The 288,358-nt window shown below is 40.4% G+C and overlaps 1 protein-coding gene and 2 long non-coding RNA genes across 5 annotated transcripts; 2 read left to right on the forward strand and 1 right to left on the reverse strand.

The window, feature by feature from the left end:
• Nucleotides 1–7,154: 7,154 nt before the first annotated feature.
• On the forward strand, nt 7,155–213,612 carry hsdl2 (hydroxysteroid dehydrogenase like 2). Of its 3 annotated transcripts, none has more exons than XM_069923120.1 (11): nt 7,155–7,475; nt 36,635–36,798; nt 78,238–78,336; nt 85,748–85,862; nt 192,639–192,742; nt 193,230–193,334; nt 197,899–198,093; nt 201,963–202,034; nt 209,373–209,519; nt 211,995–212,123; nt 213,044–213,612. In XM_069923120.1, the coding sequence occupies exons 1-11, from the start codon at nt 7,459–7,461 to the stop codon at nt 213,154–213,156; spliced, it is 1,260 nt and encodes a 419-aa protein (XP_069779221.1). In that variant the 5' UTR covers nt 7,155–7,458; the 3' UTR covers nt 213,157–213,612. The 3 variants fall into 3 exon arrangements, with proteins under 3 accessions (XP_069779221.1, XP_069779233.1, XP_069779227.1); XM_069923126.1 differs by having other exon boundaries at nt 7,158–7,475; nt 193,230–193,328; XM_069923132.1 differs by lacking the exon at nt 193,230–193,334.
• Nucleotides 164,017–170,283, forward strand: LOC138756752 (uncharacterized). The gene is made up of 3 exons (XR_011353230.1): nt 164,017–164,150; nt 165,243–165,401; nt 168,007–170,283. It is a non-coding gene; the product is annotated as an uncharacterized lncRNA (long non-coding RNA).
• A 4,803-nt stretch (nt 213,613–218,415) lies between the features above and the next one.
• LOC138764654 (uncharacterized) lies at nt 218,416–234,456 on the reverse strand. Its single transcript, XR_011358281.1, has 4 exons — nt 234,375–234,456; nt 233,150–233,185; nt 220,133–220,310; nt 218,416–218,917 (listed from the first exon to the last, which is right to left on the reverse strand). It is a non-coding gene; the product is annotated as an uncharacterized lncRNA (long non-coding RNA).
• Between the last annotated feature and the right edge of the window lie 53,902 nt (nt 234,457–288,358).

The following is a 288,358-nucleotide window of genomic DNA, read 5'->3' on the forward strand; positions in this document are numbered from 1 at the left end:
AATGCAAAAAATATTAGCCTGGCATCTTAAAACAGAACAAGCTAAAAGAACTGTATTGGCATCAAGGAAAAAGGACAAACAAATTACATATAACCCAACAGAGATCAATGAAAACTTTAAGGAATTCTATGAACAATTATACCAAACCTAGAACGAAGGGAAAGAAGACAAAATAGATGAGTTTCTAGCTAAAATTGAACTACCGAAATTGCAAGAAGAGGAGCAAAACAAATTGATAAAACCATTTTAAATAGAGGAAATACAGGATATATTAAAAAAAGCTGCCAAACAATAAAACGCCTGGAGAGGACGGACTCCCAAAAGAATTCTATAAAACATTTAAAGAGTTATTAATTCCTTCTCTCCTGAAAGTAATGAACCAGATAGAAGAAACACAAAACTTGCCAGATTCATGTAAAACAGCAATAATTACAGTAATTCCAAAGACAGGGAAAGATCCACTAACACCAGCATCATATAGACCAATATCTCGACTTAATTCAGATTATAAGATAATAGCAAAACTATTAGCAAACAGATTGGCTGACTGTGTACCAAAAATAGTAAGACAAGATCAAACTGGATTTATTAAGAAAAGACGAACAACAGACAATGTCTGTAAGTTCATTAATTTAATCCATGCAGTACAAGGAAATAAGATACCAACAGTGGCTGTTGCTTTAGACGCAGAGAAAGCCTTTGACAGGGTAGAATGGAATTATTTATTCAAAGTATTACAGAGGAGCAACCTACCAGAAAAATATATTAATTGGATTAAAGCATAATATAAGAGACCATTGCCGAAGGTGACAGTAAATGGATATATATCAAGCCAATTTAAATTAAGTTGGTCAACTAGGCAGGGCTGTTAACTATCTCCCTCACTGTTCGCTTTAGCAATAGAACCATTGGCAGAACTGATAAGAACAGAAAATAAAATAAAAGGGATAAAAATAAAGGAGAAGGAATATAAAATCAGTCTATTTGCAGATGACATCATAGTATACTTTACAGAACCAGAAATATCAAAAGAACTGCAAAAGAAATTGAAGGAATATGGAGAAATATCGGGGTACAAGATCAACGCAAATAAAAGTGAAGCCATGCCAATGAATAATGCGGATTACACAGAGTTCAAAAAAGAATCACCATTTAAATGGCAAACACAAGCAATCCGATACCTAGGTATTAGATTAGATAATAATTTAGGCCACCTATACAAATTAAATTATCAGCCATTAATGAAGAAATTACAGGATGACTTAGAACATTGGAAAGAATTGCCACTAACATTGATAGGGAGGTTAAATTGCATTAAAATGAATGTCTTCCCAAGGATACAATACCTATTTCAATCGTTACCAATTCCCTTAACAGAGAAATTCTTCAATGAACTAAAGAGAATAATAAGGAAATTCTTATGGAAAGGGGGGAAACCGAGGATAGCACTAGATATTTTTTTTTAAACTTTATTTAAGATTTTATAACATGAATAAAATAGAAAGTTACAGTAAAAAGATTAAACATAAGATAATAAAAATTACAATACTACATCGGCAGACTAAATAAACTAAACCCCCCCCCCAAATTAGTACACAACATTAATGACCTAGCTTAAAATTAGTCTAACCCCCCCCCAAAATAAAGAGTGAAAGAGTGAAGAGTTAATAAAATGAATAATAATTATATAAAAATAAACCCCCTTACACAAAAAAAGATAAAACATAACAAATAAAGATACTAACATAAAAAAAATTATCAATAATAAAATATCAAACTTAAAAACATATTTAAATCAAACTTAAATGCATATATTTAGCAAACGGAGTCCACTTCAACCTATAAAAAGACATCCTATCCTGAATTCCATAGTCAAACAGAACTTCATCTCCAAATACCACCTATCTAAAGTTAATATATTTCTATCTTTCCAAATAAGAGCTATACATTTCTTGGCCACAGCTAAAGCTAAATAGATAAAAGAAATCTGATAATCTTGTAGGCCCAAATCAATTAATGATTGCATATTCCCTAATAAAAATATACCAGGATCTAATACAAGACAAATATTATATAAACTATTAAGTATAGATTGAATACCCTTCCAAAACTGTTGCAATCGATCACAAAGCCAAACAGTATGCAAAAAAAATATTAGCCGTCGGGTCACAACGTAAACAGCAATCCGACTTACTAAGACCAAACTTTTTTAGTTTCTCCGGTGTTAAATATAACTGATGTATAAAATTATAATTAATCATCGCTAATCTAGCATTAACCAATTTCCTAATACTATTCTGACAAATTTCCATCCAGCCTTCTTCAGCTATTATAAAACCTAAACCTTTTTCCCATTTCAACTTATCCTTATCCCAATCTTTTTTACTATCAATTTCTTGTAAAATACAATACAAATCAGATATATATCGCTTTTGTGGTATTGAAAGTACATATTCCTCAAAATTAGAATCAGGCAATAAAATCATATGTCGACCACATATCTGTTTTACAAAAGATCTTAATTGATAATACACCAATACAGTGTTTCCACTAATACCAAATTTCCTTTGTAATTCATCAAAAGAACAAAAACATCCCTCAGAAAAACAGTCGGATAAATTTTTTATTCCCTTCCTTTCCCACTGTCTCAAGCACTAGATAAATTAACAGAATGGTACAAACAAGGTGGTTTGCAGTTTCCAAACTTAAAAAAATTATTATAAAGTAGCACAATTAAGGTATCTATCAGATTTTTATCAAACAAGGGAAAAACCAGATTGGACCAAGATAGAGCTAGATAAAATAGAGGAGAAGGTATCAGAACATATACTTTATAAGTGGGATGAAAAACTGGTGCAATATAGTTCACCAGTACTGCACCATTTACTCAATATATGGAAGAAGATTCATGTAGAAAGGAAAAAAAACAAATTACCAACGACCAAAATTATTATTGACGCAAAATCAACTAATCCCTTTCAAAATAGATAACCTTTCCTTTAGAGAATGGGAGAGAAAAGGAATTAAAAGAATAGAAAATTGTTTTTTGGGAAATAATTTATTAACATTTGGACAAATGAAGTACAACTATGGAATAACTCATGGTACAATGTTTGCATACCACCAACTGAAAACCTACTTAAAGGACAAATTGGGAAGCAGACTGAGATTACCAGAAGGAAGCAGCTTTGAATATGTGATTACAGAAACAACGATAATAAAGATTTATAACAAACATGTACATCAAGCTGCAAGAGAAGGAAAATGACGAAATAAGCTATAAACCCAAACAAAAGTGGGAAAAAGATTTAATCATAAAGATAAAAAAAGGAAATATAGGAAAAGTTATGCTCTGGAACTATGAAAAATATAATAAACACGAAGTTACGCATGATACAATATAATTGGTTACACCGGCTATATATCACGCCCCAAAAGTTAAATAAATGGGATCCAATATTATCAGATAGATGTTTTCGCTATATAAAGGAAATGGGAACAACAGTACATGCAATTTGGGCATGTACGAAAGTGAAAAAGTTTTGGGAAGATCTAAATCAGGCATTAAATAAAATCACAAAAAGCAACATACCAAAAAATCCAGAGATCTTTCTTCTAAGTAATGTAAGAAGTAAAGAATTAGGCCTCAAACTGGATGAAGCGCAAAAAAGATTTATTATGATAGCCTTAGCAGTAGCAAAAAAATATATAATGTCAACTTGGAAATCAGAAGAGAGCCTGAGAGTACAGCAATGGTACATAGAAATCAATAAATGTATTCCATTGGAAAAAATAACATATAGTTTAAAAAATAAAGTCACAATATTTGAACAAATTTGGGAACCATACATGAAACACAACAGAGAGGACTTACCACGGACCTCCCTCCACCCCTTAAAATGATAAAATGAGAAGACAAAATGACCTGATCCAGTGTGTAAAAGTAGATGACACAAATTTCTTGTTTATTTTCATTGTGTGATGACATTGTTTAATGGTTTTATTGTATTGAATATGTTGAATGTTTAATGGGTTTGGAGGGTGGTGGGAAGGAGGGAGGGAAGGTAGGGGGGATAAAAGGGGAGAAAATGCCACTGTGTATATTTAAGAGAGAAATGTTAGTATGTATTTTGATTGATATGGTTCATAGTGTGAAAAATAAAAAGATTTTTAAAGAAGAATCATTGATAAAGTTTGGAAAATAGATCAAGAATATTAGTATTTGAAATTTGCAGGAAATCAGGAAGCTTAAATGTTTAATTTGTAAATATATATGTCTTTTAGAAAGATTAAATTTGGCTGATAATTGTTAAAAACATTTCAATGATTTTCTCAGGGCCTTCTTAAAAAAATAACATTTCAATTGATGCATCTGAGTATCGGGTCTGTGATCAATTAAAATGGAGAAGGACCATTCAGGACGGAACCAAGCATTTAAAATCTCAAATCTGAATGATATGAGTATACAGAAGCTATGTGCAAATGAAAGGAATGCTCAATGCCCCTAACAACCACCCACTCACCACATCAAGCAACCCCTCCCCACCTATTGATTTCACATACTGTAGAATTCAGTGGTTACTTCAGAACAGATATAATTAGAGTAGAAGAAAATCATACAGGAGCGAAGGGACTGCCCATGCAGGAGAAAAGTATCATTGAATTTCATCTAAAATATAACAGTTGAGCTGTTAGAATTCTGCTTGGAAAGAATGTTATTCTCTATGGAGACCATTTTTTGTAATTTAAATGCAGTTAATGAATATCTTTGGTTGCCGTGGTTGGCGTACTGGTTAGTTCAACATCTTTACAGGACCAGTGATTAGGATCGGACCTGGGTTTGAATCCCATGGTGTCTGTAAGGAGTTCATACCTTCACCTTATGTCTCTGTGGGATTTCTCCAGGGGCTCTGGTTTCCTCCCATTCTTTAAAAATGTACCAGGGTGTAGGTTAATGGGGTGTAAATTGGGCAGCACGGACTTGTAAATTTTGCCAGGACAAAATATAAGGTGTTGTTTCTCCAATGTGAGATATGTCGCTAAATTTTAAAGTTCTTTCCTCAAAAATACATCCACTGCACTGCTTTGCTAAGAGTTCCAGGACTTTGACTCAGCAATGGTGGAAAAACAGTGAGAGATCAAGTCATAATGATGTTCAAATTGAACTTTTAGATGATGACATTTCCATACATGTATTCAGTACCCTTGTTCTAGGCAGCAGAGTTCATGGATTTGGAAGTGGCTATTGAAAAAAAAATTGATTAGTCACCCATTGAATCATGGGGAAGACTTTGGTTTTCCAACTCAAAAAGGTGGCTGAGGAATTTTTATTAATTTCAGGTTTATTGTTATGAATATGTGCCATGAAGTTTGTTGTTTTGCAGCAGCAGTATTATGCAGAACAAGGTGCAAAATTACAATTTTGTTGAGCAAGATTCAAAAAATCAATCAGCTATAATAATTACATGCTGATGTGGTCAGAATTTATTATTCATCCCTACTTGTACTTCAGAGAGCAGGGAGACATTTTTTGAACTCCTGCAGTCATCTTGTGAAGAGGATCTCACTGTGCTATTAGATGAAGATCTAAGACTTCTGCCAACAATAAAGAAATGGTGCAATTCCAATTCAGGAAATGTGATTTGGAAAGTTCCTGCAGGTGAAGGTACTCTAAGTTGCTCAATGCATTCATCTGAAATGTCCTTGTTCAGGAAACATGGTTTCCATCTACTATGGTTGATGGAGCCCTCACTTGTATTTTCTGGACTTCTGTTCTCATATCCCTACCCCAAGACAAAACAGAGATTGTCTTCCCTTGGTCCTCATCTTTCACCCCTACTAATATCTGCATTCAACACATTTTCTTTTATTTCTGCCACCTGCAATGGAATCCCATCACCTTTTACATTCCCCTACTATCCCTTTCAAATGGATGTATTTCTGTAAGTCCCTGGATTGCCCATCCCAACCCACAGGAGGTGCAACATGTCTCTACACCACTGTAAAGGGACTGAAACACCTTTCCAGGTCAGGCAAAACTTCACAAGCGCCACCTCTAACCTCATCTACTGCATTCAATACTTTTGATGTGGTCTCTTTATTTTAATGAGACGAAGGGTGGACCAGTTGATTATTTTGCAGAACACCTGTGCTTTGCATGCAACAGCCACCTCAAACTCCTGTTTGTATGCCATTTCAGGTCTTCTTCACAGTCCCACACTGACCTATCTAACATCAGCCTCCTCACTGCCAGGAATGAGGTAAAGATCTTTTTAGGACATTCAATATTTTGCCTGGATAATCTACACCAAATTGTATGAAGACTGAATTTTCCAAGTTCAAATAACCTGCACTCCTTCATTCAGTTTCATCCCCCCCCCCCCCCCCCCGGTTCCAATTGCCTATCCCCTCACACCTAATGTACTATGTTTCCTATCCTCTCTCCAAATTAGTTCCCCCTTACCTGGTTCCAGTTATTACCTTTCTTACTTCCAAATTTCAGTATCTGCAGTCTCTCCTGTCTCCACATAATCCCTGAGCCACTGTCTCCTCCTTCACCACCATCGCCCATTCCCCCACCCCAGCTCCATCTTTTCACCCTATTTATCTCATCTTTCATCCCACTGGTGGCTTATTTTAACTCCACCCTCCCTTACCTACTCATCATATTCCTCCTCACCAATTCTATCTGTTGCATGCCAACCCTTGGCTCCCCATCCTCTTACCCCATTATACTATTTTTCCTCTTTTCTCTCAGACTTGATGCAGGGATTCAACCCATAATGCTGACTCTTCCCTGGACTTTACCAGGGATGAGTGCTGAGCACTTTTGTCTTTTCGCCATCGACATTCCATCAAATCTCCAAGGCCTCCTAGCTACCTGATTGCATTAAATCTCAGTAGTTCAATATTTTATATTTGTAAGAAAGACCTTAAACCCTGCAGACTCTCTTGTTTAGCCTCCTCCATCCCATTTTTATAAGGACACGTTCAATGTGACTAGAAACAAACTCCAGTTGTCTTTTAAACCACAATTTCCCCAAAGTTTTGCATGTGATCGTGAGCAGGCGGAAACGGAGCAAGGCGTACTGATTGACGTGAGCTACCACCAATCATTCTACGCTAGCAGAACGAAGGTCGGATAGTTGGAAGCGCGGCTGAAATGGGGAGGGAATGTGGAAAGAAAAAAATGATTTAATGTATTACATTTCAACAAAAATTTTAATAATCTGTTTATCAATGCAGCGCCAGGGACTTTATTCTTTTTTAAAAAAACAATCCCGCTCCACTTTGGACGTTTGATGATTGCACTGAGCAGCGATATTTGCAGAGAAAATTGGAGCAAAGGGCACAATCACTACGGAGCGTTTCATTGACTAGTCTTTGCGACTTTCATCCCCACCCCCATTTGCGACCCCGGCTTATGTTTGTGTAGTGCCGTTAAACCCTATTGAGAAGATGTTGCAAAACACAGGGTAAGCAGATTATTAAATAAACGTGCATGCAACTTTGTTTAATGTATCGAAAGTCAAGAGTAAGAAAGGCATTTTAACTGTAGTGAAGTTTGGAGATCGCGATGTCACATCACTCCGACTTAAACGGGTTCTGAAAGTTAACATTTCTTTTCCCACTTCATTTCTGTTTGAAATTAAACAGTAAACACGGAAAACATGAGCTCATTGCATGTTCGTTACCCTGTGTCAATTACAAGATTCATAGTTGTTTCTGCATGAAGTCAATATGAGAAAACGTTAAGGCCTGTCATATTTTAATTATGAAGTTAATGGCATTAAATAGGTGTGGGAACGCCATCATTAACGTTTTGAAAAAATACTATTAGGTCATTGAAGTGCTCAGTGATACAGGAGGTAAAGAGTAAGTACTTTGGTTTACTGTAGGATTAAAATGAATGCTGTTCACATCAAGAACCAAGAGGCAGCGTCCACCACTCAGCTTTACTTAATTAAGCCAATTAATCCAACAAACGTTAAATATTTGCCATGGGTCATGCTCTTCCCACCGTTTGGAATCGACAATATTATTCAGTAAGAGCAACCTGGTTCTGAAAATATTACAGGAGTTGTTTCCTCGAACAATAACCGGAGCCCCATCTAAGATAACAGAGGAAGATACTTTTGCCACTTCCTATTGTAGTGTGATTATTGTGTTGATGAGCCTTGAATCAAATTTGCTGATGTGAGCTCATCCTTTGATTGAGATGGTGATAGGTTAAAGGATTCCCCCCCCCCCCCCGTAACCCTACAATGCCCATCAACTCTTATTCTTTCACTATTTACTGTTAAGTTCATGTTCCTTGGGAGTCCATTTTTTGAAGGACTTCTCTGGAGCTAACACATTGAGGCCATTGTGAATTAGGCACATCCACACCTACATTTTTTTTAAGAAATATGAGGTGATTGGGCATGCTGTCAAATACTCATCAAACTTCTACAGGTGTACTGAATAATGTATATTGATTTGTTGCATTACACCCTGATTTGGTCATTGAAGTGCTCAGTGATACAGGAGGCAGCAAACAAGCCTGGTCCATTGCAGGCTTTGACCTCTCACCCGTTAAAGAAGTGCTTCCTCAAAAAGGCAGTCAACTTCGCAAAGGACCACCTTCATCCTTGTCACTACTTCTCACTTCCTTCGGGTAGCAGGTACAGAACCTAAGAACTAGGCTGCAAGGCCTCTGAAATTCTGCTTGTTAGGCTAAACATAAACTGTTCTGACACCACAAAAAGACTTTATCCCACCTTTTTTCTGCATTATGTTAAATGAATATTTGTTGTATCTTTTGCATTTATTATCTCTTTTAATGTTGACCATTGTAATTTTTCATTAAAGTTCTGCTACAGCAATTGGGAATTTTGGTGTGTATGTACAATATATATTACAATAAACATTATTATCACAAAAAAGTAATTTAACACCTTTAGGTAGTCTTACACAGTAGATGAACATCTACTGTGATGAGGGCTTAGTAATGGAGAGGGTCAAGAACTTCAAATTCCCTGGAGTCAACATCTCGAGGATGTGTCCTGGAGGATCCACGAAGAAGGCCCACCAGTGGCTATACTTTGTGAGGTGCTTGAGGAGATTTGGTATGTCACCGAAGATGTGAAAACCTCTACAAGGTGCACCGTGGATTACATTCTAGCTGTTTGCATCATTGTCTGCTATGGAGGGACCAAATCTCAGGACAAGAAAAATCTCTAGAGGGTTGTTAACTGGACTTGTGACATCATTCCATCGCGGACATCTACATGAGGTGGTGTCTTTTTAAAAAAAAAGAAGCCTCTATCCTCAAGGACCCCCACGACCCAGGTCATGCCCTCTTCACTACTCCCATTGGCAAGAAGGTACAGGAGCCAAAAGACAGCATTCAGTGGCACAAGGACAGCTTCTTCCCCGCTGCCATCGGATTCCTGAATAATTAATGAACCAAAGACATTGCCTTACTTTTTATGCACTATTTGTATTTTTACTTAATTAGTGTTGTAAGATGGTTCGTGATATGAATGTTTGCACTGTGATGCTGCTGTAATATTCTGATACTGAAATGTTTTGAGACGTTGGTCATGACCAGAATTAACAGGTAACCAGGCAAAGGTCTGGACCCACTGTGATTCGCCCATAATTACAATCGCTCCACAGTAGTCTCAATATCACTGGTTGTCCACTCAGCTCTGGATCACCAAGAAAACAAGCAACACGTACATACAGCTGCTCTTCACCAATGACAGCTCATCCTTCAACACAATTATTCCCTTCAACACAATTATTCCTTCAACACAATTATTCCCTCAGTGCTGGTCAACGTTGCAAACCTTCATCCTCCCCTCCCCCCCCCCCCCACCTCTGCAACTATATCCTTGAGTTCCTCATTGAAAGACTACAGTGAATACAATTTGGAAACAACGTGTCCTCCTCACGGATGATCATCACAGGCGCACATCAAAATGCGTGCTTAGCCCACTGCTCTACTCATTATACACACATGACAATGTGGCAAGGTCCATTTCCAATGCTATCTACAAATTTGCCAATGACAGTTATCGGCAGAATCACATGGCAATGAGGAAGTGTACAGGAGGGAGATAGACGAGTTTGTTGAATGATGTCCACCCAACGTTAGCGAAACCAAGGATATAATTGTGGACTTCAGGAGGAAGTCTGGAGAACATGAACCAGTCCTCATCGAGGGCCTAGCAATTGAGAGGGTCAAGAATTTCAAATTTCTAGGTGTCAACATCTCTGAGGATCTATCCTGAAGCCTCCATGTTGATGCAATCATGAGGAAGGTTCAACAGCAGCAGTACTTTGTGAGAAGTTTGAAGAGATTCAATTTGTCATTGAAGACTTCTATAGGTGTACCATAGAGAGGATTTTGACAAATTGAATTTGGTATCTGGACATTTTAAAACTTATGCCCACAATGTTTCCCAGAAAGTACAATTCCAGATCCAGTGGAAAATTTACTTCTGTAATTTTTTTCCAGAATGTCCCGTAGGTCCTCCCAGAAGGATCTTACCTTTGTACACAGCTCGGATAAAGGTTCCAATTTCCACACCACACCACACCTAAAGCACATTTCTGAAATTTCTGGTTTAGATTTATGTAATTTTTGTGGTGTGAGGTATAGTTTGTTTTTTTTTGAGAACAAAGAATATTTATTACAACAACAATGCAAAGTTGGGTGCTTCCCCTTACCCTGGGAATACACACATACACTGGGGCTCACCCAACTTTTATACAGTGAATTTCAGTATCAGAATACCCTCCCCCTTACATTCTTCTGCCCCCTGGATGGGTTTGGCATAGGCAATCCTTCCTGCCTACGTGCAGTTTCAGTGGTCTTGGAGGACCAGGGGGTATCCTGTCGGTGTCTTCTCATGTCATTATTTTCATTATCATGTCATTATTCACAACCTTGCCCTTGTCCCCATTCACACCTTTCCAACTCTCAGAGTTACAGTCCCTTCATATGCAGAGTTCGCTAATCCTGTCTAGGGTTTACTAGTTAAATATGCATAACTTGATAAATCTGTGTATGGCTTACTAATTATATATGTAGAACTTGCTAATACTGTCTAAGGTTTTCTAATTATTTTTTTTTAATTTTTTTATTTTTCACACCATAAATCACATTAGCCATGATATACACTTTTTCTTTTTCACACATATACAGTGACTTTTTCTCCCCCCCCCCCTCCTCCCAAGCCACCCCCCCCCACCCCCCACCCCTCTCATCCATTTTAGGTATACAATCTAGGTTGCATTAAACCAGTCAGACAATGTTGTCATTCAACAAAAATACACCAGAAATTCTACTGAGTCCATTCTTTTCTTTCCTTCTCCTTCCATCAACTTAGGTAATGTTTGTCCCCGGTAGGTTTTCGCTATTGTATTTAATGTAAGGCTCCCATATTTGTTCGAATATTTCAATATTATTTCTTAAACTATATGTTATTTTTTCTAATGGAATACATTTATTCATTTCTATATACCATTGTTGTATTTTCAAATTATCTTCCAATTTCCAGGTTGACATAATACATTTTTTTGCTACGGCTAGGGCTATCTTAACAAATCTTTTTTGTGCATCCTCCAAATCAATTCCAAATTCTTTGTTTTTTATGTTACTTAGGAGAAAGATCTCTGGATTCTTTGGTATATTGTTTTCTGTTATTTTATTTAATATCTGATTGAGATCTTCCCAAAATTTTTCTACTCTCTCACATGTCCAGATTGCATGAACTGTTGTTCCCATTTCTTTTTTACATCGAAAACATCTATCAGATACTGTTGGGTCCCATTTATTTAACTTTTGAGGTGTAATGTATAGTCTGTGTAACCAATTATATTGTATCATACGTAGCCTCGTATTTATTGTATTTCTCATCGTTCCAGAACATAATTTCTCCCATGTTTCCTTTTTTATCTTTATATTTAAATCTTGTTCCCATTTTTGTTTAGTTTTACTATTTGTTTCCTCATTCTCCTTTTCTTGCAGTTTAATATATATATTTGTTATAAATCTTTTGATTAACATTGTATCTGTAATCACATATTCAAGGTTACTTCCCTCTGGTAAACTCAAATTGCTTCCTAATTTATCCTTCAAGTAGGATCTCAGTTGGTAATATGCCAGCGCTGTATCTCCAGTTATATTGTACTTATCTCTCATTTGTTCAAAGGATAAGAATCTACTTCCTGAAAAACAATTTTCTATTCTTTTAATCCCTTTTTTTTCCCATTCTCTAAAGAAAAGGTTATCTATTGTAAAAGGGAGTAGCTTATTTTGCATCAATATTAGTTTTGGTAATTGATAATTTGTTTTATTTCTTTCTACATGAATCTTCTTCCAAATATTGAGGAGATGATGTAATACTGGAGAAGTTCTATGTTGTACCAATTTTTCATCCCATTTATATAATATGTGTTCAGGTATCTTTTCCCCTATTTTATCTAATTCTAATCTTGTCCAGTCTGGTTTTTCCCTTGTTTGATAAAAGTCTGATAGGTATCTTAGTTGTGCGGCTCTATAATAATTTTTAAAGTTTGGCAATTGTAAGCCTCCTTGTTTATACCATTCTGTTAATTTATCTAGTGCTATCCTCGGTTTCCCCCCTCTCCATAAAAATTTCCTTATTATTTTCTTTAACTCTTTGAAGAATTTTTCTGTCAGTTGTATTGGCAATGCCTGAAATAAGTATAATATCCTTGGAAAAATGTTCATTTTAATACAGTTTATCCTTCCTATCAGTGTTAGTGGTAGATCTTTCCAATGCTCTAAATCGTCCTGTAATTTTTTCATTAGTGGATTATAATTGAGTTTATATAATTGGCCTAGATTTTTGTTTATTTGTACACCTAGGTATCTTATTGCCTGCATTTGCCATCTGAGTGGAGATTCCTTCTTAAATTTTGAGAAATCCGCATTATTCATAGGCATTGCTTCACTTTTATTTACGTTTATCTTGTAGCCCGACACTTCTCCATATTCCTTCAATTTCTTATATAATTCTTTTATTGATAGTTCTGGTTCTGTTAAGTACACTATAACATCATCCGCAAATAGACTGATTTTATATTCCCTGTCTTTTATTTTTATTCCTTTTATATTATTATCTATTCTTATCAATTCTGCTAGTGGTTCTATAGCTAGCGCAAACAATAAAGGTGATAGTGGGCATCCCTGCCGCGTTGACCTGCTTAAGTTAAATTGCTTTGATACATGTCCATTTACTGTTACTTTCGCTAACGGTCCCTTATATAATGCTTTAATCCAATTAATATACTTCTCCGGTAAACTGAATTTTTGCAATACTTTGAACAAATAATTCCATTCTACTCTGTCGAAGGCCTTCTCTGCGTCTAAAGCAACTGCTACTGCAGGTGCTTTATTTCCTTCTACTGCATGAATTAAGTTAATAAATTTACAAATATTGTCTGTTGTGCGTCTTTTTTTGATAAATCCAGTTTGGTCTAAATTTACCATTTTCGGTACCTCTTCTGCTAATCTGTTTGCTAATAGTTTAGCTATTATCTTATAATCTGTGTTTAGCAAAGATATTGGTCTATATGACGCTGGTGAGAGTGGATCTTTCCCTTGTTTTAGTATTACTGTAATTATTGCTGTTTTACATGAATCTGGTAAGCTTTGTGTTTCATCAATCTGGTTGATTACATCCAGGAGGGACGGAATTAATAAGTCTTTAAATGTTTTGTAGAATTCTATTGGAAATCCATCCTCTCCTGGTGTCTTATTATTTGGTAATTTTTTTATTATCTCTTGTATTTCTACTGTTCCAAATGGTTCTGTTAATTTATTTTGTTCCTCTATTTGTAGTTTTGGTAGTTCAATTTTAGTCAAAAATTCATCTATTTTCCCTTCTTTCCCTTCGTTTTCAGTTTGGTATAATTGTTCATAGAATTCTCTAAAGTTTTCCTTAATTTCTTTTGGATTATATGTAATTTGTTTGTCTTTTTTCCTTGATGCCAATACCATTTTCTTAGCTTGTTCTGTCTTAAGCTGCCATGCTAGGATTTTGTGCGTTTTTTCACCTAGTTCATAATATTTCTGTTTTGTCGTGTGAGGTTTAGTTGAAGCAGGAAATTATATTGCACCAATCTGTACCTGGCATTAATAACTGCTGTCATGCTGTCCAGACCAGCACCACTTATGGATTGTTGTGCCCAAGTCTGTCTCCCACCTTTCCCTTGACTTGCCCAGCTTCGGGCCCTCACTTTGGAATAGGAGATACATCATAGAGAAGAACTTGTGTGTATTTCCCTTTCGAATTAGAATCTCCATGTCGGTACACATGGGCAGGGCCATAGATAGTCCCAAATTATCCCTTAAGAAAGATCTTAGCTGAAGAAGCAGAAGAAAGTTTTATTAGACAAATTGTACTTGCTCATAACAATCCTCAATACACCTGATCCCCTTCTGGCACCAGGTGGCCAGGATCTTATTATTCAGAGGCATGGGTATTAATTTGTTCTGGATCAAGGGCACTTTAGGAGATATCCCCACCTTTATTCTGATACATTGATTTATTTTTTGCCATGTCTGAATTAGGTGTTTTAATATGGGGGTTACTCGTTTTCTTTGATATGAACTTGGTGTTCCATTTATATATAAACTCTCCTGCTACCTTTTCTCCTACCATGTGTTGTCTAATTTGTGCCCAGGAGGGCATACCACCTCCCTCAAAGAGTCAGGCGATAAACCTCGACTGGGCTGCCCAATAATATTTTTTAAAATCCGGCAATTTCAGTCCTCCCCATTTATAATCCAAAATCAACCTTTCCCTGGAGACTCTAGTCACTTTACCATTCCACAAGAACTTTCTGACACATCTGTTGAGCACTTTAAAGAAGCTCTGGAGCAACGGAATAGGCAAGAACTGAAATAGATATTGCAGTCTTGGCATCTCCTTCATTCTCTGCCCAACAAAGTTATGAGCAGGGTTTTCCATCTACCAAGGTTGTCCTCAATCTTCTGGAGCAGAGGCAGAGAATTGAGTTAATGAATAACATGCGTAAATCCTTATCTACTTATACCCCCAAATATTTAATGTCCTCTTGTGGCCATTTAAATTGACTCCCTTGTTGGTATTGTCTATAAAATATACGAACAGATCATCTGTAAATAAATTGATTTTATGCTCTTCCTGGCCCAATTTGAATCCTTTATGTCTGGATTACATTGAATGGCTTCTTCCAGCGGTTAAATAGCTAGTATAAACAACGTTGGGGACAGTGGGCAGCCCTGCCTACTGGACCTACCTAGCGGGAACACTGGAGACATTTGTCCATTTGTAATAATTTTAGCTTGGGATTTATGATCAAGTATCTTCACCCAATTAATAAATGGTGGTCCCAATCTAAATCTCTACTTTGAATAAGAAGTCCCACTCAGTCTGTCAAAGACCTCTGCAACCAGAGCTATGGCCACACCTGGATGCACCCCTGACTGTGCCAGATGCACAAGATGAGTAATCTACATATATTTTCTGTTGATTGTCTCTTTTTTAACAAATGCAGCTTGATCTGGATTTATTAACCGGCAAATATTGAGCCAATCTATTGGGCAACGCTTTTGCTATAATTTTATAATCAACATTCAATAATGAATTGGGGCTATAGGAAGCAAGGTTCAATGGGTCCCTGTCTTTTCTGGGATCGCCGTAATAATTGCTGCTGAGAAAGATTCCAGGAGGGTATGTGTCTCTGCCACCTGTTCCACCACCTTCATAATAAGGGGCATTAAAAGATCCTTAAACTCTTTATAAAATTCATCGGAGAACTCATCCTACCCCGGTAATTTGTTAGCCTGCTTTCTCAATCTCCTCTAGAGAAGGGGGCACTCAACCCCTCTCGTTCGTCTTGATCCAATCTTGGTAATTCCAATGTAAGCAATGTAGGAGAGTCTCCCACTGATTCTGATTCAGGTTTGTATAGAACTTTCTAAATGTTTCATTTAGCTCCTTTGGTTTATATGGAATCTTGTCTCACCCCCATTTGAATCACATTGATTGTTCTTGAGACCTCTTCCACCTTTACCTGCCAAGATGAGACTATGGGATACTTTGTGCTATTTTGTTTACCTTACCAAGTTTAGCTGTATAATTCCTGTGACTATTGCAGAGAAACTGGGTCAACTGGAGCTGTATACAAGTGAGCATGGAAGAATGAAAGGGAATCTCGATGAGATGTACAAAATTCTGATTGCTTAAAAAAAACTACGGTGTACACATATAAACAAATAAAGAACTGTAAACAGATAACAATGTAAACAATCTGCATTACAGAGAGAATGGAAAAAAAATCAATAAAATGCATAAGTTGGAATCCTGAAATGAGTTGCTGATTGAGTTTGTTGTTGAGGAGTTTGATGGTGGAGGAGTAGCAGCTGTTCCTGAACCTAGTGTTGCAAATCTTATGGCATCTCTTCCTCTTTCCTGATGGAAGCAGTGAGAACAGAATGTGTGCTGGGTGCTGTGGGTCTTTGATGATTGCTGCTGCTCTCCAATGGCAATTTTCCCTGTAGATGTGGTCAATAGTGGGGAGGATTTTGCCTGTGATGTCCTGGGCTGTGTCCACTACCTTTTGGAGGACTTTACGCTCATGGGTATTGGTGTCCCCATACAAGACCATTATGCAGCCGGTCAGCACACTTTCCACCACATATCTATAGAAATTTGTAAGGCTTTCTGATGTCATACCAAACCTCCACAAACTCCTGAGGAAGTAGAGGCACTGATGTGCTTTCTTCACGATGCCATTAGTATGTTGGGTCCAGGAAAGATCATCTGAGATAGTGACTCCCAAGAACTTAAATTTGTTCATCCTCTCCACCTCTGATCATTCAATGATCACTGGATTGTATACTTCTGTCTTTCCCTTCCTGAAGTCAACAATCAGCTCCTTAGTTTTGGTGAAGTTGAGTGCAAGGTTGTTGTTGGTTCACCATTCAGCCAAGTTTTCAATCACCATCCTGTGTGCTGACTCATCACCTTTCTTTATACAACCCACTTACTGTGGTATTTTTGGCAAATTTGTAGATGGTGTTATTGTCACACTGTGCTGAGCCAGTAGTAGGTGTAAAGTGAATAGATCTGGTGGCTAAGAATGCAGCCCTGTGGTGCTCCAGGACTGATGGAGGATGGTGGAGGAGGTATTCTTACCATTCCTCACTGATTCTGATCTGGAGGGTAGGAAATCCATAATCTAATTGCATAGAGGGGTGTTGAGACTCAGGTCTTGGAGTTTGCTAACCAGTTTTGAGGGGATGATGGTGTTAAAAGCCAAACTGTGTACGTATCTGGGGTGTCCAGGTGTTCCAGGGCTTTGTGTAGAGCCAGTGAGATGGCATTTGTTGCTGATAGTCAAACTGGAATGTATCCATGTTGCTGTTCAGACAGGAGCTGATATGCTTCAACACCAGCCTTTCAAAACCCTTCATCACTTGACGTGAATGCCACTGGTCGATAGTCATTTAGGCAGGTTACTTGAGCCCCGGTATGATTGATGCCTGTTTGACACCTGTTTGAAGATATGATTATGAACAAAAGAGCAAGCTCAAAGAGCTAAATGGCTCTTTTTTAAAAATGTTTTGCAGTAATGTAAAAATGCTTCATGATATAATCATTAAAAAATGTCTTGCAAACTTATCAAGTGGATAATGAACAGGAAAAGATCACAAGGATAAAATAGGAGGTCAGTGACCTGTGGAGTACTGCAAGGATCTGTTCTGGGTCACCTGCTCTTTGTTATTTTTATAAATGACCTGGATGAAGAGGCAGATGGATGGGTCAGTAAGTTGCAGATGATACAAGGACTGGAGGAGTTGTGGATGGAGCTGAAGGTTGTCGAAAGTTGCAAGAGGATATACACAGGATGCAGAGTTAAGAGGAAAAATGGTAGATGGAGGGACAAACAGAAGGCTGAGTACAGGGTTAAGGGTTGGTTACTTAAGAGGGACCTTGGGGTCCAAATTCACACATCCTTCAAGATTGCTGTACAGGTTGATAAGGTTAGTGAAGATGCCCTATGGGATGCTGGACTTCATTAATAAGGGGATTGAGTTCAAGAATACAGAGGTCATGTTGCAACTCTTCAAATCTCTGGTGAGAGTATTGTGTTCAGTTCTGACCATCTCATTACAAGAAGGATGTGGAAGCTATGGAGAGGATGTAGAGGAGATTTACCAGGATGTTATCTGGATTGGAAAATAAGTCTTATGAGGCAAATTTAACACCTTCTTTCTTTGGAGCATTGAAGGATGAGAGGTCTACAAGATTATGAGAGGCATAGATAGAGTGGATAGCCAGCACCTGTTTCCCAGGGCAGGAAGAGCAAACACCAGAGGACATGAGTACAAAATGAACTATAGAACACAGCACACCACAGAAAACAGGTCATTTGGCCCTTCTGGTAGTCCCATTGATCTGTTCCCATTCCATAACCATCCAGCCCTCCTCCATTTTTCCAATTTATTCTTAAAACTTAAGATCAAGCCCACATTCAGACTTGTTTCAGACTGCCACTACTCTCTGAGTGAAGAACTTCCCCCTAATGTTCCTCTTAAACCTTTCCCCTTTCATCTTAAGACTATGACCTCTCGTATTTATCTCCCCTGATCTAAGTGGAAAAAACATACTCACATCCACTCTGTCTATACCTCTCATAATCTCTCCCCCCCCCCCCCCCCCCCCACCATTCTTCTTCACTTCAAGGAATAAAGTCCTAACCTGTTTAATCTTTCCCTGTTATTCAACTCCTGAAAACCCGGCAACATCCTAGTAAACCTTCTCTGCACTCTTTCAATCTTATTGATATCCTTACTGTAGTTTGGTGACTTGAACTGCACACAATATTCCAAATTTGGCCTCATCAATGTCTTAAATAACTTCAACATAACTTCTCAACTCCTATACTCAATATTTTCATTTATAAAGGCTAAGATGTTAAAAGCTTTCTTCCCAACCCTGTGCACCTGTGATGCCACCTTCAGGGAACAATGTATCTATATTCCCAGATCTCTTTGCTCCTCCGCACTCCTCATTTACTGTGTATAGCCTATCTTGGTTTCCTCTTTTAAAATGCAATACCTCACACTTGGCTGCATTAAATTCCATCTGCCAATGTTTGGCCCATTCTCTAAGTTGGCAGATCCCACTATGAGCTGTGAAAATCTTCCTCACTGTCCACAATGTCTCCTATTTGTGACATCAGCAAACTTGCTGATCCAATTTACCACATTATCATCCAGATCATTGCTATAGACAACAAACAACAACAATCCCAACACTGATCCCTGAACCACACCACTAATTACAGGCCTCAAATCTGAGAAGCAATCATCCATTATCACTCTCTCTCTTCTCCCATTCAGCCAATTTCGAGTCCAGTTTATAACCTCTCCATGGATACCTTCTGTCTTAACCTTCTGTACTAACCTCCCACGTGAGATCTTATCAAAGGCTTTACTATGTTGACATCATCCACCACCTTTTCTTCATCTACCTTCTTGGTAATCTAGAAAATCTCTACAAGATTCGTTAAATATGACCTTCCACACACAAAGCCATGCTGACTGTCCTTAATCAGCCTATGACTTTACAAATACTATATATCCTGTCTCTCAGAATTCCTTCCAATAATTTACTTACTACTGATGTCAGGCTCACTGGCCTATAATTACCTGGTTTATTTTTGGAGCCCGTTTTAAACAATGGGACAACATGAGCTACCCTCCAGTCCTCTGGCACCTCACCTATGACTAAAGACATTTTGAATATATCTCCGCGGGCCCCTGAAATTTCTACACTAATCTCCCTCAAGGTCAAAGGGAATATTATATCAGGCCCAGGGCATTTATCTAGTTTTATTTGCTTTAAGGCAGCAAGAACCTCCTCTTGCTCCTTAATCTCCATATGTTCCATGACACTACTGCCTGTTTCCCTTCCTTCCTTATGCAGTATGCCAGTTTCCTGAGTAAATACTGATGCAAAAAAGCTGCTTAAGATTTCCCCCATTACTTGAGGCTCCACGCATAATTGACCACTCTGATTCTCTAGGGGACAAATTTTATCCCTTATTATCACTTTATTCTTAATATACTTGTACAAAACCTTAAGGTTTACCTTCGCATTATCTGCCAAAGCAATCTCATGTCTTCTTTTTGCCTTCCTGATTTCCTTCTTCAGTACTTTCTTGCATTTTTTGTATTCTTCAAGTACCTCATTTGTATACTTGCTATACACCTCTCTCTTCTCCAATATCCCTTGAAAACCGGGGTTCCCTATATCTGTTAATTTTTCCTTTAATCCTCAGGAACATGCAAACACTGCACTCGCAAAAATTCGCCTTTGAAGGCCATCCACTTATTGAATACAACCTTGCCAGAAATCAACATATCCCAATCCATTCTTCCCAGATCCTTTCTCATTTCCACAAAATTTCTCTTCCTCCAATTTAGAATTCCAACAGGAGGACCAGACTTATCCTTCTCCATAATTAACTTGAAGCTAATGACATTATGGTCACTGGACCCAAAATGTTTGCCTACACATACATCTGTCACCTGACCTGTCTTGTTCCCTAATAGAAGATCAAGTACTGCATCCTCTCTTGTTGATGCCTCTATATATTGATTTAGAAAACTTTCCTGAACATATTTCACAAACTCCAAGCCATCCAGCCCTTTCACAGTATGGGAGTCCCAGTCAATATGTTAAAGTTAAAATCTCCTACTATCACAACTTTCTACTTCTTACAATGGCCTGCTATCTCTCTACAGATTTGCTCCCCCAATTCTCTCTGACTATTGGGTGGTCTTTAATACAACCCTATTAGTGTGGTCACACATTTCCCATTCCTCAACTCCACCCATATGGCCTCTGTAGATGAAACATCCTGACTGCCTTACTTCGCACAGCTGAAATATTTTCCCTTACTAGCAATGCCTTTTCTCCCCTTTATCATGTCGGAAGCAATGGAACACTGAGCTGCCAGTCCTGCCCCTCCTGCAACCAAGTCTCACTAATAGCAATTATGTCATAATCGCATGCCCTAAGATCATCAGCCTTTCTAACAATACTCCTTGCATTAAAATAAACACACCTGAGAAAATTTCTATCATGTACACAGAGGGAAGTTTATGGGAGACATCAGAGGTAAGTTTTTTTATGCCTAGAATGCCTTGTCAGGGATGGCAGTGGAGGCTGAAACATTAGGGTCATGTAAGAGATCCCAGACAGGCACATGGATGGAAAATAGGAAATTATGTGGTAGGGAAGATTTCATACATTTTTAAGGAATATTTGGTCTGCACAACATCAAGGGCCGAAGGGCTTGTACTGTGCTGTCGTATTCTCTGTTCTGCTTCTTGTATATCAAGTGGATAGCTGCTTGTAGAGTAGCAGTGAGGGGAAAATGCCCCCAGTATTGCTGATTTTTTTTAATGGATTGACAGGAGAGAATAAAATGAAAGCTCCATTTCAATGTTAGGTTAGTAGTATCAGTCTAACCCTGGAGAGATTGGAGCGTAAAACATCTAGATTAACCATATAACACAGAACCAACTTTACTAGTAGAGCAAATTTTCAAAAAGAAAGAACAGTATGAAAAGTAATAACAAAAAGTTCCTCATAAGTTCAGTCTTTTAGGCTTTGGTTAAAGTATAACATATATCGCATAGGTTCACAAAGTATTCAGCATGAGTAATTATTTTAACCCTGATAGACTCTTAAATATTGTTACCCGTGAACAACATAGCCTCAATTCCTTTTTTTTTCTCCATGTTTTGATTTTTAGACTGATTTTTAAGCCTCTGAGAAACCTTTTACATCGTTGCTTGCAGTAATTTCAAAATTGGATCATAAATTCACACAACAGGCAAACATGCCCTTTGGCCTGAATTGTCCATGCTGACTGAGTAATTTCATTCTAATTATTCTGCAAAGATATATTTTCTGCAGTGGCTTTTGGTTTAAGAAAATATTTCCTAATTCATTGGTTGCTGAGCAGCAGTCAGTTCTCTATAACCTGCGGTTTTAAATGTGCGAGCATTTCATAATTAGTAAAGTGTATTGCTCGTTTTTTTTTAAAAAAGCTGCTTTCCTTTTGTCTCCTGGGAAATGCACGAGAGAGAGAGAGAGAGAGAGAGAGAGAGAGAGAGAGAGAGAGAGAGAGAGAGAGAGAGAGAGATTGGAAGGAGAATGCACCTGAAGCTATTCTTGTATTACGATCTATCAGAAAGAATGTATTTAATAGAGGACTCCTCAAACCTTAAGGTTTTTTTTAGAAACAATGTTCACAGCCGCAATAAAAACTGTAAAGGTTGGAAGTACTCAACAGATCAGGCAGCATTTGTAGAAAGGGATATATCATTAATAGTCAGATCCATGACTTTCATGTTCTTTTCATCTGTTTTAATGTTGGAGAATTTTAAGTCCCACAACAATGTTATGATCATAATTAAGTGATCTCTTTGGCAATATTGGATGTCAGTTGAATATTGAAGATTGACCCTGATTTTCAATTCTGTCATGTTTTTTTAAATTTTAACCTGAGAGAGCAAATGGGTAACCCTACAATAGTACATTAAATCAGCCATTTTCAACCTTCTTTGGCTATGGACCCCGTGGATCTCTGCTCAAAGTTTATGGGTCCTCCCCTGTGAAGCGGTCAAGTTCAGTTGGTTTCTTCCATACGTCTCTTGAAATTTTTAATGTTTTCGTTCTGCATTTCTCCCCCACTGCCTCATAAATGTGCTGTGCCCCCCCCCCCCCCCCCACCACTGTGGTGCTGTCTGGTCCTCATTGAGAATGGCCCTCAATTTTATGCATAATTTTTAATTGAAGAAATTGTGGCTAAGAGGGATGGGGGTTTTCTGTTGAGCCAGATCTAATATTTTTATTTTGCTGGTTCAGAGCCACTGATAACAGGGCTCAGAGCTCTGCACAATTCTACAACTTGCTGGATAAATGCACTAAATAATTGGAGCAGCTATTTTTAAATTTGAGGTTGTCAAACACAGAAATAAATTCATATTTATAATATTTTCATGAATTGGATTTCACTTTATTTTTTTCAAAAAGGAACACATTTTTATTGAACAAAAAACTAATGTTATTTTTATTTCATAATACTATGAATGAGATTTATGTCAAATTTTATATTTCTTGCCTGTGATGTTCCATGGCATAATAATTTTTCAGCTGCAGATTGCACTTAATTGTTATCATTTTATGCAGTTACATGCCCCAAAGTATTTAACAAACTGTTTGTCTCTGAGATAGAGACTCGAAGAAGAACATAGATTCGGTGACCAAAAGCTGGTGCAAAGAGGCACATTTTGAGGGGTGTCTACTTATCTATTGATGTATGTACTCACTTCATTTTATGTTGGTGTGTATTTCATTGCCATGCTTGCTATAAATTGTATTTTATTGCCACTACCACTTTCCCACAGTCCTTTATAAATTGTGCATGTATGTTTTATTAAATTGTGTGCTTTTATTCGTGTGTGTTTTATTTCCACTACTGTTTTCTGATACTTGAGTAGGTTTAGAGAAGTCAGCACATCAGCATGGGCTGAAGGGCTCATATTGTGGTGCACATGATACCTAATTATGTTTTAATTAAGCATGATTAATTTTGTTTAAATACAAGATCATAATACATTGATCAGGATTTAATTAATTGAATACGAAGTTTAAGCCTTTTTAATCTTTTGTTTCCTTCATGTTCCTGCAAACATGCAAGTATGTCATCAACACGTCACTAATTGGTCCTAGAATACCCCATGTCCCTTTCACACTGGGCCAACTGGTACGCAGGTGTCAGATTGCCACGGCGATGATACACCCTCCCTAGGTGGTCCATCCTCAGAGTGGTCTGACATTTTGTGAGCGTTCACACTGATACATTAACCGGTAGATTGGCAGATAATTACTGGGAAACATTCCAAAGAAGAATACAATCAAGAGAGACATTGAAAAGTCAATAGACAAGGAAGTACTGTATTTAATGTTTTACCAAATTTAATTAACATAAAAATGCAAATAATGTTTTACTGCAGATTTTATTAATTCCCTCCCAGTTACAGTCATCACATGATATGATTTATACTGTTGTAATGCTGACAGAAAATCTCAGCATGAAAAATTACTTTTGTTTCATTACTCTGGGTGGAGACTCAATCAGCCAAGTTGCATAGAGTGTTGCAGTGAATTCGGAGTTGGGTGAAAAGGTTATAATTACGTTAGAATTTTACCCATATCCCATAAAATTTTGAGGCAACCTTGAGTTTAATACATGATCTACTTTGTCATTCCTGATTCTGGATTGTGTTTATGAGGTCTGTTCCCTAATTGGCATAATGGTTTAATCCTTTCAGATGTATCAAGTAGAACTTTATTGAATTACATTTTTAAAACAGTTTCATCCTTGATCAAAATTTAAAAATACTCTCATTACATTGCATATTTACTCTCATCAATTGACAAAACTTTTCAATTGAAATGTAAGAAAATGGAGAGAGTTGTATTTATTTTTAATGCAGCATTATGTAGACATTAGGTTCCTGTGAACAACAATTAAATTATTCAATTGTGATATTAAATGAAGGATTAGTTTTTGTCAGGATGCCCTGATAACTATCTTGCTGTTTCTTCAAGGAAGTCTTGTTAACAGCTAAATTTATTCTTGATTGATAGATATATATCTACCTCTAGTTTCAGCACAAATTTTGCAAAATCAAAAGTGGGTTTGTTCAGGTGAGGGTGCAATTTGTACTGGAACATTCATCTTTGATACATGAAAGTTGTTTCTCCATAGCTGTTTGTTCAGCTTAAATTTTTGTTATTTGTTTGCTCTGATGGTATAACCATTTGGTATAACATTATTTTTTTTAAATTTAAACATTTTAAGCCAAACATGGAGTCAATTACAAAGTTAAAAATACACGAACAAAAGTACATTCATTATTTACTTCATTATGGTATAACCGAATCCCCCAACCCACACAGCCCCCCCTATGAAGACCCCAAAGGAAAAAGAAATGAATGTTTAGAAAAGCAAGAAAAAGTTAAGGTGATAGCAAAGAAAGAAAAAGAAAACTGATTGGATTGCTGAACAGTGACATTAGCTCTATGGATCACAAATTCATATTCTATTTAATTTTCTTTGGAGAAGATCAATGAGTAGACTCCAGGATTAGAAAGAACTCATCTAAAGATTTACGCCTGAATTTTGTAAATAAAGTTGCCAAATTTGTAAAAATGTGCCATACTTATTTCTTAAATTGTAGGTAATCTTCTTCAGGGGAATACAACTATGTATCTCTGTGTTCCAATGTGCCATACCTAGACTTCCATGCAATAGCTATACATTTTCTGACCACCGCCAGCGCAATTGTAACAAATTCTATTTAATATTTGGACAGTTTCAATTTCGGTCTTATCCTTGTAATGTTCCCTATTTAAAAATAATCCTGAGTTATCTGGAAATTCAGTTCCTGTAATCTGGGTTAAAAGGTTTCCTAAAACTACCCAAAAATGTCTGTCTTTAGAACATGACCAGGTTGAATATAAAAAAGTTCCTACCTCTTCACCACATCTACAACATCGATCTAAAAGGTTTGAATTTAATTTGTTTAATTTCTGTAGTGTGAGAGATAATTGATGCAAAAAATTATATTGTACTAATCTATTGATTGTATTAGTCATACTATCCCAATGTAATTCAGACTAGTTCTGCTTGCTAATTCTTGCATTTAAGTCAGATTTCCCATCTCTGCCTGGACTTGTGAGCCCGTTGTTTGGGGGTTCCCATTTGAAGTAAGAGATATATACTGGTAATTTTCTTTGCATTTCCTATTTGAATCAGTCTCCACATCACTAAAGTTTGGTAAAAAAACATTGTTGGGCCCAATTTATCCCTTAGATATGCTCTTATTTGAAAATAGCAGAAAATTGTGTTATTAGGAATTTTATATATTTTTTTAAAATTGTTCAAATGACATCATTTGTTCCTGCTCATAACAATCAATATACCTGATCCCTTTATGGGACCATATTTTGAAAATGGTATAAGCCTGTTATGAATCAGAGGAGTTTTAGGAGATAAGCCCCCCCACCCATTCCAATATCTTTATTTTATACCAAATATTTATTAATGTTTTAACAAAGGGGTTTCTCTCTCACCAGTTATTAATTTCACATCCCATTTATATATAAATCCTCTGCCATTCTCTCCCCTTTTTAAAATTCTATTTTACCCATGAAGGTTTATCTCCTTCTTCAAAGAAGAAAGTAAGAAATCTCATCTGTGCTGTTCGATAGTAACTTTTAAAATTCATATCTCTAGGTTAATTTTTCTATAGAGATTCTTGACATCTTGCCCTTCCAAAATAAAATTTCTGACATATTTATTGAACTCTTGAAAGAATCACTGAGATAATGGTATGGGCAGTGATTGAAAGGTATTGGACTCTTGGAAATATGTTCATTTTAATACAATTGACTCTTCCTACTAGCGTTATAGGAAAAGTTGTCCATCTATTTAAATCTTCTTCAATATATATGTAAAGGTAAATAATTCAATTTGTACAAATGATTATCTGTACATATCCCTAAGTATTTTATCCCATTTGCTGGCCATTTAAATAGAATATCTCTTTGACACTGAGTATAATTTCCTCTTGTAAGAGGCATAAATTCACTCTTACCCCAATTTATTTTATAACCCGAAACTCCAATCGCTCCTCTTGTGGCAAATGCATTCTACTAATTAGTCTGCTTACATTATCTGCAGATTACATTTTTTTCACAAATCCTATTTGATTCATATTTATCAGTTTTGGCAAGAAATTTTCCAATCTATTTGCCAAGGTTTTTGCAATAATCTTGTAATCTGATTTTAATAATGAAATAGGTCTATAAGATGATAGTTTCAACAGATTCCTATCTTTTTTTGGTATCACAGTAATAATTGCCATTGAAAATGTTTCTGGGAGTGTATGTGTTTCAGATGCCCGATCCAATACCTCTATAAATAAAGGAATCAACAAGTCTTTGAATTCTTTATAAAATTCTGGAGGTAAACTATTTTCTTTAGTAGATTTATTACTTTGCTACAAACTCAATCCTTTTCTAATCTCTTTCTGGGTAAAAGAAGGATTTAATTCTACTTGTTCTCCCATATCTAACCTTAGAAGTCTTATTTGCAATAATAATTCTTCTATTTTATTAACATCTCCATGAGATTTTGATTGGTATAATTTAGAATAAAATTGTCTAAAGGCCTCATTAATTTCATATCTGTCACATTCATATCTGTTTTTATCACATTCATCATTCTTGAGACCTGTTCTGCTTTTAACTGCCAAGAAAATACTTTATGGGCTCTGTCCCTAATTTATAATACTTCTGTTTAGATTTTCTTATCACTTTTTTCCATTTTATATATTTGTAATGTATTATATTCAAGTTTTTTATTAACAAGTCATCTGTTTTTCATCAGAATTCCTCTTTTGGAGGTCTTTTTCTAAATTGGTTATTTCTTTTTCCAATGTTTCCACCACTTCTATATTATTTTTATTCTTAGAAGTATAACTTATAATTTGTCCTCTGAAATATGCTTTCAAAGCATTCCATATAATAAATTTATTAGTAGTTGAATTACAGTTGGTCTCACAAAATAATTGAATTTGTCTTCTAATAAAATTGCGTAAGGTTGATCTTCTCAGCAATGATGAATTGTAATGCCTTTGATAGACCATTTTTAAAAAAAAATAAAATCTGGCATCATGAATGTCAATATCAAAGGTGAGCGATCTAAACTGATCTAAATTTTTTTTATGATATATTTTTATTCTGTAATATTATTGTTTAATATCTCTGTATTAATTCATTACTTACTATGTATTTTTTATATCTCTTTGAACTGTATGTGTATATAAATTATAATAATAATAAAAAGATTGAAAAAAAAAGAAAGGTGAGCGATCTGATAAAATTCTTACTTTTTATGCAGGATCTTTTATACTAACTTGCAATTGAGCTGAGACTAAAAATAAATCTATCCTAGTGTAAGAATCATGTCTATTTGAATAAAAAGAATAACCTCTTTCTCTTGAATGAATTCTTCTCAAAGTATCCACTAAGTTCAGCTTTCTCAGTAGAACCAAAGTGGCTTTTGCTGTTTTTGTCCTCTTTACTGGTCTTGTTGACATACCTAAAACTGGATCTAGACAAAAATTAAAATCTCCCCCTACTAAAATATTTTCATAGGGATTTGCTAAGTTAAGAAATGTTTCTTCAATAAATCTCTCATTGTCAGTATTTGGTGCATATATATATATTTATAAGGGTCCAGGATTTCCAGACTCTTTTGTATAGTCTTCCAAAGGCGCTATTTGCCTTGGCGAGTCTGTTGTCTATCTCTTTGTCGATCCTTGCATCAGATGAAATGGTGCAGCCGAGGTAGGTAAACTGGTTGACTGTTTTGAGTTCTGTATGCCCGATGGAGATGTGGGGGGGGATGGTAGTCATGGTGGGGAGCTGGCTGATGGAGGACCTCAGTTTTCTTCAGGCTGACTTCCAGGCCACACATTTTGGCAGTTTCCGCAAAACAGGACGTCATGCGCTGGAGAGCTGCTCTGAATGGGCAACTAAAGCGGCATTGTCTGCAAAGAGTAGTTCACAGACAAATTGCTCTTGTGTCTTGGTGTGAGCTTGCAGGCGCCTCAGATTGAAGAGACTGCCATCCATGCGGTACCGGAGTCTGGAAAAACAACCACCTGAAGAAACACAGAAAGAACAGCGTGTATAGAGCCGTTGAGATACCCACGCTCCTGTTTGGCTCCGAATCATAGGTCCTCTACCGGCATCACCTACGGCTCCTAGAACGCTTCCATCAGCGCTGTCTCTGCTCCATCCTCAACATTCATTGGAATGACTTAATCACCAACATCGAAGTACTCGAGCTGGCAGAGTCCGCAAGCATCGAATCCACGCTGCTGAAGATCCAACTGCCCTGGGTGGGTCACGTCTCCAGAATGGAGGACCATCACCTTCCCAAGATCGTGTTATATGGCGAGCTCTCCACTGGCCAACGAGACAGAGGTGCACCAAAGAAGAGGTACAAGGACTGCTTAAAGAAATCTCTTGGTGCCTGCCACATTGACCACCGCCAGTGAGCTGATATCGCCTCCAACTGTGCTTCTTGGCGCCTCACAGTTCGGCGGGCAGTAACCTCCTTTGAAGAAGACCGCAGAGCCCACCTCACTGACAAAAGATAAAGGAGGAAAAATCCAACACCCAACCCCAACCAACCAATTTTCCCTTGCAACCGTGTCTGCCTGTCCCGCATCGGACTTGTCAGTCACCAATGAGCCTGCAGCAGACGTGGACATATCCCTCCATAAATCTTCATTCGCGAAGACAAGCCAAAGAAAGAAGAAGGGTCCAGGATGCACTATTACATACCTACCTGTAGGATCTGTTACTATATTTTGTACTCTTAACTGGAAAATTTTTATGCATCAAAACTGCCACTCCTTTTGCTTTTAAATTAAATGAAGAGGCAAAAACCTGCCCCACCTAATTTATTTTTAACCTTTGATGTTCTTTTTAAATGAAATGGGTATTGTGCAGGAAAGCCAAGTCCATTCCTTTTTTTTAAAATATGTGACAATACTGTCTTTTCACTGTTCCATTTAACCCATTAACATTAAAACTTATGAATTTCATTGCATTATTCATCTCTACGGAGGTAGTTCACCACATCCACATTTCCCCTTCACCCCACCCCACATATCTCCTCCAATAAATTGCTCAAATTTCATCCTTCATGGTCGAGCAAACACTTTCCAGCAGTCCAAACAGAAAAGAAGAAAAAGAGAAAAAAGTAACATTAATATAGTATATATAACACACAAAATTGTACAAACTGCAAGAATCCCCCCATTAGTACAGGTTATATTATACACAACATTACTCTTCCTTTTCCCCCCCCCTCCATTTTACAGGTTATGGCTTGTGCCACAGAAACACACATGACTCGATAGTAGTCAGTTACCTATTACTCCCAACCTCCATGGATGATCATATATTTGTTAATCATTCTTTCACATAGAAAAAAATATTTTAATCAATCGAAAGAAACAACATTGTGTTAATCACTTTGCCGTTTAACAATGGCCAGTGTTTCCACGAACTCTTCTGCCCAATCACTATCTGTAAAACATTTTCCAACACCCGGCAAAAAAAGCTTCAAAGTAGCTAGATGACGCAGTATAAATTTGTATCCTTTTTTTTTCCAAAGAGTGTTTTTAACTGTATTAAACTCTTCCCTTCACTTCAATAATTCTGCACTTATATCTGGGTAAAACAAGACTCTTGATCCTTGATAATCAAGCAGACCATTTCATGCTTTTGCTCCTGCTGGTGCTGCAGTTAGCATCTTCTCTCTGTCTTGTTATCTCAGACATTTAATCAGTATGGAACATGGATTTTGGCCTGGCAATGGTGGTGGTCTAAGCACCCTCTCAATTTTGATAGGTTTCACAAACTTTTCCACACCCAAAACTTCTAATATCCAATCTTGAAGAAAATGAATCAGATTCTTGGCCCTCAACTCCCTCCTTGAGGCCAACAATCTTAATATTATTTCTTCTACTAAAGTTTTCTAATATATCCACTTTATCTCAAAAATTTTTTTCTTTTCTTACTTAGTCCATGCAAGTGTTTCATTTTCCACTTGTCCCATTCTATCCTGTACATCTTCCACATTTTTTACTTTTTTCATCCATATTGTCCACTTGCATCTTATTCACAATAGCAAAATATTTTTTACTGTTTTTTTTTAACAAGTCTGCTTTAGAATATTCAATTTCTTCTTGTTTCTTAGGTTTTTTTTTCCTTTACCTTTCATAGAAACCTTGGCTTTTTCTTGTATAATTTCTTGCTCTTCTTCATCCTCATCACTGTCACTTTCCTCCCCGATTTCTTGCTGGAGAGGACTGTATCTGCTGCCAGCAGTGAAGCCTGTAGTTCCTTCAGCTGTCTCTTGAGCCTCTTTCGATTCGCGTATGCGTGGTTTTTTGTGCATGGACGATGAGTCTTCTTGGATGCCATCTCATCAATCCAGTGGCAGAGAAGTGGCTGCAGATGTCCCCATGGGCATGCGGCTTACCCAGAGGGTGGTTTGCACGCCAGTCCTAGGCTTTGTTTGAGGCCTCTGATCACGATCTTCTTGCTCCAGTCGTTGGGCTCCAGGTAAAAGTTTGTTTATTTTTGGCAACATATTTAAATAATTACCATTTGAAATTTCAAACAGCTGGTCTGTTTGATGGTCTTGGATCTGCAGATGAAGAGTAACAAGTCAATCATTTTCTTTGGACTTTTTTTACTATTAACACTTTAAAAATTCTCATCCTTGTTTTCAAATTCCAGTTTATTTCTGTAACCTGCCTTGGCTCCAAGCTCTTTAGTTCCCTCCCAAAAGTGCTTTACCTTTCCGCTGCTCTCCTGCAGATGTTCGTTTAAAATTTTGCTTCTTTAATATGTCTAGATGTGCCTCCATGGCATCTACCATCTCCATGGCATCTTCTCTTCTACCACCACCTCCCTCTGTCTATTGTTTGATAATACTTTTGACAAATGTCTTGGATTTTGAATTGCTAACAGTCCTAAATTCCTCTTTCAAATTTAAAAATGAATTTTTAAATTCATTTTTCACTTATAATTTTGACACCTACTTTCGATGTTCACTGTCAGTTTATTGTCATGTACTATACGTAAGTTTGTATCTATTCACCAAAATTCCTAATTGCTGAAGATGAACAGGTACTTCATTAACATAAAAAGATTATAACAGTCTTCATAAATTGAATTAAAAAGTGATTGATAGCTGTTGGAGGTGCCTGATATCAGGCTTCTGTACCCTCTTCCTGAAGGGAGCAGCAAGACAAGGTTGTGATCAGGGTGATGAAGATCCTTTATGATATTGGCAGTGCCTCGCTTGGATGCTTTTAATAGAAGGGAGGCCAGTGCCCATACTGGTTTGACTAATTTCTGCAGCCTCTTGCATTCCTGGGCACTCAAGTTTCCAAACCAGGCTGTTGCACAACCAGTCAGTATACTTTGCACCGTACACCTGTAGAAGTTTGACAGATTATTCAACGACACACAATCTCTTCATTCTTAGAAAGTAGAGGTGTTGGTGTGCCTTCATGGTTGCCACTATGAGCTTGCTCCAAGAAAGGTCCTCTGATATGTGGACTCACAGGGACTTGAAGATATGAATCTTCTCTTCTACCACCACCTCCTTCTCTCTACCCTTCTGAAATTCCTCAATGAGCTCCTTGGTCTTGCTGATGTTCAAAGCAGATTGTTGTTCTAGCATCATACCAGATTCTGAATCTACATTCTACGCTCTGACTCATGATTTTTTTGTTATTTGGAAAACAACAGTAGCTTTGTCAGTGAATTTCTAGATTGCATTGTAGCTGAACTTGGCTACGCAATCATGAGTACAGAGAGATCAAAGCAGGGGACTCATCCAAATAACAAGAGACTTTGGCTGGGAATCCCCAGTACCTTTACAGGAAGCGGCTGGTCATATCATGTGGTTTGCAGTGGGGTTGTGTTACAGAATATAGATATGTTTTTGGGAGATAAATTGGGGCAGGGATTTTAGTGTAAGTCACAAACAAACACTTCAAAACAGATCTCATCAAAAATACTGGAGCTCTACTAATGCTAGACATATCGGCCCCAGAACCTTTGCAGAAGCTTTGGAGAGTGTCCAAGAGACTTCACTAATGGATTGTTGTTTACAAAAAGGCATCAGATGAAAGAGCTTGTCGGAGCCGCAGATTGTCATGTGGTTTTGCAAACAGAGTGAGTCAAACAGCCTTTCTCTCAGAGAGAGAGAGAGAGAGAGACAGAGATCAGATCTACAGTTTTACAGTCAGCAGTAGCAACTGGAACTGGAACAGGAGAAGCTGGCAAGCTTGTGGAAACCCCATTTGGAAGATGGGTTGTGAGGTCTTAGTTCAGCCTGGTCAAAGTCCTTGTGGTTCATGCAAGAGGAGAGGACTGGATGTCTAATGTTTCACTTGGAATAAGAGAAACAAAAAGGAAATCTGTGGTGTCCTGAAAGAAAGAGGTTATCATCTGGAGAACCCTGAGGGGGCAAGTTTCTTTGGCAAGACATTGAGGTGGCTGATTTTAAAAAAAGGGAATCAGTTGTGGGTGTCAACATTCAACGAATCTCTCTCTGAAAACCGACAAGAACCTTCCTGAGCGGTAACCATTTACCTTTCAAGCACCAAAGCCTGGTGAACTTTATAAATGTTAAATTTTGTGCACAGTATAAGAATTGCCTGGAACCAGTGAACTTGGAGGAATGAGAAGTGAGATTGGACTGTGAATCAAAGAACTTTTCTGAACTTAAACACACATTACATACATGTGTGCTTAGAATTAGAAGGGGGTTAAGTTAGGTTAGATAAGTCAATAGTGATAAGTTAAAGTGTGATTCTGTTTTCATGTTTAAAGATGATTAAAAGCAACCTTTGTTTAAGTAACTATTTAAGTACGAGGCAGCTGGGGCATTGATGCAGCTTTCGGGAGGTGTGGCTACGATACCATGATGCCATAATATGTGCTGAGCAGTGGCTGACTTCGTTACCCGTAATCCCCTACACAGCTGGAACTGCCCTGCATTTCCCAGAATGGTTCCGGCTACGTGAAGGATTATGGGTAGGATAGATGGCCATTGCTCTGCTATGTATTGAGCCACTGGTGCTGACGACCGGCCCGGTGAGGTGCTGGAGACTGGAGCAGCTGGTGGGGCAATCACAGCTGGCCCTGTCTTCCCCGACAGTCCAGCCCCCTCTGCCCTGATAGCTCCTGCAGGCCACCCCTTCCCTGAGGGGGTCATGGAGGGAGAAGAGCGAGTGAGTGGGAGAGAGAGAAGTGAAAAGGGTCTTGGGCTAACGGTGTCATTGCGGTGGCAGCCGCTTGCAGCATCGTTACATTCATGCTGGGAGGCGGAGTGCAGTGCTCTGCCACTGACTCTGCCCTGCAAAAGGGATTCGAGTCAGCGCCTTGGAGTCGGCCAGGGTGCGTTCATGCAGACAAGTTACCTGAGGTAAAGGCGGAGAATCTCACCTTTACACTCCATTTTTTTGACTTTATGAAAGGGCTTACAGTTTACGACTGGAACACTTCATCGAGATGAGGAGGGAACTGGTCTAATGAGGACAGGGTGGGAGGGGTTGGACAGCTGCGAGGGAAAGGTGAAGGTAGTTTATTGGTGAATGTCAGTCAGAGGGAAAGAGAAGCAAGAGAAATATAGGAATTATGTGGAGGAGGATGAGTCATACAGGGTTGTGTTGGTGATAAATTGAAAAGAAAATTGCCAGTGCTGGGAGCTGAGAGAAGGTGACAAGTGTGATATAATGAGAAACCAGTTGGAATAGAAGGGATGGGGTGGGAAGAGGGACTGATACACTGGAGGGAATTGGGGTGGAAGAGGATGGAATCAAGAAGGATACGAAAACAGGTGGGAGCTGGGCTAGGGTGGGTGGGAAAGGGGAAAAATGGTGAAGGGAAGAAAACCAGAAGTAGCTTAAGAGGAGGGAGGGGACCCCTTAACTAAAATTGGAAAATCTGGTATTCGTGCCATTGGATCCAAACTGCCCAGGCAGAATATGAGGTGTTGCTCCTGTAGTTGATGTTGAGTCTCACTCTGGCAGCAGAGGAGGCTAAGAATGGATGCATTGGTATGGGAAAAGGAATTAAAAAGGCACATAACTGGAGCTCAGGATGGCCATTGTGAACAAAGCAAAGGTGTCAGCAAAACATCCTCATCAGGAGGCCATGTTGGGAGCACCAAATGCAGCAGTTGAGTTTGGACTTGAATCCTTGTCTCACTTTGAATTGTTGTTTAGATTCCTGGATTGTGGTGAGGGCGGAGATGTCAGAACAAGTGTTGCACCTCTTGCAGTTGCTGGGGAAAGTTCCAGGGCTCATGGAGAGATGGGTGAGGAGAGATGAGTGGACAAGGGTGTCACGGAGGGAACAATTTATTGGAAGGCAGAAAGGGATGAGGAGGGGCAGATGTGGCTGGCGGTGGTGTCCAGTTACAGCAGGCTGAAATGAGAGATGATGTGCTGAATGTGGAGGCTGTTGGTAGTGTCGGGGTAGCAACAACTTGTCCGTCCCGTACGTTCATTCTCCACTGCCAGAGTGAGGTCGGACATAAGCCAACATTCTCTATTCTGCTTGCCAAGTCTACAGCCCAATCAATGGTGAGAACATAGAATTTTCCATTCTCAGGTAGAGTCTTCTCTCCTTTCTTCCATGTACTTCTGTTCTTCCCCTTTTTCTCCTTTGTATCATTTTTGTCCCCTTTCCCAACCACCCATTTTTATCCTTCTTCCCCTTCCATCCCCATTTTTCCACCACTGGATTCTTCCCTGCCTCCTGCCTCCTTTTGGTTCCATTCAGCCTCTCATTATACTACCATTGTCATCTTCTCTTATCTGATTCCAGCTCTGGGAGGCTTTTACTCTACTTAACCCCCCACCATATCTGACTCATCTTCCTCCACTTGATGCCTTGGTTTCTCTTACCTCTCTCTTCCTTTGTCTGGTATCTGCCAATCAAGTACTTCTGACCATCATCTTTCAGCACCCATGTCCCAGCTTCGAATCAGGTGCTGTCTGTAAGGAGTTTGTGCGTTCTCCCTGTGTGGTGGATTCCCGGTGCTCAGGTTTCCTCCCACTCTTCAAAAAGAATGTGTGGGAGTTGTAGGTTAATTGGGGTATTTGGACAGCATGGGCTCGTGGGCCAAAATGATCTGTTATGTGCTGTATGTCTAAATTAAAATTAAAATTAGATAAATTACCACTAGCCCCTGTCTAAACCAACCCCCCCCCCCCATCCTGTCCTCATTGCATATCGTGATGAAGGGTTCCAGCCCGAAACATTAACAACTCTGTTTCTCCCACTGATGTTGCCTGACTCACTGAGTGCTCCTGTGGTTTGTGTTAAGCTCCAGTTTTATTCCAAATTTTCAGACCACTTCTAAGATTGTGCCAATTTGCCTTGTCCTGATGAGAAAAGGGTGACATAATTACCTTCAACAGTCGGGTCTGAGAGATGTAATTTGATGCTGAGAAAATGCAGCACACCCAACTGATTAAATTTTTCTGAGCAAGACGATATTTGTTGTTCCTGAATACCCAATAATTTTTACATCACGCACCATTGTAAGTACAGCGTATATTAAAACCATTTTCAGACTAATTTCTGAGAGCTTTAATTGTCCTTTTATAGATAAACAAGCCATTATTGTACTTGCATTATTTCTGAATTTCATCTGCTGGGCCCGAACCAAGGCATTCGTTATGTACCTAACGGTGCACTGGGATTGTTTCAAACAAGCTGTGTTTTAAAATGCAGTAACATAGTACTCAGTCCATTCACACTGAAATAACCTTGGCATCAACTGTAACCAAAGTTTAATGCCATGTAATAGTTTTAATTCAAAGTACACAAGCAATTTATAACGAGTTCTTTTTGTCCCCTACTAGGAAACTTGCAGGTCGCACGCTTTTCATTACTGGAGCCAGTCGTGGCATCGGTAAAGCGATTGCCCTGAAGGCAGCAAAAGATGGTGCTAATATTGTGATTGCCGCTAAAACTGCAGAAGTGCACCCCAAGTTACCAGGCACCATATATTCAGCAGCAAAGGAAAGTAAGTATTTGTTTTACTTAAAATATAAGAGCCAATCAATTGTACTTGAACTTAAAATTTCATCAGTGAGAGCTTGGCTAGACTGCTATGGCTAATTCTGGGCCTTTAAGGAAAAATGTGGAGGCCTTAAAGAGAAGAGCATGTTTTTATTGGTTGTGCTCCAGATGAATGATTTTATGAGTGTTGTGGCTTTCTGCTTACTGTAAATAAGGCCAGGTTTGCACAGTTTTCTGGGACCTTCCACACTGTTTATTCATTGTTTTACGGTCCGCTTGTGAGGTTCTGCATCACCCATTACACACGCATCACCTAGGCTGCCAGCCTCACTCTGGTTTCAGTGTCCCAATGTTTCAACGTAAAAGTCCCCGGGCACACTTCTAGTGGTTTCAAAACAAAAGACCTGCTAATAACAGCATTAAACAGGACATCTCCCTTCAACAACAAAAATGTCATGGTACAATCTTGTGCAGAACAAACCCTTTTTTTTCCAATAGGTAAGTGTAACAAATCACATAGTATGTAGTATACAAGTCACAATGCAGGTCACATAACAGCCTTTTTTTTCATAGGGTAGTGTTCTTTGTACACCCTTTCAGTCATTTATAAGTCAAGGACTTGCCTTGGCTTAATGGCACGAACATACCTTGTGCGGAAATACAGCCCAGAGTGATCTGGTTTGCACACTGAATCAGGGTGAAGTTGCTGTTCGCCTTGTCCAGTGATCAGGTCATCACCTAGTCCAGTGATTAGGTTGTTCTTGCTGATCTCAGGTTGCTGTAGGTCAGGTGTGGGCTTATCAACTCGGATGTCGAGAAGGTGCTGTTGGTTGCGCCTGAAGGTCTGTCCATCACTGGTTTTGATGTGGTAGCTTCGTGGAGTTTCTGTGATTTGGATGACTGTTGCTGGTTTCCACGTATCATCTTCCTGCTGGAAGCGGATGTATGCTCTGGTGTGTAGTGTTGACAGCAGCCGAGGAGACTTATCATACTGCTGTTTCTGGTCTCACTGGTAGTTCTCTCTCCTTGCCTGTACTGTTCCCTGAGGGGCTACCTGAGGTTGTAACTATAGTGTTGCCGTTGGTAAGATAGAGCGCAGCCTGCGGTTCATCAAGATTTGGGCTGGATATTTGAGGCCATTGACCGGTGTGTTCGTATACTCCAGCAGGCTGAGGTATGGGTCTTTCTTGTCCTCTCTGGCCTTTGTGAGGATTTGTTTTGTGGTTTGGGCAGTCTTTTCAGCTAGTCCATTGCTCTGGGAATAATGCGAGCTTGAAGTGACATGCTGGAAACCCCATGACTCTCAAAACTGTTGGAATTCCCATGGGTTGTTACATGGCCCATTGTCGCTAACAATCTTTTTTGGTATGCTGTGTTTACCAAACACTGTTTTCATTTTGTGGATTACAGCGGCTGAGGTGATGCAGTGCAGGTGTTCAATATCAAAGTATCTACTGAGGTAGTCACATATGATGATGTAGTTCTCAGAGATCCAGGTGAATAGATCTGTTGCTACATCCTGCCATGGGTTCTCTGGAATCGCCGGTGAGAGTATGGGTTCCTTGGTGTTGGCGTTGCAATATGTTTGGCATATGTCACACTTGATTACTGTTTCCTCTCTCAGTTGATTCATGCCTGGCGAAAACATTATGTCCCTTGCCCTGTGTTTGCTTTTCTCCACTCCGAAATGTCCTGTGTGTATGTGCTGTAGCATGTCTGTTCTGAGCTTCTGTAGAATAATGATCCTCACCCTTTAGAAGGATTCCATTGGTCTCTGTGATCTTGACGTGGTGGTTCCAGTATTTGCTGATTTGTGGGTGACACCTTTTCCTCGTCTCTGGGGAAAGGGAAATTAAAAAAGTCACTATAAATGCTGGCTGGTTGGAGACGGATGAGATGGAGATCGGTTGTTCCTCCAATTTGCAGATGGCCTCAATTTGGTAGTACATGAGACCATGGACAGACATGTTGGAGTTGCAATGGTGTATGGAATTAAAATGGTTGTCCACTGCTGTTGCAGTGGAAAGAGGAAAGATGCTCAGTGAAGTGATCTCCCAGTCTCCCCATTGTAGAGGAGGCCACACCGAATGTCCTGCTTGAGGGTGGACAGCTACTCGTTCTGGGCTGTGGCTGCCTTGATGTCACTTAGCCGGTCTGTACGCACAGGAGCTGCACTGACGACGGTGTGTACCTGGGTCTCCATAGCCTCAGATAGTGAACTGTCCTCGTCATCCATGGATTTTCTTGACAGTGTGTCGGCTACCGGGATCTCTTTGCCTGGTCTATGGATGAGTATTATGCTGGATTTCTGCAGTGCGAGTGTCATGTGCTGTAGACGTGGTGGTGCGAGGGCTAGTGGCTTGCAGAGTATTGTCTCTAATGGCCTGTAGTCTGATTCCACAGTTACTTATTGCCCGCAGGTGCATTCGTGGAATCTCTTACACCCGTATAGGACAATTTGGGTGTAATTTTGCTCCGTGTTATTAAGCAGCTTTGATGCCTGTGCAACTGGTCTACCTTCCTCCATTATGGCTGCTCCCTGGCCATTTTTCGACGTGTCCACTTGGGAGTTTCACTTACTTTTTAGGATTGAAATAAGCTTGCACTGGCTCCGGTTCCACTGCGAAACGCTTTCTCATGGGTTGAGTCCCATTTGATCTCTGTGTCTCATCTCAGCAGGTGTCTTAGCGGTACACTCACCTCGGCCAAGTTGGGAGCGAATCTGGCGAGGTAATTCATCATGCTGAGGGTCATCTCCAGCTCTGCCTTGTCATGTTCCTGACAGCTTTCACTAGCCATTGGCTGTAAGCCTATGTCCGAAGTAGCTCACTTCAGACACAGATGCGACATTTGTTTGGGTTTAGCCACACCCCTCTCTCTCTGGTCCGGCCGAGCATGGCTCTGAGGTTATGGTCATTCTCCTCTCTTGTCTTTCTGAACACGATGATGCCGTCCACAATGCCAGACACTCCATTGAGGTCCTCGTATGTTTCATCTACCATCCTCTGGAACTCGACCTGGGCAGATGTAATGCCGAAGGGCAGTCTGATAAAACGTCATCTGCCATAGATGGAGTTGAATGTAGTGAGCAGGGATGATTCCTCACTGAGTTTGATAGCCCAATAGCCCAATCTTACATCTAAGACACTGAAGTATCCAGTTTGGATGTTACATCCTTAAGTGTGGGTAGGGGATAGTATGGCCATAGTATTGCTTTCTTCAAAGGCCGTAGCTTGTGTGTTTTTGGCTTCTCACACATTACCAGGACATTAACCCACTGGGTAGGCTCAGTCACTTTACAAATTATGCCGTCCCTTTCCATGTTGTCTAACTCCGTTCTTAAGCATTCTGTTAGGGAAAATGGTACCCTCCGTGGTGGGCAAACCACTGGTGCTACGCTTGGGTCTACCCTGAAACTGCACTCACCCTGGAATTCACCGATGTCTTTGAAAACATCTGCATACACACTCAGTACGTTGCACTCTTCCTCACTGGTGTTTGTGACCGCATATACCACCTTGATAAGTCCCAGGGCTTTACATGCTCTATAGCTAGGATGGGTGGGCCGTTGCAGTCTAATATGTAGAACTTCTGGGTGGTTGAGTTACTCTTGTATCTTCCTACCAGGTTTCAGTCGCCGTTCACCTTCAGTGGATGCCCCCCATAGTCAAGTAGCTTATGCTTGTCAGTCATTAATGTGTGCTGGGAATGAGCTGTAAAAGTCTTTTGCAGATATCACACTCATTTGTTCTCCAGTATCCAATTTGAATGTCATTTATTTATTCTGTAATCCCAGACCTGTGCCTGCATGCGCACTATCCTCACCTTCCTTCTCTGATGTAACAGTGTCCAGAAACAGCTCTGAGTCAAAATCTTCATTCCCCTTTTCGACAGTGTGTATATCTATGTGTCCTTTTCTGCTTGGAGTATGGGACTTTGATTTACATGATCTTGCAAAGTGTTTGAGTTTTTGGCACTTTAAGCTCTGCCTCCCATTTACTTAGCATTCTGCTAGCTTGTTGTGGTGTCCTCCGCACGCACTACATGCTTTATTAAATGTCTTCGGGCTTTCGTTTTGCCTGCTGGCGTTTCTTGCAGTGCCTGGCTTACCTGCCTTGTGGTGTATTGCATGCACTTCACTGCTGTCACTAGCCATGGCCTTGAGCTGCACCTACGCTAGCTCGTAGGAGCGGGCAACCTCAATTGCCTTATCTAGCTGACTGTCATCAACATTCATGTGCCGGTGGGGGGGCAGGGGGGGAGACCTCTGTTCTGGCGATTATCCCTCCCGGAGGAGGGTTACAAAGTTCACCTCGCATGCGCCTCCTGCACTTTCAAGTGACCTCCTGACAGTCATATATGGGAATACATAAAATGCGGCTTTACATCGGGGGATTTTGGCCACCTGAAAGTGCCTATAGGCTGCCAGCCTCACCCTGGTTTCAGTGTCCCAATGTTTCAACATAAAAGCCCCCAGGCACACTTCTGGTGGTTTCAAAATAAAAGATCAACTAATAGCAGCATTAAACGTCATGAGGAGTTGTCAGAAAATTTAGGATGGATGATTCTCCTTGGAACAGAGAGACCCCATTATTCATTTTGGGAGTCGGTTGAAAAGTTTAGCTCCTCACAAATGTTCAATCTACATTTGAATATAGATAGGCTGAAAATAGCCCAATGAATCAAGTTAAAGTCAGGAGAAGAATTGAAATGAATTGTTTGTTGTCACTTGGGCTGAAGTGCATTAACCAGTTTTGTTGGTTTACTCTGCAGGCCCATAATCTATTACAGCAGTAATAACAAACAAAAATAAACAGGTAATGGGTGGATACTGGTGGGAGGGTAGAAGAGAAAAAAGCTGAGAGGTGAATGGGAGAGGGTAGAGGGTGAATAAGGTAAGGTTTCTGATAGGAGAAGGAAGGTGGAGAGCTGGAGGAAAAGAGCCAGAGGGGTAGGAAAAGAGAGAGACTGGGGAGGGGGGAAAGGGAAATTGAAAAAGTCTCTATAAATGCCAGCTGGTTGGAGACGGATGAGATGGAGATCGGTTGTTCCTCCAATTTGCAGATGGCCTCAGTTTGGTAGTACAGGAGATAGACCATCCTCTGGACAGACATGTTGGTGTGGCAATGGTGTATGGAATTAAAATGGTTAGCCACTGCTGTTGCAGTGGAAAGAGGAAAGATGCTCAGTGAAGTGATCTCCCAGTCTCCCCATTGTAGAGGAGGCCACATCATATGCTGATAAAAATGATCCCTGCAGATTCACAAGTGAAGAGTTGCTTCACTTGGAAGGACTGTTTGGGGCCCTGAATAGTGGTGACTGAGGAGGTGTATTGATGCTGCATGAACTGTGAGTTTTTTCAGCATTTTTGTGTATTGCAAGAGTGCAGGGAGTGATCTTACAATAAATCAAATATTGTTAAAAGAACAAAATAGAAGGTATAGAAAAAAGTAGTTGAAAGAAATGTAGTGGCATTTTTGAACCTATGGTCGATTCCCTTAAAGAGTCTGATAACAGCAGGAGGAAAGAAATTGTCCCTGAATGGAGAGGTTGTTTTCTCAGGCACATGCATCTTCTGTGACACAGTTGATGAGGCTCTGGGAATATCTGTGCTTTACAGCCAATACCTCCTGTACCAGCATTTCCTCCATGATAACCCTTGGTACTGGTGCTCAGTCCATAACTACCTATACACCCATGATTCCGAAGATTAAATGTTCAAATTAATCTTGTACACAAAAAGGCAGTACAGGAAGTCATAGAAAGTCTGATGACATGGTGTCATGGTACCATGAGTACTTTATTTTGACAGCTTTCCCAGGACAGAAGGAGGTATAGACAGAGTTGCAAGTGACTTTGGATTGTATGATGTGCCACTGTTCACAACTTTCTGCAGTTCCCTGCAGTCTTGGGCAGAGCAAGCTGTTACCCATCTGGACAGGATTCTTTCTATTTGTGTTTCTAAAAGTTGGTATGAGCACTTGAGGACATGCACAATTTCTTCTAATGGTGATGGTGCTTTTTCTTAGTCACAACTGACATTGGGTTGGATCAGGACATTAAGGTCCCTCTCTGTGGTGAACACTGAAGCAAAGTATTCAATTAGGACCTCCTCTGCCTTCTTAAGCAGCCCTACCTTCACTCTAGTAATCCTTCTATTCTTCACGTATGCATTGACTGCCTTAAGGGTTCTTTACTCTTACTTGTCAAAACTTTCTCGTGCCCCCTTCTTGCTCACCTAATTCCTTTCTTAAGTTCCTTCCTGGCTATTAAACAATTCTCATGAGCCCTTCCTATCTTTTGTTTTCTAAACCTTGTTTCTGCTTCCTCTTAACAATCTGTCTCACCTCTTGTCAACCACTGTTCCCTTGTGGTATCATCATTTCTCTCTCTCAGTGGGAGAAACCTATCCAGAACCCCACGCAAGTGGTCCCGAAACATCTTGCACATTACTTCTGTGCCTTTCCCAAGTACATCTGTTCCCAATTTACTCTCCCCATTTCTTGCCTAATCTCATTGTAATTAACCCTTCCCCATTAAACTGTTTACCATTTTGTCCACTCTTATCCTTGTCCATACCTATGCCAAAGATCAGGGAGTTGTGGTGGTCACTATCTCTGAAATTTACCCCCCCCCGAGAAATCTGTCACCTGACCAGGTTTATTACCCAGTACTGGTCCAGTATGGCCTCTCCTCTGGTCAGTAGTTCCACATACTGTGTCAGGAATCTTAGGACACATCTGTCGAATTCTGTTCCATGTATCCCTCTTGCAGTCAGGAGTCAAGGCCTATTGGGAGTCAATAGACTACACCCAAGGCAGCGATCACTCCCTTCTTGTTTCTGGTTTTTCACCCATTCTGACTCGTGGACGATCCTTCCACAACATCCTCCCTTCCTGCAGCTGTGATGTTATTTATAGATTCAAGGTTGTGTTCTCCCTTCCCTTTCCTGAAGTCAGTGCCCTGCTCCTTTGTTTTGCTGAGGTAATGCCACCAGACTTTCTATCTCCTTCCTGTACTCTGTCCTTTTGTTGATCCAGTCTTTGATGTTGCTGTCATCTGCAAACATGCAGATAGAGTTGAAACAGTGTTGGCCCACGTTGTGATCAGTGTATCGGTAGTAATTGGTTGAGAGCAGGGGTGCAGAGCTGCCAGAGCTCGCCAGAGTTCAGCTCTGACACTTCATGGGGTGGCTCTGGCACCTCCTTGTCGCTGCTTTTTGTGAGCTTTGGCTCCTAAAAAAATTAGCACTGCACCCCTAGTTGAGAGTACAGCCTCAGCTTTGTGGGGCACCGGTTGTCATGGAGGAGGTGCTTCACCATTACAATATCTACTTACAACACAGAAGATGTCAATGATCTTAAAGTGCATGAAGGCAGATATATTGCAGAGCCTAATCTCATGTATCCTAAGCCCCTTTCACCTTGCATCCCAGTAAATCGGCCATTCATTGTCCCGGGATAGGGATGGGGGTTTGGCCTTTCACACTAGATCACTCCTAACTGGGACACTGAACGCTTTCACACTTGCAAGGGTTTATCCCCCGCGTTTGGTCTGTCCTACCTTTAATCGGAAGTGCCTGTAATGTTGCTGCCCATTTCACGCTTGCCTGATCTCAATGCTAGCGTCTGCAGATGCCGGGGATTGTACTAGGGGTCGAGGCCGGCAATCCCCAGTGTGAGATAATGGCATCTGATGCCAGAGTTGAGCAGATTTTGCTTTCACATCTGCCACTTTAAAGGCCAGTTGGTGTTCAATTCCTGGAATCACTGGCAAATGTGAAAGGGGCTCTAGGTTAGGGTAGGGAAGCTAGGGAAGAAATTGCTGTGGCCCTGGCAAAGAAATCTGTATCAGGTAAGATGCTGAAGACTGGAGGTACATATAGAGAAAATTAAGAATTTGTCAGCAAGGACGATAGGTTTGAAATGATGATATTGTTTGAAATTGGTTGAGATCTGAAGATAAAATTTGCATTTTTAAAATGAAACCTGCACAAATGTTGGGTTAAGCATAGAAATGGTGTACTTCATAGGACAACTATTTTGTATTAATGTGTTCCAATCTGAATCAAATGCAATTCTATGGGCACCAGATTTCTACTGGTACCATGTTATAGAGTCATTTACCACATTGGTTATTCAGTAAAAGCAAACCATTTGAACGTGAATTCCTGTACATCAGTTTGAAGTCTGACTGTAGAACCGGTTTGGGGCACAGAAACTCCCTTCTTTGTCCAGGGTTGGAAGCACAGTTGAACAGCCTCTTCCTGCTCTGAATCCTTCAATGTAAATAGCAGAAATTAAACATGGAACTGGGGAGCAAACAATGTGATTGTAGCTCTTCGGCTGGATGATTTAAAATAATGGATGGAAACTCTGAAAGCATTTTCAGAGTTTTTCTTAATCACCATGCTGTTGGCTTGTGCAGGATCTGCACCAAGGGGGGCATCCACAGAACTTGCTTCCCCCTCCAAGCAAAGTACTGTGCCCCCCTCATTCATTCGCAGCCATCACTTGCTGTCAGACCTGCCCCCACCCCTTCTGGCATCATTAGTGTGCGTCAAGTATCACTAGGGGCCTAATGATGCTTAATGCCGTAAAAGCAGCGCTTTGGCACTTACATTGGAGGGGCGGATGATGGTAACAGCACCTCCCCACACACCCCCCCCGAGCGAGTTTATGAGCATTGCACTGTGCCCCCCCCCAACACGCTAATGTCCCCCTCTAACATTCGTTCAGGTGCCGACGCAGTGCTTGTGACTGATTATCAAATATGTTTATTTTTGCAAACAAATTGTGAAAGAATATTGCAAGGCAAGTAGCAAAAAACTTGGTCAAAAGTTTCAAAGAGCCTTGTAAAAGACAGGAGTTGAATGGCTGAGGGAGAGAATTTCATATCACAAGAGCATTGACAGCTAATATTATGGGCCTTAGTGGTGGAATAAGCACCAAAGCCTGGTGAAGATTCGTCAATGTTAAATTTTGTGCGCAGTATTAAAATTGCCTGATACCAGTGAACTTAGAGGAGTGAGAAATGAGATTGGACTGTGAATTAAATAACTTTTCTGAACTTACACACACATTACATACACCTGCGCTTAGAATTAGAAGGGAATTAAGTTAATAGTAATAAATTAAAGTTTGATCCCGCTTTCATGTTTAAAAATAATTGAAAGAAACTTTTGTTTAAGTAACCATTTGTCTTGGTGAATTTATATTGCTGCTGGGCTTTGGGGTCCTCTGGGCTCATAACATTACATTATGCTTTTACTTCAAATTTCCTTCATCTGCAGTTTTTGTGCAGGCATTTATTGTCCCATCTCTACCTAACCTTGAGTATTGAATTGTTCCTTTCTCTGTATATGCTTTGCTATCATGGTATTATTAGGGCAGAGTTCCAGACAAAGACCCAGTGACAAAGTCAGGATAGTGGATACAACTTGAGGAATAGGAGTTGATGGTTCATTTGGGCTGCAATCCATAGTGCCAGTAACAGAAGGCTTGAATACTGACAAGTTGCTTGGTGTCTTGTGATGCCATAACTTCAAAGAAAATGTATAAATGATGACTTCAAATCTTGGCTTTCACCAGTCTCAGTGATCAGGTACATTTGTTTTAGCAGTGTAAGGTAATGAAAACATTAAAATGGGTCCATTGTGGTCTCTAGTAAAGGAGGGAACAATTACCAAGTGTTCTCCACAAAATGCCATATATTCCTGCTTTGGGAGATAATGCATCAGGATTGTAGCTGAGTGAGAAAAAAATAAATAAATAAATAATTAGAAGACCTTAGACAGTATTAGCAAGTTATACATATATAATTAGTAAGCCATACACAGATTTTTCAAGTATGCATATTTAACTAGTAAACCCAGACAAGATTAACGAACCCTGCAGATGAAGGACTGTAGCCCTGAGAGTCGGGAAGGTGTGAATGGGAACAAGGGCTAGGATGTGAATAAGGACAATGGGAATAATGGCATAAGAAGACACCGACAGGCTACCCCCTGGTCCTCCAAGTATACTGAAACTGCACGTAGGCAGGAAGGATTGCCTCTGCCAAACCCATCCAGGGGGCAGAAGAATGTAAGGGGGAGGGTATTCTGATACTGAAATTTACTGTATAAAAGTTGGGTGAGCCCCAGTGTATGTGTGTATTCCCAGGGTAAGGGGAAGCACCCAACTTTGCATTGTTGTTGTAATAAATGTTCTTTGTTCTCAAAAAAAAAGGATTGTAGCTGAGTGCAGGAGCATGGCTGATTCTACCCTCAGCTGAACATTATGCTTGAGTTCACAATGTAGGATTGTAAATAAAAAACTGATTTGAGAGAGAGGAAGCAAAGAATTGTTCATCGACTTGTAATTGCTCTTCTATTGCAGTCTTGATTCCTCATGAAAGATGATTGAGTCAATGAAGCAGAAAGTTAGGAGTTTTGAATTTTTGGAGTGTCTGTGCAGAGTTAAGATGAACGATAAATGCAGGAGAAAATGTGGAATGTGCTGCTTAGTTGAATTTCATAATTTATATTTGAGGAGAAGTTTAATAAATGTGCATGGAATAAAGGAAAAAAGAAAACTGGTGAAGGCAGAGGTTGACCTTGGATTGAATAGCATGTTCTCGTGCTGTTTTATGTCATTGCGTCCCTCATTCAGATGTGTTATATTAGCTTTAAAATCTATCCCTTTACGCTTTTTATTTTGTATAATCACCTTGTATTCACTTAACATCAGCCATTTATTTTTAGTTCATATCTTCCGAAGAGGTGGTGTGACCAGTATCTTGAACTGCCTTGATTGGATGCAGTTCGGTGATTTGTTTCTGGTGGGTGTGGTGAGCCTTTCAGAGGGCAGTTAAATCAACCAAATTCTGACTGCTCGAAGAACCTTTACACAATTATGATGTAGAATTCTGTTTCGCACTGGCAGTGCAATTCAAAATCAATTCAATGAACTCCTATTTGCAACTAACTTTAATCAATCATTTATTCTTGTCCTCAACAGTCTCTCTGTTACAGTCTTGTAAACAGTTGCTGTTCTTTTTTTCTGTGAGTTTTGAGGCCATTTAGCTGTAAGCATTTGTAAGTTATTTGATCCTTTGGGTGCACATAAGGAATTATTGCTTCATTATGGATGCTATATAATATACACAAATCTACAAAGGGTTGTGATGTAATCAGGATGATGTTTGACATGCCCATTATCATTTTCATTACCTGGTTTGAATTTTTGATGCTTTTTGTTTTGTTTTATTGTGTGGGAATAGAATATTTTGTTGCTACTCATTTCATTGGTAGGATTAAGTGGTCTGTATCGCGTTAAGACGCTCAGATAATCTAGATGTTATTGGTTCTCTCTCAGTTTGGTTATTTTATCATTTTTTTTCTTGATCTTTGCGTTACTGATTTAAAACTTAAAGTGTATAAATTGCACATTCAAAGGAGAATTACTTATGAACTATTATGGGATTGGAGATTACTTTGTTCTTTTAACCTTTTGTTTTGCACCCCTGATTCTCAATAGTGGTCATTTTAATAACTGGACTGAAGCAAATTATAGATTTCATGACACACAAAATTTCTGTATTAGTTTAAAACTTAGTGACATGGAACGATAAATGCAAAGCCCCACAAAATTTTAAGTGTATTTAACAGAAAAACACTCAGGGAGCTCAAGACAGATGAAATTGGGTCAGAAATCGATATTGGGAGATAAGGAGGAGTGAACTTAGTGGGATTGAGAAAGAGAGGATTTGTTCTAATGCCTTACTGATGTTTTAAGACCAGGCTTTTTTTTTAGAAATCTAAAGGCACTTTCAGGTGCCCAATTGCCCTGCTTGTAAAGCCGCATATTTTGACAATATGCGGCTGTTGGGAGGCCATGTGAATGTGCAAAGTGAACTTTGTAACCCTCCTCCGAGAGGGATAATCGCCGCAGCATAGCCTAAAACCGGTTGCATTCGGGATGACAGTCAGCTGACGAGCGCCTGACAGCTTCTCTCCTAGCTGCCCTTTCCCCTGGCACAGGACATCGGGGCAGGGGCAGCTGGCTGGGCTGTCAGTGCGGGGACTGCAGGGCGAGAGCAGTAGGCGGGGGTGAAGGGGGCTGGAGCGGCCGGTGTGGGAGAAGGGGGATGGAGCGGCCGGCAGGAGAGAAGGGGGCTGGCCGAAACAATACCGGTACCCGACTCGAGCACCATACTCACACGCCGGCCACTCCAGCCCCCTTCATCCCCGCTGGTCGTTCCAGCCCCCTTCATCCCCGCTGGTCGCTCCAGCCCCCTTCATCCCCGCCGGCTGCTCCAGCCCCTCATCTCCCCCACTGGCCGCCCCAGATCCCTTCCCCTCTGGCAGCCCCAGCCCCCTTCTCCCCTGTCAGCCACTCCAGCCCACTTCTCCTCCACCGGGGGGGCAGAGCGATCAGTGTGGGGACATTCCATGTGGGATGTCCCCGCGCTGATAGCCCATGCTGGCTGTCCCAGCTGACAGCCAGCCGTCCTAACTTGACAGTCCAAGGGACAGGAGCTGGATTGCGCTCAGATGTGCATCGCGGTGCAGCTTTTAGCGCTGCCACCTGAAAGGCAAGTCAAAGGGCCGCTTCCTCTTCTTCAGGCGCATTCTTAGCGGAGAATCCACCTGAAGAACCCTTAAGAGAGGCGTAGAAGAAAGACGTGTATTCCACCTTTCCCCAGCTGGGCGGCATGGGCGGCACGGCTGACAAGGGGACCCACGACCTCGCTGGGCGGCCCGGGGACGTGCATTGTAGCATCGGAGGATGCTCCTGCACGTTCAGCGGCTTTGCCTGGCTTGCATGGGGCATCCTGGGTCTGAAAATTGCTGGACAAAGTATGGATTGTGGGGGAGCCCGAACGTTGATGTCCCAAAGAGGTCGGGGTGCCGGCGTCAGGTGTCCAGACCCGCAGCAGTTCAGCTAAAGGATCTACAATGACTGAGGAAGAAGAGGAACTTACCTTATTGGAATTTGTCCAGGAGGAGGAGCCTGTAGTTAAAGGAGGCAGACCTCCAAAAGTGAAGGTGGAATCTGGAATGGATTCAGTGTTCACTGTTTTGGAAGGGATTGCTTGTCAAATGCACAATATGTCAAAACAAATATCAACTCAGGTGAATCAAGGATTTATGGAGATTAAAATAAAAATGAATACCCTGTGTGATGAAATGCCAACTATGAAACAGGAAATGACTGTAGTTAAGAGTGATATTAATAGATGTATAAAATCAGTTGATACTGTGCAAGATAATTTTAAGAAAATTAAAACAGCCTTTTCTGAGTGTCAAAATCAGATGGAACGTAATAGAGAAAAAATGGAAAAAGTGGAAGGTTCTTTTGTAGATTGGGGGATTCAAAGAAGAGACTTATTGAAGAAGATTGATTCTTTGGAAAATCAAAGTCGAAGGAATAATGTGAAAATAGTTGGTCTTCCAGAGGACATTGAAGTTTCCGATCCTATAAAAAATTTTAAGCATTGGATCCCAGAAGTGCTGGGTAAAGAGCTTTTTCCTGAAGGCTTGGGCTGATAGAGCTCTGAGAGGAAAACCACTTCCAGGACAAACACCGAGAGCAGTCTTGGTTCGTTGTTTAAAATAACAAGACGGAGAAATTATTCTATGTATGGTGGTACAGAAAGCACAGCAGAATCAGTCTCCATTAAATAACGGAGTGTTTTTTTATGCCGATTTGAGCCAAGAGGTTATTAGAAGATGACGAGAATTTAATACGGCCAAAGGTGTTTTGTGTCGAAAGTTTTCTTTTCGTTATCCTGCAATTTTGAAGGTTTTTTATGGAACTTTTCAATCTCAATTCTTTGAGAATGATCGTGATGCTTTGGTTTTTGCTAATTCTTTGCCGGAACTGCAAAGAAATGGGCGTTCTCCTCCATTGTCTCCTAAGAGGAGGGTAAATGGAAATGGACATGGGTATGGGAAGAATGGAAAGAAAGAAGAGTTGACACAAAGTCTTCTTGATGTTGAAGATCCGGAGCAGTCGTTGGGCTTGCAAACATTGGGCTGAATATATGGACTATATTTGATTGTGTTTAATTAAATACTAAATATGTATCTGGCTGGGTGGTGGATGGCACTGAAAACTTTGATAGTCATCTGCCGCTAGTGGGTTTATCACACCCAGAATTTTAGGGCATTATTACCTTTGGGTGGTTTTTTTTGTGATTTTTTTTTTGTGTTTCTTAAAAAAAATTTTTTTGAGGTTTTTATTTTGAAGAATTATAGAGGGGAGCATTATTTTATAGTGTGTAAATATATTAGTAGTTAAAAAGATGCCTAAATTGAATTTTGCAACTTTTAATGTTCAGGGATTAAATAATCCAATTAAGAGAAAGAGAATATTGGCTTGTATATCTTTCTTTGGCTTGGCTTCACGGATGAAGATTTATGGAGGGGTAATGTCCACGTCAACTGCAGGCTTGTTTGTGGGTGACAAGTCCGATGCGGGACAGGCAGACACGGTTGCAGCGGTTGCAAGGGAAAATTGGTTGGTTGGGTGTTGGGTTTTGCCTCCTTTGTCTTTTGACAGTGAGGTGGGCTCTGCGGTCTTCTTCAAAGGAGGTTGCTGCCCGCCGAACTGTGAGGCACCAAGATGCATGGTTTCAGGCGATATCAGCCCACTGGCGATGGTCAATGTGGCAGACACCAAGAGCTTTCTTTAGGCAGTCCTTGTACCTCTTTGGTGCACCTCTGTCACGGTGGCCAGTGGAGAGCTCGCCATATAACACGATCTTGGGAAGGCGATGGTCCTCCATTCTGGAGATGTGACCTACCCAGCGCAGTTGGATCTTCAGCAGCGTGGATTCGATGCTGTCGGCCTCTGCCATCTCGAGTACTTCGATGTTGGAGATGAAGTCGCTCCAATGAATGTTGAGGATGGAGCGGAGACAATGCTGGTGGAAGCGTTCTAGGAGCCGTAGGTGATGCCGGTAGAGGACCCATGATTCGGAGCCGAACAGGAATGTGAGTATGACAATGGCTCTGTATACGCTAATCTTTGTGAGGTTTTTCAGTTGGTTGTTTTTCCAGACTCTTTTGTGTAGTCTTCCAAAGGCGCTATTTGCCTTGGCGAGTCTGCTGTCTATCTCGTTGTCGATCCTTGCATCCGATTAAATGGTGAGGCGTTTTGAGTTTTGTGTGCCCGATGGAGATGTGGGGGGGCTGGTTGTCATGGTGGGGAGCTGGCTGATGGAGGACCTCAGTTTTCTTCAGGCTGACTTCCAGGCCAAACATTTTGGCAGTTTCCGCAAAACAGGATGTTAAGCGCTGAAGAGCTGGCTCTGAATGGGCAACTAAAGCGGCATTGTCTGCAAAAAGTAGTTCACGGACAAGTTGACATTGCTTTTTTACAAGAAACACATCTGACTGAAAAAGAACATTTGAAATTGAAAAGAGATTGGGTTCGTCATGTTTTTTCTTCTTTTAATTCTGAGGCAAGAGGAGTAGCGATTTTGATTCATAAAAATTTACCATTTGAATTGAAATCTTCAGAGGGGTATGTTGGCAGAGTATTAAGAGTGTACTGTAAAATTTTTGCTGAATCTGGGATTTGTTGAATCTTTATGCCCCTAATATAGACGATGAGCGGTTTATTTCAGAAGCTTTTTTACTGTTAACTCATGATTTTAATTGTGTTCTGGACTCCTTATTGGACAGAAATCCAAAAGGTATAAGGAAATCAAAGATGGCTACACAAATTAATGCGTTAATGAAAGATTTAAAATTGATGGATATTTGGAGAAAAGTTAATCCTCCAGAGAAAGATTTTTCTTTTTACTCTTCACGACATGATTCATTTTCTAGAATTGATTTATTTTTGGTATCAGCACATTTACAAGGTAGATTATTACGAGCTGAATATAAAGGTAGAGTTATATCAGATTATTCATTATTACTTTTTTCTTGTGAAAGTTCGGAGGTAGTACATCTGTCATTTAGATAGAGGTATAATGCAATGTTATTGAAAAAAACAGAGTTTGTTACTTTTGTTAAAGTGCATATCTCTTTATTTTTGACCGAGAATGTTAATTCTGTGGATAATCATTTTTTAATATGGGACACTTTAAAAGCTTATTTGAAGGGGCAGATTATTAGTTATTCTACAAAAGTTAAGAAACAATATATGGCAGAAAGTTTAGAGTTAGAAGATTAGATTGCTGAGTTAGAGAAAGATTTTCAGAAAGGTGTAACAGAAGATAAAAAAAAAGGCACATTAGCGAGGTTGAAATTATGTTATAATACTTTACAAACTTATCAGTTTGAGCGCTTAATTAATCGATCTAAATAACGTTATTATGAGTTGGGGAAAGAACTCATAAGGTACTTGCTTGGCAATTGAAAGCTAAATAGACATCGCTGACTATTAATGCTGTTAAGAAGAATTCATAAGTTTTTTATAAACCTCAGGAAATTAATGACCAGTTTTATTCATTTTATCTAAAATTATATACGTCTGAGGGGTAATAGGATAATGGTTCTATTGACTCTTACTTATCTAAATTAAAGTATTAGATGGAACTGATGTTCAGGAATTGGAATCTCCATTTACGGATTTTGAAATTATGGAAGCTATTCAGGAAATGCCTAATGGAAAGTCCCCAGGGGATGATGGATTCCCTGTGGAATTTTATAAACTTTTTTATGATGATTTTTCTAATGTATTTGGAGAAGTGTTGAATCAAGTTACTGAAGATCAGAAGTTTCCAGAATCATGTTCAAGTGCTTTAATAACTGTTATTCAAAAAAAAAGATAGAGCTCCATTAAAAGTGTCTTCATATAGACCTATTTCTTTATTAAATGTAGATTATAAAATTATAGTGAAAGTATTAGCTAGTAGACTTGCTAAATATTTACCCAAATTGGTACATATTGATCAAACAGGTTTCATTAAGAATAGAAACGCATCAGACAATATATTTTGATTAATTACTTTGGTCAACGCATACCAAAAGCATCAGATGCAGAAAAAGCTTTTGATAGGGTAGAATGGGATTTTTAAATTTAAAGTGTTAGAGAAATTTAAATTCTGCACTTTTTCAATTGGTTGGGTTAAGGCTTTATATACCAACCTGATTACTAGGGTGGTGACAAATGGACAGATTTCTTTACCATTTAAATTGACTCGTTCCACTCGATAGGGCTGCCCATGGTCACCAGCCTTATTTGCGTTGGTTATTGAACCATTAGCTAAGGCTATTAGACAAAATGAAGAAATTAGAGAGATGAGGGTTAAGAATGAAGAATATAAAATTAACTTATTTGCGGACAATTTGTTGGTATACTTGATGGAACCGGAACACTCGTTGAAACAATTGCAAGGGTGTTTGTTGAAATTTGAAGAATTATCAGGATATAAAATTAATTGGGATAAAAGTGAAATTTTACCAGTTGGAGTGGGAGATTATTCTGAATTTAAAACTATTACAAAATTAAGGTGGACAAGTAAAATTAAATATTTAGGTGTGTTTATGGATACTAATTATCAATCATTATATCAATTAAATTATGTATCTATATTAAGACGGATTAAAGCAGATTTGATTTAGTGGAAAGATCTTCCATGAACTTTGATTGGTCGGGTTAATTGTATTAAAATCAATATTTTTCCTCGAATTCAATATTTATTTCAGTCAATACCTTGTTTACTTTCAAAGGGTTTTTTTCAATATTTGAATAAAGCAGTGCGAGAGTTTTTATGGAAATATAAATTAGCTTGAGTGGCATTGCATAGACTTACATGGAAGTATGCATTGGGCGGACTACAATGACCACATTTTCAAAATTATTATGAAGCGGCGCAGTTGAAGTTTTTTAGTATATTGATGGATTTATATCAGCCTCCTAGCTGGGCTAAAGTGGAGATGGCGTGTATTTCTAGGGTTGAGATACATGAAGTTGTATTTCATTGGAATTTGATTTTATTACAGCAATATGATATGCCGATATTGAAACATTTGTTAAAGATTTGGATTAAAAAAACAGTGTTAAGATCAAAAGATAAATTATCAATTTTAACTCCATTGTATAATAATCAGCTTATTCCTTTTTCAATGTTTAATAATCATTTAAAGATTTGGGATTCTAAAGGTATAAAGACAATACAAGATTGTTTTGAAGAAGGGCAATTTCTTTTTTTTAATCAATTGAGAGAAAGATTTGATATATCTGTAAATTCTTTGTTTGCGTATTATCAATTTAGAGCTTTGATAAAAGATAATTATGGTAGAGAGATGATTTTTACCTACTTTGTTGAGATTTGAATCTTTGATTTTCTCTATTCCGAAAAAGGGTTATATTTCAGTTATGTATAGTTATGTTATATGGCGAGCTCTCCACTGGCCACCGTGACAGAGGTGCACCAAAGAAAAGGTACAAGGACTGCCTAAAGATATCTCTTGGTGCCTGCCACATTGACCACCGCCAGAGGGCTGATATCGCCTCAAACCGTGCATCTTGGCGCCTCACAGTTTGGCAGGCAGCAACCTCCTTTGAAGAAGACCGCAGAGCCCACCTCACTGACAAAAGACAAAGGAGGAAAAACCCAACACCCAACCCCAACCAACCAATTTTCCCCTGCAACCGCTGCAACCGTGTCTGCCTGTCCTGCATCGGACTTGTCAGCCACCAACGAGCCTGCAGCTGACGTGGACATTTTACCCCCTCCATAAATCTTCGTCTGCGAAGCCAAGCCAAAGAAGAAGAGATAAGAAGATAATTTGTTACAAGATAGTATGGATAAGTCAGATTGGGAGAAATCTAAACTTAAATGGGAGAGTGATTTAGTATTTATTTTTCCCGAAGATGATTGGGTGACTATGTGTCAGGACAATGTAATTAAATTGACTAATGTAAGGTATGGAATGGTTAATTATAATTTTTTACATCAATTATATTTGACCCTGGAAAAGAAAAAAATATGGGTTTAGTAATTTGGATTCTTGTTTTAGATATGGCTTATGTATTGGAGCTTTTCTACATGCCGTTTTGACTTGTGTTAAAGTTCAATCATTTTGGCAAGGAATTAAAGTAGTTTTGGAAAAATTATATAATTTTATATTACCATTAGAACCAACAATTTTTTTGTTGGGAAATTTGTATTCGTTAAGGGGAATGGGATTGGACAAAATTCAAATTGCTTTTGTACTTTTGGTGTTATCAGTAGTGTGTAAATGTGTTGCTAGTACTTGGAAAGATGACACTGAGATTAATACATCACGCTGGCACAATGAATTGAAAGTGTGTATTGTCATGGAAAAAATTACTTATAATTTACATGATAATTCTTCTTTTGTTAGTAAGTGGCCTCCATATTTGAAATATATGCATTTAGATATACTTTGAAATGTTATTAACATTTATAAAATTTTCTTTTTATTTTTATAATCTATTTTTTTCCTCCCCTTAAGGGAGTTGGTTGAAGGGGTGGGGGGGTGGGGTGAGTGTTAATATCTTTGAAAAATCTTTTTTTGATTATTTCTATACTGAATGTTATGTTTTTTTCTATCTTTTAAATAAAGTTTGAGAATAAAAGAAGCCTTAAGATTACATAATGAAACATGAGTATTTTAAATGCTATTGAGGAGCTGCCTGCATAATTGAAGTTCATTTTCTTCATGATAAAATTAAAATGTTAATTTGCAGAAATATTTAATTCTGAATTGCATGATTTGCCCATGATAAATTAACATCTTTATTTTTGTTTATGAAGGATAATGAACTTTATGCACATATATTATTTATTGAACTATTTTATCTTTTGTGTCAGTCTGCTCTTGAAATCTTGGAGAAGTTAAGAAATGACAGTGGTTTCTTGACACAGAATTATTTTTTGCTGTGGAATGTTAACTGTAGCTCTTCAAGTTGCTAAAATTTGGGGGTTGTCGTGCACAGTTTATTCAAGATGATGGTATTTGCTCAGTATTCCGTTGAGTATTCTCTCATTGAACACAACTAAATCTGATGTACTTATTATTCACCTCTGCTCTCAGTGGGGTTATGCCTCATCAGCCTCCATAATAGACCCTTTTCATTTTAGGCATGATTTATTGTAATATGAAGCATGAAAGAGCATAAATTCTAGTGTCTCCTTTCATGTTTTTAAGTGGTGTGTTAAATTGAAAATTCATGGAATTCTGATGGCTTTTCACAATGCGTGAACTATAATATTACATTCTGCTACTTTAAACTGATTTATGAACATTGAAGCACCAAATTGGGGTGGGGGGGGTGGGGGGGTGTGGGGGGGGTGGGGGGGTGTGGGGGGTTGGGGGGTCGGAGGGAACATCATGTAGAATCAGGATGTAGGAGCCTGATCCTCTTGGAAAATTAGTTTACAAAGTGCTCTTAAGTAAAGTATAGACCATTTGAAGAAAAAAAAACATTAGAACTGCATAAGTACATTTTAAATATGTCACCACAAAGAAACAAGCCTCTCACTGAACCAACAACTGGAGCAAAAAGATCGCGATCGGAGGCCTTGTATCCAAATGAAGCCTGGGGCTGGAGTGCAAGCTGACTCCCAATTAAGCCATGTCCCTATTGGGACATCCGCAGACGCATCTCTGCAGCTGGAGCGGAGAGATGGCATCGAAGAAGACTTACTGTGCACACGCCATGAAGTTGTGCATGCGCAGATTGAAACAAGGCCCCGGAGGCAGCTAGAGTAGCTAGCATTCTTGCTAGTGGTAGCAGATACAGGCCTTTGCTGCAGGAAATCAGAGAGCACAGTGACAATGAAAAGGATGAAGAAGATGAAGAGGAACAAGAAGTAATAGAAAAAATTAGAGTTTCTACTACAGGTAAAGGTAAAAAACTTAAGAAACAAGAAAAAATTGAATAGTCTAATGCAGTCTTTATTGAGAGAATCAAAAGGAGAATTTAAAATACAAATAAACAGATTAAAGAAGTATTTTGGTATTGAGAATAAGATGCAAGTTACTTTGGACAATATGGATGAAAGAGTTAAAAATGTGGAAGATGGAGTCAAAGATGTACAGGAAAGAGTGGGAAGAGTGGAGAATGAAACATTGGCATGGAGTATGGAAAGTAAAAATCTTCGGGAAAAGGAAGATACATTAGAAAATTTTAGTAGAAGTGTTACGAGCCCAAAGGACTCCAAAACCCAGCAGCAATAGACATTCACCAAGACAAGTGGTTTTTAAAACAAAAGTTATTTTTAATCAACTTTAAACATGAAAACAGAATCAAACTTGAACTTATCTCTATACTAAACTAACCCAAATTAATCCCCTTCTAATTCTAAGTGCATGTGTATGATGTGTGTGTAAATATAAGAAAAGTTCTTTGGTTCACAGTTCAATCTCATTTCTCCTTCTTTCAAGTTCTCTGGATGCAGGCAATTTTTATACTGTGCACAGAATTTAACATGTATAAAGTTCACCAGGCTTTGGTGCTCGAAAGGTAAATGTTTACTGCTCAGGAAGGTTCTTGTAGGGTTTGCAGAAAGAGATTTGTTTTTCCATGATTTCCACAATTGTGGTACCACCTCAAGGTCTCGCTGATGAAACTTGCCCCATCAGGATTTTCCAGATGGTAACACCTTTCTTTCAGTTCCCTTCTGTTCCTCTTATTCCAAGAGAAACATCTGACAGATGGCACTTGCAGCCATCCACTACTCTGGAACTTTGTTTTCAACCAGCTCTTCCTGGCTTGCACTGTTCAGCTCCTTTATTGTCACACACACAAGCTGAGAGAGCTTGTTAACTTGTCTCTCTCTCTCTCTCCAACTGCCAACTGCCAGAAAGCTCATGTGACTCTCTCACTTGCAAAACCCCCACCTTCTTCAGCAAACAACAGGAGTTCTTTTCATTGGTCAAGATGTTGTCTTAGGTAAACACAACCCAGGAGTGTCCTTTCTGTGAGCGCACTGGAGGAGTTTATAGAAGGTAGTTCCCAAGATGTGTACTGAACTCTATTTTTACCGTTTTGGGGTATGGATAATATGTCTCACCAAATGACCCAAATGCAAACTACAATGTTTAATGTGTCTGAAGATATAGCCACACTTAAGAGAGATGTTGATAAATGCCTTACTTCAGTGGATGTAGTACAGGAAAAAAATTTTAAAACTTGAGACAGCTTTCTCTGAATGTAAAGAGAAAGTCGTACGTAATAAGAATAAAATAGAGAAAGTGGAAGATTCTATCGTGGATTGGGGAATTCAGAAGAGAGATTTGTTGAAAAAGATTGATTCATTGGAAAATCAAAGTCAGAGAAATAATGTAAAAATTGTGGGTCTTCCAGAAGATATTGAAGGAGCAGATCCAATAAAAAAAAATTTTAAGGACTGGATCCCCGAGATGTTGGGTAAAAAGTTATTTCAGGGTGGTTTAGTATTGGAGAGGGCTAAGGAAGAGACCGTTACCGGGACTGCCATCATGAGCAGTTTTAATTCGGTGCCTGAATTATCAGGATAGAGAAATGATTTTACAGTTGGTGGTACAGAAGGGAAGATAAAGTCAAGCTCCAATGATGAGTCAGAACAATAGAATTTTTTTTCTATGCAGATTTGAGTCAAGAAATTATTAGACATCGACGGGAGTTCAATTTGGCCAAAGATGTGTTGTGGCGGAAAGGATATAAATTTGCTTTCCGATACCCTGCTGTGTTAAAGGTTTTTTATGGCAATTATCAATCTCAATTTTTTGAGAATGATCATGATGCATTGGCTTTTGCTAACTCATTACCGGATCTACGTGGTCAGGGACGAGTCTTGCCGTCATCACCTAAAATAAGGGCCAATGGAAATGGAAATGGACAGAATGAAAAGAATGGGAAAAATGGGAAAGATGGAAAGAAGGAGGTTTTGACACACAGTCTTATTGATGTTGAAGATTCGAACCGGTCATTGGGACTGGAGTCACTGGGCTGAATATTTCTATGACGTTGAATTACATTATTATATATATTGTATTTCTGGCTGGGGGGAGATGGATGGCACTGATATCTTTGATAATCATCTGCCATTGGTGGACTTTACCACACCCAGTTTTTTAGGGAGTTACTACCTTTGGGTGGTTTTTCTTTTTTTTTGGGGGGGGGGAACTAATTGTATTCCTTTTTATTTCAACTTTTTCTATAATATTAGGGGAGGGAGAGTGGATTTCATTTCTTAGTAGGAGATTGAGTTTTTGTATTAAATGATTGTTAGTTTGTTAAAATGTCTAGTTTGAAATTTGCAACTTTTAATGTTCAGGGATTAAATAATCCAATTAAGCGAAAGCGAGTTTTAGCTGAAATCAAGAAGATGAAAATTGATATTGCTTTTTTACAAGAAACACATTTGACTGAAAAAGAGCATTTGAAATTGAAAAGAGATTGGGTTGGTCATGTGTTTTCTTCTTCATTTAACTCTTAAGGCAAAAGGCGTAGTGATTTTAGTTCATAAGAATTTATCTTTTGAGTTGCATACTGTAGAGGGGAATGCTGAGAGGGTTTTAAAAGTGGACTGTAAAATCTTTAATGCACTTTGGACTTTACTTAATATCTATGCACCTAATGTAGATGATTAATGTTTTATTTCAGACACTTTTATGTTATTAAGTCAAGCTAATGAAAATATTTTAGTTGGGGGGAGGGATTTTAATTGTGTTTTGGATCCTTTGAGGATAAATTCCCAAAATGTGTTAGAAAATCAAAGATAGCGATACAAATTGGGGCTTTAATTAAAGATTTAAATTTGGTAGATATTTGGAGAAGGATTAATCCTACAGAGAAAGATTTTTCTTTTCATTCTTCCCGACATGATTCCTTTTCTAGACTAGATTTTTTTTAATATCAGCACATTTACAAGGAAAGGTATTGCAGGCAGAATATAAGAGTAGAGTTATATCTTTTTTTCTTATAAAAGTTCAGAGGTAGTATGTTCATCCTATAGATGGAGATTTAATACAATGTTGTTGAAAAAACCTGAGTTTGCTACTTTTGTTAAGGAACAGATTGATTTTTTTCTTAACTGAAAATGCTGATTCAGTTAAAAGTCATTTTGTATTATGGGATGCGTTAAAAGCTGATTTAAGAGGGCAAATAATTAATTATACTACTAAAGTTAAGAAAGGATATATGGCTGAAAGTCTTAAATTAGAAAAGCAAATTGATGAACTGGAGAAGGAATTTCAGAAGAGAGTGACAGAAGATCAGAAAATAGCTTTGACTAAATTGAAACTGCGATATATGTTACAGACTTATCAATTTGAATGTTTACTTAATCGGTCTAAGCAACGATATTATGAGTGGGGTGAGAAGGCACATAAAGTACTTGCATGGCAGTTAAAGAAGGAACAGACTTCACGGGTTATTAATGCTATTAAAAAGAATTCAACAGTTACTTATAAACCTCAGGAAATCAATGACCAGTTTTATTCATTTTATAAAAAATTATATACTTCTGAGGGGCGACAGAATAATGGATCTATTGATTCTTATTTATCTACATTAATGTTATCAGCATTAGAAGAAGAGGATATTATAGATTTGGAAGCTCTGTTTACAGATTTAGAAATTAAAACTGCTATGTTGGAAATGCCTAATGGCAAATCACCAGGCGATGATGGGTTCTCGGTGGAATTTTATAAAGTATTTTATGAAGATTTATCCTCGGTGTTTGGGGAGGTATTACAACAAGTGACTGAACATTATGAGTTACCAGAATCTTGTTCTGGTGCTTTAATTACTATAATTCCAAAAAAAGATAGAGATCCGTTAAAGGTGTCTTCGTATAGACCTATTTATTTATTGAATGTGGAATATAAAATAATAGCTAAAATGTTAGCAAATCGATTGCTAAATATTTGCCTAAAATGATACATGTAGACCAAATGGGTTTTATTAAAAATAGACATGCTCCCGATAATATTCTTTAATTAATTGGCTTGGTCAATGCATACCGGCAGCAGCCCAACCAAGGTGGTTGCACTTGATGCGGAAAAACCTTTTGAAAGGGTTGAATGGATGGGATTTTTTATTTAAGGTTTTGGAAAAGTTTAAATTTGGCCCTTTTTTTATTGGTTGGGTTAAAGCTTAAAATATATAAACCCGACTGCGAGGGTGGTGACAAATGGACAAGTTTCGTCGTCGTTTAAATTGACACATTCTACCCGACAAGGTAGTCCATTGTCACCAGCCCTGTTTGCATTGGTCATTGAACCGTTAGCTCAATTAATAAGGGAAAATGAACAGATACAAGGGATGAGAGTTCTGGATGAAGAGTATAAGATTAATTTATTTGCAGATGATGTTTTGATATATTTAACAAACCCAGAACAATCCTTGCCACACTTACAGAAATGTGTATTACAGTACGGATCATTATCTGGATATAAAGTTAATTGGGATAAAAGTGAAATTTTACCAGTTGATGAAGGAGATTATTCAGTTTATAAATATATTACTAATTTGAAATGGTCTGATAAAATTAAATATTTAGGAATAATTGTGAATACTAAGTATCAATCTTTAGATAAATTAAATTATGTTCCATTATTGAAAAAGATTAAAGCAGATTTAATTAATTGGAAGGACCTTCCGTTAACTCTAATTGGCCAGGTTAATTGTATTAAAATGAATATTTTTCCTCGTATTCAATATTTTTTTCAATCAATACCATGTTTTCTTACAAATAATTTTTTTCAGGACTTAAATAAAATTACTAGGGAATTTTTATGGAAAGGTAAATTAAATAAACTTACCTGGAAGTATGCATTACCTCACTTTGATAACTATTATGAAGCAGCCCAACTTAAATTTATTAGTGGTTTTAATGGATTTGGATCAGCTTCCAAGTTGAGCAAAAGTTGAGATGGCATGTATTTCTGAAACTGCAATACATCAATTTATATTTCAGTGGAATATAAATTTATTACGGGAGTATAATATGCTGATGTTAAAACATTTATTGATGTTATGGACAAAAAAGAATAAGATTATCGGATCAAAAAGTAAATTATCTATTTTAACACCATTATATAATAATCAGCTTATTCCTTTTTCATTATTTAATAGTCATTTAAGGAATTGGGATTTTAAGGGTTTAAAAACATTACAGGATTACTTTGTAGATAGACAATTTCTTTCTTTTAATCAATTGAAAGAACGTTTTGATATGGAGGAAATTTCTTTGTTTACTATCAACTTCGATCACTGGTAAAATATATGTATGGTAGAGAGATGATTTTACCTGTATTGTCGGAATTCGAGTCTTTGATTTCTTCTATACCAAACAAGGGTTATAGTTCTGACACCTTGCAAGGGTTCACCCTCTGGAATGATGTTGTGACGTTGGCCTCAGAGACAGATATCACCGCATCCTCAGCCTTTTCAGGGATTCTAGTAGGCATTGTTTGGTTCTTTTTCTCAAGTGTGCATAGAAGCTGTTCAGCATCATCGGGTAGTGAAACATTGCAGCCATCTATAATGTTCTCACTTGCTTTGTAGGCTGTAATGGCCTGCACACTCTGCCAAAGCTGTCTCTGTCTCCAGCTTCCTCCGGAATTGCCACTTTGCTTCAGAGATGGCCTTCTGAAGGTCGAACCTGGAATTCTTGTAAAGATCTCGATCCCCGGCCTTAAACACCCTTGTTCTCACCCTTAGCAGGTTGCGGATTCTCTGATTCATCCAGGGCTCCCTAATGGGGACCACCCAGAATTTGCACATGGGCACTCACTCATCCACGCAAGTCTTGATGAAGATGGTGATACCTGTTGCATACTCATTCAAGTCTAGGGATGAGTCTGAGACTCTCATCTGTACAAATCTTTTGTATAGATAAAATAATCATCCTGCAAATGTATTGTTTGTCTGTAGGTATGTGTATTATGCCTGGTTGTATGTCTCTTCTCTGAAGACCCGAGAATGCTGTTTCGTTGGGTTGAGTTTCTACAGTCAGATGTCAATAAACTTGACTTTACAGCAGTGGTGGTTAATTATGGTTTGGAAGAGTTGCTTAATAACTAATATTCTGATACTATTCAGTACAGCACAGAATCAGGGCAACAATTAAATTATTGGGTGAGTCAACCAAATTGCATTGAAGTATTATTTCCACTTTCCATCTGAACATTATGGATAATGAGAAAGTTCCCCATTTTAAAATTTTCTAAAGAAGAAATTGCACTGGTGCAGAACATCTCACAACAATGGAAATCTTGTCACTGTGGTCATGCAGGATACGTTGGGAGTTAATTTTCAACAGCAGCATGTTATTAACTAAAGTTTCTGTTTTTAACATTGGCTGAAGGATGAATATTGGCCAGGTAAAAAACTGACAACCAGCCAAGTGCTTGCTTCACCATCACTTGTTCACTGATGAAGATAGAAATTCCTCCTTTGTTGCTTGTGCTGGATGTGTATGTGAGCATCAACCACAAGGTGATCTTGCCTGAGCATAATTTCTTTATAACTTTAATAAAACTGAAAGTGCAAGGGTAACTGGCAGCCAGTCATCCTATACTTTGGATCAAAAGATAAATGCTTCTCACTTGAAATGATGCTGCCAAACTGGTTTTTCTGGTGATAATATTAGGCCAGGATGTGAAAAGATTAATATGATTATTGAATTGTTCTACTTTTGGTTTTGTTTGGGAACCTTTTTTGCCTGTACTAATCTATCAAGAAAATGGGCATCTTACCTATGGTTCTGAGCACTGATGAAGTGAGGGATTTTATACGCTGTGACATTGAAATGCTCAGAGTACATATCATCTTTCAACAGAAATTTCTTCAGAAATTAGATGTGTAATGTACGCATTTCATGCCTTTGTGTCCCACTTCACTTAGACCATTGAGAAATGTTTTGAAAAAATATTGGATCTAGATTCATGAACATAACCTCCTCAGAAAAATACAGTAATATTGAGGGGAGTCACGTGATGGAGTAGTGGCCGGACGGTGAACTCCAGCCCTCTCCAGAAAAGTCGGGAAAAACAAAGGAAAACACAAAGGCACAGAAATAAAAGTTACAGAAAAGTGAGTATAAAGGTGGAAAGAAGATGGCGACAAAAAAAGAAAAATCGAAAGCAACGGTAAGAAGAGAGGAAGAGAAGACAAAGGAGGAAAAAGGTGAAGGCCTTACCTGTCCGAAGAGGCCCGCTGCGGAGAGAGAAACCCGCTCCCTCAGGTCGGTAAATAATGGACTACAAAAATGGCTCGCAGAGCCGAGTAAAAGTGCGCAACCGCGCATGCGCGATTCTTCGCGCATGCGCGATGCGAATGAAAAAAGGGGGGACCAGCTGGGAAGTCGATCTCCACAGCCGGCAACAACAGCTGCAGAACACCTGCAGCAAGAAGAGACCACAGAAGACAATAGAAACAAGAAAGAAGAGGAGGAAAGGGCACCAAAGAAACAACAGATGGCCAACCCAGAGGAAGAAGAAGAGGAAGAGGAAGAGTACAGTGAAATAGAAGAAGAAAAGAAAGGCAAGGTAAAGGATATACTTGCTCTTATTAAAGGATACATGGAGTCATTTAAAGAATGGCAAACACAGGAATTTAAGGATTTAAGAAAAAGAATAAACAACACAGAAGAGAAAATAAATAAAATGGAGATGACCTTAACAGAAATGGGAAAGAAAATGGACAAGATGGAAGAGCGGGCAGTAGCAGCAGAAATGGAGGTAGAAGACTTAAAAAAGAAATTGGAGAAATCTAATAAAAAAACTAAAGAGACACAAGAACTACTAGCTCAAAAAATAGATACAATGGAAAACCATAACAGAAGAAATAACATAAAGATAGTGGGCCTTAAGGAAGATGAAGAAGGCAAGAATATGAGGGAGTTTATAAAAGAGTGGATCCCTAAGACCCTAGGATGTCCAGAACTACAGCAAGAAATGGAAATAGAAAGGGCACATAGAGTATTGGCCTCTAAACCACAACCACAACAAAAACCAAGATCTATTGTAGTAAAATTCCTAAGATATACTACAAGAGAAAAGGTACTGGAGAAGACAATGGAAAAAGTAAGAGAGGGCAACAAACCACTGGAGTATAAAGGGCAAAAAATCTTCATTTATCCAGATATAAGTTTTGAACTCCTAAAGAAGAGAAAAGAGTTCAATACAGCAAAGGCGATTTTATGGAAGAAAGGGTATAAATTTATACTAAAGCATCCAGCGGTATTGAAAATATTTATTCCAGGACAACAAAACAGACTATTCTCGGATCCAGAAGAAGCACGAAAATTTGCAGAACAATTACAAAAATAGACTGAGGGAGGAAGACGGGTAATGAGAGTAAAAATGATCACGATTGATATGTATGTGGGTAAAGACAAAAATAGACTGAGGGATGAAGACGGGTAATGAGAGTAAAAATGATCACGATTGATATGTATGCGGGTAAAGAGGTATAAGAGTGAATAGAGACAATGAGCATACATGAATGTATCTGTACTTAGAGGAAAATATAGATAGTATAGACAAGAATTAATAAGGGAAGGTAATGGAATAGAGAGAATAAGGAGGGAATTAAAAGAGTGACCTTTGTGACATATGAAAAGTGAAATCTTTTCTGGGGGAGGCGGGGTGGGGGGAAATAGCGGTCACTGCAAAATCAGTTGACGCTTGCGAGTGGATTCGCAAATCCAAATGGAGAGGGGAGATGTGGTTGTCCGACAAGGGATAAAGGACAACTCAGGAGGTGAAGGGGAGATTGGGGATAAATAAGATAGAAATAGGAGAATAAGGAAAATGTTGGATGTTGTAGAAATGTTGTCTTATAAAGAGTTGAAAATAAGAAAACAGAAATGGAAAAGGAGGAAAGGTGGTGATGGAAAAACGGAAAGAGAAGATAAACAAAATATAAAAGGGCTACGCTGAACTATATGTCTTTAAATATTAATGGAATACATAACCAAATTAAAAAGGAAGAAACTACTAAATTTAGATGAGTGGGTGTATTCCATTGGAAAAAATAACATATAGGTTAAGAAATAATATTGAAATATTCGAACAAGTATAGGAGCCTTACATTAAATACAATAGCGAAAACCTTCCGGGGACAAACATTACCTAGGTTGATGGAAGGAGAAGGAAAGAAAGGAATGGACTCAGTAGAATTTCTGGTGTAATTTTGTTGTCAGACAACATTGTCTGACTGGCTTAATGCAACCTAGATTGTATACCTAAAATGGATGAGAGGGGGGGGGGTGGGGGGTGGCTTGGGAGGAGGGGGGGGGGGAGAAAAAGTCACTGTATATGTGTGAAAAAGAAATAGTGTATATCATGGCTAATGTGATTTATGGTGTGAAAAATAAAAAAATTTTAAAAAAAAGGAGGGTTTTTCGGCAAACTGTTTAACTGATCAATTCTTACAGTGAATAAAGTAGAACTGGACAATTAGAGTTGCAAGTTGTTAAGAGTTGTTAAGGAAAAAAAATCTTTGCTCAAAGCAAGGGCAGCATGAGAGCACTGTGGGGTTTAATCAGGAACCTGATGGCTGTGGGTGGATGGGGGGGGTGGGGGGAGAAACTGTTGATGAACAATTTCACACTCTTGAGCTTGCTAGCTGAAGAGAGGAGGGTGCATTCGGGATGTGATGGGTCCTTCAGTGCGTTGGATGTCTTTTTCAGGCTACGGGAGATGTAGATAAAGCCCATGGATGTGAGGGAAGTTTGCATGATATTTTGAACTGCATTCACCTTCTTCCAATCTTGAGTAGAGCAGCTCCTGTTCAAAAGTTCAGATTTGTTGTTAGAGTACATAATTGACATCACATACAACCCTAAGATTATCCTTGTGGGCCAAACATAATTTTTATTTATCTGCAATGCAAAAGACTACTCGAGATATGTATACCAAAGAGAAATGTAAATGAAGAAAATGTGCACAAACTCTGAAGTACAGAAAAACAATTCAGTTAATACATAATGTGCAAAATGAAAGTCCTTAAAAAAAAATACAGTAATATTCATAATTTGGGTGTCCTTGGTTGTTCCTTTTTGCTATCTTGTCTTTCCTGTTTGTGCTTGATATTTATTTTGTTTGGTTGACTCTGTTTATTTTGTTACAGTGCAATAAGAAATTGTTACATTACTGTAATTTTAGGTGTTTGACTTCCTTCCTCCATTTTAGACATTTCACCTTCATCCAAGACGTGTGTAAGAGACCTGAGTGAGATATCCTCAACTATCACAAAAGCTCTGTTGAGGAAGAGTGTGCATGGCATATGTGTATTTGCAAGAAAGCTCTATGTTAAGGAGTAGATTTAATATTTCTCTTCGCAATGACATTAATGTCAGCAATTAAAAATGTGAATGAAAGGAGAAGAACAGAAGTCAGAAGCTTGATACATTGTCACTTGTTTTGATCTGGTTACTGTAAGGAGTATGAGAAAGTGAATGTTTGTTTTAATTCCATTTTCAACCTCTTCTTCCCAATAATATCTCATCTATTTTTGCCACCTTTTGCAAATCCTGTGCTCCTCTATTTCTAAACTTTTGATCATCATTCAATTTAATCGTCCTAGCAATGGCTTTGGCTCAGTTGACTCCAAGCACTAAACCTCCCACCCCTATTTTTCACTTCTGCTTTAGGAAACCTTGGAAATCACACTTCATTGATCAATATCCTTTACTTAATACTCTTTCTATCAATCATTTTCAGCATATTGAAAATGATTCCTGTGTGGTGGATTGGGAGATTTAACTTGAAGGGTAGAACATGAAGGGAAATTATTGGTATGGAAGCTCCATACAGCTGAAGACATTGAACTTGCAGATCAATTATAATAGAGAACTCTGATCTTTATTGGATCAGATTTCCAACCTTGATCACTATGCAACCTGTCAATCTAATTTCCTTGGTTTAATTTGCCTAAGCTACTGTTTTGTACTACTTTGAATTCCCCTGGGATTTTGTGGTTTGCTGAGAATCAATGAATTTAGCATGCATATAGGTACAGATGGAGCGTACCTTAATCAACAGAGCAGGTAGAGGGTTTTTTTACATGAAGAGGACAGAGTTGCCATCTGCAAGGCCACCAAACCTCGATCTTGACCTTGTGCTATAAATATTTGGATGACAACATTTTGAACCAAGAAGAGGGATTCTTCACTGAGAAATAAATAATCTAAAAAAGAAGTTTGCATTTATACAATGCATTTCATATCTTCCACCCTTTCCATTAATATTAGTAAAATATTTGATTAGCATTTGTGCTCTGAAGCCTTGAGTCTGATATTTTCTGTATCTGAATGGATTAGTGACTTCTTCTTCTTTGGCTTGGCTTCGCGGACGAAGATTTATGGAGGGGGTAAAAAGTCCACGTCAGCTGCAGGCTCGTTTGTGGCTGACAAGTCCGATGCGGGACAGGCAGACACGATTGCAGCGGTTGCAGGGGAAAATTGGTTGGTTGGGGTTGGGTGTTGGGTTTTTCCTCCTTTGCCTTTTGTCAGTGAGGTGGGCTCTGCGGTCTTCTTCAAAGGAGGTTGCTGCCCGCCAAACTGTGAGGCGCCAAGATGCACGGTTTGAGGCGTTATCAGCCCAGTGGCGGTGGTCAATGTGGCAGGCACCAAGAGATTTCTTTAGGCAGTCCTTGTACCTTTTCTTTGGTGCACCTCTGTCACGGTGGCCAGTGGAGAGCTCGCCATATAACACGATCTTGGGAAGGCGATGGTCCTCCATTCTGGAGACGTGACCCATCCAGCGCAGCTGGATCTTCAGCAGCGTGGACTCGATGCTGTCGACCTCTGCCATCTCGAGTACTTCGACGTTAGGGATGTAAGCGCTCCAATGGATGTTGAGGATGGAGCGGAGACAACGCTGGTGGAAGCGTTCTAGGAGCCGTAGGTGGTGCCGGTAGAGGACCCATGATTCGGAGCCGAACAGGAGTGTGGGTATGACAACGGCTCTGTATACGCTTATCTTTGTGAGGTTTTTCAGTTGGTTGTTTTTCCAGACTCTTTTGTGTAGTCTTCCAAAGGCGCTATTTGCCTTGGCGAGTCTGTTGTCTATCTCATTGTCGATCCTTGCATCTGATGAAATGGTGCAGCCGAGATAGGTAAACTGGTTGACCGTTTTGAGTTTTGTGTGCCCGATGGAGATGTGGGGGGGCTGGTAATCATGGTGGGGAGCTGGCTGATGGAGGACCTCAGTTTTCTTCAGGCTGACTTCCAGGCCAAACATTTTGGCAGTTTCCGCAAAGCAGGACGTCAAGCGCTGAAGAGCTGGCTCTGAATGGGCAACTAAAGCGGCATCGTCTGCAAAGAGTAGTTCACGGACAAGTTTCTCTTGTGTCTTGGTGTGAGCTTGCAGGCGCCTCAGATTGAAGAGACTGCCATCCGTGCGGTACCGGATGTAAACAGCGTCTTCATCCTCAACCGATGGTCAGAACACTTCCAATCTCTTTTCAGTGCCAACCGCTCAGTCCAAGATTCCGCCCTGCTCCAGCTCCCTCAACAGCCCCTAAGGCTAGAGCTGGATGAGGTTCCCACCCTGGATGAAACATATAAGGCAATCGAACAACTGAAAAGTGGCAAAGCAGCAGGTATGGATGGAATCCCCCCAGAAGTCTGGAAGGCTGGCGGCAAAACTCTACATGCCAAACTGCATGAGTTTTTCAAGCTTTGTTGGGACCAAGGTAAACTGCCACAGGATCTTCGTGATGCCACCATCATCACCCTGTACAAAAACAAAGGCGAGAAATCAGACTGCTCAAACTACAGGGGAATCACGTTGCTCTCCATTGCAGGCAAAATCTTTGCTAGGATTCTACTAAATAGAATAATACCTAGTGTCGCCGAGAATATTCTCCCAGAATCACAGTGCGGCTTTCGCGCAAACAGAGGAACTACTGACATGGTCTTTGCCCTCAGACAGCTCCAAGAAAAGTGCAGAGAACAAAACAAAGGACTCTACATCACCTTTGTTGACCTCACCAAAGCCTTCGACACCGTGAGCAGGAAAGGGCTTTGGCAAATACTAGAGCGCATCGGATGTCCCCCAAAGTTCCTCAACATGATTATCCAACTGCACGAAAACCAACAAGGTCGGGTCAGATACAGCAATGAGCTCTCTGAACCCTTCTCCATTAACAATGGCGTGAAGCAAGGCTGTGTTCTCGCACCAACCCTCTTTTCAATCTTCTTCAGCATGATGCTGAACCAAGCCATTAGTGACTTAAAAGATGCACAAAAGTGCTAAAGATTAAAGATAAGCTTGGAAATAAAAAATAAAAACATTAAGCTATTTTCCTCCATAATCCATTAATAACTAGCTGAAACATGAAATCTTTTACTTCCCTCCATAAAGATTCTGTGCTTTCTCCCACTTCTACAAGCGGTGAATATTCAATCAATATATTTATTATTTTCTTACATGGTTTTGAGAAATTCTACTTTAAAGGCATGAGTTGACCAAGAATTAACTGCTTTTAGCATTTAAATTATATATTTTGTTTCAAAGGGCAATTTTTCTTGAGCTTTTCCCTTTTATGTTCAGGGCTAGGCCATGTCGCTTTAAGCCGTTTCAAACTGCCATGTAAAATAGGGTTAACCGGTTAGTGGGCCCAGTTACATGGTGATTTGAAAGGGTCCAACCAAGTCAATCCAGTCCGAACCCAACCAGGTCCCTGACCTACCTCAGGGAACCCAGTAAAACTTACCCGGTCATCCTGGTCTGGTGGTTTGAAAGGGGAAATGGCTGATCCGGTTACTCTGGCGATGTTAGCGCTTGCACACTTGCTTCACAGGGAAACCCCTGGCTGAGGTGCCACTGCTGCAATCGGGGGGAAAGTGGTCGCTGCTGTGATCGGAAGGAAAGAGGCCGCTGCCGTGGTGGGGGTGTTAGAAAGGTCACCGCCATGAGGGGATGGGAGAGAGGTGTCGATGGTGGGGGGGGTGGGGGAAACAGGTCGCTGCCACTGGGGGGTGGGGTTGGGAGAGAGGTAGCTGCTGTGGTCGGGGGGGTTAGTGTGGAGTCTGCAATGTGCCATCTGTGATGTGCCACTGCAATGAACGCTGCTCCGGTTTCTGGCGAGAGCTCAATATGGGAGCAATGGCTGTCTTCTTTATACGTGCTCCCCCAGGCTGCTGGAACCACTGCTTCCGCACTCCCGTGAACTGGAGCAGCACATCGTGGCACCAACCCCCCCTCCCCACTGTTCGCAGCAGTGACACATCACTGGGGGGTCAGCGACTGACGGGGGGTGGGCAACTAATGGCCAATGGGGGTGGAGACTGACAGCTGATAGTTCCCATGAGTGCACGATATGTCACTCACTGCGTCATCACGGGAATGGGATCCCCCTTAAATCGGCAGATTGGCAATTTAACAGGTATGCCCACCTGCGATTCCTGCACCCTAGACCCAGTAGGGTCCCAGGAGGGCTACCCGTGTATTGCAATTTAAAGTACCTGTCTCTTTCTTCTCTTGCTCTTTATTATCCCTTACAGGTTATGCAAATTGTCATTTGAGAAATAAATTAGTTAATTTGGACTTGCAGTGTCCTCCAAATTATATGTTAATTACCACGATTTCAGCTGCAGGTGAACTTCACCACTAGAGGAGAAAACCCCTGGATTGGGTGTACTGTACACCAATGTCCATGGTGTGTACCAGGCCGCACCTCGCTTCCACCTCCAGACTCAATCACATGTCTATCCTGCTAACCCCAGCACACCGACTGCTGGTAAAGTATAGGTCAGCTCACAGCGAGTTCAGGATGCGACCGGGGTTGGGGGGCGGGGGGGGGGGGGGGTTGGTGGTGGTGTGGTGGAAGCACTGCTAGACTGCTTTGAGACCATGGACTGAAGCTGTTTCAGGGAGGTGGCGGCTACCTATAAAGGTCATGTAAACATAGATCATATAAACATAGAGGAGAACATGAGCTCAGTGATTGGCTACATTAGCAAGTGCATTGAGGATGTCGCTGAGATCAAATGCTTCACAATCAGGGCTAACTGGAACCCATGGTTGGATGCAGCAGTCCTGGCACTTCTCAGAGCTCGTGATGCTGCCTTCAGGACGGGATAGGATGGCACTAAGATCAGCCAGGGCAGAAAGTTCCATGTAATCCGGAAGGCAAAGTGGGGGTATGCATAGAAGATCGACAGACAGCTGTGCTACACTGGCGACACAAGGTGCATGTGGGAAGGGATCAAGACTTTCATGGATTACAAGTCAACCTTGTAAGTTAAGGACAATTACACCTCCCTTCCAGACAGACTGAACATTTTCTATGCATGGTTTGATGAAAAGAACAGAATGATGCCAAAGAAAGCTCTGTGTCCTAATGATGAACAGGACCCTGCAGAGCCACGGCCGAGGTGAGGAGAACCCATTCCAAGATGAACTCACACAAGGTGGCGGGACCAGACAACATACCTGGTCAGGTACTGAAGGACCATGCAGACCAATTGATAGAATTCTTCACGGACATCTTCAACACTTCACTGCAGCAGTCCATCATTCCCACAAGGTTCAAGACAGTCACCGTCATCCTGGTACTTAAGAGGGCAACAATAACAGGCCTCAATGACGCTGACCTCCACCATTATGAAATGCTTTGAGCATCTGGTGATGGAACTCATCAAAGCACAAGTCTCAGAGATGTTGGACCCATTTCGGTTCACTTGTATAAGAACCTGATCCACAGAAGATGCTATAGCCTTGTCCCTTCTCTCATCCTGATCCATCTGGAGAATAATGGCTGATACGCCAGGCTGCTGTTCATTGACTTCATTCACCGTTTAATATGATCATTCCAAGGCTGGTGGAGAAGCTGTCCTTGATGGGATTCAACACCCTCTCTAACTGGTTAACTAGATCATGGACTTCCCAATGGAAAGACCACACTCCATCTGGATTGGTAGCAGAACGCCAAGCACCGTTGCACTGGCGCACCTCAGGGCTGTGTGCTCAGCCTGCTTCTGTTCACACTACTGACTCACGACTACATCGCCAGATCCAGCTCCAATGGTGTCATTAAGTTTGCTGATGAGCCCAACTACTGTTGTGTTATCAACAACAATGATGAGTTGCGCTACAAAGAAGAGGTAGAAAATCTCACAAAATGGTGCGAGAATAACAACCTGTATCTCAATGTGGACGAGACGCAGGAGATTATTGTGGACTTTTGGAGGTCCAGGAACAATTCTCAACAACTCTGTTGGAGAGGGAGTGGAGAATACCAGGTTTCTTGGCGGTCATTTAATTAATGACCTATCATGGACACTCAATATCGCCTCATTTGTCAGGAAGGTGCAACAGCAACTGTACTTCCAAAGAAGACTGAACATGGCAAGGCTACTGGCCACTATTAAAGGTGGTGTATCAAGTGTGTCCTGGCTGGCTGCATCACAGTGTGGTAAGGTTGCTACAGAGAAATAGATTGGCGGTCAACCCATTAGGACTATAAGAGTGGCAGAGAAGTTCACTGGAATCTACCTCCATCCCCCCCCCCATTGATGTGATCTAACAGGATCATTGTCTGAAGAGGGTGTGCAAAATCATTGAGGACCCCTTCCACCCTACACACTGCATCTTTCAGCAGCTCTCAATGGGGAAGAGATACAGGAGTATCAGAGCCAGCACCACCAGTCTGAGGAACAGCTTCTTCCCATGGGCAATGAGAATACTGAACAACCAAAGGAACTGCTCACACTAACCATCTGGGACTTTAGTATACATGAAACAAAATCTATTTATTTATTTGTATAGATGAAATACTTGTCATGCATATATATTGTTTTTCAGTAAGTGTGTTGTGTCTGGTTAAGTGTCTGCATGTTTTGCACTGAGGACTGGAGAACGCTGTTTCGCTGGGTTGTACTTGTACAATCAGATGACAATAAACTTGACTACATTCGAATTGGCTTCAAAATGCCATTCATTATCATTTGTGTAGTAGGTGTTTAAAAGAACTGGAAAAAAATAAAACTAATGTTGTCTGTATAAATTTCTCTAAATTGATTGTCTTAATAAGTGAAGTAATTTTAGTATTTTCTTGGGCCAAATCCTAATGTCTGGGTGTGTGTGATCACATCCAGCCAGCTTCATAGGACAGATCATATCGCCTGCCCGGAGGTATCAAATTCCTGAAATAGGCATTCTGTGAGTTCTGTCAAGGCAAAAATAATTCTCTTTGTCTCCTTGGAAAAATCGTAACATCTTCATTGACTTGTCTTCACAGAAGAGAAAGCATCCAAGATGATGCGAACATGCTGGAGTGACACAAACAGCAGAAGTTCTCCGCATAGCAAACTATCCGCTTCGGAGATCCCCTCTTGTTTGTTACACCAGGCTGTTGGGCTTTGATAATTCTTACAAGCCACTTCCACTGTTCCATTTTGCACCTCAGCAAAATCAATTCCTTTCACTTTCTCGGTTATTTCACCTTTAAAAGCAAAGAATCTGCTGAAGCTGAAAATCTCTGGGGAGAAAATATTCAAAAAACACTATTTGTGGAGAGGGAGAGAGACCAAACTAATGTTTCCAATCAATGGCCTTTCTTCAGGACTGGGTAATTGTGGGAAACTGCCGTATTTCAGATAAGAGAGAAGGGGAAAGGAATTAGACAAAATAAAGAGGGCCGCACAGTTAGTGAAGTCGTTAGTGCAATGCTGTTACCGCACCAGTGGGCTGGGTTTGAACCCATACTGTCTGTCAGGAGTTTGTATTTTCTCCCCATGTCTGCATGGGTTTCCTCCAGGTGCTCCAATTTCCTGATCAAAACATACCGGGGGTTGTAGGTCAGTTGGGTGTGGAATGGGCTCATGGGGTTAAAGGATCTGTTACTGTGCTGTTTCTTTTAAATTAAAAAGCAAATGTCCATGAGAAATGGAGACAAAGCATATAGATTGCAGTCAATTAGAAGGGGTGCTGAAGGCTTTTTAAGATCAGCTAACTTGTCTAAAGGAGGTGTAGAGCGAGGGAGGAACAAACTTTGCTGGAATTGAGATGAAGATCACAGCAGTTGCTGGAAATGTCAGAATATTTGTGGAAGTCTGGTCGTTCGGGTAGCATCCATCGGGAGAGACCAATAAGTTGAATCAGAACTGAATCAGGAATTTAATTTATCTTTTATAAATTTAGAGATACAGTCTGGTAGCAAGCCCCTTCCGGCCCACAAGCCCTTGCTACCCAGAAACACCAATTAATCTACAAACCCCGTATGTTTTCTAAAAGTGCACGGATTGATAAGCTAAGCAAAAACTTCAGATGGTGGAAATGTGAAAGGTGTAGCACAATGGCTGATTAAAATCTTGGCCACAACATCACCTTCCTTGCCCATATCCCCCTCTGCCTTTGCTCTACCTCCAAGTTTTCTGGGGTTAAGGATTTCAAAAATTTATCACATATTTGGGAGAAGAAATTTATTTTTATTCCCATTTGTATCTAAAAAGAATAATCCCCCCGAGTTGTTAGATAACTTCACATGGGGGGGCGCGGTGGGGGGTGGAAGAAACATCACCTCAGTGTCTTTCTTTTCCAATCTTTTTATTATTATTATAATTTATAAACACATACAGTTCAAAGAGATATGAAAAATACATGGTAAATAACGAATTAATACAGAGATATTAAACAATAATATTGCAGAAAAAAAATATATCATAAAAAAAATTTTAGATCAGTTTAGAGTATGAACTATCTCTAAAAAAAATGATATAATTAATAAAAATATATAAAAAAAAGAGAGAAAAAAAACCCCAAAAAGGAAGAAAAAACAAATCTGAATTAAAAACTTTAAAAAAAACCTGCCGATATAGCTAAATCACGCCGATCACTCCGATCTCATCTAACAGCCCAATTATCATACATAATCATAAAAAGAAAACAGAGCCAGATCAACTCACCACAAATGAAAATATTGAATAAATGGTCGCCAGGTTAGATCACCTCAGTGTCAACTGTCAATTACCCTCAGTAACTTGTTTGTTTCAATCAGATGGCTCCTTTTATTTTGCAGCCCCAGTGAGCACAGCTGAAGTTGCACAACCTTCCTTATTATGACAACTCCTTCATCCAGGAATCAATCAAGGGAGCATTGTTTCCAATGTAGCATCCTTGCATTTGGAGACCAAAACTGTCTGATGCTTCCGGTGCAATCTCATTCTTTCGTACATTGTGAGGTTGCATCAAAACTTTCCAACTTTTATGTTTCACACCCACTAACATTGGTCAACCTTGCATTAGTTTTAACTTTTTTGCCAAACTGTATGACAATGTGTTGTTTCATTCATTGTTATCTCCAGATCCTTTTGTATTTCCAAGTTTTCTAGTGCAACTTTGAGTCATAATTTGATTTTTCATCCTTCCTTTCAGCTAGTTCATTTTACATTATATCCATTTTGTTTTCTTGCCCACTTACTTAACCTTCTTGTATCCCTCTTCAAGATCTTCGTGTGCTTGGAACTTGCTAACTTACCTATATTTTGTGTGAACAGCAAATCTGGCTGCAGTATATTCAATCCATTCATCCAAGAAATGAATATAAATTGGAAGAAAAGTTGATGCCACAAATTTGATGATCCCTGTTGCAACCCCGAATTGGAAAATTGACATTTAACTTGTCACTATTTGCTGCTAATTAGCATCTTAACATCCACACTGATAGACGAGATGAATCCCAGGCAATTCTTCACAGTAAACTTGTCACCTGGGAACTTTTAACCTGCAACACTATTACATTACTTTACATTCTTTTTCTCCATGGTCATTGATGTATTTTTTTTCTTCTACTGTAAAGTTCTTTCCGAACACTGGGGTTCTCCCAGGTGTCCTAATCTTTATTTCTCAAACAACCGAAGAGTAAAAACACATTATTTGCTCTTTACTCTTTGTGGGATCTTGTTGTGCACAAGTTGACTGCCATATATTACAACAATGATACTTAGATAATTGGTTGTAAGTACCTAAATAGTTATAAAGCACATGACACCTTGAGCATCTGCTGCAGCCAAAGGATCAGAACTATGAACTAGTTACTGCTGTTAAATTTTGAACTCTAGTTTTGTGAGAAGAATCACCAAATGTTATGAATAAGGTGATGCATATGCATTGCAGAGAGCTCTGCCATGTTTTTAAGCTAGAGTGCGAACACAAAATCTTTAGAATTGTATGTACAGTGCCATCCCCATCCACATCACTTCCATCAAAGGGATGAACCCGATGTAATTTTAGCAACAGCCCAAAACCCATTCATTCCACCTCATTTCACTTACTTGACAATGAAGCTTGAGCCTGTTGATACTTTGGCAAATTAATCAAAGCAGTTGAAGTGATGAATGAATGTTGTCAGTAAGTAATGGCTCAATCGCCACCAGCACCCATCCACCTTCCTTTAGAAAGTGTAATGTGTATGCTGTGTTTTGCTTGGCAATTGTTTTATTTTGATTAAAAAATTGCCTTGCCCGTTGCTGTCAATTGATCTCATCAGATTTGTCTGATTAAACTTGATTTTCCTTTTTTCAGTTGAAGCTGTTGGAGGCAAGGCTTTGCCATGTCTGGTTGACGTGCGAGATGAGCAGCAAATCAGCGAGGCAGTCAGGAATGCAGTGAAGACCTTTGGAGGTATAGTTGGTTCAATGACTTGGATATGGCAAGCTGGTGGACATGATGACATTTGTCTTCATGAAGCCCTCAGTTAAACTCTCAGCGGGTTAATCAAAGGGCAGACTGTTCTGAGCTGCAGTATCGCTGTGATGCAAAGACTACATTTCACTTATACCTTCTTCCTAATGTATAGCTTCCAAAACATTCCTCCCAGTGTTCCAGAATCAGCCTGGCATTCTGTATTTCCAGTGCAGCTATATGACATCAAAAATAAAACCAGGATCGGATTAAAGCATTATATAAGGGACCATTGGCAAAGGTGACAGTAAATGGATATATATCAAGCCAATTTAAATTAAGCAGGTCAACTAGGCAGGGATGTCCACTATCTCCCTCACTGTTCACATTAGCTATAGAACCACTGCTAGAACTGATAAGAACAGAAAATAAAATAAGAGGGATAAAAATAAAAGAGAAGGAATATAAAATCAGTCTATTTGCAGATGATGTCATAGTATACTTAACAGAACCAGAAATATCAATAAAAGAATTACATAAGAAATTGAAGGAATATGGAGAAGTATCGGGGTACAAGATCAACACAAATAAAAGAGAAGCGATGCCAATGAATAATGCGGATTTCACAAAGTTTAAGAAATAATCACCATTTAGATGGCAAACACAAGCAATCTGATATCTAGGTATACAACTAGATAATAATCTAGGCCATCTATACAAACTAAATTATCAGCCATTAATGAAGAAATTACAAGACGACTTAGAACATTGGAAAGACTTACCACTAACACTGATAGGAAGGGTAAATTGCATTAAAATGAATACCTTCCCAAGGATACAATACCTATTCCAATCGTTACCAATTCACCTAACAGAGAAATTCTTCAAGGAGCTCAAGAAAATAATAAGGAAATTCTTATGGAAAGGGGGGAAACCGAGGATAGCGCTAGATAAATTAACAGAATGGTACAAACAAAGGGGCTTACAGCTACCAAACTTTAAGAATTATTATAGAGCAGCACAATTAAGATACCTATCAGATTTTTATCAAACAAGGGAAAAACCAGATTGGACCAGATTAGAGCTAGATAAAATAGGGGATAAGGTATCTGAACATATACTTTATAAGTGGGATGAAAAGCTGGTGCAACATAGGAATTCACCAGTACTGCACCATCTGCTCAACATTTGGAAGAAGATTCACATAGAAAGGAATAAAACAAATTATCAACTACCAAAATTAATATTGATGCAAAATCAACTTTCACAATAGATAACCTTTCCTTTAGAGAATGGGAGAGAATGGGATCAAAAGAATAGAAAATTGTTTTTCGGGAAATAAATTATTATCTTTTGAACAAATGAAGGACAAATATGGTATAACTCACAGTACAATGTTTGCATACCACCAACTGAAAACTTACTTGAAGGACAAATTGGGAAGCAGGCTGAGGTTACCAGAAGAAAGCAATTTTGAATATGTGATTACAGACACAATGATAATCAAAAGATTTATAACAAACATGTACATCAAACTGCAAGAGAAAGAGAACGAGGAAACAAGCTGTAAACCCAAAGAAAAATAGGAACAAGATCTAAAGATAAAGAATGAAACATGGGAAAAGCTATGCTCCGGAACTATGAGAAATACAATAAACGCGAGGTTACGCATGATACAATATAATTGGTTACACAGGCTATACCAAGCCCCAAAAGTAAAATAAATGGGACCCAACAGTATCAGACAGATGTTTTCGCTGCAAGAAGGCAACAGGAACAACAGTACATGCAATTTGGGCATGTGAGAAAGTGGAAAAGTTTTGGGAAGATCTAAACCAGGTATTAAATAAAATCACAAAAAGCAACATACAAAAAATCCAGAGATCTTTCTTCTAAGTAATATAAGAAATAAATAACTTGGACTGGATTTGGATGGAGCACAAAAAAGATTTATGATGATAGCCTTATCTGTAGCCAAAAAATGTATTATGTCAACCTGGAAATTAGAAGATAGGTTAAGAATACAGCAATGGTATATAGAAATGAATAAATGCATTCCATTGGAAAAAATAACATATATTTTAAGAAATAACATCACGGTATTCGAACAAATTTGGGAACCGTACATGGAACACAACAGACAAGTCCTACCGCGGACCTCCACCACCTAAAATGACAGAAGGAGAAGAAGACAAAATGAACTGACCCAGTGTGTAAAAGTAGATGACACAAATTTCTTGTTTATTTTCTTTGCGTGATTACATTGTTTAATGTGTCATATATGTTGAATGTTGAGTGGGTGGGGAGGGGGAGTGAAGGAGGGAGGGAAGGGGGGGGGAAAGGGGAGAAAATGACACTGTGTATATTCAAGAGGGAAATGTTTGTGTGTATTTTGGTCAGTATGGTTCATAGCGTGAAAAATAAAAAATAAAAAAATAAAAATAAAACCAGGATCATTGCAGAGGTGTGCAAAGATAGCTGTTCAAAAAGCATTGAATGTAACTGTGATGTGTTTAGATTTTAAAGCAATTGAATAAGGATTGGGAAAATGATGTCCAGTCAGCTGTCATTTTAATTAATTTGAGGGCAGGCCATAGTAGCTGTCTGGCAGACTCCAGTGTATAGGTCCTCTTGTCCTTTTCCATTCACGTACCTGTCCAAGTGCTTTCTAAAACCATAGAACATGACACCACAGAAAACAGCCCATTCAGGCCTTCTAGTCTGTACTGAACTTTTATTCTGCCTCATCCCACTGACTTGCACCCAGTCCATAGACCGCTGTACCCCTCCCATCCATGTACCTGTCCATATTTTTCTTAAATGTGTAAATTGAGCCTTTATTCACCACTTCAGCTGACAGCTTGTTCCACACACGCTCCACTCTGTGAAGAATTTTTTCCCTAATGTTTCCCCCTAAACTTTTCTCCTGTCACCATTAACTCACCTAACCTCAGTGGAAAAAGTGAAGCACAAAAGTTTGCAGATGCTGTGATTGAAGTATAAACAGAATGAAATGCTGGAGGAACTCAGCTGGTCTTCTGCATCCATAGGAGACAAAGATATATTGCTGATATTTTGGGCCCAAGCCCTTCTTCAAAGAATAAGAATTCCTCAGGCTCAAAACGTGGGCAGTATATCTTTGTCTCCAATGGACACTGAAAGACGGGCTGAGTTCCTCCAGCATTTTGATGTGTTTTTACTCAGTGGAAAAAGCCTACTTGCCTTTACTCTATCTATACAATACTCTATCATAATTTTGTATACCGCTATCAAATCTCCCTTCATTCTTCTACACTTCAGGGAATAAAATCCTAACCTGTTTTACCTTTCCTTAAAACTCAGTTCCTGAAGTACTGGCATCATCCTAGTAAATCTTCTGTGCACTTTTTCAATCTTATTGAAATCTTTTCTGTAGTTAGGTGTCCAAAACTGCACACAGTACTCCAAATTTGGCCTCACTAATGTCTTGTACAGCTTTACTATAACATCCCAATTCCTGCACTCAATAATTTGATTTATGAAGGCCAATATGCCAAAAGCTTTCTTTACAACCCTATCTACCTGTGATGCCACTTTTGGGGAATTATGTATCTACATTCCTAGATTCCTCTGTTTTACCACACTCCTCAGTGCCCAACTATTTACTGTGTATGTCCAACCTTGGTTTGGCCTTCCAAAATACAACACCTCACACTTGTCTCCATTAAATTTCATCTGCCATTTTTCAGCTCATTTTTCCAGCTGGTCCAGATCCCTCTCAAGTGTTGCAATTATACCCACTTCTACTACTTCCTCTGGCAGCACATTCAACTATACCCCCACCTTCTGTGTGGAAGAAGTTGCCCTCAGATCTATTTTAAATCTTCCTATTCTCTCACCTTAAACCTAAGCTCTCTAGTTTCATTCTGGGAAAAGACTGACCAAATATCCATCATGATTTTGTACACCTCCATAAAGTCAACCTCTTGCATCCCAGGTCTAAAAGTCCATTCCTTCTAACCCAAACCCTCTAGTCTAGGTAACATCCTCATGAATCTTTTTTGCAACCTTTCCAGTTTAATGACATCCTTCCTATAAAAAGCAGACCAAAACTGCACTCAGTATTCCAAATGTGGTGGCCTTATTAACATCTTGTACAGCTGTAACATGACTTCCCAACTCGTGCACTCAATCTTATCAAACCAAAGATCGTAGGTAAAAGAAAACAAAACCTTTCCTGTTGTGTGTTGTCCTGGATACAAATTGTATGTACTTGGTAGTGGTATTTTGAAAATAACTTCTGGCATTAAGGAGAATCAAGGATACTGTCTGGTGCAATGGAAGATCTCCAGCCTGAAAACATCCAATTTTCAGGAAGTAAATACTCTCACATTTGGTGAAGATTTTTTAAAATTACCAGTAATAATGTCTGTTAAAAAAAAAAATCATAGTGCATATTATCTTTTATTGCAATATAAAAAAGCAATACTTTTATATTCAAAATTTATGTGAAATTCATGGATTATGTGCTTACAGGAGATCTGTTGTTTTAATGAATCTTCAAGCATGATCCTTAGTGTTGTTTCTTTGATTTTTCAGCAGGTTGTATTCTTAATTTCAATATGTACTATCTGGTATTTTTGGATGAGGACATTTTTGTAGAGCTGTAAAGGAATGGGCATTGTTTATAGTCAGTGTTTTCTATGTGGAATAGGCAAGGGCAAAATGAAAGGTCTTTTTCTGTGCTGTATATTCTTGTTTGATTTGTATTGGATGCATTTTAAAATTTGTACCCTTGAGCTTTGAATCTTGTTCACCTGTGTTGTTAAGAGCCAAACAGTGACCTAAATTTTGCAAAAATGAAGACTTGGATGATTTGTGTTAATTTGACATAATGGGATAATGGTTTTTGAATATTTGTTTTTATTTTGGAGTTGAGCATCTTCAAATGTTAGGATTCTCAATATCCTTCCACCAAAAGTTGTATTTTCAGTACAAGTATGAAACATGTACTTATGCCTATTCTGTCTTCACCTTTTTTAACATCTACTTTCAACAAGTGGAGGCATGTGCTCAAGCATCAAAAATGTAACCTTGGCTTCAGGCAGCACCTTTAATGCAGTAAATTGTTCCAAGGTGCGTTACAGAATTTTTCAGACAGGAGACTAAACATTTAGGAGGGAACCTATATTTGCAATGTTGGAATGCCCTAAGTTTGTGAGCAAAGATCAAATACAGGAGCACACAGCCATCAGGGATAATCTCGCCATGATTTACAGCCCAGAAGGCACAGAGCTCACCTCACTGTGCAGAGACTTTTCACGAGAAAAACCATTTTGAATACGATTCTTACATTAGAATTAATTGAAGAGTATAGGAGACACAAGTTCTTGCCTTAACCACATGGACGGTTCTGTGCTTGAGCTGGCACACTGGCGAAGCTTTCCATCCGTCTGATCCCTGCAGCCACCCTGCATGTTCAATTTTAACTGGAAGTCTTGCATCTGTCCTCCAAAGTGATCTGCAAGTAACAGTTTGGCATCAGTAACAGATTCTGAGGCCCTTCCCTTGACAGCTTATGCTATCAAATTCTTTTTAATGGTCTTTGAGGACAATCCAATCATAAATAATCTTAAAAATATTTTAAATATTCAAAAACCTGCTGTTATTTAGATATGTTAATTTGAAAAAGCAACTTCAACTATTTGGCTTTTCCATCCAGTTTGACATCTTTTAGACATGTAGCACAGTAACAGGCCCTTTGGGCCCACAAGTCCGTGCTGCCCAAATACACCAATTAACCTACAAGCCCCACACGTTTTTGGAGGGTGGGAGGAAACTGCAGTACCCTGAGGAAGCCCGTGTAGACACAGGGAGACCATACAAACTCCTTTCAACAGTGGCGGTTTTGAACCTTGGTTGCTAGCTCTGTAATAATGTTGCGCTAACCATGTTACATGACTTCATTGAGACAAGGAGACAGAAATCCGAGATGATGGATTTGAAGCACACCAAACCCTCTAATTTGGCTTGAATATGATGCATCTGGATTTCATGTCCTGTCCACTAGTTCAAAGGAACTCATTCCAGAACATTTTGTACTATCCCTCCTCAGCTTTCAGGCATGCAAGTGAGTATTGTGCTCACCCATGCAATGCTGTGTCTGAGAGTTCCATCTGGAACTGCTGGCTGAAGAGAAGTATAATCTGGGCCATTCCCTCACAACCTCTTACCCTTTACTTATCACCCATCCTCCCCTTCTTTCCATATTTTACGACTAGCTGCTTTGTCCATTTTGCTTGTTGGTTTCTGATTATTGGCAGTCTCGTCTCTATCTGAGACAGGTTTGATGCCAAATAAGACTTGTTCCTCTTAATCTCAACATTCACAGTGTCAATGTTTGGGGTTCTTCAGTGTTGTTTGGTGGTACAACAACATGAATGTTCTCATTACCTAAGTCTCTGTGACACTGCTTTGACAATCAATGGGTAGGGCAAATGATTGCAACCATTTTGAGCAAACCCTCGCATTTTTTGGTCTTGTGACTCCAAGTTTTTCTTGAGCTTCCCATTTGCCCCCCCCCCCCCCCCCCCCAGTTCAGATGTCAGATGTCCAGATACCTCAGTGTTACTCACATGAATTCTTTTTGGGAACTTCATGACAAACTGGCCTCTCTCCCTCGGCTAATAACTATTCCCCAGGCAATACAAAAAAAACGATAGTTCCATTCCTTTTTAAGGAGCTTGCTGAGTACCATTTTCTGTTACTACCCCAGATTACAAAATCGTGATTCCACTTCAAAATGTCTCAATTGGTTGTAAATCACTTTGGATGTCCTATTGTTATGTAAGGTGCTAAACCAACACAAGTCTTTCTTTCTCATGTCAATTTTCTGTGCATTGATGGCAGGTGATCTGATTATGTAGCATCTTTTGAGGTCAATCAAATAGATAAATAAGCAAATTTAAAGTTTCTTCCTGTGTACCATAACCTTTCTGAGTAAGTTGTGTTTTGTTCTCAAATCTATAAGATTAAAAGTTAAGTATTTAATCAAAGTACAAATATTTAAATTGTCAGATTGTGTTAATGGAGATAAATGTTGACCAAAATGCCAGCTGTTTCCTGTTTCTTAAGAGGCCTCCTGGGATTTTTTTTTAATGCCCTTGTAAGCAATTCCTCAAGCCAATTGATTTTTTTTTTGCATTCCTGCCACTGAGCTCCATTGTCTGAATGATAGAGGTGATCTCATTCTAGGAGGATTGGTGGTATATGTAGTCCTTTATGTGAACAGTGATATTGGAGAGCATTGCTGGTCAAAGTAGACTTGTATCCCTCATCCCTCTGATTCTGCTGAAGTGCTGGTCAAAGTAGTTGGACTGAAAAAAGACTAGCGCTTTGAAGATTATTCACTGACCTTTTTTTCTCTCCACAGGGATAGATATTTTGATAAATAATGCCAGTGCCATAAACCTGACTGGTACATTGGACACGCCAATGAAGAAAGTGGACCTCATGATGAGTGTCAACAGCAGGGGTACCTACCTAACGTATGTATAATTCATAGATAAACAATAATCTTTCGATGTTTGTACTGGATGCTGGGATATGTTTTTGGAAAGTATTTTGTTAAAGGAAAAGATTGTGTGTGTTTTTATTTGAGGAAGTGTCATTTACAGTTGCATTTCTAACAAACTGGGTTGTACATGTTTTTGGACTCTAGCAAAAAATGTAAAGTTAATATGAAGGGACTAATATGAATATTGGATCAAAAGCAGGTTGAATTTTAAGAATCATTTTGGAGGTCGAGTGATTCTTTCAGAAAAAGAAAGTTTGGGACCTTGACATTTGAAGGGAGTGATAAAATGTTGACTATCAGATTGCACAAAAACCCAACATTTTGGAAGGTGTACAGATTGACAGGTGGGGCAAGATCTTGGACTGATGCAGAAACATTTTAAATCCGATTGATGTTAAAATAAGTTCAAAAAATGAGCTATCAGAGGAACTCAGCATGTTGGGACTGAAACATGAACCATCCTTTTACTTCCACAGATGCTTCCTGACCCACTGGGTTCCTCTAAGAGCTTTTTTTTTGCTTCAAATTCCAGCATCTGCAAAATTTTTGTACCACTCTTAAAACAAGTTGATACTTATCTTTTCGCTTCCCCTTTTTTTTGAACTAAAAAGTAATGTTATGGGCCCAAAACCCAGCAGTAAAAACAAATGGTTACTTTAACAAAAGATAATTTCAATGTTTTTTAAACATAAAAACAGGATCAAACTCTTAACTCATTACTATTAACTTAACCCCTTTCTAATTCTAAGTGCACATGTATGTAATCTGTGTATAAGTTCAGAAAAGTTATTTGATTCACAGTCCAATCTCTCTTCGCATTCCACCAAGTTCACTGGTATCAGGCAATTCTTATACTGTGCACAGAACTTAACATTTATGAACCTTCACCAGGCTTTGGTGCTTTAAAGGTAAATAGTCACAGCTCAGGAAGGTTCTTGTTAGTTTCAGAGAGAGATTTGTTGCTCGTTGGACACCCACAACTGATTCCTTCAGATCAGCCACTTCAGCGACTTGCTGAAGAAACTTGTCCCATCAGGGTTTTCCAGATGATAACCTCTTTCTTTCAGGTTACCACAGAGTTCGTTTTCTGCTTCCCTTATCTCAGGTGAAAAACCACACAGCCAGCCAACTCCTCTTTATGGACCACAAGGGCTTTGAACAGGCTGAACTAAGAAATCACAACCTGTCTTCAAAATGGGGTTTTTCCACAAGCTTGCCAGCTTGTCCTGTTTGATTCCAAACTGCTGCTGCTTAACTGCAGAACTGAGTATTCTCATTCTCTCTCTCTCATTCTCTCTCTCTCTCTCTCTCTCTCTCTCTCTCTCTCTCTGAGAAAACCACATGACCCTCTTAGAACAGCATACTGCACTCAAGACTGTGGCACCGGACCCAATCTTCTAAGTTCGTTCATCTGTTGCTTCCTTAAACAATAATCTATTACTCCGCAACATGTCCAATTAGCACCTGCTTGTGAAGTCCTTATAGGCACTTTTCAAAGTTTTTGCAAAGGCATCCAGAGCCTGGACTGTCTGGCTTGAGCAGAGCTCTGGCATTTTAAATGAGATCTGTTTTGAAGTGTTTGTATGTGACCTAAACACTTTAAAAAAACCTGCTACATTTATCTCCTTTAAAACATATCTATATACAATATAAAATATAACATAATCTGTCACAGTAGGTAGACAGCTCCCAATGATCATTTTATGCTTGTGCACAAGACTGATACTCATATTTTCTCATTTGATTTGCTTAAATTACATTCAAATCCATAATCACATTCCAGATCAGTTCTGATCAAATTACACCCCTTTAACCCTGGGCTGCCTGTTGAATAACATTTATCTATTGAATTCTGTTGTGGCTGAGTTAGATGTGTTCTCTCTTTGTCAACTCATGATAATCAAGGCAATGCAAGTTTCTTTGATATTTGGCTTAACTTTGTTGTACTCAAAATTAGTGTGACAAGACTTTGTCTTAGCTGCCTGTGTAGAGGTTGTTTACATTTCATGGTGACTGATCCATCAAATATGTGGAGAAGAGCAGTGCATTCTAAAGTACACAGCATTTTCACTGCTGCTGAATCAATAATTTACATAAATTTAGTGTTACCTCTTTGCCTCTGCACTCTGTCCCTCTTTGGAAGTCTAGCATCCCATATGCCTTTCTCTAACAAGAAAGTTTTTGCAATTGTATGATTAAAACCTCTAGTTCTTTTTGCTTTCCGATAATTTCTGAATCTATCTCATTCCTCCCAAATGTTATTACAAAGGAAATTCCTTTTTTCCCTCCTCGCTTCCATAGAAGGAAAGTCTAATTTTCTAATCCGCTGTATGATTTGGATTTCTGTGTTTTTGTTGTGCTTTTTATTTTTTCAGATGGTGATGTATTGTTGAAGTATCTGGAAGCATGTTTGCCAATTTATGTAAATAGGTGGTCAGATGAGGATAGTGTTCATGGAGGACACCTGGAGGAACGTCCCTGCTTTACTTGTAAATGGTGTTGTAGAATCCTTGGTGACCATCTGTTGACATAGAGTGCCAGTTTATGTTGCTTCTAAAAAGCCATTCTCCAATAGTGCACGCTTTCCCGGGAGAGAAAGTCAGTGGTGTTCAAACATAGAAACATAGATAATAGGTGTAGGAGTAGGCCATTTGATCCTTCAAGCCTACACCGCCATTCATTATGATCATGGCTGATCAGCCCCGGTTCCTGCCTCCTCCCCATATCCCCTAATCCCCTTGCTCACGAGGGCCAAATCTAACCTCCACTTAAATATTGACAGGAATCCGGCCTCAACTACTTCCTGTGGCAAAGAATTCCACACATTTACTACTCTCTGAGAGAAGAAAATTTTCCTTATCTCAGTCCTAAAAAAACTTTCCCCTTATCCTTAAACTATGGCCCCTGGTTCTGGTTTTTCCCAGCATTGGAAACAACCTTCCTGTGTCTACTGTCTAAACCCTTAAGAATTTTATGTTTCTATAAGATCCCCCCTCAATTTTCTAAATTCCAGAGAATACAAGCCTAGTCTATCTAACCTTTCTTCATATGCGAGCCCCTTCATCCCCGGTATCAGCCTAGTGAATGTTCTCTGCACCCCCTCCAAGGCAAAGATATCCTTCCTCAGATAAGACGACCAAAACTGCACGCAGTACTCCAGGTGTGGTCTCACCAAGACCCTGTACAGCTGTAGCAGGATCTCCCTACTCCTGTACTCAAATCCTCTCGCTATGAACACCAACATACCATTCGCTCTCTTCACCGCCTGCTGCACCTCCATACCCACTTTCAACAACCGATGCACAGTGACATCCAAGTCTCGCTGCATCTCCCCTTTTCCTAAACAGATACCATTTAAATAATAATCCTCTTTCCTGTTCTTACCTCCAAAGTGGATAACCTCGTATTTATCCACATTATACTGCATTTGCCACGACCTGGCCCACTCACCTAACTTGTCCAAATCACCCTGCACTCTCCTAGTATCCTCTACACAGCTAACCCTGCCATCCAACTTTGTATCGTCTGCAAATTTTGAGATACTGCTATCTATTCCCACATCTAAATCGTTGATATATATTGTAAACAACTGCGGCCCCAGCACTGAGCCCTGCGGTACATCACTAGTCACTGGCTGCCATTCTGAAAAGAACCCGTTTATTCCTACTCTTTGCTTCCTGTCCCTCAACCAATTCTCTATCCACCTTAATACCATACATCCTATACTGTGCTCTTTAACTTTATACACCAGTCTTCTGTGCGGAACCTTATCAAACGCCTTATCAAAGTCCAGATATACCACATCCAGTGGTTCTCCCCTATCCACTATACTGGTTACATCCTCAAAAAACTCTATTAGATTCATCAGACATGATTTCCCCTTCACAAAACCATGCTGACTCTGTGCGATGACACCACTACTTTCCAAATGTACTGTAATTGCATCTTTAATAACCGATTCTAGCACCTTCCCAACTACCGATGTCAGGCTAACTGTCTGTAGTTTCCCGATTTCTCTCTCCCTCCCTTAAAGAGTGGGGTTACGTTGGCCACCCTCCAATCCTCAGAAACTAATCCAGTATCCAAAGAGGTTTGAAACATTATCACCAATGCATCCACTATTTCCTGGGCTACTTCCTTCAGCACTCTCAGATGCAGACTATTCAGCCCCAGGGATTTAATCGCCTTTAATCCCTGCAATTTAACTAATACAACTTCTCGACTTACAATTATTTCCTTTAGTCCCTCCATCACAATAGATCCCCGATCCTCAATAATTTCCTGTAGATTAGTTATGTCTTCTTTGGTGAAGACAGAACTAAAATAGTCATTCAAACAGTCTGCCATACCCTTGTTCCCCATGATCAACGCACCCGTTTCTGTCCTCAACAGACCCACATTTGTCTTAACTAACCTCTTTCTCTTAACGTATCTATAAAAGCTTTTACAGTCACTTTTTATGTTCCCTGCCAGCTTCCTCTCATTATCCCTTTTACCTTTCCTAATTAGTCCTTTTGTCCTCCTCTGCAGAACTCTGAATTTCTCCCAATCATTAGGGATATTATTCTTTTTGTCTAATTTGTAAGCTCCTTCTTTGGATTTGACACTCTCTCGGATCTCCTTTGTTAGCCACGGATGTACTACCCTCCTCGATTTATTCTTCGTACAAACTGGGATCTACATTTTCTGCACTTGCTCCAAGATATCCTTAAATGATTGCCATTGCATTTCTACCGCAAGTCCTTTAAGTACCATTTGCCAATCTATTTTAGCCAATTCACATCTCATACCATCAAAGTTACCCCTCTTCAAGTTCAAAACCTTTGTATCCGTATCAACTCTGTCACATTCCATCGTAATGAAGAATTCCACCATATTGTGGTCACTCTTGCCGAAGGGGTTCCTCACAACAAGATTGCTAATTCACCCTTCTCCACTACTCAATACCCAGTCTAGAATGGCTCGTTCCCTCGTTCGCTCCTCAACATGCTGATTTAGAAAACAATCCCGCATACATTCTAAGAAATCCTCTTCAACCTTACTCTTACCAGTTTGGTTCACCCAATCTACATGTAGATTAAAGTCACCCATTACAACTGCCGTCCCTTTGTTCCACACATTACGAATTTCCTTCATGACTCCTTCACTAACCTCACTGCTACTGTTAGGCAGCCTGTTCACTACTCCCACTAGCGTCTTCTGCCCTTTCATGTTTCGCAGCTCTATCTATATGGATTCCACATCCTCTACACTGATTTCCTTCCTTTCTATGGCATTCACCTCTTCCCTAACCAACAGGGCTACTCCACCTCCTTTTCCATTCTGTCTATCCCTCCTGAATGTCGAGTAACCCTGAACGTTGAGCTCCCATTCACGTTTCCCCTGAAGCCACGACTCTGTGATCCCAACTATATCATAGTTTTTAATAGCTATCTCCACATTCAATTCCTCCACTTTATTACAAATGCTCCTTGCATTGAGACACAAAATCTTCAGCCTTTCTTTAGCCACACTCTTATCCCTTTTACCATTATGTAAATAAATAGCTCTTTTTGATTTGCCCCCTGCTTTTACTTGCCTGCCACTAATGCTTTTCACCTTGCTACCTTTTACTTCTATTCTCATTTTACACCCCTCTGACTCTCTGGACTTGGTCCCATTCCCCTGCCACATTAGTTTAAACATTCGCCAACAGCACTAGCAAACAAACCCCCAAGAACATTGGTCCTGGCCCTACTCAGATGCAGGCTGACCTGTCTGTACCAGTCCCATCTGCCCCAGAACTGTTTCCAATGTTCCAAGAATCTGAAACCTTCTCTCCTACACTAACTTTCAAGCCACAAATTAATTCTAGCTATCTTGTTGTTCCTACTCTGACTAGCTCGTGGCACGGATAACAATCCAGAGATTGTTACCTTTGAGGTCCTACTCCTCAATTTACTTACTAAATCCCTAAATTCATTTTGTAGGACCTCATCCCTTTTTTTTTCCTATGTCATTGGTACTGATATGGGGCTGTTCTCTCTCCCCTTCCAGAATGTCCTGCAGCCTCTCCGAGACATCCTTGACCCTTGCACCAGGGAGGCAACACATCATCCGGGAGTCTCATTTGTTGCCACAGAAACTCCTATCTATTCCCCTTACAATGGAATTCTCTATGACCATTGCCCTACCACTCTTTTTCCTGCCCTCTTGGACAGCAGCGCCACCCACAGTGCCATTAACCTGGCTACTGCTGCCTACTCCTGGTGAGCTATCTTCCCCAACAGTTTCCAAAACAGCATATCTGTTCTGCAGGAAGATGACCACAGGAGACTCCTGCACGACCTTCCTACTACTTCTCTTACTGTTGGTCACCCAGTCCCTATCCTTCTCTACCAGTGAACTGGATGTGGCACTTCTGACTTTGAGGGAGAATGCTTCACGTGAATGAGCCGCTGCTGGCACGGAGGTATACGATGGAGTGCCTCCCCCACTTTTGCTCTCCTTCGTGCACTCGAACAGAGTCGATGTTGATGCATTTAAGGAGAGATGAAGACCATTTGAGAGGCTGATCCCAGAAAGGTAGAATACTGTGTTTTCCACTATTGATGTAGTTTACCACAAACTGTTTGAGTAAATGGAATCTCTTGATTGCTTGACCACCAATCAGTTTGAAATTTTTTTTGCTCCACAGGCTTTTGAATATTTTCTTTTTCTCTTTATAAGGTACATTTTTTTTGCAAAATATGACAGAGGGTAGATAATCGCAGTGGGGAGAAAATAAGTTTATTATAATATATTGCCTTGTTTTTTAAAAAAAATTCTGTAAATGATGTGCTATTAATTATCAGTGTTAACTTGGCTCATCATCACCGGCTCGGTGATCATTAATTATTTTGATAATCTTCTGCATTTTGATAGGTATCTGAACACTAAAGAATGCAGTGCATATGTTGGTTATCTATTCCTCCATGCTCATCACCACTTCCACCCGATAAACATTACTTGAGTTAAGTTGTGACATTTGGCAAGGCTTCATTACAGCACACAATGTTATGCTGACCCATGTAACCCTACTTTCCTCTCTAATTGATCAAGCTTATTTACTCTGGAAAGTTAAAGATATAACATGGTTTTCGGATTTATTCTTGGATAACTCTTTCATGTCATTCGAACAATTATCCATGAAATATGATTTACCTAGATCTCATTTCTTTCGATATTTGCAGATTAGGAGTTTCTTAGTTTCGACTTTACCCTCTTTTCCCAATCGGGAGACTACGACTGTTTTAGAGGATATACTATATTCAAAATTCCCTCCAAAAGGTGTGATATCTAAATTATATAATATAATTACAAAAATAAATTCTGGGACTTTTGGAAAGTTTAAAAATGATTGGGAAAGAGAACTCAACCTTCATATTTCCAATGAAAATTGGAATAAAATTCTGCGACTGGTAAACTCCTCTTCTCTATGTGCAAAACATTCACTGATACAGTTTAAAGTTGTTCATAGAGCTCATATGTCTAAAGATAAACTCCATCATTTTTATTTTCATATCGATCCTATATGTGATAAATGTCAATTGGAAATAGCTTCCCTTACACATATGTTTTGGTCCTGTCCCTCTTTACAGAATTATTGGAAGGAAATTTTTTCCATTATATCTACCGTTTTGAATATTAATTTACAACCACATCCCATTACTGCAATTTTTGGATTACCTATGATAGATTTGACTTATTTATCTCTTCCTGCGGATCGTATGATTGCTTTTCTTACACTAATGGCTAGAAGATCTATACTATTGAATTGGAAAGAGGTTAATCCTCCCACTGTTTTCCAATGGTTTACCCAAACTATACTATGTTTAAATTTAGAGAAAATTAGAAACTCTGTCTATGAATCCCCTTCTAAGTTTGAGTAAACCTGGCGACCATTTATTCAATATTTTCATTTGTGGTGAGTTGATCTGGCTCTGTTTTCTTTTTATGATTATGTATGATAATTGGGCTGTTAGATGAGATCGGAGTGATCGGCGTGATTTAGCTATATCAGTAGGTTTTTTTTTAAAGTTTTTAATTCAGATTTGTTTTTTCTTCCTTTTTGGGGTTTTTTTTTCCTCTCTTTTTTTAAATATATTTTTATTAATTATATCATTTTTTTTAGAGATACTTCATACTCTAAACTGATCTAAAAATTTTTTTTATGATATATTTTTATTCTGCAATATTATTGTTTAATATCTCTGTATTAATTCGTTATTTACTATGTATTTTTCATATCTGTTTGAACTGTATGTGTTTATAAATTATAATAATAATAATAAAAAGATTGGAAAAGAAAATAACCCTACTTCACAATCATTTAATTTTTCCCTACATCACACCCATAATCCTCTATATTTCAGACATTCATGTGCCTATCCCGGTCTATTGTACTGTCCTCTGCACCACACCCATGACTCTTTTGCTTAAAAAAAACTTGTCTGACATATCCCCTAAACTTTCCTTCACTTACCTTAAACAGATGTCATCCAGTATTTGCTGTTGTCACCCAGGATAAAGTATTGTCTATCCAACCTAACTACACCCATCATTATCTTGTATACCTCTATTAAGTCACCTTGTATCACTCCCTTATAACAAGAAACATCAAACTACAGTCCAGTATGTTCATGCTATTTTTCTGCATAGTTATCATGTCTGCGTTTGTGACAGTGCACCTCAATAAACCTTTTGCCTTTTTTTTATATGTCCATCCCACTTTTTTAAAATTTTTTTATTTTTCACACTATAAGCCACATTGATCAAGATACATACATTTTCCCTCTTGAACATATACATGTCATTTTCTCCCCCCCCCCCACCCCTCCCTCCCTCCCTACCTCCCCTCCCATTAATTTAAAGTTCAGAAAATAGGATACACTAAACCCGTTAAACAATGTTGTCACTCAATAAAAACAAACAAGAAATTCCACTGAGTCAGTTCTTTTCATTTCCTTCTCCTTCTGTCATTTTAGGTGGTAGATGTCCCTGGTAGGTTTTCTCTATTATGTTTCATGTATGGCTCCCATATTTGTTCAAATATTGTAATATTATTTCTTAAATTATACGTTATTTTTTTCTAATGGAATACATTTATTCATTTCTATATACCATTGTTGTGTTCTCAAGTTATCTTCTAATTTCCAGGCTAACATAATACATTTTTTTGCTACAGCTAGGGCTATCATAACAAATCTTTTTTGTGCACCATCCAAATCAAGTCCAAATTCTTTGTTTTTTATGTTACTTAGGAGGAAGATCTCTGGGTTTTTTGGTATATTGCTTTTTGTGATTTTATTTAATATCTGGTTTAGATCTTCCCAAAATTTTTCCACTTTCTCACATGTCCATATTGCATGAATTGTTGTTCCCATTTCCTTTTTACAGCGAAAACATCTGTCAGATACTGTTGGGTCCCATTTATTTAACTTTTGAGTTGTAATATATAGCTTGTGTATCCAGTTATATTGTATCATACGTAACCTCGTATTTATTGTATTTCTCATAGTTCATGAGCATAACTTCTCCCATGTTTCCTTCTTTATCTTTATGTTTAGATCTTGTTCCCATTTTTGTTTAGTTTTACCATTTGTTTCCTCATTCTCCTTTTCTTGTAGTTTAATATACATGTTTGTTACAAATTTTTTGATTATCATTGTGTCTGTAGTCACATATTCAAAATTACTTCCCTCTGGTAACCTCAGACTGCTTCCCAATTTATCCTTCAAGTAGGATTTCAGTTGGTAGTATGCCAACACTGTATCGTGAGTTATATTATATTTATCCTTCATTTGTTCAAAGGATAATAATTTATTTCCTGAAAAGCAATTTTCTATTCTTTTGATCCCTTTTTTCTCCCATTCTCTAAAGGAAAGGTTATCTATTGTAAAAGGGATTAGCTGATTTTGCATCAGTATTAGTTTTGGTAGTTGGTAATTTGTTTTATTCCTTTCTACTTGAATCTTCTTCCAAATATTGAGCAGATGATGTAATACTGGAGAATTCCTACGTTGTACCAATTTTTCATCCCATTTATATAATACATGTTCAGGTATCTTTTCCCCTATTTTATCTAGTTCTAATCTAGTCCAATCTGGCTTTTCCCTTGTTTGATAAAAATCTGATAGGTATCTTAATTGTGTGGCTCTATAATAATTTTTAAAGTTTGGTAGTTGTAAGCCTCCTTGTTTGTACCATTCTGTTAATTTATCTAGTGCTATCCTCGGTTTCCCCCCTTTCCATAAAAATTTCCTTATTATTTTCTTTAACTCCTTGAAGAATTTCTCTGTCAAGTGTATTGGCAATGCCTGAAATAGGTATTGTATCCTTGGGAAAATGTTCATTTTAATACAGTTTATCCTTCCTATTAGTGTTAGTGGTAAGTCTTTCCAATGCTCTAAGTCGTCCTGTAATTTTTTCATTAGTGGATAATAATTGAGTTTATATAGATGGCCGAGGTTTTTATTTATTTGTATACCTAGGTATCGCATTGCTTGCATTTGCGATCTGAATGGTGATTCTTTCTTAAATTTTGAGAAATCCACAATCTGCACTTTTATTTGCGTTAATCTTGTATCCCGACACTTCTCCATATTCCTTCAATTTCTTATGTAATTCTTTTATTGATATTTCTGGTTCTGTTAAGTATGCTATAACGTCATCTGCAAATAAACCGATTTTATATTCCTTGTCTTTTATTTTTATCCCTTTTATTTTATTTTATTTTCTTATCAGTTCTGCTAGTGGTTCTATGGCTAACGCGAACAATAAGGGCGATAGTGGGGATCCCTGCCTTGTTGATCTGCTTAAGTTAAATTGTTTTGATATATATCCATTTACTGTCACTTTCGCCAATGGCCCCTTATATAATGCTTTAATCCAATTAATATATTTCTCTGGTAAGCTGAATTTTTGTAGTACTTTGAATAAATAATTCCATTCTACTCTGTCAAAGGCCTTCTCTGCGTCTAAAGCAACCGCTACTGTTGGAGCTTTATTTCCTTCTACTGCATGAATTAAGTTAATAAATTTACAAATATTGTCTGTTGTTCGTCTTTTTTTAATAAATCCAGTTTGGTCTAGATTTACTATTTTTGGTACATAGTCGGTTAATATGTTTGCTAATAGTTTAGCTATTATCTTATAATCTGTGTTAAGTAAAGATATTGGTCTATATGACGCTGGTGTGAGTGGATCTTTCCCTGTCTTTGGTATTACTGTAATTATTGCTGTTTTATGAATCTGGTAAGCTTTGTGTTTTATCAATCTGGTTGATTACTTCCAGGAGGGGAGGAATTAATAAATCATTAAATGTTTTATAGAATTCTATTGGGAATCCATCCTCTCCTGGTGTTTTATTATTTGGTAGTTTTTTTTATTATCTCTTGTATTTCTACTATATCAAATGGTTCTGTTAATTTATTTTGTTCCTCTGTAATTTCGATTTTAGTTAAAAATTCATCTATTTTGTCTTCTTTCCCTTCGTTTTCAGTTTGATATAATTGTTCATAGAATTCTCTGAAGTTTTCATTAATCTCTGTTGGATTATATGTGATTTGTTTGTCTTTTTTCCTTGATGCCAATAACATTCTCTTAGTTTGTTCTGTCTTAAGCTGCCACGCTAGAATTTTGTGTGTTTTTTCTCCTAGTTCATAATATTTCTGTTTTGTCTTCATTATGTTCTTCTCCACCTTATATGTTAGTAGTGTTTCATGTTTTATTTTTTTATCTGCCAATTCTCTTCTTTTAGTTGTGTCTTCCTTCATTGCTAATTATTTTTCTATATTTGCTATTTCCCTTTCCAACTGCTCCGTTTCCTGATTGTAGTCCTTCTTCATCTTGGTTACATAATTTATTATTTGCCCTCTGATGAACGCTTTCATTGCGTCCCATAGTATAAAGTTATCTTTCACTGATTCCGTATTTATTTCAAAGTACATTTTAATTTGTCGTTCAATAAATTCTCTAAAATCCTGCCTTTTAAGTAGCATGGAGTTCAATCTCCATCTATACATTCTTGGAGGGATGTTCTCTAACTCTATTGTCAATATCAGGGGTGAGTGGTCCGATAATATTCTAGCTTTATATTCTGTTTTCCTAACTCTGTCTTGCATGTGAGCTGATAACAGGAATAGATCTATTCTTGAGTATGTTTTATGTCTACCCATATAATATGAATATTCCTTTTCCTTTGGGTGTTGTTTCCTCCATATATCCAAAAGTTGCATTTCTTGCATCGATTTAATTATAAATTTGGTTACTTTGTTCTTTCTGTTAATTTTTTTCCCAGTTTTATCCATGTTTCAATCCAAATTAAGGTTGAAATCCCCTCCTATTAGTATGTTCCCTTGCGTGTCTGCTATCTTCAAAAAAATATCTTGCATAAATTTTTGATCTTCTTCGTTAGGTGAATATACATTGAGTAAATTCCAAAACTCCGAATATATCTGACATTTTATCATTACATATCTCCCTGCTGGATGTATTATTTCCTCTTCTATTTTAATTGATACATTTTTACTGATTAATATAGCTACTCCTCTAGCTTTTGAATTATATGACGCTGCTGTTACATTTCCTATCCAATCTCTCTTTAATTTCTTGTGCTCCACTTTCTTGTGTTTCTTGCACGAATGCTATAATCAATTTTTTCTTTTTTCAGTAAATTTAGCAGTTTCTTCCTTTTGATTTGGTTATGTATTCCATTAATATTTAATGTCATATAGTTCAAGATAGCCATTTCATACTTTGTTTATCTTTCCTTTCCGTTTCCACATCATCACCTTTCCTTCTTATCCATTTCTGCTCTCTTTTTTTGAAAACTTTATAAGACAACATTTCTAAAATATAAAACATTTCCCTTATTCTCCTATCTAAAATTTCTTTAACCCCACTATCCCCTCCCCTTCCTGAGTTGCCCTTTATCCCTTGTCGGGCAACCACATCTCCCCTCTCCATTTGGATTTGCGAATTCACTCGCAAGCGTCAACTGATTTCGCAGTGACCGTAACTCTTCCCCACCCAACCCCCCCCCCGAAAAGATTTTAATTTTCATATTCAACAAAGGTCACTCTCTTAATTCCCCCCATCCTTCCTTTCTTCCCTTTCTTTCCCTTCTTAGTTCTTATCTACAATTCTATTTTTTTTATATATACATACACACATACACATATACATATATATATATATATACCTACATACACACATACATATAGTTTGTAGTCATTTTTGTTCTCGTTACATATCTTCCTCTCTCTGTCTGTTTTGTAGTTGTTCTGCAAATTTTCTTGCTTCTTCCGGATCCAAGAATAGTCTGTTCTGCTGCCCTGGAATAACTATTTTAAGTACTGCTGGATACTTTAGCATAAATTTATATCCTTTTTTCCATAGGATCGTTTTTGCTGCATTAAACTCCTTCCTCTTCTTCAGGAGTTCAAAACTTATACCTGGATAGAAAAAAAATTTTTGACCTTTGTATTCCAGTGGTTTTTCGTCTTCTCTTATTTTCCTCATTGCTTTCTCCAATATATTTTCTCTTGTTGTATATCTTAAGAATTTTACTAGAATGGATCTTGGTTTTTGTTGTGGTTGTGGTTTAGGGGCTAATGTTCTGTGTTCCCTTTCTATTTCCATTTCTTCCTGTAGTTCTGGTCTTCCTAGGACCCTGGGGGATCCATTCTTTTATAAATTCTCTCATATTCTTGCCTTCTTCATCTTCCTTAAGGCCCACTACCTTTATATTGTTTCTTCTACTATAATTTTCCATTATATCTATCTTCTGAGCTAACAGCTCTTGTGTCTCTTTAACTTTTTTATCAGATTCTTCTAATTTCTTTTTTAAGTCCTCTACTTCCATTTCTACGGCTGTTTCTCGTTCTTCCACCTTGTCCACTCTTTTTCCTATATCTGACATGATCATCTCTAATCTATTCATTTTTTCTTCTGTACTTTTTACTCTAATTTTTATTTCACTGAATTCTTGTGACTGCCATTCTTTTACTGATTCCATATATTCTTTAAAAAAAATATCCATTGTCTTGCCCTTCCCTTCATCTTCCATTTCTCTGTGTTCTTCCTCTTCTTCTTCTGAGTCCATTCCAGGATCTGTATCTTTTGCCTCTGTCTCTTCTGGTTTTCTTGTTGGTTTGTTTGTTTTATTTTGTTGCGTATTTTTGGTCTTCTTATTTTTATTAGAAGTGTCTTGCTGCTGGTCTTCTTCCTCTGGGTTTTTCATCTGTTGTTTCCTTGATTTCTTTTTACTCTCTTCTTTCTGCTCTCGATATTTTCTGTGTCTTCCTCTTGCTGTTTTGTTGTGGCTGTCATTCTCAGCTGTGGAGATCGCCTCCTCAGCTGGTCCCCCCTCCCGTCAGTGTTATTTTTGTCTTGCGCATCCCGCATGCGCGACTCCTCGCGCATGCGCGGTTGCGCACTTTTGCTTGGCTCCATTAGCCATTTTTGTAGTCCTGAGTTTGGGACTTCAACTGACCTTAGGGAGCGGGCTTCTCTCTCCGCGGCGGGCCTCCTCGGACAGGTAACGCCTTCACCTTCTTCTTCCGACGTCCTTTCTTCTTCTCTTCTTCCCGTTGCTTTTGACTTTTCTTTTTTGCTGCCATTTTCTCCACACGTTTATTTTCACTTTATTTTGGTTTTTGTGTTTGTGCCTTTGTTTTTTCACTGTCTTTATTTTACTTTTCTGGAGAGGGCTGGAGTTCCCCGACCGGCCACTACTCCATCACGTGACTCCCCATGTCCATCCCACTTCAAGGATCTGTGCAACACCACATTTGTATCATTTTTTTTTATTTATTTTTTTTAAATTTTTTATTTTACCACATTTGTATCATTAAACTACTTTTGTTCCCATTATCGATCAACTTGCCATTATACTGAAGACTTTGCAAATCATTCATCAGGCAGCTAGTACAGATGAAATGTGCTGCAGAAAGAGTCAGTAAGTTCTACACCATGAAAAAAGGCTCTTCCGTCAAAATTCTCCATGCCAACCAAACTAGTTCCATTTGCCTTCGTTCGGTCCATATCCCTCCAAACCTTTCTGTCCATACCTAAATGCCTTTTGAACATTACAATTGCCCCTGCTTCTGCTACTTCCCCTGGGCAACTCATTCCATATACCCACCACTCTTTGTGAGAAGAAGGAAGCCCTTGGGTCCCTTTTAAATAATTTCTTTGTCCCCTTAAATCTATGCCCTTCTAGCTTAAGGTTCACCTATCCTGAGAAAAAGGCAGTGAATATTTACCTGATTTATATACTTCATGGAGATTTTACATGGCAATATAAAGGAATCTTGAAGGAACCTTGAGACTTTAGATTCTAGGATCTTCATTTCAAAGCTTTACAAGTACTCATCTTCAGTCTATTCATATCTAACTCTAACAATGCTTACTCAGATTTGCAAACTTCAAAGCAAAATTAAAACCTTCCCCTCAAATTATAGATGGTGACATTCAAGGCAAGGTTAAATCTAGATTTTGCTTGGAATAAACAAAGCAGAGCAGTTTCGCCACAATAAAATCTTGGAAGAAATGTATCCAATATCATCTAGCAAATTCTGTTTCTGATTTGTGATTCCTGGTCAGAAAGCTTTCTTGCTGTTCATTTTGCTTCTTATTGCTGAACATAAACTCATCAGCTTTTTTAGGTATGTAGGATTGTCTGTCATTGGCATTTTGGCAGTAGGTTTTGTTTTATTTTAAGTTGCCTATAAGAGCAGAAAAAACACTTTTGGCTTCAGTGTGGAATTTGAACCATCGTTGAGACTTGTTCCAACAAGGTGGCTCTTGTTGTGAAACAGCTGTTGCAGGATCTTGACAAAACATTCCTGCACTTTGGTCTCCTGGCAGAATGAGAACATTTGGAATAACTACAATCACATGCAAAAAAGTGAAGTAATCGGGGAAAGTGCTTCCTCTGTCGCTGCAATGATTTTACTGACTGCAAAATTGCAGGGAGCAGAACTTGTAAGATCACTGAAATCTTCTGCAAAGATCAAAAAACTGGCTGACCTTGAGCCAGAAAATTACAGATGTGACAAGGAAATTAATTTGCAAGGAGAAGCATCAGAACACTTGAGAATCATTTCTCCCAAGGTCTTTATTGTTTGGGCCACTTTGTTACGTTGCACGTTTAGTCTTGCCTGGATATTGTTCCCATTGCAGTTTTAAGGATTAGGTTTCAGTGAGACCATGCCTGATCTGCTCCCTCAACTGCACCTTCTTTGTATATACAGTCAAAGAGCCATACAACATGGAAACGGGCCCTTTGGCCCACGTTGCCCATGCCAACCAAAATGTCCCACCCACACTAGTTACATCTCCCTGTATTTGGCCTGTATCCACTTGACCCATCCTATCCATGTATAGGTTTCACCTATGTGAAACACATAGGTCTGCAGATGCAGTGATTGAAATAAAAACACCATGCTGGAGAATCTCAGCAGGTCAAACAGTATCCTTTGCATGTATAGGTGCATAACCAATGTTTTAGGCTTAAGCCCTTAATTAAGGTCAAAGAAAAATGTAGTCAGGAGCCTGAATAAAATTGTGGGCAGGAGGGGCAGGGGAGGCCCACAGGCAAGAGGTAATAAATAGGTGGATAAGGGAGGAAGGGCACAACCAAACACAGGAAGAGGGGTGATAGCCCTGTGAATGGAGAGGGAAGAAGGCGTAGAGCTGGAGGAGAGGAGACAAGGATAGAGAAGAGAGGGAGAGTGAGGAGTGGTCCAACAGAAACTGGAGAAGTTGATGTTAATGCCGTCTGGTTGGAGAATGCCTAGATGAAATATCACACGTTGCTCCTCCAATTTATGAGTGGACCTGGTTGAGCAGTGCATGAGGACATGGACAGAAGTGTCAGCACAGGAGTGGGGCACAGAGTTAAAATGGTTGGCCACTGGGAGATCCCTGTCATTGAAGTGGACAGCTCACCAAAGTGATCTCTCAGCCTGCATCCAATCTCTGTGACATAGAGAAGGCCACAACGGGAGCACTGTATGCAGAAGATGACTCCCACAGATTTACAAGTGAAATGGTGGAAAGGGAAGAGGTGTTGGCGCATATGTGACGCTTCCTGCAGAGGAAGGTGGCAAGAGGGTGATTAGTGGGAAGGCACAAGGGAATCACAGAGGGAGTGTGCTTAACTGTATCAACTGCAGTGCACCAGTACAGCCCCCTGGGGAAGAGAATTCCAAAGGTTTAGAATTCTGAATGAAGAAATTGTTCCACATTTCAGTGATAAATGCTTGGCTATTTGCCCTGTTTCTAGCTGGGGAAAACAAAATGGTTCTGTAAAGCCACTAAAGACTTTTGTGCATTCCAATGTGATCACCTCTTTCTCTTTTCAAGAATTTTACTACTTTACTCAAGTGTCAATATAAAGTTTCTCTTCTCCCAGAATTCAGTCTAATGCATTGGTATTTGTCGTGGAGTCTGCAACCTTTGGGTCACTCAATATATTTTTAAAAAAATGGATCATTATCTTTGTTTCTTGAAATAAACGCAAGTATTTTTAAAGTGGGCTGCCTGCAGAAAAGTTTGAAAACCGCTAGCCTTGTGACTACTTTACACACCCTTTCAAAATTGCGTATCTTTCTGAGGAACAACTGGACACATTAATTTGTATGTTATTTCATCAAGGCCCTATATAAAAGTAACTTTAGCACTCTAATGCTTTTGTAATAAAGTCCAACAAACTTTTTTCTGCAATTGCTTTTATTGCTGTGATCTTGTAAAAGGATATTCAGCAGTCTCTGACCTTGGAAATAAAAATATTTTTCTTTATTTTATATATCACTGGGAAGAACTTGTAAGAAACCAAACATTACCTCGAGTAAAACACAGAAGTCAGAAAACACCATGATTGAAGTAAAAGTACAATGCTGGAGAAACTCAGCAGGTCAAACTTTATATAACCAATGTTATGGGCTTGAGCCCTTCATCAAGCCATGAACAAAATGCTGGCAGGCACACAAACAAAATGGTGGGGGGGAGGGGCAGGTTAAGGAGCAAAGGTAAGAGAATCAGTGGATACGGGAAGGAGGGCACACCAGCAAACAAGAGGAGGGGGGGGGGATGGCTCTGTGAAAGGGGAGGGAAGTGAGTGGAGAGCTGAAGGAAAGAAGACAGGTGGGAAAGAGAGGGAGAATGGGGAATAGGCTTGCAGAAACAGGAGAAGTTTATGATAATGCCATCAGTTGGAGAGTGCCCATCAGAAAGTCTACTGCAAAACTCTGCAAAATCTCTTCATGAGATGCCTACCCTGAAGAAGTTCTCCTTTGCTTTCCAAAGGGAACTTCATTGGGATTCTCTCTCACTGCTCCCCATCTATAATCTTTGCTGCTTTCAAGCGTTATGACCATGTACTCACCCAGACTCAATTAATTCTGCAACCACACTGCTTGGACCCAGACTGGGAGACCATTCCTCTGCTTGCATCAGTGACGGGTATCTCCCAGTGGCTAACCATTTCAATAATGCACCCCACTCCTGTGCTGATGTGTCTGTCCATAGTCTTATGCACTGCCAAACCATGACCATCTGTAAATTGGAGGAGCAACACCTAATTTTCTGTCTGGGCATTCTCCAACCTGAAGGCATTAACATTGACTTCTCCAATTCCTTCTAGTCTACTCCCTGTTCTCCCTCTCTTAACCATCCCTCATCTTCATTCCTCCAGCTCTCCACCGCCTTCCCTCTCTATTCACAGAGCCTCCCCCATCCCTTGTTTGCTGGTGTGCCCTCTTTCCTTTATCCACCTATTAAATTTTTTTAAATTTAGGCCTTTCGCACGGTAACAGGCCATTTCAGTCCACGAGTCTGCACCACCCAATTGACTTACAACCTCCAGTATGTTTTGAATATTGGGAGGAAACCTTGCAGACACGGGGAGAATGTACAAACTCCTCACAGCGCAGGATTGGAACCCTGGTCCCAAATACTGGCACTATAACAGCGTTACGTTAACCTCTATGCTAACCATGCTGCCCCTCCTGCCTTTGGGACTGTGCTCCTCCCCTACCCCTCTTTCCGCCCCCCCCCCAATTTTGTAAGGGTGTCTGCCTACATTTTGTTCATTAACTTAATGAAGGGCTGAAGCCTGAACTGTTGGTTATGTATCTTTACTTTTTAAAGTGCTCTGTTTGACCTGCTCAGTTTCTCCAGCATGTGTTTTTACACCAAACATGATCTTACCCACTTAAGTAACAGCATACATTCCTTAGCAGTTTCTGTATGTCCTCTTAAAGCTTACTTTCCCATCACATTATGCACTCAGGGAATTTGGATAAATTGTACAGTTCCCTTATCTAAGCCATTGATTTAGAATGCAAATGGCTGAGGGCCATGATAGTTAACGCCTGTCAAATGGGTAATGATTCATTTATTCAGAATATTTTCTGCCCATTAATCACATTTTCATTTATACCAATATGTTACCCCATTCCTTTTAAAAAAAACTTGAGATATTTGCCACAGACAAAGGTTTCTCTAAAAGTGGAGGTGACTGTGTGCCTGACAAGTCTTGCAAGAAGTGGTTTTGTGAAGCAGAGGAAATATTTGCCTTCCCCCTTCCCCCAAGGCAAACAAATACTGGCCAAATTTCACAAAATGCAACTTGGTCAAACAACAGAATATATTTTGTTTTAAATGTTTCAATGTAATATTTTTTTTATTAGTTGAGGAATAGAATTACATGAATACAGTTCCTTCCACAGTTTCAGGACATTTAAAGTAACGCTGTTCTGTTTTTCATCCCAAAATGTAATGGCTAAATTAAGATAGGTATTGTGACAATCATTTTGTCCAGAACAAGTATATAGAATAATCACGTAATTTGAACAGCAATGTAACTTGGATGATTAGGAGATTCTGGTCTAGAGGTGGATTCCCTATTTGAGTAGTAGGATGGAACTTTTAATATGCCCTAGAGATTAGGTAAAAGTCTAACACCATCATAGACAACAGACTCGCCAAGCCAAATAGCACCTTTGGAAGACTACACAAAAGAGTCTGGAAAAACAACCAACTGAAAAACCTCACAAAGATAAGCGTATACAGAGCCGTTGTCATACCCACACTCCTGTTCGGCTCCGAATCATGGGTCCTCTACCGGCACCACCTACGGCTCCTAGAACGCTTCCACCAGCGTTGTCTCCGCTCCATCCTCAACATCCATTGGAGCGCTTTCATCCCTAACGTCGAAGTACTCGAGATGGCAGAGGTCGACAGCATCGAGTCCACGCTGCTGAAGATCCAGCTGCGCTGGATGGGTCACGTCTCCAGAATGGAGGACCATCGCCTTCCCAAGATCGTATTATATGGCGAGCTCTCCACTGGCCACCGTGACAGAGGTGCACCAAAGAAAAGGTACAAGGACTGCCTAAAGAAATCTCTTGGTGCCTGCCACATTGACCACCGCCACTGGGCTGATATCGCCTCAAACCGTGCATCTTGGCGCCTCACAGTTTGGCGGGCAGCAACCTCCTTTGAAGAAGACCGCAGAGCCCACCTCACTGACAAAAGGCAAAGGAGGAAAAACCCAACACCCAACCCCAACCAACCAATTTTCCCTTGCAACCGCTGCAATCGTGTCTGCCTGTCCCGCATCGGACTTGTCAGCCACAAACGAGCCTGCAGCTGACGTGGACTTTTTACCCCCTCCATAAATCTTCGTCCGCGAAGCCAAGCCAAAGAACACCATCATTACATGTTCCCTTTGATGGCAGAGCAGTCCCTTGCACTCTGCCATTTCATTTCAAATGAAACGTTATACTGAAAGCCCTGATGCAATCTCCTGGTGGAGTTCAAGAGAACCCATGATGCTGTTTGCAAGACTGGTTAATGACTGTTCCTATGTTAACATCAATTAAACAATTATCTGACTTCCTCACATTTCTGTTTGTTAAAACTTGCTGTCTGCAAATTGGCTGCTGCTTTATGATTGTGACATCAGTGGCTGAGAGTGAAATGTGATCGAAAAATCTCATGTCTTTCAAACAAATCTAAAGGGGAACCAGGTTTACATTTGCTTATCAACATCCCCTGGTGGCCCAATTATGCCTCTGTTGTCTGAGCAAGTAATTTACCATACAGGAAGTAGAAACCATTTCAAGAAATATACTTTATTCATGCAGGAAATGCAATAGGTTCATGTCATTCATGATACTGTTAGATCAATTAATTACAAGACATCAATATCACTCATGATTCCACCTTAATCATGAAGTATTTGTGGCAACATTCTACAGGACACAGCCCTTAATATTCTGTGACAGCAGGACCCTGGACTCTGGTCTTTCTCCACAAAGCCTTGCGGTTGACTACACTATGATTCTGTGCAATCCACAGCATGTACTTCTTCCTACCGTGTGCTGTCAGCAGCTTTTCCTCTTGAATATCTTCTTACAGTGAGAGACCAGCTTGTTTCATGCAGACCAAAATGTTCTTTTCACTGAGTTGATCTTCCAGCAGCAGTTAATGCTTGCCTCAGAGTGCGTCCTTGGGTCAATTCAAGATTATTTTATTGTCATGTAATAAAACAGAAACTGTAATACTTCCTTTAGTCTACTGTAGGGCAGACAAAGATGAAATTTCCCAGCACCCCTTACAGCCAGAGAAAGAGAATCTCCCTGCAGATTCCTCTCACTGCCAATCAAGGATGACCATGGATTCAGCCTCTGCAGCCACACAACCATCAGTCCAAACCATCAGCAACCTGAGCTTCAGATACACATCTCTGACACGATTAGGAACCCTCTCCACACTCTCGTATCTCAGTTCCGATACCTGATACCCCTTCAGCCAGTCTCCAGCAGTCCACAGACCTGTGTGCTCTCTTTTAACCGCAGTTGCCAGCAGCCCACAGCCTACATGCTTTGCGGAAACTGCCAAAATGTTTGGCCTGGAAGTCAGCCTGAAGAAAACTGAGGTCCTCCATCAGCCAGCTCCCCACCATGACTACCAGCCCCCCCACATCTCCATCGGGCACACAAAACTCAAAACGGTCAACCAGTTTACCTATCTCGGCTGCACCATTTCATCAGATGCAAGGATCGACAATGAGATAGACAACAGACTCGCCAAGGCAAATAGCGCCTTTGGAAGACTACACAAAAGAGTCTGGAAAAACAACCAACTGAAAAACCTCACAAAGATAAGCGTATACAGAGCCGTTGTCATACCCACACTCCTGTTCGGCTCCGAATCATGGGTCCTCTACCGGCACCACCTACGGCTCCTAGAACGCTTCCACCAGCGTTGTCTCCGCTCCATCCTCAACATCCATTGGAGCGCTCACACCCCTAACGTCGAGGTACTCGAGATGGCAGAGGTCGACAGCATCGAGTCCACGCTGCTGAAGATCCAGCTGCGCTGGATGGGTCACGTCTCCAGAATGGAGGACCATCGCCTTCCCAAGATCGTATTATATGGCGAGCTCTCCACTGGCCACCGTGACAGAGGTGCACCAAAGAAAAGGTACAAGGACTGCCTAAAGAAATCTCTTGGTGCCTGCCACATTGACCACCGCCAGTGGGCTGATAACGCCTCAAACCGTGCATCTTGGCGCCTCACAGTTTGGCGGGCAGCAGCCTCCTTTGAAGAAGACCGCAGAGCCCACCTCACTGACAAAAGGCAAAGGAGGAAAAACCCAACACCCAACCCCAACCAACCAATTTTCCCTTGCAACCGCTGCAATCGTGTCTGCCTGTCCCGCATCGGACTGGTCAGCCACAAACGAGCCTGCAGCTGACGTGGACTTTTTACCCCCTCCATAAATCTTCGTCCGCGAAGCCAAGCCAAAGAAAAGAAGACAGCCTACATGAGAACTTCATTTCGAGTCTCCAACAGCCCTCTCCCTATGTATTCTTCAGCCTCTGAGCCCGTCTCTGGTCCGCCACCGTGGTTACCTCCCCTGCATCTCCTACTCAAACAAAGGGGCAGGGGAGAGGGGTAGTTTTCTGGTGCCTTTCTCCAGTCCTCTGCTTTCTGGAAATCTGCAGTCCCACATGGCTGCTGCCAATCATAGCACTGCCATCTTGGGCCTAGACCCCGGAGTCGCAGGATTTTAAAATAAACTGCTCCGTTAACACAACTGGTATGGAAGAACCTCAACAAAGACTGCTGCATTCTTTTCTGGACCTTCTTGGCAGTAGCACAATCCACAAAGAGGTGGATGATTGTTTCAACAGCACTCCAGCTGTCTTGAAGGCAGCATAGCATGTTTTTAAAAGTGAGACTGACTGTACAGAATGGGTCTGACTATACAGGATGGGTCTGCAGGATGTTCTGAGCTGTCCACTGCTCAGTGGAAGTCTTGTCAAAGTTGCTTTTCTGCTGAAAAATTTCTCTGAAGGATAGGCTGAGTGACAAGGTCCAGCTGAATGGAGCTGGATCAGGCCAGGAAAGAGATACAGGAGGATCAGAGCAACACCACCAGGCAGAGGAACAGCTTCTTCCCATAGGCAATGAAATGCTGAACAATCAAAGAAACTGCTCACACTAACCATCCGAGACCCTCACATTCATGAAACTATTTATTTATTTATGTATGTATATATGAATATTAGTCCTGCATGTGTATTGTGTATCTGTAGGTGTGTTATATCTATTTGTGTGTCTGCGTGCTTTGCACCGAGGACTGGAGAACATTGTTTTGATGGGTTGTACTTATGCAATCAGGTGACAATAAACTTGACCTGACTTGAGGCCTATTTGTTGCAGCGGAGGTAAGAAATTACAGAGGCCCTTGCAGAAGGATTTCAATTATCTTTAGCCTCTGGTAAATTGCCAGAAGACTGGAGGGTAGCCAATGTTGTATTGTTAATTGCAAAGGATAAGCCAGGGAACTACAGACCAGTGAGCCTGATATTGGTAGTGGGGAAAGTTGCTGAAGGAGATTTGAGGGAACATTTGGATAATTAGGGTGTTATTTGGGAGAGTCCACATGTGTGTAGAAGATAGGGTTGAATGATCTCATAGATTTTTTTTAAATGTGAACAAGAGCATTGATGAGAGTTGTAGACTTTGTATATATGGACTATAGCAAGGCCTTTGCTAAAGTCCTGCAAGGCAGGTTAGTCTGGACTCTGGGAGGATCAGATCAAAAAGGATGAAGGTGAGCAGAGTTAAACAACAAAATCTGCAGATGTGGGGGTTAAATGCAATTCACAAATGTTCTGTAGAAACTCAGCAGGTCACCCAGCTTCTATAGCAAGTAAAGGATAATCACCGTTTTGGCCTGGGCACTTTGGAAAAACAAGTAAATGCCTGAATGAAAAGATGAGGGGAGGGGGGCAGACGAAGGAAGGGGTAGGGCTTGATGCAGGTATTTTGGTGTTTAACTAATCCAAGAGTGATAGTTAAACAGGAAACAGGCCCCTTGACCCTATTGACCAAAGGAAATTGGTAGAGATGGTGCTTCTTCAGAGAACGCAGCTTTGAGCCTGTCTCAGCATTTGAAAATTGCCTCACTCACTTTAAATTGGGAAGTATTTTCTCACAGAAGGAAAGGATGGCGGAGAAGCTTGTGAGAGAATAGTGAGGGAACTGTACTATGAGACCTGTACTATATCGCCTTAGTTTGTGCTTCTGCTTGCGGTGATAAATAAAACCGGCCCATTTGTTCTTTATTAATTTCTTTGAAACATTTAATATAATCTGCATTAAACGGGTCAATTGGAGTGAGATATCTCCAAAGATCAATTACACTTTTGAGATTATTGTGTTTCTTTTTGCACTAATTTCTCCAGATAGTGTAAAACAAAGTTAAACATTGTCTGAACTGTTTTGTAAGTAGCAGGGGTAAAGTAAACAAAGGACATCCCGTGTGGTAGGTGATGGAAAGGGTTCCATTGACCTAGGTTTGGTTCAGACCTCTGGTGTGTGTGTGGAGTTTGCACTTTCTCCTGTGTGGGTATCTCGCAACACTTGGGCTTCCTCCGACAACTCAAAGTCATGCAGGTTATTAGGTTAATTGAATACCCTAAAGTAACCCCCCAGTGTTGATGGATGGTTGAAGAATCTGAGGGCTGTTAACGGACATACATGTCGAAGTAAATTACAGGGAAAATAAATAGAGGCTATGATTGTTCTTGTAACGCATAGATTTGAAGGGCTGAGTGGTCCCATCTGGCATAATGAAAAATGAAATAAAGTAAAAGAAATTCCACAAAGTGTACCTTGAAAGCATTTAATCTGTTTAAAGCATCTTCATGGGGAAATGTGCCTCATTTACCATGAAATAATTAGGGTGGACATCAGGTTGGAATTTTTGTTGACTGTGAGAAGATCACAACTGGAAAACCCAGAATATCTGCAACTCTCTTAAGGAGCAATATATATTGGTTGATGTTATATTTTCTGCATGGTTATCCTCTGTTCTATAGGCTAACTACCTATCCTGACTGGGACATTTAATTACATTCACATGAATGTGAATTATTTTATAAAAAATTAAATTATCTTCAAATTTCTGGCTATTTGTAGAGCTCAATGAGCATTCCAGCATTTCCAAACTGTGTGGATGACTTCATAATTTGGCGAAATGTTATCAAATCAGGCATTAGTCGTCACAAAAATGACCAAAGATAATGATTTCACTTGAATTGTTTTCCGTAGTCTCTCCATCAGGGTTTGCCTCTGCATTGTGCAATGTCTCACCAACCTTAAGCTTAACCCCTAACACGAGAGTTTGCTCTTTGGGAATTGCAAGCATAAACACTGGCAATTTTCTTTCTGCTGAAGGATTGAAAAGCAATGAAGCAGTTAATTTACTATGATTTGGTTTATCCCACTGGCACAAAGACACACAGGAATTGGAGATGAGTGAATTGTCCAATTAGTTTTCAAATACTGATGCCAGAAGATCATACACCACCACATTGACAGCAATTGCGGTAGATTCTATAGTATTTCTTCGAAGTGCCAAAAAGCGATGTAAATCTGTCAGTATTTCACACAGCAATTAGATGCATCTGATATGCATAAACAAAAATGAAGTAAAATGTGGGTTGAAGACATCTTCCATGCCAATTCATTAATTTCACAGATTTTCTTTTCACTCTGAGCAGCATCTTTTCATTTGTCAGCTGTCTTGGCTCATTTTGATTTTATTTTCCTCACTTTCTAGGAACCCAATCAGTTTAAAGTATATTTTTGATTTTGTTACCCCTGCCATGTTTATTCCCACATAAATGAGTTCAATGACAGTGTCTTCCCCACTGTTATCAGACTATTGAATGGGCCTCTCACATGTAAAAGGATGCTGCCTGGAACAAAACTCCTTCTCTTTTATATTATATAATCTGCACTTGTTTTATTTTGCTCTACCTGTTGTACTCGAGAATAAGTTGACCTGACTGGATAGTACACGAAACAAAGTTTTTCACTGTATCTCTGTACAAGTAATGATAAACAATTCAATTCAAATTCTGTGAAGGTGGTCTGTCTAGTTGCATCACAAAGCCCAGAATTTGGTGATCAACATGTGGCCTGGAATTCTCCATTTAGTCAGCCTTCTAAACCTGTGAATGTGTTTCCTTGACTTGATCATTGTCAAGGGAAAGCAGTCAGTGAGGAGTAGACATAACCACTCCTGACCACTGTGAAGTGATTTTTAAAAATTGCAAGAGATTCTCGGGTTAAAACTGTCAATCAGAATATAGGCCAGATGAAAAATTGCTGGAGGAATTCAGCAGGTCAAGGCTAGAAATGGTCAATCAACATTTTAATTCAGGACCCTTTATCAAGATGAAGATAAAAAGGTGAAATTGCATAAGTAAAGGGGGAAAAGGCTGGGGTAGGGGCCAAGGTGACTCAGTGTGGGACAGGTGGGGGTGGGGGGGAAGGTTGAGGTAGAAATCATTTGGAGCTGTGGGGTGGGAGTAGAGAGGGAAAAATGAAAGGGTACAGGAGAAAGTAGAGGTGGAAACAATGAAGTCAGATGGAGGTAGGGTGACCCAAAATTAGAAAATTCAGTGTTTAAATTGTTTGGTTTAATGCTGACCAGAAGGAATATCATATGGTTTTCCTCCATTTAACATTTGACCACCCCTGCCCTGGCACCGGATGAGGCCGAGGAAAGGCATGTCATTTTTGGGAAGTTAAAATGGATGGCTGAAGGAAGTTCAAACATCTGTGGAGGCAAATACAGAGTTAATGTTTCATGTTGGTCAGTTATTCCTCTTCTCACATGAAAAAGGGTCCTATATTCAGACAGAATTGTGCAATATAGGAGGAGGCTGTTTGGTGTATCTTGCCTGTCCTGGTTACCAATTCACAAAGAACATTGTGGTCCGAGAAATAAAATTATTGTCAAAATAATTCCCATGCTTTTTTTTTAAACCTCCAATCAAGCAATAATGCCCAATATATTTCTGGTGTATTATCTTTTTGGTTAAAGAAATAACAATGTGATCACTATTGCTGTCTCCACAGCTTGCAGTTTTTTCAAGGTCATCAATACGTAAATGTTGTTAATGCATAAAGTTGTTGTGTTCTGTTGCACAATTGGGGAATAAAACATGGATCTCTAGTAACACTTGAATCGAGATTACTCCCTATTGTGTTGAGATGGAAATGTAGAACCTGTCCTTCATTCATTTCCCCTAACAACTTCCTGGAATGCAATCTGGAAATCACCAATGAATATTTATTTTGCCATGAGCTTGGGCCTCTTGCATGGGACTGAAGAAGTGAAGGGTACTTCTATTTAATCTGGCTATGTCCTGATGACTTTTCACATTAGTATCAGTAAGCAGTCGATACTATCCAAGGCAGACTATCCACTTTTAATTTTTCTTTGCCTTTAGCAGCTTAAGACCTGAGCTCTGGAATTCCCTTTATATATCTCCATGGCTTCCTACTTCCCACTGTGAGCAACATTCCTTAAAATATTACTTGCATCCAGAGCAATGCTATTACAGCACCAGCAACTTGAGTTTGAATCTGGCGCTATCTGTGAGGAGTTTCTACACTACCCCCCCCCATGTCTGCGTGGGTTTCCTCCTACATTCCAAAAACATAAGAGATTTATCCATTAATTGGTGTATTTGGGCAGTACGGGATTATGGGCTTGAAGGGCCTGTAATTTATCATGCTGTATCTCTAAATTAAAATTTTTTAAATTTAAATTTTGTAGCCATCCTGCCAAAGATACGAATGAAAACTTGCTGTGTAAATTAGAATGTAACAACAATGCAAGACTTCGGAATGTAGAGCTATCTGGGACATCTTGAGACTGGTCAAGGTCCTTTATAAATGCAACCCTTTGTGTCATTTGGTTGGTCACATGTTGGGAGTTGTCTGTAACTGGTCCTGCTGGATGTTTCATGATATTCAAAGCGCTTTAAAGAAGCAGGTTGTTGAGATAGACGCATTAAAAACCAAAATGTTTTTGGGCAAACATGGCCAGGTGAACAACTTTAAAAAAAAAGTTTAAAATCACATTTAAAATCATATTAAAATATTGACAGTATATTTTAACATTTTGGAATGAATTACTAAATATATTGTAAGAGATTTTTAAAAATTTACAGAATAGCATACATTGAAAATGTTCTCCAGTTTGAGATTATCAGTTTAATCATGGTTAACCTTCCATGCGCAGAGCTCTGAAGCTTTTGCCATGGCTTGCCCTAATTCTTTCAAACTTGTTTCCTCTTGCTGCCTCTCACTGTCATTTCCTGCCAACTATGTGACCATTAAGTTAAAACTGAATTTTTCGAAGAGGAAATAAAAATGGAGCAGAAAACACAGTTCCTTCCGATTTGAAAGCAAGGTTAAATTTGCTTTGTATCCTTATGAAGCTGAACTTGTTTTCATCACAAACTTGTTTTTATAAAAAAATTATTAATTCAAGAATTATTTTCAAGTTTAAAAAAATAGATGTTAAACAGTAGACAAGTCAGCCCACCCACTCTGTTACTTATCCCAAAGCAGCATTTAATTTCATTGGAAATTACCCACAAATGGTTTCTCTTTTGTAATTGTGACATGAGTCATGGGTGGCCTTATTGTTAATTCCAGTTCACTTTTGCAAGGCATTTTGAAGACTTGATTGGTTCAAATTGCTTAGGAAGGAAATTCCAGGATCTTTAGTGAAGGAATAGCAGTACCAAGAATTATGGATTCCTGAGGCCTATTGTTCGGAGAGTCGGGCAATGCTCATGGTGACTTTATTTTCCTTACATAGACCAAAGTTGAAATATATCATGTATATCACATTTTTAATGTATTATGTGACTGTAAAATAAATATTTGAACCTTTGGATTCTAACCAGTGGGATGCACAATGGACATGATTTCTGTGCAATAACTGCAAGGGAAATGTAGAGCAGCAATAGCCAAGACACGTGGCCTCCTTGAACTTATTAAAGCTTATGACTCCATCAATCCAGTGCAAACATTCATTTAGAACCATAGAACAAATACAGCTCAGAAACAGGTGCCTTCAGCCCTTCTAGTCTGTGCCAAACCATTTATTTGCCTAGTCCCACTGACCTGAATCCAGTCCATAGCCCTCTATATCTCTCCTGTCCAAATTCCTTTTAAATGTTAAAATTGAGTCTGCATCCACCACTACAGCTGGAAGCTCATTCCACCGCCCCACCACTCTCTGTGTGAAGATATTTCCCCTAACCTTTTCCTCTTTCACTCTTAACCCATGTCCTCTGGTTTGTATCTCATCTACCCCAAGTGGAAAAAGCCTATCTACCTTTAAAATTTTACCTACTACTGACGTAAGGCTCACCACCCTATAATTTCCAGGGTTACTTTTGGAGCTTTTTTAAATAACAGAACAACCTGAGCTACCATCCAATCCTCAGGCATCACACGTGTGGGTAAGGACATTTTAAATATTTCTTCCAGGTCCCTACAATTTATACACTAGCCTTCCTTAAAGTCAGAGGAAATATCTTGTCACGTACTGGAGATTTATCCACCCTTAATTGCTTTAAAACAGCAAGCACTTTCTCCTCTTTAATCTGTATAGGTTCCATGATATCACTGCTTGTTTTCCTTACTTCCTATGACTGTGCCCTTTTCCTGAGTGAATACTGATGAAAAGAAAAATTAAGACCTCTCTCATCTCTTTTGGCTCCTTACAAAGCCAACCACTCTGATCTTCAAGGGGACCAATTTTGTCCCTTACTATCCTTTTGCTCTTAATATATCTGTAGAATTTCTTAGGAATTTCCTTCACATTTTCTGCCAAAGCAACCTCATGTCTTCATTAACCTTCTTGATTTCTTTCTTGAGATTTTTCTTGCATTTTTTGTACTTCTCAAGTACCTCATTTGTTCAATGTTGCTAAACACTTATCTCTTCTTCCAAACCAGATCCTCAATATCCTTGAGAAACCAAGGTTCCCTATGTCTGCTAACTTTGCCTTTAACCCTGACAGGAACATAGAAACTCTTGTAATCTCAGAATGTCACCTTGGAAGGTCCTCCACTTACCTCGCACGTCCTTGCCTCAAAACAACTTATCCCAATCCATGCATTCTAGATATTTTCTCATTTCGTCAAAATTGGCCTGACTCCAATTGACAATCTCAACCAGAGGCCCAGACCTGTCCTTCTTCATAATTAACGAAACTAATGGCATTATGATCACTGAACCTAAAATTTTCCCCTACACATACTTCTGTCACCTGTCCTGTATCGTTCCCAAATAGGAGATCCAGTATTGCACTCTCTCTAGTTGATATCTCTATATAACCTCCTTTGAAGAAGACCGCAGAGCCCACCTCACTGACAAAAGGCAAAGGAGGAAAAACCCAACACCCAACCCCAACCAACCAATTTTCCCCTGCAACCGCCGCAACCTTGTCTGCCTGTCCCGCATCGGACTTGTCAGCCACAAACGAGCCTGCAGCTGATGTGGACATTTACCCCCTCCATAAATCTTCATCCGCGAAGCCAAGCCAAAGAAAGAAAATATTGATTTAGAAAACTTTCCTGAATACATTTGACAAACTCCAAGCCATCCAGCCCTTTAATAGTATAAAAGTCCCAGTCAATATGTGGAAAGTTAAAAATCTCCTCTATCCCAACCTTATGTTTCCTGCAGCTGTTTGCTATGTCTCTACAGATTTGCTCCTCCAATTCTTACTGACTATTGGACATCTATAATGCAACCCCATGAGTGTGGTCGTACCTTTCCTATTTCCCAGCTCCACTCATGTAGCCTCAATAGATGAGTCCTCTGATCTGTCCTGCCTGAGCACAGCTGTGATAATTTCACTGACAAGCAATACCACTCCTTCCCCTTTCATTTCCCCCTCCCCATTCTATCACGTCTAAAGCAATGGAAGTCCGGAACATTGAGATGCCAGTCTTGTCCCTCTTACAATCAAATTTCACTAATGGCCACAGTATCATAATTCCACATGCCAATCCACGCCGTAGACTCATCTGCCTTTCCTACAATACTCCTTGCATTGAAATAGATGCACCCGAGAACATTTCCACTACATTCAACCCTTTGACTTCTAATGGTGCATGCAATTTTATCATCCTCTTTTCCCTCCTCCTCCTCTATCTGCTCTGGCGCTCTGGTTCCCCTCTGTCTGCAAATCTAGTTTAAAATCACCGGAGCAGCACTAGGAAACCTTCCAGTTCAGATGCAAACCGTCCTGTTGGAACAAGTCCCACCTTCCCTGGAAGAGAGCCCAATGATCCAGAAACCTGAAGCCCTCCCTCCATGTCTTTAGCCATGTGTTAAGCTACATTATCCTCCTATTTCTAACCTCACCAGCATGTAGCATGGGTAGCAATCCTGAGATCACTACCCTGCAGGTCCTATCCTTCAACCAAGTGCCTAACTCCTTGAACTCTCCTTGCAGGACCTCCTCACCCTTCCTACCCACGTCATTGGTCCCTATATGGACCACGACATCTGGCTGCTCACGCTCCCTCCTGAGAATGCTATGAACCCGATCTGAGATATCTTGGACTCTGGGACCAGGGAGGCAACATACCATCCAGGATACTCAATCTCTTCCACAGAACCTCTTATCTGTCCCCTAATGATGGAATCCCCTATCACCACAGCTCACCTCTTCTCCTCCTTCTGTTTCTTAGCCACAAGAACAGAGTCTGTTTCAGAAACCTGATCCTCGTGGTTTGTCCTTGGTTGGTCGCCCTGCACAACAGTATCAAAAATAGTACACTTGTTATTGCACAGGGGTGACCTGCACTGCCTGCCCTTTAATAGTCCCTTTCTTGACTGTAACCCATCTACCCTCTTCCTGTCTCCTAGGTGTGATAGTGTCCCTGTAACTCCTATCTATCACTCCCTCTGGCTCCCAAATGATCCAGAATTCATCCAACTCCAGCTCAAATTCCTTAACTCTGCTTGACAGGATCTGCAGCTGGATGTACTTCTCGCAGTGAAGTCATCAGGGATACTGCTGGCTTCCCTGATGACTCCCAGTTTGCAAGAGGAGCATTCCCCTGCCTTGGCTCCCATTCCCACTGTTTATGACTTGATGAACAAAACCCCTTTGTCTTCAACTGTTGAACTCAATTGCCAAATCATGAAATACCTTACAAAAAATAAATAAAAATAGTGCAGAAAAAGTCAAAGTAAGGCAGGGCCTTTGGTTCATCGATCATTCAGGATTCTAATAGCAGCAGGGAAGAAGCTGACCTCGTGCCGCTGAGTGCTCGTCTTTAGGCTCCTGTACCTTTTTCCCAATGATAGCAAAGTGAAGAAGTCATGGCCTGGGTGGTGGGGGTCTTTGAGAATAGAGGCTGCTTTCTTAAGACACTGGCTAATGTAGATGACCTCAATGGAGTGAAGTCTCGTGCCCATGATGTTGCAGGCTATGTTAACAACCCTCTGGAGTTTTTTTTCTTGTCCTGACCGTTGGCATCTCAGTATTAGACAGTAATACAATCAGCCAGAATGTTCTCCACGGTACACCTGTATAAATTTTTGAGAGCCTTCAGTGACATACCGAATCTCCTCAACCACCTCAAAGTCTAGCTGCTGGTGAACCTTCGTCGTGATTGCATCAACATGGAAGCTCCAGGACAGATCCTCGGAGATGTTGTCACCCAGGAATTTGAAGTTCTTGGCCCTCTCCATTACTGAGCTCTCGATGAGGACTGGGCCATGTTCCCCTGACTTCTTCCTGAAGTTTACAATCATCTCCTTGGTTTTGGTAACTTTGAGTGCAAGGTTGTTGGTCAATCTCATCAGGGGCCCTACACATCCACTTCCACCCCTTCTCCCTTCTTCCCCCCCCCCCACCCCCCCCAAATAGGGACCACAACATATTTATGTAAAAGCCTTGTTTTCTTTTCATCATGCAACACAAATATTTTTTATGTTTGTTATGGAGTGGTAAGAGAGAAATACAGAAGAAGGCAAAACTTGACGTTTTCAAGGGTCCATAATCTTTTGAGCAGAGTCCCAAGCAGACCGTAGCCAAAAAAAGGTTGAGAATGGCCACTTTTAAACAATGAAAGAAAACAGTATCAAAATCTGTCACCAAGCCCATGACCTACCACAAAGTGAGGAGAGGAGAAGGGAAAGCTGAGCAGGAACCTCGATTATCAGAGGCACACAGAAGATTTGTGTGAGCAGTGAAAAGAGGATGCCACTCACAACCTGTGCACTCCATCCGCCACTGCCAGCCCCATCTGTGGTCATTGTATTGGCCATCTTAACAATCTCATAACTCAGAAAATTGGAGTGGAAACAAATCGTCCACAATCCACAAGGGCCCATCTCTGCTCAAACACAGCTGACGATAGTGTGTGGATGTGTGATGGAATCTAGGGTGGGGGGGAGGGGTGTTGGTGAAAGAATAAAATGGGTTAGAATAGAATAGATGGAACCTGAGAGACTATGATGGAACGTGAAAATGCTCAACGGTTCCTCAGAATGAGCAAATCATGTCCAAGGCTGGACCAGATTTGACAGTGTCTCCAGACCTGCACCAATCACTGCAAGGCTGCAATCTGCTCTCAGCTAGAGAAAGAACTCTTACAGTGGGAAAGAGTGGAGTGGTGCGAGTAATGCACCTCCTCTGCGCTGTTTCAAAATATTCCACCTCCCCCACCATGTGAGCAGACCAGTCTGTATTCTGGGGCTTTAAGAGACGACAAAATATCCTGCATTAAGGTCTGGAGATCTGTGTCTTCAGACATTCCCTGAATTTAGCTGCCAGTTTCCTGCAAGCTGGCCTTACAAGCTCATATGATTATATAGCTGTTATTATACATGCCTCCTGTAGATGCCTGTGAATTGGTGAGACATATGCAATGAGCCAACAGAGCGAGGGAGAACACTATAGATGACTGTGGTGCTTCATTACCCGATGATCTGGAACACCTTTTGTGCCTGCTTTGAGAAGAAGAACCAAACAGTGCCTACTAGAATCCTTGAAAAGGCTGAGGCCCAGTGATATCTGTCTCTGAGGGCAACATCAGAGCATCATTCAAGAAGGTGAACTCTCGCAAGGCGTCAGGCCCTGATAGCTAACCTGGCAGGGTACTGAAAATCTGCGCCAACCAACTAGCCGGGGTGTTCATGGACATTTTCAACCTCTCATTGCTGCAGTCAGAGGTTCCCACCAGCTTCATAAGGGCATCAATCATTCCGGTACCTAGGAAGAGCAGGGTGAGCTGCCTCAATGACTACCACCCAGTAGCACTAATTTCTACTGTGATGAAATGCTTTGAGAGGCTGGTCATGGCCAGAATTAACATGTACCTAAGCAAAGATCTGGACTCACTGCAATTCACAATCTCTCCACAGCAGATGCAATATCGCTGGCTCTCCACTCAGTTCTGGATCACCTCAAAAACACCAATTCATACAGACAACTGCTCTTCATCGACTACAGCTCGGCCTTCAATGCCATATTCCCTCCGTGCTGATCAAAAAGCTACAAACTCTAGGCCTCTGTACCCCCTTACCCTCCCCCCTCCCGCAACTGGATCCTTGACTTTCTCATTGGAAGACCACAGTCAGTACGAATTGGAAACAACGACTCCTCCTCACTGATCATCAACACGGGCGCATTCCAAGGATGCATGCTTAGCTCACTGCTCTATTCATTATTTACCTATGACTGTGTGGCCAGGCACAATTCCAATGCCATCTAGAAGTTGTCGGCAGAATCACAAATGGCAATGAGGACGCGTACAGGAGGGAGGTAGATCAACTCGCTGAATGGTGCATTGACAACACCTTACACTCAATGTCAGCAAAACAAAGGAGATGATTGTGGATTTCAGGAAGAAGTTGGGTACACAGCCCAGTCCTCATTGAGGCTCAGTAGTGGAGAGGGTCAAGAACTTCAAATTCCTGGGTATCAACATCTCCAAGGATCATTACATTGATTTGATCACAAAGAAGGCTCGCCAGAGTCATACTTTGTGAGGTGTCTGAGGAGGTTCGATATGTCAAGATTCTTGTAACCTCTACAGGTGTACCGTGGAGAGCATTCTGGCTGGTTGCATCAATGTCTGGATAAGGAGGCACCCATTCTCAGGACAAGAAGGAACTCCAGAGGGTTGTTAATTTGGCATGCGACATCACAGGCACAAGACTTCACTCCATCGAGGACATGAGGAAGAACCAGCCTCTCTCCTCAAAGACCCTCACCACCCAGGCCATGCCCTCTTCACTCTACTACCATCAGAAAAGAGGTATAGAAGCCTATAAAGACGAGCACTCAATGGCACAGGGACAGCTTCTCCCCCACTGCCGTAAAATTCCTGGACATTCATTGAACCATAGACACTGCCTTACTTTTCTGATTCTGATGAGAATCCCTGCTCCTTTATAGGCAAGAGCCTATATAACAATCTTCTGTAACCCTAGACATTGTTCTAATTGAAAACTTCCATGCCAAAGGCATATCATTTATCTTGAGTTGTAGAATAGGATGTCCATTATGGATGAACTCTGGATTATTTTATTTTCCAAAGCCTGTTCCTCTTCAGTGCAGTCACATATGAGCAAAGTTCCAATTATGCATTGGGTCCACATTTACTATGATTTGTGCTGATGTAACTTTGTGATGGCCTAGCTCGCCCAATTTAAATTTCAGGATAAACTTCAGTACAGGTGAAATGCAGACGAAACTTGCAAATGTGCAGGAAAATAATATTTGTATTAACTGTGGCAGTTTGAGAAAGTTAGTTGGTATAAACATTCTTTATGTGCATTTAAAACATATTAATTGTGTTATGAAATCATTATTGTGGAGTGTTTTATCTACATACAGTATCTATTGTTGTCTCTTTCAACACGAATCCACAAGTGCATTATAGTTTAACTTCTCGACTCCAGGTTTTATCAGTGAGGTCTATGTCAGAAAAATTAAGCCCAGGGACTGGAACTGGGTTGGTAGACTGCAAGCCCTAGAATTGGCTGTTTAAAGGCCACAGAATGCTGATTCTACAATATCAGGCCTCAACTTTATTTGCTCAATCTGTACCTCCTATGTAATTGCAAGGAAGGTGGGAGCTTGGAGTTAGAACATAGAATAGTAGAACACCAGAACAGACCCTTCAGCAACAATGTCTGTGCTGACCATGATGTTAAATTAAACTAATACCACCTTACCACACATGATCCTTATCCCTCCATTTCTTGCATGTCCTTGCACTTATCTAGATGCTTCTTAAGTGACACTATCCTTTATGCTTTCACTACCACCACTCTACCCTTTCACCTATCCCGCCCCTCACCACAGCAGTTTATTTCAGACACTTACCATGCTTTGTATTTTTTTTTAAAAAGCCTCACATACAGTAATTCCCTTTAAAGTTTCCCCTAACCTTAAAACTATTCTCTCTGGTATTTGACATTTCTGCCATGGGTAAAAAAAACACTACCCTGCATGTCTCTCATAATTTTATTACGTCATAAAATCAGTTCAAGTCTATCTGCTCTCTCAGCCTCTCACACTTCAGATAAAATAATCAAAATTGTCTAACTGATCCTTTAAAGTTAATGATCTTTAATACAGGCATCAACCTGGTGAACAACTTCTGCAATCTCTCAAAAGCCTCCACATCCTTTTTGTAAAATGGTTGCCAAATCAAAGTTTACATGACTTCTCAACTTTTATATTCAATGGCTCAACCAATTCCAACATGCTGTATACCTTCTTTACTACCCAGCTGCGCTGGGTGGGTCACGTCTCCAGAATGGAGGACCATCGCCTTCCCAAGATCGTGTTATATGGCGAGCTCTCCACTGGCCACCGTGACAGAGGTGCACCAAAGAAAAGGTACAAGGACTGCCTAAAGAAATCTCTTGGTGCCTGCCACATTGACCACCGCCAGTGGGCTGATATCGCCTCAAACCATGCATCTTGGTGCCTCACAGTTCGGCGGGCAGCAACCTCCTTTGAAGAAGACCGCAGAGCCCACCTCACTGACAAAAGACAAAGGAGGAAAACCCAACACCCAACCCCAACCCACCAATTTTCCCCTGCAACCGCTGCAACCGTGTCTGCCTGTCCCGCATCGGACTTGTCAGCCACAAACGAGCCTGCAGCTGACGTGGACATTTACCCCCTCCATAAATCTTCGTCCGCGAAGCCAAGCCAAAGAGAAAGAGACCCTACCTACCTGAACTGCCACTTTCATGGAACTATTGACATGTGCTCTAAGATCAGTGTTCTTTAGCGTCCTGCTATTCAGTGTACTCTTTTCTCTTCCATTTGATCGTCCAACAACCAGCGCCTCATACTTAACTCCATCTGCCACTTCTCTATCCTTATCCCCACCTGATCTATATCCTGCTATGTTCTTTGACAACTGTACGATTATATATTTTCTACATGCAAGATCAAAGCCAAGGATCCCACTTGTCAGATTGTTTGCAGAATCATTATTTGTGATCTCTTATCAATTTCATTTGGCTTATTTCATTGAAATGATCTTGTTAGAGTTTGAGTGCAAGGATCCAGAATAGTTTACATGATTTAATGTAATATTACTCACTGTCTTGGTTGGAAATGTGAATGATCAGTGTGAGACATAGTTTTGATGCAAATTACTTCTAAATTTAAATTTTAAAATTTTAAATTTAGACATACAGCACGGTAACAGGGCATTTCAGGCCATGAATCTGTGGCACCCAATTCACACCCAATTAACCTACACCTACACTTTTTGAAAAGTGGGAGGAACCTGGGGAAAATCAACACAGACACAGGGAGAACGTACAAACTCCTTACAGATAGCATGGGATTTTAACCCCAGTCCCAATCGCTGGTGCTGTTAAGGTGTTGCACTAACTGCTACGCCAATCATATTGCTCATTGAGATCAGAAAAAAATTAAATAGAGGCCTCATCTACTTATGGCCAACAAATGCCATTATATGATAATTTGGGACTCTTTCCTTATGCATTACGTCATTCAGTTCTATTTCTCTCCCATAATACTTTAACATTGCATCACAGATATATTGTTGAACTGCCTGTCAGCCAACCAGTCTTGGATCAACTATTGTTTATTCCAAGTAAGTATTCATGAGAATCAATATCATAATTTTGGCTTGCTTCACCCCCCCCCCCCCCCCACTCCAATCGCCAACTCTGAAGTAGACCATTCCCAGACTTAGTCTCATACTCGAAGCAGTGCTGAATTTCTATCCTCATCTTCTCTTTCATAAAGATGGCCTTATAAATCAATAAAGTCACTCATTTTTACACTTCTTCTCGCCCATCAGTTACTGAAACCCATTTCTGTGCTTTTGCTTCCTCTTCTTAACAGTTACGATAGTTCCAGTCACCTTTCCAAATCCTCATTTTCAAGATTCAGTTTTTTGTCACTAATAAAACAGTGTCATATTGCATGAAATTGCTCTTGCCTGCTGTAAGACAGATAGATTCACCATCAGCAGAAATAACCAGATGTGCCTCTTACAGTCAGAAAAAGACAAGCAAAAGAAAGTATCCCCAGAGACACCTACTGTCCATAGATTCACCTCCTGGGAATTGATGGCAAAGGTTCTTCATATGCTGCCAGATTCATCAAAAATAACTAAAACATTTCTATGGAATGAAATACTGTAAATAAGAACTTGCTTATAAAATGATAGAGAAGATAAAGAGATGCAGATGCAGTAGTAATTAGAAATAACTATATATTCTTACCCAATTTATTGAAGCTTAAATATAAAAGAAGATATCTGTATTAAGATGGGAGATGGCCTGGAACTGATCCAAGACAGATATTCAAAATCAGAATCAGGATTTATTGTTATGAACAAGTTGTGAAATTCTCTGTTTTGCAGCAGCATCTTATATTATAACCATCTTACAACATTACTATAAATAAAAAATATATAGTGTACAAAAAGTAAGGCAGAGTCTTTGGTTCATTGATTATTCAGGAATCTGATGGCAGCAGGAAAGAAGCTGTCCTTGTGCCACTGAGTGCTCGTGTTCCTTTTTCCAGAGTGAAGAGGGTATGGCCTGAGTGGTGGGGATCCTTGAGGATAGAGGCTGCTTTTAAGATACCGCCTCATGTAGATGTCCTCAATGGAGTGAGGTTTGGAGCCTGTGATGAGGCTGTTTTCTCTAATTTACCACCTGATTTCCAGCAGATAATTTATTGTGAACTAATTACTATAAAACAGAGGTTATATACACTTACTTTTCAGATTTAAATCAGTTATTGAAGTCAGCAGCTTCAAAAGGCAGTGCTTTACTTTGTTCTTTGTCTGATACTTTGATCTGCCAACTCTTATGAATAGAGAATGAATCATCAATTTTAAACTGTTTCACAAATGTGTGAAGAATGGATATTGGGTGAAGAAATATATGATCTATATTATCTGGACATAGAAGAAATCATGTTAAACAGGAAAGTCTGGCCACAAGTTCAATTAGGTAGGAAATAAAACAGCTGCAGTTAATGTTACTACTTTATGTCTTGTCTAATTTAGTCTTAAAGTCTTGCAAGAGATGTATATCTGATTCTGGACTCCTGTTAGTTCTTTCACTCCACTGTTGGTTACCCTGTCTTCAGTTGTCAAGTTGCTAAATATTTAAATATTTTTTTTCTTTCCAAATCATTGTCTTCCAAGAATCTTTTGTTCTTTTCCCTCATTCCCTGCCCCCAACCTCCTCACCTGCAACATCATCTGAAAACAGTAAATTTCTCATGAACTCCTCTTAATCCCATTCTGTAAATTGTCCACTGCTTGTCTGGAAGTCAAACTGAATAAAGAGAAGTTTTCTCCAAACTAAATATTTGGGAATCAGGAAGGATTTTCCTCAGTTTTCATCACAAACTCTGCTTCCTCACAGATGTTGATAACTGTAAAATTGAATCATGCTGTTCAAAAACAAAACTAAACCTCTGGAAGCACCTAGCAGGTTGAGGCAAAAGGTGGGTGACTTTATGGGTTTATTTTTTGCTTTATATTCCAGCATCCACAGTCACTTCCTGTCTCTTCTGAAAATCTTGGTGCCATTTTGACAAAGAACTAAATTTTGAATCACAACTGTGAATGTCTTTTGCTACATTCTAACATCATCCAGGCCTGACCCTAACCTCACCTTCCCTCCTGCAACTAAATCTCTTTTTTTTCTCCTGACTCAGCTAAAGCACGGAAAAGCAAACAAATAGGAATTATGGAGTTGCTGTGCTCAGATCCATAAAAGACAGGTTGTGCCTAATGGTCATCTTTTCTACCACACGATTCTCTGATTGTAACTCGCAGTACAATGCCTTGCAATATTCCCTTTGTGTCGTGCCTCTATCAGATTTACTCTTAAATTTATCCGTACAGTAGGCTAAATTTCATCATGTGGTTGAGTTCTTCCTGCTCTGGCTAAAGAAGTTATTTGATCTCTCTATTTTCAAAATGAGATCTTCCAGTCCAGATCATCTGAAATGTCCGTCTCCTGTCACAGACGTGGCTTCCCCTTGACCACCAGCAACTCAGCCCTTACCTGCATCTCCTCTATTTCCCGATCATCTGCCCTCAGATGTAACAAACACAGGATTTCCCTTGTCCTCACCTACACCCCGTCAGCCTCCGCATCCAACACATTATCCTCTAATTTCCACCACTTACAACATGATCTCATCAGTAGATACGTGGGGCATTGGAAATGGAGGGGATGTGAGTAAGGGCTGAGTTGATGGTGGTAGATGGAAAGCCTTTTTAGAAGAAGGAGGACATTTCGGATGATGTGGATTGGAAGACCTCATCTTGGGAACCGATATGATGGAAACAGAGAAACTGAAAGAAAGGAATCGAATCCCTCCGGAGAACAGGGTGTGAAGAAGAGGACCTTTGTTAAATGTGTTCCAGAGACCAAGACTAGGAAGTTGAAGGCCAAGATGGAGAAAAGAAAATCATAGATGCTCCAAAGGCCAAAACAGGAATAGGACGGGGACCTTGTTACTGGTTTGGCATTTGGAAAGGGCCTGTGCATGGAGACATTTGATGGTGAGAATGAGAGTTTAAAGGTGAACTGCCGTCAGAGTAGAGCAGGGACTAGCAGAGTAATAATGAACAGGACTTGAGGATAAAAGGCAATATCTTTAGATCTTCTCAGGTTAATGGAGGATGGTTAATGAGAAATGGGTAGTCGAGGGTGGGAAGAGTTTAGATTGGAGATAACAATTTGCATTAATTGACCTGGACTTTGTTGATTCGCAAAATCTTTGATGAATTGTGAATATGTTATGGCAGTTTTATGTCTTTGTTGAAAACTGTGTTTTTACTACAATCACAGCATCTGCAGCCTATTATGTTTCACTCAACACCTTTATGTAAAAGGGTTGCTGGGAAGATAGCACTGGAGAGGTCAAAATTGTGTAGGTGAGAGTTGATTTGCAAGTCTCCAGCATATTTCAGTGCTGTGACAGCCACTTTGTGTTAGCATTGATTCCAATAAAGAGTAACCTGGCACAAGGAGACTGCTATGGGGAGATGTATGCTGAATATCTGTCTTGGATTAGATCAAAGTCACTTCCTTTCTTTTTTTTTTTTTTTTTTTTTTTTTTTTTTTTTTTTTTTTTTTTTTTTTTTTTTTTTAAATTTTTTTATTTTTCACACCATAAATCACATTAGCCATGATATACACTATTTCTTTTCACACATATACAGTGACTTTTTCTCCCCCCCCCCCTTTCCTCCCAAACCACCCCCCCACCCCCCCCTCTCATCCATTTTAGGTATACAATCTAGGTTGCATTAAGCCAGTCAGACAATGTTGTCATTCAACCAAATTACACCAGAAATTCTACTGAGTCCATTCTTTTCTTTCCTTCTCCTTCCATCAACTTAGGTAATGTTTGTCCCCGGTAGGTTTTCGCTATTGTATTTAATGTAAGGCTCCTATACTTGTTCGAATATTTCAATGTTATTTCTTAACCAATATGTTATTTTTTCTAATGGAATACATTTATTCATTTAAATTTGGTAGTTTCTTCCTTTTAATTTGGTTATGTATTCCATTAATATTTAAAGACATATAGTTCAGCGTAGCCCTTTTATATTTTGTTTATCTTCTCTTTCCGTTTTTCCATCATTACCTTTCCTCCTTTTCCATTTCTGTTTTCTTATTTTCAACTCTTTATAAGACAACATTCCTACAACATCTAACATTTTCCTTATTCTCCTATTTCTATCTTATTTATCCCCAATCTCCCCTTCACCTCCTGAGTTGTCCTTTATCCCTTGTCGGACAACCACATCTCCCCTCTCCATTTGGATTTGCGAATCCACTCGCAAGCGTCAACTGATTTTGCAGTGACCGCTATTTCCCCCCACCCCGCCTCCCCCAGAAAAGATTTCACTTTTCATATGTCACAAAGGTCCCTCTTTTAATTCCCTCCTTATTCTCTCTATTCCATTACCTTCCCTTATTAATTCTTGTCTATACTATCCATATTTTCCTCTAAGTACAGATACATTCATGTATGCTCATTGTCTCTATTCACTCTTATACCTCTTTACCTGCATACATATCAATCGTGATCATTTTTACTCTCATTACCCGTCTTCATCCCTCAGTCTATTTTTGTCTTTACCCACATACATATCAGTCGTGATCGTTTTAACTCTCATTACCCGTCTTCCTCCCTCAGTCTATTTTTGTAATTGTTCTGCAAATTTTCGTGCTTCTTCTGGATCCGCGAATAGTCTGTTTTGTTGTCCTGGAATAAATATTTTCAATACCGCTGGATGCTTTAGTATAAATTTATACCCTTTCTTCCATAAAATCGCCTTTGCTGTATTGAACTCTTTTCTCTTCTTTAGGAGTTCAAAACTTATATCTGGATAAATGAAGATTTTTTGCCCTTTATACTCCAGTGGTTTGTTGCCCTCTCTTACTTTTTCCATTGTCTTCTCCAGTACCTTTTCTCTTGTAGTATATCTTAGGAATTTTACTACAATAGATCTTGGTTTTTGTTGTGGTTGTGGTTTAGAGGCCAATACTCTATGTGCCCTTTCTATTTCCATTTCATGCTGTAGTTCTGGACATCCTAGGGTCTTAGGGATCCACTCTTTTATAAACTCCCTCATATTCTTGCCTTCTTCATCTTCCTTAAGGCCCACTATCTTTATGTTATTTCTTCTGTTATGGTTTTCCATTGTATCTATTTTTTGAGCTAGTAGTTCTTGTGTCTCTTTAGTTTTTTTATTAGATTCCTCCAATTTCTTTTTTAAGTCTTCTACCTCCATTTCTGCTGCTACTGCCCGCTCTTCCATCTTGTCCATTTTCTTTCCCATTTCTGTTAAGGTCATCTCCATTTTATTTATTTTCTCTTCTGTGTTGTTTATTCTTTTTCTTAAATCCTTAAATTCCTGTGTTTGCCATTCTCTAAATGATTCCATGTATCCTCTAATAAGAGCAAGTATATCCTTTACCTTGCCTCTCTTTTCTTCTTCTATTTCACCATACTCTTCCTCTTCTTCTTCCTCTGGGTTGGCCATCTGTTGTTTCTTTGGTGCCCTTTCCTCCTCTTCTATCTTGTTTCTATTGTCTTCTGTGGTCTCTTCTTGCTGCAGGTGTTCTGCAGCTGTCGTTGCCGGCTGTGGAGATCGACTCCCCAGCTGGTCCCCCCTCCCGTCGGTGTGATTTTTTTCATTCGCATCGCGCATGCGCGAAACTTCGCGCATGCGCGGTTGCGCACTTTTGTTCGGCTCTGCGAGCCATTTTTGTAGTCCATTATTTACCGACCTGAGGGAGCGGGTTTCTCTCTCCGCAGCGGGCCTCTTCGGACAGGTAAGGCCTTCACCTTTTTCCTCCTTTGTCTTCTCTTCCTCTCTTCTTACCGTTGCTTTCGACTTTTCTTTTTTTGTCGCCATCTTCTTTCCACCTTTATACTCACTTTTCTGTAACTTTTATTTCTGTGCCTTTGTGTTTTCTCTTGTTTTTCCCGACTTTTCTGGAGAGGGCTGGAGTTCACCGTCCGGCCACTACTCCATCACGTGACTCCCCAAGTCACTTCCTTTCTTAATGTAGATTTTAATTTTAAATTTTATTAAATAGGGTAAAGTTGAATTTAATCAGTGAAATGGAATGTTGAATCAGGCAGTCAATCTTACCTGAATAGCTTATTTTTGTGAAATCTATCCTGCAAGCATACAAAACTAGGATTAAGGAGCACGATCTGTATTAATCAATGAATTAGAATTCAGCTTCAAATCAAAATTATTTTGTTAAAAGAAAAAACATCAAATTATATTGAAATCAAAACAGAAAATAGTGGAACTCCTCAGCTGGTGAAATTGCATTTATGGGACGAGAGACGATTTGTGTGGAAGAGACAAAAGGAGGTCATGAAGTGTGAGGGAGGGTGATGGGATGAAAAGGGAAACATCTCATGGGTAAACCAGGGTGACCATGGGGATAAGCAGTAAACAGAGCAATCGGGTCTGTTAGTGGATGGGAGGAGTTAGAGAGAAAACAGATCTAGGCATTCAAAATGCAGAGCAGAAAGACGTTATTTTATCCTGCCTCTTTAATATCTCATGATGTTAAAATTTGCATTACTGTGAACAGGAAAAAGGCCTGCTTGAGGTCCACTTGTGATGCAGGATATTTGGCAGCCAATTTATGCATAGCAACCTCCGATGATGAATTTTAAGATAACAAATTCTGCAAATGTTGGTTGACTTTCTGCTTAATTTTTAATTTTGATCATGAGCCAGTAAGCACAGCATTCACTTAGGACAGAATATTGCCCAAAGGTCATAACTACACATCACTAAATACTGGATTTGTCCTGAATTTACACTATCATAAAGTCACAAAAGATACTTTATTTGTCCAAGTTCTTTCTCTTTTCAAAATTCAAGATTCCTTTATTGTCATGTAATTCTTCTTTGGCTTGGCTTCGCGGACGAAGATTTATGGAGGGGGTAAAAAGTCCACGTCAGCTGCAGGCTCGTTTGTGGCTGACAAGTCCGATGCGGGACAGGCAGACACGATTGCAGCGGTTGCAAGGGAAAATTGGTTGGTTGGGGTTGGGTGTTGGGTTTTTCCTCCTTTGCCTTTTGTCAGTGAGGTGGGCTCTGCGGTCTTCTTCAAAGGAGGTTGCTGCCCGCCAAACTGTGAGGCGCCAAGATGCACGGTTTGAGGCGTTATCAGCCCACTGGCGGTGGTCAGTGTGGCAGGCACCAAGAGATTTCTTTAGGCAGTCCTTGTACCTTTTCTTTGGTGCACCTCTGTCACGGTGGCCAGTGGAGAGCTCGCCATATAATACGATCTTGGGAAGGCGATGGTCCTCCATTCTGGAGACGTGACCCATCCAGCGCAGCTGGATCTTCAGCAGCGTGGACTCGATGCTGTCGATCTCTGCCATCTCGAGTACTTCGACGTTAGGGGTGTAAGCGCTCCAATGGATGTTGAGGATGGAGCGGAGACAACGCTGGTGGAAGCGTTCTAGGAGCCGTAGGTGGTGCCGGTAGAGGACCCATGATTCGGAGCCGAACAGGAGTGTGGGTATGACAACGGCTCTGTATACGCTTATCTTTGTGAGGTTTTTCAGTTGGTTGTTTTTCCAGACTCTTTTGTGTAGTCTTCCAAAGGCGCTATTTGCCTTGGCGAGTCTGTTGTCTATCTCATTGTCGATCCTTGCATCTGATGAAATGGTGCAGCCGAGATAGGTAAACTGGTTGACCGTTTTGAGTTTTGTGTGCCCGATGGAGATGTGGGGGGGCTGGTAGTCATGGTGGGGAGCTGGCTGATGGAGGACCTCAGTTTTCTTCAGGCTGACTTCCAGGCCAAACATTTTGGCAGTTTCCGCAAAGCAGGACGTCAAGCGCTGAAGAGCTGGCTCTGAATGGGCAACTAAAGCGGCATCATCTGCAAAGAGTAGTTCACGGACAAGTTTCTCTTGTGTCTTGGTGTGAGCTTGCAGGCGCCTCAGATTGAAGAGACTGCCATCCGTGCGGTACCGGATGTAAAATGCTCAAACTACAGGGGAATCACGTTGCTCTCCATTGCAGGCAAAATCTTCGCTAGGATTCTACTAAATAGAATAATACCTAGTGTCGCCGAGAATATTCTCCCAGAATCACAGTGCGGCTTTCGCGCAAACAGAGGAACCACTGACATGGTCTTTGCCCTCAGACAGCTCCAAGAAAAGTGCAGAGAACAAAACAAAGGACTCTACATCACCTTTGTTGACCTCACCAAAGCCTTCGACACCGTGAGCAGGAAAGGGCTTTGGCAAATACTAGAGCGCATCGGATGTCCCCTGTCAGAAATAAAACTTCTCACACATGAGTCTCTTTAAAACTGATGACACGACAAGCTTTATTTACAAGTCTGCAGAGTTGGACTCAACTGGCTTCTCACCAGTTAAGCCCCGATACATACAGTGCATTGATTTTTATACCCTTATTGTTTGCCCTTCCCCTTCTTATTAATACTGTTTTAATTGGTTAGTATTACAAAAGCATTCTAAGTATAACTGCATTTTTAATTATCACGTTCGTTACGTACGCTGTGAACTCTACATACACTAAATTCTGTTTCTCACCCTTCTTATCAATCTTTTGTCTCCTGCATGTCTCTCACTATGACCATGAAAAGATAGGTTTAAAAAAACATATCCAGCTGAACCTTTTGTCCTTGGCTGCTAGTAAGTTCCCTGTCCGTTCTGGCTTCCCTTTTTATGATTAATCATCACATTTTAACTTAAGTCATTTTAACCTAAATTCTCTATATATAACAATCCACCCCTTTCTCTCTTTAAAATGTGTGTATTATATATATGTGAATGGGGATTTTAACTCGGGGAAGAGAAACGTTTCATGATAAATTAATCTCGTGCTGAAGTAAAATTCTAACGGGGTCTCCCAGTCCCCCTGGTTGCATAGCCTGTTGGACCATGGAAATCACCAGGCTGCGTAGACAGGGAATAATACAGGGCAAAACAAGTAGGAGGAATAAAATACCTCCGATGACCCACAATTGGTTACATTAAAAGTTCCTGCAATTCTAGTTGCAAGATCAACAAAAAGGTTATCTCCCCCAACTGCGTGACCGAAACTTTCATGGTTATTTGGATGGACTCGAACTAAGTCCGGCTGTCTTAAAGGGGCAGGCACTTTCGAGTGTGGAGTGGAATTTCTTATTGGAACAGTACGCTGGTGTATGCAAAACCAGAGTCCATCAGGGCATGGTGGGCCTGAGTCACCCTTCCAACCGTTAAGAAGGAAAGGAGTGGTATTAGGAATCTGTATATAATGACCCATATTATTTCCTTCTTTTTCCACACAAGGGGTATATGGATGTTGGGTGGTATTTTCTGCCCAGCATTTCTCAGGAACTGAGGTATGGGAAATGAAATTACCTTCCTTTCTTCCCCAAATGTGGTCCTGAAACAGGACCACTGTGTCTCTGCATTTCTTACATTTCACACCTGATAAAGACATAGGCAAACTAAGAAAAATCAAAGAACATAACAATAACATTGTGAATCAAGTCTTTCTGTGAAATCGTAAGGTAAGAGGTTTTTCTCCAGGAACACAAGTCCAATCTGAGTTCGTATCAGGGTCCTGAGGCGCCTCTACAGGTCCCTTAAATCTGGATGCGTGCGTCCACTCCTTCTCTCTTGTTCGTGCTGCAGCCTCTGTAGTTAAGAGAACTTGGTATGGACCTTCCCACTGGGGCTGGAGTTTTTCAGTTTTCCAGGTCTTGATGAGAATCCAGTCTCCTGGTTCCACTTTGTGTAAAGAAAAGTCTAAAGGCGGTGTTTGTGCCAATAGTCCTCTCTTTCGTAAATCTGCAAGAGAGCGTGACAGTGCCTGTAAATAGTTCCTAACAAATATATCCCCTTCCCCCAAGGTGGGACACCCCTCAACTGTACTCCAGAAGGGAAGCCCAAACATCATTTCATAAGGGGACAACCCTACATCTTTTCGTGGGGCAGTACAAATTCTCAATAAAGCCAGGGGCAGACACTTTATCCAAGGCATTTTAGTTTCCACCATTAATTTTGTCAATTGTATTTTTAGGGTTCCATTCATACGTTCAACCCTCCCTGAGCTTTGTGGATGCCAAGGGGTATGTAATTTCCAAGAAACCTGTAATGCATTACAAATCAATTGCTGGATTTTTGAAGAAAAATGTGGACCCCTGTCTGAGTCTATAGAATCCATTATACCATATCTGGGGATTATCTGCTCTAGGAGGAGGCGAGCTACTGTAGAGGCTGTAGTATTTACTGTTGGGAAGGCTTCCACCCATCTGGTAAAGTGATCTATTATCACCAACAGATATTTCCATCTTTGGACTTTAGGTAACTCTGTGAAGTCGATCTGGATACGTTGAAAAGGGCGTATGGCTAATGGTTGACCTCCCATGGTCCCTGTCCTCATTACCTTCTTATTAATTTTTGTGCATAGGTGACAATTCTGCACCTCCTGTTGGGCCAAGGTGTAGATTCCCTTACACACATATTCTCGAAGCACTGTGTCACATAAGGCTTGGGTGCCCCAGTGGCTCTGATGATGCAGGTGTTTTAAAATATTGCGAGTTATTTCTTTATTTAGAACCATTCTTCCATCTGGTGTCTTCCATGTTCCATCAGGCAGCTGGCTTGCGCCCAGCTGAGCCATGTCCTTTTCTTCCTTAGCAGTGAAAATGGGAGCCTTCTTTATGCCTTGCCTTATTGGGATTAAGGTCAGCAAACGGACTTCTTGTTGCATGGCTGCCCTTTTGGCTTCTTCATCAGCCAGTCTGTTTCCAATTGCTGTCGGGGTATCTCCCCTCTGATGGCTTGGTATGTAGACCACTGCTATTTCCTGGGGTAATGTCAAGGCTTCTAAAGTCAGAGTAATCATCTGTTCGTGTGCCAATTCCTTTCCTCTTGATGTAATTAGACCACGCTCCTTCCAGATCTTACCAAAGGTATGCACTACCCCGTATGCGTATTTGGAATCAGTGTAAATCGTTCCAATTTTCTTTGACAGTATTCTGAGGGCTCTCTGCAAGGCATATAGTTCACAGGATTGTGCTGACCAGCTTCCGGGTAGTCTCGTGGATTCTACTACTTTCCAAGTATTTCCTTCTATTATAGCATATCCACTTCTTCTCATTCCGTCAACACATCTGGCGGAGCCGTCAATGTAGAATTCATATCCTTCTCCCAGTGGAGTATCGCAAAGGTCTTCTCGGGTCTTGGTCTGAAGATCTGTCAACTCGACACAGTCGTGCTCCACCTCTCTCTCTGTTTCACTGCCGTATAAAAACTGAGCTGGGTTGCAGCTATTAATCTTTGCAAACTGTAGATCTTCTCCGACCATTAAAATGGTTTCATACTTTAATATGCGAGAATCAGTCAGCCATCGATGGGCAGTTTGTGTTAATAAAACACTCACAGAATGGGAGGTGTACACAGTCATCTTTCCTCCAAAAGTAAGTTTACGTGCTTCCTCTACCAACAGAGCAGCAGCCGCTACTCCCTGGATACACGTCGGCCATCCGCGAGACACTGGGTCCATCATTTTGGAAAGGAAAGCCACTGGGTGTCGCTGACCGCCTTTTTCCTGTGTTAAAACTCCCACAGCTGTTCCTTGGTTATGAGTGACAAATAGCTGGAAGGGCTGTTTTAAAGAGGGCAGAGTGAGTACTGGGGCTCGTGTCAGGCGATGCTTCAAGTCCTCAAACCATCCCTCCTCCTCCTGGGTCCATTTCAATGGATATTCATTTTCATTTGTCAGCTTTTCATACATAAACTTCACCAAAGCTGAGTAGTCCTCTATCCATGACCTACAGTAACCTAAGGGTCCCAGGAATTGTCTTATTTCCTTCTTATTACAGGGTAACGGCATTCTAGTGATTCCCGCAATCCGTTCAGGGGTAATCCGTTTCTGTCCTTTACCTATCTGGTGTCCCAGATATACCACAGTTCTCTCAACGAACTGTAACTTGTTCCTGGACACCCGTAGACCCTTTTTCCCCAGATAATTCAAGAGTCTAATTGTATCTCCCCTCATTTCTTGTTCCTTGGGTCCTGATAATAGTAAATCATCCACATACTGCATTAGTTGGGAATCATCAGATTGTGGATAGTCCACCAGGATTTGTTCTAGCATTTGTCCAAACAGGTTCGGAGATTCAGTGAACCCTTGGGGCAATACAGTCCACCGAAGCTGTCTCCGTCTACCTGTCCATGGATTTTCCCATTCAAACGCAAACATATCTCTACTTTCCTCTTCTAATGGACACGTCCAGAAGGCATCCTTCAAGTCGATAACACTAAACCACTCATGGTCTGGGGGAATCCGACTCATAATAGTATAGGGATTAGGCACCACTGGGTGGCGGGTCTGAACAATAGCATTCAAACTTCTTAGATCCTGAACTAGGCGATAGGATCCATCTGACTTTTTCACTGGGAGTATAGGGGTGTTATAAGGTGACATACATTCTTCTAATAGTCCGTCTCATATTAGAGTCTCAATTACCGGCTGTAGCCCTTTTCTCCCTTCCAAAGAAATAGGATACTGACGTTTCCTTACCGGCTGATGACCTGGTATTAATGTGACATGTAAAGGTGGGATGTCCAGACCTCCTCAATTTCCCTCCTTATACCAGACTCTCTCGTCAATCTGCCGTTCATCCTCTTCCTTTAAAGCACAGAGGTGGACTCGCACTTCTCCGTCCACAGGGAGAGCACCCAAACCTAGGAGAGCCTGTAAGTCCCTTCCTAGGAGGTTAAATCCAGCCGACGGTAACAACAAGAGGTCTTGTACCCCTTCTCTTTCTTCCAGTTTCACTGTTACTTGGGGAATTATTGATACCATTCTGGGAGCCCCTTCTATCCCAGAAATTGTCAAATTACTTTTTACAGGTTCAGTTCCGATTGGCACAGTTATTACACTACTTCGTTCCGCTCCTCTGTCCACCATAAACACCACCTCTTCTCCCTTGGGACCAATTTTTAGTTTTACCAGGGGTTCCTTCTTATACTTGGTCCCTAACATTTGGAACCCCTGACGCCCCTAATCTTCTTCCATAAGTTCGAGGGCACGCAATTCCCTCTTGTATCGGGGGCATTCCCTTTTAAAGTGTCCTTCCTCATTGCAGTAATAGCACTTAACGAACCTCCGGGGTCTTCCCTCTCTTGGATATCTTGGATTGTTTAGAGGAAGGTTTTGTTTTCTTTCCCCTCTGGATTCAGCATTCATCTGTCGGATAGTCTGTACCATAACCTTTGTCGCCCTCTTTTGATCTTCTTCTTCTCTCTGCACATATACTTTTTGCGCCTTTTTTAACAGGTCACTTAGGGGTTTTTCACTCCAGTCCTCCTCCTTTTCTAGTTTCTTTCTAATGTCCTGCCATGATTTGGAAACAAATTCAATTCGAATAAGCTGTTCACCCATTGGTGTACTAGGGTCCACGCCCGCATACTGTTGGACATTCTTTCTCACCCTCTCCAAAAAATCAGTAGGGGACTCGTCTTTCCCCTGGTGGTTCCCAAATGCCTTGGTGAAATTGTGACCCTTTGGCACAGCCTCCCGTATCCCTTTAATTGTCCACTCTCTATATTGTCTCATACTTGCCAATCCCTCAGGTGTTCATTTGTCCCACCTGGGTTCATTTAAGGGATATTTTTGTTCATGTGGTCTGGGGTCCCCAGGTTGTTCATATTCCCACATGAGGAGGGCAGCCCGTCGAATCATCTGCCTCTCCTGGGGTGAGAATAATGTTCCCATTATTGCCTGCATCTCTTCCCACGTATATGTGTTTGGTCCCAGGAATTGGTCGAGCTGTTCGGCCAGTCCTATAGGATCTTCCAATAACTTTTTCATTTCTTTCTTAAATCCCCGCACCTCTGTACTAGTTAGGGGAACATTCACATATCCCGTTCCCCCTCCCGGTCCTCCCATAGGAACTTCCCTCAGGGGATTTAGGCTTATTGAAAATTTTGATGGTCCTGGACCAGTCTGGGATCTTGTCCAGGGTCGGTTTACCGGTGGAAGTTTAGGGTCCGACTCCCTTAATTCATCCTTTTTTTCCCGGCCCCTTTCGGGGCAATCAGATTCATCACCTTTCCCCTCCGGTAATGAGCTTTCCTCGGGCGCATTAGGCACCGGGGGAATATAAGGAGGGGGAAGGTTGTCCAGAGGTTCCCATTTCTTTTCTCCCGCTACCCTCAATTTAAAACACTTTGTTAAGGATCCTGGCCAGGGAACCCAACAAAATGCATATGCTGACTCTTCTTGATTCACCTTTGGTCTCGAATTTACATATATGTTTAATGCTTGTCTAACCCAATCCTCATCAGATCCAAATTTCGGCCACCAGACCGAGGAACCTTTAATAGGTTGTTTCGACCAAAGAAGACAATATTGGACCATCTTTTTCTTGTTTTTGTCTCGATATCTTTTACTATCCCAATTTTCAAACATTCTCCCCAAAGGGCTGTCAAGGGGATCTCCCAGGAATTGTCCTGAATTTTCAGACGAGCCCTTAGATTTTGATCCTCCCATTTTCCCACCTAGATCTGTTTATCGTTGCTGAGGACCCTCTCGTTCTGGACCCTACTCCCTTCTTCTCAGACGCCTCGTCGGAGGTACTGTTCCTCCTTCGGTTACCGCTGAGGTTTCCCTGGGGTTGACCCCTCTCTTCTCGGCACTTCGTCGGAGGTGCTGTCCCTCCTTCGGTTACCGCCGAGGTTTCCCTGGGGTCTATCCTAGAGTCCCACGACAGGGTCCTCACGCCACGACAAAAGCTCTATACCTGATCTATTACGTTAGGTTTTTTATCCAAACAGGTGTATCCCGTTACACCTGTTACCCAATCCCCACACCACAATCGTAAGTCGTCACTTACCGGTGTCTTCCCGGGGATTGAACCGTCACCCTTCTCCTCTCCGTCTTGTCGTGTCACCTTGTCCGGATACCACTCGCTCAAGCCGCCCGAAGCGACGAGCAAGGGACTAGGAGCCGCTGAACTCAGCGGGGTGCACCGCCTCCGATGTCCCTCTTCTCGCCTCCCCTCACGGCCGGAGTGTAGATCCCGGACGAGCCCCCATTTGTCAGAAATAAAACTTCTCACACATGAGTCTCTTTAAAACTGGTGACACGACAAGCTTTATTTACAAGTCTGCAGAGTTGGACTCAACTGGCTTCTCACCAGTTAAGCCCCGATACATACAGTGCATTGATTTTTATACCCTTATTGTTTGCCCTTCCCCTTCTTATTAATACTGTTTTAATTGGTTAGTATTACAAAAGCATTCTAAGTATAACTGCATTTTTAATTATCACGTTCGTTACGTACGCTGTGAACTCTACATACACTAAATTCTGTTTCTCACCCTTCTTATCAATCTTTTGTCTCCTGCATGTCTCTCACTATGACCATGGTTTAAAAAAACATATCCAGCTGAACCTTTTGTCCTTGGCTGCTAGTAAGTTCCCTGTCCGTTCTGGCTTCCCTTTTTATGATTAATCATCACATTTTAACTTAAGTAATTTTAACCTAAATTCTCTATATATAACATCCCCCAAAGTTCCTCAACATGATTATCCAACTGCACGAAAACCAACAAGGTCGGGTCAGATACAGCAATGAGCTCTCTGAACCCTTCTCCATTAACAATGGCGTGAAGCAAGGCTGTGTTCTCGCACCAACCCTCTTTTCAATCTTCTTCAGCATGATGCTGAACCAAGCCATGAAAGACCCCAACAATGAAGACGCTGTCATGTAATAGAACAAGTGTAAATTACATAAAATCTGCTTTAATTTGTGTTAGGCAGATAGATTCACCAACATCAGAAATTGCCGGGAGCCTCTTATAGTCAGAGAAAGAGAAGCAAAAGAGAGTTCCCCCCCCCCCCCCCCCCCCATAGTCACTGAGTGTCCATGGTTTGCCTCTAGCGCTCCCACACCCTCTGCAGTCACACAAACTTCAGTCCAAACCTGGTCCTTCCTGGTAGGTTGGTCTGAAAGGACACATTGTGTGGGGTCCAGGTTGAGCTGGCCAATTGGATACTGAATTGGCTTCATGGAAGATTCAGGAATGGGTGATGGAGGGATGTTATTCTCAGACTGGAGGCCTGTGACCAGTGGTGTGTGGCAGGGATTGGTGCAAGGTCCACTCCTCTTGAAGCTGGACCTGCTGGATTTCAGGTTGTGAAAAGAGATTATGACCACGGTGATGGGGTCCTTTATTGTGTTGGCTGTCTTCTTGAGGAATGTCACTCATAGATGGGAGGTCAAAGTCCATGATGGACTTGACTATGTTTGCTACCATCTCGAGCTGCCTTTGTTCCTGGGCCTTCAAAATATGAAACCAGCCTGTGTTGCAACCAGTCAGAATACTTTCCACATTGCACCTATGGAATTTTGAGTATTCAAAATGCCTCAGAATTCTTAGAAAGTAATGGTGTTGATCCCATCTTCTAGATGGATGGATTTAAAAAAATACTCCAAAGTTCTTTCATCACTCTGTCACAATTCGAAAATTCCTAACCAAAAGGCTCTGTGAGAACATCTTTGTCACAAAGCCTGGTTCAGGAAAGGAGAAGTAGAGATGAGCAATAAATGCTGATTATGCTAGTGGTGTCCACATTCTGTGAGGGAACAAACAATATAGCCATATTACCAGCTGATAAACTGGATGAGAAAGGATAAACCAGTCCTCGATTCAGGCACTTGTGGCGGCGCATATCTCTGTGAGCGAACCGGCCCCGCTTGTACCGCCATGCTGGCGGGGGAGCTGCAGAAAAATGGCGCTGTCGGGGCTTGCTCCTGCCTTGTGGCTTAGGCCACCACTCACGCCCCGGGCAACATGGTGACGTCACCGCTGCATGGGGCGGAACTCCATTGGCCTTAGAGGGGCGCGTGCGAAATTCAAATAAACAGTTCAGCTGAAACTCATATTGAGCTCAGTGGTGTGTTTCTGTGTTGTAGCAGCCGCTACACCCTCTTGATACTTATCTTACATACTTGACAGTTTTTAGCACAATATGGTTTATTGTTGAGCAGGTAGGTGTTTTCTGACATGGCACACTCTGATAAGTTTGTTTGATTCCTTATCCCGTCATCCAGTTTGACAGCTGAGGGTGGTAATAATACAAAGCCAAAGGATGCGATCTGGCCTCAATAAGCTAGTGAGAGGATTCTAGTGAGAGGATTTAAAAGATGCTGAACTCTGCTGGAGCAGCCATTGTGACATGAATAGCCCCGTTTTGGAAAGAGTGGAGAGCACAAAGTTCCTTGATGACCTATCCTGAACCCACAGCAGCTCCTCATTAGTCAGGAAGGTGCAGCAGTACCTACACTTCAGAAGGAGAGTGAGGAGGGCAAGGCTACCACCCCCCATCTTGACAACCTTTTACAGGTGTGTAATTGAGAGTGATCTGTCTGGCTGCATCTTTGCATATGGTCGCTGCAAAGCACCGGACCAAAAGTCAATAGAGAAGATCATCAACGGTCAAAAGGATTGCTTTGCTGTCTCTTTCCTATATTTTTTTTAAAAATTTTTATTTTTCACGCTATGAACCATACTGACCAAAATACACACAAACATTTCCCTCTTGAATATACACAGTGTCATTTTCTCCCCTTTTCCCCCCTCCCTTCCCTCCCTCCTTCAACCCCCCTCCCCATCCACTCAACATATATGATACATTAAACCCATTAAACAATGTCATCACACAATGAAAATAAAGAAAATTGTGTCATCTACTTTTACACACTGCATCAGTTCATTTTGTCTTCTTCTCCTTCTGTCATTTTAAGTGGTGGACGTCCGTGGTAGGACTTCTCTGTTGTGTTCCATGTATGGTTCCCAAATTTGTTCGAATACTGTGATGCTATTTCTTAAAATATATGTTTTTTTTCCAATGGAATGCATTTATTCATTTCTATGTACCATTGCTGTATTCTCAGGCTATCTTCTAATTTCCAGGTTGACATAATACATTATTTTGCTACAGCTAAGGCTATCATAATAAATCTTTTTTGTGCTCCATCCAAATCCAGTCCAAGTTCTTTACTTCTTAGATTACTTAGAAGAAAGATCTCTGGATTTTTTGGTATGTTGCTTTTTGTGATTTTATTTAATACCTGGTTTAGATCTTCCCAAAACTTTTCCACTTTCTCACATGCCCAAATTGCATGTACTGTTGTTCCTGTTTCCTTCTTACAGCGAAAACAGCTGTCTGATACTGTTGGGTCCCATTTATTTAACTTTTGGGGTGTGCTGTATAGCCTGTGTAACCAATTATATTGTATCATGCGTAACCTCATGTTTATTGTATTTCTCATAGTTCCAGAGCATAGCTTTTCCCATGTTTCATTCTTTATCTTTATCTTTAGATCTTGTTCCTATTTTTTGTTTGAGTTTACAGCTTATTTCCTCATTCTCTTTCTCTTGCAGTTTGATGTACATGTTTGTTATAAATCTTTTAATTATCATTGTGTCTGTAATCACATATTCAAAATTGCCCTTCCTTCTGGTAACCTCAGCCTGCTTCCCAATTTGTCCTTCAAGTAGGTTTTCAGTTGGTGGTATGCAAACATTGTACCATGAGTTATACCATATTTGTCCTTCATTTGTTCAAAAGATAATATTTATTTCCCGAAAAACAATTTTCTATTCTTTTGATCCCATTCTCTCCCATTCTCTAAAGGAAAGGTTATCTATTGTGAAAGGGATTAGTTGATTTTGCGTCAATATTAATTTTAGTAGTTGATAATTTGTTTTATTCCTTTCTACGTGAATCTTAATTTGTATAGATGGCCTAGATTATTATCTAGTTGTATACCTAGATATCAGATTGCTTGTGTTTGCCATCTAAATGGTGATTCTTTCTTAAACTTTGTGAAATCCGCATTATTCATTGGCATCGCTTCACTTTTATTTGCGTTGATCTTGTACCCCGATACTTCTCCATATTCCTTCAATTTCTTATGTAATTCTTTTATTGATATTTCTGGTTCTGTTAAGTATACTATGACGTCATCTACAAATAGACTGATTTTATATTCCTTCTCTTTTATTTTTATCCCTCTTATTTTCTGTTCTTATCAGTTTTGCCAGTGGTTCTGTAGCTAACGCGAACAGTGAGGGAGATAGTGGACATCCCTGCCTAGTTGACCTGCTTAATTTAAATTGGTTTGATATATATCCATTTACTGTCACCTTTGCCAATTGTCTCTTATATAATGCTTTAATCCAATTAATATATTTCTCTGGTAGGTTGAACCTCTGTAGTACTTTGAATAAATAATTCCATTCTACTCAGTCAAAGACTTTCTCTGTGTCTAAGGCAACTGCCACTGTTGGCATCTTGTTTCCTTGTACTGCATGGATTAAGTTAATGAACTTACAGATATTGTCCGTTGCTTGTCTTTTCTTAATAAATCCAGTTTGATCTAGTTTTACTATTTTTGGTACACAGTCGGCCAATCTGTTTGCTAATAGTTTAGCTATTATTTTATAATCTGTGTTAAGTAGAGATATTGGTCTATACGATGCTGGTATTAGTGGATCTTTCCCCGTCTTTGGTATTACTGTAATTATTGCTGTTTTGCATGAATCTGGCATGTTTGTGTTTCTTCAATCTGGTTCATTACTTCCAGAAGAGGAGGAATTAATAAGTCTTTAAATGTTTTATAGAATTCTTTTGGGAGTCCATCTTCTCCTGGCGTTTTATTGTTCGGTACTTTTTTTTAATATATCCTGTATTTCCTCTATTTCAAATGATTTTATTAATTTATGTTGCTCCTCTTGCAATTTTGGTAGCACAATTTTAGCTAGAAACTCATCTATTTTGCCTTCTTTCCCTTCATTCTCAGTTCGATATAGTTGCTCATAGAATTCCTTGAAGTTTTCATTGATCTCCTTTGGGTTATATGTAATTTGTTTGACTTTTTTCCTTGATGCCAATACCGTTCTTTTAGTTTGTTCTGTCTTAAGCTGACAAGCTAGTATTTTGTGCGTTTTTTCTCCTAGCTCATAATACTTCTGTTTTGTCTTCATAATGTGCTTCTCCACCTTGTATGTTTGTAGTGTTTCATATTTTATTTTTTTGTCCACCAATTCTCTTCTTTTTGTTGTATCTTCCCTTATTGCTAATTCTTTTTCTGTACTTGCTATTTCCCTTTCTAGCTGTTCTATTTCCCGATTGTAGTCCTTCTTCATCTTAGTTACATAACTTATTATCTGCCCTCTTATGAACGCTTTCATTGCATCCCATAATATAAATTTATCTTTCACTGATTCCGTATTTATTTCAAAGTACATTTTAATTTGGCGCTCAATTAATTATCTAAAATCCTGTCTTTTAAGTAGCATGGAGTTAATCTCCATCTATACGTTCTTGGTGGGATGTCCTCCAGCTCTATTGCTAATAACAGGGGTGAATGATCCGATAACAATCTAGCTTTATATTCTGTTTTCCTAACTCTCCCTTGGATGTAGGCTGACAACAGGAACAGGTCTATCCTTGAGTATGTTTTGTGTCTACCCAAATAATATGAGTATTCCTTCTCCTTTGGGTGTTGTCTCCTCTATATATCCAAAACTTACATTTCCTGCATCAATTTAACCATAAATTTGGTTACTCTGTTCTTTCTGTTAGTCTTTTTTTCCAGTTTTATCCATCTTTGAGTCCAAATTAAGGTTAAAGTCCCCTCCTATCAGTATATTCCCCTGCGTGTCTGCCATCTTCAAAAAGATATCTTGCATAAATTTTTGATCCTCTTCATTAGGTGCATATACATTGAGCAAATTCCAAAATTCTGAATATATCTGACACTTTATCATTACATACCTCCCTGCTGGATCTATTATTTCCTCCTCTATTTTGATTGGTACATTTTTATTGATTAATATAGCTACTCCTCTGGCTTTTGAATTATATGATGCTGCCGTTACGTGCCCTACCCAGTCTCTCCTTAATTTCTTGTGTTCCATTTCAGTTAGATGTGTTTCGTGCACGAATGCTATATCAATTTTTTCTTTCTTCAGTAAATTTAACAGCTCTTCCTTTTGATTTGGTTATGTATTCTGTTAATATTTATAGTCATATAGTTCAACATGGCCATTTCATACTTTGTTTACCTTTCATTTCTGCTTCCTCATCATCACCTTTCCTCCTTATCCATTTCTGTTTTCTTTTTTTGAACACACTGTAAGATAACACTTCTAAAACATAAAATATTTCCACTATTCCCACATCTAAAATTCCCTTAACCTCAAATGTCCCCTCCTCTCTGAGTTGCCCCTTGTCCCTTGCCGGGCAACCACAACTCCCCTCTCCATTTGGATTGCGAACCCACTTGCAAGCGTCAACTGATTTCGCAGTGACTGTTATTCTCTCCCACCCAGCCCCCTCCAGAAAAGACTTTTATCTTCACATATAACAAAGCTCACCCTCTTAATTCCCCCCCTTACTTCCTTTCTTCCCTTTCTTCCCCTTCTTAGTTCTTTCTTATACATTATTTTTCTTCTTTATATGAAGTTTGTCGTCATTCTTGTTCTTGTTACATCTCTTCATCTCTCTGTCTGCTTTGGAGGCGTTCTGCAAATTCTCATGCTTTCTCTGGATCCGAGAACAGTCTTCTTTGCTGCCCCGGGATAACTATTTTAAGTGCTGCTGGATATCTTAACATAAATTTATAGCCTTTCTTCCATAGGATCGATTTTGCTGCGTTTAACTCCTTCCTCTTCTTCAGGAGCTCAAAACTTATGTCTGGGTAGAAAAATTTTTTTTGACCTTTGTATTCCAGTGGCTTTTTGTCTTTTCTCATTTTTTTCATTGCCTTCTCCAATATATTTTCTCTTGTCGTATATCTCAGGAATTTTACTAGAATGGATCTTGGTTTTTGTTGTGGCTGTGGTTTTGGGGCTAATGTTCTGTGTGCCCTTTCTATTTCCATTCCTTCCTGTATTTCTGGCATTCCTAGGACCCTGGGGATCCATTCTTTTATAAATTCTTTCATATCTTTGCCTTCTTCATCTTCCTTAAGGCCCACTATCTTTATATTGTTTCTCCTATTATAGTTTTCCATTATATCCATCTTCTGAGCTAACAACTCCTGTGTTTCTTTAACTTTTTTATCAGTTTCTTCCAATTTTCCTTTTAAGTCATCTACCTCCATTTCTATGGCTGTTTCTCATTCTTCCACCTTGTCTACTCTTTTCCCTTTTTCTGTCATGACCATCTCTAATGTACTCACTTTTTCTTCTGTACCTTTTATTCTTCTTTTTTATTTCATTAAATTCTCGTGTCTGCCATTCTTTTACTGCTTCCATATATTCTTCAAAAAATTTTCTAACTATGTACAGTCCATTCCCTTTATCTTCTATTTCTTTGTGCAGAGCTTGATGTTTCCCTCCTCTTCCCCTGTGTCCACTCCAGGACCTGTGTCCTCTACCTCTCTTCCTTGTATCTGTGTCTCTACTGACTTTCTTGTTGGGCTGTTTGTCTCAGTTTGCTGGGTATTTTTTTTTAATGGTGTCTTGATGTTGGTCCTCTTCCTCTGGTCTGATCATCTGCTGTGTCTCTGCTTTCCTTTTTTCATTCTCCTCCCTCCCATTCCCATTATTTTCTATATCTTCCCACTGGGAGCCTTGCTGTCGGGTCTATCTCAACTGTTCAAGCTGTGGAGTTCCACTCCACAGCTGGTCCCCCCTCCCGTCGGTGTTGTCTTTGTCGTGCGCATCGCGCATGCATGGTTGCGCACCTCTGTTTGGCTCCGTAAGCCATCTTTGTAGTCCTGTGTTCGGTGGGTCGCGACCCTGCAGGGTTTCCACTGACCTCAGGGAGTGGGCACCTCTTTCCACGGAGGGTCTCTGCTTCTTTGTGCAGGTAAGGCCTTCACCTTTCTCTTCCGGTGTCTTTCCTTCTCATTTTGTTCCCGTTGTTTTTGGCTTTTCTTTCTTTGGTGCCATTTCCTCCACACCTTTATATTTTATTTGTTGTGGTTTGTGTGTATGTGGCTTTGCTTTTTCTTTACTTTTTTCCTTCTTTTCTGGAGAGGGCTGGTATTCTCCTACCACCCACTACTCCATCATGTGACTCCTCATCCCTTTCCTATATTGACGACATTCACCAGAGTTGCTTAAGCAGAGCTTATTGAGAATTATTGAGGATCCCTACCAACTATTACACAGATCTTTGACCTGCTACTGTCAAGAAAGTGGTACAGGAGCATCAAAATCAGGGCTGTCAGGCTGGGAAATAGCTTCTTCCCGCAGGCTATGATATTGATGAATAGTAAAAATGACACGGAGTAAATTATTAAAACATTTATTTAATATTTTTACGTATGAATCTAATTATTATGTGCTGAATATATGATGTGTGTGTACCATGGAGTTGAGAAATGCTGTTTGGTATTGCATGTATAATCAGATGAATTTGAGATTGACTGTTAGAGGTGGAGGTGCCGACGCTGAACAGTGTAAGATAAGATCTACTTTCCTCTTTTGTCTTTGTACTTTTGAGGTGGTTATTATTAGGACAGTTGTATGATCTTCCTGCAGAATTTGGGAAATGAGGGAAGCTTCCAGTGACCCTGCCTCTGGGAAGTGCATTGAGCTGTGTGCTGACTGCATTGAATGGTGGGAACCACATTTGGACTTGCTCAGGCACAGCCAGAGATTATTGTAAACAGTGGCACTAATGACATAGGTAGAAAAATGGAGGAGGTATTTCAAAGTCCATATGGGGAGTTTAGCAGAGGTTTAAGAAGCAGGACATGTTTGATAAATTAAACTGCTTTTAATTTTAATGCAAAAAGCTTGACAGGTGAGGCAGATAAAATCAGCATGGATGGGTGCATGAGACTTGAACATTATTGGTTGTGGAATGGGCAGGACTGGCAGTTCAAAGTTCTATAGTACCTGTGCTCGTGATAGAGGTGGAGGTAAGACAAGATCCATTGCATTTTTGATTATGGAGAACATTATGGCATTAGGTACAGAGGATATTCCTTGGAGGTCACCTGTGAAGCAATATGGGTGGAGCGAAGAAATGTGCCCCCTCAAAGGTCACCAGAATTAGAGAAGAAAATTTATAGGGAGTTTGCAGATAGCTGTTAGAATAAAAGGGTTGTAATATCAGTTGATAATAACTTCCTTAATATTGACTGGGACTTCCCTCTTGCTAAGGACTTGGATGGAGTAGAATTTGTAAAGTATGTTCAAGAAATTTTTCTCACGTACAGTGTATTATGAAAATAGCACTATTAGAGAAGGGGCAAATTTGGACTCTCTATTGGTAAGTGAGGCAGGGCAACTTGGTGACTTGTATAATACAGATACAAGCCTTTCAGCCCAACTCAATCATGGTCATCAATACTCATTCATTATCCAATGAGCTGAACATCTTCTATGCCCGCTATGAAAAGAAGAACCAAATAGTGCCTCTAAAATCCCTGAAAAGACCGAGGTCCCTGTGATATCTGACTCTGAGGGTGATGCCAGAACATCATTCAAGAGATTGAACCCTCGAAAGGCATCAGGCCCTGACAGTGTACAGCTCATTGAATGGTGTAACAACAACAACCTTGGGCTCAACAAAGGAGACGCTTGCGGACTTCAGGAGGAAGTCAGGGGAACACGACCCAGTCCTAATCGAGGGGTCAAGATCTTCAAATTCATGGATGTCAACAGCTTCGAGGTTCTGTCCTGGAGTCTCCACATTGATGCAATCACAAAGAAGCCTCACCAGCACCTAGACTTTGTGAGGTGTTAGAGGAGATTTGGTCTGTCATCAAAACTCTTAGAAACTTCTAGAGGTGAACTACGGAGAGCATTCTGGCTGGTGGCATCACTGCCTTGTATGAAGGCACCATCTTTCAGTACAAGAATAAACTCCAAAGGGTTGTTAACTCGGCCTGCAACATCACAGGCACCAGACCACCCCATCGAGGACATCGACATGAGGCAGTGTCTTAAAAAAGCAGCCTCAATCTTCAAAGACCCCCACCACCCAGGCCATGCTCTCTTCACTCTGCTACCCTTGGGAAAGAGTTACAGGAGCCTAAAGGCAAGCAATCAGGACAGCTTCTTTCTTGCTGCCATCTGATTCCTGAATAATCAATGAACCAAAGACACGGCCTTACTTATCGTGCACTATTATTTTTAATTTTTATAGTAATGTTGTAATATGAATGTTTCCACTCTATGATATCCTGCTGCAGAACACCCAATTTCAGGAAAATAAATTCTGATTCTGGTGCATACCCAATTTAATCCATTAAACATATTTAAAATTTGGTTAGGTAAATTTTTACATGATGGAGGAATTAGGGGATATGGGGAGAAGGCAGGTAGGTGGAGATAGGTCATAAATTAGATCAGCCATGATCGTATTGAATGGCGGAGCAGGCTCGATGGGCCATTTTTGGCCTACTCCTGTTCCTACTTCCTATGTTCCTATGTTCACATATATTCTGCTCAACCTCTCCTGTCCATCTACTATCTAAATGTTTATAACCTGTTATATTTGCACTTGGCTCTGGCACTTCCTCTGGCAGCTTGTTCCACATACCCACCACCTTCTAGGTGAAAAGGTTGCCCGCCACTCTATTCAGCCTGCAGTTTCCCCTCTTGTCTTGATCGCGAGAAGCGCAAGGCTGACAGAAAAGATTCTCAAGGATGTTGCTGAGACTGGCGAGCTTGAGTTAAAAAGGGGAGACTGGATAGGGTTTTAAATAAGAAAATCTGCAGATGCTGGGGTCCATTAGTGGGGAGATACAGGTAACAGATTTGAAGGGTTCAATGAGTGATAATCCTGGACACATTCTAAAATCGTGCAATTTATTCACACGCGAAATCACACACAAATAAAAGACAGCACACCCGCACACAAACAGACTCACCATCATGCAGGTTAATTAAACTATACATATATTACATTGAGAGTTAAAGTAAACAGTACTGTCACTCCTCTCCCAATGTACAGGTACAGCATGCCAATGAACAAAGTTAAAGACTTATTTAGCCATTTCAACAGGCAAGATATGACAGCCTTTCCTGCGTGCATGCCAGAAATAGTTCCCCCATCCTTCACTGACAGTGAAGTGTCACCCATGGCTCATAACCTGGAGCTTAGGGTTGATTCCGAGAGTGAGAAAGCCCATGTGCTAACTTTTATACTGCATCCACCTATGGGGCCAGCTCAGGTAGACCCAGGTGACTTCATGTGAGGATGAAGACCAATTGAAAGGTGGCTTTACCTGTAGGTTGGTCTGGTATTGATTGATATGGAGAAGTGACTTTCACCCTGCTTCCTGTTTGGGCAGCCAAATCACTCCCCAGAACATGCTCTTGGAATCTGAGCTTTGATATGATCAGCTTCCTGTCTGACCTGTTAGATCATTCTCTGTGTAACATGAGTCCAATACACAAATGTACTGGAGAAACTCAGCAGGTCACGCACCATGCATAGACGAGAGTGTAAGAGGCTGAGGGGTGATCTTAAAGAGCAATATAGATAATATGAATGGTCACAGTCTCTTTCCCATCAGGGGGTAGAGTTAAGGTAAGATTTGAAGGGGGCCTGATGGGTCAACTATTTCACGCAGAGGTGCCAGAGGAAGTGGTAGAAACAGGTACAATGATCACACTTAAAAGACATTTAGACAGGTCAATGCTTAGGGCAGACTTTGTGTTAGAGTAAAACCCCTGTTATCCAGATTTCAAGCAACCGTAAAACAAATCATGGAAAATAAATGTGGCTGAGTGGGTCGAAGGGTCTGTTTTTGTGTTGTCCAGCTCTATAACCTTCAACTGAGAGGGTGCTGGAGCCATGTAGACAATTGACTTCACCAACCCTGAGAGGGAAATAGATTGCAGTGCATCATTAAACTGACACAGCGATCATTGAACACCTTTCCTGACCTCATCCTTTTAGCTCTTTGTGACTTACGTCAGCAGAAATTCCAGTATTTCTACAAAACAGCTGTGCGTTTTCAGGAGTACTGCCTAGTATGAACGTTTAGTTTGTCCACGTGACTTGGAGAAACTAATTGGTTATGACACTAATAGCTGTCTTGTATTGATGTAGCACCTTTTAAAACATTAGGTGTTCCAAAGAAAATGAATTACTTTACTTAAGAACATAATGGCATATATGTGTGTAGAACGCTGTCATGAAGAGTAATACAGTGGTAACTGAGTCATCTTTTCATAAAATTTATGGAAAGATAAACATTGCCCAGAGATCACTGGGAGAATTCTCCTGTACTTCTTAGTTGATTGTGAGATCAGTTTTGGCTAGCTAAGAAAGAAAAGGAAAAGACTTGCATTTGATTTAAAGAGTGCTTATTGCATTGTTAATATCAAAAGTGTAATGCACACATGTCAAACTCTGGCCCGCGGGCCGCCCGCAAGATCATTTCAAAAATGTATTAGAGGTGGCCCGCTGGCCGCCACGCCAGTATAGCGCATGCACAGTCATACAACAAATCCCAGAATGCATTGGCGTCAGCCTGCTAATCACCCCCACCTCCTCTGTTTACGTTGCAGGGTCTCACCGTGGACTCTGGTTTTGGGGCCTGGCCGGTGTCAGGGGAAGCCAAGGCCGCTTCCCAGTGCCCGGAACCGGAGGCCTCGGGCCTGACCTCGCCAGGACTGTTGCCCACTCCCCCTCCCTGCCGCAGGCCATTCCGCGACTCACGGTGATGGGGCCGCTGATCCGCCGAGATGCTGCCTTTAGCGAGAGCCGATGCCCCTGCACTGTCGTTGTCCAACCCGATCGCCCGCAAACCCCGCCCTCCCGCACACAGGCCTTTAATCTCAGGATAAAACGATCTTCCAATAGTTTCATGTCACAGTGATAAATATATTCCTGGTTAAAAATGGTCCTGCACCTGGATACAAGCTCATTAGGCATAAAACTTGAAAAGTTTGTAAATCAAAGGATATCTGTACCAATGGAAAAAGGGCATGGCAAATAACCCTGCTAGAGTTCATGCCCACAATCAGTCACCCATTTGATTGTTTCAGGAATCATGTTATTCTCAATAGCCCTCAGATTTTACTATTCGACAGCACACTAGCAACATTTGACAAATCCTCTATAGAGAAATATTATTTATTGAATATTTTATTTCTCATTTGTTAATGCTTCTGGAAAGAGTTTATCCAAAACTATTATTAAACATTTATTTTAATAAGAAAAAGTTTAACATTACATATGTTGAAAGAAGAGAAAACATGCAGATGTTGTTGAAAATTTTCAATAAATATTTAGTTCAGCCCTTGACTTAGTCCAAGTTTTTAATTTTGGCCCTCCATGAATTTGAGTTTGACACCCCTGGTGTAATGCAAATACACTTGAGCCATCTCAATTACAAGCTCCATTATGAAAAGAGATTGTCAGGTACGGGGGTGGGGGAGTGGGGTGGGGGGAATAAACATAACGTTTCCAACAACCCTTGGATTCCTGGCCCATCTCTGCTAAGTGAGGAAAAGAATATTTTTCAGAATCAGAATTTATTGTCATGAACATGTCACAAAGTCCATTGTTTTGCAACAACACCACTGTGCAAACATTTCAGTAAACCATATTTCGAAATGAATAAAACAGTGCAAGGAAAAGAAGTGAGGTAGTCTCTTGTTCATTCAGAAATCTGAAAGCAGAGGGGAAGAAGCTGTCTTTGTGCCACCGAGTGCTCACCTTCAGGCTCCCGTACCTTTCTCCCCCAATGGTAGCAGAGTGAAGAGGGCATAGCCTGGGTGATCCTTGAGGATAGAGGCTGCTTTCTTAAGGTACCGCCTCTTGTAGGTATCCTCAATGGAGCGATGACAGCATTGAGATCCTTGAATGCATATGCAGGGAATACACAGGAATCCAGTGAAAGAAGCACATTACCTTGCAAATATCCACTACCTGCTTGTGTCAGAAGGTACTCCTCAGAAGTGCCGTAGTCTGCACTTTCCATATTGCCCTCATCAGTCACATTAGGACAAACAGAAATAGCATGGAATTAATGATCCTTGCACCAGTAGGATGACCTAAGAAGAGAAGAAATTGAGCCGGTCACGTAAAACACTGAGGGATAAATATTCATGGGTGGATAAATATAAGCCTCTAACGTGATTTTACATTTTCACTAAAGGACAACATTGCACAGCTGTGGACTTTTACTTGTATTGTATGTCCATGTCTCTGAGGTGGGTTTGAACCCCCACCTCCCGATTCAAAAAATATTTAAGAAAAATTAATAATATATGATTATTGTGAATTAGTTTTTAATCATCTGTTTCGTTGTTTGTTTGAGAAAAACTAAAGAGTGAATGAAATACAAACCCCAACATCTCGTACTTTCCATGGATTAAGGTGATTCATGGCAATGAGATTCATTCGTATAACATTTTCATATGCGTACACCTGTGATCATTATTTAGTTTCTATAGTTACACTGCTATTAATACTTGCACCGAGGAGTGTATCCAGGGGATGTTTGCATAAACTTTTCATGTGCATAAACAGACTCAAACATGTTCTATCAACTGGGAAGAATATTTGTATGTTTGTGAAATGAAATTTGCTAATCATGGTTTCATTTGCAAAAAAACAAGAAAATTGGGAACAATATCATTACATTAGAACCGTAGAACATTACAGAACAGAAAACAGGCCCTTTGGTCCTATTATTCTTCCCAGTTCCACTAACTTGCACCCAGTCATAGCCCTCCATACCCCTCCCATCCATGTACCTGTCCAAATTCTTCTTAAATGTTAAAATTGAGCCTGTAGTCACTACCTCAGCTGGCAGCTTGTTCCACACTCCCACTACTCTCTGTGTGAAGAAGTTTCCCCTAATGTTCCCCTAAGCTTTTCCCCTTTCACCCTTAACCCATGTCCTCTAGTAGGTATCTCAACAAACCGCAGTGGAAAAAGCCTACTTGCATTTATTCTATCTATACCCTTCATAATTTAATATACCTCTGTCAATTAATTAGATTGCATACCTTTATCAATCAATCAATTAATTAATAAATAGAAATTATAGATTTATATGATGTTGTGTTTCTGAAAACTCTGAGACATTGGGTGTTTTGCATGTGATTTATTAGGATTTCATTAAAAATTACTCTGTAGCGGCAGCTACACTGCTACTGAAAGAACACACAACCAGACGGGTTGAGCTCAGTGAGCAGAACTGATTTATTGCAGGCTGCTGGGCTGGACTTATACTCCCAGCCCGGACCTGGCTGAGAACCGCGCTGGGGGGCGCTGATGTCACCTGGGCGTCACGTGGTCCCCCAATGTGGGCTTCTGAGCCCTGTGCTGAGAAGAAGGGGAAACCCACGATGGCACCAACGTAGACCCTGAACGCTGGGCAACCTTGTACGGCCCCTCGTAAGGTCTCTGCAGAGGTGCAGTGGGCGGGCCCCACCGAATGAAAACATACTCTGCGGAAAGCAGCTCACTGGGGACATGAGATGGCCGTGTGCGTGTCTGGGTGGCGGTGGGGGTGCGAAGGAGTCCAAACGGGCCCGGAGGTGGGGAAGTAGTTTGTGCGGTGACCGCTGGGGGTTGTGAGGCGTGTTGATGAACTCACCAGGAAGTGCCAGCGGTGCGCCGTAGACCAGCTCAGCTGATGACGCCTGCAGATTCTCCTTGGGCGTGGAGCGGTTGCGCAGGAGCACCCAAGACTGTTCGTTCATCCAGTCGGGACCGTTGAGATGGGCCGTAAGTGCCGACTTAGGAGGGCGGTGCAGACGCTCGAACAGCCCATTGTCCTGTGGGTGATAGGCCGTAGTGCAGTGTAGCTCAATCCCCAACCTGTTGGCGAGCTGTGCCCAGAGTGCAGAGGTGAACTGGGCGCCCCGATCACTGGAGAGATGATTCGGAACGCCGAACTGGATGACCCAACCATGCAACAGCACTCGGGAGCAGAAGTCCATGGAGGCGTCCGGCATCGGGATTGCCTCGGTCCAACAAGTGGTGCGGTCCACCATCATGAACAGGTAACGGTTGCCCCGGGAAATGGGTAAAGGCCCGACTATGTCCACGTGAATGTGGCTGAATCGTTCCCGGACATGCTCGAACTCTTGCACGGGCGCCTTGGTGTGCCTGGGTACCTTGGACATTTGGCAATGGGTGCATGTTCTGGCCCAGCCTGCGATCTGCTTCCGCAGCCCATGCCAGATGAACCACTCTGCCACCATCTGGACAGTGGACCTGATGAACGGGTGCAAAAGGTCGTGGATGTGATGGAAGACTTGCCTGCGCCACTGCTGGAGAACCACTAGCCACGGGGTGCCCATGGAGACATCACACAGGACGGTGCTTCCGACGCTCAGAGTCAGGAGGTCTTGGAACCGCAGGCCTGTGATGGCAGTCCTGAAGGCTCGTGTCTCCTCATTGGACTTCTGGTCCTGGTCGAGCTGGTCGAAGTTGAGGCCGAGCATCAGTGCGCAGATGGCTGGTCACGAGAGTGCATCGGCGACCACGTTGTCCTTCCCCGCCTTGTGCCGAATGTCGGTGGTAAACTCCAACACGAAGGAGAGGTGATGCTGCTGGCGGGCCGACCAGGGATCCTTCGCCTTCGCGAATGCCTGGGTGAGGGGTTTGTGGTCAGTGAAGATGGTAAAAGTTCTCCCCTCCAAGAAATAGCAGAAATGCTGCACCGCCAAGTACATGCCCAGTAACTCACGGTCAAAAGCGCTATACTTGCGATCTGGTGGGCTGAAAAGCCAGCTGAAGAATGCCAGCAGCTTCCATTGTCTGTTCACCTGCTGCTCCAGGATGGTGCCGATGGCTGTGGCAGAGGCATCGACGGAGAGCGCCATATGCAGGTCGGCATGCGGGTGCGTGAGCATGGTAGCCTTCGTGAGGGCATCCTTGGTGGCCTTGAATGCACTGCAGGCTCTGGGGTCCAGGTGAGTGATTTGTGCTTGGCTGCGATGAGGGTGAATAGCAGCTGCATGATGCGTGCAGCTCCCGGGATGAATCGGTTGTAGAAGTTGACCATTCCCGCAAACTCCTACAGCCCCTTGACATTGTCTGGATGTGGGAACTCCTTGATAGCGGCGACCTTCGTAGCAGCGGGTGTGGCTCCCTCAGCCGTGATGGTATGGCCCAGGAACTGCATGGACTCTTTCCCAAACTGGCACTTGGCTGGGTTGAAGGTGAAGCCAAAGTCGGCCAGCTGGGAGAAGAGGGCCTTGTGTTGCGCCCGATCCCTGCTGGCAAAGAGGATGTCATTTAAGTAAATGAAGATGAAATCCAGGTCCCTGCCCACTGAGTCCATGAGGCACTGGAAGGGCTGAGCGGCATTTTTGAGCCCGAACGGCATACGAAGGAATTTGAATAAGTCATCTTGGGTATGTCCTCAGGGTGCACTGGAATTTGGTGATACCCACGCATTAGGTCAACCTCGGAGAAAACCCTCGAACCATGCAGGTTGGCTGTAAAGTCCTGGATGTGAGGGATGGGGTAACAGTCAGGAACTGTCGCCTCACTGAGCCGTCGATAGTCTCCGCAGGGGCGCCAGCCACTGGAGGCTTTCAGGACCAGATGGAGCGGCGAGGCCCATGGGCTGTCAGAGCGCTGAATAATCCCCAGCTCCAACAAATGTGAAAACTCCTCCGCCACCTGGAGCTTGTCAGGCGGGAGCTGGCGTGCCTTGGTATGAACCGGTAGGGTCTGGGTGGCGATGTGGTGGAACACCGCGTGGCGCGGCGAGGCAGCGGAGAGAACTGTGGCTTGAGGAGGGTCAGAAACTCATCCAGGATTCGCTGGAACTCATTTCTGGGTGTGCTGATCGTGGCCATCTGCGGCTGATCTGTGCGGGAGGCGTCAAGGCGAACGGCCTGAAAAGTACGGGCATCCACCAGGCACCTACCCCGAATGTCCACCAGAAGCCCTTGGGAGAAGAGGAAGTCAGCACCCAGGATGGTGTTCAGAAGGGACGAGACGGTAAACCTCCAAGAGAACTTTTGTCAGCCGATCTGGAAGTGGACTGTCTTGTCTCCATATGACCAGATCTCTGTTGCATTGGCCGCACGGAGGGGAGGTCCTCGAAGTCGGTTTCTGGACTTGATGGCCGTGGCCTGGATGACGCTGATCTGGGCCCCAATGTCGACGCGGAACCGCCGGCCGCTGACTGAGTCCCGCAGGTAGAGGAGACTGTGTCCTTGGCCAGCCACTGCAACCATTAACAGCGGCCAGCCTGCTTGCTTCCCTGGAATGAGCAGGGCTGACGACACTTCCGAGCCTTGGCTCCCCAGCACTGGTGGTAGAAGCAGAGGCCTGGGGTGGATGCTGTGCCCCTGGTTATGCTCTTGGGGACCCCTGCAGGGGCTGGATACTCTACCACAGTGCTAAGGGCGGGCTTGGCGTGGTCATGCACGTGCCTCGTGACCTGCTGGTCCACCGAGCCTTCCGGGAATCGCTCGAGCCATAGCTCTTGGGCCTTCTGAACGACCTTCCTCGGGTTGGTAAAGCTCTCTTGGGCCAGTAACGGTCAGATGTCCTCGGGCAAATGGTCGAGGAAAATGCGCTCGAAGATTGGGCAGTTGGTGTAATCACCCATGAGCGCGAGCATCTCGTCCATCAGCTCCATCGGGGACCTGTCCCACAGGGCGTCGAGGTGCAGCATCCGAGTGGCATGCTGGCGCCTGAATAGTCCGAGGGATCCGGTGAGCACTTGCTTGATGGTCTCGTATTTGTCTTCGGCGGGTGGGTGCTGAACGAGGTGCAGCACACGTTTGGCAGTGACCACATGGTAGAATTTGGTCGTGTCGGATGAAATCTGGTGGAGGTGAAATTGAGCCTCCGCGTGGCCGAACCAGGTCTCCAGCTCCTGAACCCAGAATTCAGGCAACTTGACGGCTATAGCACTGATCCCAGCTCCTGATGGGTTCAAAGACATTTGAACCAGTTGGGCTCACCAATTGTAGTGGCAGCTACACTGCTACTGAAAGAACACAAGACCAGACATGTTGAGCTCAGTGAACAGAACTGATTTATTGCAGGCTGCTGGGCTGGACTTGTACTCCAAGCCCGGACCTGGCTGAGAACCGCGTTAGGGGGCGCTGATGTCACCCGGGCATCACGTGGTCCCCCAGCGTGGGTTTCTGAGCCCTGTGCTGAGAAGAAGGGGAAACCCCCCCCCCGACGGCGCCATTTTGGCCGGCTCTCCTGCCGCGTGGGACCGTTTCGCCTGCCTAGTGGTGTGCCACCACAACTCTCCTATTTTCACATTTTCTTGCTGTCTGCCTGTCCTGCCTTTGTCCTTCTGACTTGTGCATACCTTGTGTTTCCTCACTACTTTTCACTCGCACTCCACCCTGTCTCTCAGGATTCATGTTCTTAGTCATGTTTCTGGCAAAATATTTAAGGTACATTTCATGAGTTTTGGGTTGCTTTGGCAGAGCATTGGGAGCAGATCACATCAAACACAAGAAGAAAATAACTTACAAAAGGATTGAAGGTGGGAAAAACAAATGACATTACATGTGATTGCACAGATTGAAATTTCAAATACTTGTGGCAAGTTCTGCTGAAGAATCTGGAGCAGGCCAATCATGAAAAAGTGGAGACTGTAAAGGCAGAGTGAGAAACAAATGCAGAAAGTTGTGTCAGGGAAGAAGTACAAGTTGCAAACTAGGTGGCTGTATTATCTGAATAAAAATGGTACCATAAAAATGGTTCAAGTAGTTTAGTCAGTGGGTATGCTCCCATCATTAATTTATCAGTGTATCTTTTTTATTTACTGATTGCTTTTACAGAGCTGTTGACTGCAGATTCGACCCAAAACAACCAAGTGACAGTCTTATCACTAAACTTTAAAGCACTGTCTAACATGAGTGACTGGGCTGCCCCAATATCTTGAAGAATTTTTACTGTTACCAGCTGTGACCCCTCCTTTATCGAAACCTTACCCTCTGACACAAAAGGCTTGAATTCCTTCCTAATATTACCACCAGAACCGGCCCTTCTTTATTTCCATGTGTTACATCTCTTTGAATACAAGTATCTGGTGCTGCCTCATTTTCCTTTATTTTCTTTAACACATGACAATTTGTTTTTATGTGATCAGGTTGTGATGAGACGCTGCAGTTCATCACTCGGTCAACAGGTGGCCTAGAGACACAGCACCCGGCCTATTGACATTTAACCACCAGGCCTAGAGGGCCCATGGTATAAAGCCGAGGCCCGGGCAGTGTCTCTCTCTCTCTCTCTCTCTCTCTCTCTCTCTCTCTCTCTCTCTCTCTCTCTCTCTCTCTCTCTTTTGCCACACAGGTTACTTACATTAGTTACACACTGGACCTGAAGGTTTTTCCTTTCAAGATTCCGCCCTGCTCCAGCTCCCTCAACAGCCCCTAAGGCTAGAGCTGGATGAGGTTCCCACCCTGGATGAGACATATAAGGCAATCGAACAACTGAAAAGTGGCAAAGCAGCAGGTATGGATGGAATCCCCCCAGAAGTCTGGAAGGCTGGCGGCAAAACTCTGCATGCCAAACTGCATGAGTTTTTCAAGCTTTGTTGGGACCAAGGTAAACTGCCTCAGGATCTTCGTGATGCCACCATCATCACCCTGTACAAAAACAAAGGCGAGAAATCAGACTGCTCAAACTACAGGGGAATCACGTTGCTCTCCATTGCAGGCAAAATCTTCGCTAGGATTCTACTAAATAGAATAATACCTAGTGTCGCCGAGAATATTCTCCCAGAATCACAGTGCGGCTTTCGCGCAAACAGAGGAACCACTGACATGGTCTTTGCCCTCAGACAGCTCCAAGAAAAGTGCAGAGAACAAAACAAAGGACTCTACATCACCTTTGTTGACCTCACCAAAGCCTTCGACACCGTGAGCAGGAAAGGGCTTTGGCAAATACTAGAGCGCATCGGATGTCCCCCAAAGTTCCTCAACATGATTATCCAACTGCACGAAAACCAACAAGGTCGGGTCAGATACAGCAATGAACTCTCTGAACCCTTCTCCATTAACAATGGCGTGAAGCAAGGCTGTGTTCTCGCACCAACCCTCTTTTCAATCTTCTTCAGCATGATGCTGAACCAAGCCATGAAAGACCCCAACAATGAAGACGCTGTTTACATCCGGTACCGCACGGATGGCAGTCTCTTCAATCTGAGGCGCCTGCAAGCTCACACCAAGACACAAGAGAAACTTGTCCGTGAACTACTCTTTGCAGATGATGCCGCTTTAGTTGCCCATTCAGAGCCAGCTCTTCAGCGCTTGACGTCCTGCTTTGCGGAAACTGCCAAAATGTTTGGCCTGGAAGTCAGCCTGAAGAAAACTGAGGTCCTCCATCAGCCAGCTCCCCACCATGACTACCAGACCCCCACATCTCCATCGGGCACACAAAACTCAAAACGGTCAACCAGTTTACCTATCTCGGCTGCACCATTTCATCAGATGCAAGGATCGACAATGAGATAGACAACAGACTCGCCAAGGCAAATAGCGCCTTTGGAAGACTACACAAAAGAGTCTGGAAAAACAACCAACTGAAAAACCTCACAAAGATAAGCGTATACAGAGCCGTTGTCATACCCACACTCCTGTTCGGCTCCGAATCATGGGTCCTCTACCGGCACCACCTACGGCTCCTAGAACGCTTCCACCAGCGTTGTCTCCGCTCCATCCTCAACATCCATTGGAGCGCTTACACCCCTAACGTCGAAGTACTCGAGATGGCAGAGATCGACAGCATCGAGTCCACGCTGCTGAAGATCCAGCTGCGCTGGATGGGTCACGTCTCCAGAATGGAGGACCATCGCCTTCCCAAGATCGTATTATATGGCGAGCTCTCCACTGGCCACCGTGACAGAGGTGCACCAAAGAAAAGGTACAAGGACTGCCTAAAGAAATCTCTTGGTGCCTGCCACACTGACCACCGCCAGTGGGCTGATAACGCCTCAAACCGTGCATCTTGGCGCCTCACAGTTTGGCGGGCAGCAGCCTCCTTTGAAGAAGACCGCAGAGCCCACCTCACTGACAAAAGGCAAAGGAGGAAAAACCCAACACCCAACCCCAACCAACCAATTTTCCCTTGCAACCGCTGCAATCGTGTCTGCCTGTCCCGCATCGGACTTGTCAGCCACAAACGAGCCTGCAGCTGACGTGGACTTTTTACCCCCTCCATAAATCTTCGTCCGCGAAGCCAAGCCAAAGAAGAAAGAAGACCTCTAGCACTATTTCCCCATTTATTTTCTATCCCTCGTGGATATTCCATATTACCCTTCGTAAAGTTTTATAGGGTATAAATCTAGCCTTGTGAGTTAAAGCATACTCATCTCTAATTTAGAGACTCTTGCCAAGTTGTCACTCCCTTTTCATCTAGATATGTTTTTATGTCATTAGGAACACGCCTTTTAATTTCCTCAATTAACATCAATTCCTTTAGTCTATTATAGTTAACATTTATTTCTTTTTATGTACACCATCAGTCAAAGCATACAGCTTTATTAAAGGAAAAATCCATGTAGGACTGAACCACCAATTTTTTAAAAATTCCTGATTTTTGTCTATAAGCTCTGGAACTAATTAATGACTTGAGTACAGCTTCCTTTACTGTATTGTAATCAGCAGCTTCTTGCATTGTAAGAGTGAAGTAAGCCTGTTGGGCCTTCCCTTTAATTACATTCTTTTTCATGAAGGACCATTGGCTTCTGGGCCATTTCAGACTCTGAGCAACTTTCTCAAAGTGTTGAAAATATCAGCCTCATTAAATGGAGGAATTAATTTTTCCTCACCACCAGACATAAAATTCTTCCGAGAACCAAGAGTTTGATTTCTTTCTTCTCTCCAATTTTTTCTTCCAAAATCTCTCTGTTTTTGCAGCTTCCTCAGCTCCACTTGTTTCTAATTCTTGCTCAACCTTCTCTTGTCTTCTCTCAAACTGCCTCTGCCTTTTGGTTTCCTCCCCTTTTTTTCTCATTTTCTTTCACCTGAATTCTAAGTGTTTCTAACTCATACTACCTTTAGTCTTTCTCAATTCTATATTTTTGTAACGCTATCTGTAATTCTATTTGTAACTGCTGGTCAAGAGATTTACTCTCAGGAAATTGTTTGAACTCCTCCTCTCCAAAAATCTTTTCTTTTATATTGTGTTGAGCTACAATTTTCTGAATCACTATTTTTTTCATCGACTGTTTTACCTCTGTAAGTTCCGAATCTTGAGCAATAAGCAATAATGGGCTCCCTTCGAATCTGAAAAGCTTGGCGGTGCCAAAAACTTTTCAAAATCTATTGATGCTGCTAATCCATACACACAAGCCTTTTAATTGGCTTTCAAAAATAAATTTAATCAAATAAATCCAAGTTTTGTCAAATTGTGGACGATCCCCCAATTTTGTTGCGTATTAAACCAGCAGCAATAGAAATTCACCAAGACGATGGTATCTTCAAAACAATAATTTTTATTAATGACTATTAATAACATTAAACTTCTTTCTTAACTCTAACTTAACCTCATTATGCACAAATATATTTAGTGTGTATGTATGGCAAAAGCAAAAACCATTGTAGTTAAACCATAATTCTGAAGGAGCTGACTTTAAAGTTCAGTCAGTTTTGTTTTGAAACTCAGGTTCTTTAATTTGTTGCTCAACAGCAATTATGGAGTAGATGTGAGGCATCAGGCTTTTCCAAACTCACTAATTTCTAGTAGAGTAGTTTTCAGAGAATTGTTTCTTCATATGAATAATTTCCCCCTCTTTCATGGAGGCTTCAGTACCTGTTTTTCTTCCACGATGATTTTACAAACTCAGGCAAGTGTAGAAATTGACAAGTAGAACTGCCTTCTCTCTTAAGGAGACATTTGGAAGTGGTCATTCTCTTTTGGAAGCCACTTATTCTGTGTTCTTCTTTGACCAGAAGTAACATGTAATAATACCTTTCTGGTTACTGTATCTTCAATCCTCTGTGACTTAAAGGATGGTCTCAAAATGCCTCTGTTTTCAGTAATATGTTCTCTGAAAATGTCTTTAATCATGTGACATGACATCATTGATGTCTTTGAAGTTTAAATTTCAAATGTTTATGAATGGATATGACTCCGAAATGTCTGCTGACCAACCAGCAAATGACTTCCTTATATACACAGCTGCCATATGAGTTTCAATTCTAACAACAAAGGTAGACAAGCAAAGAGCCTTTTGCTTATTTAGATGTCCTCCTTGAGTAATCTCATTGTCTGAGATATTTCAATGTACCAACACCTCCAGTTTTATTGGGGTTGCTTAACAGACTTTGCGACTCTGAAAATGGCTTTTCTTTCTGAGTGTAATTGTGTGTGTCTGTGTGTCCCTGTGTCCAAACCCACAAAATAAATTTACTAAAAAAATATATTTTATAACTAAAGATTAATATTAACACATTTCTGTCACAGATTCCCAAGAATTTACATTTGCTCACCCTCTCCACCTCTGATTCCCTCACTGATCACTGGATCATATACCTCGTGTTTTCCCTTCCCAAAATCCACAATCAGCTCCTTAGTTTTGGTTACATTGAGTGAGAGCTTGTTGTTAGTGCACCATTTGCCAAGTTTTCAATCTCCCTTTCATATGCTTCTTATACACCCCACTACTGTGGTATTGTCAGCAAATTTGTAAATAGTGTTGTCATAATGAGCTACTCAGTCATAGGTGTAAAACAAGTAAAGCAGGGGGCTAAGTATGCAGCCCTGCAATGCTCCGGTAATGATGGAGATTGTGGAGATGTTCTTGCCACTCGACATTGATTGAGGTCTGGCAATGAGGAAATCCATGATTCAATTATTGAAGATTGCTGGTCAGTTTTGAGGGGATGATTGTTCTGAATACCGAACTGTAATCATTAAAGAGCATCCTGATGTATGCATCTTTGCTATCCAGGTGTTCCAGGGTTTTGTGCAGAGCCAGTGAGATGGCATTTGTCATAGACATTGCTGTGTTAGGCAAATTAGGATGGATCCACATCTGCACTCAGGCAGAAGCTGATATGCTTCAGCACCAGCCTCTCAAAACTCTTCATCACTGTGGATAGGAGTGCTACTCGTTGGTACCACACTCGTCTTTGGTATCAGTATGATCGAGGCCTGTTTGAAATAGTTGGGTACCACACACTGTCAGAGTGAGATGTTGAAGATATCCATGAATACATCAGCCAGTTGGTCAGCACAGGTTTTCAGTACTCTGTCCAGACCAGATGCTTTTCTTGGATTCACTCTCCCGATGACAGCCCGCAAGTCACCTTCAGATACTGACAGTAGAGGATCATCAGGGGACATGGGGGTACGCAGTAATTATTCCTTGTTCTGGTGGTAAAATCAGGCATAGAAGACATTAAGGTCATCTGGGAGTGAAGCTTTGCTGTCTCCCATTTCACCGGATTTGGTTTTGTATCAGGTTATGTCATTTAGGCCCTGCCACAGCTGTCAGGTGTCCCTTGTTTCCATTTTCATCCTGTATCTCCACTTCACATGGGAAATGTCTTTCCTCATGTTGTACTTGCTCCTTGTGTAGTGTTCTGGATCTCCGGACTTAAATTACTGTGATCTGGTTCCTAGCACATGCTGAAATATCCATAATTTTTATGGACAGGTGGAGAAATGATTGAAAAGGTTCATGAAATTCTGGCCTAAAACTCTGATAAGTTATTCTCCAGCTATGTAAGCTGTCATAGGCCCATGGATGGAGTGAGCAGCACTGGTCATCATGCTTTCAGAGAGAGTCGATGCCTCAGAAGGGAGACTGTAGATTTAACTGAATGATCCTGGTATGCAAGATATTAAAGAATATGGTGAATGTGGGGAACATCTATTAAGATCAGTAGTGTATCTATAACAGTCTTATCGACTCCGTGCTATGAAACTCACTCATTGATATTTTCTTTCTTTGAAAGGGTTTGGGTTCTGGAAGATCCATGGAACTAACAATTCCACAAAATGTAAAAAATCTGATCATGGAGCTGGAATGGCTCCAAAACAAGAAGTTTTACTGGATGATTACAGGCAAAATGTTCAGGTTCATTTCCAAACCTGGAAGATGATTGTGAGAGACAGTAAGTCAGTTTGATGTCTGTGCTGGTGTATTGTGACAATATTAGGTCCAGAACATCTGTACTGGTGCTTCAAGAATGTTTCTGTAATGATTGATATCCAGTGGAATGAAAAATTGAATGTCATTATGGCAAAACAACAAACGGCTTTTTACAAAAGGTTTTCCTTAAAGTACATTTCAGCTCAATTCATTCCACCTCCCTTTGTTCCAGTGCATTTGAGCAAAGTTGCATCCAATACTGTACGAGGACTTCCAAACAAGTTTAATAACTTTTTAAGATATGTGATGAAGCTGATAACCTGAAATAACTATGCCACAAAGTGGGAAAGTGAGGATGGCATCTTAAGTAAAATACCTGAAGTCACATGACTGGTATTCATTCAGGTTTGATGCAAAGCTTTACAGAGATATAACAGTAGGCAACCAAATGCTTAGTGAAACAAGTGGATTGAAACAATGACTTCAACAAGCACATTGAGATAAAGGTGCAGAGAAGATTTTGTAGAGGTTATCATAATTTAAAGCCAAGGACTTTGGAGAGAAAAGGGAGAATGGAGTTTGACAATATTTGCAAGAGTCTCAGTTCCCTTTTTGAGGAGATGCATGAAGAATTTGATAATAATGAGTTTATTATCATGATCACTGTACAAAGTAAATATGCAGCATATTTTTGGTACAGCCAACAGGTACTTTGAAAAAGAAACATAAACTAAAAAACTGCAATAATGCAGGGAAACCTTTTGTGGTCTCAGATCAATCCTTCATTCATAAGAAGAGGAGTTTCAAGACCCCGATAGCTGTTGGAAATAAACTGTTCTCAAACCTCGAGGTAACTACTGCCTAAGGTGGCAGTGAGAAGAGGTTATGACCAGGGTGATAGGGGGTCCTTTATGACGTTGGCTGCCTTCTTGAGGCAGTGCTTCATGTAGATGTATTCAGTGGGTGGGAGGTCAGAACCTGGGGGACCTCTCGATGTATTTCACCTTCTGAAATCCTTCTACATTCCTGGGCAATCGCAGTCCAAAACCAGTCTATGCTGCTACTTGTCAATATACATTCGACAGTCCACCGGTACAAATTTTGTAGCCTATTCAATGACATGCCAAACTCCTCAGACTTCTTTGAAAATCAAGGCATTGGTGTGCTATCTTCATGGTTGCCTTGTTATGCTGGCTCGAGGAGAGGACTTCTGATATATGGACTCCCAGAAACTTAAGAATCAGAATTAGAATTGAAATTGGTTGTCTGTGGTTCATGGTCCATTCAGAAATTTGATGGCAGAGGGGAAGAATCTATTTTTGTACAGCTGAGAGTTGGTCTTCAGGCTCCTATATCTCCTTCCTGATGGAAGCAATGTGACAAGGGCATGGCCTGGATGATGAGGGTCCTTGAGGATAGAGGCTGCTTTCATTTTGGGGATTAGACAATCCTTTCCTCATTGGAATTAATCTACCAGACCTCTGAAGATAATTAGTGAGTGCCACCGTGCAATACTTTGTCATATTATTAAATTAGGCATGATATGTTCTATTGTACCAGTTCTACACTGAAATGTCGTGATAGGCTATAATCTTGTCTCTGGAATTCATATATTTCTTTCATCTTGGTTTAGTGCTTGACATTATAAGAAGCCCTATAATATAGTATCCTCTCTCTCTATATATGTTACACCTAATTCGTGTATCTGCTCATGTACCGGGTGACTTCCTTGCCCCATTAATGTAATGAGCAGGTACATAAATTGGATGTGACATAAATAGAGAGGATATAGGAAAGTTCAGGCTTTTTGTCAGCTCTAGCACCTAAAATTTAACACTGCGCCCCTGCCCACCACCCTGCCAAGCAATGTCCACAGTAGCGACCTGGCATGGAGCGGCGGGGCTATCACCCACGAGGCAGAGAGAGAAATGTGCTCTGTCCTGGTGTAAAATAGATTGCTAATTTGTGTGTCTAGCCAATAGTGATGCCTCGTGATTTGAATTAGCCGACAGCAAGATGTGCACTAATTTGTGGCCGGAGCCCAACCTTGACTGACAGGTGATGTAATTAGTGGCCGGAGCTCAACCTTGATTGACAGGTGATGCGACTTCCAAATAAGTTCCAGATGGCGGAGTTCACACATTCCAGTCAGGCAGAGGGCCACATTTCCTCCACGCACAACACAAGCCTTCCTCGTGATTGCATTGACAAGGAGGCCCCAGGACCGATCTTTATAGATGCTGACACCTAGGAATTTGATGTTCCTTACCCTCACCACTGCTGACTCCTTAATGAGGACTGGTTTGTGTTCTCCTGATTTACCCCTCCTGAAGTTCACAATCAGTTCCTTAGTTTGGCTAGCGTTGAGTACAGCTCTGTGGCACCTGGTGTTCCTAGGCAGTCTGATCTCGGAAGCTAAGCTGGCTCAGGACTGGTCAGTACTTGGAGGGGAGACAGTCTGGGAACACCAGGTACTGCAGATTTCTGTGAGGGGTGCTGGACAAAGTGGTGACTCTCTATCTCCCTTATGGTAGACAAAAGTTAAAGTATTTCATGTATGTTACATTCTAAGTGTGGTATTACATGTCAATAACGGCACCTTTACCTTTCTTTTTTTAACCTTTAAGGTTGCTCTTGTGACACCACTCAACTAGCTGATCTTTCTCACTCCTGTGACCTTTCTCATTGATATTGAACCACTGAACTCAGTGCTTCCACAGGACTATGAGGTCAAGGATGCACAGTTTTTGAACAAGATGAACAAATGTTGAAATATTCCCAAATTGAGACAGTACATGATACAGGTGGAAGCTCATTATTATGTCGTATCATTGTACAGTTGCTGCCCTTATCATTCCAGTTTGAGTACTACTATTGATCATCATGAAACATTTCATAACTTTGTGCAAAACTTCATACTTTAAGGAAGATGCAATCCTTAAAATTTCCTGCAGCATTCAATAAATGACTTCCATCTCAACACCAGTTCCCCATTTTCTTCATTTGGCATTCAACTTGATTAATCCGTTTTGAACATGCTTACAGGTTGAGCACCAGCCCCCTTTTGGGATAAAAAAATTTCAGTGATTAACAAGTTAAGAAATTTTTCCTCATTTCAGTGCCAAATGGTTAACCCCTTATTCTGAGGACGAAATCTCTAGTGCCAGACTGAACACAAGGAATCAACCTCTTAGGATCTACACAGTCAAACTCCTTAATGTTAAATGTTCAAGTTAGATCACCCATCATTATTGTAAGATCTGTGAAGTCTGGTCCACTCCCTCCCTCCCTCATTAGGCACATCCTTTATGCCTTGAAAAAGTTCTGTTAACCTCTATCACAATCCAACAAAAACAGATATTTCCTCCCATAAGTATGGAATAAACAAGATCAAGTGGTAACTAAAGGAACAAAGTTTTCAGGAAATTGTGTTATATTCCTGTAGATTACTTAAGTTAATTAACCTTGTGTGACCTTGGGTTTTAGGGGGTTGTCTCTCTTGAAATAATTCCCTGCGCCAGACAAAATCAACATTTTTTTTCACTCAGAACTAATTTGTAATTGTTCAAAAAGGTACTTGTATTTTTTTTTAAACTGCCATAAAATCCTAATGTATGCAAGCTTACCTAGTCAACCTTTTATGATTAAGGTACTGGAATGCTTCATGAAAATCAGGACTTCTATTTTTGAAGTAAAACACGAAAGTCTGCAGACACAGTGGTTGAAGTAAAAACCCAAGGCTGGAGAAACTCAGCAGGTTAAACAGTGTCCTTTGTATAGCAAAGATGCATAACCAATGTTTCGGGCCTAAGCCCTTCAGCAAGGAATGTAAAAGGAAGGGGGGAACTAATGCAAGTTACTTATCGAATGCTGAAGGAATTTTTTCATACCTTGATGAAGGGCTCAAGCCTGAAACATTGGTTATGCATATTTATCTTTGCTGTATAAAAGGACACTGTTTGACCTGCTGAGTTCCTCCAGCATTGTTTTTTTAACTTCTATTCTTCATTGACCTTTTGAGAATGATAATAGAAATAGTACGTTATTCAACCCTCGAGAAAATGGTTGATCTTTGGCCTAAATGTTTAGCTTCCTCTACCCCATAACCTTTAATACTCCTGGTTAAGAGATATCAATCACAGACTTCGTTAATCATTGACTTTGGTATCTGCAAAAAAGAATTCTTAACTTCCAGTGTCCTCTGATGTAGATGTCTTTTTAGATGTATTTTCCAGTGTAATCCCTAAAAGGCCTCCCTCAAATTTTTGGACTGCTTCTCCAGAATAGATTTCTCAAAAGACATAAAGAATTTCTCTCTGTTAGTTAAGTAAATGGGACCCAACAGTATCAGACAGATGTTTTAGCTGTCAGAAGGAAACGGGAACAACAGTACTTGCAATTTGGGCATGTGAGAAAGTGGAAAAGTTTTGGGAAGATCTAAATTAGGTATTAAATAAAATCACAAAAAAAAACATACCAAAAAATCCAGAGATCTTTCTTCTAAGTAATATAAGAAGTAAAGAACTTGGCCTCGATTTGGATGAAGCCCAAAAAAGATTTATTATGATAGCCTTAGCTGTAGCAAAAAAATTTATAATGTCAACATGGAAATCAGAAGATAGCCTGAGAATACAGCAATGGTACGTAGAAATAAATAAATGTATTCCATTGGAAAAAATAACATATAATTTAAGAAATAACATCACAGTATTCAAACAAATTTGGGAACCGTACATGGAACACAACAGAGAGGTTCTACCGCAGACCTCCACCTCCTAAAATGACAGAAGGAGAAGAAGACGAAATGAACTGACCCAGTGTGTAAAAGTAGATGACACAATTTTCTTATTTTCATTTGTGTGATGACATTGTTTAATGGGTTTAATGTATTGTATATTTTGAACGTTTAGTGGGTGGGGAGGGGGGGTCGGAAGGAGGGAGGGAAGGGAGGGGGGAAAAAGGGGAGAAAATGACACTGTATATTCAAGAGGGAAATGTTTATGTGTATTTTGGTCAATATGGTTCATAGTGTGAAAAATAAAAAAAAAAATAAAAAAATAATTTCTCTGTTTAACCAATGATTTCCCTTTAATGTCTTAAAAAATGAAATCCCGGCATTCATTAACCTTCAGGAAATGCAACCCCAGTTTGTGAAATCTCTTTATGACATTCTGTTAAGGCTAATATATTTTTTTCAAGGTATGGTGCCCAGAGCTGAACATTACCAATTTCATAACTGGTTAGTTTAGTTGCCTGCAGCTTCAGTTTCATGAATGCAGGCACACAATTGTGTAATGTAGAGCAGTGCACCACCTTGTGGACTGATGTAGATCTCACCATTTGCAATTTTTATCACAGCTTTTATTTATACAGAACCTCCAGGCAAGTTAACATCCAAAGACATTGGCCAAGAGCTTTGAAACGCACCAAATGAGGAGATATAAAATATTTGATGAAACACTTTGAAGGTTGCGAAGTACTATTGTACTTGAGAAACTCAGTACATCACACAGCATCCTTAGAAAGTATCGAAAGTGCCTTTACTTCCTACAGTTGCTGTGTGACGCTGAGTTTCTCCATCATATTTGTATATTGCTCTTGACCCCAGCATTTGTAGACTTTCTTGCTTAACACTGAATCGGGTTGTAGCCTTTACTACATTGTTGGCCAGAAGAGCCATTTTATTTAAATGGAAAGATCCTAATTCACTTACTTTGATGCAATAATTCTCTCAAGTTATGTCATGTTTAAGTTTAGAAAAAATTAGAAGTTGCACTTTTGATCCCCCTGTTAAGTTTGAAGAGACTTGGCTTCCTTTTATAAACTATTTTCGCATAAGTTAATCTGTATAATGACTTTAACTTCCAGACTGTTTTGGATTTCTGTTATCTTTATTGGCAAGGACCAGATGAATAGTTTGTATTGATCTGTTGTAGTGAACTCTCAATTTAGGCTGCCCAGCTTTTTTATATTTTATTTGTGTTAATTTGGGTAGGTTAGATGGGGATTTAACAATAATTTTTTTCTCCTTTTTAAAAAAAACACTTTAAAGGTTATTTGACAGAAGCTTCCTCAGGTCAAGGCAGATGATAGCATAGCCAGCAGTGGTGGAGCAATGAAGATCGGGTCAGCAGGGCAAGAGTATGGGGAGCAGAGAGTATTGATGGGTTGGATGATACCGGATAGATGGGGACAAGTGAAAACACAGATGGATTTGAAACTTTTGTAGATTGTTATTTTGCCGGACAACCGCAACTCCCCTCTCCATTTGGATTGCGAACCCGCTCGCATGCGTCAACTGATTTTGCAGTGACTGTTATTCCTCCACCCAAACCCCTCCAGAAAATACTTTTATCTTCACATATAACAAACTCATCCTCTTTCCCCCCCCCTTACTTCCTTTCTTCCCTTTTCTTTCTCTTCTTTAGTTCTTACTTATACATTATTTTTACATCTTTATATGTATTTTGTCATTGTTCTTGTTACATCTATTCATCTCTCCTTCTGTCCTGCAGGCATTCTGCAAATGCTTCCTCCGGATCTGAGAACAGTCTGTTTTTTGCTCCCCCGGGATAAATATTTTAAGCACAGCTGAACATCTTAACATAAATTTGTAACCTTTTTTCCGTAGGATTGATTTTGCTGTATTAAACTTCTTTAAGAGTTCAAAACTTATGTCTGGGTAAAAAAATATTTTTTCACCCTTGTATTCCAATGGTTTTTTGTCTTCTGTAATTTTATTCCTTGCCCTCTCCAGTATATTTTCTCTTGTCATGTATCTCAGAAATTTTACTAAAACGGATCTTGGTTTTTGCTATGTCTGTGGTTTCAGGGCTAGTGTTCTGTGTGCCCTTTCTATTTCTGGCATTCCCAGGACCTTTGGGATCCATTCTTTTATAAATTCTTTCATATTTGTGCCTTCTTCATCTTCCTTTAGGCCCACTATCTTTACGTTGTTTCATCTCCTATAGTTTTCCATTATACCCATCTTCTGAGCTAACACCTCTTGTGGCTCTTTAACTTTTTTGTCACTTTCTTTCAATTTTCTTCTTAAGTCATTCACTTCCATATCTACAGCCGTTTCTTGTTCTTCCACATTTTCTAATCATTTCTCTATTTCTGTCATGATCAGCTTTATTCTACTCACTTTTTCTTCCGTACTTTTCATTTTTCTTTTCATTTCACTAAATTTTAATGTCAACCATTCTTTTAATGCTCTCATTTGTTCTTGAATTTTTTTAAAATCTAAGTACTGTCCATCTATTTTACCTTCTGTTTCTTTGTGCAGAGCTTGGTTTTCTTCTTCCTCTTCTTCTGTGTCTGCACCTGTGTTTGTCTCTTCTACTTCTCTTCCTTTGTATCTGTGTCTCTTCTGACTTTCTTGTTGAGTTGCTTGTCTCACTTTTCTGGGCTTCTTCTTGCTTGGCTTCTTCCTGTTGGTATTATTCTTCTGGGCTAGTCATCTGTTGGGCCTCCTGCTGTTCTTCTTTCCTATCACTCCCTTTCCTGTCATTTTCCTCTTCTTCCAGCTGAGAGCCCTGGTGTTGGGCATCCCTCAGCTGGCTGCGCTGTGTTTGCTCGCTCCTCAGCTGGGCCCCCCCTCCTGTCGGTGTTCTCTTTTTCCTTAGTGAGCGCACTGCGTATGCACGACTCCTCGTGCATGCGCCGTTGCGTGCTTTTGTTTGGCTCAGAGAGCCATTTTTGCAGTCCAGCGGTTGGGAGGTCGCAACTCTGCGGGGTTGTCACCAAGCCTGGGGAGCGGGCTCTTTTCTCCACGACGGCTCCCTGTTTATTCATGCAGGTAAGGCCTTCTCCTTTCTCTTCCAGCGTCTTTTCTGCTTTTTTTCCCGTTGTTTTTACTTTTTCCTTGGGTGCCATTTTCTTTCTTTTCTCCACAACTTTATCTTTTATTTGTTATGCTTTGTATTTCTTGAACTTTGTCTTTTCACTTTATTTCTTCTTTTCTGGAGAGGCTTGGTATTCTCCTACCGGCCACTACGCCATCACGTGACTCCTCTAGATTGCTACTTTGGAAGTATGTGATTAAATCCTTGTTCTCAACTCTTGATCCATGCTCAATGTGTTAAGATGGTCCAGATTTTTGTATGGCTTAAAAAAAAGGTTAACTTCTGTTTTATTGTCACTGAATCCTTATCAAAAAAGTTTGGTGATGTTAGAATTAATCTGAGAGGGTGTACTTCTGCAAAATCTCTGTTGCCATTCATTAAATGGCGGTCTGGGGACAAAGTGATCAAATGAATTAGGACTAAAGATAATGGGATGGAACGTGTGTCTCTCTTGATTAAGAGTGAGCATTTACCCTGTCTGAGTTTCTCTTTGTACAAGTCAGCCAATTATCGTTGGAATGCAGTTTGAAGCAGACAGTTCATCTTGATCCTGAAGGGAGATACATTGTTGATGCTGGAAATTTGAAATAAAAATAGAAAATGCTTGTAATACCCAGCAAGCCCGGCTAGTCTCTGAACACAAACTGTCTCTGCCTCCACTGAGAGTTTCCAGCATTTTTGGTTTCTGAGGAGACACAAGATGCTGCAGATTCTGGAATCTGGACCAAAAGAAACAACCTGCCAGAGGAATTCAGTGGTTCACGTAGCATCTGTGGAGGCAAAGGGATGGTCGACATTTCAAGTCGCACCTCTTTCCCCTCTCAGGTGCTGCTGCTTGATCCTGCAGCACTTTGCTTCATGCTGAAATTTGTGTGAAATGGTGAATGGAATTTGGATAATCAGTGATGGAGAAAATATCAAGAGCAATGGGAGAAGGATGGGGGCAGGGCGAAAGATAGGCTTAATTTATAGTCTTTTCAAAGATGGGTAAGTCATAATAGTTTCATTATTTTCCTAGATTCTATCACATAAATTGTGTGCTCAACAGGGCATCAAAATACCATGAAATGAAAGAGCTAAGAAGCTACTTTCATTTTGTTTGAATGGTATCACTGTCATTAAGAACTTGAGCGATGTGGGCTCATAGGCCAGAAAGGCCTGTTACTGATCAGTATTTCTAAATGAAAATAAAACCTTACTGATCATTATTGATTCTCCTTTTCTCACATTACCAGTGGTCTGAACTTGCCATGACATATATAAGAATGAGAAAATTAACAAAGATGGATATTAAAAGCAAGCCAGATTAGTAAAGAAGAGAAAAAGGAATAGAAAATTATCATGATAAGGGGAGATGAGGTAGGGTGTGGGTTTGTAGGAACCACACACAAGAATTGAATTGTGGATTATGTTTCAGTGACTTTGGCGACTGATTAATGAGGAAAGATGATGGACGATGGAACAACTTAACTGAGGACAGGTTCATATTCAGAATTTAGCTGTTTTGAGAGGTTCTTTCACTGGATTTCACTACTTCTGTACTTCATTACATTAAACTGTCAACATGTTTGTTATAGAATTAGGAATAAGCATTTGACTCCATGTGCCTGCCCAGCCATTCAAAACGATCAGAGGTGATCTTTTAACTCCAATATCTATTTTGTGTCCTAACTGCCTATCCGTTGAATCCCTTAATACCAAGTGCCTTAGAATGTCAAGATGTGAAAGATGTAATATAATGCAGTTTTTTTCCTCTCTAATTAAGATATCAGTTCTGCCCTATGCACTCATGATTGTGTAGCTAAGTTCAGCTCCAACATAATAAATTTGCTGTCAACAGCACTGTTGTTGGCCAAATAACGGAAAATAATGAGTCAGAGAACAGGGTAGAGATCGAGAATCTGGTTGGGTGATGCCAACTCAGTGTCAATAAGACCCATGAGCTTGTTGTGGAATTTAGGAAATGGAGGCTGAAGGACCATGCATCTGTCTGCATTGATGGGACATTGGTAGAGAGGGTTAACTTGGTGGAAGTCCATATATCAGAGGGCCTCTCCTGGAGCTAGCACATCGAGATCGCACACCAATGCTTTGACTGTCTAAACCCTTTTTGTATGGAGCGATGTAGCGTTGCAGCCAACTGAACGAGGAAAAAAAAGGACAGACTTACCTTTTATGGAGGAGGCCTATAAGGTTGTTCCAGCATTGCTTTTATTGGAGAGCAGCATTGGGAGCCGTTCTCCGGAGCTGAGGGCATTCAGCGTTCGGTCTAACCTATCTGCCGAAGAACGGCTGACTTCATTACCCATAATCTCCCACGCAGCGGAGAGTGGTTCCAGCTGTGTAGAGTATTTTGGGTAACAAAGATGGCCATTGATTCCCCATTAAAACAAAAAGTGGCTCACACCACCAGCTTCTGCTGTGCCCTTGTCTGCCTCCCACCAGCCTGGCTCAGTGAAGGAGCGAGAGGTGGAGGGGGAATGGGAAGAGGACATTTACAGGTGGCAGGAGGGTGCCCTAACCCCAGCACCAATCACCGTGGGAGCCCTGATGGTGGCTCCTGGGTTGCAGGCTGACAATGACATCGCAATATCATCAGCCCGGCCCTAAGCAGCCGCATTCAGCAGCATTGCCTTTATGGAACAAGACGATGTGACTCGCTCCACCTCTGGGACTACCCCCCTGGAAGGATCGGAGCCCACATCCAGCATTCACCGTTGGCGTTTTTATAATGGTAGGTGCAGCGATATGAAGGCGGAGAACATCTGCTTTTTTACCACTATAAAAAGGCCTTAAGAGGCCTGAGGAGAATATCTTATATCTATCAAACTTCTACAGATGCACCGTGGAAAGGATGCTGACAGGTTGTATCGCAGCCCAGGTTGGTAATTCAAATGCTCAGGAATGCAGAAGGTAGCAAACAAAGCCACAGCCATCACATCCATTGAGCTATCTATGTGAGCCGCTATCTCAAGAAGGTAACCAACATCATGAGGGACTCCCATCACCCTTTTCACAACCTCTTATTGCTATCTTTGGGAAGAAGGTAGAGAAGTATGAAGTCCAGCACCTTGAGGTCCAAGAACATTTAATTTTTTTCCCCCAAAAGCTATCAGATTCTAACCCTAACCTTTCTTTACTTCCTAATCATAAATTACTCCAGGACCAGCAAAAGGCTGTCTGCAATAATGCACTCTTTCATTTACTGAATACTTTTCTTGCACAAACTGTAACTCAAATATTTATTATATGTCTTTCATGTTTATTATTTCTTTTCTTACTGGGGTCAATTAAAGTATAATTGTGTTTTTTTTAAATAAGTATCCATTTGGCTGCAAAATGTAAGAATTTTGGTTCACATGTACATTGTACTTAAGTGTATGATCTTATCTAAAAGCTGAAAGTAGATCTTCTTTCGGTTCAGTATCATTTGGACAGGTTGAGTCTTACTTGTTCTACAGCAACAAGCAATTTGCAGGCAGTTGCAGAAGAAAGCCCTGAAGAGGCGATAATACTCATGAATTCTCTTGCCACTCATTTACTGCTGACACCACAGATAAAAAAAACATTTAATCTAATTATGTGATTCAATTATTTGCTGAAGGTGCTTGTCAGGTCATTGTAAAATCTTCCACCTAACTCGAAAAACAAGTACCTTTTTAAGTGGATTGTTCCACTTCAGATTTTACAATGAGGTGTCATTTTGGTGGTGGAAGGAGAAGCTCTTTCATGCCAGGTCTTCAAATGGAGGCCAGCTGTAAGCATGGAGGGAAAACATATGGCCATTTCAGTTCAGGCCTCTGCCTGAAGACCGGCTACGGGGAAGATAAAAAATCTGGAACTTACCATTCAGACTGCAGCCCAAAAAGGCTGCTCCAGCATTCCATTCAAAGGAGAGGCGCCTCATAGTGCCCTCCGGATCCCTGTGGAGGTGGGCCGACTAGTGCTGTAGTGCTACCCATCATCAATACGCGACAGAGCAATAGCCATCTTCCCTACCCATAATCCCCCATGGAACTAAAACTGCTCTATGGTTCCCAGAACAGTTTCAGCTGCATGGGGGATTATGGGTAGGGAAGACGGCCATTGCTCTGCCACGTTTTGAGCCACAGAGAGTGGCCTTGAAGGCTAAAGCGGCCGGGTGTGGCTGTCCCAGCCCACACCGGCCACTCCCTGATGGTCCCCGCTGCCCCGAGGACTCCCCACTGCCCCTGACTTGGAGGGAGAGGGGTGAGTGGGGAGATAGGTCGTGGGCTGACGGCATCATCAGCATGCCCCCAAACAGCTGCCTAGCACAGCTGCCAATTCAGATCGATCTGTGGAGCGCTGCACTGCAGAAATTATCCCTCTTGGAGAGGGGTTGGATTATGTGGCTTTGAGACTGCCTCCGCACATTCAGAAAGGTAAGGTAGGTAATTATACGTTTTGGCAGAGTTTCTCTGTCTTTACACCCCAACTTTTGGGGTATCTGAAATGGCCTATAAACTTACCTTTCATCCAACAGCCCTAAAAGGCTGTTCTTGTGCCGCATTCATGTTATAGTGCCCTCTGGAGCCGATGGAGGTGGGGCTACTGGTGCCATAGCACCAACCGTTATAAATATGTGGCAGAACAATGGCCATCTTCCCTACCCATAATCCCCTTGCCACTTTGTGTTTCCCAGAACAATTCCAGCTGCATGGGGAAATATGGGTAGGGAAGATGGCCATTGCTCTGTCACATTTTGAGCTGCTGACGAGCAGCCCCAAAAGCCGAAGCGGTCCAATGAGGTGCCAGAGCGGCTGGTGGGGCTGTCACAGCTGCATCGACCACCCTGACGCCCCCCCACTGGCAGCCCCTGCTGTGACGGCATCTGCCTCGATGGCCCCTGCCCTGACGGTGCCCGCCGGCCACCCCTGCCCTGACGGACCCACTGGACATCCCTGCCCTGAGGGGGTCATGGAGGGAGAGGGGTGAGCGGGTGGGAGAGAGAGGGGAGATAGGTCACGGCCTGATGGCATCATTGCAATGTCATTGGCCCACCTCTAGCCAGTCACTTGCAGCAGCTGTAATTCATGTGAACCCCCTGCCCGAGAGGGATTGCAGTCAGCACCTTGAAGCCGGCCACGCCGCATTCATAGAGGTAAGTCTCCTGACGTAAGGGTGGAGAATCTCTTCTTTTACGGTCGGGCTTTCTCACTGCATGAAAGGGCCTATAGCCTTTGGTCATTTGAGGATCAAGACCTCATCCTGGTCTGCTGTGATTCTGCCTTCCTGAGAGTTGGACTACATCTCAAGGCATGAGAAAAAGACCATTGAAGATGTCTCTGCAAAATCTTTCAAATTCATGAGGAGGATAAGCAAGCCAATGTCAATGCTCAACCCGAGTCTTACATCCTCAGAACGATGCCCTAGTTTCACTTATTTGGCTCATTTGGGCAGACCATATCGATTGCACGGCCAAAACTAGATTCTCAAAAACAGATGCTCTGTTCCAAGTGCTTGTATAGGAAGAGCTTACCAAGCAGGTAAAGGAAAAAAAAAATCAAACATATGTCCAAAGCCTCACTGAAGAAATAGAACATCCCAGAATTTAACTCCACTTGCCTACGTGATCAGTCTTTATCACATTCAGCCCAAGGGACTGCCTAAGAAGAATCGTGTATGAATCTGAATCTAAGAAGAATCTCTATGAATCATTCTACTTGATTTCACAATAATTTCAGTCAGGTAGAACACGTGCTAATTTTGAAGAAGTGGATTTTTTTCAGTGGTGAAGGGAGTAGTCTTGATAGAAATCTTCAACAAATACCATACACAATTGTAGAAATTCATGGCACAGAGAATGGCCATTCATCTAATTTTATCCATGCTGTTGACTATCCCTTTTGTCGCAGCTGAGTCCTTCAGCCCAACAACATCTCAGGCCTCAATTCAATTTCCACTCAACATTCTCTGTGTTAAAAAAAACAAGTTCGCTCTTGTCACTCCTTCATTATATCCCAGTGTTTAACACTGGCATCAACCTTGTAATCTCGATTGATACTTTCATGCCATCACTTCCTTTTCTGATGTAATCACTTTACAGGAAGGGATTGATGGTACAAAAAATTTGTGGTTCACAACCTCTTGACACTTGAACATATTGTGGTGAAACTCAAAAGTCTGCAGGCACTGTGATTGTAGCAAGAACACACAGCGTCATTTCTGTGAGTTTAATTTATTATATTGTTGCCTTTCAGTATGATCTTCCTGCTCCTGTATTCTATGCCTCATAGGGCCAAAAATCATGCGTGATACCTTAAAAACAACCACATATAGTGCTACCTTTAGGAATATGTTGATGCATTCCTTGGTTTCCCTATTTCAGTGTACTTCTGAGCATCCAAACATTCTGTGTGTATACTTCCTTGTTTGCCCTCCCCATGAGCATTTCCTCAGTGTGCGTGCTCACTCACATGATCAGTCGATTGTCACCTTTACCAAACAGCTTTCTTCCTCAATGTCAATCATATGGCTAGTATTCATTACCCTGCGTGATTAAATATTGATCTATACCATAAAACGTCTCGAGGCATTTCACAGAAGTTTCATGTAAAATTATCATTGAGACATGGGAAGAAATATTAGGATGGATGAAGTAAAGTTATTTTGTCCAAAGAAAGATTAAGAAGGGCAAAAATCGAAGGATTGCTCTACTGGTGGACCTTGAAGCAAGCAAAATGGAGGTTGGTTAGAAGGGAAATGGCAGGCAGTGGGAAGGATTCAACGAAGTTTGGTGGAAGTTAGGACACAGATTGTAAAAGTTTGATGAACCTAATGTATTAAGAAAGCAGTTTGAAGAAATGTGCTGGTGTGTGGCAACATTTTGCAAGCTGCTGCCGGCAAAACCTCTATTTGCATGCATTACAATTATTCTACTTTCATATTACCACTGCTGTTTCTTTGGCTTGGCTTCGCGGATGAAGATTTATGGAGGGGGTAAAATGTCCACGTCAGCTGCAGGCTCGTTGGTGGCTGACAAGTCCGATGCGGGACAGGCAGACACGGTTGCAGCGGTTGCAGGGGAAAATTGGTGGGTTGGGGTTGGGTGTTGGGTTTTTCCTCCTTTGTCTTTTGTCAGTGAGGTGGGCTCTGCGGTCTTCTTCAAAGGAGGTTGCTGCCCGCCGAACTGTGAGGCGCCAAGATGCACGGTTTGAGGCGATATCAACCCACTGGCGGTGGTCAATGTGGCAGGCACCAAGAGATTTCTTTAGGCAGTCCTTGTACCTCTTCTTTGGTGCACCTCTGTCACGGTGGCCAGTGGAGAGCTCGCCATATAACAGGATCTTGGGAAGGCGATGGTCCTCCATTCTGGAGACGTGACTTACCCAGCACAGTTGGATCTTCAGCAGCGTGGATTCGATGCTGTCGGCCTCTGCCATCTCGAGTACTTCGATGTTAGGGATGAAGTCGCTCCAATCAATGTTGAGGATGGAGCAGAGACAACGCTGGTGGAAGCGTTCTAGGAGCCGTAGGTGATGCCGGTAGAGGACCCATGATTCAGAGCCGAACAGGAGTGTGGGTATGACAACGGCTCTGTATATGCTTATCTTTGTGAGATTTTTCAGTTGTTTGTTCTTCCAGACTCTTTTGTGTAGTCTTCCAAAGGCGCTATTTGCCTTGGCGACTCTGTTGTCTATCTCGTTGTCGATCCTTGCATCTGATGAAATGGTGCAGCCGAGATAGGTAAACTGGTTGACCGTTTTGAGTTTTCTGTTAAATCTATTTCCAGGTTTGGCAGCTTTGCACTGTTTTAATTGTTGGTTTTAATGGTACGTCCTGGCTATTTACACCCAATTAATTGACCAAGCTCGTTCGTTTTTGCAGGGTCGGAGGAAACCAGAGTACTGTGAGCAAACTCATGCAAGTCACTGGTGGGAGAACGTACAAACTCCTTACAGACAGTGCTGGATGTGAACCTCGGATGCTGGTGCTGTAGTCTTTGTCTTGGCTTCGCGGACGAAGATTTATGGAGGGGGTAAAAAGTCCACGTCAGCTGCAGGCTCGTTTGTGGCTGACCAGTCCGATGCGGGACAGGCAGACACGATTGCAGCGGTTGCAAGGGAAAATTGGTTGGTTGGGGTTGGGTGTTGGGTTTTTCCTCCTTTGCCTTTTGTCAGTGAGGTGGGCTCTGCGGTCTTCTTCAAAGGAGGCTGCTGCCCGCCAAACTGTGAGGCGCCAAGATGCACGGTTTGAGGCGTTATCAGCCCACTGGCGGTGGTCAATGTGGCAGGCACCAAGAGATTTCTTTAGGCAGTCCTTGTACCTTTTCTTTGGTGCACCTCTGTCACGGTGGCCAGTGGAGAGCTCGCCATATAACACGATCTTGGGAAGGCGATGGTCCTCCATTCTGGAGACGTGACCCATCCAGCGCAGCTGGATCTTCAGCAGCGTGGACTCGATGCTGTCGACCTCTGCCATCTCGAGTACCTCGACGTTAGGGGTGTGAGCGCTCCAATGGATGTTGAGGATGGAGCGGAGACAACGCTGGTGGAAGCGTTCTAGGAGCCGTAGGTGGTGCCGGTAGAGGACCCATGATTCGGAGCCGAACAGGAGTGTGGGTATGACAACGGCTCTGTATACGCTTATCTTTGTGAGGTTTTTCAGTTGGTTGTTTTTCCAGACTCTTTTGTGTAGTCTTCCAAAGGCGCTATTTGCCTTGGCGAGTCTGTTTGCTATCTCATTGTCGATCTTTGCATCTGATGAAATGGTGCAGCCGAGATAGGTAAACTGGTTGACCGTTTTGAGTTTTGTGTGCCCGATGGAGATGTGGGGGGGCTGGTAGTCATGGTGGGGAACTGGCTGATGGAGGACCTCAGTTTTCTTCAGGCTGACTTCCAGGCCAAACATTTTGGCAGTTTCCGCAAAGCAGGACGTCAAGCGCTGAAGAGCTGGCTCTGAATGGGCAACTAAAGCGGCATCATCTGCGAAGAGTAGTTCACGGACAAGTTTCTCTTGTGTCTTGGTGTGAGCTTGCAGGCGCCTCAGATTGAAGAGACTGCCATCTGTGCGGTACCGGATGTAAACAGCGTCTTCATTGTTGGGGTCTTTCATGGCTTGGTTCAGCATCATGCTGAAGAAGATTGAAAAGAGGGTTGGTGCGAGAACACAGCCTTGCTTCACGCCATTGTTAATGGAGAAGGGTTCAGAGAGCTCATTGCTGTATCTGACCCGACCTTGTTGGTTTTCGTGCAGTTGGATAATCATGTTGAGGAACTTTGGGGGACATCCGATGCGCTCTAGTATTTGCCAAAGCCCTTTCCTGCTCACGGTGTCGAAGGCTTTGGTGAGGTCAACAAAGGTGATGTAGAGTCCTTTGTTTTGTTCTCTGCACTTTTCTTGGAGCTGTCTGAGGGCAAAGACCATGTCAGTGGTTCCTCTGTTTGCGCGAAAGCCGCACTGTGATTCTGGGAGAATATTCTCGGCGACACTAGGTATTATTCTATTTAGTAGAATCCTAGCGAAGATTTTGCCTGCAATGGAGAGCAACGTGATTCCCCTGTAGTTTGAGCAGTCTGATTTCTCGCCTTTGTTTTTGTACAGGGTGATGATGGTGGCATCACGAAGATCCTGAGGCAGTTTACCTTGGTCCCAACAAAGCTTGAAAAACTCATGCAGTTTGGCATGCAGAGTTTTGCCGCCAGCCTTCCAGACTCCGATATAAAACCTACGACCCAAGGACCTCGCTGCCACGTCCCAGCTTGCTTGGCCACGGCACACGAACCATGGGTGTAAAGGGTGGGGCCAGTACTGCGCGCACTGCACTCCACCTAAAAGCTCCTTTGCGCAGGCCCGAGGACAGGTCCACGTCCTCCCCCTCCACGTCCTCCCCCTCCACGTCCTCCCCCTCCACGTCCTCCCCCTCAAAAGATGCTCACAAACTCAAGCTAGCATGCTGGAACATCAGAACCATGCTAGACAAGCCTGACAGCCACCGACCTGAACGTCGGTCTGCCCTCATTGCACATGAACTCCTCAGACTTGACATCGACATAGCCGCTCTCAGTGAAGTCCGCCTGGCAGATGTAGGCAGCCTCCAAGAACGCGGCGCGGGCTACACACTCTACTGGTCTGGCAAGCCTTCGGATGAACGACGCCTATCTGGTGTAGGCTTCATGGTCAAGAACTTCATTGCCTCCAAACTCGAAAACCTTCCGACAGGCCTCTCGGACCGAATCATGTCCATGCGACTCCCACTTCAAAACAAGCGTCACATCACCCTCATCAGTGTCTATGCTCCAACCCTCCAGGCGGAACCAGCAGAAAAGAACAAGTTCTACACCGACCTGCGCAACCTCATCCAACGTACCCCTACAGCCGACAAGGTTGTCATCCTGGGCGACTTCAACGCTCGTGTCGGCAAAGACTCAGAAACCTGGCCAGGAATCCTGGGCAAGCATGGCGTCGGCAAGTGCAACGACAATGGGCGCCTCCTGTTGGAGCTCTGCGCAGAACAGCGGCTTGTCATTACAAACACCCTTTTTCAGCAGAGGGACAGCCTTAAGACCACCTGGATGCATCCCCGATCCAAACACTGGCACCTCCTGGACTACATCCTGGTGCGAGAAAGTGACAAACAAGATGTGCTCCACACCAGGGTCATGCCTAGCGCGGAATGCCACACTGACCACCGGCTGGTTCGCTGCAAGCTCAACCTTCACTTCAAGCCAAAGCCCAGGAACAATAAAGCCCCCAGAAAGAGGTTCAATGTTGGAAAACTGCAGTCAGACGAAGCGAGAGGAAACTTCCAGGCAAACCTCAATGCAAAGCTCGACGTTGCAACCCGCCTCACGGACCCGTCCCCTGAAACCCTCTGGGATCAGTTGAAGACTACCATACTGCAATCCACTGAAGAGGTACTGGGCTTCTCCTCCAGGAAAAACAAGGACTGGTTTGACGAAAACAGCCAGGAAATCCAGGAGCTGCTGGCAAAGAAGCGAGCTGCCCACCAGGCTCACCTTACAAAGCCGTCCTGTCCAGAGAAGAAACAAGCCTTCCGTCGCGCATGCAGCCATCTTCAGCGCAAACTCCGGGAGATCCAAAATGAGTGGTGGACTAGCCTCGCCAAACGAACACAGCTCAGCGCGGACATTGGCGACTTCAGGGGTTTCTACGAGGCTCAAAAGGCTGTGTACGGCCCCTCACCCCAAGTCCAAAGCCCGCTGCGCAGCTCAGACGGCAAAGTCCTCCTCAGCGACAAGATCTCCATCCTCAACCGATGGTCAGAACACTTCCAATCTCTTTTCAGTACCAACCGCTCAGTCCAAGATTCCGCCCTGCTCCAGCTCCCTCAACAGCCCCTAAGGCTAGAGCTGGATGAGGTTCCCACCCTGGATGAGACATATAAGGCAATCGAACAACTGAAAAGTGGCAAAGCAGCAGGTATGGATGGAATCCCCCCAGAAGTCTGGTGCTGTAGTAGTGTTGCACTAATTGATGCTAATCGTGCCACCCTGGACCGCCATACTTTTTTCTCTGCCCTGCACTCTGTCTTTGTAACACTATCCTGCCCTCTTTGATTTACCGTAACACTACATCCTGCACTTCTGTTTTATTATTGCACTACCCGTGATATTTAACTATTGTTTGACTTGCCTGGATAGCATGAAAAACAAAGCTTTTCATTGTGTCTCACATATATGACAGTAAACAATTCAATTCAATTATTTTAAAATTGTTTTAAAAATTCCAGGAAACTGTAGTGTTGCGCTAACCCTACGGGCAGCATGGTTAGTGTTGTGGTTAATGCAAGGCTGTTACAGCGCCAGCGATCGGGACCAGGGTTCGAATCCCATGCTGTCTGTAAGGAGTTTGTATGTTCTTCCTGTGTCTGTGTGGGTTTTCCTCTGGGCCTCTTACCCTGGTGTGTGTCTAAATATACCATTTAAATAAGTTTAGCATAGCAATGAACAAGGTTAAAAGCATCCAAAATGGGCAAGTGTTCATTTGGGGAAGGGATGAGGCAGGAACTAAGGAGAGTAAAATGGGAACAGAAGTTCACAGGAGAAAGCAGAGAAGTAAAGAGGAAGTTGTTTAGGGACCACTTGCGCTGAATTCTGGATAGGTTTGCCCCTCTAAGACAGGGAAAATATGGTTGGAAAAGGGAACCAAGGTTGACAAAACAGGTGAGAGAGTCAAGAGGAAGAAGGAAGATTACATGAGATTTAGGAAGCAAAAAACAGGAAGGGCTCACGAGACGTATTACAGCCAGGAATGACCTTAAATATGGACAGAAGAACTCAAAGGGGGCATGAGAAGGCCTTGGCAAGTCGGATTAAGGGGAACCCCAAGTGTTCACTGCGTACGTGAAGAACAGGATGACGAGAGTGAAAGTAGGGGTGCTTAAGGATATAGGAGGCAACATGTGCCTGGAGGCAGAGGAGGTAGGGGAAGTTTTAAATGAATACTTTGCTTCAGTATTCACCAGCAGAAAGGACCTTGATTAAGGTGGGGTCAGAACAGAAAAAGTTTGTGTACTGTACCATGTTGAGATTAGGAAAGAGGAAATGCTGGATCTTATTAAAATGCCCCAGGTTGCTGTGGGAAGGAAGGGAGGGAAGAAATAGCGGGGGAATTGGTTATCATCTGCATTCTCCTTGGCCACAGGGGAGGTGCTAGAGGATCGGAGAATGCCAAATGTGGGAATTACCATATATACCCCTGTAATCGTCAAATATTTGGGGCTAAATGTTGGGGGGGGGGGGGGGTGGGAAGTCGACTTTTACATGTCAAACTTTTGACATCGTAAGTATCTGCATCATTCAAGGCGCTGGGAGCTCGGATGGTCAGGATTGGGTGGCCAGGGCAAGGATCCACGGTTTGGAGCTCAGATGGGTGGGCAGCCGGAGGGGGCGTTGGGAGTTCAGACAGGCGGGCAGTCGGAGTGAGGATCCATGGTTGGGTGCTTGGATATGTGGGCAGCCAGGCTATTGGGAGCTAAGGAGAGTGAGTGGCCAGGGCAAGGGTCCGATGTCGGGGCATCAGGAGCTCTGGTGGGCAGGCAGCCAGGGCAAGGATCCACTGTTGGGGTATCGGAAGCTCTGATAGGTGGGTGGCCAAAGCATTTGGAGCTCTGGTGGCAGGGGGGTCAGGGTGAGGATCCACTGTTGAGGCATCTGGAGCCCAGATGGGCGGGAAGTTAGGACCAAAAATGGGGGGGAGGGGTCAACTTTTGCATGGTATCGACAATTGCACGAATATATACAGTGAGTCTTACGTCAGTGGTGTGCATTCTATTGCCGAAGATTCTTTAGGAGAAGATTTATGAGCATTTGGAGAAGTACAGTCTTCTCAGGGATAGTCAGCACAGCTTTGTGAAGGGAAGTTCGTACCTCGAGCCTATTTGTCTTTTTTGAGAAGGTAACAAAAGAAATTGACAAAGGTAGGACAGTAGATGTGGTCTACATGGATTTTAGTAAGGCATTTGACAAGGTCCGCCATGAGAGATTCGTTCAGAAAGTCATGGGACATGGGATCTACGGAATCTTGGTGGTGTGGATACATAATTGGCTTGCCTGCAGAAAGCAGAGAGTAATATTGGATGGAAAGTATTCTGCCTATAGGTCAGTGAATAGTGGAGTTCCCCAGAGATCTGTTCTGGGATCCCTGCTCTTAGCAATTTTTATAAATGACTGCGAAGAAGTAGAAGGATGGCTAAGTAAGTTTGTGGATGATACGAACATTGGAGGAGTTGTTGATCATGTTGAAGGTTGTTGTAGGATACAAGAGGATATAGACAGAATTCAGAGTTGGGCAGAAAAGTGGCAAATGGAGTTCAATCTGGATAAGTATGAAGTGATGCATTTTGGAAGATGAAACCTGAAAGCCGAGTACAGGGTTAATGGTCGGTTACTTAACAGTGTGGAAGAACAGAGGGACTTTAGGGTCCAAATGCATACATATCTCAAGATTGCCATGCAGGTTGATAGGATAGTTAAGAAAGCCAATGGGATCCTGGAGTTCAGTAGTAGGGGGATTGAGTTAAAGAGTCGAGAGGTCATGTGGCAATTTTAGAATATTGTCTTAAATTCTGGTCACCTCAATGTAGAAAGGATATGGTAGCTATGGAGAGGGTGAGGAAGAGATTTACCAGGATGTTGCCTGGATTGGAACATAAGTTTTATGAGGCAAGGTTAGCAGAGTTAGGACTTTTCTCTTTGGAGCGTGAAAGGATGAGAGGAGACTTAATAGCGGTCTACAGTATTCTGAAAGGCATAGATAAGGTAGACAGTCACCACCTTTCTCCAGGCGCGGAAATAGCAAACACCAAAGAACATCTGTACAAAGTGAAGCGAGGAAAGTTTAGGGGAGACATCAGAGGTAATTTTTTTACACAGAGTTGTGGGTGCCTGGAAAGCCTTGTAAGGGGTGGTGGTGGAGGCTGGAACGTGAGGGGCATTTAACATACTCTTAGTCAGGTACATGGATGAAGGGAAAAATAGAGGGTTATGAGGGAGGGTTTTGTACTTTTTTTTGGCCGGAACAGATAGGTCAGCACAACATGAGGGCCAAAGGATCTGTACTATGTTGTAAGGTTCCATGTTCTATGTTAATTGCTTTGACTGAGGAATGAGAGGTGGAAGAGATATGGGAAGAAATTTCCTGGGCTGAGAACCTTACCAGTTGAAATTATGGTCACCAACAAAGTAGAGAGATCTTGGAAAGTTGTAGAGCTGAGGAGATTAGAGATGTGGAGTGGCAAGACCATGGTGGAATTTTAAATCAATTATAATTTTAAATTCAAGACATTGCTTGGTTGTGTGAACACCAAGCTCAGCGGCTTTGGGTGAATGGTTGTTGATTGAGTTCGGACAAAGACAGCCAAGTTTTAATGACAATGATGTGATCTTGTAAGAGCTTTAAATTTGTTTGTTTTTAATGAAGAAAAGAAGAAGAAATGGTTTAAGATGTTCATTAATATGAAAGTGAAGATGATGTCATGTTATAAACAGATTCAGTCCTTGTTGCTGAATTCTGGTTATTAGAACCATAGAACATTACAGAAGAGAAACAGACCCCTTTGGCACTTCTAGTCTCTGCTGAACTATTATTCTCCCTAGTTCCACTGACCTGCACCTAGTACATAGCTTCCTGCTCCTGTATTCTATGCCTCATAGGGCCAAGAATCATGTGTGATACCTTAAAAACAGCCACATATAGTGCTACCTTTAGGAATATGTTGATGCATTCCTTGGTTTCCCTATTTCAGTGTACTTCTGAGCATCCAAACATTCTGTGTGTATACTTCCTTGTTTGCCCTCCCCATGAGCATTTCCTCAGAGTGCGTGCTCATTCACATGATCAGTCTATTGACACCTTTACCAAACAGCTTTCTTCCTCAATGTCAATCATTTGGCTCGTTCCACATGCCCATCACTCTCTGTGTGAAGATGTTCCCCCTCAACCTTTCCCCTTTCACTTTTAACCGATGTCCTCTGGTTCCTAGTAAATCTTCTCTGCACTCTTTCAATCTTTCCTGTAGTTAGGTGATCAAAACTGCACACAATACTCCAAATTTGGCCTCACCAATGTCTTATACAAATGTAACATAACATCCCAATTCCTATACTCAATACTTTGATTTATGAAGGCTAAGATGCCAAAAGCTCTCTTCACAACCCTGTCTACCTGTGACACTACTTTCAGGGAATTATGTATCTGTATTCCCAGATCCGTCTGTTCTACCAAACTCCTCAGTGCTGTACCATTTACCATGTATGTTCTTTCTTGGTTTGTCCTTCCAAAATGCAACACCTCACACTTGTTTGCATTAAATTCCATCTGCCATTTTTCATCCCATTTTTCCAGTCGGTCAAGATCCCTCTGCAAGCTTTGTAAACATTTGCTGTCCACAACACCACCAATGTTAGTGTCTTCTGCAAACTTGCTGATCTAATTTGCCACATTATCATTCAGATCACTGATATAAATAACAAACAACAATGGTCCCAGGACCAATCCCTGAGGCACACCACTAGTCACAAGCTTCCAGTCTGAGAAGCAATCATCCACCACTAATCTCTGGCTTCTCCCATCCAGTTCACTACTTCACAATGAATACCTAGAATCTGAACCTTTCTGACTAACCACCCATGTGGGACCTTGTCAAAGGCCTTACTAACGTTCATGTTGACAACATCAACAGGCTTTCCTTCATCAACTTTCTTGGTAACCTCCTCGAAAAACTCTATAAGATTGGTTAAACATGATCTGCTATGCAAAAAGCTATGTTGACTATCCCTAATCAGTTTCTGGCTATCCAAATAATTGTAAACCAACAGAACAATATGAGCTACCCTCCAATCTTCCAGCACCTCACTCATGGCTAAGGACATTTTAAATGCCTCTGTTTGGATCCCTACAGTTTCTGCATGAGCCTCCCTCAAGGAGGGAACATCTTGTCAGGCCCTGGAGAATTATCCATCTTTATTTGCCTCAAGACAGCAAGTACCTTCTTATCTGTCCATGACCTCACTGTTGCTTTGCCTCACTTTTGTTGATTCTGTGCCCTGATTATAGATTCTTGCCACAATGGGAATGGATGAGAAAATACTTTAATGCTTGGTGAACATTAATTAACTGGAATGTTTGCCCTGCAATTTTGTATGATTAGTTATATTATCAAAATTGAAAAATCCAATGTAACAGAGGCTTGTAACATGGATGTGTCCAGGAATTCTATTTTCAGAACATTCCGTTTCCTGATCTGAAATGTTTGCTTCTGCAATTTCTATATTACCATAATAACCACACTTCAGAACTAATTAACTGGTTGCGAAACACGTTGGAACTCCCTAAATTGGAAAAGATACTGTATTAATGCAAAACAAGGGTAAAACTTGGTGGCTCTTGACTATTGCTTGATACTTTTGTAAAAATAATTTGAATTATTATTAATTTAACAGTTGTACTTGTGTGTGCACTCACATTTTCTTTTTTTTAAACTTTATTTATAAATTATAAAATATATTGTTACGAGCCCAAAGGACCCCAAAGCCCAGCAGCAATAGATATTTACCACGACAAGTAGTTACTTAAACAAAAGTTGTTTTAATTATCTTTAAACATGAAAACAGAATCAAACTTTAACTTATCTCTATTAACTTAACTAAACTCAACTTAACCCCCTTCTAATTCTAAGCGCACCTATATGTAATGTGTGTGTAAATTTAAGAAAAGTTCTTTGGTTCACAGTTCAATCTCACTTCTCATTCTTCCAAGTTCTCTGGTTGCAGACAATTCTTATACTGTGCACAGAATTTAACATGTATAAAGTTCACCAGGCTTTGGTGCTCGAAAGGTAAATGTTTACCGCTCAGGAAGGTTCTTTGGAGATTTGCAGAGAGAAATTTGTTGTTCCAGGATTTCCACAATTGAGGTACCACCATTAGTCACCTCATTATCTTGCTGATGAAACTTGCCCCATCAGGGTACTCCAGATGATAACCTATTTCTTTCAGGCTATCACAGAGTTCCTTTCTGTTCCACATTCCAAGAGAAACATCAGACAGATAGCACTTCCAGCCATCCACCGCTCTGGAGCTTTCTGTTTCAATTCCAACAAGCTTCCTGCTTGCTTCAGCTATGACTGTTCAGTCTCTCTCTCTTCACCTTCCAACTTCTAGAAAGCCCATGTGACTCTCTCACTTGCAAACCCCACCCCCCCCAACCTTCTCCAGCAAACAATAGGAGTTAGTCTCTTGCTCCCATCAGTTGTCTTAGGTAAACAAAACTTCTCACTGACATTTGAGTGAGCACTTTGCAGAAAGGTTAGAAGTCTTGTAAAAATGTTCAACACAGACGACCTGTCTCCAGTCGATTCATTTGATGACATCATTTCAATTAGCATCTATTTGTGAAATGTGCATAGCATTCTCCATAGTTTCTGTAAAGTTACTGAATATGAATTCTTCAGTATTTCAAATAAGATCTGTTTTAAAATGTGTGTATGTATGTAGCCTACTCTAATTTTAACAATTATCTCCCAAATGTATATTCCATTACAATATATTAAAAAACATCATTCTTACAGTGGATCATTATTAAAATACACATTAATCCCCTATTACCCTTTCCACCCTCCCCCCTCCCAACTAAAATCCCCTCCTTACTACCCCTAAATATGGAGCCTGATACATAAATCAATTAATTACGTGCCGTGGAGGGTGCCATATCCATAAACAACTTAAACTTTATTCAAATCCATGCATTTTAAATATGGAGTCTACATTTTAGTAAAAAAAGAATTATTATGTAAATTATATGTTATCTTTTCTAAATAAATACAAGATTTCAACTCATTATGCCATCGTTGAATATTCAACTTGATATCATTTTTCCATGTAACGGCAATACATTTCCCAGCAACTGCCAGAACCAGAAGAATAAAAGTTATTTGAAACTTATCCAATTTTAGACCCACTATTAAATTTGTCATATATCCCAATTAAAAAAAAGTAATGGGTCAGGTGTTAATTCAATTTTAAATAAATGCTCCAAAAACTCCATAATTTTCTTCCAAAAAGGTTTCACTTTATCACAAGTCCAAACTGAATGTAAAAATGTACCCGTCTGCTCTCCACAACATAAACACAAATCTGATGAACTAAAACCATATCTTTTCAATTTCTCTGGAGTTAAATACAATTGGTGTAGAAAATTATAATTAACTAAACTATATTTCACACTAATTAACTTTGTTACACTGATTTCACACAACGTCATCCATCCTGAGATATAAGATAATCTAAATCCTTCTCCCATTTACTCTTTGTTTTAAGTATGCCAGGTTTACTCATCATCTCTTGCCACAACGCATACATTTCAGTCTCTCTCTCTTCACCTTCCAACTGCTAGAAAGCCCATGTGACTCTCTCACTTGCAAACCCCACCCCCCCCCCCAACCTTCTCCTTTTTTTGGACCTTTAATAATCAACTTTTCAAATCTAGTTTTGTATGGCAATTTTAACTCCTGTCCAAAATTGTCCCTTAATAGAGCCCGTAGTTGACAATAAGCAAATAACGAATTTGACAGTATTCCGAATTTTTCTTGAAGTCCAGTAAAAGAAAGAAAAACTCCCCTCTCAAAACAATCTTCTACAACACTAGCCCTAATACCCTTTTAATCCCAAATTTTTAGATAATGATTATTCATAAAGGAAGGAATAATCTTATTCCAATATAATGGAGTTCTAGCAGTAATTTTACCTTTAGTTCCAATAATTGGATCTTTATTATACCAAATCTCCAGTAAATGTCTTATTATTGGTAAATTATAAGCTTTTAAAAGATAGGGATTCCATATATAAATAAAATTATATACTTTAAATTTGTACTCACATTTTAAAAAACCAGTATGTTGTTTCAAATTATTTATTTTGTATTGCATTTAGGTCCAAATTGTGCATTCCTTACTTGAAAAAGAGTGAAAACGGACACATCTTGAACTTGAGTCCTCCTCTCAACATGAACCCAATCTGGTTCAAGAATCACTGTGGTAAGAAGGGCAGGTGTTTATATTGTTTTGCAGAGAGACTGGAAAAATGGGATTGTGGTCATTAAAAGAAAGAGTTCAGGGGAGAATTAATCTCATGGATCCAAGATCATGAAAGATTTTGAGAAGAAGATAACTGACATTAAGGGTATTTTCGAAGAGTCCATTGTGAAAAAAACAAGTATTATTCAGTGAGTGCTTTATCTAGATCCAGCATGGACAAAAGGCAGAGACAACAGATTCAAAAATAACTAACTTTCAAATATAATTTGATATTTATACTTGAGAATGAAAAGAATTGTCATGCTCTTGAGAGGAATTGGTTGGCAGCTTCAAAGCGCAGGTGATGTCTTTCAAAGCTGTAATTCATTGATGCTTTAGTTTCATCGAAACATTACCTGAAACATGATAGGGACTTAATTCTCATATCTGAAAATTGAAGGCACTGATGGTATAATGCACATGATCTAAAATTTTCTCTCCAACTCAGCATATACCATGGCTAAATATGGGATGTCAATGTGTGTCCTGGGAATGGCCGAAGAATTCAAGGGAGAAATTGCAGTTAATGCTTTGTGGCCAAAAACTGGTAAAAGTACTTTGATTTTGATTTATTTTAAGCCAGTTGATGATATTCATCGTAGTTAGGATATTTAATGCTATTTTAGTTGTTATTATCTCTTCCTTTAAGCATTGAGTACTTGAGGGAGGGGACATTTGGGGTTAAGGGAATATTAGATGTGGGAGTTGTTGAAGTATTTTATGTTTTAAATGTGTTGTCATACATTGAGTTCAAAAAGGGAAAACTGAGAGGTGAAAATGGGGAAAAGGGGGATGGTGGTGGTGAGAAAGCGGAAATGAGGTGTAAACAGGATATGAGATGGCCATGTTGAACTATATGACTATAAATATTAATGGAATACATGACCAAATTAAACGAAAAAGGCTATTAAATTTCCTGAAAAAAAAGACATAGCATTTGAGCAGGAAATGCATCTAACTGAAGTGGAACATAATAAATTAAAGAGAGACTGGGTAGGGCACATAGCGGCAGCATCATATAATTTAAAAGCTAGAGGTGTAGCCATATTAATTAATAAAAAATGTACCAATCAAAATAGAGGAGGAAATAGATCCAGCAGGGTGGTATGTAATGATAAAGTGTTAGATATATTCAGAATTTTGGAATTTGATCAATATATATGCGCCTAATGAAGAGGATCAAAAGTTAATACAAGATATTTTTTTGAAGATTGTAGATACGCAGAGGAATATATTGATAGGAGGGGATTTTAACCTTAATTTGGATCCAATGTTGGATAAAACTGGACAAAAGACTAGCAAAAAGAATAAAGTAGCCAAATTTATGGTTAAATCAATGCAGGAAATGAAACTTATGGATATATGGAGGAGGCAGCACCCAAGGGAGAAGGAATACTCATATTATTCGAGTAGGCATAAAACATACTCAAGGATTGATATGTTTTTGTTGTCGGCCCATATTCAAGGAAGAGTTAGGAAAACTGAATACTATCAGATTGCTATCTGATCATTCACTCCTGTTATTAGCATAGAACTGGAGGACATCCCACCAAGAACATGTTAAACTCCATGCTACTTAAAAGGCAGAAATTTAGAGAGTTTATTGAGCACAAAATTAAAATGTACTTTGAAATAAATACAGAATCAGTGAAAGACAAATTTATATTATAGGATGCAATGAAAGCTTTCATTAGAGGGCAGATAATAAGTTACATAACTAAGATGAAGAAGGACTACAATCGGGAAATAGAACAGTTGGAAAGGGAGATAGTAAGTACAGAAAAAGAACTAGCAACAAGGGATGATACAACAAAAAGAAGAGAATTGGCGGACAAAAAAATAAAATACGAAACGTTATAAACGTAGAAGGTGGAGAAGAACCTAATGAAAATAAAACAATAAAAGAGTTTTTAGCTAAAATTGAACTGCCGAAATTGCAAGAAGAGGAGCAAAACAAACTGATAAAACCATTTGAAATAGAGGAAGTACAGGATATATTAAAAAAGCTGCCGAACAATAAAATGCCTGGAGAGGATGGATTCCCAATAGAATTTTATAAGACATTTAAAGAGTTATTAATTCCTCCTCTCCTGGAAGTAATGAACCAGATAGAAGAAACACAAAACTTGCCAGATTCATGTAAGACAGCAATAATTACAGTAATACCAAAGACGGGGAAGAATCCACTAACACCAGCATCATATAGACCAATATCTCTACTTAATTCAGATTAAAAGATAATAGAAAAATTATTAGCAAACAGATTGGCCGACTGTGTACCAAAAATAGTAAAACAAGACCAAACTGGATTTATTAAGAAAAGACGAACAGTGGATAATGTCTGTAAATTTATTAATTTAATTCATGCAGTTCAAGGAAATAAGAAGCCAACAGTGGCTGTAGCTTTAGATGCAGAAAAAGCCTTTGACAGGGTAGATTGAAATTATTTATTCAAAGTATTACAGAGGTTCAATCTACCAGAAAAATATATTAATTGAATTAAAGCATTGGACCATTGGCGAAGGTAACAGTAAATGGGTATGTATCGAACCAATTTAGGTCAACTAGGCAGGGATGTCCATTATCTCTCTTACTGTTCGCTTTAGCAATGGACCCATTGGCAGAACAGATAAGAACAGAAAATAAAATAAAAGGGATAAAAATAAAGGAGAAGGAGTATAAAATCAGTTTATTTGCAGATGACATCATAGTATACTTAACAGAACCAGAAATATCAATAAAAGAACTACATAAGAAATTGAAGGAATATGGAGAAATATCGGGGTACAAAATCAACGCAAATAAAAGTGAAGTGATGCCAGTGAGTAATGCGGATTATACAGAATTTAAAAAAGAATCACCATTTAAATGGCAAACACAAGCAATCCGATACCTAGGTATTGGATTAGATAATAATTTAAGCCACTTGTACAAATTAAATTATCAGCCACTAATAAATAAATTGCAGGAAGACTTAGATCATTGGAAAGAATTACCACTAACATTGATAGGGATGGTAAATTGCATTAAAATGAATGTCTTCCCAAGGATACAATACCTATTTCAATTGTTACCAATTCCCTTAACAGAGAAATTCTTTATAATGAAGTAAATAGAATAATAAGGAAATTTTTATGAAAAGAGGGGAAACCGAGGATAGCATTAGATAAATTAACAGAGAGGTACAACCAAGGTGGTTTGCAGTTACCAAACTTTAAAAATTATTATAGGGCAGCACAATTAAGGTATTTATCAGATTTTTATCAGACAAGTGAAAAAACCAGATTGGACTAAGATAGAGCTAGATAAAATAGGGGAGAAAGTACTGGAACATGTACTTTATAAGTGGGATGAAAAGCTGGTACGATATAAAAGTTCACCAGTATTGCATCATTTACTCAATATATGGAAGAAGATTCACTTAGAAAGGAAAAAAATACTAAAATTATTATTTTAATTTAATTATTAAAATTAAAATCAGCTAATCCCTTTTACAATAATAACCTTTCCTTTAGAGAATGGGAGAGAAAAGGAATTAAAAGAATAGAAAATTATTTTTTGGGAAATAATTTATTACCATTTGAACAAATGAAGTACAAATATGGAATAACTTATGGTACAATGTTTGCATACCATCAACTGAAAGCCTATTTAAAGGATAAATTGGGAAACAGACTGAGATTACCAGAAGGAAGCAGCTTTGAATATGTGATTACAGACACAATGATAATATAAAGATTTATAACAAACATGTACATCAAGCTGCAAGAGAAGGAAAATGATGAAATAAGCTATAAACCCAAAGAAAAGTGGGAAAAAGATTTAAACATAAAGATAAAAAATGAAACATGGGAAAAGTTATGCTCTGTAACTATGAAGAATGTAATAAACACAAGGTTACTCATGATACAATATAATTGGTTACACAGGTTATATATCATGCCCCAAAAGTTTTTAAAAAATGGGATCCAACATTATCACTAGAATTTAGTGACATGAAAAGAAAAATGAAAAGTACAGAAGAAAAAGTGAGTAGAATAGAGCTGGTCATAACAGATGGAGAGAAAGGATTAGAAAATGTGGAAGAACGTGTAATGGCGGTAGATATGGAAGTGAACGACTTTAAAAAAAATTGGAAGAAAGTGACAAAAAAGTTTAAAAAAAACACAGGAGTTGTTAGCTCAGAAGATGGATATAATGGAAAACTATAGTAGGCAAAACAATATAATGATAGTGGGCCTTAAGGAAGATGAAGAAGGCAAAGATATGAAAGAATTTATAAAAGAATGGATCCCAAAAGTCCTGGGAATGCCAGAAATGCAGGAAGGAATGGAAATAGAAAGGGCACACAGAACATTAGCCCCGAAACCACAGTCACAACAAAATCCAAGATCCATTTTAGTAAAATTTCTGAGATACACGACAAGAGAAAATATATTGGAGAAGACAATGAATAAAATTAGAGAAGACAAAAAAAACCCACTGGAATACAAAGGTCAAAAAAAATTTTCTACCCAGACATAAGTTTTGAGCTCCTAAAGAAGCAAAATCGATCCTATGGAAAAAAGGCTATAAATTTATGTTAAGATATCCAGCGGTTTTTAAAATAGTTTTCCCGGGGCAGCAAACAGACTGTTCTTAGATCTGGAGAAAGCACGAGAATTTGCAGATCGCCTGCAAGACAGAAAGAGAGATGAAGAGATGTAACAAGAACAAAGAACGATGACAAACTACATATAAAGATGTAAAAATAATGTATAATTAAGAACTAAAGGAGGGAAGAAAAGGGAAGTAAGAGAGAAGGGTGGTAAGAGGAGGGGTAAAATAAATAAATAAATAAAATGAAAGGAAAAAGAGAAGAGGGGGAGCTTTGTTGTAATGTGAAGATAAAAGTCTTTTCTGGAGGGGGTTGGGTGGGAGAGAATAACAGTCATTGCGAAATCAGTTGACACTTGCGAACAGGTGCAGGTGGTTGCCCGGCAAGATGGGGGCTGACAGCCTTGCCCTCCTCAGCCTCCTTAGGAGATTGAAATTTGTGAAAAGGCTGAGTTGAAAGACAGCTAGCAGACCTGAAGTTCCATGCATATTACACAAAGTTTTCTATTTACAACTTGCAGCAATTTATACAGCCGCAATGGACATGCTGGGAGGATCAGATGTGAACAGACAGTGCAGGAAGCCTGAGATAATGGCTGATGCTGCCTATGCTGTTTTCTGCAGACCAAAGTCATTTACTGGGAACTTTATCATCGATGAAGACTTCCTTAAAGCAGAAGGAATACAGGACTTTGACATTTATGCGGTTGTACCAGGTACATGCAAGGTTCTTGCAGTTTTTAAACATAATGCAACTAAATACTTAGAATACTGTGTTCAGTTCTGGCCACATCATTACAGGAAAGATGTGGAAGCTAGGATGCAGAGGAGATTACCAGGATGTTACCTGGATTGGAAAATAAGTCTTATGAAGCAAGGTTTGCAGAGCTAGGACTTTTTTCTTTGGTGCATAGAAGGATGAGAGAAGACTTCAAGGAGGTCTACAAGATTATGAGAGGCATAGATAGGGTGGAGAGCCAGCACCTGTTTCCCAGGGCAGGAAGAGAAAACACCAGAGGACATCTATACACGGTGAAGGGAGGGAAGTTTAGGGGAGACATCAGGAGTAAGTTTTTTTTAAGCAGAGAGTTGTGGGTGCCTGGAATGCCTTGCCAGGGGTGATGGTGGAGGCTGAAACATAAGGGGCATTCAAGAGACTTTCAGACAGGCACATGGATGGGAAAAAAATGAGGGTTACAGGGTAGGGAGGGTTTAGTACTTCTTTTTAAGGAATATTGGTGGTGGAGGCTGAAACATAAGGGGCATTCAAGAGACTTTCAGACAGGCACATGGATGGGAAAAAATGAGGGTTACAGGGTAGGGAGGGTTTAGTACTTCTTTTTAAGGAATATTGGTGGTGGAGGCTGAAACATAAGGGGCATTCAAGAGACTTTCAGACAGGCACATGGATGGGAAAAAATGAGGGTTACAGGGTAGGGAGGGTTTAGTACTTCTTTTTAAGGAATATTGGTGGTGGAGGCTGAAACATAAGGGGCATTCAAGAGACTTTCAGACAGGCACATGGATGGGAAAAAATGAGGGTTACAGGGTAGGGAGGGTTTAGTACTTCTTTTTAAGGAATATATGGGTTGGCACAACATCAAGGGCTGAAGGGCCTGTACTGTGCTGGAGTGTTCTATGTTCTAAACTGAATCCACTAATCACCATAGTTAAAAAGAGTTGACACATTTTTACACAAAGTGGAAAGTATCTTTTCTTATAACCTTGGTAGGAGGACATGGTACATTTGGCAAGTTTGTGAAGTAGATTTAATAATTGTCCCTGCAAGGCAATGAGGTTATAAGTAAAACTTGGAAATGTTGGAAATATTTAAGAGGCTTGAGAGAAACAGTTATCCCTTCGGAGCTGATGAAAGTTTATCGACCTGAATAGTTAACTCTTACTCTCTCCACGGATGCTCCCTGATAACAATTCCATGTTTTTTAAATTTCTGATGTGCAGCACATGCAGTTGTATTTGCATTTATAGATTGTGCTGAGGTTATTACTGTTCCATTTTTAAAAGGCATGGAAGAGCAGAGTCCTACAATTGAACGTATGTCAATATTTGGGCCAGTATATGAAGTTCCGCTGTTTTTATGTTTGCATTGTGGTGACAGTGTCACCAGACTTTGGAAACCTGCTCTTCAGTTCCCCCCCCAACTGGCCAGAATCTGCAATTACATGATTCTTTCTTTGGCTTGGCTTCACGGACGAAGATTTATGGAGGGGTGATGTCCACGTCAGCTGCAGGCTCGTTTGTGGCTGACAAGTCCGATGCGGGACAGGCAGACACGGTTGCAGCGGTTGCGGGGGAAAATTGGTCGGTTGGGGTTGGGTGTTGGGTTTTTCCTCTGTCTTTTGTCAGTGAGGTGGGCTCTGCGGTCTTAAAACTAAGGATTTAATTGACTGCAGAAGGAAGCATAAGCTCAATCAATATCAGTTGATTGGTTTGACACTTCATCATAATTGAATATCTGCGTTGCCTGCAGTCAAGCTATTTATGGCTTGGGCTCATTTTGGGGTTTGAGAAACCCAATTTCAGAGAGAGAGCAAACTCCAATGTAGTAATGAGGCAACTTTTGAGTGGGAAGCTTTAGTCTTTCTGTTATTTCTAGAAATGTCAGGTGGATTTATGGATGAGCCATTTTTGATTCTTTTAATTGCACCAACAAAAGTTACCAATTATCAGTTAGTGATAAACGTAGCTTCCAATTGTTTAAAGAAACAGTCAGAACCTTCCCTTTCTAATTATATTTGATACTTTATGAATAATGAACCCACTTCCTGCTTAAATCAACATCACACTTCCCAACCAATTAAAAGACCTTTGTACTTGCTACATGACACAGGGAATGGAGACTTGAAGCTGGTGTAGTCGAATTGAAGTCACATCAAACAACTGTTGCCAAGAAGTGATTGCGAATGAGAGATGTGGGAGAGACAGTGCCGCAAATTCACGAAACCTTGACGAGTTACTTCCAGAGCGAATGTCCCTTCAGACAAGTCCTAGTCACAACTCCCCTTTTCCTTTTCTAAGGGGAACTGAATTGAGTGACTTTCACAATACTTCCAGAACCCAGGCATGGGTCAGTCCAAAGTGACCTTTAGAATGGTCATGATCCAAATGCAGCATTTCTCCTGCTTCCAATACACAGTCAAAGTGACCTTTCCTTTGGCCACAGTGGGATTCACTAATTCCCCTTCAAAATAACCTTCCTTTTGGCCACAGTGTGGTATACTAATTTCCTTTCAAAAATGGCCCTTCCTTTGGTCACAGTGGGGATCAACTTCACCCAACAGGGAGAAACGAACAAATTGTCTATTACCACACAAGCCACTCCAGCACAGTGTTCCTTCAAAGAGTTACTGCCTCTTTAAAATGGCTGATCATCACAAAATATGCTGTTCCTTTACTCCTGTCTCTCACATGACTCTTCCCACCTGTGCCTGGCTAAAAGCAACACATTTCCTCTCTTTTCTTCAAAAATAGCAGAGTGGGTAGACGCTGTCCTAGTTGCTGTCAACTCAGTTGTCTCCATAGTTATGAATGGTCGAGCACATAATAGCTCTCTCAATTTGTTTCCTTAAAGTGACAGCCACACAAAAATCAAATGCGACCTCGTAGTACCCCTTTATTCTTAATATACCAAGAAAAACTTTTATTCTCCTTGACTTTAAATGTCAAGGACATGCTTGATCCAACACTCCTGCAGAAGGGCTCAGGACTGATATGCCGACCGCCTTTCATTTCCTATGAATGCTCCCTAACCTTGCCATCCATGACCTTCATTCGAACAGGAACCTGCTGGCCATGACCTCTTCCCATCACATTTTAAAAGCCCTTCACTTGCCAGGCATCCTTTTGCCTATCCTTGGTGAAGAAGGCATGTGTTTTGCATGGCATTGAGTGCAAGAGTTTGGAAATTATGCATCAGTTGTGCAAAACATTGGTTAGGCTGCATTTGGAATATCGCGTGCGGTTCTGGTCACCACACAAGAGGAAGGAGGCAATTCAACTAAAGAGAATGAAGAACAAAAATCACAAAGATGTGTCCTCAAAGGTTTGAGCATCAAGGAGAGATTGGATAGGCTCAATGTGTTTTTCCTAAGCAAAGGAGGCTACAAAATGATCCAATAAAAGGATATGAAATTATGAAAAGAAAGCTGGAGCTTGTTTCCCATTGTAGTTGTGTCTAAAACATGCCATGGGTAGGGGTGTCTAGGGCACAGGTTAAAGGTGAGAGGGAGGAGATTTAAACAGGATCTGAGAGGTAAATTTTTCACATTGTTATCTGGAATGAGTTGTCAGAGGCAGTGAAGGAGACAAGAACAGTAATAACATTGAATAAGAAAGGAATTAATGAAGGCATCTGGGATTAACATAGACATGGTGGGCCGAAGGCCTATTTCTATGCTGTATAACTCTGTGACTTATGAGTGCTCCTTTCTCTGCAATCCCAGTGATGCAAAAAAGGGAAAGGGAATCAGTAAAAGCAAACCATTGATAGACCTTGAATATTTGGTAATAAGACTTTACTGATTTGTTTAATTATATATGAATGATCTCTGCTGTTTGGTTACAGGCCATCCACTGTTACCTGATTTCTTTTTGGATGAACATCCAGACAGTCTGAGAAAGAAGATGCAAGACTATGGTGTGTATTTAAATACATTCCTTCAGCTACCATGACAGTTCGATGAACAGATAACCAGATGAATCTTAGAAATGAACCCCTAGTTACTGCTTAACCTCATTCACAGGAAGAGCTTGATTCAGTTGAAAGTCAAATTTGTGCTGGACACAGGCTTATTTGCTGTGTTGTTTGAGCTTAGAAATTTATATTATGTCAGTGCTATGAACTGTAAATGAAAATGAATTTGAAATTGTTTGAGTGATGCACCCAATTTTTAGATCTTCTCCTGTAGTCTTGACTCTGTGTGTTAATAAGACCGTTTTCTATAAGTTTGGGTGTAACCAAACCACAAAGTACAACACAGAGAATTTATTAGAGTCACGCTTGCAGGAATGAGTAGTAATTAGGGTTGGGTAGACAAGGTCACCTCCCGAATACTGTTGAACCTCATTCAAAGTAGAAGGTTACAGAGTACAATATTTAAGGTCTTTCTTTTCTTTGGCTTGGCTTCGCGGACGAAGATTTATAGAGGGGGGTAAAAGTCCACGTCAGCTGCAGGCTCGTTTGTGGCTGACAAGTCCGATGCGGGACAGGCAGACACGGTTGCAGCGGCTGCAGGGGAAAATTGGTTGGTTGGGGTTGGGTGTTGGGTTTTTCCTCCTTTGCCTTTTGTCAGTGAGGTGGGCTCTGCGCTCTTCTTCAAAGGAGGTTGCTGCCCGCCAAACTGTGAGGCGCCAAGATGCACGGTTTGAGGCGATATCAGCCCACTGGCGGTGGTCAATGTGGTAGGCACCAAGAGATTTCTTTAGGCAGTCCTTGTACCTCTTCTTTGGTGCACCTCTGTCACGGTGGCCAGTGGAGAGCTCGCCGTATAACAGGATCTTGGGAAGGCGATGGTCCTCCATTCTGGAGACGTGACCCACCCAGCGCAGCTGTATCTTCAGCAGCGTGGACTCGATGCTGTCGACCTCTGCCATCTCGAGTACTTCGACGTTAGGGATGAAAGCGCTCCAATGGATGTTGAGGATGGAGCGGAGACAACGCTGGTGGAAGCGTTCTAGGAGCCGTAGGTGATGCGGGTAGAGAACCCATGATTCGGAGCCGAACAGGAGTGTGGGTATGACAACGGCTCTGTATACGCTTATCTTTGTGAGGTTTTTCAGTTGGTTGTTTTTCCAGACTCTTTTGTGTAGTCTTCCAAAGGCACTATTTGCCTTGTCGAGTCTGTTGTCTATCTCGTTGTCGATCCTTGCATCTGATGAAATGGTGCAGCCGAGATAGGTAAACTGGTTGACTGTTTTGAGTTTTGTGTGCCCGATGGAGATGTGGGGGGGCTGGTAGTCATGGTGGGGAGCTGGCTGATGGAGGACCTCAGTTTTATTCAGGCTGACTTCCAGGCCAAACATTTTGGCAGTTTCCGCAAAACAGGACGTCAAGCGCTGAAGAGCTGGCTCTGAATGGGCAACTAAAGCGGCATCGTCTGCAAAGAGTAGTTCACGGACAAGTTTCTCTTGTGTCTTGGTGTGAGCTTGCAGGCGCCTCAGATTGAAGAGACTGCCATCCGTGCGGTACCGGATGTAAACATTGTTGAGAGGGTTGGTGCGAGAACACAGCCTTGCTTCACGCCATTGTTAATGGAGAAGGGTTCAGAGAGCTCATTGCTGTATCTGACCCGACCTTGTTGGTTTTCGTGCAGTTGGATAATCATGTTGAGGAATTTTGGGGGGCATCCGATGCGCTCTAGTATTTGCCAAAGCCCTTTCCTGCTCACGGTGTCGAAGGCTTTGGTGAGGTCAACAAAGGTGATGTAGAGTCCTTTGTTTTGTTCTCTGCACTTTTCTTGGAGCAGTCTGAGGGCAAAGACCATGTCAGTAGTTCCTCTGTTTGCGCGAAAGCCGCACTGTGATTCTGGGAGAATATTCTCGGCGACACTAGGTATTATTCTATTTAGGAGAATCCTAGCGAAGATTTTGCCTGCAATGGAGAGCAGTGTGATTCCCCTGTAGTTTGAGCAGTCTGATTTCTCGCCTTTGTTTTTGTACAGGGTGATGATGGTGGCATCACGAAGGTCCTGAGGCAGTTTTCCTTGGTCCCAACAAAGCTTGAAAAATTCATGCAGTTTGACATGCAGAGTTTTGCCGCCAGCCTTCCAGACCTCTGGGGGGATTCCATGCATACCTGCTTCTTTGCCACTTTTCAGTTGTTCGATTGCCTTATATGTCTCATCCTGGGTGAGGACCTCATCCAGCTCTAGACTTAGGGGCTGTTGAGGGAGCTGGAGCAGGGCGGAATTTTGGACTGAGCGGTTGGCACTGAAAAGAGATTGGAAGTGTTCTGACCATCGATTGAGGATGGAGATCTTGTCGCTGAGGAGGACTTTGCCATTTGAGCTGCGCAGCGGGCTTTGGACTTGGGGTGAGGGGCCGTACACAGCCTTTAGAGCCTCGTAGAAACCCCTGAAGTCGCCAATGTCCGTGCTGAGCTGGGTTCGCTTGGCGAGGCTAGTCCACCAGTCATTTTGGATCTCCCGGAGTTTGCGCTGAAGATGGCTGCATGCGCGACGGAAGGCTTGTTTCTTCTCTGGACAGGATGGCTTTGTAAGGTGAGCCTGGTGGGCAGCTCGCTTCTTTGCCAGCAGCTCCTGGATTTCCTGGCTGTTTTCGTCGAACCAGTCCTTGTTTTTCCTGGAGGAGAAGCCCAGTCAGTACCTCTTCAGTGGATGGCAGTATGGTAGTCTTCAACTGATCCCAGAGGGTTTCAGGGGACGGGTCCGTGAGGTGGATTGCATCGTCGAGCTTTGCTTTGAGGTTTGCCTGGAAGTTTCCTCTCGCTTCGTCTGACTGCAGGTTTCCAACATTGAACCTCTTTCTGGGGGCTTTACTGTTCCTGGGCTTTGGCTTGAAGTGAAGGTTGAGCTTGCAGCGAACCAGCCGGTGGTCAGTGTGGCATTCCGCGCTGGGCATGACCCTGGTGTGGAGCACATCTCGTTTGTCACTTTCTCGCACCAGGATGTAGTCCAGGAGGTGCCAGTGTTTGGATCGGGGATGCATCCAGGTGGTCTTAAGGCTGTTCCTCTGCTGAAAAAGGGTGTTTGTAATGACAAGCCGCTGTTCTGCGCAGAGCTCCAACAGGAGGCGCCCATTGTCGTTGCACTTGCCGACGCCATGCTTGCCCAGGATTCCTGGCCAGGTTTCTGAGTCTTTGCCGACGCGAGCGTTGAAGTCGTCAAGGATGACAACCTTGTCGGCTGTAGGGGTGCGTTGAATGAGGTTGCGCAGGTCAGTGTAGAACTTGTCCTTTTCTGCTGGTTCCGCCTGGAGGGTTGGAGCATAGACACTGATGAGGGTGATGTGACGCTTGTTTTGAAGGGGGAGTTGCCTGATTCGGTCTGAGTGGCCTGTCGGAAGGTTTTCGAGTTTGGAGGCAATGAAGTTCTTGACCATGAAGCCTACACCAGATAGGCGTCGTACATCCGAAGGCTTGCCAGACCAGTAGAGTGTGTAGCCCGCGCCGCGTTCTTGGAGGCTGCCTACATCTGCCAGGCGGTCTTCACTGAGAGCGGCTATGTCGATGTCAAGTCTGAGGAGTTCATGTGCAATGAAGGCAGACCGACGTTCAGGTCGGTGGCTGTCAGCCTTGTCTAGCATGGTTCTGATGTTCCAGCATGCTAGCTTGAGTTTGTGAGCATCTTTTGAGGGGGAGGACGTGGAGGGGGAGGACGTGGACCTGTCCTCGGGCCTGCGCAAAGGAGCTTTTAGGTGGAGTGCAATGCGCGCAGTACTGGCCCCACCCTTTACACCCATGGTTCGTGTGCCGTGGCCAAGCAAGCTGGGACGTGGCAGCGAGGTCCTTGGGTCGTAGGTTTTATATCGGAGTGGCCTTCTCCTATGCAGGTTTCTTACCCGGGCTGGAAGGATCTGCCTCCCCTCTTAGGTCGGTCCATACTGCCCGGACCGGGGCCGAGGCCGCCGCTGTAACCATATAACCATTTACGGAGCGGAAACAGGCCATGTTGGCCTTTCGAGTCTGCACCGGTTCACTGATTTTGTGCGTAATTAAAAGATATGGATTTGTGGAAGACATGATAACAGTAGTTCAAAAGGGTCCTTTAAGACAGTGCAGAGACTGTTAGCCTGGATCTTGGCACATGTAAATTTGCTTCCCCAGCGATCTCCATATTCATAATCTTTAACAGGGTTTGCTGAATTCCAGATACTGAAACAAAGCCATCCGTCGTTCTGGAGGCTTTTGATGTTTCCACATTCTGTTTGACAAGCTTGTAGAGCCGTCAGCTGTTTTTGGGCGGGGAAACTTTATGAATGGGCTGCACATCTGACAGCTCGTTATATTTAACAGAAGCTAATAGCGCTATTGTGTACAGAGGACCAGGAGAGATGCTTTATGGAAGAGGTGATAATGGATAGTTGCCTGGAATATTGTTAGTTGCAGCTACCTGTCTGGGTGGGATCCCAATACCCATTTATTAAAGTCACAGCAATCGTTTAAAAGTCTACTCTACCTTTCATAATACAGTTATAATAATTGTTTCAAAGTATCCAACATCTTAACTCTATTACACTTATACACAGCACATTCATTTCATGACATTGTCAACCAATATCACATGGAAATCTATATATGTCTTTTATACATACATTAAAAATAAATACCTTATATTTCAGCATATAAGTCAACCTTCAGATAAGTCGGTTCCCCATTTTCATAGATTTATTATATATTGGGCGTATGTCGATGCCCCCCTCCCAAAAAAAAATTGCAGTGGGCATTGGCTGAGGGCGGTTGTTATCAGGGAGCCTTGAGCAAAACGATGAAAGTATGAAGCAAGTTTTAAGTTAAAAGTAATAGAAATGGCCAAAAAATCTTGATCATAAAGTTATGTTTTCACCAGTTTATTAAACGTAACTAGCAGAAACACAGTTTGCATTGGCAAATATTGGAAACGTGGACTAAACCCCCCCCATGAATTTTGACATGATGGGCAATAGAACAGTGGAGTGGAAATGTGTGAAAACTCTGCAAGCCAGATATACAGGCCATGAAGGGACCAGGTTTACGTGGTGTTATTGTGCATGGCCGATGGGATGATGAAGTTAAGACCCCTGATAATCTTCAAGTGCAAAATTAAACCTAAAATAAAATTCCCAGCAGTTTTTTAATATATTTTCATGAAAAGGGATGGATGGATGAAAGTGGTGTAAAATTATGGATAGACAATGTGTAGAATAGGCAAGAAGCCATTCAAAGACCAGGTGCATCAAGAATGTCAAGAGCAGAAAAATTGTTCACAAAAGGCAGGGCAATGCTTGATGCATCACTCGATTTGCTGTGTGACTTTGTGCTCAAAGCTTGGGATAAAGTGAAAGTAGGGACTGTAATAAAAATCGTTTACAAATGTGCAGTGGATGGTACAGATTATTTATCGTGGGACACCGACAACGAAGCAGAAGCCACCTTATCAGATACAGACTGGGACCGGAATGATGACATTTTAAACTGTGAGCCTCTGGATGTGTTTTTGCTGAGATCTTTGCCTCAGATTATGATAATGAGAGTAATTTTGAAGGATTCGAAATGTTTTTTTTTCCCCCCAATAAAAATTTTGTACTCATATACTGGTAGCATGAAAATTTGTTGTCGTTGGGTGTTTGGAGGCTGATGGGCTTTGCATTTGTCGTTTTCAATACCACTTTCAGATAGGATAACTTTGTGAAGGGGCATTGGAAAAATGCCTTGAAATCTCCCCTGCAGTGGAGCCAGCTGGTCAAAAGCAATCATGGTGAATTGGGTATTGTTGCAATGCCCAAGGCCTGCTGTTGGGCGAGAAGTAGACTGTGGTCTACACCTGTGCTCAGAGATGATCTCTGCACACTTTAGGACCTTGCTGTAGTCAGTTGATACTCCATCACTGGGGAAAGGTGTTTAATTACTGAGCAAAATATGATAAATACTTATTAATGTTTCTGGGATTTATTTGTCATTAGAATGTGCAGATACAAACTATGCAGTGATCAGCAATTATCATTAAATCATAAGGCACAGGTGTCCTTTCTATTTATTGTGCTACAGCAGCTATCTTGTCTCCTCATCGACCTGTAAATATCGTTTATATGCAATTTTCTTTAAAGTTTGCAATTGTATCTGTTTACATTACACTTTATTAAGAGGACTTTTGACCATATTTGATGCAAACAAAGATCAATATTCTCCTGATTTCCTTTTACGAATCATTGTAAATCTATTGAATCTAATAGTTGATCTTCAGCTTGTGGAGGTAGTTCCTCCTTATGTTATACTATAAAACCCATTCATAATTTTAAGCACTCCCAAATTGGATTTGTGTTTTGCTATCTCTGCTCTGTGGAGATTTACTCCAGCTATTGCACTATCACTTACCTTCACTGCTATTCGAGTTGATCTCTTCTGGGTCCCTTAATCCTTCTGAAAATTTCTTTTGGAGAAAAATTGTATAACTTCCTTGGTTTCGTACTCTCTTACCGAGAAATTGGACCCATTTGTGTCCATTTCTGTATATGTTTTAATGCAATTTAGTGCAGTTTGAAATCCTGCCTATCATAATAATGGATGGACATTCACCTTGGTGTCTCGGTCATTTCCTCAACATCATCAGTGTATGACATGCTCATTTCTTCATTGTTGGAAAATTGGTGCAAAAATGTGCAACCTACAAAATGTATTTCTCATTCACAGTTCAAGAATCAAACAGGTTACTCGTCACACCTGAATTAAATAGACTCTGCTGGGTCATCAGTGTTTGACCTCTTCCTGTGCTTGCCTGGGAGATTAGGGATCTCCTTGTGCAGCAGATATGTGCTCCATGCTTTAGGGCCTGCAGTAGCAGGTAGGAATCATGGACAGGAACATTGGGAGTGGGAGGATTGGTGTGTGAACAGACAGGTTGAAGGTTTGTGCTTTCCACCCTGTACTACATGTACCCCGTTTCCACAGCAGCCTACTGCGCAGCTGCAGCACTTGTCATGGAGCGTCCACTCTAATGCTAAGATTCACTTCCCAAAATAGTTGGCAGCATGGCACAGTGCATCAAATTTTGTGGCAGGGTCAGGGATTTATTTTGAATGTAAACTTAACGAATGCAGCTATTGTTCAGGTACCCTAAATCGAGTGACAGGGAGGACCAACGAACTGCATGAAAAATGAATGGAACCCAAATTTTTTTGGCATTTAATAAACAAAGTCAATAGGCCTGGATGTAATTTTGGTCCCACCTTCTTCAGTGATTTGTCTTGCGTCAGCAACTTAGTTGCGTCTGTGTCCGTAACAAGGCAGAATTCTGGACATTAACTTCATATTTCTTTGAAGGTGAAACTCCTATGTTTGAAGCTGGCAAGCAGCAGGTTTCAGTGACAGCTGAAGGTCCTGTTGCGAAGACTTTCAAGGCTATAGAAGGAGCACTGTCTGCTGATGTGGTGAAATCCACAGGAGGGGTTTATCAATTTGAATTATCAGGTAAAGTGACTTGTGTAAAATTAATCTTAGTCGTTTTAAAGTCGTTTTCGGGCTTCAAATTCTTCGGACCTGATAAACGAGTAGGACATTTCTTACCCCCCTCGTGTTTTGTTTTGACTTTCCCCAAATGCTGAATCACTCACATTTACAGTTATTTATGAAAATGCTTCAATTGAAACCACAGGTATTACACTAAATTGAGAATAACTGAAATTAATTGTGACCATGAGGTAAAAACAATTAATTGTGGCAGGAAGAGCTCGCTGGTTCCTGAAACCTGTCCCTTGTGAATAGCTAGAATATCATAACTAAAGATCTCTCCCATCTTCTGCAATCTCCTGGCCAAGGCAGATGAAGGAAAAAATTGGGTTGAACAGAGGTGAACAGTACTCTAGAATAATTTCCTCCCCTGACCACCTCATACATTCGGAGCCGGTCGTGGAGATTACTTGAGCCAATTTTCACAAAATCCCTTTCAAGCCAGTGATTTCTCCAATGTAATCAGAAATATCCATTGTGGTGGTGTCACCATTGGCTTTTCTGATTCCATACTATGTTCCATGACAAATAAGTCCTTCAGTAACAATTAAGGATTCAGAATCACTTGCTCCTTGAGGTGAGGAATTAACAAAAATGAACGGCTACTTGGAAATGCACATCCAAGGTTATAGTTTATTTGCCTGGGCTTCCATTATTATTAGCACTCATTTGACCCACAATAATGTGGTAACATGTCACCATAATGGTCTCCCTCAATCACCATTTGCCCTCACTTGGATGGAAGAATTTTGCTGACGGGTCTTTCATTGAAAAGGGCAATAGTTTATAGTTAGAGCTTCTGATTCTTCCTTTAGGTGTTTTTCCCTGAATTAAACTGGGTGTATGGTCTTTAAGCCAATGTTAGTAATTGGCATGATTAAATTTTATCTGACAAAGACCAAGTGAAACCTTCAAATAAAATGCATTAAATAACAATATCTAAAAGTTTAATCAGGGTTAAATGAGTTCATTATTTCCCTTTGGAATATGAGTGTTGACTAATAGTGCGACCTACAAATGATGTGCAGCTTGCTTCATTGTCACCTGTGTATTCTCAGTGGAGGCTTTCTGGATTATTCGCCAATATCTGTTCTGCCCTGCTCTCTATGATAGCCCTGTGGATTCTTTTTCCCTTTTAAATATTCATTGAATGCATTTTCAACATTATTTTTAAAACTGTTTGCACCTCATTTTCAGACAGTTCATTCCAGAATATGACAAGTTGCCACAGTTAAATAAAAATTACCCCAATTCTTTTGCCAATTACTTCAACTGTTACCTGTGAAAATATCTAGGAATTGCTCAGAATGAACCAAGTACCTGTACAATGTAGACACGTCACTTTATATTAATTCAAGGTTATAGCTTCCTCTCTTTAATTTTATCACCATTAACATGATAAATTTTCACGTGATTCACAATAAAATGTAACAACACGGATCCATTCAGGTCTCCTTGAATTATTTACTCAAGGTGGGTGTAGACCACGGCCTTTCATGCCTATCCTGCCATTCCTTTGCATCTAGACCCCACAGCTCTTGTGTAGAGAATTTCAGAGATTCACCACCCTCTACGAGAAGCCTCCACGCACTTCACTCCCTCCTGATCCTTTAGCTGTGCACTATTCAAGATTCCCCCTTACTGGAAATACCTCAACACCTACTCTGCCTCCCATTTAGGCATGTACACTGTGATGTCTCCTAAGGTACTTATTTTTTTCAATTAAATCACCCTCATTTTTATACACTCCAAATTTTATAGATCTAATTTCTTAAGCTTCAGGTCCCATGAATCAGGCCAGTGAATTTCTTTTGGGCTACCTTGAATGCAAGTATATTGTTATTTCAGTATATTTTTTCTTGCTTTATCTTGGATGGAAGACTTTTATTGTTCCACCGTACAAATCAACTCTGATTATCCAAAATCAGATTCTCTGAAATCCTCATTTATCCAAATCTTTTTCGGAGCCGAACTGACCTTCCCGATTGAAAAAAATTACTTAACGTGAAATTGGAACGACAATTGTCCTCATTTCAGGTAACTCCCTCCCCTCTCTCTTTCCATTCTTCTTTATCTTCCTCTATTAACTTTTCTCTCCAACTCTCCCTCTCAAACCGCTCGCCACTGTCTCCCAACTGCAAGAGGTCAGAATCCCTTGTCCAGGTGTCATCAAGGAGAGCGGCCTCCCAGGCAGAAGTGGAACCTTGAGCTCAGTGAGAATTAAACATTATTTTAATGCTTAATAAGCCTTCCCTTGTTGTTTATTGTTTAAACATTGATACAAGTGATTTTCTGCTGCTACTGGGCATTTTAAAAAATGACCAATTATCCAAAAAAAAATTTATCTGACATAGGCCCAGTCCTGACCATTTCGGATAATCAGAGTTGTACTGTATTATCAAACTTGCCCGTTAATTAAGTCCTTTGTCTAATCAGGTGATCAGCCAGGTACTTGGTACATTGATTTGAAGAATGAAAATGGCTGCTCTGGGCAAGGAAAATTCCCAGGAAAGGTAGATGTGGAAATGAGCATGAGCAGTGGAGACTTTGTCAAAATGTTTTCAGGTAAGCCTTTTAAAAAAGAGGTGTCCTTCATTCAGCCACCAATCTGGGACTGCCATGAACATAGTTCAAGGGGGATCTTTGACTCAGGACTCATCATCCTGCCTTTTATCCCTTCTTACCTTTGTTGAACAATAACTGATTGAACTTAAATGAGATAGCACATTTAATGCAGTAAAACATCCTGCAGGACTGTAGAGGAACAACATTTGATATTGAATTGCACAAGAGATGTACCTGCGGAAGGATGGAAAAAAACAGACTTTTTAATGAGGACTAGAATAGGCCAGGCTTTTTGTCAAAAGCCTTAGAACTGATAAGTTTCCGTTGACATTGGGAAAAGTAAGAGAATGGGGAGCAGAACAGAGAAAGATTTACCCTGAAAATTAGCAACCTGCAAGTGCTGAATAATTGATCCTACACATGATCTTTCAAAGGGATGGAGAAGTTAAGCAGAGAGTTTATTAAATTCATCTAGAAGTATGGTTGGACCAATGCTGCCCGCACTTCTTTGTTTTTTCAAAAAGGAGTACAGAGGAAGGTCTAATAAAGATTTATCAAGATGAGGCCAGAACTAAACTTACTCCTGATAAAAAGATTGAATACAGGTAATCCTCAACTTACTAAAAAAAATTCAACAAAATAACCTTTAATGAAAAATCTGAACGTAAGTACAGTATTTTTTTTAAAATTTGGTTGTGTGTGCGGGTGGACATAGCTCGCGTGGGTCATAAGTTGAGGACTACCTGTACATGAAACTTGTATTTGGAAGCAACAAGGCTGAAGATGATGCAGTATCAATCTTTTAAAAGTGATGTGTGTTTTGTTGGGATGAATGTGGCATCAGAATAAATCGGTCTATGTGCAATGATTCAAATCCATCTGTGTTAATTTCTAAAACATGATCTATGTCCTTGTTGTAGGTAAAATGAAACCAACTCTGGCATTCATGTCTGGCAAGTTGAAGATAAAAGGAGACATGGCTCTTGCTATCAAACTAGAAAGGCTGATGACCCAACTCAAGTCCAAACTTTAACCTCTGGCCAACACAGCTGTCAGAGCACCATGTTGATTTATTACTTCCTGATCCAACATGACTATTTGACCAGTTAGATTAACTTTGCAAATATTTGACCATGAAACTTTTGCCCACAAATATTATTTTTACAATAAGAGGGGAGGGAACATTGAAATTTCTAAATTAATTTGTTTGTGGTTACTGATGAAATCCCAACTGAGTGTTGTAATTAACTGAGCAGATCTCGTCTTTGTATCTAATTATCATATAGGATGGCTGGAAATTTCACGGATTACATTGTGTGATTATGGTTGATGGTGGGCACATACTTTTGTTGATCTGGTCAATACCTTTGAGCTCATTGATACTTCGGTAATTTGAAGAGGACCTCCAATGTTTTATTTTTAAATGTGCTAATTTTTCTCTTCCATTTTATGAACAGGTATGAATTTACCATAAATATTGCTAAAGTTATCACTTCATAATAGTTGGTATTTATTTTCAGTTAATTGTCTAATTTATTCTTTTATGTTATTAAGAATATCAGGTGAAGAAAATTTGATCCTCAAAAAATGATTATAAAATGGACACTCTTGGTCTACACCATTCACCATTTTTATTTTGAATACCCGTACAACAACTCATTGAGTGACATCATCTCCAAAGTCTTGACCTTATCAAAACATGAGACCCATAATAATGTAAGGGAGGGTGAGGTCAGTAATTCTTGGTGTGGGTGGTGGGAAATACTTAAACCAGATGCACTTCTTGCCAAAATGCTTACACGTAACATTACGAGGCCAAAAGACCCCAAAACACAGCAGCAATAGGCATTCACCAAGACAAGTAATTACTTAAACAAAAGTTGTTTTCAATTATCTTTAAACATGAAAACAACTTAAACTTTAACTTATCTCTATACTTAACTAACCCAAATGAACCCCCTTCTAATTCTAAGCGCACGTGTATGATCTTGTGTGTAAATTTAAGAAAAGTTCTTTGGTTCACAGTTCAATCTCACTTCTCCTTCTTCCAAGTTCTCTGGATGCAGGCAATTCTTATACTGTGCACAGAATTTAACATGTATAAAGTTCACTTGGCTTTGGTGCTTGAAAGGTAAATGTTTACCACTCAGGAAGGTTCTTGTAGGGTTTGCAGAGAGATATTTGTTGTTCCGGGATTTCCACAACTGAGGTACCACCATTAGTCACCTCAGTGTCTCGCTGATGAAACTTGCCCCATCAGGGTTCTCCAGATAATAACCTCTTTCTTTCAGGCTACCACATAGCCTTTCTGTTTCCCTTATTCCAAGAGAAACATCAGACAGATAGCACTTCCAGCCATCCACCACTCTGGAACTTTCTGTTTCCCACCAGCTTTTCCTGGCTTGTTTCAGCCATGACTGTTCAGTCTCTTTCAGTGTCATACACACTGGCTGAGAGAGCTTGTTGAACTTGTCTTCTCTCTCTCTCTCTCTCTCTCTCTCCAACTGCCAGAAAGCCCATGTGACTCTCTCACTTGCAAAATTCCCCCCCCCCTTCAGCAAACAACAGAAGTTATCCTTCTTCTCCCATCTGTTGTCTTAGATAAACAAAACCCAGGAGTTACCCTTCTGTGAGCACTTTGCAGAAAGGTCAGAAGCCTTGTAGTTATCCAACCAGCCAGCCTGTCTCCAATTCCAAACAATGGTCTATTTATTTCATGACGTCATTTCAATTAGCACTTACTTGTGAAATGTGCATAACATTCTACATAGATCCTGCAATGTCACTGAATATGAATTCTTCAGTATTTCAAATAAGATTTGTTTTAAAATGTGTGTATGTACGTAACTACTCTAATTTTACAAAATTCCTATTTATCCATTACAGTAAGTACATGGGGGCTGCTGGTCATTAATCAAGTTACTCTATAGCTACTACCAATCAAACTCACACCACCTAACTCTGTAAAATCTAAGACTGAATGTGGGATATCTTTTTTTGCTTCAGTTAATGTGCTTGATGTCAGCTTAAAATCTTGGAACCACGAGGTCTGCGTCCTGGATGGTGGTACCTGTGCTGGGCAGCGTACCACCATGGGTTGCAGACTCCAGGGGACCAGCGGATCGGTGCAGTAAACCAGAACCAGAGAGAACAACAGTACCACACCCCCCAAACCCCCCCCCCCCACCCCACACACACATTGAGAAGCAGAGGAGATGATCCTACAGTACAGTGACTATGTTAGCGGACCAGTAAGGACTCAGCACTCAACTACTGAAGGGTCCACACACACTGTGGGCTGCTGGGGGTTTGCACTTGAAGAACTCACATCAGGCTGCAGGCTGCTGGAGACTAGCTCATGGGAACCAGGTATCAGAACTGGGTTTCGAGAGGGTGCTAGGCAGGGGTGCAGTGCTGCCAGATCTCACTGGAGCGCCGCTCGGGCACCTCATCGGGCCACTTTGGGGTCCCTCAGGTACCTCACGGGCCTGCTCAGAGCAGTGACGGCAGCTCAATGCGGGATCAACGGTTGTCTTTGTTATCCTTAATCCCCCACACAACTGCAACCTCTCTGCCAGTGCCAGCACCAGGGAAACATGCATGCCTGTCATCTTGCTGCCCTTCACCTCCCCCCCACTCACTGCCTGTTGATTGCTATTCTCTATTCTGGACATACCTGTTTCTTCCATGACTGGTCATCCTATTCATAATCCTACAGTTCGCTGTCAATTATACAATGCCGTTTTTGGTGAGCTCTGGCACCTAGAAAATTTGCACTGCGCCCCTGGTGCTGAGGGCAAGAAGGGTTCCCCAAGGGCTCTTGGTGTTGGCTTCTTGATCGTATCCGAAGGCCATTTCAGTTCAGACCTCTGCCTGGAGACCGGCCACTGGGCGGATCAAAAATGTGGAACTTACCATTCAGACTTCAGCCCAAAAAGGCTGCTCCAGTGTCCCATTCAAAGGAGAGGTACCTCGTAACGCCCTCCAGATCCCCGTGGAGTGAGGTGAATGGTGCCGAGGTGCCACCCGTCATCAATACGTGGCAGAGCAATGGCCATCTTCCCTACCCATAATCCCCCACACAGCTGAAACCATTCTATGGTTCCCAGAATAGTTTAGCTGTATGGGGGATTATGGGAGGGAAGATGGCCATTGCTCTGCCGTGTTTTGAGCTGCATAGAGCGGGCCCGAAGGCCGAAGTGGCCTGGTATGGCTGTTCCAGCCCGCATTGGCCGTCCCCTGATGGTCTCCGTTGCCCCAAGGGCTCCCTGCCACCCGACTTGGAGGGAGATGGGTGAGTGGGGAGATGGGTCGCGGGCTGACGGCATCATCAGCCTGCCCCCAAACAGCTGCCTAGCGCAGCTGCCAATTTAGATTGATTGGCGGAGGGCTGCGCGGCGGAGATTATCCCTCTCAGAGATGGGTTGGATTATGCGGCTCGGAGATGGCCTCTGCACATTGAGAGGAGTAGGTCTTTATGCGTTCTGGCGTACTTTCTCCACCTTTACATCCCGACTTTTGGCCTATCTGAAATGGCCTTGAGATTTGCATCTGGAGCTTGGGGTTGAATTGGAATTTGTGCAGCTGTAGAGGCTGCAGGAGCCCTGGAGGTGAATCCATGGGCACTCTAAAGAGGTTCTCTTTTGCTTCTTTTTCTCTTGTTGGAGGTGCTCATGCCAACTATGGCAAACAAAACCTGAAGTATATCATGTATATTACATTATTAATGTATTTACATGACAATCAACAGAACCTTCAAATCTTAGAAACCTTTGAAATAATTGGACTATTTTTCATGGCCTGGCTCTTAACCATTAATTCAATGACAATGTTTATTTGATGCCCAAGAGAGCTGTCTCTTTAAATATGCAACATCTGACGTACAATACACATTGGCATATTGAAAGGCATTATCACACAAGCTACCTGTTGACAGCTTTGTTTGATATTCAGCTTAATTCACAGCACTGTGGATGACTATTTAGCCCACTGTACCTGTGTCTGCTCTTTAGATAAAGAGCCACCATAGTCCTTCTACCCCTGTTTTACTCGCAGTTTCCTTTACGATGTATTGAAGGCCAAATACAGGCAAATGGGATTAGCTCACAATACCATGTTGGTCAGCCTTGACTAGCTGGACCGAAGGGCCAGTTCTATGCTGTATGACTATAACATCAAATAATGCAATCTAGGTCCAAAGCATTTGTTCAGTAAATGTTTTTTTCTCTTTTTGCCAATTGCATTTATCTCAATTCCCTTATAACTGACCCATCGAATTGTGGAAAATATTCTATTTACTTACTTTCTGTGGTTCAGCTCAGGTGCTGCCTGTGTGGAATGCTTCATTTTCCAAACACACCCTAAAGTTGTGGTGCCGTAAGAGAGGACAAGTTGCAGGAATACAGGATAATGGATCAAGGGTCCTGTTGTGCTTGGAGCTAGCAATAATCTAATGGGCTGAATGGCACCTTGTGTCATCATCACGAAGATGTTTGTACGTGTGTACTTATGCATTCTTTTTTACAGCATCTTTGAAGACTAGATGGTATTTCATAGCTCCCTCCTCATGACTTCATGATATTCCAAATCACTCTTCAACCAGTGAAATTACTTTGAAGTATTTTCAATGTCATGCAGAAAAAATGCCACCCAGTTTTTTGCAGAATAAATCTCCATAAATAGCAGTGATAATGAACAGATGAAATAATCTTTATAGTAAATTGTTGAGGGATAAATAGAGACCTTGTCAAACTACCCAGCTTTTCTTCCACAAAGGATGTTTTTAGGCTATCTGAAATTGAAAATTCTTCAGAACATTTTAATCTTTTTCATAAACATAGGACATTATAGCACAATACAGCCCCTTTGGCTGTTGGTCCAACCAAAATAAACCTACTCAATCTACCTCTAATGTTCCACCCTTCCTGCATCCATATGCCTGCCTAAGATTCTTTTAAATGTTCCCATTGTACCAGCTGTACTGACAATAACCACACCAGCAGTGCGAGTATAAGACCGCTGTTATAAATTAATATGTACACTAAGAGGTCTTGTCTCTCTGCAAGATGAACCTGGAAGGCTAGACTGTAGCTCTGGACTGCTTTATATTCAAGGTCACCGGGATGACCCCTGGTGACCTAGTGGTGTGATTACATATCACCACATTTACCCCCCCTTAAAAAAATTGTTATCCCCCGTCCCTCCCCCCCATCCTCCTTCCCTTATTTGTAAGTTCATAAGTCCAAAATTTTTCGTGGCTTCCATTGCCTTTTGGACCTCCTCGATAGTGGTATAGGGGTGGGGAGTGCGGTCTGCCTTTTGGCCTTTCTTGGTGGAGGTGTGGGAGTGGGAAGTACTATACTAGATGGCCATGTGGCCGTGTGTGCTGGGGATCCTCTTGTATGGGATTAGGTCCTGCCATCAAGTCTAGGGTGGTGATATTTTGTGAGGCGGACGTACCCAGGGTCCTGATTTCCGGGATGGGTGATATAGTCCTCTGGGATGACTCGATGAACGGACGACTGTTCTAGTGACTGTTGCTGAGCTCCTTGTTGATCCATAGACATCTATGTTTCCTCCACGTTGTTCACACATCCAGCCGGCGCGAGATCCCTGGTGGCCACCGAGTCTTCTCTTCCATCTGGGAATGTGACAAAGGCGTACTGAGGGTTCGTGTGCCTCAATTCCACTTGATCCACCAGCGGATCCACTTTGAGGGGTCTGCAGTGCTTCCGGAGGAGAACAGGTCCCGGTGTCATCGTCTATTTAGGCAGCACTGTGCCCGTCATGGCATCCTTGTGAAAGAAAAGATACGGTCATGTGGGGTCATGTTAGTGGCAGTACACAACAAAGAACATATAGCGTGTAGGGCTTCTGGCAACACTTCTTGCCATCTAGTAACAGGCAGGTCTTTTGCTGTTAAAGTCAAGAGGACCGTTTTCCAGATAGTGGCATTTTCCCTTTCGACTTGTCCATTCCCCCTTGGATTGTAACTTGTAGTGCAGCTGGTAGCAATCCCTCTCTCGTGCAGGTATTGCTGTACTTCTGCGCTCATGAATGCAGCACTCCAGTCTGTGTGTATATAGTTCGGGTACCCAAATATGCTGAAGATGGGTTGGAGGCATTTTATAACAGTGGCTGCTGATACATCAGAACACGGGATTACGAAGGGGAAACGGGAATATTCATCTATTACATTTAGGAAATAGACATTTCTATTATTGGACGGGAGCGGGCCTTTAAAATCGAGGCTGAGGCGCTCAAAAGGTTTGGTACCTTTTATCAGGGTGGCTTTGTCTGGCCAGTAAAATTGTGGTTTTCATTCCGCACAGATGGGGCAGCTCTTGTTCACTGACCTCACTTCCTTTTATGAAAATGGGAGGTTTTGGGTTTTAATGAAGTGAAACAGTCTAGCAACCCCCGGGTAACCCAGCTCATTGTGCAAGCTCTGCAACTGGGACGTGTGGGTAAGGATGGCACAAGTGCCTCTGGACAGTGCGTCCGGGGGCTTGTTGAGTCTCCCATGGCGGTATAGAATGTCATAGTTAAATGTACACAATTCTATCTGTCAGCGCAGGATTTTGTCATTCTTAATTCTCCCCCTGTTCTGGTTATCGAACATAAAAGCCACAGACAATTGGTCTGTGTCGAGGATGAAGTGTTTGCACTCCAGATAATATCGCCAGTGCCTTACTGCTTCCACAATGGCTAGGGTCTCCTTCTCTACTGCTGAGTGTCTTACCTCTGACCCATGTAGGGTTCGTGAGAAAAAGGCCACCGGTCGTCCGTCAGAGCCACATCGGATGGGGGAGTGACGGTAGCGGTGGCTGCTTTTCCTGGCTCTGGAGTGGTCAGGAATTCTGCACATACATGGGGATCAGGAACACGACTTGTAGAGATCCTTCCACCTGTGCTTGTAGTGGCCCCTTTCTGATTGGACTGGGCTTTAGGGTCAGCGGCGCCTGTACCGGTGAACCCACGGACAGGCAGTGCTCTTGGCCGTTTCTTACCTGCCCTATCGTACTGTGGTCTTTCCTGCATTCCACCACGATTCCAGTACAGCGGTCCCTTGCCATCTCTGTCCTCGAATTCACATGCGTGCTAGTCGTCCCCGGATTCCATTCCTCAGGAAGAGTTTCCAGGTGGTTGGAAATGTGCATTGGTCGAAAGCAGCTTCCATCCTAGTAGCTATCATATTAGTTTATTAAATTGTACTGACAATAACCACACTAGCAGTGCTTAAGACAGCTTTAATAAACTAACATGTACACTAAGAGGTTTTGTCTCTGCAAGACGAACCTGGAAGGCTGGACTAGCTCTGGACTGCTTTATATACAAGGTAACCGGGATGACCCCATGTGACCTAGTGGTGTAATTACATATCACCACACCAGCCTCCTCCATCACTCCTGGCAATGCTTTCCAGGCATCCCCTACTCTCTTTGGAAAAATAAAACATATACCCCTGGCGTCTCCCCTAAACTCCTCCCCTCACTTAAACAGATGTCCTCTGGTATTTTCTACTGTTGCCCTGGGGAAAAGATGCTGGCTGTCTATTCTATTTATGCCTCTCAAAATCTTGCAGACCTCCATTATATCACCTCTCATCCTTGTTTTCTCCAAAGATTAAAGCCCTCACTCTGTTAACCTTGACTCATAAGATACGTTCTCCAAACCAGGCAACATCTGGTCAATCTCCTCTGCACCCCCTCCAAAGCTTCCACATCCTTCCTGTAACAAGGCGACCAGAACTGAACACAATATTTCAAGTTTGGTCTTATGGTATAGAGTTGTAACATTATCTCATGGCTCTTGAACTCAATCCCCGACTAATGAAGATCAGTATACCATAAGCCAGTGGTTCTCAACCTTTTTCTTTCCACTCACATACCCCTTTAAGTATTCCCTATGCCATAGGTGCTCTGTGATTAGTAAGGGATTGCTTAAGGTGGTATGTGGGTGGAAAGAAAAAGTTTGAAAACCACTGTTTTAATCATACCTAATTGACTCGTTATGTACATGGTTTCATAACTCCAAAGGAAATGGGCCAATGACATTTTTCTCAAGCAAAATATTTCAGTAACAATGGATCTAGAGCAGTGATTCTCAACCTTCCCTTCCCAATCACATACCATCTTAAGCAATCCCTAACTGATCACAGTGCCCCGATGGCATAGGGATTACTTATTTGGTATGTGAGTGGAAAGAAAAAGGTTGAGAACCACTTCCGTAAACCTTCTTAACTACCCTATCAACCTGCATGGCAGCCTTGAGAGGTGTATGGATTTGGATTCCAAGGTCCCTCTGTTCTTCCACTCTGCTAAGAATCTTGCCTTTAACCATGTACTCCATCTTCAAGATTGACCTTCCAAAATTGACTTTACATCCGATTGAACTCCATTAACCTAATTCTGCTTCCTGTCTATATCCTATTGTAGCCTACAACAACCTACACTATCCACAACACCTCCAACCTTCGAGTCATCTATAAACCTACTGGCCCATCCCTCTACTTATTTGTCCAGATCACTTGTAAAAATCAGAGCAGGGGTTGCAGAACAGATCCCTACAGAACTTTACTTGTCATTGACCTTCAGGCAGAATACGCTTCATCTTCTACTATCCTCTGCTGTCTGTAGGCAAGCCAAATCTGAATTCACACAGTCAAGGTTCCATAGATCCCATACCTTATGGTTTTCTCAATGAGTCTACCATGGGATCCTTGTCAAATGCCTTATGAAATTCTGCATACACCATATATATATATATATATATATATATATACTTCCATTTATTTTTTTTAAAACTCAGGCTCGTGAGGCATGACCTGCCCCTCACAAAGCCATGCTGACTATCCCTGAGAAGACTATGCTTCTCAAAATGCTCATAAATCCTGTTCCTAAGAATTGTCTTCAGTATTTTCCCCACCATTGATGTAAGTAAGATTCACTGGTCCATAATTGTGAAGGTTCACCCTATTACCTTTTTTTAAAAAGGGAGTCTATTTGCTATTTTCTATTCTTCTGGTACCTTCCTTGTAGCCAGGGAGGTCACAAAGATCATTGCCAATGTTCCTACAAGCTCTTTCCTTGCTTCCTGTTGTAACCTGGGGTATATCTTTTTTGGTCCTGGGGACTTGTCAATCCGAAGGTCTAGGACTTCCTCTTTCTTAACCTCAATATGCTCCTGCACATAAGACTGTTCTATACTAACTTCAAAATTGACTTAAAATATTTTTCATATAACTTGGCTAACTTGAAGATTCTTGTAGTTCCTGCAGTGCTATTTGAACTCAAGGAACTGCAATCTTCCCCTGCTGGAGGAAGGCAGTGCCACAACCTCTGATATGTTAGCATACTCCTGCAATGGAGGTGAAATAAAATATGATGGAGATAGGAGTGCTTTACAATCTGTGCTTCAACGTACCTTTGAATTAATTCTGCTGAGGCCAAAGTAAACTCCTTTCACCGTCCTCCCCCCACCCACTCCACTGAAGTACTGTCTCCTTACGTAACTGTGGCCAAGGTGAGGAGAATTCTATCCAGGGTGAACTCACACAAGACAGCAGGATCAGAAAAAAAAAAATCTGGCCGGGTACTGAAGGACTGTGTTGACCAACTAATGGTGGTCCTTACGGAGATCGTAAACATGTCATTGCAGCAGTCCATGGTCCTCACAAGTTTCAAGGCAGCCACTGTCGTCCATTCCAAAGAGGGTGACAGTAACAGGCCTCATTGTCTACCACCCAGTAGCACTGACCTCCACCATTCTATACTTTGAGTGTCTGGTAATGGAACGTATCAAAGAGGAACTCCTAGAGACAATGGAGCCATTTCAATTTTCCTAGAGACAGAATCGTTCCACTGACAATGCTATAGCCTTGCTCCTCCACTCTGTCCTGACCCACCTGGAGAATCATGCCTCATACGCCAGGCTGCTGCTTGGCATTTAATACAATAATACCTCAGAGGCAGGTGGAGATGCTGTCCTTACTGGAACTCAACATCCCTCTCTGTCATTGAATTTTGGACCTCCTCACGAAAAGACTGAAGTCTATCTTGGTTGGCAGAAGAATGTTGAACATCATCTCACTGAGCACTGGCACACCTCAGTGCTATGGACTCAGGCCATACAATAATGACCCTTGACTGCATTGCCAAATCCAGTTCCAACAGCGTCATCAAGTTTGCAGATGACTTGATAATAATCAGCCTCATCAGCAACAACGATGAGTCGAAATACGCAAAAGAGGTGGAAAATTTCGAGAATAACAACCTGAGTCTCAACGTGGACAAGACAAAGGAGATTATTGTGAATTTTGGCATGACTAAGTTTGACCACCCTCCACAACACATTAATAGCTTGGTAGTGGAGAGAGAAGATCACCAAGTTCCTTGAGTTCAATTAAGAAGTGACATACCCTGGGTCCCAGTTACACCTGCCTGCTTATGGGCTTTGTGGAGCAATCCATGCTGCAAGCCTACATAGTCAAGGTCCCTCAACTCTTCCTCTGGTATATCGATGACTACCTCATGCACCCATGATGAGCTTGTCAGCTTCATCCACTTCATGGCCAACTTCCACCCTGATCTCAAATTCATCTCCATTAACACTTTTCCCTTCCTGGATCTCTTTGTCTCCATCTCACGAAACAAGCTGACCACCAACATATTCTACAAACCCTCCAACTCCCACAACTACCTGGACTACACTTCCTCACACCCTGTCCCCTGCAAGGGTTCCATCCCCTTCTCTCAATTCCTCCGTCTTCGCCGAATCTGTTTCTAAGATTAGGTCTTCCAGTCCAAATCTTCAAAAATGTCTGCCTTCTTCCACAAATGTGGCTTCCCCTCCACCACCATCAATTCAGTCCTTACCCGCATCTCTTCCATTTCCCACTCATCTGCCCTGGCCCCCTCTGCCCCCAGATGCAACAAACATAGAATCCTTCTCATACTCACCTACCACCCCACCAGCCTCCACATCCAACACATCATCCTGGCTCTTCTGGCACTTACTACAGGACCCCACCACCAGCCACATTTTTCCTTCTCCCCTCTTGGCCGTCACAGGGACTGCTCCCTAGTGCACTCATCCCTCCCCACCCTGGCACCTTCCCCTGTGCCCACAGGAGGTGCAACATGCACTCACACCTCCTCCCTCACCACGGTCCTGGGCCACAATAGTCCTTTCAAGTGAACCAACACTTCACTGTACATGCAGAGGACTTATTTACTGCATCTGGTGCACCATTTGTGGCGTTCTCTACTTCAGAGACCAGTCACAGACTGGGAGATGACTTTGCTCAGCACCTTCGCTCCATTCGCAACCAAGTCGACCTCCCAGTGGCCAAACATTTTAATTCTGAGTCACACTCACATGTCTGTCCATGGTCTTGTGCACTATCCCACCCTGACTATCTGCAGATTGGAGGAACAACAGTTTATTTTCAGTTTGGGCACTCTTCAGGCAGATGGCATGAACATTGAGTTCACTGTTTTCCATTAAACTGTTTGCATTTTCTTCCCCCCCCCACCTTTTCCTGCCTTTCCAGTTCATCTACCCAACCAGGCAACCTGCCCTCCCCTCATTTCTGCTGTCCTCTCCCTCCTTTCTCCATCTATCATCCCCTACCTCTTTGCCAAACCCCCTCCCCCCCATCCTCTTTTGTTCGGACGTCTGCCGGCATTTTCTCATACTTTGAAATGTAGGTTACGTATATTCACCTTTGCTATAATGGACACTGTTTGACCTGCTGAGCTTCTCCAGCATTTTATGTTGTTTACCCTGGTTACATATCTTCCCCATGTCAGGAAGGAACATCAGCAATGTCATTTGGAAGGCTGAAGCACGCAAAGCTATTGGCCACTATCCTGCCAACTTTCTGCAAGCTCTCTCAAGAGTGACCTGGCTGGCTTCATCACAGTGTGGTACAGTTGCTGTGGAGCATCAGATCGGAGGTCAATCCACAGGCCCATAAAAATGAAAGAGAGGATCTTCAAGATGTTGCTCTTCTTTCCCCCCCCCACCCCCAACAATGGGATTTATGGGGAATGTTGTTTAAAGAGGGCTCACAAAATCAGGTGGAATCCCTACCACCCTGCACACAGAAATTTCCTGCTACTTCTGTCGGGTTAAAGATACAGGAGTATCAGAGCCAGAAGCACCAGGCTGAGGAACAGTTTCTTCCCACAGGCAGTGAGAATGATGAATGACTGCTAAAACAACTCTCTGTTATTCTACTATTTATTGAGAATATTTATTTTAATATATGTATAGTGTATATGTATCATTTGTTTCGTCTGTATGCTTGTTGTGCACTGTTCTGCACCATGGACTGGAGAATGCTGTTTCATCAGGTTTCACTGGCATAATTTAATATTCTAGCTATTTATTCTATTTTTCTTACTCTATCTTGCATACGAGCTGATAACAGAAATAGGTCTATTCTTGAGTATGTTTTATGTCTACCCGAATAATATGAATATTCCTTTTCCTTTGGGTGTTGTTTCCTCCATATATCCAAAAGTTGCATTTCTTGCATCGATTTAATTATAAATTTGGTTACTTTGTTCTTTCTATTAATTTTTTTCCCAGTTTTATCCATATTTGAATCCAAATTAAGGTTGAAATCCCCTCCTATTAATATGTTCCCTTGTGCATCTGCTATCTTCAAAAAAATATCTTGCATAAACTTTTGATCTTCTTCGTTAGGTGAATATACATTGAGTAGATTCCAAAACTCCGAATATATCTGACATTTTATCATTACATACCTCCCTGCTGGATCTATTATTTCCTCTTCTATTTTAATTGGTATATTTTTACTGATTAATATAGCTACTCCTCTTGCTTTTGAATTATATGACGCTGCTGTTACATGTCCTACCCAATCTCTCTTTAATTTCTTGTGCTCCAATTCAGTTAAATGTGTTTCTTGCACAAATGCTATATCAATTTTTTTCTTTTTTCAGTAAATTTAGCAGTTTCTTCCTTTTGATTTGGTTATGTATTCCGTTAATATTTAAAGTCATATAGTTCAACGTAGCCATTTCATACTTTGTTTATCTTCCCTTTCCGTTTCTCCATCATCACCTTTCCTTCTTATCCATTTCTGCTTTCTTGTTTTGAACACTTTATAAGACAACATTTCTAAAACATCAAACAATTTCCTTATTCTCCTATTTAAAACTTCTTTAACCCCATTCTCCCCTCCCCCTCCTGAGTTGCCCTTTATCCCTTGTCGGGCAACCACATCTCCCCTCTCCATTTGGATTTGCGAATTCACTCGCAAACGTCAACTGATTTTGCAGTGACCGTAACTCCTCTCCACCCAGCCCCCCCCCCCCCCCTGGAAAAGATTTCAATTTTCCTACATAACAAAGGTCACTCTTTTAATTCCCTCCTTATTCCCTCTATTCCCTTTCATTCCCTTATTAATTCTTATCTATACTCTATATATTTTCCTCTAAATACGGATACATTCATGTATACACATATATACATACACATCTATATATATAAATATATACACACATATATATATATATATATATATATATATATATACCCATATACACACACACACATAGTTTGTGGTCATTTTTACTCTCATTACATGTCTTCATCTCTCAGCTTGTTTTGTAGTTGTTCTGCAAATTTTCGTGCTTCCTCTGGATCCGAGAATAGTCTGTTTTGTTGCCCTGGAATAACTATTTTAAGTACCACTGGGTACTTTAACATAGCCATGAAAGACCCCAACAATGAAGACGCTGTTTACATCCGGTACCACACGGATGGCAGTCTCTTCAATCTGAGGCGCCTGCAAGCTCACACCAAGACACAAGAGAAACTTGTCCGTGAACTACTCTTTGCAGACGATGCCGCTTTAGTTGCCCATTCAGAGCCAGCTCTTCAGCGCTTGACGTCCTGCTTTGCGGAAACTGCCAAAACGTTTGGCCTGGAAGTCAGCCTGAAGAAAACTGAGGTCCTCCATCAGCCAGCTCCCCACCATGACTACCAGCCCCCCCCACATCTCCATCGGGCACACAAAACTCAAAACGGTCAACCAGTTTACCTATCTCGGCTGCACCATTTCATCAGATGCAAGGATCGACAATGAGATAGACGCCAAGGCAAATAGCGCCTTTGGAAGACTACACAAAAGAGTCTGGAAAAACAACCAACTGAAAAACCTCACAAAGTTAAGCGTATACAGAGCCGTTGTCATACCCACACTCCTGTTCGGCTCCGAATCATGGGTCCTCTACCGGCATCACCTACGGCTCCTAGAATGCTTCCACCAGCGTTGTCTCCGCTCCATCCTCAACATCCATTGGAGCGCTTTCATCCCTAACGTCGAAGTACTCGAGATGGCAGAGGTCGACAGCATCGAGTCCACGCTGCTGAAGATCCAGCTGCGCTGGGTGGGTCACGTCTCCAGAATGGAGGACCATCGCCTTCCCAAGATCGTGTTATATGGCGAGCTCTCCACTGGCCACCGTGACAGAGGTGCACCAAAGAAAAGGTACAAGAACTGCCTAAAGAAATCTCTTGGTGCCTGCCACATTGACCACCGCCAGTGGGCTGATATCGCCTCAAACCATGCATCTTGGCGCCTCACAGTTTGGCGGGCAGCAACCTCCTTTGAAGAAGACCGCAGAGCCCACCTCACTGACAAAAGGCAAAGGAGGAAAAACCCAACACCCAACCCCAACCAACCAATTTTCCCTTGCAACCGCTGCAATCGTGTCTGCCTGTCCCGCATCGGACTTGTCAGCCACAAACGAGCCTGCAACTGACTGGACTTTTACCCCCTCCATAAATCTTCGTCCACGAAGCCAAGCCAAAGAAAAATATCCTTTTTTCCATAAGATCGTTTTTGCTGTATTGAACTCCTTCCTCTTCTTCAGGAGTTCAAAACTTATATCTAGATAGAAAAAAAAATTTTGACCTTTGTATTCCAGTGGCTTTTTGTCTTCTCTTATTTTCTTCATTGCTTTCTCCAATATATTTTCTCTTGTTGTATATCTTAAGAATTTTACTAAAATGGATCTTGGTTTTTGCTGCGGTTGTGGTTTCGGGGCTAATGTTCTATGTGCCCTCTCTATTTCCATTTCTTCCTGTAATTCTGGTCTTCCTAGGACCCTGGGGATCCAATCTTTTATAAATTCTCTCATATTCTTGCCTTCTTCATCTTCCTTAAGGCCCACTATCTTTATATTATTTCTTCAATTATAGTTTTCCATTATATCTATCTTCTGAGCTAACAGCTCATGTGCCTCTTTAACTTTTTTATTCGATTCTTCTAATTTCTCTTTTAAGTCCTCTACTTCCATTTCTACAATTATTTCTTGTTCTTCCATATTATCCACTCTTTTTCCTATCTCTGATATGACCATTTCTATTTTATTCATTTTTTTCTTCTGCACTCTTAATTCTTCTTTTTATCTCATTAAATTCTTGTAATTGCCATTCTTTCACTGATTTCATATATTCTTTAAAAAACGATATACCCATTGTCTTGCCTTTCTCTTCTTCTTCCATTTCTTTCTGTTCTTCTTCTTCTTCCTCTGGGTTGACCATCTGTTGTTTCCTTGTTTTCTTTTTACCCTCTTCTTTCTTGTTGTCGTTATTTTCTCTGTTCTGCACCTGTTGCTGTGTTGCAGGTGTCTCTCTCAGCTGTGGAGATCGACTCCGCAGCTGTTCCCCCCTCCCGTCAGTGTGTTTTTTTTCATGCGCGGTTGCGCACTTTCACTCGGCTCCTCGAGCCATTTTTGTAGTCCCGAGCTCGGGACTTCCACTGACCTGTGGGAGCGGGCTTCTCTCTCCGCGGCAGGCCTCCTCGGACAGGTAAGGCCTTCACCTTCTTCTTCCGACGTTCTTTCTTCTTCTCTTCTTCCCGTTGTTTTCGACTTTTCTCTCTTCGCTGCCATTTTCTTCTCACCTTTATTTTTACTTTGTTTTAATTTTTACTCTTGTACCTTTGTGTTTTGTGCGGTTTTTTTTTAAACTTTTCTGGAGAGGGCTGGAATTCCCTGACCGGCCACTACTCCATCACGTGACTCCTCCCCTGGCATAATTTGATGACAAATAAACATGAACTTGAATTCAAAACTTCAATGTTTGCCATGGGAATTATTGGTAGTGATTCAAACCACTGTGGGGGTGTATTAGTTGTTTGTCCAGATAACAGCAAAAAATTTGCACTTATACACAGACATTACGGTGAAAGATTAGAAAATGATTTATAGAGCAGTTTCAAACAATTTGCCCACTGAGCCCCATGAGGAGATAGTAAGGCAGGTTATCAGAATCTTGATCAGAGGTAAGTCAGAAAAATAGAGCAGTGGGGAAACTAGAAGGTACAGGAAAGGAACTCGAGAATCTAGGATCTGGATAGCTGAAATCGGAGCTGCCAAGGGTGGAACAAATTAATTCATGAATGAACAAATAGCAAGAATTAGGGGAGGTTTGAAATGGTGAAAAGTTATGGTGGTGGCAGAAATGACAAGAGTTATGGAGGGACAATGCATGATCTCTGGTCCAACCTGTACATGATTCCAGATCCACATCAAAATTAACGACTCTGAATTGTCTCTGAAACAATCCAAAAAATCACTTAGTTCAAGGACAATTGAAGATTGATTTCAACAGTGTTACCCAAATCCTATCAAATGTATGATGAAACCGGAGGGGTCACGTGATGGAGTACTGGCTGCTTAGGGAAAACCAGCTGTCCACAGAGAAAGTTGGGGGAAAAGGTAGAAAAAGAAGAAAAACATAAAAAAGTCACAAGGTAAAAAATATAAGAAGAACTTGAAGATGGCTCCAAAGAAGGAAAAGACTACAATGACAAGTAAAGAAGAGATAAAGAAATTGCCGGAGATAAAAGAGCAAGGCCTTACTGGTGTCTGGGAGCAGGGAGCTCTCCCAAAGAGGATGGTCCAAGCTGCGAAGCAGGTAAGTGGACAGCCCCGGGGGGACGTTCAGTACTATTAAAAAAAACATGCAAGAGACAGATGTAAAAATACAAAAAATGGAGAACGCTATGCCAGAAATGAGAAAGCAAAGATATGAAGTGAATACAGAGTGATAGGTGTGGAAATGGAGGTGAATGAGTTAAGAGAAAAAGTGGAAGTTACAGGTAAGTTGATTAAGAAGACACATGATTTATTGGTCCAAAAAATTGAACATTTTAGACAATTTCAGCAGACGTAATAATATAAAAATAGTGGTCCTGAAAGAAGGTGAAGAAGGGGCAGATATAAAAGGATTTATAAAATGATGGATCCCACAAATCTTGGGAGTGGAAGAACTCCAAGAAGAAATAGAAATTGAAAGAGCCCACAGAGCATTGACACCAAAGCCGCAACCACAGCAGAAACCACGTTACATACCAATAAAACTACTGTGATACACAACAAGAGTGAAAATATTGGAACTGGTAATGAAAAGAGTGGAAAAAAAAACCATTGGAGTATAATGGAAAAATTTTTTTTTAAAAATCCAGATATTAGCTTTGAACTTTTAAAGAAGCGAAAGGAGTTTAATTGAGCAAAAACTGTACTATGGAAGAAAGGTTATAACTTTGTGCTACCGCATTCAGCAGTGTTAAAGATATTCATTCCTGGTGGGCAAAATAGACTGTTTTCAGATCTAGAAAAAGCCTTTGCAGACCAATTATCAAATAAGCAACAAGAAGAGGAGTAAAGGAAATACTAAAAGGACTGTTAAGATAATATATATAAATAAGTTGGAATGTTAATAGTTTGAGTACAGACATTTAAGAAAAAATAGGTTAAAAAAGGCTTTGTTATATTTTTAAGAATAATGGAACTATAGAAAAAGATTTAATGAGAAGGGAAGATATAGAGAAAAAGAGAATTGGCAGAGAAAAAAATTAAAATATGAAACATTGCAAATACACAAATTGGAGAAAAACATTATGAAAACAAAGCAAAGATATTGCGAATTAGGAGAGAACACCCACAAAATATTGGCTTGGCAACTAAAAACTGAACAAGTCACACGAACTATCATAGCAATAAGAAAGGAGGATAAACAGATCTCATATAAACCCATTAGAGATTAATGGAATTTTTAAAAAAATTATAAGCAATTGTATCAAATCAAAAATCCAGGGAAGAATGATAAAATAGATGATTTTTTTTATCAAACATTGAATTACCCCAATTACAATTGGAAGATCAAAATAAATTACTAAAAATTACAGAAATACAGGATACACTAAGGACATTACCTAATAATAAAGCGCCAGGCGAAGATGGATTCCCTACAGAGTTTTATAAGGTATTCAATAATTTATTAATTCTGCCCTTCTTCAAGGTAATGAAACAGGTGGAAGAGACCCAGAATTTGCCTGACTCATGTAAAACGACTATAAAGATCCGTTGTCATCGGCTTCAATATAGACCAGTGGTTCCTAACCTTTTTCTTTCCACTCACATACCACTTTAAGTATTCCCTATGCCATAGGTATTCTGTGATGAGTAAAGGATTGCTTAAGGTGGTATGTGGGTGAAAAGAAAAAGGTTGGGAACTACTAATATAGACCAATACCTTTACTAAATACAGATTATAAATTAAAAGCAAAATTACTAGTGAATAGATTGACAGACTGTTACTGAAATTAGTGATGCTAGATCAGACAGGATTTGTTAAAAAATAGAAGAGTGGCAGATAATGTCTGTAAAATTATTAATTTAATCCAAACAGCACAAATAAATAAAATACCAACTGTGGCAGTAGCTCTTGATGCAGAGAAAACTTTTGAAAGGGTACTACAGAAATTCAAATTACCGGAAAAATGTATTAATTGGATTAGAGCACTGTATAATGATCCTTTGGCAAAAGTGGTAACAAATAGATATGTTTCAGATCACTTTAAATTGAGAAGGTCAACAAGACATGGATGCTCATTATCATCTTCCCTGTTTGCTTTGGCTATAGAACCATTGGCAGAGCTGATAAGAAGGGAACCTACGATAAAGGGAATAAAAGTAAAAGAGAAAGAATTTAAAATTAGCTTGTTTGCGGATGATGTTTAACAGACCCAGATAAATCAATAAAAGGTTATATATAAAATTGAAAGAATATGGGGTGATATCAGGATACAAGGTTAAAATTGATAAAAATGAAGTGATGCCAATGAACGAAGTCGATTATACAAAATTCAAAAAGGAATCCCCTTTTAAATGGCAATCACAGGCAATATGTTACCTCAGTATCAGGATAGATAATAATTTAAATCACTTGTATAAATTAAATTACCAACCACTAATAAAAAAAAATACAGGAAGATTTAGAGAAATGGAAAGATTTACCACTAACTCTAATAGGGAAAGTAAACTGCATCAAGATGAATGTATTTCCACGGCTACAATATTTATTCCAAATGCTACCGATTCCCTTGACAAGGGAATTTTTTATGAAACTAAATAAATTAAAAAGAAAGTTTCTATGGAAGGGTAAAAAAATCAAGAGTGGCTTTGGAAAAATGAATATGGGTGTATAAACAAGGAGGATTGCAGCTACCAAATTTCAAAAATTCTTACAGTACAACATAGTTAAGATATCTATCAGATTTTTATCAGATGGGAGAAAAACTGGATTATCTCAAGATAGAATTATATAAATTAGGAGGAAAGGTCCCTGAATATTTACTCTATAAATTGGATGAGAAACTGATGTAACACAACAATCTACCAATACTACATCATATACTAAAAATATAGAAGAGAATACATCTGGAGTGAAAGCTGATAAATTATCAAATACCAAAAATGTTATTAATGCAAAACCCATTTATTCCTTATACAATAGAGAATTTTTTTTTTAAGGAATAGGCAAGAAAAGGAATTAAAAGAATAAAAGATTGCTTTTTGGGAATGAATTTATTGACATTTGAACAATTAAAAAATAAATAATATCATATGGTACAATATTTTCATACTATCATTTGAAAACTTATTTAAAAGAAAAGTTGGGAACTAGTCTAAGATTACCTGAGAGTAGCTGCTATGGAGACTTAATTACAGACGCTGCGATAGAAAAAAAATGTATTACAAACATGTCGAGCAAATTGCAATACAAGGAAAATGTTGAAGCAATATATAAACCCAAACAAGGTTGGGAAAAAGATTTAAATACACGAATAAAGAATGAAACATGGAAGGAACTATCCGCAGGGACCATGAGTAATACAATAAATGCTCGGTTTCGTATGATACAATGGAATTGGCTACATAGATGATATGTTACACCTCAAAAGTTAAAAGAATGGAATCCAACAATATCAGACAGATGCTTCTGTTGTAAACAAGAAATTGGAACAACATTACATGCAATTTGGACATGTACAAAAGTGAAAAGATTTTGGGAGATTTAAACCTAATATTAAATAGAATTACAAAAAATAAGATACCAAAAGACCCAAAAATTTTCCTGTTAAACAACATAAAAGACAAAGAATTAGGCCTAAAATTAGACAGGGTTCAAAAAAGATTTATTATGATTGCACTTGTAGCAGCAAAAAAGTGCATAATGATAACTTGGAAAACGGAAATAACCTTAAAATTACAACAGTGGTACATGGAAATGAACAAGTGTATTCCATTAAAATTTTTTTTACCTACAATCTAAAAGACAAATATGCTTTATTTGAACAAATTTGGGAACCATACATAGTGTATATTAGAAACCGCCGATTTCAGACCTCCACCTCTTTAAGTGATAAGATACAAATATGAAAATAATTAAATATGAAATTTTGGACAATATGATTTCTTTTTCTTTTGTGTTCTTTTTATTTATTTTTCTTCTTTCTCTCTTTCCTTTCTTGCTTTAAGTTATAGGGAGTGGGGAAAGGGTGAAAATGAAAATGTCACTATATTTTAATGCTGAATATTTGTATATATTGTTATTAACATGGTTCACAGTGAAGTATTAAATAAAAATTAATAAAATATATAGGTGATTATGAATTAAAAATAAACTGTCAGGTAATTGAACTCATGGGGGTGTGTGGCAAGATGGTGTAGAGGGCAGACGTGCGATCCCACTCCTCCTCAGCCAGTTTGTTAAGTACCCGTCTTTAAAGTTTATCTAAGTGAATAAAAATTTTATCTTTATTTTTGGGAACATTAGTGGGTCACAAAGGCGACTAATGTTAAAAAAAAGATCAATTACAGAAGAAATTATCTTTAAAAGTGCTGAAGAATTGAGGCCTACCTGTCTAGTTGAAGCCACGTTTGGAACCTTCAAGGCACAGAGAACTCCTGCCAGGCTGAGTATGATACCAGTCCTGACCTTGTCTTCACAAGATAGCATCAGCATGTTGAGAGAAGGTAGGCCTCAAGATGTGGAACTGGAACCTGGAATGGAGTCTGTATAGTTTTGGAAGGGATTGTCTATCATATGGACAATATGTCTAAACAAATGACTCAAGGATTTTTGGATATGACAACTAAAATATCTAATATGTCTGAAGATATATCTAATATGTCTTAAGAGGGTTGTCAGTAAATGTATTAAATCAGTGGATACAGTGCAAGAAATTTTTTTAAAAATTGAAACAGCTTTTTCTGAATTTAAAATTCAAGTTGTACGTAATAAGGAAAAAATAGAGAAAGTGGAAGATTCGTTTGTGGATTGGGGAATCCAGGAAAAAAATTGATTCATTGGAAAATCAAAGTTGGAGAAACAATGTGAAAATTGTGGGTCTTCCAGAAGACATTGAAGGGTCTGATCCAATAAAATTTTTGAAGAGTTGGATTCCTGAGGTGTTGGGCAAAGAGTTTTTTTTTCGGGAGGTTTAGTATTGGAGAGAGCACATAGAGCGTTACGAAAGAAACCATTACCAGGACAACCACCATGAGTGGTCTTAGTTCGTTCGGTGCCTGAACTATCAAGACAGAGAAATGATATTGCGGATGGCGGTACAGAAAGCACGACAAAGTCAATCTCCAATGATAATTCTAAATTATTTTTTTTTGCACAGATTTGAGTCAAGAAATTATTAGGCGATGATGGGAATTTAATTCGGCTAAAGAAGTACTGTGGCGGAAAGGTTATAAATTTGTTTTTCGATATCCTGCTGTGTTAAAAGTCTTTTATGGTAACTTCCAATCTCAATTTTTTGAGAATGATCATGATGCATTAATTTTTGCTAATTCATTACCGGATTTACGAGGACATGGAAGAGTTTCGCCATCGTCGCCCAAAAAGAGGGGAAATGGAAATGGGCAGAATGGGAAAAATGGAAAAAATGGAAAGGAAGAGGTTTTAACACAAAGTCTTATTGACATTGAAGATCTGGAACAATCATTGGGAATAGAGTCATTGGATTGAATATATTTACAGTATTGAATTGTATTAATATGAATGATGGAGAAGTCACGTGAAGGAGTAGTGGCCGGTAGGAGAATACCGGCCCACTCCAATAAAGAAGAAAAAAATGAAGAAAAAGCAAAGCCCCAGATACACAAAACACAACAAATAAAAGATAAAGTTGTGGAGAAAAGAAAAAAAATGGCACCTAAGAAAGAAAAACCAAAAACAATGGGAAAAAAAAAGAAGGAAAGAAGCCAGAAGAGAAAGGTGAAGGCCTTACTTGCATGAAAAAGCAAGGACCCGCCGTGGAAAGAGGAGCCCACTCCCCAAGGTTAGTGGAGACCCCGCAGGGTCGTGACCCACCGACCGCAGGACTGCAAAAATGGCTCACTGAGCCAAACAGAGGTGCGCAACTGTGCATCCGCGAAGAATCGCGCATGCGTGATGTGCACAACAAGGAGAACACTGACTGGAGGGGGGACCAGCTGTGGAATGAAACTCCTCAGCACAAACAGCTGAGATATGCCCAACAGCAATGCTCCCAGCTAGAAGATAAAGAAAGCAACAGGAAAGGGAGGGGTGAGAAAGAAAAAAGGAAGCAAGAGACACAACAGATAACCAGCCCAGAAGAAGAGGACCAACATCAAGAAAGCATGAAAATGTTTATCTGATTGTTTTTCTAAGGGATGTTTTTGTTCTCTCGATGAATTATAAAGGAAACTTGGTATTAATGGAAATTCTGTATTTATGTATTATTAATTATGATTTTTTTTGTACAACAGATATGTGGTTGATATATGATTTTAATATTTGAACTTAGTTTTAAAGTGGATTTCATTTGTTAAATACATGTATTATGTTTGATTTAAATATATGTTTAAGGGTGTTATTTTAGTATTGATTTTTTTTGTTGTTGTTAAGTTTATCCTTTTTTTTGTAAGTGGGGTTTTTTCTATTTTATTTACAACATTGTTAATTAATTCTTCACTCTTTATTTTGGGGGGAGGGTTGGACTAATTTTAAATTAGACGATTAATGTCGTGTTATAATTATTGGGGGGGGTAATTTGTGTAGTTTAATGATGTAGTATTCTAATTTTTATTATCTTATTTTTTATTATTTCTTTAAATGTAATTTTTATTTTATTCATGTCATAAAATTTTAAATAAAGTTTAAATAAAAAGAAACCATGAAAATAAAAATACCCAACAAACTGAGAGAGCAGCTCAACAAGAAAGTCAGAAGAGACACAGATACAAGGAAGAGAAATAGAAGACACAAACCCAAGAGCAGACACAGAAGAAGAAGAAGGAGAACACCAAGCTCTGCACAGAGAAATAGGAGGTAAAATGAATGGACAATACATGATAAAAAAAATTTCAAGAACAAATGAAAGCATTCAAAGAATGGTTGATACTAGAAATTAGTGAAATGAAAAGTACAGAAGAAAAAGTGAGTAGAATAGAGCTGGTCATAACAGATGTAGGGAAAGGATTAGAAAATGTGGAAGAACGTGTAATGGCGGTCGAAATGGAAGTGAACGACTTAAAAAGAAAATTGGAAAAAAGTGACAAAAAAGTTAAAGAAACACAAGAGTTGTTAGCTCAGAAGATGGATATAATGGAAAACTATAATGGGAGAAACAATATAAAGATAGTGGGCCTTAAGGAAAATGAAGAAGGCAAAGATATGAAAGAATTTATAAAAGAATGGATCCCAAAAGTCCTGGGAATGCCAGAAATGCAGGAAGAAATGGAAATAGAAAGGGCACACAGAACATTAGCCCCGAAACCACAGTCACAACAAAAATCAAGATCCGTTTTAGTAAAATTTCTGAGATACACGACAAGAGAAAATATATTGGAGAAGGCAATGAATAAATTTAGAGAAGACAAAAAACCACTGGAATACAAAGGTCAAAAAAAATTTTCTACCCAGATAAGTTTTGAGCTCCTAAACATGAGGAAGGAGTTTAACGCAGCAAAATTGATCCTATGGAAAAAAAGCTATAAATTTATGTTAAGATATCCAGCTGTGCTTAAAATAGTTATCCTGGGGCAGCAAAACAGACTGTTCTCAGATCCGGAGAAAGCACGAGAATTTGCAGAACGCCTACAAATCAGAAAGAGAGATGAAACAAGAACAAAGAACGATGACAAACTTCATATAAAGATGTAAAAACAATGTATAAGTAAGAAATAAAGGAGGGAAGAAAATGGAAGTAAGGGAAAAGGGGGAAAGAGGAGGGGCTTAAAAAAGAAAAAGAGAAGAAGAGAGGGGGAGCTTTGTTGTAATGTGAAGATAAAAGTCTTCTGGAGGGGGTTGGGTGGGAGACAAGCACAGTCACTGCAAAATCAGTTGACACTTGCGAATGGGTTTGCAGTCCGAATGGAGAGGGGAGTTGTGGTTGCCCAGCAAGAGACAAGGGGCAAATCAGAGGTGGGGGAGACACTTGGAGTTAAGGGAATTTTAGATGTGGGAGTGGTTGAAATATTTTATGTTTTAGAAGTGTTGTCAAACAGTGAGTTCAAGAAAAGAAAACTGAGAAATGAAAATGGGGAAAAGGTGGTGAGGAAGCGGAAATGAGATGTAAACAGAGTATGAGATGGCCATGTTGAACTATATGACTAGAAATATTAGAATACATAACCAAATCAAAAGGAAGAAGCTATTAAATTTACCAAAAAAAAGAAAAAATTGATATATAGCATTCGTGCAGGAAACCCATCTAACTGAAGTGGAACACAAGAAATTAAGGAGAGACTGGGTGGGGCACGTAACGGTAGCATCATATAATTCAAAAGCCAGAGGTGTAGCTATATTAATCAATAAAAATGTACCAATCAAAATAGAGGAGGAAATAATAGATCCAGCAGGGAGATATGCAATGATAAAATCTCAGATATATTCAGAACTCTGGAATTTGGTCAGTATATATGCACCTAATGAAGAGGATCAAAAGTTTTTTTTAATTTTTTATTTTTCACACTATAAACCACATTGATCAAGATACATACATTTTTCTTTTCAAATATATAGTGTCGTTTTCTCCCCCCCTCCCTCTTCCCATCCCACCCTCCCTACCTCCCCTCCCATTCATTTAAAGTACAGAATCTAAGATACATTAAACCCATCAAACAATGTTGTCACTCAATAAAAATAAACAAGAAATTCCACTGAGTCAATTCTTTTCATTTCCTTCTCCTTCTGTCATTTTAGGTGGTAGATGTCCCTGGTAGGTTTTCTCTATTGTGTTTCATGTATGGCTCCCATATTTGTTCAAATATTGTAATATTATTTCTTAAATTATATGTTATTTTTTCTAATGGAATACATTTATTCATTTCTATATACCATTGTTGTATTCTCAAGTTATCTTCTAATTTCCAGGCTGACATAATACATTTTTTTGCTACAGCTAGGGCTATCCTAACAAATCTTTTTTGTGCACCATCCAAATCAAGTCCAAATTCTTTGTTTTGTTATGTTACTTAGGAGGAAGATCTCTGGGTTTTTTGGTATATTGCTTTCTCTGATTTTATTTAATATCTGGTTTAGATCTTCCCAAAAATTTTCACTTTCTCACATGTCCAGATTGCATGAATTGTTGTTCCCATTTCCTTTTTACAGCGAACACATCTGTCAGATACTGTTGGGTCCCATTTATTTAACTTTTGAGGTGTAATGTATAGCCTGTGTATCCAGTTATATTGTATCACACATAACTTCGTGTTTATTGTATTTCTCATAGTTCCAGAGCATAACTTCTCCCATGTTTCCTTCTTTATCTTTATGTTTAAATCTTGTTCCCATTTTTGTTTAGTTTTACCATTTGTTACCTCATTCTCCTTTTCTTGCAGTTTAATATACATATTTGTTATAAATGTTTCGATTATCATTGTGTATGTAATCACAAATTCAAAACTACTTCCCTCTGGTAACCTCAGACTGCTTCCCAATTTGTCCTTCAAGTAGGATTTCAGTTGGTAGTATGCCAACACTGTATCGTGAGTTATATTATATTTATCCTTCATTTGTTCAAAGGATAATAATTTATTTCTTGTAAAACAATTTTCTATTCTTTTGATCCCTTTTTTCTCCCATTCTCTAAAGGAAAGGTTATCTATTGTAAAAGGGATTAGCTGATTTTGCGTCAGTATTAGTTTTGGTAATTGGTAATTTGTTTTATTCCTTTCTACATGAATCTTCTTCCAAATATTGAGCAGATGATGTAATACTGGAGAACTCCTACGTTGTACCAGTTTTTCATCCCATTTATATAATATATGTTCAGGTATCTTCTCCCCTATTTTATCTAGTTCTAATCTAGTCCAATCTGTCTTTTCCCTTGTTTGATAAAAATCTGATAGGTATCTTAATTGTGCGGCTCTATAATAATTTTTAAAATTTGGCAGTTGTAAGCCTCCTTGTTTATACCATTCTGTTAATTTATCTAGTGCTATCCTCGGTTTCCCCCCTTTCCATAAAAATTTCCTTATTATTTTCTTTAACTCCTTGAAGAATTTCTCCGTCAAGTGTATTGGCAATGCCTGGAGGAGTCACGTGATGGAGTAGTGGCCGGACGGTGAACTCCAGCCCTCTCCAGAAAAGTCGGGAAAAACAAAGGAAAACACAAAGGCACAGAAATAAAAGTTAAAGAAAAGTGAGTATAAAGGTGGAAAGAAGATGGCGACATAAAAAGAAAAATCAAAATCAACGGTAAGAAGAGAGGAAGAGAAGACAACGGAGGAAGAAGGAGAAGGCCTTACCTGTTCGAAGAGGCCCGCTGTGGAGAGAGAAACCCGCTTCCTCAGGTCGGTAGAAATTGGACTACAAAAATGGCTCGCTGAGCCGAGTAAAAGCGCGCAACCGCGCATGCGCGACTCCTCACGCATGTGCGTTGCGCATGAAAAAAACACACCGACGGGAGGGGGGACCAGCTGGGGAGTCGATCTCCACAGCCGGCAATGACAGCTGCAGAACACCTGCAGCAAGAAGAGAACACAGAAGACAATGGAAACAAGAAAGAAGAGAAGAAAAGGGCAACAAAGAAACAACAGATGGCCAACCCAGAGGAAGAAGAAGAGGAAGAGTACAGTGAAATAGAAGAAGAAGGGAAAGGCAAGATAAAGGATATACTTTCTCTTGTTAGAGGATACATGGAGTCATTTAAAGAATGGCAGACACAGGAATTTAATGATTTAAGAAGAAGAATAAACAACACAGAAGAGAAAATGAACAAAATAGATATGACCTTAACAGAAATGGGAAAGAAAATGGACAAGATGAAAGAGCGGGCAGTAGCAGCAGAAATGGAGGTAGATGACTTAAAAAAGAAATTAGAGGAATCTAATAAAAAATCTATAGAAACGCAAGAACTGCAAGCTCAAAAAATAGATATAATGGAAAATTATAACAGAAGAAATAACATAAAGATAGTGGGCCTTAAGGAAGATGAAGAAGGCAAGAATATGAGGGAGTTTATAAAAGATTGGATCCCTAGGATCCTAGGATGTCCAGAACTACAGCAAGAAATGGAAATAGAAAGGGCACATAGAGCATTGGCCTTTAAACCACAACCACAACAAAAACCAAGATCTATTTTAGTAAAATTCCTAAGATATACTACAAGAGAAAAGATACTGGAGAAGACAATGGAAAAAGTAAGAGAGGGCAACAAGCCACTGGAGTATAAAGGGCAAAAAATCATCATTTATCCAGATATAAGTTTTGAACTCCTAAAGAAGAGAAAAGAGTTCAATACAGCAAAGGCGATTTTATGGAAGAAAGGGTATAAATTTATACTAAAGCATCCAGCGGTATTGAAAATATTTATTCCAGGACAACAAAACAGACTATTCTCGGATCCAGAAGAAGCACGAAAATTTGCAGAACAATTACAAAAATAGACTGAGGGAGGAAGACGGGTAATGAGAGTAAAAATGATCACGATTGATATGTATGCGGGTAAAGAGGTATAAGAGTGAATAGAGACAATGAGCATACATGAATGTATCTGTACTTAGAGGAAAATATAGATAGTATAGACAAGAATTAATAAGGGAAGGTAATGGAATAGAGAGAATAAGGAGGGAATTAAAAGAGTGACCTTTGTGACATATGAAAAGTGAAATCTTTTCTGGGGGAGGCGGGGTGGGGGAAATAGCGGTCACTGCAAAATCAGTTGACGCTTGCGAGTGGATTCGCAAATCCAAATGGAGAGGGGAGATGTGGTTGTCCGACAAGGGATAAAGGACAACTCAGGAGGTGAAGGGGAGATTGGGGATAAATAAGATAGAAATAGGAGACTAAGGAAAATGTTGGATGTTGTAGGAATGTTGTCTTATAAAGAGTTGAAAATAAGAAAACAGAAATGGAAAAGGAGGAAAGGTAATGATGGAAAAACGGAAAGAGAAGATAAACAAAATATAAAAGGGCTATGCTGAACTATATGTCTTTAAATACTAATGGAATACATAACCAAATTAAAAGGAAGAAACTACTAAATTTAAATGAATAAATGTGTTCCATTAGAAAAAATAACATATAGGTTAAGAAATAATATTGAAATATTCAAACAAGTATAGGAGCCTTACATTAAATACAATAGCGAAAACCTACCGGGGACAAACATTACCTAAGTTGATGGAAGGAGAAGGAAAGAAAAGAATGGACTCAGTAGAATTTCTGGTGTAATTTTGTTGAATGACAACAGTGTCTGACTGGCTTAATGCAACCTAGATTGTATACCTAAAATGGATGAGGGGGGGGGTGGGGGGGTGGTTTGGGAGGAAAGGGGGGGGGAGAAAAAGTCACTGTATATGTGTGAAAAAGAAATAGTGTATATCATGGCTAATGTGATTTATGGTGTGAAAAATAAAAAATTTAAAAAAAAAGAAGACTTTGTGTCAACTCTTCTTTCTTTCCATTCTTTCCATACCCATGTCCATTTCCATTTACCTTCCTCTTAGGAGACAATGGAGGAGAACGCCCATTTCTTTGCAGTTCCGGCAAAGAATTAGCAAAAACTAAAGCATCACGATCATTCTCAAAGAATTGAGATTGAAAAGTTCCATAAAAAACCTTCAAAATTGCAGGATAACGAAAAGAAAACTTTCGACACAAAACATCTTTGGCCGTATTAAATTCTCGTCATCTTCTAATAACCTCTTGGCTCAAATCGGCATAAAAAAACACTCCGTTATTTAATGGAGACTGATTCTGCTGTGCTTTCTGTACCACCATACATAGAATAATTTCTCCGTCTTGTTATTTTAAACAACGAACCAAGACTGCTCTCGGTGTTTGTCCTGGAAGTGGTTTTCCTCTTAGAGCTCTATCAGCCCAAGCCTTCAGGAAAAAGCTCTTTACCCAGCACTTCTGGGATCCAATGCTTAAAATTTTTTATAGGATCGGAAACTTCAATGTCCTCTGGAAGACCAACTATTTTCACATTATTCCTTCGACTTTGATTTTCCAAAGAATCAATCTTCTTCAATAAGTCTCTTCTTTGAATCCCCCAATCTACAAAAGAGCCTTCCACTTTTTCCATTTTTTCTCTATTACGTTCCATCTGATTTTGACACTCAGAAAAGGCTGTTTTAATTTTCTTAAAATTATCTTGCACAGTATCAACTGATTTTATACATCTATTAATATCACTCTTAACTACAGTCATTTCCTGTTTCATAGTTGGCATTTCATCACACGGTATTCATTTTTATTTTCATCTCCATAAATCGTTGATTCACCTGAGTTGATATTTGTTTTGACATATTGTGCATTTGACAAGCAATCCCTTCCAAAACAGTGAACACTGAATCCATTCCAGATTCCACCTTCACTTTTGGAGGTCTGCCTCCTTTAACTACAGGCTCCTCCTCCTGGACAAATTCCAATAAGGTAAGTTCCTCTTCTTCCTCAGTCATTGTAGATCCTTTAGCTGAACTGCTGCGGGTCTGGACACCCGACGCCGGCACCCTGACCTCTTTGGGACATCAGCGTTCGGGCTCCCCCACAATCCATACTTTGTCCAGCAATTTTCAGACCCAGGATGCCACATGCAAGCCAGGCAAAGCCGCCGAACGTGCAGGAGCATCCTCCGATGCTACAATGCACGTCCCCGGGCCGCCCAGCGAGGTCGTGGGTCCCCTTGTCAGCCGTGCCGCCCATGCCGCCCAGCTGGGGAAAGGTGGAATACACGTCTTTCTTCTACGCCTCTCTTAAGGGTTCTTCAGGTGGATTCTCCGCTAAGAATGCGCCTGAAGAAGAGGAAGCGGCCCTTTGACTTGCCTTTCAGGTGGCAGCGCTAAAAGCGCAGCACTGGCCACCTGAAGGGGCAGCTGCACCGCGATGCACATCTGAGCGCAATCCAGCTCCTGTCCCTTGGACTGTCAAGTTAGGACGGCTGGCTGTCAGCTGGGACAGCCAGCATGGGCTATCAGTGCGGGGACATCCCACATGGAATGTCCCCACACTGATCGCTCTGCCCCCCGGTGGAGGAGAAGTGGGCTGGAGTGGCTGACAGGGGAGAAGGGGGCTGGGGCTGCCAGAGGGGAAGGGGTCTGGGGCGGCCAGTGGGGGAGATGAGGGGCTGGAGCAGCCGGCGGGGATGAAGGGGGCTGGAGCGACCAGCGGGGATGAAGGGGGCTGGAACGACCAGCGGGGATGAAGGGGGCTGGAGTGGCCGGCGTGTGAGTATGGTGCTCGAGTCGGGTACCGGCATTGTTTCGGCCAGCCCCCTTCTCTCCTGCCGGCCGCTCCATTCCCCTTCTCCCACACCGGCCGCTCTTCACCCACGCCTACCGCTCTCGCCCTGCAGTCCCCGCACTGACAGCCCAGCCAGCTGCCCCTGCCCCGATGTCCTGTGCCAGGGGAAGGGGCAGCTAGGAGAGAAGCTGTCAGGCGCTCGTCAGCTGACTGTCATCCCGAATGCAACCGGTTTTAGGCTATGCTGCGGCGATTATCCCTCTCGGAGGAGGGTTACAAAGTTCACTTTGCACATTCACATGGCCTCCCAACAGCCGCATATTGTCAAAATATGCGGCTTTACAAGCAGGGCAATTGGGCACCTGAAAGTGCCTTTAGATTTCTAAAAAAAAAGCCTGGTCTTAAAACATCAGTAAGGCATTAGAACAAATCCTCTCTTTCTCAATCCCACTAAGTTCACTCCTCCTTATCTCCCAATATCGATTTCTGACCCAATTTCATCTGTCTTGAGCTCCCTGAGTGTTTTTCTGTTAAATACACTTCAAATTTTATGGGGCTTTGCATTTATCGTTCCATGTCACTAAGTTTTAAACTAATACAGAAATTTTGTGTGTCATGAAATCTATAATTTGCTTCAGTCCAGTTATTAAAATGACCACCTTTGAGAATCAGGGGTGCAAAACAAAAGGTTAAAAGAACAAAGTAATCTCCAATCCCATAATAGTTCATAAGTAATTCTCCTTTGAATGTGCAATTTATACACTTTAAGTTTTAAATCAGTAATGCAAAGATCAAGAAAAAAAATGATAAAATAACCAAACTGAGAGAGAACCAATAACATCTAGATTATCTGAGCGTCTTAACGTGATACAGACCACTTAATCCTACCAATGAAATGAGTAGCAACAAAATATTCTATTCCCACACAATAAAACAAAACAAAAAGCATCAAAAATTCAAACCAGGTAATGAAAATGATAATGGGCATGTCAAACATCATCCTGATTACATCACAACCCTTTGTAGATTTGTGTATATTATATAGCATCCATAATGAAGCAATAATTCCTTATGTGCACCCAAAGGATCAAATAACTTACAAATGCTTACAGCTAAATGGCCTCAAAACTCACAGAAAAAAAGAACAGCAACTGTTTACAAGACTGTAACAGAGAGACTGTTGAGGACAAGAATAAATGATTGATTAAAGTTAGTTGATTGAATTGATTTTGAATTGCACTGCCAGTGCGAAACAGAATTCTACATCATAATTGTGTAAAGGTTCTTCGAGCAGTCAGAATTTGGTTGATTTAACTGCCCTCTGAAAGGCTCACCACACAAACCAGAAACAAATCACCGAACTGCACCCAATCAAGGCAGTTCAAGATACTGGTCACACCACCTCTTCGGAAGATATGAACTAAAAATAAATGGCTGATGTTAAGTGAATACAAGGTGATTATACAAAATAAAAAGCATACAGGGATAGATTTTAAAGCTAATATAACACACCTGAATGAGGGACGCAATGACATAAAACAGCACGAGAACATGCTATTCAATCCAAGGTCAACCTCTACCTTCACCAGTTTTCTTTTTTCCTTTATTCCATGCACATTTATTAAACTTCTCCTCAAATATAAATTATGAAATTCAACTAAGCAGCACATTCCACATTTTCTCCTGCATTTATTGTTCATCTTAACTCTGCACAGACACTCCAAAAATTCAAAACTCCTAACTTTCTGCTTCATTGACTCAATCATCTTTCATGAGGAATCAAGACTGCAATAGAACAGCAATTACAAGTCGATGAACAATTCTTTGCTTCCTCTCTCTCAAATCAGTTTTTTATTTACAATCCGACATTGTGAACTCAAGCATAATGTTCAGCTGAGGGTAGAATCAGCCATGCTCCTGCACTCAGCTACAATCCTTTTTTTTTTGAGAACAAAGAACATTTATTACAACAACAATGCAAAGTTGGGTGCTTCCCCTTACCCTGGGAATACACACATACACTGGGGCTCACCCAACTTTTATACAGTAAATTTCAGTATCAGAATACCCTCCCCCTTACATTCTTCTGCCCCCTGGATGGGTTTGGCAGAGGCAATCCTTCCTGCCTACGTGCAGTTTCAGTATACTTGGAGGACCAGGGGGTAGCCTGTCGGTGTCTTCTTATGCCATTATTCCCATTGTCCTTATTCACATCCTAGCCCTTGTTCCCATTCACACCTTCCCGACTCTCAGGGCTACAGTCCTTCATCTGCAGGGTTCGTTAATCTTGTCTAGGGTTTACTAGTTAAATATGCATACTTGAAAAATCTGTGTATGGCTTACTAATTATATATGTATAACTTGCTAATACTGTCTAAGGTCTTCTAATTATTTTTTTTTTTTTTTTTTTTTTCTCACTCAGCTACAATCCTGATGCATTATCTCCCAAAGCAGGAATATATGGCATTTTGTGGAGAACACTTGGTAATTGTTCCCTCCTTTACTAGAGACCACAATGGACCCATTTTAATGTTTTCATTACCTTACACTGCTAAAACAAATGTACCTGATCACTGAGACTGGTGAAAGCCAAGATTTGAAGTCATCATTTATACATTTTCTTTGAAGTTATGGCATCACAAGACACCAAGCAACTTGTCAGTATTCAAGCCTTCTGTTACTGGCACTATGGATTGCAGCCCAAATGAACCATCAACTCCTATTCCTCAAGTTGTATCCACTATCCTGACTTTGTCACTGGGTCTTTGTCTGGAACTCTGCCCTAATAATACCATGATAGCAAAGCATATACAGAGAAAGGAACAATTCAATACTCAAGGTTAGGTAGAGATGGGACAATAAATGCCTGCACAAAAACTGCAGATGAAGGAAATTTGAAGTAAAAGCATAATGTAATGTTATGAGCCCAGAGGACCCCAAAGCCCAGCAGCAATATAAATTCACCAAGACAAATGGTTACTTAAACAAAAGTTTCTTTCAATTATTTTTAAACATGAAAGCAGGATCAAACTTTAATTTATTACTATTAACTTAATTCCCTTCTAATTCTAAGCGCAGGTGTATGTAATGTGTGTGTAAGTTCAGAAAAGTTATTTAATTCACAGACCAATCTCATTTCTCACTCCTCTAAGTTCACTGGTATCAGGCAATTTTAATACTGCGCACAAAATTTAACATTGACGAATCTTCACCAGGCTTTGGTGCTTATTCCACCACTAAGGCCCATAATATTAGCTGTCAGTGCTCTTGTGATATGAAATTCTCTCCCTCAGCCATTCAACTCTTGTCTTTTACAAGGCTCTTTGAAACTTTTGACCAAGTTTTTTGCTACTTGCCTTGCAATATTCTTTCACAATTTGTTTGCAAAAATAAACATATTTGATAATCAGTCACAAGCACTGCGTCGGCACCTGAACGAATGTTAGAGGGGGACATTAGCGTGTTGGGGGGGGCACAGTGCAATGCTCATAAACTCGCTCGGGGGGGTGTGTGGGGAGGTGCTGTTACCATCATCCGCCCCTCCAATGTAAGTGCCAAAGAGCTGCTTTTACGGCATTAAGCATCATTAGGCCCCTAGTGACACTTGACGCACACTAGTGATGCCAGAAGGGGTGGGGGCAGGTCTGACAGCAAGTGATGGCTGCGAATGAATGAGGGGGGCACAGTACCTTGCTTGGAGGGGGAAGCAAGTTCTGTGGATGCCCCCCTTGGTGCAGATCCTGCACAAGCCAACAGCATGGTGATTAAGAAAAACTCTGAAAATGCTTTCAGAGTTTCCATCCATTATTTTAAATCATCCCGCCGAAGAGCTACAATCACATTGTTTGCTCCCCAGTTCCATGTTTAATTTCTGCTATTTATATTGAAGGATTCAGAGCAGGAAGAGGCTGTTCAACTGTGCTTCCAACCCTGGACAAAGAAGGGAGTTTCTGTGCCCCAAACCGGTTCTACAGTCAGACTTCAAACTGATGTACAGGAATTCACGTTCAAATGGTTTGCTTTTACTGAATAACCAATGTGGTAAATGACTCTATAACATGGTACCAGTAGAAATCTGGTGCCCATAGAATTGCATTTGATTCAGATTGGAACACATTAATACAAAATAGTTGTCCTATGAAGTACACCATTTCTATGCTTAACCCAACATTTGTGCAGGTTTCATTTTAAAAATGCAAATTTTATCTTCAGATCTCAACCAATTTCAAACAATATCATCATTTCAAACCTATCGTCCTTGCTGACAAATTCTTAATTTTCTCTATATGTACATCCAGTCTTCAGCATCTTACCTGATACAGATTTCTTTGCCAGGGCCACAGCAATTTCTTCCCTAGCTTCCCTACCCTAACCTAGAACCCCTTTCACATTTGCCAGTGATTCCAGGAATTGAACACCAACTGGTCTTTAAAGTGGCAGATGTGAAAGCAAAATCTGCTCAACTCTGGCATCAGATGACATTATCTCACACTGGGGATTGCCGGCCTCGACCCCTAGTACAATCCCCGGCATCTGCAGACGCTAGCATTGAGATCAGGCAAGTGTGAAATGGGCAGCAACATTGCAGGCACTTCCGATTAAAGGTAGGACAGACCAAACGCGGGGGATAAACCCTTGCAAGTGTGAAAGCGTTCAGTGTCCCAGTTAGGAGTGATCTAGTGTGAAAGGCCAAACCCCCATCCCTATCCCGGGACAATGAATGGCCGATTTACTGGGATGCAAGGTGAAAGGGGCTTAGGATACATGAGATTAGGCTCTGCAATATATCTGCCTTCATGCACTTTAAGATCACTGACATCTTCTGTGTTGTAAGTAGATATTGTAATGGTGAAGCACCTCCTCCACGACAACCAGTGCCCCACAAAGCTGAGGCTGTACTCTCAACTAGGGATGCAGTGCTAATTTTTTTAGGAGCCAAAGCTCACAAAAAGCAGCGACAAGGAGGTGCCAGAGCCACCCCATGAAGTGTCAGAGCTGAACTCTGGCGAGCTCTGGCAGCTCTGCACCCCTGCTTTCAACCAATTACTACCGATACACTGATCACAACGTGGGCCAACACTGTTTCAACTCTATCTGCATGTTTGCAGATGACAGCAACATCAAAGACTGGATCAACAAAAGGACAGAGTACAGGAAGGAGATAGAAAGTCTGGTGGCATGACCTCAGCAAAACAAAGGATCAGGGCACTGACTTCAGGAAAGGGAAGGGAGAACACAACCTTGAATCTATAAATAACATCACAGCTGCAGGAAGGGAGGATGTTGTGGAAGGATCGTCCACGAGTCAGAATGGGTGAAAAACCAGAAACAAGAAGGGAGTGATCGCTGCCTTGGGTGTAGTCTATTGACTCCCAATAGGCCTTGACTCCTGACTGCAAGAGGGATACATGGAACAGAATTCGACAGATGTGTCCTAAGATTCCTGACACAGTATGTTGAACGACTGACCAGAGGAGAGGCCATACTGGACCAGTACTGGGTAATAAACCTGGTCAGGTGACAGATTTCTCAGTGGGGGGGGGTAAATTTCAGAGATAGTGACCACCACAACTCCCTGATCTTTGGCATAGGTATGGACAAGGATAAGAGTGGACAAAATGGTAAACAGTTTAATGGGGAAGGGTTAATTGCAATGAGATTAGGCAAGAAATGGGGAGAGTAAATTGGGAACAGATGTACTTGGGAAAGGCACAGAAGTAATGTGCAAGATGTTTCGGGACCACTTGCGTGGGGTTCTGGATAGGTTTCTCCCACTGAGACAGAGAAATGATGATACCACAAGGGAACAGTGGTTGACAAGAGGTGAGACAGATTGTTAAGAGGAAGCAGACACAAGGTTTAGAAAACAAAAGATAGGAAGGGCTCATGAGAATTGTTTAATAGCCAGGAAGGAACTTAAGAAAGGAATTAGGTGAGCAAGAAGGGGGCATGAGAAAGTTTTGACAAGTAAGAGTAAAGAACCCTTAAGGCAGTCAATGCATACGTGAAGAATAGAAGGATTACTAGAGTGAAGGTAGGGCTGCTTAAGAAGGCAGAGGAGGTCCTAATTGAATACTTTGCTTCAGTGTTCACCACAGAGAGGGACCTTAATGTCCTGATCCAACCCAATGTCAGTTGTGACTAAGAAAAAGCACCATCACCATTAGAAGAAATTGTGCATGTCCTCAAGTGCTCATACCAACTTTTAGAAACACAAATAGAAAGAATTCTGTCCAGATGGGTAACAGCTTGCTCTGCCCAAGACTGCAGGGAACTGCAGAAAGTTGTGAACAGTGGCACATCATACAATCCAAAGTCACTTGCAACTCTGTCTATACCTCCTTCTGTCCTGGGAAAGCTGTCAAAATAAAGTACTCATGGTACCATGACACCATGTCATCAGACTTTCTATGACTTCCTGTACTGCCTTTTTGTGTACAAGATTAATTTGAACATTTAATCTTCGCAATCATGGGTGTATAGGTAGTTATGGACTGAGCACCAGTACCAAGGGTTATCATGGAGGAAATGCTGGTACAGGAGGTATTGGCTGTAAAGCACAGATATTCCCAGAGCCTCATCAACTGTGTCACAGAAGATGCATGTGCCTGAGAAAACAACCTCTCCATTCAGGGACAATTTCTTTCCTCCTGCTGTTATCAGACTCTTTAAGGGAATCGACCATATGTTCAAAAATGCCACTACATTTCTTTAAACTACTTTTTTCTATACCTTCTATTTTGTTCTTTTAACAATATTTGATTTATTGTAAGATCACTCCCTGCACTCTTGCAATGCACAAAAATGCTGAAAAAACTCACAGTTCATGCAGCATCAATACACCTCCTCAGTCACCACTATTCAGGGCCCCAAACAGTCCTTCCAAGTGAAGCAACTTTTCACTTGTGAATCTGCAGGGATCATTTTTATCAGCATATGATGTGGCCTCCTCTACAATGGGGAGACTGGGAGATCACTTCACTGAGCATCTTTCCTCTTTCCACTGCAACAGCAGTGGCTAACCATTTTAATTCCATACACCATTGCCACACCAACATGTCTGTCCAGAGGATGGTCTATCTCCTGTACTACCAAACTGAGGCCATCTGCAAATTGGAGGAACAACCGATCTCCATCTCATCCGTCTCCAACCAGCTGGCATTTATAGAGACTTTTTCAATTTCCCTTTCCCCCCTCCCCAGTCTCTCTCTTTTCCTACCCCTCTGGCTCTTTTCCTCCAGCTCTCCACCTTCCTTGTCCTATCAGAAACCTTACCTTATTCACCCTCTACCCTCTCCCATTCACCTCTCAGCTTTTTTCTCTTCTACCCTCCCACCAGTATCCACCCATTACCTGTTTATTTTTGTTTGTTATTACTGCTGTAATAGATTATGGGCCTGCAGAGTAAACCAACAAAACTGGTTAATGCACTTCAGCCCAAGTGACAACAAACAATTCATTTCAATTCTTCTCCTGACTTTAACTTGATTCATTGGGCTATTTTCAGCCTATCTATATTCAAATGTAGATTGAACATTTGTGAGGAGCTAAACTTTTCAACCGACTCCCAAAATGAATAATGGGGTCTCTCTGTTCCAAGGAGAATCATCCATCCTAAATTTTCTGACAACTCCTCATGACGTTTAATGCTGCTATTAGTTGATCTTTTATTTTGAAACCACCAGAAGTGTGCCTGGGGGCTTTTATGTTGAAACATTGGGACACTGAAACCAGGGTGAGGCTGGCAGCCTATAGGCACTTTCAGGTGGCCAAAATCCCCCGATGTAAAGCCGCATTTTATGTATTCCCATATATGACTGTCAGGAGGTCACTTGAAAGTGCAGGAGGCGCATGCGAGGTGAACTTTGTAACCCTCCTCCAGGAGGGATAATCGCCAGAACAGAGGTCTCCCCCCCTGCCCCCCCACCGGCACATGAATGTTGATGACAGTCAGCTAGATAAGGCAATTGAGGTTGCCCGCTCCTACGAGCTAGCGTAGGTGCAGCTCAAGGCCATGGCTAGTGACAGCAGTGAAGTGCATGCAATACACCACAAGGCAGGTAAGCCAGGCACTGCAAGAAACGCCAGCAGGCAAAACGAAAGCCCGAAGACATTTAATAAAGCATGTAGTGCGTGCGGAGGACACCACAACAAGCTAGCAGAATGCTAAGTAAATGGGAGGCAGAGCTTAAAGTGCCAAAAACTCAAACACTTTGCAAGATCATGTAAATCAAAGTCCCATACTCCAAGCAGAAAAGGACACATAGATATACACACTGTCGAAAAGGGGAATGAAGATTTTGACTCAGAGCTGTTTCTGGACACTGTTACATCAGAGAAGGAAGGTGAGGATAGTGCGCATGCAGGCACAGGTCTGGGACTACAGAATAAATAAATGACATTCAAATTGGATACTGGAGAACAAATGAGTGTGATATCTGCAAAAGACTTTTACAGCTCATTCCCAGCACACATTAATGACTGACAAGCATAAGCTACTTGACTACGGGGGGCATCCACTGAAGGTGAACGGCGACTGAAACCTGGTAGGAAGATACAAGAGTAACTCAACCACCCAGAAGTTCTACATCGTAGACTGCAACGGCCCACCCATCCTAGCTATAGAGCATGTAAAGCCCTGGGACTTATCAAGGTGGTATATGCGGTCACCAAACACCAGTGAGGAAGAGTGCAACGTACTGAGTGTGTATGCAGATGTTTTCAAAGACATCGGTGAATTCCAGGGTGAGTGCAGTTTCAGGGTAGACCCAAGCGTAGCACCAGTGGTTTGCCCACCACGGAGGGTACCATTTTCCCTAACAGAATGCTTAAGAACGGAGTTAGACAACATGGAAAGGGACGGCATAATTTGTAAAGTGACTGAGCCTACCCAGTGGGTTAATGTCCTGGTAATGTGTGAGAAGCCAAAAACACACAAGTTCCGTGTATCCCTGGACCTACGGCCTTTGAAGAAAGCAATACTATGGCCATACTATCCCCTACCCACACTTAAGGATGTAACATCCAAACTGGCTGGGGTAAAATACTTCAGTGTCTTAGATGTAAGATTGGGCTATTGGGCTATCAAACTCAGTAAGGAATCGTCCCTGCTCACTACATTCAACTCCATCTATGGCAGATGACGTTTTATCAGACTGCCCTTCGGCATTACATCTGCCCAGGTCGAGTTCCAGAGGATGGTAGATGAAACATACGAGGACCTCAATGGAGTGTCTGGCATTGTGGACGGCATCATCGTGTTCAGAAAGACAAGAGAGGAGAATGACCATAACCTCAGAGCCATGCTCGGCCGGACCAGAGAGAGAGGGGTGTGGCTAAACCCAAACAAATGTCGCATCTGTGTCCGAAGTGAGCTACTTCGGACATAGGCTTACAGCCAATGGCTAGTGAAAGCTGTCAGGAACATGACAAGGCAGAGCTGGAGATGACCCTCAGCATGATGAATTACCTCGCCAGATTCGCTCCCAACTTGGCCGAGGTGAGTGTACCGCTAAGACACCTGCTGAGACAAGACACAGAGATCAAATGGGACTCAACCCATGAGAAAGCGTTTCGCAGTGGAACCGGAGCCAGTGCAAGCTTATTTCAATCCTAAAAAGTAAGTGAAACTCCCAAGTGGACACGTCGAAAAATGGCCAGGGAGCAGCCATAATGGAGGAAGGTAGACCAGTTGCACAGGCATCAAAGCTGCTTAATAACACGGAGCAAAATTACACCCAAATTGAAAAGGAACTCTATGCAGTCCTATACGGGTGTAAGAGATTCCACGAATGCACCTGCGGGCAATAAGTAACTATGGAATCAGACTACAGGCCATTAGAGACAATACTCTGCAAGCCACTAGCCCTCGCACCACCACGTCTACAGCACATGACACTCGCACTGCAGAAATCCAGCATAATACTCATCCATAGACCAGGCAAAGAGATCCCGGTAGCCGACACACTGTCAAGAAAATCCATGGATGACGAGGACAGTTCACTATCCGAGGCTATGGAGACCCAGGTACACACCGTCGTCAGTGCAGCTCCTGTGCGTACAGACCGGCTAAGTGACATCAAGGCAGCCACAGCCCAGGACGAGTAGCTGTCCACCCTCAAGCAGGACATTCGGTGTGGCCTCCTCTACAATGGGGAGACTGGGAGATCACTTCACTGAGCATCTTTCCTCTTTCCACTGCAACAGCAGTGGACAACCATTTTAATTCCATACACCATTGCCACTCCAACATGTCTGTCCATGGTCTCATGTACTACCAAATTGAGGCCATCTGCAAATTGGAGGAACAACCGATCTCCATCTCATCCGTCTCCAACCAGCTGGCATTTATAGAGACTTTTTCAATTTCCCTTTCCCCAGAGACGAGGAAAAGGTGTCACCCACAAATCAGCAAATACTGGAACCACCACGTCAAGATCACAGAGACCAATGGAATCCTTCTAAAGGGTGAGGATCATTATTCTACAGAAGCTCAGAACAGACATGCTACAGCACATACACACAGGACATTTCGGAGTGGAGAAAAGCAAACACAGGGCAAGGGACATAATGTTTTCGCCAGGCATGAGTCAACTGATAGAGGAAACAGTAATCAAGTGTGACATATGCCAAACACATTGCAACGCCAACACCAAGGAACCCATACTCTCACCGGCGATTCCAGAGAACCCATGGCAGGATGTAGCAACAGATCTATTCACCTGGATCTCTGAGAACTACATCATCATGTGTGACTACCTCAGTAGATACTTTGATATTGAACACCTGCACTGCATCACCTCAGCCGCTGTAATCCACAAAATTAAAACAGTGTTTGGTAAACACAGCATACCAAAAAAGATTGTTAGCGACAATGGGCCATGTAACAACCCATGGGAATTCCAACTGTTTTGAGAGTCATGGGGTTTCCAGCATGTCACTTCAAGCTCGCATTATTCCCAGAGCAATGGACTAGCTGAAATGACTGCCCAAACCACAAAACAAATCCTCACAAAGGCCAGAGAGGACAAGAAAGACCCATACCTCAGCCTGCTGGAGTATACGAACACACCGGTCAATGGCCTCAAATATCCAGCCCAAATCTTGATGAACCGCAGGCTGCGCTCTATCTTACCAACGACAACACTATAGTTACAACCTCAGGTAGCCCCTCAGGGAACAGTACAGGCAAGGAGAGAGAACTACCAGTGAGACCAGAAACAGCAGTATGATAAGTCTCCTCGGCTGCTGTCAACACTACACAGTGTTCAATACAGCAAAGGCGGTTTTATGGAAGAAAGGGTATAAATTTATACTAAAGCATCCAGCGGTATTGAAAATATTTATTCCAGGACAACAAAACAGACTATTCTCGGATCCAGAAGAAGCACGAAAATTTGCAGAACAACTACAAAATAGACGGAGAGATGAAGATGTGTCATGAGAGTAAAAATGATCACGATTGATATGTATGTGGGTAAAGAGGTATAAGAGTGTATAGGTATAATGTGCATACGTGAATGTATCGGTACTTAGAGGAAAATATAGATAGTATAGACAAGAATTAATAAGGGAAGGTAATGGAATAGAGAGAATAAGGAGGGAATTAAAAGAGTGACCTTTGTTACATATGAAAAGTGAAATCTTTTCTGGGGGGGTCTGGGTGGGGGGGAATAGCGGTCACTGCAAAATCAGTTGACGCTTGCGAGTGAATTCGCAAACCCAAATGGAGAGGGGAGATGTGGTTGTCCGACAAGGGATAAAGGACAACTCAGGAGGGGAAGGGGAGATTGGGGCTAAAGAAGTTATAAATAGGAGAATAAGGAAAATGTTTGATGTTTTAGGAATGTTGTCTTATAAAGGGTTTAAAATAAGAAAACAGAAATGGAAAAGGAGGAAAGGTAATGATGGAAAAACAGAAAGGGAAGATAAACAAAGTATAAAATGGCTACGTTGAACTATATGACTTTAAATATTAATGGAATACATAACCAAATTAAAAGGAAGAAACTGCTAAATTTACTGAAAAAATAAAAAATTGATATAGCATTTGTCCAAGAAACACACTTAACTGAATTGGAGCACAAGAAATTAAAGAGAGATTGGGTAGGACATGTAACAGCAGCATCGTATAATTCAAAAGCAAGAGGAGTGGCTATATTAATTAGTAAAAATGTGCCATTTAAAATAGAAGAGGAAATAATAGATCCAGCAGGGAGATATGTAATGATAAAATGTCAGATATATTCAGAGTTTTGGAATCTACTTAATGTATATTCACCTAACGAAGAAGATCAAAAGTTTATGCAAGATATCTTTTTGAAGGTAGCTAATACGCAAGGGAACATACTAATAGGAGGGGATTTCAACCTGAATTTGGATTCAAATATGGATAAAACTGGGAAAAAAATTAACAGAAAGAACAAAGTAACCAAATTCATAATTAAATCAATGCAAGAAATGCAACTTTTGGATATATGGAGGAAACAAAACCCAAAAGAAAAGGAATATTCATATTACTCGGCTAGACATAAAACATACTCAAGAATAGACCTATTTTTGTTATCAGCTAGTATGCAAGATAGAGTAAGAAAAACAGAATATAAAGCTAGAATACTATCGGACCATTCACCCTTAATATTGACAGTAAAGCTAGAGGACATCCCTTCAAGAATGTATAGATGGAGATTAAACCCCATGCTACTTAAAAGGCAGGATTTTAGAGAATTTATTGAAAAACAATTAAAAATGTATTTTGAAATAAATACGGAATCAGTGGAAGATAAGTTTATACTATGGGATGCAATGAAAGCATTCATTAGAGGGCAAATAATAAGTTAGGTAACCAAGATGAAGAAGGCCTATAATCAGGAAACTGAGCAGTTGGAAAGGGAAATAGTAAATATAGAAAAAGAATTAGCAATGAAGGAAGATACAACTAAAAGAAGAGAATTGGCGGATAAAAAAATAAAATATGAAACATTACAAACATATAAGGTAGAGAAGAATATAATGAAGACAAAACAGAAATATTATGAACTGGGTGAAAAAACGCACAAAATCCTAGCATGGCAGCTTAAGACAGAACAAGCTAAGAAAATGGTATTGGCATCAAGGAAAAAAGACAAACAAATTACATATAATCCAAAAGAAATTAAGGAAAACTTTAGAGAATTCTATGAACAATTATACCGAACTGAAAACGAAGGGAAAGAAGGGAAAATAGATGAATTTTTGACTAAAATTGAACTACCAAAACTACAAATAGAGGAACAAAATAAATTAACAGAACCATTTGGAACAGTAGAAATACAAGAGATAATAAAAAAATTACCAAATAATAAGACACCAGGAGAGGATGGACTCCCAATAGAATTCTACAAAACATTTAAAGACTTATTAATTCCGCCCCTCCTGGATGTAATCAACCAGATTGATGAAACACAAAGCTTACCAGATTCATGTAAAACAGCAATAATTACAGTAATACTAAAACAAGGGAAAGATCCACTCTCACCAGCGTCATATAGACCAATATCTTTACTAAACACAGATTATAAGATAATAGCTAAACTATTAGCAAACAGATTAGCAGAGCAGGTACCGAAAATGGTAAATTTAGACCAAACTGGATTTATCAAAAAAAGACGCACAACAGACAATATTTGTAAATTTATTAACTTAATTCATGCAGTAGAAGGAAATAAAGCACCTGCAGTAGCAGTTGCTTTAGATGCAGAGAAGGCCTTCGACAGAGTAGAATGGAATTATTTGTTCAAAGTATTGCAAAAATTCAGTTTACTAGAGAAGTATATTAATTGGATTAAAGCATTATATAAGGGACTGTTAGCGAAAATGACAGTAAATGGACATGTATCAAAACAATTTAACTTAAGCAGGTCAACGCGGCAGGGATGCCCACTATCACCTTTATTGTTTGCGTTAGCTATAGAACCACTAGCAGAATTGACAAGAATAGATAATAATATAAAAGGAATAAATATAAAAGACAAGGAATATAAAATCAGTCTATTTGCGGACGATGTTAAAGTGTACTTAACAGAACCAGAACTATCAATAAAAGAATTATATAAGAAATTGAAGGAATATGGAGAAGTGTCGGGTTACAAGATAAACGTAAATAAAAGTGAAGCAATGCCTATGAATAATGCGGATTTCTCAAAATTTAAGAAGGAATCTCCATTTATTTGGCAAATGCAGGCAATAAGATACCTAGGTGTACAAATAAACAAAAATCTCGGCCAATTATACAAACTCAATTATTATACACTAATGAAAAAATTACAAGACGATTTAGAGCATTGGAAAGATCTACCACTAACACTAATAGGAAGGATAAACTGTATTAAAATGAACATTTTTCCAAGGATATTATACTTATTTCAGGCATTGCCAATACAACTGACAGAAAAATTCTTCAAAGAGTTAAAGAAAATAATAAGGAAATTTTTATGGAGAGGGGGGAAACCGAGGATAGCACTGGATAAATTAACAGAAGGGTATAAACAAGGAGGCTTACAATTGCCAAACTTTAAAAATTATTATAGAGCCGCACAATTAAGATACCTATCAGATTTTTATCAAACAAGGGAAAAACCAGACTGGACGAGATTAGAATTAGATAAAATAGGGGAAAAGATACCTGAACACATATTATATAAATGGGATGAAAAATTGGTACAACATAGAACTTCTCCAGTATTACATCATCTCCTCAATATTTGGAAGAAGATTCATGTAGAAAGAAATAAAACAAATTATCAATTACCAAAACTAATATTGACGCAAAATAAGTTACTCCCTTTTACAATAGATAACCTTTCCTTTAGAGAATGGGAAAAAAAAGGGATTAAAAGAATAGAGAATTGTTTTTCAGGAAGTAGATTCTTATCCTTTGAACAAATGAGAGATAAGTACAATATAACGGGAGATACAGCGCTGGCATATTACCAACTGAGATCCTACTTGAAAGATAAATTAGGAAGCAATTTGAGTTTGCCAGAGGGAAGTAACCTTGAATATGTGATTACAGATACAATGTTAATCAAAAGATTTATAACAAATATGTATATTAAACTGCAAGAAAAAGAGAATGAGGAAACAAATGGTAAAACTAAACAAAAATGGGAACAAGATTTAAATATAAAGATAAAAAAGGAAACATGGGAGAAATTATGTTCTGGAACGATGAGAAATACAATAAATACGAGGCTACGTATGATACAATATAACTGGCTACACAGACTATACATTACACCTCAAAAGTTAAATAAATGGGAGCCAACAGTATCTGATCGATGTTTTCGCTGTAAAAAGGAAATGGGAACAACAATTCATGCAATCTGGACATGTGAGAAAGTAGAAAAATTTTGGGAAGATCACAATCAGATATTAAATAAAATAACAGAAAACAATATACCAAAGAATCCAGAGATCTTTCTTCTAAGTAACATAAAAAACAAAGAATTTGGAATTGATTTGGAGGATGCACAAAAAAGATTTGTTAAGATAGCCCTAGCCGTAGCAAAAAAATGTATTATGTCAACCTGGAAATTGGAAGATAATCTGAAAATACAACAATGGTATATAGAAATGAATAAATGTATTCCATTAGAAAAAATTACATATAGTTTAAGAAATAATATTGAAATATTCGAACAAATATGGGAGCCTTACATTAAATACAATGGCGAAAACCTACCGGGGACAATCATTACCTAAGCTGATGGAAGGAGAAGGAAAGAAAAGAATGGACTCAGTAGAATTTCTGGTGTATTTTTGTTGAATGACAACATTATCTGACTGGTTTAATGTAACCTCGATTGTATACCTAAAATGGATGGGAGGGGGGGGTGGGGGGGGTGGCTTGGGAGGAGGGAGGGTGGGGGGAGGAAAAGTCACTGTATACGTGTGAAAAAGAAAAAGTGTGTAGCATGGCTAATGTGATTTATGGTGTGAAAAATAAAAAAATTTAAAAAGTGTATTGGCAATGCCTGAAATAGGTATTGTATCCTTTGGAAAATGTTCATTTTAATACAGTTTATCCTTCCTATTAGTGTTAGTGGTAAGTCTTTCCAATGCTCTAAGTTGTCCTGTAATTTTTTCATCAGTGGATAATAATTGAGTTTATATAGATGGCCGAGGTTTTTATTTATTTGTATACCTAGGTATCGTATTGCTTGCATTTGCCAGCTGAATGGTGATCCTTTCTTAAATTTTGAGAAATCCACATTATTCATTGGCATTGCTTCACTTTTATTTGCATTCATCTTGTATCCCGACACTTCTCCATATTCCTTCAATTTCTTATGTCATTCTTTTATTGATATTTCTGGTTCTGTTAAATATACTATAACGTCATCTGCAAATAAACTGATTTTATATTCCTTGCCTTTTATTTTTATCCCTTTTATTTTATTTTCTGTTCTTATCAATTCTGCTAGTGGTTCTATAGCTAATGCGAACAATAACGGCAATAATGGGCATCCCTGCCTTGTTGATCTGCTGAAGTTAAATTGCTTTGATATATATCCATTTACTGTCACTTTTGCCAATGGCCCCTTATATAATGATTTAATCCAATTAATATATTTCTCTGGTAAACTGAATTTTTGTAGTACTTTGAATAAATAATTCCATTCTTCTCTGTCAAAGGCCTTCTCTGCATCTAAAGCAACCGCTACTGTTGAAGCTTTATTTCCTTCTACTGCATGAATTAAGTTAATAAATTTACAAATATTGTCTGTTGTTCATCTTTTTTTAATAAATCCAGTTTGGTCTAGATTTACTATTTTTGGTACATAGTCGGCTAATCTGTTTGCTAATAGTTTAGCTATTATCTTATAATCTGTGTTAAGTAAAGATATTGGTCTATATGATGCTGGTGCGAGTGGATCTTTCCCTGTCTTTGGTATTACTGTAATTATTGCTGTTTTGCATGAATCTGGTAAGCTTTGTGTTTTATCAATCTGGTTGATTACTTCCAGGAGGGGAGGAATTAATAAATCTTTAAATGTTTTATAAAATTCTATTGGGAATCCATCCTCTCCTGGTGTTTTATTATTCGGTAGTTTTTTTTATTATCTCTTGTATTTCTACTATTTCAAATGGTTCTGTTAATTTATTTTGTTCCTCTATTTGTAATTTTGGTAGTTCAATTTTAGTTAAAAATTCATCTATTTTGTCTTCTTTCCCTTCGTTTTCAATTTGGTATAATTGATTGTAGAATTCTCTGAAGTTTTCATTAATCTCCGTTGGATTATATGTGATTTGTTTGTCTTTTTTCCTTGATGCCAATACCATTCTCTTAGTTTGTTCTGTCTTAAGCTGCCATGCTAGAATTTTGTAAGTTTTTTCTCCTAGTTCATAATATTTCTGTTTTGTCTTCATTATGTTCTTCTCCACCTTATATGTTTGTAGTGTTTCATATTTTATTTTTTTATCTGCCAATTCTCTTCTTTTAGTTGTGTCTTCCTTCATTGCTAATTCTTTTTCTATATTTGCTATTTCCCTTTCCAACTGCTCTGTTTCCTGATTGTAGTCTTTCTTCATCTTGGTTACATAACTTATTATTTGCCCTCTGATGAACGCTTTCATTGCGTCCCATAGTATAAACTTATCTTTCACTGATTCCGTAATTATTTCAAAGTACATTTTAATTTGTCTTTTAATTAATTCTCTAAAATCCTGTCTTTTAAGTAGCATGGAGTTTAATCTCCATCTATACATTCTTGGAGGGATGTCCTCTAACACTATTGTCAATATCAGGGGTGAATGGTCCGATAATATTCTAGCTTTATATTCTGTTTTTCTTACTCTGTCTTGCATACGAGTTGATAACAGGAATAGGTCTATTCTTGAGTATGTTTTATGTCTACCCGAATAATATGAATATTCCTTTTCCTTTGGGTGTTGTTTCCTCCATATATCCAAAAGTTGCATTTCTTGCATCGATTTAATTATAAATTTGGTTACTTTGTTCTTTCTGTTAATTTTTTTCACAGTTTTATCCATGTTTGAATCCAAATTAAGTTTGAAATCCCCTCCTATTAATATGTTCCCTTGCGTGTCTGCTATCTTCAAAAAAATATCTTGCATAAATTTTTGATCTTCTTCGTTAGGTGAATATACATTGAGTAAATTCCAAAACTCCGAATATATCTGACATTTTATCATTACATATCTCCCTGCTGGATCTATTATTTCCTCTTCTATTTTAATTGGTACATTTTTACTGATTAATATAGCTACTCCTCTAGCTTTTTAATTATATGATGCTGCTGTTACATGTCCTACCCAATCTCTCTTTAATTTCTTGTGCTCCATTTCAGTTAAATGTGTTTCTTGCACGAATGATATATCAATTTTTTCTTTTTTCAGTAAATTTAGCAGTTTCTTCCTTTTGATTTGGTTATGTATTCCGTTAATATTTAAAGTCATATAGTTCAACGTAGCCATTTCATACTTTGTTTATCTTTCCTTTCCGTTTCCTCATCATCGCCTTTCCTTCTTATCCATTTCTGCTTTCTTGTTTTGAACACTTTATAAGACAACATTTCTAAAACATCAAACATATCCCTTATTCTCCTATCTAAAATTTCTTTAACCCCACTATCCCCTCCCCTTCCTGAGTTGCCCTTTATCCCTTGTCGGGCAACCACATCTTCCCTCTCCATTTGGATTTTCGAATTCGCAGTGACCGTAACTCCTCCCCACCCAGCCCCCCCCGAAAAGATTTTAATTTTCATATATAACAAAGGTCACTCTCTTAATTCCCTCCTTTCTTCCTCTCTTCGCTTTCTTTCCCTTATTAATTCTTATCTATACTCTATATATTTTCCTTTAAACACGGATACACTCATGTACACACATATATACATACACACATAAACACACACATATATATATATATATATATATATATATATATATATATATATATATACCCATATACACACATACATATAGTTCGTGGTCATTTTTACTCTCATTACATGTCTTCATCTATCTGTCTATTTTGTAGTTGTTCTGCAAATTTTCGTGCTTCCTCCGGATCCGAGAATAGTCTGTTTTGCTGCCCTGGAATAATTATTTTAAGTACCGCTGGGTACTTTAACATAAATTTATATCCTATTTTCCATAGGATCGCTTTTGCTGTATTAAACTCCTTTCTCTTCTTCAGGAGTTCAAAACTTATGTCTGGATAGAAAAAAATTTTTTGATCTTTGTATTCCAGTGGCTTTTTGTCTTCTCTTATTTTCTTCAATGCTTTCTCCAATATATTTTCTCTTGTTGTATATCTTACGAATTTTACTAAAATGGATCTTGGTTTTTGTTGTGGCTGTGGTTTCGGGACTAATGTTCTATGTGCCCTTTCTATTTCCATTTCTTCCTGTAATTCTGGTCTTCCTAGGACCCTGGGGATCCAATCTTTTATAAATTCTCTCATATTCTTGCCTTCTTCATCTTCCACTATCTTTATATTATTTCTTCTATTATAATTTTCCATTATATCTATCTTCTAGGCTAACAGATCTTGTGTCTCTTTAACTTTTTTATTAGATTCTTCTAATTTCTTTTTTAAGTCCTCTACTTCCATTTCTACGGCTGTTTCTCGTTCTTCCACCTTGTCCACTCTTTTTCCTATATCTGACATGAACATCTCTAATCTATTCATTTTTTCTTCTGTACTTTTAATTCTTTTTATTTCACTAAATTCTTATGTTTGCCATTCTTTTACTGATTCCATATATTCTATATAAAGAAAATATCCATTGTCTTGCCTTTCTTCCATTTCTCTATCTTCTTCTTCTTCTTCTTCCTCTGGGTTGGTCATCTGTTGTTTCCTTGTTTTCTTTTTACTCTCTTCTTTCTTGTTCTCGTTGTTTTATATGCTCTCTTCCTGTTGTTGTGTTGTAGCTGTCATTCTCAGCTGTGGAGATCGATTCCTCAGCTGGTCCCCCCCCCCTCCCGTCAGTGTTTTTTTTGTCATGCGCGGTGGCACACTTTTGCTTGGCTCCGTGAGCCATTTTTGTAGTCACGAGCTCAGGACTTCGACTGACCTTAGGGAGCGGGCTTCTCTCTCCGCGGCAGGCCTCCTCGGACAGGTAAGGCCTTCACCTTCTTCTTCCGATGTCCTTTCTTCTTCTCTTCTTCCCGTTGCTTTCGACTTTTCTTTCTTCACTGCCATTTTCTTCCCACCTTTACTTTCACTTTATTTTAATTTTTATGTTTGTGCCTTTGTGTTTTCTGTGTTTTTTTTTAAACTTTTCCGGAGAGGGCTTGAGTTCCCCGACCGGCCACTACTCCATCATGTGACTCCTCCAGTGAAGAGGATCAAAAGTTTATGCAAGATATTTTTTTGAAGATTTTAGATATGCAGGGGAATATATTGATAAGAAGGGACTTTAACCTTAATTTGGATTCAAAGGTGGATAAAACTGGACAAAAGACTAGCAGAAAGAACAAAGTATATATGTATATCTTTTGGATATATGGAGGAGACAACATCCAAAGGAGAAGGAATACTCATATTATTAGAATAGACATAAAACATACTCAAGGATTGACCTGTTCCTGTTGTCAGCCCATATCCAAGGGAGAATTAGGAAAACGGAATATAAAGCTTGATTTTTATCTGATCACTCACCCCTGTTATTAGCAATAGAACTGGAGGACATCCCACCAAGTACATATCGATGGAGATTAAACTGCACGCTACTTAAAAGACAGGATTTTAGAGAATTTATTGAGCACCAAATTAAAATGTACTTTGAAATAAATACGGAATCAGTGGAAGATAAATTTATACTATGGAATGCAATGAAATCGTTCATCAGAGGGCATATAATAAGTTATGCAACTAAGATGAAAAAGGACTACAATCGGAAAATAGAGCAGCTGGAAAGGGAAATAGTAAGTACAGAAAAAGGACTAGCAACAAGAGAAGATACAACAAAAAGAAGAGAATTGCCAGACAAAATAATAAAATACGAAACACTACAAATAAAGAACATAATGAAAATAAAGCAGAAGTATTATGAGCTAGGAGATAAAACGCACAAAATACTAGGTTGGCAGCTTAAAACAGAACAAGCTAAAAGAACGGTATTGGCATCAAGAAAAAAGGACAAATAAATTACATATAACCCAAAAGAGATCAATGAAAACTTTAAGGAATTCTATGAGCAATTATACCAAACTGAGAACGAAGGGAAAGAAGACAAAATAGATGAGTTTCTAGCTAAAATTGAACTCTTGAAATTGCAAGAAGAGGAACAAAACAAATTGATAAAACCATTTGAAATAGAGGAAATACAAGGTATATTAAAAAACTACCGAACAATAAAACGCCTGGGGAGGACGGACTCCCAATAGAATTCTATAAAACATTTAAAGAGTTACTAATTCCTCCTCTCCTGGAAGTAATGAACCAGATAGAAGAAACACAAAACTTGCCAGATTCATGTAAAACAGCAATAATTACAGTAATACCATAGACGGGGAAAGATCCACTAACACCAGCATCGTATAGACCAATATCTCTACTTAACTCAGATCATAAGATAATAGCAAAACTATTAGCAAACAGATTGGCGGAGTGTGTACCAAAAATAATAAAACTAGAACAAACTGGTTTTATTAAGAAAAAATGAACAACGGATGATGTCTGTAAGTTCATTAACTTAATCCATGCAGTACAAGGAAATAAGACGCCAATAGTGGCTGTTGCTTCAGACGCAGAGAAAGCCTTTGACAGGGTAGAATGGAATTATTTATTCCAAGTATTATAGAGGTTCAACCTACCAGAGAAATATATTAATTGGATTAAGCATTATATAAGGGTCCAATGGTGAAGGTGACAGTAAATGAATAGATATTGAACCAATTTAAATTAAGCAGGTCAACTCGGCAGGGATGTCCACTATTTCCCTCACTGTTTGTTTTAGCTATAGAACCCTTGGCAGAACTGATAAGAACAGAAAATAAAATAAAAGGGATAAAAATAAAAGAGAAGGAATATAAAATCAGTCTATTTGCAGATGACATCATAGTATACTTAACAGAACCAGAATTATCAATAAAAGAATTACATAAGAAATTGAAGGAATATGGAGACATATTGGGGTACAAGATCAACGCAAATAAAAGTGAAGCGATGCCAATGAATATTGCGGATTTCACAAAGTTTAAGAAAGAATCACCGTTTAAATGGCAAACACAAGCAATCTGATACCTAGCTATTAGACTAGATAATAATCTAGGCCATCTATACAAATTAAATTATCAGCTATTTAATGTAGAAATTACAAGATGACTTAGAACATTGGAAAGACTTACCACTAACACTGATAGGAAGCGTAAATTGCATTAAAATGAATATCATCCCAAGGATACAATACCTATTTCAATAATTACAAATTCCCTTAACAGAGAAATTCTTCAATGAGCTAAAGAAAATAATAAGGAAATTCTTATGAAAAGGGGGAGGGGGGTGTAACCGAGGATAGCGCTAGATAAATTAACAGAATGGTACAAACAAGGTGGTTTGCAGCTACCAAACTTTAAAAATTATTATAGAGCAGCACAATTAAGATATCTATCAGATTTTTATCAAACAAGGGAAAAACCAGATTGGACCAGTTTAGAGCTAGATAAAATAGGGGAGAAGGTACCAGAACATATACTTTATAAGTGGGATGAAAAACTGGTGCAATATAGAAGTTTACCAGTACTGCACCATCTGCTCAACATTTGGAAGATTCACGTAGAAAGGAAAAAAACAAATTACCAACTACCAAAATTACTATTGACGCAAAATCAACTAATCCCTTTCACAATAGATAACATTTCCTTTAGAGAATGGGAGAGAAAATGGATTGAAAGAATAGAAAATTGTTTTTTGGGAAATAAGTTATTATAATTTGAACAAATGAAGTACAAATATGGAATAACTCATGGTACAATGTTTGCATATCATCAACTGAAAACCTACTTAAAGGACAAATTGGGAAGCAGACTGAGATTACCAGAAGGAAGCAACTTTGAATAAGTGATTACAGAAACAATGATAATAAAAAGATTTGTAACAAACATGTACATCAAGCTGCAAGAGAATGAAAATGATGAAATAAGCTATAAACCCAAAGAAAAGTGGGAACAAGATCTAAACATAAAGATAAAAAATGAAATATGGGAAAAGCTATACTCTGGAACTATGAGAAATACAATAAACACGAGGTTACACATGATACAATATAATTGGTTACACAGGCTATATATCACGCCCCAAAAGTTAAATAAATGGGATCAAACATTATCAGATAGATGTTTTCGCTGTAAGAAGGAAACGGGAACAACAGTACATGCAATTTGGGCATGTGAGAAAGTGGAAAAGTTTTGGGAAGATCTAAAAAAAGCAACATACCAAAAAATCCAGAGATCTTTCTTCTCAGTAACATAAGAAGTAAAGAATTAGGCCTCAAACTGGATGAAGCGCAAAAAAGATTTATTATGATAGCCTTAGCAGTAGCAAAAAAATGTAGAATGTCAACTTGGAAATTAGAAGAGAGCCTGAGAGTACAGAATAAATGTATTCCATTGGAAAAAATAACATATAATTAAAAAAATAATGTCACATTATTTGAACAAATTTGGAAACCGTACATGGAACACAAGAGAGAGGGCCTACCACGGACCTCCACCCCCTAAATGATAGAAAGAGAAGAAGACCAAATGAACTGATCCAGTGTGTGTAAAAGTAGATGACACAATTTTCTTCTTTATTTTCATTTTAATGGGTTTATTGTATTGTATATGTTGAACATTTAGTGGGTAGGGAGGGGGTGGGAAGGAGGAAGGGAAGGGAGGGGGGAAAAAGGGGAGAACATGACATTGTGTCTATTAAAGAGGGAAATGTTTGTGTGCATTTTGATTAATATGGTTCATAGCATGAAAAATTTTTAAAAATTTAAAAAATGTGAATGATGTTTTTCTGGATGGGGATGTGTGGATAGCACTGAAATCTTTGATAGTCATCTGCCACTAGTGGGGTTTAACACACCCAGTTTTTTAGAGTGTTACTTCCTTTGGGTAGTGTTTTTTTTGGGGGGATAATTAAAATATTTTTCTATATATATTTTCTTCTTAAAAAAATATTTAGGAGGGAGAGTGGTTTTAATTTACTACAAGGGGAGCGTTATTTTGTAGTAAGCGATTATATTGTTAGATTGTAAGGATATCTTATTTGAAATTTGCAACTTTTAATGTTCAAGGGTTAAATAATCTGATTAAGCGAAAGGGAGTTTTGACTTATATCAAGAAAATGAAAATCGATATTGCCTATTTACAAGAAACACATTTGACTGAAAAAGAACATTTGAAATTGAAGAGAGATTGGGTTGGGAATGTTTTTTTTCTTCATTTAATTCTAAGGCAAGGGGTGTAGCAATTCTAATTCATAAGAATTTGTCTTTTGAGTTGCAAACCATGGAAGGGAATGCTGGAAGGGTTTTAAAGGTGAATTATAAAATTTTTACTGAATCTTGGACTTTGTTTAATGTTTATGCACCTAACGTGGATGATGAGTGTTTTATTTTGGATGCTTTTCTGTTATAAAATCAAGCTAATGAAAATATTTTAGTTGGGGGAGATTTTAATTGTGTCTTGGATCCTTTGTTGGACAGCTCCCCATAAAGTATAGAGAAATCAACCATGGCGATACAAATTGGGGCCTTGATGAAGGATTTAAATTTGGTAGATATTTGAAGAAGGGTTAATCCTACAGAGAAGGATTTTCTTTTTATTCGTCTCGACATAATTAATTTTCTAGACTTTTTTTGTATCAGCAAATTTACAAGTAATGGTATCACAGGCATAATATTAAAGCAGGGTTATATCAGATCATTCTTTCTTATATTTTTCTTATGTAAGTTCAGAAGTGGTACGTTCATCTTATAGATGGAGATTTAACAAAATGTTGTTGAAAAAAACCAGAGTTTGTTATTTTTGTTAAAGAACAGATTACTTTTTTGTCTGAAAATGTTAATTCAGTAGTAAGTCATTTTGTGTTATGGGATTTATTATGGCTTATTTAAGAGGTTAGATTATTATTTATACCACTAAAGTTAAGAAGCAGTATATGGCTGAAAGATTTGAATTAGAAAAGCAAATTAATGAATTGGACAAGGATGTGACAGAAGATTTTTTTAAAAGTGGCTTTGACCACATTGAAAATGCATTATAATATGTTGAAGACTTATCAATTTGAATGTTTAATTAATCTATCTAAGCAGCATTATTATGAGTTGGGTGAGAGGGCACATAAAATGCTTCCATGGCAGTTAAAGAAGGAACAGGTTTTACAGATTATTAATGCTGTAAAATATTCAACAGTTACCTATAAACCTCAGGAAATTAATGACTAGTTTTATTCATTTTATAAAAAATTATATACTTCTGAGGGGAAACAGGATAGTGGTTCTATGATTCTTATTTATCTAAGTTAACTTTATTAGCATTAGAAGAGGATGTTATGGATTTGAAAGCTCTGTTTATAGAATTAGAGATTAAGGCGGCTATGTTGGTAATGCCCAATGGGAAATCACCAGGCGATGATGGGTTTTCGGTGGAATTTTATAAAACTTTTAATGAAGATTTATCTTCGCTGTTTGGGAAGGTATTACAACAAGTGACTGAACAGTATGAGTTACCAGCATCTTGCTCTAGTGCTTTAATTACTCTAATCCCGAAAAAAGATAGAGACTCGTTGAAAGTGTTTTCGTATGGACCTTTTTTTATTGAATGTTGATTATAAAATAATAGCAAAAGTGTTAGCAAATCAACTTGCTAAGTATTTACCTAAATTGATACATGTTGATCAAACAGGTTTTATTAAAAATAGAAATGCTTCAGATAATATTCTTCAATTGATTAGTCTGATCAATGCATATCAACTTGATGCATATCAACTTGATAGGGTTGAATGGGATTTTTATTTAAAGTATTCGAGAAGTTTAAATTTGGCCCTTTTTTATTGGTTGGGTTAAAACTTTATATACGAACCCGACTGCTAGTGTGGTGACAAATGGTCAAATTTCATCATCGTTTAAATTGACGCGTTCAAGTCATCAAGGTTGTCTATTGTCACCAGCTCTATTTGCATTGGCTATTGAACCGTTAGTTCAAACAATAAGGCAGAATGAACAGATAAGAGGGATGAGAGTTATGGATGAAGAGTATAAGATTAATTTGTTTGCAGATGATGTTTTGATATATTTAACAAGCCCAGGACAATCATTGCCACATTTACAGGAATGTTTATTACAATATGGAACATTATCTGGATATAAAGTTAACTGGGATAAGAGTGAAATTTTACCAGTCGGAGAAGAAGATTATTCAGAGTATAAAAATATTATAAATTTTAAATGGTCTGATAAAATTAAATATTTAGGAATAATTGTAAATACTGAGTATCAATCTTTATACAAGTTAAATTATGTTCCATTATTAAAAAAGATTAAAGCAGATTTAATTCAGTGGAAAGATCTTCCGTTAACTTTAATTGGTTGATTTAATTGTATTAAGTTGAATATTTTTCCTCGTATTCAATATTATTTCAATCAATAACGTGTTCTCTTTCAAAGGGTTTCTTTCAGGATTTAAATAAAGTTACAAGAGAAGTTTATGGAAAGGTAAACTACCATGGGTAGCATTAAATAAACTTACTTCGAAGTATGCGCTAGGTGCGCTTCAATTACCTCATTTTCAAAATTATTATGAAGCAGCCCAGTTGAAATTTATTAGTAGATTGATGGATTTGGACCAGCCCCCGAGTTGGGCTAAAGTTGAGATGGCCTGTATTTCTGAAGTCGAGGTGTATCAATTTATATTTAGATGGAATGTAAATTTGTTGAGGGAATATAATATGCCAATATTAAAACATTTATTAAAATTATGGATTTTAAAAATAAGATTTTAGGATCAAAAGATAAATTGTCAATTTTAACTCCATTATATAATAATTAGCTTATTTCTTTTTCAATGTTTAATAGTCATTTAAAGTGTTGGGATTCTAAGGATATAAAAACATTACAGGATTGCAAAGAGCATTTTGATATTGCTGAAAATTCTTTATTTGTTTATTATCAACTTCGATCTTTGGTGAAAAATATGTATGGTAGAGAGATGATTTTACCTGTAATGATGAAATTTGAGTCTTTGATTTCTTCTATACCAAAAAGGGGTTATATTTCTATTATTTATCAAGTATTACAAGACTATATGGATAAGTTGGATTGGGAGAAATCTAAGCTTAAATGGGAAAATTATTTAGTTTTTGTTTTTTCCTGAAGACTATCGGGCAGATATGTGTCATGATAGTGTTACTAAATTGACGAATATGTGGTATGGAATAGTTAATTATAATTTTCTACATCAGTTGTATTTTACACCAGAATATGGTTTTAGTCATTCAGATTTTTGTTTTAGATGTGTATTTACTGGAACTTTTTTACATGCTGTTTGGTCTTGTGTGCATGTACAACCATTCTGGGATGAAATTAAGTTAATTTTGGAAAAATCATATAATTTTTTTACCATTAGATCCATCTATTTTTTTAATGGGTTATATTATTCCTTTAAGGGTATTAGGGTTGGATAAATTTCAAATTGCACTTATATATTTAACATTGTCTGTAGCTCGAAAACATGTAGCAAGTACATGGAAAGATAATATAGTGATTAATATAATGCGATAGCATAATGAATTGAAAGCTTGTATTATTATGGAAAGAAATTATGTATAACCTACATGACAATTATTCTTTTTTTATTAATAAGTGGTTACCATATTTGTAATATATGCATCTAGATAGATTTTAATTTATTATATGCTTTTAATTTCTGTTTATATATTTTTAGCTCTCCTTAAGAGAGTTGGGTGGAGACTTGATTTATTTTTATTTTTTAATTTTTTATTAATATATACTCATATAAAATTTTCTTTATGGAATGTATTTTGTATTACTATTAATGATTCTTCAAATAAATAAAGTTTTTTTAAAAAAAGGTAATTGAACTCATCAAAAAGCAAGACAAATCCTATTGGTTTATGGATATTGTAACAGATAATGTGTTTGTATTGTATAAAGATATGTTTTGAGGAGATTAATTGTGGCAGGTTTGTAGGTCACATACAAACACTTTAAAACAGATCTTCTTTAAAATACTGGAGCTCTGCTCATGCTAGACAGGCCAGTCCCAAGAGCCTTTGCAAATGTTTTGGAGAGTACCCAAGACACTTCACTAATGGATTGTTGTTTACAAAAAGATAACAGATGAAATAAGTCGTCAGAGCCGCAGGCTGTCTGGAGTGGAACTTGCTTCTAAGAGGGTCTAGTGGTTTTACAAGCAGAGAGAGTCAAATAGGCTTTCTCACTAAGAGAGAGAGAGAGGGAATTCAGTTCCGCATTTTGGCAGTCAGCAGTAGCAGCTGGGACTGGAACAGGGCAACCTGGAAAGCTTGTGGCAAACCCCATTTGGAAAATGGGTTGTGAGTGCTTGGTTCAGCTGGTCAAAGCCCTTGTGCTTCATGCAAGAGGAAAGGACTGGCTGCCTAATGATTCTCTTGAAATAAGACAAACAGAAAAGAACTCTGTGGTGACCTGAAAGAAAGAGGTTATCATCTGGAGAACCCTGATGGGGAAAGTTTTTTAGGCAAGACACTGGCATGGCTGATTAGAAGGGATCATTTGTGTCCTGGAACAACAAATCTCTCTCTGAAAACTGACAAGAACCTTCCTGAGCAGTAACTATTTACCTTTCAAGCACCAAAGCCTGGTGAACTTCTTAAATGTTCAATTCTGTGCACAGTATAAGAACTTCCTGCAACCAGTGAACTTGGAGGAATGAGAAGTGAGATTGGACTGTGAATTAAAGAACTTTTCTAAACTTACACACACATTACATACACCTGCGCTTAGAATTAGAAGGGTGTTGTTAGGTTAGTTAATAGTGATAAGTTAAAGTGTGATTCTGTTTTCATGTTTAAAGATAATTAAAAGCAACTTTTGTTTAAGTAGCCATTTGTCTTGGTGAATATCTATTGCTACTGAGCTTTGGTGTCCTCTGGGCTCGTAACAGTACTATAAGATCATTCAGCATGGAAACATGACATTCATCCCACCACGTCTTTGCCAACCAGTGGGGTTAACCCGTGAGCAGGAAAGGGCTTTGGCAAATACTAGAGCGCATCGGATGTCCCCCAAAGTTCCTCAACATGATTATCCAACTGCATGAAAACCAACAAGGTCGGGTCAGATACAGCAATGAGCTCTCTGAACCCTTCTCCATTAACAATGGCGTGAAGCAAGGCTGTGTTCTCGCACCAACCCTCTTTTCAATCTTCTTCAGCATGATGCTGAACCAAGCCATGAAAGACCCCAACAATGAAGACGCTGTTTACATCCGGTACCACACGGATGGCAGTCTCTTCAATCTGAGGCGCCTGCAAGCTCACACCAAGACACAAGAGAAACTTGTCCGTGAACTACTCTTTGCAGACGATGCCGCTTTAGTTGCCCATTCAGAGCCAGCTCTTCAGTGCTTGACGTCCTGCTTTGCGGAAACTGCCAAAATGTTTGGCCTGGAAGTCAGCCTGAATAAAACTGAGGTCCTCCATCAGCCAGCTCCCCACCATGACTACCAGCCCCCCCACATCTCCATCGGGCACACAAAACTCAAAACGGTCAACCAGTTTACCTATCTCGGCTGCACCATTTCATCAGATGCAAGGATTGACAATGAGATAGACAACAGACTCGCCAAGGCAAATAGCGCCTTTGGAAGACTACACAAAAGAGTCTGGAAAAACAACCAACTGAAAAACCTCACAAAGATAAGCGTATACAGAGCCGTTGTCATACCCACACTCCTGTTCGGCTCCGAATCATGGGTCCTCTACCGGCACCACCTACGGCTCCTAGAACGCTTCCACCAGCGTTGTCTCCGCTCCATCCTCAACATCCATTGGAGCGCTTTCATCCCTAACGTCGAAGTACTCGAGATGGCAGAGGTCGACAGCATCGAGTCCACGCTGCTGAAGATCCAGCTGCGCTGGATGGGTCACGTCTCCAGAATGGAGGACCATTGCCTTCCCAAGATCGTGTTATATGGCGAGCTCTCCACTGGCCACCGTGACAGAGGTGCACCAAAGAAAAGGTACAAGGACTGCCTAAAGAAATCTCTTGGTGCCTGCCACATTGACCACCGCCAGTGGGCTGATAACGCCTCAAACCGTGCATCTTGGCGCCTCACAGTTTGGCGGGCAGCAACCTCCTTTGAAGAAGACCGCAGAGCCCACCTCACTGACAAAAGGCAAAGGAGGAAAAACCCAACACCCAACCCCAACCAACCAATTTTCCCCAGCAACCGCTGCAACCGTGTCTGCCTGTCCCGCATCGGACTTGTCAGCCACAAACGAGCCTGCAGCTGACATGGACTTTTTACCCCCTCCATAAATCTTCGTCCGCGAAGCCAAGCCAAAGAAAGAACCCATGGACAAATGTTCTGGTTCAGCTCAAATCTTTTATTTGCTCTCTTATCCGTAACACTCAATGACACTCTTTTTAGTGTTTCAACAAAAAATGATGAAAATAAAGTTAATATTAGCTTTCATCGGAAAATGGAATCAACAATCACATTTCAGGACTCCTGTTTCTCTGCAGTTTCAAGAGGTGGAAGAAAAGATCTCATTCTTATTACTGATAAACCTATGCTGATTAGTATACCTGCACCTTTCCACCAGGTGATTAACTGCTTCCTCTATGACTTCTATTCCTCTTTGATTCAAAATAGCACTACTTTCAAGTATTCCAGACCAAATTAACATCACATTAAAAGAATAAAACATTAGAAACAAAAAAGACCAACGACAACAAAATTTGTGCTCATGAAATTCTTTCAAAATAATTGTACTAATTGCAATAAATGCTGGAACATAATTGCTCACCTGTATGTGCACAACTATTAGCCAAATAATGGATATGTTGCTCTGTCAATCAATTACATGGGTTTCAGAATTCATTGATCTTGCACCTGAAAGTACTGTGGAAGGTAGCATTTCCTTCAAGTTCTTTTATTTTTTTGAGTTTTTCCCATTTTTGTCAATGGCTAACAGCTTGTGAGAAGATGGTGGTGAACTTGTGCTGTCCTTCTGGTGAGGTACTGTCAGGGAAGAAATACTAGGATTTGGAAGTTGTGATAATAATGATAAAGGTATACAGTGTTATACAAGGCCCTCCATAATGTTTGGGACAAAGAAACTTTTTTCCTTTATTTGCCCCTGTACTCCACAATTTTAAATTTGTAATCAAACAATTCACATGTGATTAAAGTGTACATTCCAGATTTTATTCAAGGTTATTTGTATATAGTTAGTTTGGTTTGGCTTCACGGATGAAGATTTATGGAAGGGTAATGTCCATGTCAGCTGCAGGCTCGTTTGTGGCTGACAAGTCCGATGCGGGACAGGCAGACAAAGTTGCGGCGGTTGCAAGGGAAAATTGGTGGGTTGGGTTGGGTGTTGGGTTTTTCCTCCTTTGTCTTTTGTCAGTGAGGTGGGCTCTGCGGTCTTCTTCCAAGGAGGTTGCTGCCCACCGAACTGTGAGGCGCCAAGATGCACGGTTTGAGGCGATATCAGCCCACTGGCAGTGGTCAATGTGGCAGGCACCAAGAGATTTCTTTAGGCAGTCCTTGTACCTCTTCTTTGGTGCACCTCTGTCTCGGTGGCCAGTGGAGAGCTCGCCATATAACACGATCTTGGGAAGGCGATGGTCCTCCATTCTGGAGACGTGACCTACCCAGCGCAGTTGGATCTTCAGCAGCGTAGATTCCATACTGTCAGCCTCTGCCATCTCGAGTACTTCGATGTTGGTGATGAAGTCGCTCCAATGAATGTTGAGGATGGAGCGGAGACAACGCTGGTGGAAGCGTTCTAGGAGCCGTAGGTGATGCCGGTAGAGGACCCATGATTCGGAGCCGAACAGGAGTGTGGGTATGACAATGGCTCTGTATACGCTAATCTTTGTGAGATTTTTCAGTTGGTTGTTTTTCCAGACTCTTTTGTGTAGTCTTCCAAAGGTGTTATTTGCCTTGGCGAGTCTGTTGTCTATCTTGTTGTCGATCCTTGCATCCAATGAAATGGTGCAGCCGAGATAGGTAAACTGGTTGACCGCTTTGAGTTTTATGCGCCCGATGGAGATCAGCGCTTGACGTCCTGTTTTGCAGAAACTGCCAAGATGTTTGGCCTGGAAGTCAGCCTGAAGAAAACTGAGGTCCTCCATTTGTATATATATATTGGCTTAACCATGTAAATTATTGCAGCACTTTTATACATAGTCCCCTCATTTCAGGGCACACCTGTTTGGGACAATTGGCTTCACAGGTGTTTGTGATTACTCAGGTATGCTTAATTGCTTCATTGGTGCAGGTATAAGAGAGCTAGGATTGCTTCTCAGCTTTTGATCACCTTTGGAGTCTGTAGTTGCAATTTTTTTAACACGAGGACCGGAGTTGTGCCAATAAAAGTCAAAGAACCCATTATGAGGTGGAAAAACAAGAATAAAACTGTAAGAGACATCGGTCAAAATGTAGGATTAACCAAATCAACGGTTTGAAACATCGTAAAAGAAGAAAGAACATACTGGTGAGCACAGTAATCCTGTTCCCAGGCATTTTAAATTTTATGTAGAGGGGCATGTCTCAAACCCACTAGCTTTATCATAAAGAATTGATATTAAACCAGTGACAAAGTATTGTAACCTAAATATCACGTCAACAATGTTTGATCAGGTGCCCAAGGAACATATGGTATCTGAAAATATCTGAAAAAATGAATATTTGGTCAGTTTCACCTTTTAGAAAATTGTTCAAATGATGCAAAACTATTGTCAGTGAAAAGATGTTAAACCCTGGGCATGTCTGGCTGCCACAGGTACTGCTACACTTATCTTCATTGATGATGAAACTGCTGATGGCAGAAGCAAAATGAATTCTGAGGTGTATAGAAACATCTGCTTAAGTTTGAGCAAATACCTCCAAACTCATTAGACGGCGCTTCATCCAGCATTGAGACAATGATCCCAAACCCACTGCTAAAGCAACAAAGGAATTTTTCAAAGCTAGAAACTGGAACATTCTTGAATGACCAAGACAGTCACCAGATCTAAATTCAATTGAGCATGCCTTCCATATGCTGAAGAGAAATATGCTGAACAAGCGTCCAAAATAAGCAGGAGCTGAAGATGGCTGCAGTATAGGCCTGGCAGAGCATCACCAGAGAAGGTACTCAGCATCCAGTGATGTCTATGAATCACAGACTTCAAGCAGTCATTTCAGGCAAGGAATATGCAACAAAGTACTAAACACGACTAATATACATACTATTGCTTTGTTCCCAAACATTATGGTGCCCTGAAATGAAGGGACTATATAAAAACTGCTGTAATTTCTACATGGTCAAACCAAAATGTACATAAATAACCCTGAATAAAATCTGGAATGTGCACGTTAATCACATCTGAATTGTTTGATTAGAAATTTAAAATTGGAGAGCACAGGGGCAAAAAAGAAAACTGCAGATGGCAGCTGAACCCCTTCATAACAGAGTTTGAAGGTTTGGGAGATGAAGTAGGAACAACCTTTATGAGTAATTTTCATGACATTTTCCATCACCTTGATCGAGAGGACTGACTGGTAATAGCTCGATGGGATTTGTCCTTTTGTGAATAAAATATACACATAACCTGGCAATTTTCTACAATATCAGTAGGTGCCAGTATTGTAACTTTCCTGGAATGCAGGAGGTGGCATTAACTCTAGAGCAAACAAATTTAGTTCTGCAGCTGGACGGGAATGTTGTCTGAACCCATAGACCCAGAGTATCATGTGCTCAGCTCTTTCTTGTTATCATGTGGAGTAAATGAATTGGCTGAGGACTGGTTTCTATAATGGTGGGGATTTCAAGAAGGAGCCAAGAGGATCTTCTACACCCATGATACATCATTTCAATAAGTTCCAGTTCCAATCACTATACACTTCCATCCTTTATACTGAAGGCCTCAAAGCTCTTTGTTTCTTTCTGGACAATAGAAGCAATCAGTCTCCCTCCACCACCACCTTCCTCAGCTGGCAGAATTTGTCCTGCCCCTCAATAACCTTCTTTGACTCATCCCACTTTCCCCAAGTCAACAGGATAGCCAAGGGTACCCACATGGCCCCCAGCTATGCCTGCCTTTTTGTTGGATACATAAAAGCAATCCATGCTATAAGCCTACACAGGCATGGCCCTTGAATTCTTCCTCTACTGCATCAACATCTACTTTGGTGCTGCCTCATGCATCCATGATGAGCTCATCAACTAAGATCACCCAGCGCTGAACTCTATCGTGCAATCTGGAAGGCAAAGCGGGGTATGTACAGAAGATCCACAGACCGCAGTGCGATACCAGCATCACAAGGTGCATGTGGCAAGCAATCGAGACTATTATGGATCACAAGACAACCTTGCGGGTTAAGGACAATGATACCTCCCTTCCGGACAGACTGAACACCTTCTATGCACAGTTTGATAAGAATGATGCCAAAGAAAGCTCCATGTCCTAACGATGAGTGGGCCCTCTGGATAGCTGCGGGTGAGGTGAGGAGAACCCTATCCAAGGTGAAGCCACACAAGGTGGTGGGACCAGACAGCATACCTGGTTGGGTACTGAAGGTTTGCGCAGACCTCTTGACAGAAGTCTTCACGACATCTTCAACACCTCTCTGCAGCAGTCCATCGTTATCGCAAGGTTCAAAACTGCCACCATCATCCCATTACCCAAGAGGGCGACAATTACAGGCCTCAGTGACTACCATGCTGTGGTACTGACATCCACCATTATGAAATGTTCCGAGTGTCTGGTGATACAACATATCAAAGCACACCTTCTAGAGATGCTGGACCCATTAAAATTTGCATATAGAAGAAACAGTTCCACAGTTGATGCTATAGCCTTATCACTTCACTCTGTCTTGGCCCACCTAGAGAACGATGCCTCATACACAAGGCTGCTGTTCATTGAATTCAGCTAAGCATTTAATATGATCATTCCCCAAATGCTGGTGGAAAGGTTGTCCTTGCTAAGACTCAACAGCCCTCTCTGTAACTGGATCCTGGACACCTCATGGAAAGACCGCAGCCTGTCCGGGTCAGTAGCAGAATGTCGAGCATTTTCATGCTAAGTACTGGCACATTTCAGGCCTATGTGGTTAGCCCACTCCTGTTCATGCTACTGACATATGACTGCATCGCCAGATCCAGCTCCACAGTGTCATCAAGTTTGCGGATGACACACCAGTAGTTGGTCTCATCAGCAACAACGATGAGTTGCACTACAGAGAAGAGGTGGAAAATCTCGTGAAATGGTGCGAGAGCAACAACCTGAGTCTCAGCGTAGACAAGATGAAGGAGATGATCTTGGACTTCAGGACGAGGAATGACCACCCTCCACTGCACATCAACAACTCAGTCGTAGAGAGAGTGGAAAGCACCAAGTTCCTTGGAGATCACTTAAATAGTGATCTATCATGGTGTTACCAAGTCCAGAGGACCCAAAAACCAGCAGCAATAGATATGCACCACAACACAGGGTTACTTCAACAAAAGTTGTCTTTAATTATATTTGAACAAGAAAACAGAAGTAAACTTTAACTTATTACTTTACCTAACTACTTAATTCCCCCCCCCCCCCGCCCCATTTCTCTAATACTAAGCACAGGTGTGTGGAATGAATATTTAAGATTAGAAAAGTTCTTTGGATCACAAATCCAACTCACTGGTTGCAGACAATTATTGTACTGTGCATAGAAGTTAGCATCAACAAAGTTCACCAGTCTTTGGTGCTTAACAGGCAAATGGTTACCACTCAGGAGGGTTCTTGCTGGTTTTCAGAGAGAGAGTCCTTTTCCAGGACATCCGCAACTGATTCCTTCTCAATCAGTCTTGCTGACGAAACTTGCCCCCTTCAGGGTTCTCCAGATGATCCTCTTTCTTTCAAGTCACCTTTCACACCACCAGTCTTCTCCTTCGAAGAGACAGCCTTCCAAACTTTGCCAGCATTTCCTTCTTGAACTGATTTTCTGTCTCCTCTGTCTGTTTCATATCCTCCCTCTCTGAGAGCAAAAATGTTCTCTGCCTGCAAAGATCACATGCTCTCCCAGGCAAACTGCTGTCGATACTTTGTTGCCTCCTGAAAAAAGCATTCTGCAAAAGTCCTGCAAATATTCCGTGTTTTAAAATGTGTGTGTGTGCAAGCTGCTCTAACAATTCCTCCCAAACCACCTCTAAATATTCTGTCACACCTTCCCCCTTTAAAGGGAATTTTAACTCTTGAATTAAAATTCATTTATACCCAAACTGTCTTAAAATCAGTAAAGAGATAACAATACACAATATATAACATGTAATTCAATTTCAGTAATTCAGTAATTCAATTTCGAGATTATTTCTATACACAATCAATTTTAACATCTTGTCAAACAATCGGCAATCACATTATTTAGACCTCTGATATGGTTAATTTGCAGATCATATTCCTGTAATATCAAACTCCAGTTTAACAATCTTCTGTTTTTATTCTTCATTTTATTCAAAAACACCAGAGGATTGTGGTCAATGAAAATAACAATTGGTTCATGAGAGGTACCAAGATACACATCAGAATTTTGCAGAGCAAATATGATAGCTAACAGTTCATTTTCAATAGTGGAATAGTTATTTTGATGAACATTGAATTTTTTTGAAACGTAGGAAACTGAATAGTCAATTTAATTGTGTTTTTGCAATAAAACTGCACCTGCTGCTCCCTCACTGGTGTCCACTGCTACAGAAAATAGTCTGTCAAAATTAGGAGATTTTAACACAGGGCAATGGCATAGCATCTCCTTTAAATTTTCTAAAGCTGCCTGACATCTTTAGTCCACACAAACTTTTCCCCTTTCTTCAAAAGATTGGTTAAAGGAAGAGCAACCTGAGCAAAATTTCTGCAAAATTTCCTGCCATTCTTAAAAACCTTCTCTCTGCTTTCTTGCCATTGGGAGTAGGAAACTCAGAAATTGCATTCACCTTAGCTTGAATAGGTGCTACTTTGCCATGGCCAACTACACAACCCAAGTATGTTACCATGGCATTTGCAAATTAACAGTTAAGTTTTGCTTTAGATAATCTTGCAAACAATTTGTCCAATTTCCTAAGATGTTCTTCCTATGTGTCACTTTTTGTGACCAAGTCATCAATAAATGCATCTGTATGAGTTAACCCTTGGAAAACTGAATTAATCATCCTCTGGAATGTTGCAGGGGAATTTTTCATGCCAAAAGGTAACATAATCATATAAACCGCATGGAGTTACAAAAGATGAAATATTCTTTCCTCTCTCAGTTAAAGGGACGCACCAGTAACCCTTCAACAAATCCAACTTTGTAAGAAATTTAGCTTTTCCAATTTTATCAATACAGTCATCTATTCTTTTTAAATAGGATAAGCATCTGTTTTAGTTATTGAATTAACCTTCCTATAATCTGTACAGAACCTAACAGTTCCATCTGGTTTTGGTACCAGAATACAAGGAGAACTCCAATCTGAGTTCAAAAATCTAATACTGTCATTCCTCAACATATATTCCAGCTCCTGATCCATGATTTTACTCTTTTGAATGTTTATTCTATATGGGTGCTGTTTTATGGGATTTGCTTCTCCAACATCTACATCATGGTAAATCACTGATATCCTTTTTGGAATATCAGGGAACAAATTTGTGTCTTTCAAAAGTAATTATTTCAACTGCAACTGCTCTTGTAACTTAAGATGGCCTAACTTTTCTTCCAAAGTTTCCAAAATTTTTGAGTTAGACAGGTCCACATGAACCATGGTTTCTTTAAGGTTACCCTCAAAAGATTCTGTTTCCATAATCTTATGATCTATAACTTCCTCAACCCTGTCAACAACTAACATCTCTGATACAGAGGTGTTCTCCATTACCTTTATTCTCATAATAAGGTTTCAACAATTCACCCTCCAAGTAATATCCACAAGCCATTTCTTTAATCTCCTGTTCAGTTACTGCCTCCTTCCTTAAGACATTTTCTGTTGCTGAATTAACCCTTTCCTTGACAAAGAGAAATCCTCACTCTCACAATGACCCTGTTCTTTCAGAAGTACTTCAGAAGTACTGGGCAAATCTCTATCAACTGGATTTTCTTCAGTTGTCATCATTTTCCTCGTCACAGACCTAGTTACCGCACATGCAGGATATATCTCACCATCCTCTCTACCCACATCCTTACTAGGCCGATTTGTCAATCTTAGAACTGATCCAACTTTATCCTCTGCCAAATCATTCCCTAACAAAGACACACTGCATGGGTAACTTTGGAATTACTCCTACTACAACAGGTCCTTTGACCTCCAACACCTTTAATCAAAGTTGTCTCCCCTGCGTCAGTCCTTTGATCCACAGTTAAAACACTTTCTAACAACAATGACTAAGTGTTAGAGATAGAGAATTTAGGTTAAAATGGCTTAAGTTAAAATGTGATGATTAATCATAAAAAGGGAAGCCAGAACGGACAGCGAGCTTACTAGCAGCCAAGGACAAAAAGTTCAGCTGGATATGTTTTTTTTTAAACATATCTTTTCATGGTCATAGTGAGAGACATGCAGGAGACAAAAGATTGATAAGAAGGGTGAGAAACAGAATTTAGTGTATGTAGAGTTCGCAGCGTACATAACGAACGTGATAATTAAAAATGCAGTTGTACTTAGAATACTTTTGCAATACTAACCAATTAAAACAGTATTAATAAGAAGGGGAAGGGCAAACAACAAGGGTATAAAAATCAATGCACTGTATGTATCAGGGCTTAACTGGTGAGAAGCCAGTTGAGTCCAACTCTGCAGACTTGTAAATAAAGCTTGTCGTGTCATCAGTTTTAAAGAGACTCATGTGTGAGAAGTTTTATTTCTGACACTAAGCAGCTCCAGTATCTCTCAGAATTTTAACTAGAACCTGTGGATCTCCTTCCTTTATTGAGACAAAGCCCTCTGACACAAAAGGCTTGAAAACATCCATGACCTCCTTACCAGGTTTGGCATCTCTGCTCTCCTTAAATTCTGCTGTCTGAATACATGCTTCTGGTAAAACCTGTTTTTCTCTTTTCTTTTTCAAGACTAGACAATTTGCAATCATATGACCAGGTTTCTTACAAAAATGACATACAAATGCAAAAGTTCTGTCCTTTCCTACCTTTTCTTCATGTTTTCTTTCAACATTTTCTCCAGACTTTATTCCAGGCCTACTATCCTGCTCCATACTAACCTTATGAACAGGTTTATTAATCTGTTCCACATTAGCTCTCTGAAAATGCCTATTATTCTGGAATGTACTTTTTTGAATCAGAGCAAATTCATCTGCTAATCTAGCCGCCTGTTGCCACGTCCCCACATCTCTCTCATCCAGGTATAATTTAATCTCCTCTGGGACACATCTTTTAATTTCCTCTATTAATATTAATTCTTTCAATCTGTCAAAATAATTGTTTATTCCTTTTGAGGCGCACCAACGGTCAAAACACACAGATTCCTTCAGAGCAAAATCTATATAAGATTGATTCCATGTTTTCACCAAACTCCTAAATTTTTGCATATATGCCTCTGGAACCAACTCATAAGGTTTCAATACTACTTGCTTAATTTTGTAATTTGCCACTTGCTCTGCAATCAAGCTAGAGTATGCAACTTGTGCTTTTCCTTTCAATACATTTTGAAGCATAAGAAGCCATTTTTCTTTTGGCCATCTTGAGTTCTCAGCCACCTTTTCAAAAAGCTGAAAATATCTATCTATTATCTCCCTCATCAAAAGGAGGCACTAGATTTACCTCTCTACTAGCCAAAAACCCCTCCCCAGGAGTTACAGCCACAGTTCTCATACTTATTTCTATCTCCATTCTTAACTTCCCTAATTGAAACTGTCTTTCCCTTTCAGCTACTCATATTTCCTCTGTCTTTCAGCCTCTGCTCTTTGCTTTTCAGCTTCATCTTGTCTCTGCAACTTAAAATTACATTTCTCCCTTTCTTCTTGCACCCTCAATTTCTCCAATTGCAATTCAAAAGATCTATTCTCTGGAAAATTTTCTAAGTCTTCCTCAACAAATTTTCCTTCACATATAATATTTCACTATGATCCTCTGTATTTGTACTTTTCTCATCCAATATTTAACTTCAGCAATTTTCAGTGCCTTAGAAATAACCTCTTTTCTCATGCTCTGCAGCTCTGTAGGTGATGGTTTTAACAAAAAATGTATCAACTTCCATTGCTGCTGTTTTTCCAAGCACCAGCTTTAAGTTAACATGCAAAAATAGCTTGCAAAAATTCCAGGCACAATATATTGCAAAAAAAACCAATCAACTAATAAATCATCAAATTGCAATGTTCAAATCCTAAATGACGAGTCCCCATAAAATTTTACAGAATCCAGAAGACTCCAAAACCCAGCAGCAATAGATATGCACCACAACACAGGGTTACTTAAACACAAGTTGTTTTTAATTAATATTTGAACAAGAAAACAAAAGTAAATTCTAACTTATTTCTTTAATTAACTACTTAATTCCACCCCCCCCCCCCCATCTAATACTAAGCACAGGTGTGTGTAATGTATATTTAAGGTTAGAAAAGTTATTTGGATCACAATCCAATCTCACTGGTTGCAGACAATTCTTGTACTGTGCACGAAGTTAGCATCAACAAAGTTCTCCAGTCTTAGGTGCTTAACAGGCAAAGAGTTACCATTCAGGAGGGTTCTTGCTGGTTTTCAGAGAGATTCCTTTTCCGGGACATCCACAACTGATTCCTTCTCAATCAGTCTTGCTGACGCAGCTTTCCCCCTTCAGGGTTCTCCAGATGATCCTCTTTCTTTCAGGTCACCTTTCATACCACCAGTCTTCTCCTTCGAAGAGGCAGCCTTCCAAACTTTGCCAGCATTTCCTTCTTGAACTGATTTCTGTTTCCTCTCTCTCTATTTCACACCCTCCCTCTCTGATGCTCTCCCAGGCAAGCTGCTGTCGATACTTTGTTGCCTCCTGCAAAAAGCATACTGCAAAAATCCTGCAAATATTCTGTGTTTTAAAATGTGTGTGTGCAAGCTGCTCTAACAATTCCTCCCAAATCACCTCTAAATAGTCTGTCACAGTGGACACTTAATTTCTCCTCACTTGTCAGGAAGGTTCAACAGCAACTGCACTTCATGAGAAGATTGAAATAGGCAATGCTACAGCCACCATTTGTCAACCTTTTATAGGAGCTCTATCAAGAGTGTCCTGGCCGACTGCATCACAGTGTGGTACGGTTGACGCAGAGAAATGGATCGGAGGTCAATCCACAGGACCATAAGATTGGCAGAGGGTCATGGAAGTCTCCCTCTTAATCATTGATGTGATCTTCTGGGTGCATTGTCTGAAGAGTGGATGCAAAATCAGTGAAGACCCTTTCCACCTTGCTTTCAGCTGCTCCCGTCAGGTAAGAGATACAGAAATATCAGAACCCTCACCACCAGGCTGAGGAACAGCTTCTTCCCATGCGTAGTGAGAATGCTGAACTGAAGGAACTACTCACACTAACCATATGAGACTTTCATATGTACAAAACAAGATTTATTTATTTGTATTGCTGGAATACATGTCCTGCATATGCATTGTTTGTGGGTTGTATAAAGAAAAGCGATGAGTCAGCTTACAGGAGGGAGATTGAAAACTTGGCACATCAGCGCCTCTACTTCCTCAGGAGTTTGTGGAGGTTTAGTATAACAGAAACTGGCAAATTTCTAAGATGTGTGGTGGAAAGTGTGCTGACCAACTGCATCACGGTCTAGTATGGGGTCACTAATATCCCTGAGAGTAAAGCCCTCCAAAAGGAAGTGGACACAGCCCAAAACATCACAGGCAAATCCCTCCCCACTATCGACAATATCTGCAGGGAACGCTGCCATCAGAGAGCAGCAGCAATCATCAAGGATCCATACCACCCAGCACATGCTCTGTTCTTGCTGCTGCCATCGCAGCTCCAGGTTCAGGAACAGCTGTTACCCCTCCACCATTAGCCTCCTCACAACAAACTCAATCAGGGACTCATTTAAGGACTCTTACTTATGCACTTTATTGATTTTCTTTTTGTTCTCTTAGTTTTACACAGTCAAGTTTGTTTACATTCATTATCTGTTACAGTTCTTTATTTATTTACATGTATATGATATGTACAGTTTTTTTTTTGCACTACTGTACCAATAAATGGTAATTCTCCCTCACCTGCAGAAAAAGAATCTCAGGATTGTATGTGAAAGAAAAATGACACCAGTGACCAAGGTGACTTTCTGCAGGTAAAATACTCACCTTCCCAGCTGCTTTAATTACAATCAACTGCATGCAGTTTATTCATGACTGACCAGCTGTTGAAACAAGTTATCGAACCATCTCCTGGGTCATGGCTGAATCAGGAAAAGGCCGGCTAGAAGGCAGAGGCCTTGAAGGACAGGCCACCACCAAGGTCGAAGTTGGAAATGTAGAGTGAGGGTCTGGATCCAAACAAGACTGAAGTGCAGGGGTCTGAGATGTCCCCTACCATCCATATTACTGGCCAGTCACTGGAGAATAAAATTGATAACCTGAGGGCAAGGCTGCTTTATCAGAGACAGGAGAGACAAATTTCAGTTGTTTGCTATACTAAGACCTGGCTAACAGAGAACACACCAGACACTGCTATCCAACCTGACAGTTTCACCATTCATCGACTACATCGGAATTCAGATTCTGGAAAAGTGCATTAATACTGGGTATGCACAGACACTGGGATTATGTTAGCCTCCCACTCTACTGCCTTTGAGCAAATCTCGATTAAGTGCAGACCTTTTTATCTAACCCGAGAGTTCTCATCAGTGAATCTCATGGGAGTTTATATTCCCTCCCAATGCCGATTACAAACAGGCACTTGCAGAGCTGAATGATGTGGTCAGTAAACAAGAGACAGCCCAGCCCAATCACTAAAAATCTTCATTGACGACTTTAATCAGGCCTTCATCAAGAAAATCCTGCCCATCTACCACCAGCATGCAATCTGCTGTACCAGAAGTCCCAGCACATTCGATCGCTGCTACACCAAGATAAGGAAGGCCTATTGTTCTCTCCTGAGTCTACATTATGGCAAGTTGGATCACCAGGCTGTGCTGCTTCTGCCTCCATACAGACAGACTCTAAAAAGAGAGGCTCTGGAGATCAGGACAGCTAGAAGTGGTCACAGGAGGCTGAAGAATGGTCATAGGACTTTCTCAAGTCAGCGGATTGGGTGGTGTTCAAGGACTTAGCTGAGAATCTGAACAATTAAAAGACAGCTGTGGAAGAGTGTGTCCCCACCAAATCATTCAGGGTTTTCTCCTGACCAGAAGCCCTGAATTAACAATGAAATCAGGAACCTGCTAAGAGGCAGATCACAGGCATTTAAGTCCAGAGATCCAGATCAATACAGAAGGAGCAGGTATGACCTACAAAAAGCTATCTCCTGGGCAAAATGGAGATTCTGGATGAAAATCAAACAACAAGGGAACACCCGACAGCTGTGGCAGGGCCTAAATGCCATAATCTGCTACAAAACCAAATCTGGTGAAGTAGCAGATGGCAAATCTTCACTCCCAGAGGAACTCAATACCTTTTTCCCCTGATTTGACGACAGTTACAGCAAAGAACCACCCCATCACATCCCTGATGATCCCATCCTGTCTCTAAGAATAACGTGCCTGCTGTCTTTAGGAGAGTGAATCCAAGGAAAGCATTCAGCCTGGATGGAGTACCTGGATGAGAATTAAAAATCTTTGCTGACCAGTTTACCAATCTATTCATGGATATCTTCAATATCTCACTCCAGCAGGTTGTGGTACCCACTGGTTTCAAACAGGCTTCAATCATACCAGTGCCCAAAAAGAGTGCAGTGACCTGCCTTAATGACTTTCAATCAGTAGCACTTACATCAACAGTGATGAAGTGTTTTGAAAGGCTGGTGATGAAGCACATC

This window comes from Narcine bancroftii, chromosome 1, assembly GCF_036971445.1.
Source record: "Narcine bancroftii isolate sNarBan1 chromosome 1, sNarBan1.hap1, whole genome shotgun sequence".
NCBI classification, from domain to species: Eukaryota; Metazoa; Chordata; class Chondrichthyes; order Torpediniformes; family Narcinidae; genus Narcine; species Narcine bancroftii.

Coding starts and splice junctions, on each gene's coding strand:
- hsdl2 (XM_069923120.1), top strand. Junction 193,335..197,898: donor GTGGCCAAAAACTGGTAAAA/GTACTTTGATTT, acceptor TACAACTTGCAG/CAATTTATACAGCCGCAATG. Junction 209,520..211,994: donor TTATCAATTTGAATTATCAG/GTAAAGTGACTT, acceptor TTGTCTAATCAG/GTGATCAGCCAGGTACTTGG.